Source organism: Athene noctua, chromosome 2, assembly GCF_965140245.1.
Source record: "Athene noctua chromosome 2, bAthNoc1.hap1.1, whole genome shotgun sequence".
In the NCBI taxonomy this organism is placed as follows: Eukaryota; Metazoa; Chordata; class Aves; order Strigiformes; family Strigidae; genus Athene; species Athene noctua.
The window spans coordinates 29,202,075-29,490,432 of NC_134038.1; the positions used below are offsets into that span (position 1 = coordinate 29,202,075).

The window sequence follows — 288,358 nt, forward strand, 5'->3', positions numbered from 1 at the left end:
CTTTGAGTAAAATGAATTAATATGGTAAGAAGAGACCAGAAACATGGGGGAAAAAAAACAAAAATATATATATATATATATATATATATATATATATATATATATTCCCTTTCACTCCAAGGAAATTACAAGTAAAAGACTTTAACAAGGGGCCACAGAAATAAAGTCTCGGGAGCTGCTCCAGCTTTGTTCCAGATAATAACTCAAAGGAGGAGAGGTGGCACTAAAGAATGGCATTAGTATCCTCACACATTTTAAAAGGGGTTATCTCATTCCTAAGACATTTTTTTGTTTGTTTTACATTTACTTGCAGCTGACGAGGTTTCCAATGGCAAAGCATTTGAATTGCCATGACTAGGTTTTTTTAGAGGTACAAGACTCATCTTCCCTAAACATTCTCAGGCATTTCCTTTAAATGAATTATTTCTTAAAAATAACTAACTGATAAGTACAATCCTGCATTCACATTCGCATTCACTAGAATATTCATAGACAAACACAACCAAAAAATGCAATGTTGAAGTGAATTAATTAAAAAAAAAAAAAAAACAAAAACCCCACCTTACAGAAATAATTCCCTGTATTCACCAGCTTACTTTAATTAGAATTATTTGCATAAAGAGTAGGTTACTTAACACAAGGTCATGACCTTAAATGCCTTACTCTGTTGTCTAAACAGTACTGGTGTCATATTTTGTTTTCCTGTCTCATACTGTCTATTGCTCTACTCATGTGAAAAGTTTCGAGCCATACAGACTGTGAGTTGTTTATAAGGCACTACATGCTCAGAGTTGCTTTCTTCTTCTTCCTGTCTTCATTACTGAAACTAAGTCAATAGGCCTCCTGGCTGTAGACATTTAGGCTGAATAAGACACACAGCTTATTACAGCAAACAGCAAGCAGAAGAATAATATGGTGAGCAGTATCACTGCTCGTCTTGAAATGATCCCTTTACAGTGGCATTAATATCAGGGTGATCTTCAGTACGGTGGACCAAGGTTCAGAAGTTATTCTGCTCTTGCATTATTCTCCCTCCAAATGGCAAGTGGCATTTACGCCTGGGGAAAAAAAAAAAACAAAAAACAACCAACCAACCAAAAACCAACAAACCAAAACCAAACAAAAATGCTAGAAGAGTAGAAGAGGCTACCTACATTCATGTACCAGAAACACTTAATCTTACTTATCTCATTCATCTACCAATATAGGGAAAGTGATCTAGAAAATAAGCTGTTGTGGTTAGTATTTTTAACAATTCAGGATCCTCAAGTTCATTATTTGAAAAGGGCAACAAGACGCCTTAAAAGTTAGATACAGTCATATTATTGGCATCTGCATGGGGTCCAAACAAACCTTAACGTTTTCCCATCAGTAAAGGCAAGTTTGGAGACTGTACTGACTGTAACTATTACAAGGAGCTAAGGGTTTCTGAAAATGACATCACTTCCCAAAGCTATACATGCTGTAATTACATCACAATCATATTATTGTCATCAAATTCTCAGAACGGAAGCTCATACTATTCCAAGCAAGTATATTTTTAATCATTAAATTAAAAGCTTTTAGTTCCAAGAGCTAGGGAAAAATATATCATCTGCTAGCAAAAATGAAAGGAGAGAAATACTAGTGTTTCAAAGAGTAGTCTCATTAGTCAGCATGATAATGTGTTCCACAAAAGCTCACAAAACTTCCCATCATGTGAGGATCTTTCCTGAAAAAAAAACTCAAAACCAACAAAATTCTCTTTAACAAATAAATGTCAATTTCATGAACTGAAGAAATGCAAATATTTCTCCGTCATATATTCATTCTCAAGGAGTGGAACAAGTGAAAAATATGTCTATACATACTTAAGTTCAGATCAAATATAAATTTGCTGGGTTTAATGTTGATTGCATTATTTACCCATAATTCATTACAAAGATAATTCAATGGGTGGGTCATTTGGCTAATCTACTCTGCTTTAAGGCAGGACTAACTTCAAACATTCTTATTTTTAAAACTTTCATGACCTTCTGAAATGCTGGGGTTTCAACCCCAAGCCCCAAATTAAGGTTGACATATGGGTGATTCCCACAGCCCTTCACAAAGCCGGGGTGAGTTTACCTTTAGGCTTCCCTCCAGGGTGGTGCCGGCCTTGCAGACAGAGCCATTGAGTAAATGAGCCCAGGTGTCTGCATTAAGTAAGCAAAGGTCAGGTGTCCCACTGAGGGATAAAAGCCGGGACCACTTGCAGGCAGGGGCAGTGTCTGTCTGTGAGGTGGAGGCACTTTGCAGAGTTCCCTGTTGGGGAAGGACCTCCTGCCTCCCTGGGACTGGGCTCTAGTCAGGTCTGGCTTTTGTGAATGTGGGCTGTGTAGAGATTTAGTATGTGTCTTCCTTGGTCTTATGTGTTTGGTTTGTTGACTCAGTTGTCTCCCATCCCTTCTATGGGGAAATTGCATTTCACCATTTATTCCACCCATTGTTGGCTGTGCAGTGTCGTTGTTGGGGTCAGTGGGATTGATGTTGATTATGTATAATCTGACTGACTTGTTTGTCCCCCCAGTGCTCACCCATGTACTGACCCTTTTGTATCAAATGCAATTTGGTTATTGGTTTCTCTTTATGCTGGCTGTGTCCTTTATGCTAGGCCTAATAACTGGCAAAACACCTTCCTAAGTATCCTCTTCCAATATTTACATACTATTACATCAAGTAAAAAATACATCTAAACTAAATGTCTTGGTTTTAAATTAAGTCAAGTTTATCCCCCAGGGATGGTGGATCAGTGTATTCCTTTCATGATACCTGTACAGTTTCATAGATATTGCTACAATGTCCTCTGCACTGTTTTCCTTTCTAGGCTATACATAGCTAATTTTCAGTCCAAGACAAAAGCTCTTCTCATATACTTTGTACTCTCTGATCACTTTGTTGCTCCCTTTGGTTTTTTTTTTTTTTTTTTTTTTTTTGTTTGGTTTTTTTTTTTTTTTTTAGAGAATGGTGCCCAAACCTAAACTCCTAGCTGAAGCCTTGTCAAGGCTGAGGAAGGAAGAAAAAGTATTACTCAGAGCTGTCAGTTTGCCATGAACCATTCCCAGAATGACATTTACCTTTTTTGGCAACATCATATAAACCTTAATTCAGATTATTATTGGGAGATAATGGACATGTTATGGACATGACATCCTGCACATGTGCATGCCTCAGCAAGGACATGACAACGACACAGGACAAAGCACTCAGCAAAGAAACAATTCCAGGAGATGGGTTGGGTGGAGAAAGACATTGAGTGTGGCACCTATTATCCAATCGCAAGAAGGCTTGAAGAGGGTGGACAATGCTAACTATCCAATCGTAAGGATTGTACCATGTACCATTTGCATGCACAGGAGAAAGCTATAGAAGGGCTTGCTTATCTTCAATAAATTGGCATTGCTTGATCATACTGGTTGTGTGCAAGTCCATAGCTCCCGCAGATTATGGCACATCTATAATTTTCTGAAGTCTTTCATGCATTGCTCTTCCTCCTTTTGTATTTGCCCATATAACATCTTTTCCAAGCATGGTACCTGTATTTGTCATCATCAAATTTAAACAGATTTGGGATCTTCTCACTGCCATACACTGATCTTCAGAATACTTGCTAACTCCACAAATACTGTGTCATTTGTAAATTGTACAGCTATGCTCTCCATTGTTTAAACCATTAATGAAAATATGGAACAGATCTTCAGAGAAGCTCTTTCCCTCAATGGGTCAACTGGGACAGACAGTTTTTTGACACAAAACTACTGAAAACTGAACTTTGTCGATATTTTTTCAACCTCTCCTGGTAATTTAATCTAGACTGTAGCAGTATACTATCATATAATTTTACAAGGAGATAGATTTCTAAAACTAGTACCTTTAGAAAGGAATTTTTTTCATCACCCAGTCATGCATTGTCTCACATTTCCACACTTAAATCACTGGTGCCCTCCATGACAAAAATATACTAAACTGATTGGTGAATGTACCAAGTGAAATAGAAGTATTTGTTTTGTCATGGCAACAAAGTGCTTTGGTGGGGAATCGAGCATTCAACTAAAATATACAGAGCAAACAGTTACATAAATTTGGGAGCTGAACCATCAAATCTTGAAAAAGTGAACTGTTTTGATTCTACTAGAAGGTAGGAAAATATGATATTCCAAATTGCCAGTTCAATACTATGATGCCAGATGTCATTGTATGAAGTACTATCAAGTAACCTGAAATTCCTGAGGGTTGGAAAAGTATCTAGTGATACTACTTTAAAGAAAAAAGTTAAGAATATGTGGCATATGTTGGCAAGCCATGTTACCTATATCATTATTTAAAAGGGAAAAAGTTAATAAGAATCCAAGGAACTGTACGGCATGATTAGGAAAAAAGCTTATATTTTATTAAGTATTTGTAAAGTGCCATATGAAAAAGTGCCCTTATTACATACCAGAACCACTTTTGAATACTGAAGTAATTTTGTTAGACGGAAGACCTAAGCTCCATAGACTTTACATTTACCTGAAAGTCATATTATAAAAATTAAAACAATATTTAGTTTTCAAAGTTGTTAGTGTTTCTCTTGTCAAATTTACATTAATCTGTTCTCTTACGCATTAGCAAAGTATTTGGTTGCACTGTGGTAAAGGAAATTATTTAGGTCAAATATAGATTTCCTGATACAGGTCCTTTGGTAGTAAAAGTTAGTTCAATTGAAAACAAAGTATCAGTCTACAGCACATTGACCTGAATCCTCACCTGAATGCTGGAAATGCATCTATGTATGTCACAATTTTTAGAGCTGAATTTTTCAGAATATAATTTTTAATTCATAGGTTATTTGCAGAACACTTACTGGAATTTTCTAAGTGTTGTATGAGCCTGCTTAGTTTCATAAGTCATCTGATTATTATTTATGGTCCCTGTATATCTGTGTGATCATATACTTACAGATGTATTTGAATTCCTCATGTAAATTTAAAATTAGCTATTTCCTTTTGATCATTTATATGGCTTGAATATAAATTTTCTCCGTGTGAATTTTAGATTTTTAACCTTTAAATTTTAGTTTTTGAATGTTTCTGTGATAAACTTTGCTTAGAACTACATTGTCTAAGGAAGAACAACTACAAAGCTTACAGTTACACACTTAAATACCCAAACCAAATGTATCAACATAATTTAAGTAAAAAATGAAGCGTAACCAGCATAAAAATAAATAAACTTCCAACTACATTATTTTATGAACTCTGGTCTCAAAATTGTAATGATAATTAAAGAATAGACAGCTCGCTTATTTGGTTAATAAAAAATGGTACTTACAGATTTGAGGTTCCAGTTAAGAGTTGGTAAAATGGAACTTGTTCAAATAATTAATGAGAAAATTTCTTTTACTTGATCTAATCTCCATTATATCTGTTAGTCCATATGTACATATATGTTCTCATATCATGCCTACTTTTCACACACATTTTATTCAATACCAAACATGGATGAACATCATATGTTTGAAGAGAAGTACCTGTATGGCTCTGGGAAAAGCAAGAAGCCTTTTTCTCAGAACTCCACCTCTCTCTCTACTTTCTGGCAGCTTTCTGGAGAGTTGTAATGAAAAACTAGACATTATATTCTATTTATTAAAATAATCTGGAGCTCTGCCTTGTGTCCATCTCTCTCACACACATATGCATGTGTGCATGCACATATCTACACATTCTCACAGCATAGCAACCTTAGTATGTGCGGTGCAATGAAAAAAACCATAGATTTCTAATGATGCTGTTGTCATCCTCTGTGCTCCAGAAATTCTTCACATCCTGACAAACACAGGAATGTTCTAATGAAACGTGAGAAACTTTTTAAAGGTACAAATGTTTTCGTTTGCCTCTGGGCCAGCGAGAGGTGAAGGTTTGAAAATCTACTAAAGGCCCCACACCTCATAAAGCTCATTCACTATACGAAGAAGGTGATTTTTCACCATGAATGACTGGACGCAGCAACAGTGGTAAGAATACTAAATAATATGAGCAGTAAGAAAGGCTTTCAGAGCAGTTAATAGGTTGGGCAATTGTAATATCAATCAATTTATGTAAACCCTGTGTAAATCTCAGATGACGAATAAGCAACTGAATAAACAGCAGTAAATGCACATTAAAAATAACACTCTATATTAGCAAGTCTCTAATTCTCCTGCTTTTACTTTCTTTCACTTTTATTTCATCCTTTCCAGCACATGACAATGAAATAGATGAAGTGTAAGCCTAGTGTTTTCAAATATGCCTGTGGGATAGGTTTGTCCAATTCCCATAAAAATTAATGAGGACTAGGTGTTCAAATCTGTTAAGTTACCTTGAAATTTCAATCTGAAAGTATGAGGACTATTTGGAAGCCTCTCTCATGCTAAAGGTCTCAGCATAGTTCTGCCTCTTCTGCAGCTATGGATGAATAAGAACATATGCTTAGGATCTCTACTGGGAGCCCACTTAATGATATGAAAACACTTTACAGCCAGTTCTTGTGCCCTTATGAAGTCTTGCAATACAGAAGTTAATTAGAAGAAAAAAAGATTGAGCAGACCAGAAAAATTCCAATAGGAAGACAGTGAAAAGATATAAAAACCTGTATGTCTTATATTAAGGAAGATTAAAAATTATATACATTAAAAATATATAAATAGTGTCTTGTTTAAAGTAAGATAATACAAAACATTATAATGACCAGGACTGTGTTTGTTCTCAAACGTTGTACAGAGCAGAAGCTGGCGGGGAAGTGTTGCAAAAATCTTCAGTAGTTTTTGTGTGACGTTTCTGTGCCTCTGTTATACAGGTCACATCAAACTGAACCAGTAAGACTTTATAAAAGTCCACACCATAACCTAACTACTTTCTATGCGTTCCTCCAAGAATACAGATATAAAACTGGACTGCTTATCTCATTCTTGCCAATGTCACTGTCACCAGCAGCCCTGTATAAACAGATTTTCAAAGCTAATAACCTTCAGCTGTGTCTCACCACTTCATCTTCCCATCTTTTTCCTTTACCTCTGTCTGCTAGCACTAGAAATAAAATGAATTTAAATCTATTTTTGTAGTTCTACACACACCTACAATGCAATCATATATACAGATAGGTTTGAAGTGTACCTCTTTGTATGAGGTCCTCCCCACCAGAAATGCTGCAGTAATCTTGCGGCAGACCATCAGATTCTAAGACATTTCCTCCTCTTCCCAACAATCACATCTACACCAGCATCTTCACCCCTTTTCACATATTTTATGCAATTTTAAAAAAATTGTTGTTGTTAAGGATATGACTGCCACTGGAATAGCAAAGAACAGCCAGGATGGCCATGAAATTTGACTGATGAAAAAAGTTAACAGGGTAAAATTTGGTTTAGGATTCATTAATTACTTTAAAATCATTCCCTAATCTCTCTGTGTTAAAAACAGAGGAACTGAATGTTGTTTAGCCAGAGGACCTTGGGCAGAGGAAAATGGAGTGAGGTCCAAATTTATATTCCCCAGATAGGAAAAATCACCTATAAGGTGCAAGAAGATCCTTAAGGTGTGCAATGCATTTTCAGATAGTGTAGCCCTGGTAAAATTGTCTACCCTACTGTTTTAAAGAATTAATTTTCTGACTCTTTCTTTCCCTTCATCTTCCCAACTTTTTAAACTTTCAGATAAGTGGGTTTATAAAAACACACCCGCACTTCAATATTCCTGCACTTAAAAGCTACACTTCTAAAAATGTTAAATGCTGCTTATTAGACCATCAGCATCCAAGTTAAAAAGTTGACATTGCAAATAGCACCTTAACATTAGTCTCATGAGAACATGCATTATTTTATAGTCCTGGCCACTATTTCCCAAATGACAAAAAATTAACCAGTTATAGCAAAAGGATACTAAGATAATCCTAACATGGAAGTAAAGGTTGTCAATAAATGGGGAAAACAAACAGAAACTGAACCCCCTCTGTGAGATTTTTTTCCTCTGTCACTTGAATAACTTGAATTACTGGTAGGTATTTGTCACTTTGGGTGTATCAATATTCTGAAATGGTGCAATCTATTATCTTAACCTTGAGTGAACCCCCCTGATTCTTGCAGGCTGGCCTCTTCAAATACATTTTCAACTGTGCCCTTTTAAAATACATTTTCTATTCTTAACACTGCTCTCTCTTTACAGAGTGCGGTTTTCTTCTCTAAACTCTCCTCTCAGCTCTTCTTGATCCACAGTCTCATATATGAATGGTATAAACTAAAATAATGTTAAGTCATATGTGTCTGATGCTTTCCAGGGGAGTGACTCTAGTTCTTGGGCTACCAAAGCAGCCAAACTGGGGTTTTTTTTTAGAACATAAACTTTAATTCATGTAAATACAAATAAGAAATTATTCTATGATGATAAAGATATCCTTGAATTATATGCCAAGTATAATAATTTTTTCCTGAAAAATCAGAAAAATAGATCTAAGAGATGCAGTGATTTCATTAATGACACTGGGAATTAACTCAAACTCACCAATGATATTTAAATGTTAACATTCCTATCTATATTACTGCTAGTCATTTTGCCAGATGCATCCAATCCATCTATGAAATTCCACAGTCCTAAGTTTATTCTGCAAGTGCCAAATGCAATGCTATTTCTCCCAAACTCCAATTGCCAAAACTTATTTTTCCCCAGATAACACTTCCGACATTCATTTGTGTTGTAAACATATGAGGAAAAAAAAAAAAAGGTACCTAAATAGTGTGTTGAATGCTGAAAACAGACAATATAAAATTTATTTCTGTGGACAATAAATGACACAGGTTGTAAGTACAGTTAATTTGAGAAGGTTAACTAATAGTTTTAAAAAGGTCTATTTTAACCATGTTGTTATGGAATTTCCAGCCAGCTTAGAGCAACACAAAACCTGGGATAATAACCTTCCATTTAAAATTCAACTTGATATGGAGTTATGGAGGCCTTTGTATATACCTTATAGAAGTCCCCTAGTGAGTAGACCTTTGCACACTTTTGAAACATAGTGTTTATGCAGACACATGTTTGTTTCTTTCTTCACCAAACCCTTCAATATTTCTAAGAGGACTATGCTACTCTTCAAGACATTAGGTTATGACAGGGTATTCTCTCAGAACTGCTCATGTTTTCCTCCTCAAATCTGTCAGACTCACCTGTCACTGCTCTGCATTATTTATTTCTGTTTCATGTATTGTGTTCTTCTCTTAGCTGTTAATAAAATCTATACAGAGGGCACCTTTTATAAATGAAGGAGATAATATTTAACAGAAATTGTTAAGACCTTACAACAATCATCAGACTGCCATTCTGACACTACTGTGAATTCAGTGAATAATCACCAGCACTGTCCAAAGGACAGCTGGACCACTCGTAAACATCTGGCTGTAAGGAAGCCTTTAGTGCGAGATATATACGTTGGGAAATTGCTGTTGGACTTGATGCTTGAATGGTCCTCTCTTGCTCTGCAGACTGAGCCAAAAATCAGAAAGCATGGAGAGAATACATCAGAAGTGGGAGAGAAAACAACAGCATGAAAATTGTCATAGAGAAAATAAAGTTTGATATGAACAGTTAAACAGAGTAAGTAAGGACTTGGATGCTTCAGTGCATTTTTTTCATCTATTCTTCACTAACCCAATATTAACTCATGTTCCTAGAAATGTTCTTATGAAAATATTATCAAAAAATACTTTTAAAATTATTATTATTATTGCATACTTCTCGATGGTTTTCTTTGAGGAGCCATTTCTCCTTCCCATTGTATCTTTTTTCTCTTTAAAATGTATTTCTTTCAGTCTTCAGCTACATAATTATATTTTCTATATCCGGTTCTCTTGGCCACTTCTCCTGCCTTCTAGAGATTAGGAGATACCTGCTCCACTTGCTGAAATGGGTGATGACACCACAAAGACCAAAATAACTGAAGGCCTGACAAAGGCCTCACAGAAGACATTTACCCTCAAAATAGCTCCCTGAGAGAAATCATATTGCAGACTAGGAAATGATGGTTGGGTTAGATTAACTTCATTCATAACTCCCTGAACAAGCACCAGATTAACCTAACCTGCGTTGCCTCTGCTTTGTGCAGACAGTTGGACCTTATGACTTACAGAGGTCTCACTGAACCTACACTATTCTATGATATTATGACTCTATGGATTAGAAATTTAATTTATAACTTCATATTTTTTAGTTTTTACACCTTCAGACTTTCTTCCTCTCTGACTTCACTGTCTCTTTGTGAATTGCAACCAAACATGAACCAAAATATCCTGAAATATTACTGACTTATCTTAGAAATTTTTCATGTGATCCTAGAACAGTTATGTGTGAGGTATTACACTGTCATTAATCTTTATCTTTACATAGGTTCTTTATAAAGCTATCGGTGGGGCTGTAAGACAAGACAGTGAAGTGTCTTGTCTTACAGTATAAGCCAGTTCTACTTCCTGAGCAGATAGCCTTGTGTAAATAAAGAAGCATAGAGACCTGAACACAGACAATATGAGTGTGATCCTGGCAGGAATACATATTCAATGCAATATTCCCTCCTATACTTTTAAACTTGTTTGTTGCCTTCATGTCCTGTAGGACCTTTCAAATAAATAGTCCAACAGAATTCATATGGACACATCTATGAAAGTCTCATTCCATGAGTAAAAGTCTAGGTGTTTAGAACATCTTTTCCAAGCCAGAACTAAATATAGTAGTGCGAGATAAATATAGATGTGTGAGATATGTGATATCTACCCTCAATCTCTGCAGTTTATTATATCTTGTAATGAAGCTCTTCTCTTTAAAAGTTCCAGCTGGTACTATCAGCAGCTAAGCAACACAAAATGCAGAAAGGACAACATGTAATATTTTTACTTTTTAACTATCGTTATGAATTTCCATTGAGAATAGATATACAATAAAGCAGAAGATTTTCTCCCTCTGTTCAAAGCTGGACATGGGAAGGTATGACATCTATGTCTGCTTCTGATAATCATCCATTGTAAACCCGTGACTATAGTCATCCACAAAAGAAATATTCTACAGAATCTAAGAAACTCAGTGGGTAAATGGGCTGGTTTGGAGCACAGGAGACAGGTATCTTCCTCCCTTTCAAAAAGGCTAAAAGTTTTAAAATTAAATGGAAATCTCAGTTTTTCAGTTTTGCTTCCTTACAAACCTGCTCACTGCTTATTAATTACTGCTGGTAACTGCCATGGGCAAGAACAGAAAAATCATATTGGTATTTGGTAAAGATAAAAATCTGCAAAACACTTATAAAGTATATGATTTGAGTCATTCAAACACTTCAAAAAATAGCTCCCATTTCTTTCCAATTGCGTTCTTCTGCTTCCTTCCTTTTTTACTTTACTTACGATTTCATCTTAGTTGCTTTTTTTCTGTCTTTTCTTTAATCTCTCTCATAATCCCATACACCCATATCTACAAACAGCCCTCTGTATGGAGTTTTAAATTATTTTTTTTTTTTACCTTCTTACACATCCCATGAGGTTCTGACCCTACTCCTGTATGTTCCTGCCCACAGATTACTCATAAATATTCAAAGCCCTTTCCCAGCATTGCTGGCGTTTCTTCCCTCACACAAGCATTTCTGAATATTTTTCACTTCAAAGATCTTCTCTATCCTTTATATGCCTCGTCTCTTCCCTTGGCACTCATATTCACATTGTTACTCTCCTTCCTTATCAATCTTTCTTTACCTATGTGGTCTCCCTCTCTCACACATGCTTACAAGTACTCAGGTGTTTTTGTTCTCTATTCATAACATTGCTTTTCTTCTTCCTTCTTCTAATGGATACGGTGTAAAGGAAGGAAGTAGCCGTATTCACGGCCTCACGCTTTTCAAAATAAATAGCCACAGCAGTCCTGACAGACGAATGAAAATCCAGTTACAGGAACCTATCTATTTCTCTTTCCACCTTGGTGTACTACAGTAATGGCAGACTCTACAAAATACAGCAGCAAAAATAGAGCTAGAGTTTGCTGATGGCACAAACAAGAAGGAGGCCACTTAGTAGAAGAGGAAAACCAAAAAGGACAGTATAAAGCTAGTATTTCTTTTGTACCTGTCACAGTGATTAAGTCATAAAGTAATAAAAAGAAAGAAATGCTAGAAGTAAAAAAAGTTTACTAGATCTCGTAACACTGCCCTAGGAATGGGGAGAGGACAGCTATAATATTCTTGCCTATCAAACCTATGTATGGAAGAGATTCCACACTTCTACTAGGTATCTTGTTGCAAATGTTACTAACATCCCATTTTAGAAAGTTTTGTCTAACATTGAATATGAACTTTCTGAATAATTTAGTCATTTCCTTTTTTTTTTTCATCTCAAACCCCAAAAGAATGAAGTATCTTTGTTCTTTCCACAGCAACACTTTTTATATAAAGAGACCATTTACTCCCAGTCTTCTCAAACCAAATAGTGTTCTTTCAACTTTTACACATATATCTTACTTTCTACATGTTTTAATATTCTGTTATTTTTCTCTGGACTGTCCTTAGGTGGAGACCAAACACAGTTAGCTTTATCAATCCCTAGCAGAAAAATAATTTGTCCTGTCAGATGTACTGCACACCTATTAATATACTCCTCAATAAGGCTGTCTTGTCTTTTTCTTTAATGGTAGTACGTTGCTGACTCATAATTTTTACAGTCCATTACAACCCCCAGATTGTTTTCTGAAGTGCTGCTGTCTTACTGGTATCCTTTTGATTTTACTTTTTGACTTTTTTTCCCAAATGTAATTTGCATTTGACAATATTAAATTTCCTCCCGATGGTTCCAAGACGTTTCTCTAATTTGTTAAGACAATTTTTACTTCCGATACTGGCCACCAAAATGCCAACAGGTCCTCCTAGCTCGCTGCCAGCTCTATATTTCATGATTTCATCATTCACATTACTAACAGTCTGAAGAACAGAAAATGCTTTTAAGATCAAGCAGTTAACATGAAGAGAGTATATCACATAAGGAATTCTGCTTAAAAAACATTACTTTTGGTTAGTCAGAACATGAGTTCTTCAGAAATAACTGTCTTACTCTTAAAATATCAAATGATGGAGTACCTACTACATTCCTACGTCCTGCTATGAGCTGTTGTCAAAATTTTATACATCCAATCTGCATGTGTTTTAATTCTGGCCATTGACCTCAATTATCTGAGTAAGGACATTTCATCTGGCAGGTAAGTCTTTTACTTCCAGGCTGCTCCATATCATGACCAAGTATCTTTGCATTTCTGTTTGATAAACAAACAAGCAAAAATAAGATCAATTTTTAAATCTTGGAATTTTAAAATGGCTTATTTTTTTCAGGAAGGTGTGGTGTGGTTTTGTTTTGTGTGTTGGTTGGTTTTTTTTTCCCCTCCCCCCCCCCACCCTTTTTTTTTTTTTTTTAGACGGAATGTATTATTGCAACAGCTTGTCTCACTAGTGGATCATCCCACCTTCTTTTGACTGGGTAACGTATCAAAGGGCTGAATAAGGTGTGCCATTAACCATAAAATCACTGCCATAACCACGAGACATTTTGAACATCACAGTATCCAGCATAAAGTTTGTCTACGCCACAGGTATTTCACACCCGGTTTTCCCTTAAATATATCACCACACATTTGGACGCACTGAAATAGATTTCCAATCAGCCCAATACCCAGATTTTGTCCGGCTTGTTTATATTCGAGTTAACTACACTATCAAGATATCACTGGCTGTGAACTTTTGTCACCAGTGACTTTGAATTTTCCTCCGTGCCGCGGAAAGAACAAACCGCCCCGCCACACGCAACGGCCTGTGCCGCGGTCCCTCCCCACCGAGGGCTGCAGTTCGGGCACCTCCCTCCCTCCCTCCCTCCCTCCCTCCCTCCCCTCCGCCGTAGTCACCGCCCGACCACTGTCATTCGCCGCTCGCCGTCCGCGCTCCGCCCTCGCCGCCGCCCGTGCCCCTGCGTGCCGACAGACGTGTCCCGGCCGCAGGGCCGCCGGTGGGGCTCGCTCCGCTAAACCGGGCTGCGGCGGCGCTGGGGCGGCCCGCGCGGCCGCGGCCCCTCGGTGGCGGCAGGGGGACGCGGGGCTGAGGGACCCCCGCCCCTCCGGCGCCGCCCCGCGCCGCCCGGCTGCCGCAGGCCGCGCCGAGCGGCGTTTCACGGTCGCTTAACGGGAGCGGCGTGCGTCCCGCACCGCCCCCCCCGCCGGGCTGCCCCCTCCCGCCGGCCGGGGGTTGCGCGCACGGGGCGATGCCCCGGTACCCGCGGTGCGGGGGAAGCGCCGGGGCGTTCACGTCGCCCTGGGCCCTTCTCCGTGAGGAGGGGAGGGGCCGCTCCCCCGGCGGACACCATAGACTGGTTTGGGCTGGAAGGGGCCTTAAAGACCATCTAGTTCCACCCCCCTGCCATGGGCAGGGACACCTTCACTAGCCCAGGTTGCTCAAAGCCCCGTCCAACCTGGCCTGGAACACTGCCAGGGAGGGGGCAGCCACAGCTTCTCTGGGAAACCTGTGCCAGTGCCTCACCACCTCACAGCAAAGAATCCCTTCCTGATACCGAGTCTCAATCTGTCCTCTTCAGTTCAGAACTGTTCTCCTTTGTCCCATCCCTACGCTCCCTGATGAAGAGTCTCCCCCATCTTTCCCGTAGCCCTCTTTAAGCACTGGAAGGCCGCTATAAGCTCTCCCTGGAGCCTTCTCTTCTCCAGGCTGAACACCACCAACTCTCTCAGCCTGTCCTCATAAGGGAGGTGCTCCAGCTCCCTGATCATCTCTGTGGCCCCCTCTGGACCCGCTCCGACAGGTCCATGTCACTCTGATGTTGGAGCCCCAGAGCCGGACACAGCACTGCAGGTGAGGCCTCACGAGAGCGGAGCAGAGGGGCAGAATCCCCCCCGTCGACCTGCGGCCACAGCGCTCCTGAGGCGGCCCGGGGGGCGGTTGGCGCTTGTGCGGCTGGTTCGGTACGTTCGCGTGAGGAAGGGCCGAGCGCTGCCCCCGGGGCGCAGCGGGCCGGCGGCCTGGCGAGCGCGGCCGTACGGCGGCGGCGCGGCAGGGCCGCCTCGTGGGCCCGTCGCCGTTAGGACGCCCACGGGGCGGGGCTGTGGGGGTTCCGGCTGAACATTCTGGAGTGGAGGGGAGCGGCGGGGGGCGAGGCAAGGCGAGGCAAGGCAAGGCAGGGAGCCGAGCCGAGCCGAGCCGAGCCGAGCCGAGCCGAGCCGAGCCGAGCCGAGCCGAGCGTCCAGGCCGGCCTTTCCCGGGAGGAGGCGGAGGAGGAGAAGGAGAAGAGGAGGAGAAGAGGAGGAGGAGGGAGGAGGAGGAGGGAGGAGGAAGGAGAAGGAAGGAGGAGGAGGAGGAGGAGGAGGACGACACGGGGAGGCGGTTGCTGCTGCTGGGCAGAGAGGAGTCGTGCAGGAGCTGCGGCTGCACTCGGACGCCACATTCCCTCCTGACGGGACTGGTGGTGAGGATGAGCGAGAGCTGACCCTGCCGCTGCCGCCGCCTGTGCTGCGAAGTGTCTGCTCCTCCTCCTCCTCCTCCTCCTCCTCCTCCTCATCCCCTGCTGTGGGTGAACCTGCGCTACGGGCTCTTCACCGACACGGGGGGGATTTGGTTTGTTTGTGTATTTGTTTAAGGCAAAGAGAGAGAAAGAGAGAGAAAGAGAGAGATCTTCCATCCATTGAAGCACAGTTCACTATGATCGTACTCGCATTCAGCACTGGAAGCCGGTTGGATTTCGTGTCTCACTCCAGGGTGTTTTTCTTGCAAACCTTCCTTTGGATTTTATGTGCTACAGTGTGCAAAGCGGAGCAGTATTTCAATGTGGAGGTAAGATCAGTCGAATGCGTGTGCGAGTGTGTGTGCTTCCCCCTGTCCCTTTCCCCCCTTCCCTGTTTTTTTATGTCCCCTAAATCAAATCAAATAGCTGGCCAGCCATGTCTTCCGGCAGCCGGGGCATACGCCTGTGCCGGCTTTCCTTCCAGCAGCCGGTAGCTCGCTCCCCTCCCCGAGTTCCCCCGCCCGAGGGATGCGTTGCAGCCGGAGACCCTGCTCCCCGCGGCAGCACAAAGCGCGATGCTGGAGCGCAGCCCGCGCCCCCCCGCTGCCCGCGCCCGCGGGAGACGGGAAACCCTCCGCCGGGCACAGAGGAAACCTGGGCGTACTATGTACACGCAGCTCAGGAAAGGCTCCGTGAATATATCTTGGACTTAAGATGCCGCTGTATTGCTGAGTTTCCCCAGACTTTTTTTTTTTTTTTTTTTTTCCCCTTTTTAATTTAATATATATAATTTTTATTTTTGTGAAGAAGAATGAATGAAAGAGCGTTATGGGGACAGGAGAAAGGAAACTTGAGATGTTGGCACGGTTCTGTGTGGTAGAGTGTTTGACAAATTAAGATCTTTTTTCCGTTTAAATGTAACAAAAAGAGTTGCCACTAGAAACAGTGAAACAAACGGCATAAAGGTGCAACTACAGCACAAAAGTTGAAGGGTGTGGAGGACCAAAACCAGAATTTTTCCAAGTGAAAAACATTAAAATGTGGGGATACTTAGATGGGGCAAACCCTAAGAGTTTACAGTGACAGTGAGAATTCAGTGAACATCCATTTCCAGTCACTCTTCCATACACTCCCAGTTTTCCCGTTGGAGGTTTTTACATAGTGCTTTTTATTAACTGTGTTTCTTTACAGACTTTGTCATCTTTGCATATATTCTTTCCTCCTTTTTCTTCCTCCTGTCACTCCATTCGTTCTACTGTGAGCCCTTTTTTCTTGATGTTTTTGTGTGATGTATTTCCCTCTTCCTTTCCTTGTCTATTCAACCTCTTCATCTTTCTTATTATGTTTATTTAATTTATATGTGCTCTTTCAACTTCTAATACTTAATTCTGGCTTTCTGTAGATCCCTGGTTTCCTTCACTTTCCTCGGTCCTGCCAGCCCCACTCCAAACTTTCTGCTACACCCATACACCACCCTCACTTCTTGCTTTCTAGTCTTTTTCCTCTCCTGGGTTCCCACAATTCTTTCTCTCCGAGAGATGAAGTCTGTGTCTTTTCCTCTGTCTCGCACATATGCACACTTGCTTGTTTTATATGAGCTCTTGTTCTCACTCAGTGACATTCATTCTTGCTACCGTCTCTGGCAAGATTCTCTTGCATATGCTCCTCTGTTCCTAGACTGTCTCCCTTTTTGCCTGAAGTTCTTACCTGTACTTCTTTTCTCCTTGCCTCATGCAAGATCACCTCAAATGTATAAAAAAATCACTTTTTCTTTCCCCTTATCTGCTTTCGTTCTAGTCTTTCTCTCTCTACAGGCAGTTTCCCTTGCCACATGCAATCCTCCTCTCAGTTTAACAACACACATACATAGCTTCTCACTTTGACTTTTATCACTCCAGAAAGTATTGTCTTTTCGCTCCATCATTGAGATCTCTTCTGATTATAAATCCTAGTCTTTTTTTCTTTTGTCAGCTACATTCTAGTCACTCTTCTTTGCTCTTAATCACAAATGTGCATCTCTGCTTTCTGTTTGATTGTAAGCTCTTTGGGGCAGGACTCATGTCTTCTTACATGTTCATGCGGTGTGTACCATGCTTGAGTCTGGAGTACAATTGTGAGGCTTTTGCTATAAAAATATTAAAGTCACAAATTTCAGAGTGCACGTTGACGTTTTATCCTTCTTTTGCTCATGTCCTCAGCTGCCTTCTTTACTGATGAGCAGGGGAAAGCAGTGTGGAAGAGAGGAAGTTGCTCTCTGTATCCTCTCCAGGCTTCACAGGCTGGCCCCCTGCAGGGTATCGGGAAGAAATTCCAGCGACAGAACTTTCTCCTCCCACAGTAGTCTGCTTTGCTGGCATCTGGCTCTGCTGGAGAGACGGGCGGCAGATGGAGCTAGTGTGGGAGGAGAAAAAGATTGGTTTAGTCAAGTGGAATATGAACAGGAGGCCAACTCCAGTCAGAAGGAGGTTTTATGAGGAAAGAAGGAAAACACTTTCATTTTTGGCACCTCTTCCATATGGAAAAAACCCACATTTGGAGGGCAAAGGCAATATCAGGAGCAAGAAACACTGTTGGGTGGAATGGAGTAGCGTGTGTGTGTGTGACGAGGGCATGTATTTGTTCCTTTCAAAATATGCTATCTCCTGTTCTTTCTCCCAGCCCTTCTGAAACAAAGTGTGTCATCATATGCCAGTGCTCCCAGTCTCTTTTCATATTTAATTCTTTGAGCCATAGATTGCTGGGAGCCAGGAGAGTGTTCCAGGGAATTACTCTACTATTCAAAAGATGTCCTAAAATATGGGACTTTTCCCTAGGCCACTGCCTTTGAGTGCTATCAGTGGCATGGTCCTGGGCTAAATGGACCTGAGATTTGCCCAAGAACAGCCATTTCCATGTTCACATTGTTTGGATAGCATTGAGAATTCAACTTTCTTTTTGTTTGCAACAGCAAACACTAAAAGCGTGGGAAATTTGAGGCAAAGGACTTGGCAACAGCATGTATCTATTGTGCCATGCAGTCCTCCGTGTCAGCACAAGTGCATGAAACCGTTGATAGTAAATTGTGAAAATATGACAAATATTTCATATTGCAATAAGAATAAATACATAAAGAACGGTTCAGGAAAGAAATGGTGTATGTTTAGCTGAATGAAATGTCACTGAACAAATGCTTAGGATGCTTAGAAATGCTTAGGATCTGCTTAGAAAGCAGATTTTTTTTTTTTTTTTAATTATTTCTTGTCTCTAAATAAAATGCAGATAATACCTGTTGAACATTATAAAATATGGAGATCATTTATTTTCTCTTACTCTGTCTTGTTTAATCCACATTCCTGATTGATAAGCAAAATCCATCTAGCAGTGTTAGATTTTTTGGTTTGTTTGTTTCAATACAGGTTTGTTAGCCAGGGCAATTTTTAGGATATATTACTGTAGCTCAAAGATATTAAATAATATTGTTATCTTTCGAAAGAAAAACACAAGGCTAAAGTTTACAAGTTTGTATGAACATTACTGTTCTTTAGAATGTTGTTGTCCCTTGGTAAAATTTCTTTTAACCAAACATCTACATGCATGAAGTCCTCAAGCTTCCATTGATAGCTACGTTGTCAATCCTGAAATGTATTCATGTATGTATTTCATGTAACAGACGTAGCTGAGTAGGATTCAGATCATGGAGTGTGGAACTTTGGAGGGGCACACTTGCACTCTTGAGTCAGTGAGAGCTTTGTGGTAAAGCTGCATGAGTGAGAATTGTAAACTGATAGTTTAATCATGGTGAAGTTTAAGATTTACATAGTCTTATGGGTAGGAAGATTTTAACATGAATTTTCAAAGTTTGCTGGTAATCAGTGGCATTTTTGTGAGATGCTTTCTGATATCATAAGAAAAACTAAGGACTACACTGTTAGCTCCCTCTTCTCATGGCTGAACTATTGGTCCAAAACAATAATATCAATGAGTAAGTGCACTAATGTCTATCCATGTCGTTTTTCTACTATTTTCAACTATTTCGATATACTAGCAGAGGAAAATGTCCATCAGTGAGATTGTGAATAGAATAATAGTTATTAAAAAGAACATTGTAGATGTAAAATTGAAATAAGTGCACACAAGATAATTTGTTACTAAAAAATGATAGAGCAATCAATTCCCCCCCCCCCCCCCCCCCCTTCCTTCTCCATGTTCCTCTCTGCAGTAATAATATCTTGTGTTGCTCAAAGGTAACTCCTTTGTGTGTTATTGGCAGTGTCTGTAGATGGTCTTTCACAGGTATCATCCATATAGACTATATGTTTTCCTAAAACCAATAATATTGTGCTTGTTTGAGCTGGTATTATACTGTGAGTTTTTCTTCTACTGTTATTTGTGTATGTGTATATTTAAATAATGAGCACATGTATATTTAAATTACTATTAAATATTCAATCTGCGATTGATAAACAATGTCACCATTTTGTTAAAGAAAAAATGGTTACTGAAACAAGAATACCTTGGTCAGAAGACAGGATCAGCATAATCTAGAATAAGGTTCATCTCGGGATTCTAATGCTGCCTACTTACTCCTGTGAACAATTGTGTCAGCTGTGTATCTGCATAAAGCTTGTTGAGCAAAGAAGTGCTTTTAGAATGGCACCTAGTTTCATTGATTCTTATCTGTGATGTGGGAAATGCTAGACACACAAGCATGCTTCATCATCTCTCTCCTCAAGCTGGCAGTTATGCTCTATTTTCCTTCTTCTAAGCTAAATGTATAGATTTGAATCCCTAGGGGAGATCTTAAAATTACTCTTGTTTTAGTGTGAGCGGGTCTTTAAAAAAATAGTCTTTTCTCTCCTCTCATTTTCAGAGGTGGGACAGTTAAACAGCATGTTGTGGAACAAAATACAGTGAAATACAAACTTAAGAAAAATGCTATCAGTTTCCTCCATGGTAATAATAAGTGGCTGAGTTTCATTGTTAATAAACTTTACAGTTATCCTCCAGCTTCTGCTGAATGGTAACGCATGACCTTTCTTCCACAGGCTTTGGATCTTTTAAACTTAAACCCAGACCAGTGTAATTCTTCAGCTGGTCACTGAAAAGGAATAAATCCTCCAATATCACTTTTACACACTTTTCAACTAGCGGGCTCAGTTGTCAGGTTTGTAAGCACATCACAATATTTTTGTAATTTGTTAAAATGCGAGCTCAAAATAATGGAGAAGCAATTAAGGTGGTTTCGGTATAAATAGTGCCATGTGTCCTAAAAGGAATTTACAGGCTCTTCTGCATTGTTTTTAGTTGCAGTCAGTATGCATGATTCTCAGTTATTCAAATTCTGAATCTCGCTCTTGCATTAGGTATCAACTAAATTGTTTTTTTGTTAGAACAATAAGTTCAAACTGAGATTATTAGGATAGAAAGGAGTTGTTGATTGAGGTGGTGGAGGTGGTTAGTGGGTGAAATATTAGTCAATAAAAATATAGATATAATGTGGTGTATTTCCTGTTTGATTATTGAGGAAATACGGATACATAGAAAACCTTCTGTAAAAGTTTCTGATGAGCAGATATATCTAGATAAGGAAAATAATTGGAAAGTTATGCATCAGATAGGCAATAGAACACTTTTGTGTCATAGGAGGCAAATACCTACTATATAATGAAGTGGCTCTCATTTTATATATAGAAATACATGTGGAGACAACTAGTTGGCAGAGTGCATTCTCTGCTGTAATTTAAACAATAATTACTGATAATGAAAATTTCAGTAGATCAATTTCCTACTGTAAAGTATGAGATTATTTTGTGATACTAATGTTGCAGGGAAGTTTATGTATTCTGTCGCATTTATTTTGTTCAAAGACAGATTGAAAAGATGATCCCAGTTCTTATGAGTTCGGAATTGACATAGTCTGTTGGACCTCAGGCACAGGGAATACTTGTTTATAATTGTAGTTCATCTTATTTTCCTATTGCAAAGTTTTGACTGTTTAGTGTTTAAGCATCACAGCTATTAGTGGTTCTCAGTTCTACTAAAGAAAAGAAATAAAACGGTTAAATAAATAAATTTATGTAATCACCTTATGTAGTGCAAGGTAAACCTACCAAAACATGTATTTCTAATGTTTTCTGACATGAGGTCTTACTAAAATAAGTAGTATTATTACAATATAGTACAATTTATTAGCCCACCAAAAAAGCCTGAAATCCCCCTTCCCTTATTCAGAAGGCATAATGCAAAACTCCTGCAATACCGTTCATTGTTTCTTCAGAGTGGATATACTGTGTTCTTTAACTGGTTTAAGATTTATGCTGCTCTTTGTCAGTTTTATTTGAATCCATCTAAAAGGTCAGTGCTTGCTCTAGGCACCTCAGTGCTGCTTATGCACTCAGCAAGACTGAGTTGTAAGAGTTTATAAAGATAGAATGTGGTATTATATAGATTTTAAAACATTTCAAACTGCATCTGTTTTCAGTATTTTAAAGTCTGTGTCATCCTACTTTATTGAATGATGTGTTTGTGGAGATGAACACTGGAGGACTTTGTGTTGATGCTTTTTGAAGATCAATAAAGTAACAATGTAACTTAAAATTTTATTTTAATTACCCTATTTTAATTTTTCTCACTTCTCTGTTTTTGATTCCAGTTTATTGTCTAACCTGTTCACTATCCTCAAACTATTGACGATAATCTGAAAGAGCAGGTTGAGTCTGTTTAATTTGTTATCTGTGATATGTCAAATGACAGATTTGGTTACATTTTGTATGAGGAAGACCAGGATTAGTGCTGCAAACATGATTTTAGTTGGCACTGAAATGGATTTGAAAAATAATTACCATTAGAGCTTTATCCTTTAAAGAGAGGTCATGCTATTTGGAACCTTTATTTATTGGTTGCCTGGCAACTGTTCATTCATGTTCCTGCTTATCATCATTCATTATAAGCATCTTTGCTGTACAGTAAGAGCAATTAAGTGGTAACAACTTATTTCTGTGATGAATTAAAATTGACATAAATTACAGAAATAGAAAAAAAATATTTCTGTAGTTTTACTTATTAACCAAAACTGTTGGTACAATGTTTCTCTACTTATTATCAGCTGGTTTATACCAGCTGAGGAGTTATCTGCACTTCAGCTCTGATTATAATGTTCCTAGCATACCTTTTGAGGTATTACAGCACATAATTGACTTAGGGGCTTTTTCAGGTGTTTTTGTCGTGCTTAAAATCTCCTGTTAAATTCAAGATGAAGGCTTCAGGGTGTGAGGAATCTTATCCCCTGTTGATTTCAGTTCTTAGCATTAGACAATCCAATCTCAAGTGCTGAGTCTTGAACCCAGTATTGGGAAAGGGGTTTAAGGTCCTGGGATTAAAACTGCAGCAACAGGCATTATGCAGTTGAAGCAATGAGCCACAATAGCTCTGTAGAACATTAAAGTCACTTGATGCTTTCTCTCTGTAGAACAATAGCAGTTTTTATTGCAGTGTGAAAAGACATTCATAAAGCATATTATTTGAAAGTTGTGACTGTGCATGAAAAATATTTTGCCTTTTGTATTAATTCTTTATGAATCATATCATGATTGACCCTTGTGTGGAATAGCAGTGTGAAGCGGGACAGTTGTGCTATGGAGTATTTGTAGAAGATGTCACAGTACATTGGGAGGAATATTGGAACAAATTCCTTATGGCTCTATCTTAAAAGAACATCTGTCACTGTAGGGCCAGAGTGGAAGTAGATTTGTCTCTCTGCCGCTACCTCTTGGTAGCAGTGGCTTTGCCTCTATAGCGGACAGCTCCGAGCTTGGGGAAAGAATGTCCCTCTAGGACTGATGCCCTCTGCTTTGAGCTTCTGATTGTATTAACTCGCCAGTACTCTTCATACCATGCCATGGTCATGGGGGACAAAGTAACTGCTGTAAGACAAATCAACATCAATTTTCATCAGCTTTTCCCACTCACGTGACATGTCAGTAACACATGAAGATGCTGTTATGTGTTTTTCCTTTTTATGAAACAATAGAACTCATTTCACACTTGTATAGATAATTTGAAATTCAATGCTAACCTCAGAAAATCTGGTCTTTAATATTTTTTTCCTCATGATCTGCTAGAGAAACAGTTGTTTGATTTCCTTGGTGTCCTGTTCATTTTTGCTGACATGTAATCACATCTCCACTTACAAGTGTGAAATACAGGTTGGCAAGGGGGAGACTTACCTTTCAGAAAATTACCAGCTGAAAGGCAGATGGAAAATTGTCAGTGTCTTTAAAACGTAGATAGCAAAACAGAACAACAAGCAGCCCTTTCAATGGGAAGGAAGATCCTTCCTTTAAATGTATCACTGGATATTTACAAAGTATACCAAAGAGGAAATTTCTTCTTTTTTGTACTGCATCTGGATCTGAAGGTAATGATCCTGTCATATTTTTCTTTCTTACCTCAGACACTGGTTGTGTGATGCTCTTCTAGGAAATTGCTTTGACCCACTGTCTGTGCAGACAAATTGAGAGATTGTGTTTGTCTACACGTCATGGTTTACATGCTGTACAGAATAGTAATAATACATTTAATTGCAAGTAAAATAAATGATCTGTCTTCCACACAATAAATTCTACTACTAGTAGTAGTCGTAGTATTATATATTGCTGACTGTACAGCATGATTTTGGTCTTGGCAAGTGAGGTGTTTGGTTTTTTTCTCTCATTACTTCTATGTATTTTAAAAAATAAAAAAATCCCACAACCCAAGACTGTGTTCCATATTGTTGATTTTCCTTATTGATTATGAAGTGATGGATTCTGATGCTTCTGTCCTTCATTCCTTGTATATGAAATGTCAGCTTTGGAAAGGTCTTTATTATCTCTTTCTCTTGCATGTATTTTTAAAAATGTAGGGAAAGGAAGGCAATATGAATAAGTGACTGAGGAATTGTGCTGGGGGGATGGAGATCTGGGTTGTGTATACAGTTCTATCATGAGTCTTCAGATCGATCATGTAGCTTATCCATCTTTGTACCCTAGCTTGCACAAATGTGAATTAGACTAATAGAAGAGTATTTGCTGCCTTTTCCAATACTTGTCAAGAACAAGAAGAAAAGTGATGTAAAAGAGCCGGGAGTATATCTTCATCATTCATTTGCCTCAGGGCTGTTTCACTTTTTTCATAAAAAGTAGTAGAAGCATATCATCAAATGTAAATACATCATTTCAGTTTGATCATCTGTGTAATCATTCAAGTAGTGAGTATGTTCAAGAGACAAGTACCAGAGCAGAAAAAGTGAAAAACATGTTTATAATGCTTCAAACCCTGGTGAAACCCTGGTGGTTTCTTAGGCTGTGGTTTTTTTTTTTTTTTTTTCATCTACATACCAAAACTTGGTAGAGAACATTGTCAGCAGGATTAAATGAAGGATGTCATTAGATAACTGAAGACAGAGAGTATCACATTCTCTTTCAGAATGAAGGTTTGAATGAGATAAATTTTGTTACCCAAATATGAAAACAAATAGTCTGCTTCAAAATGTATTTAAATAAATGTAAAAGTATTAACAAATAAAATGAATTTTGCATCTGATTGTAAATGTTACATAATGCAAAATTAAAAGCTGTTTTTTGTTTCTGAATGAGTGTTCTATTAAATAAGTAAATTGTTCCACAAACATTCATGTTGCCTTGTCATCACATTACCTAAGCTTCTCCCTTTTTGTTTGAATATTTGTGGATTTTTATGAAATACAATAAAAGATTGGCCTTTCACTGCTCCAGCTATTAATGTCTTTTATTAGACACCACTAATAGGCAGACATACAGTTCACATACCCCTGGATGTTAAAAACTTAATGGTGGGAGGATGAGACACAGGGGAAATAAGGGATTTTCTATGATGACATGTTAAGTATAATAGAAGTGGAAACTGAATCTTATTCTTCAGGGTTCCTGTGCCCTAAGTTCGCCTTACGACCTTCCTTCTTTCTTTCCACTTTCCTCTTTACTTTTCTTTTCCTTGCTTCTTTCTTGTCTCTTTTCATCTTGTGGTTGTTTTTTTTTTTTTGTTTGGTTTTTTTGTGTTTTTTTTGGTTTTTTTTGTGTTTTTTTTGTTTGTTTGTGGGTTTTTTTGGGTGGATTTTTTTTTGTGGGTTTTTTTAAATTTTTATTTTCTTTTCCCTCAGCTTGTCTTCCTGCAGACCATTGCCTGTAGCCAACAAAAATCATCAGTCATTATTGAACCATAGAATCAGAGATATTAGAGATGAGAAAGACATAGCACGAGCCTATTTCTCTGGCAGTGCAGGATTGCTAACTATTGTATGTTTTCTGGAGTTTTGTCAAGTCAGGTTTTAAAACCCACAGTGGTGGGTCTTCCAAAATTGTAATTGGAAAAAATCTGTTAAAAGTACAGTAGGGAAAACTATAGTGGAAGAATTTTTTCAATACACTTTTCCTTTGGCTATTGGCAACAGTTTGAAGTTGGCTCAGGTTAGACAATTTCTGATAGAAAGTGATGTCTGTTCTATAATCCAAGATGATAAGAGCTGTTTATGAGTATAGATGGCATGCAGTGATTGGTAATTTGGTGTATTTCTTTGACTTTAAGAATTAAAAATACAGGAGGGGCAGAGAGAAATGAAGGATTGATTTAAAATTTCACTCCGTCTGAAATCCTTAGGGCAGTCGAAATGGACTAACACCACCTGATTTTAAAAGAGATGTAGATGTGTATGAATTGCTGACACTGTCTCAGGAGGGCTTGACTAGTTTATGATGATTTTCTAGAAGTACTATGACTTGTTGTATTTAAGTATTATTACCTAGTGAATAAAATTGGATATTAGTAGGAGTGATGGATATCTAGATATTATGCTCCATTAAAAAAACTTATTTTGGAATTTCACACATTCCATCATTAGTGTGATCACAAACATAGACTTAAAGATGATTATGACACTGGCACATATGACCTATCATAATGTCCATGCTCTGCATATTATGTAGCACTTTCAAAACAAGGATCTTAAGATATTTTATGTGTGAAGGTCGAGTTTGCTGATATACATCCTGATGATGACATTTCTGCAGTAAGATTTGTGTGAGGTATATTTTCCAGCAAGTGTGCAAGCTGCAGGGTTAGCTTGGGAAAGGGATTCAGTTTGAGAGAACGGTACTTAAATTTAGGTGTTCAAATGTGCTGTACGTGTTTCCTATATATTAATAACAGTCTGCTTCCTGAAACAGAGACTAATTCAGTCGACCAGACAGTTATGTCTGTATCAGAGTGAGTTGAATTTTTTTTTCTGGACTCTAATATTAGTATTGACTAGTAGTGTGATTCAGTTGCTTACATGTAGGCATCCAGCACCATTTAAGGTACCCTTGGCTGAGATGTGCATAAGGCTGGCAGAAATAACATGGGACCTAAGAAAACATCTGTTTAGGCTAGCAAACAGGAAACCAGGCTGTGTGTCCTAAGTCAGATGACACTAGACACTTCTGTTTAGGTAACTAAATCCTGTTCCCAATTTTAAGTGATGGTAGAGGGTGTCAAGAACCTTTATCTATGGTGCTCCACCAGGTAGACACTGACATTCAGATGTCATAATCTGTCACAATCCCTGCCCTCTGCAATTGTGGGATTCATTACACTTGTATAGGTACCTGGTGCTGTTTAGGCCCTGTGGTCTATTTTGCTTGGCCTCTAGATAATGTTCCAGAAAAGCGTGGGACTCCTAAAGGTCCGATGATATGTATCTACCATCCCCTGGATAATGTAGATCATCTCAGGCCACATCAAACACCTGCACTTCTGACAAAACCAAGAGTGGAACTCCATTTCTGTGGTACTCTCACTCTGGTGCCCTGCACATTATTAAATACATTTACCCCTTAGCGCAAGAGGCTAACACGTTCTTACATCTTTAGATCTCATGTATTTTAAATATTTAGTTAGGGATATAAAGAACACAACATTTCTCCACGAGCAGCAAGGCGGTTTTGCCTTCAACCTTAACGAGACTAAGCATGGGTCTTTTTAAGTCTGTGTAAAACGTATTACCTAACTTACAGTGAATGCTTCTAGCAAATTTTATAAACTCAGTGTTTCTGTCTGTTATTTGATGGCGTACCATAAATGATTTTAAAGACTGTCTTTCCTTCCTACACATACAAACCTCTAAACAGCTATTTGTTGCCCTTGAGGGGAGAGAACAGAATGTTAAGCATTTTTATAAAAAGTAATTAGAAAATACATCTTAGAAGAATAAGCTTGCTAAATGTCTATTGTCTGATAGACAATCCCCAAGAAGATGAAAATGACATTTTAATAATTTCTTTGGGTAAGAGCCCTAGGCACTGAAGAATAATTAGCTATGTTTTCAAGTACTTTTGTTGTGTAAAGTAAAATATGGATTAATTCAACAGAAATTTACATTTCTCTGTTAATAGGCAGGTATGTAATATCATTGATTTATTTACACTACTTGCTTTAGGTCTTCAGAACAGTGAAATTAACTTGGTCAGAATAAGAGTGTTAATGGCCAGTTTATATGTTTGCTTATTTACTTATTTATGAATCCAAAATTTGAAATACCCAAATGTGCTACCTGATGTACTATTTAAATGAGTTTTCTGCTGTTATGTAATTATAGAAAGACTAGATCTGCTGTTGATTTTTAGGTCTGCATTTGGTAAGGATATCTGCAATCTTTTATTCCAGAAGAGCTTCCTTTGTAATCTATAGCTCTACTCTATTGTTTTGCACTGACAGGCTCATTTAGAGAAAAACCAGTATTTTAGTTCCTTTGTGAATAATCCCATCATTTTTCCTGGCTGCCAAGAGAATACACTTTTTGTCCCAGCAGTCAGATAAAGATAGAGTCATTGTTCGTCATAGATTAATTGCTTAGATGCCTTTTCCACTGAGATATTAGAAAATTTTTCTCTACATGCAAGATCTTTCTAAGGAGGTGATGTCAATTTAATTTGGACCAAAAGATTTGGATTCTATAGAAAGATGTTCTTTCTTTAGCTTTGCTCAAAATAAAGATTCCATTTCATTAAAAGGGGTTTTTCATGTCTTTATGAATATTTCCTTCTCTAAATTTTCAGCAACAGAGGATGTGATCTTAAGATGAATCTAAGCTTTAACAATGTTAGAACAGTACATTCTACGATGTTTTGTAAAGTTATGAGTGACTATGGGCAGGAAAGCCTAAAGCAATTATAGCTTTTGTCATTTTCCAACTCTAATACAGCAGAGAAATTCATCATGCCTGTTAGGTTTAGCATGGTAGCTAGAAAAGGACAGAGTGGGACTTTTAACTTTAAATGTCCTACAGTGCAAGGGCTTTATAGGTGTTAACTTGGTTTTAGAAATAAAATAGCTACATGTGTAGTTGAAAATTGTGTAATGATGTTTGGTAAAGTATCTAATAAGAAAATAAAAATTATGTTGTTTTTTTTTTCCTTTGGAACAAAGAATTCACAAGAGTTGCTGAAAGAAGTCAACAGCCTTCAGATTTATATAGAAATGGAAAGTATAAATAGACTTTTGCTCCATGCTTTCTTTTTTTGGAACTCATACACTACCCATGTTTCAGTGATAAGAAGCAGCTATTTAGAGACAGGAAGAAGAAGGGAATACACCCATATTTGACCTATTTTCTTTTACATAACTGTTATTTGTTTACTTATGTACTTATCCTAATAAGATATCTGTGTCTAGTGGTCTTGATTGGCAAACTTCGGTGATATTCTAACTTTGTGGAATTGGTTAGATTGTGCCATTAATTTCATTGGGTCCAAGATTTTACTCCAAGCTGTTTGAAAACCACTGAATTGCCAAACATTTTAACTGAGTAAATTAAGAATATGTATACATTAAATACGTAAGATAAATATCAGTGTGGAAATTCAAAGACTTAACCTGTACATAAAGGATAAAATTGGTACAGAAGAAGTGGAGACACAGTATTTATGCATAAACTGAATTTTGTAGTTAGGATAAAGTTTAAAATCATTAGAGGAGTGGTATGCTTGAACAATTTTCCAGAAAGAATAGTAGGGAAGTGATGTAGATGAAAAAAAGTTAATTTATTTTGAGATGGGATCTAACTTTTTAATGAAAGAGCTTACATAGTATAACTCCTCTCATCAGCAGTAATGGGCTGGATTCATTCCTTGTCCTGTACCCTCAGTCTAATAGTAATTTTCCTTATTCAGTGAGTCTGATGGCTCTACTGACAGCTATTGACTGTAATGTTTATACTTCTGCATTAATGTGTCTACCTTATGTCTCTTTATCTATTGTATTAGACCAAAAATGTGGACTATATTACATGGAGTTCATTGCTTCATTGCTTTTTGTCACTTACAGTATTCAGACACCATGTATGAAAGTTTCTTTTTCCAGTAACATTTAGTTGAATGCTGACAATCATGAATAAGTCCTGTGGAACCAACCAGACTATTCTGAAAATCGTAAAAAGGTTTTTGGAGTTTTTTGGTTTTCTTCTGCTTGTTTTGAGTTTTTGAGTTCACATCTTCCAACACCCCCCTCCCCCCCAAACAAGGATGAGCATTTCACAGATAAAGAAGAAATTGAGTATTTTCGTTACATCCAGTAAGCTAAGTCTTCAGGAAACTAAACCAAATGTTTAAGATTAAACCTATCTAGCACTAGCCACAGTGCTCATTCATATCTCTTTTCAGTTTTGATTGTCTTCAAATTTTATTCGCTGTTTTTTTTTTGCTATATAACCATATATATCTATAATGTGGGGTATTTTAAATCATCTGTCACATTTCTTTCCTACAATTTAGAAGACACTGCTTGAGTGAAAAGGAAACAGCAAGTCATGAATTTCAAAGTCAGAGCTAAACAGAAACACACTGTTATATGTCAGACAAATGCAGCGGATGGTGTGGCTCTTGGGTTTGAAAGAACAGAGGAGGTAATCCCTTCAGGCGTTGCTCTTTGCTTGTATTAATAGGGTTAGATTGAGCTTTTGAGGTGCAGTCCCACAAAGGGTCTCTTTAAAGACAGCAGAATGAATTTAACTCATTATGTCCAGCTTGGATGTAAAGCCCTAATCACATTAATGTTGGAGACAAAAAAGCTTTTGAAATTCAGTCCCAGAGGACCGTAAAACCTAGATGACTGTAAATAAAAAAGATGGAGCAGAGACTGTACAATAAGGTATCCCTTGAGTTCACTGTGAGCTTCAAGTTACACGGCATGGGTTTATGCTGAATGAACACAGTACTGGAAGATCTTTGAAACTGATCCAACTGTGTTTATGTATAATATATTAAGATAATAAAACTTTCTGCAGGTTTTCAGGAGAGCTCTATGTAAAGTGGTGATACAGTTTAGATTGCTGCGTTACAGACCTAACTGAAACTGGTATAAATCTCCAGTACCTAATTATGTTGAGAAATTTCCAGCACAAATGGTAAACTGAAAAGGTTTGGATAAACTTACTTATCATGTGGAACTTCTGTCTCTTTCAGCTGTTGATTTGCTTAATGCAAGATACGAAGCTAATGACAAGTTGACTTTCAGGAGTTAATTTGCAAGGTTAACACATCATGTTTCAAAAAGTGTAAAATTCAGTATCAGAGTAACTCTGTATATATTGGTAAGCTAAGCAAGGCCAGAGAAGTCTTCAGGCACTGAATTCATCAGTCTATGCAGTTAAATTGTTTCAGGCATGGCTTCAGTATGGACGGACTAGCATTCTTACTGACCAGGGTCATCCTCCTGAAGGATTTGAATTCAGGCACTCTGCACATTTAACAGTATAGAGGTGAACTGTTGTGCCAGTAATTTTTTAATGCTGGAAAATGGTCTCAGGCACATTTAATTTAGACATGACCAGTCTTTTTTCTGAGTGTTCTTAAATGAACCGATCCCGATTTGTCCCTCTTGGTGGTTCACTCTGTTCAGATGAGATGCGAAGGGGAAGAGACCATAATTTTGATGTCTTTCTTATAATTTGTTGTAGTTTCTCTCAAAAAATTTTGATGACAAACACTATGTTGGAAAACTGATTGTATTGTTGTTTCTTTGGTTTTGCATATCAATATTTTCTTTGGACTTGCATCATCCAGTCACCACAGACAAAGGTTAGCCCCAGACACTTCTATGGTAGAAGGAGAATTTAACCAGATTTAGAGTTGAGGATCAGGGCTTTATTTATTATCAGTTTGCAGTAGGGTCATACTAGTGTATTGGGCTAGGGATCAGTCAGGTTTTATGTACAATCTAGACGATATGCCTTCAAAAGCTTGAAATAATTTTATTGCCATTTGTCACATACATTATACTGAGAGTCAACACTTTGTCTGCTCTGCATTATATTTCTTTTGAATCTCTGCTTTCTTATGATCTTGTTTTTCTTGGTTGTAAATTTGACTTACATTGACTGTCTACTGGGTGAAGCAGCACTGAAGCCTCCAGGTGAGACAATAGAGTCAACTGAAGCAGAAACATTAATTGTTATCTCTGATCATGACCCAGAGCAGTTTGCTCTCATGAAATGCTTGCCTGCTGTTTATATATTTTCAGTTTCATGTTACAAACTTCCATTAAGGTTACAGATTGTGGATGGTGCAAATGTTATGGTGTTGCCTCACAGACAGGTCTGTATCTCTGGGGAAAGTCTCACAGTGGATGAAATTTTGATGGAAAACATGTCCCCTTTGGTGAGAAAACCAAAGGTCCCTTGGTAGGGTGTGGGCAGTTGTACGCTTGTGTTTATCTGGGATGACTCAGGCAAAAGAAGCAACCAGTGCTTGGAGTCTCCTGTGCTGAAGGTGAGGTAAGTCAAGAGAGCTTTCCAAGGCTCTTCACTTTTTGGTACTTCTGGCACTGTCAAGGAAGAATGCACTGAGAATTGATTTGAATTGTATTTTGAGAACTGAGCTGGGATAATCAATTTGTATTATGAACTAGCAGCCCTCTAAACTCCTGTAGAAGCAATGATCTAGCATTATTGGCCTTTAAGACCACATTCAGAGTAGTATTTAGATGGAGAAAAATGAGACTTCCTCTGCTTTTTTCCTTTGCATTTATCTTTATAAAGCTCAGCCTGGTACATAGCAGAGGACTTCAGCCTTCATCTGGGAAAACATGCTGCTGAGAACTCTGTTTAGGGAAGCTAGACCATTCAGTGTTTTGAAAAGGAGAAGGCCCTGAGTAGCTTTTTGTCATTGATATTATTAGCCTGCTCTGATACCCTGTGAAATACTGTCTTCAGTATAAACTGTGTAAACAAAACCAAGCTATTGATACTGATACCTCCTGTGCTTATTACTCCTACACAAGTAGAATGCTTTCTCTTGATCTGACACCCTCCATTCTTGTTTTGTAAGTCAGTTCTTAATTTGTATAAACAACTTTTCCAATGTCTGACCTTATAGATGAAATTGCTATGTGATGCAGCATTAACTAATTCGAAATCAAGATAAATAAAATCTTCATGGTGTCACATTTATCGTCTGTCATATCAGCAATACATGCAGTAAATTTGCCACGTGTGGTTTCTTTATGAGTCTGAGTTACTCTGGCTGGTCTATACAGCATACAGTTTTAAAGGTTTGTAAATAAGGCCATAGCAAGCATTTCCAATTTCTGTCCTAAAAGTGAAATCAGAGTTACTGGATTGCAGTTCTTCAGATCCTCCCTTGTTCTTTATGTAAATATAGTTATTACCATATAACATATGGTGCTTCCTCTCCCCTTTTTAACTTCACTTCTTTATTCTTAATAGAAGAAAGGATATTGAAAATACAGCAAGGCTAGGAACAATGAAATTCCTGCAGTGAAATTGTGTCCTGACTGAAATTAATGGGAGTTTTACTCTCACCTATTATGGCTGTGGTTTCACCTGGAGCATTTATCTTACAGAGCTTTCAGTTCAAGTGCAAGGGGACTATGTCTGAAGCTGTGGAATCTCTTATCACCAGCTAGAATGTTTCCTGTTGCTTTTGCTCTGTACTCTTCACTCATGGGATTAGCTCTTGCTAACATCGGTGCTATTGGTTGAACACTGTAGTCTGTGGGACAGCTAATTCAGGGGACTATTGCAGGATGTTAATGTGGATTATAATTTTCCAGAAATGTTTCTTGTATGTTTGGCAAAGTGGCTTCAAGATGTTAAGACTTATTTCTTTTATTTTATTTAGAAAATGTTAAAATGCAACAGAATATCAAATGAGGCAATGAGGATATTTTAACTGGGGGAGACAGCTAGGGATCCTTTCAATAAGGTTTCTGACAATTTTCCAGATAGTGCCTGAGTTTAAGCCACTTACAGAAAAAAGTAGAAAATTATTATCAGTATGTTTAACTTACCTGTATGTACCAGGTAGATATATACCAGATCACTAGAAATATTTTTTTAATGTTTCATCATGATGTAAAATAAAGACATAATTTCTGCATGAACTTGAAATTATTCTCTCTCAGAATTAGTCTGAATGATCACCATCAGAATAAGGTGTAGATGTTGCTACTTTGATCTATCCTCTTTACTTGGACTACATACTGGGACAAATTATTTGCACTCCCTTCCATGTGGAGGAGGAGAGCGTGAGATACATTGCACCACTGCCACTCCATTGGCATTAGTATCATTACTCCTCCTTTCTTTGGCCAAAGACCAAGTGAAGTATTTAAAATATATGAGATGCTCATATGTCACTATAGTGATATGTAGGTCTGTGATACTGTTTGTGATATGCAAGGTGTATCTGTCCTACAGTAGAGTGAAATACAGATATCCTGAAACTACCATTGATTATACCTGCTGTGCCTGCTAGGTAAGGATACTTGATTGGGCTTCCAATAGCAGTCATACAGTGCTGTGCCTGACTCAAAAACCCCATATCTAAAGACAGAAAATTAGCATTTATATGAGTAGATCTGGACCTACATCAGTGTACTCCTTTTGCTTAGAGACCTAGGGGAGGTCCCTTACTAACTGGGAAGTCCTTTTATGTCCTTCTGCTAGTCAGTCTACCATTTCGTTAAGCAATTGTCATGGCTTAACCCAAGTAGGCAGCCGAGCCCCACACAGCTCCTGGCTTACTTTCCCCGCAATGGGATGGGGGACACAGTCAGAAGGGTAAAAGTGAGAAGACTCGTGGGTTGAGATAAAGACAGTTTAATAGGTAAAGCAAAAGTCATGCATGCAAGCAAAGCAAAACCAGCTACTTCCCATTGGTGGGTTCAGCAGTGTCCAGGAAAGCAGGGCTCCATCACACATAATGGTTACTCGGGAATACAAACGCCATCGCTCTAAATGTCATCCCTTCTCCTTCTTTCCTCTAAATGTCATCCCTTCTCCTTCTTTCCTCAGCTTTTATTGCTGAGCATGATGATATAGGGTATGGAATATCCCTTTGGTCAGTTGGATTCAGCGGTCCTGACTGTGTTCCTTCCCAATTGTCAGGGCAGTATGAAAAGCAGAAAAGACCTTGAAACTGTGTAAACACTGCTCAGCAATACCTAAAACTTCCCTATGTTATCAGCACTGTTCTCATCACAAATGCAAACCAGCATGATACAAGCTACTATGCAGAAAATTAACACTATCATCCCAGTCAAAACCAGTACAGCAATTAAAATAGTGGAATCAAAACATATGTGTCCATGATTCCCAAAGGCATAGGAAGAAATACGGGGTGCCAAGATGAAGTGAAGTAGTGGTGGTAGCGTGGAGGAAGAGCTTTACATATTTTCATAGTTGCCTAACAGCTAAATATGACTTTATTATTGCTGCATATAAATATGCCCTTATTCAAAATGCTTGATGAACATCGGCAAACAAATTCTCACAATAATAATGCTGTGTAAAAGCATTATGTCTTCATTTTGTAGCACTTTATAGGACATTTATTAGAACCTTGTATATATATGCTGGAAAATATTAGTCATCACTCCAGACAGACTTTTCAATCACTCTGCCACAGTCCTATCATTGGTTTTGGGTCTCCAGTCTGTACCATTTTCATGTTCTAGACACACTCACTCTTTGTTTAAACATCCCATTCAGTAAAAGCCCACCATCCCTGGTGATTCCTATGGACCTGTCACATGCCATAGGAGTTACCCGTGGGTTGGTGGTAAAGTCATTAAGGCATCATGGTATGGATCCAAAAGTTCTTGCTCCAGAAGGCTTCCTCATATATACAGGTTCAGATATAAGTGGGATGTTTGATGATTTGATCAGTGTGATTAAAGGTGAGCTGCAATACTTCATGCTTGTTGATACTCATATGTTTGTACCATTCTAACCTTGTGAAACTTCAACAGACCTTTGACAAAAGTATGCGTTCTTACTTTGTCGAACGGGATTTTTCTAGGATGCTTTTGTTAGCCTATCGTACATATGCAGATGAGGAAACTGATGCCAGTTGATTTGCCGAAACTTTACTGCAGAAGCCAGAATCAAACATCATGATTAATATCTTTGGAAAAGCAGTGTCAGACCACATTCTCCTAACAGTGATCTTAAAAATCCTTTGTACACCAACACATAAGACACACTCTACAAGGGTTACACAGGGTAAGATGAAATGTGGATCAGAGAACTAACAGCAGTGTGCATAAGGGATGCTAAAGGAACCAGGAGACGGAAAGAGACCCAAGCAACCATAAAGAAAGGAGATAATGGCTGCCCTCTGTTCAAAGGTGTGGCTTCCCATGGCAGAAGACAAGGGCTTGTACATTCTATCCCATTATTCCCTTACCCTAAGAGCATACAGAAGAAAGAGGAAGTTGCTTTGGGACAATTTGAAATTTAGTGTAACTCATGTGAACAACTATTTCTCTACCTTCTTCTGTGTTGAAAGGATCTAAAGCTCTGTAAATAACATGTCTGCTCTAGGACTCCTGTACATAGAAGATTGAAAAAGCAGGCCAGTAGCTGGAAACCAAGTCCAAAGAAACCTGTTTCCAATGTCCTCTCTCTCCCACATGATCATGATAACAAAAGAAGAAACTGTATGTCAGGAAATGTGTTTTTTCTTAATTTCTTTGTTTCTACAGTGTATAGCCTCAGCAGCCACTGAATCCATCTGTAACAGTATTTCTAGCAAGTTTTTCTGATAATTGTTCTTTTTATAATTTTCCCCATGTCCACTTACGCTATGTTCTAAAGGAAAAATGTGTCAGCAGGCTCTCATTTATGCCTTTTCTTTGCACATTTTAGAAATAAAGCAAATTAAGCTATATAGTTTTTTCTTTTTACAAGTAACAGTTTTTAAAAAGCGAAGAGATTTGTTAACATCAATAGCTGCAAGAATTGACAGGACTGTAAGTGCAATATTCATGAAACAGTAGATCAGTTCAAGGCAGATGAATAGCAGCTTTTTCCAAGCTATGTATGTTCAGGAGTGAATAAAAACCCCAGCTCTAGCATTACATGAAGGCTGGATTGGAGGTAACTCTCTTCTAGTCCATTTAAATCAGTGTGGGTATCAGAACCATTCAGCACGTTTCCTCAGCTGTCCAACACTTGCTGGTGTTTGTGTTACTGTATCTGGATTTTTTACACATTCATAATGAGGTCTTCAGATCCATGATACTCAGGCTGTTCTGTGTGTAGCCTTGGAGGCAAACCAGACCTGTCAAATCCAATGGAAAATAAGTGTAATGGCCAGCTGGCTTAGAAGGCTACAGTTAGATCATCGAGAATGAAAACTCCACCCAGAGGTCTGCCCTCCTACCGTAGTAGAGTTTGGGTTTCCAGCAACAGATCCTGCTATCCGTACCTGAGCTGCAAGGCTTTAACCTTTGATATTTTAACCACTTAATTGAGCAAAGGGACTCTAGGTGTTCTAATTTTTTGTCTAGAGTGCTTCAGAGCATCAGCAGAGAATTTTTTGTGATTTAGTAGACTTTTTCTAGACAAGGGAACTTTTGTTCTCTGTGATGAAATAATGAAAAGATGTCCCAAATGCCTTCTGTCCAGAAAATATGTGATGGTAAGAGACAGTCACATGTTAGTACTTGGATTTCTAGATCATTTCATGCCAAAACATTATTCCGAGAAAAAAAAAAAAATCTAAAACCTAAAAAGATATGTTTTTCAACTCTTTTATGTTCTTCATAATTATACAGCAAAGACAAAAGAAATACATTGATATTGTGGGTTTTTGTTGGGTGGACTGGGATTTAAATTAGGCTTAGTGATTCTGAGATCATGGATTGCCTGACTTTTATCTCATCAGATTTTTTCAAGAAATTCAATGATTTCCAGTTCCTATCTATGAGCTTTACTTCTCGAGAAACTGGTCTCAAATTCTGTATGGCTTACATATATGCAATTGCACTGCTGCAAAATGCTGTGGGGCTTGTGTTTATGAATTTTTATTTGAACATGGAGAATCTCTGTTGGGAGTACTGGAAATCAGAAAAGTTCTATTATGTCCACTCAGCCCTGCTATACTTTAACTACAGTTTTTAATAGACTATAAATCTGGAAGAGGAAGTGATAGACAAGAATATTGCTAGAGAGCATTAAGCCTGAGCAGAGGGTGAGAATGGCAATCATAGAGAAACAAACTTAAAGGGACTGGTCCATACTAGATTCAGGGTTCTGCAACCCTAACAGGAGTGTGTTTTGGAAGCAATGGGAAGCTGTATAAGGACCTTCCAGGGCAAGCACTAGAGATTCTCCTCTTCTGGTTTCAGGGTTACCACACAGAAGTTGTGTGGTCCTCTGACTTATATGCTTGTGGTCTCATACTGTAAATTTTCCCATTATCACCTATAGAGAGCATGCTGTGGCTTGCAAAGGTTATATATATATAGTACTGTGTTGTATTAGTGTGATGTCAGCATTCTGCAGAATCACTTTTTCCAATAAACACGTAAGCTTGAGGATGTGGAAATGTGCTACAGGGAGTGGTTTTATATGGTTTGTGGAATAAACAGCCTTAGAAATGAGAAAAAAATTGAGGACTTTATTCTAGGAGGTTGCAGTATGTAGTTTGTTTTAAGGTTTGTACTTTATATATCTAATAAAAACATGTCCAGGCCCTTGCTTTACAGGTGTTTCTAGGTAATAAAATATGGTGATGTTTAATAACAGGTGCCTGGAGAGCAAGATAGACAAAGAATAGAATACACAGATGGAAAAAATGGATAGAATACTGGTTATAAAGTTAAGCTGATCTATTGTAAGTATTTTGGAATAGATTTTCTTTTTTTTCATTGATAAAACATACAAAAATGATGATTTTCTGTAATAAAAAACATTAACCAAGAAATAAACAACCCTTCAATAAACACTGTTTAAAAGCATTTTTCCTCTTCGATGTAATTTTTTGCTTTTCTGACTACTGTATTTTTGTTTAGATAATAAATATGCGTGTCTTTTTAAAGAATGATGAGAGAACTCTGTAAATCAGCATTGTACAGCAGCTATATGAGGGTGCGAGAAATCTTAGCAATAAATTTTATTTCAGTTTTAGACTTTCATTTTACCCCTACAACTGTATTTTAGTAACAAAAATGAGTTCTAAAGAGCATGTATCTTTAATAATTTGCCATCCGCAATGTATAGGATAATCAGTTTGAATAGCAGCAATAGCTCTTACTAATAACGGGGGAGGGGTGGGGTGGTGGTGTTAGTACTTCTCCATGTAAAATAATAGTCGTATCAGTGCAAATAGGTACTGCTTAATGACTCATTTATCATTTAAATCTTTCATCACAGTTACAGCAGATGCTTTTATATCCTTATTTTGCTTCTCTTTTTTGTTTGTTTTTATTATACCTATTGTTCACTGCTGAAATAAGCACGGCTGCTCAGCTGATGCCGTTTTTCATAGGCTGTCTCGGCAAGGCAAGGGAGGGAGTGCGGTTGAAGCTGCATGTAGGTCTCCATGGCGACCTCGGTCTTGGCCTGATGCCTGCAGTCTGGCCTGCTCACAAAACGCCATGCCCTGATGAATTATTTAGCTCTGCTGAAGAAAAAAATACAGCAACAGGCTCCTAGCGAGTAACTGAGCAGAGCAGTAAGGTGACATCAGTCGGCTTATACTGATGTGCTTGAGGATTCTCACCAGCTAGCAGAGGGATCAGTTTGCTCATTCTTTTCTTAAGGCTCTGCTATTTATCTTTGTCCATGTTGGATACTCACATTTTGTCCATGGTTATGAACAGAAAATAAGAGAATAATAATTCTGAAAGTTGATAGTCTTTTTTCCTTTGGTCTTTTATTTATGTTCAAAAGATTTTATTCTTCCATACTTAACAATATGCTTTCACAGAGAGAAATTATTACAAGAGATTGGAAATATCATACACTGAATTATTAAACGCAGAAATAATTATACCTGAAGCTGCTATGTTTTTCTGTATGTTTAGATAGTTGTGTCAGTTTGCTGAAGAGCATTTGGTAGTTGTCAGTTGTCTCCAATAGAATTAACTGTCCTATATTCTGTTTATGCATTGTTAGTGTGGTTGGATTACATGTATCCAAACCAAAATGCATATGTGCGGTTTTGGGTTTTGAGGCATACCTGCAGGAGGGAGTTTAAGTAGAACAGCTAAAAGTTACTGTTATTTCTAGCAGTATCAAATGCTGAAAGTAAAAAGAAGATTTGGAATATTGGGGTGAAAGGTAATGTATTAAGTGTACACTGTTTGGTTTGGCACCTCCTACTCTGGAGACAAATTTTATCAGTGAGCCTGTTTTTTAAAAGTTCAGTCTATAAAGGATTATTCATATGCTTGTACTTCAGGGCAGAGTACCATTACATGCATGTGTAAGACTCAAAAGCCCTCTGTTTCAGAAGAACTCATAATTTTCTTTCTGAGGAGGGAAGATTATTTCATACTACCATGGACTAAATCTCTGTTTGTGTTGAAAAAGTGATATGTTTCACATAGGTTTTCCCTAACCCCAGTGTATTATTTTTGAGCCATACAATAACTCATCTTATGCCCTCTCCTTGAACAACAGCACTAAGTAAGGATTACAAATGAGCTGTTTGCTGGATTCAGGGGGCAGCATGTCTGTGCCAGGGGGTTGAAGTTCAGTTATATTTTGTTGCTTGACTCACCACCTCCTTTCAGTTTTGACATGGCAACGTGACATTGACCTTCTGCATGAAATCTGAACCTGCAGAAAGAACATTCCCTACTTGGCATGCTGCGTAATTAGTCCATGTGGGTCTTGAACTAACCTGGCAAAATGCTACCAGTGCTACCTCTCATCATCAGTAGCTCACAAAGGAGTGGTGCGCCTAATCTTCACTCCATCAGTCTTTGCAGCTTCAGCCTCAACCTGAAGGATCCTCTTCACACCTCTGTCAGCTTGTAAGTCCAAGGCAGGATTCAGAAAGAGGTGGCTGAGATAACTCTGTCCCCTTGCACTCTGCTTTTGTTTTAACCAGAATTAACATTAACTAAACCAAAGCCTTAGCTAGCTAAAGTTATTAGAACTAAAAAGCTGCATGTTGGTTATTAAATCTTTATTTTGAAAGAGAGTAAGTCAGTCTAATAATCTCATTTTGCCTTGGGACTCACATTTCTTGAAAATAAAACATGGAACGGTTTGCTAAAGGGAAAATTATGACTCCTCTGTATTTCAAGATGTCACATGTCAAAGTCTCCTGAGCGTAGCTAACATCTTTGTGTCTGCCAGCTGCAAATAAAGATGAATTAGTAAATATAGAGCTCAGTTATAGTCTAGAGAATACAAGAATGTGAAGACCTTGCAAAGTCACTGTAAAGATATTCCATATAATTCAAAGGCAGACACCTAATGATCAAAAAAAAGGAAAAAAAAAAAGTCTTTTTTTATCAGGTAAACATATCACAGTAATAGAAGGCTACAATGAAGAAGCGTTGATGGCTTCAACAGAAAGGAAACAGATTTCTGACTATAGGAAATGATAAAGTTCACATTTTCTGTAAATAATCAACAAGTACCATTCTCTTTTTTCATTAATGCCTAGTTTATCAGCTTTATTTTTCTTCATTTATAGGAATATTCGTTATTCTTGGGGAACTGATTCTGAATCTGGGAGTGGTGGTCTACATAAGGCTATTAGGTGGTTACTTAGAGCTGAAATTTGAAGTTTACATACTCCTTTCTTTTACATTACATTATTTTTGACAGGTGGAACATCTGGGTATTTTTATTACATGGATTGTATTTACTCCTAAACAATCAAACATGTAAGCTTATACTTAGCTTCGCTTTTAAAGTCTTACAAAAAAACATGACTTCGGAATTTAAAGCATCTTTTTAGAAACCAGTGAAAACAATTGTCTATGTATTAAATAAATTCCTTTCAAAATAACCTGATGTTACCTGGTGGACATGTAAAAATAAATTCTACCAGCAATGTAGTGTGTGGGCTTGACTGTGATGTTTCAGCATTACTTTTAGTAAAGCTGACTATTTTAATAGCATCTCCATATGCCATTTCGCCCTGCTGAAATATCTGTTTGCCACTGAACCTAGTGAAGAAAGGGTTTTAGTTTCCATATCTTTGCTGTCCTTTTAAACACTCGAAAGTTGTGGTCAAAATACTTCCCTCACTGTGTTGAGTTTATTGCTGAATGGCTCAGCTATGTTTAGCAGTCAGGTATAGAACCTCTAATCAGTAGCCTTAAAAATTTATCATACCATTAGTTAAACCTGATTTGTCAATGGTCTAGCTGTATACTGTGGTATTAAATTACAATATTCTCCAAGTTTTTTCTTGTTTTCTTCTGTTACTTAACAAGTGTCTGGAGCATGGATGAATGGTACTTTAAATAAACATTATGAGGTTTGCACTTCTTTAGTTTGCAGTTGTGTTTAATGAAGAGTTCCTTTAAGATAATGTGACTTTACCTATGCCATAGGAAATGCATTTTGTGCTCCTTGAAAATAAAAAAAAAGAATCATGCTTGAAAATAATATAATAATAGCAAGCAAATTTCCTCAAAACAGTTAAAAGACTGTTATGCAGTTTAGTGTATAATTTTGCATGTTTTCCTGACATATTTTCTGAAACAGAACTTTTTTGTAGGTCAGTTTCAACTTTATACAGTTTTTACTCAGAGAAAAATACTGTTCAGGTGCATTGCTACCACATCTGTCATTTACATCCTAGATAAAAGGGAAGAGAGTTTTGCCCCAAGTTGTTCCACAAGATTCATTCCCATGAACCTAAATTTAAGGAGGAAGTGAAAGAAAGTATCCTAATTAACATTTAATGCACTGTATGATCTCATAGCTCTGCTCAAGTGGAAGACTGCAATCCATAATTTAAGAGTGTGAAATGCACTTTCTTTATGCAATTAGGCTTAACGTTATTTAAGAAATACTTTTCATATTTGTTAGGCCTGCCTTTCAAATATGTGATATAATTGGGATATGGAAGAAGTTTCTATTGTAAATTATGACTCAAAAAATGACACTTTAACTCTTGTTTGCTAATTCAGTGGACTGAATCTCCTTTAGTGAATGTTAACCTTATTCCTTTTTTGGTGTTTTCCATCAGTTGAACATTTGCATTAATAAAACTGAGGAAAAGAAGCATGGGATGATTCTCACGACACACCTAAGCTTCTTCAGAGACTGAAGAGGGGGGTGAGCTCTCAGGGCAAAGATGTTGCCTGGCATGGGTTTGGTAATTGGCACAGCTCTAAAAGAAGTTGTAAGAAGTTTCATTTTGAAAAATGAATTTTTTTTTTTAAGGGCACAAAATTTAGCATATACCCTGCACTGCTGGACAGTTACCCCTGTGCCCTGGTCCTCTGCAGCTGCCTGCCTTCTTGTTTGTGTTGCTCCAGAAATGGCTGATGCTATGGGTATGCTTTTAGCATTTCAATGAGCATGATCATTACCTTGAAATTAGTCTACAATATTCAGTGTGCTGTTGTTGAAATTAGAAAGGAACAGCTTCAGACTAACTTGAAAAGCATATGCTTCAAAAATACATTTATAGAAATCTGATTTAAGTTAAGGAATAGGAAGAATAAAAAATACTTGAGGAGCATTATACAGCAGTGTCACAGCCTGAGACCACATGGGCAGTGTAGAGACTAATGGGGCTGCAGAGAGGTGATTAGTTTTAGCTTTCCTTGTTTCAAATAGCTGTGTTTAATCAGACTTTGTTATTCATGAGACACTTTTTATTCCTTCTTGTAGGTGATTGTCTGACAGCAGTCAGAGGTAAAAGTTGGGGGGGTTGAATTCTCATATTGATGACCAAATCCATGAAGTTGCAAGACCAATATACTAGGTACAGCTGGATTCTGTTATTGGTTGTTTTTCTTGGTGGTGGTTTTGTTTGTTTGTTTTTCCCAGAAACATCTGAAGCTTTCCCGATTTGAGAACCTTTTAGTGCCATGGAACCCCAAGTCAGCCACAGCTGCAAGGCAGATGTGTGTAGACCTTTCCCTTGCAAGGAACTCTTCAAAGAAAACCAAAAGGCTTTAAATAAACAAATAAGTAAATTACCTTTGGGTTTTATTAGCACAAAACTAGATTAGATAACTTACTAAGAAAATTCAAAGAATTTAGGAAAGGCAATAGAAATAAGAAGGGTTTATAAAGAAATGCCTTGATTCTTCTTTTCAGAAAACCCACTGACCTCCCGACTCAGCATCATCCTGTGGGGCCCACAGAGGGAAAAAAAAAAAAAAAAGGCCCCATCAGCTCTGAGGCCTGGTTATTGCTCCTTGCAATTGTTTCTTCACCTTTTCAAATGAGTTGCAGGCTCCCAGCTCTGTACTGTTATGCAGGTTCCTTTGCTTCACCTTTTTCTCTTTGAGGAGGCTTGGTGTCTTCCCCAAGGAACAGATTCCCCTTTTCAACAGATTCCATCCCAACAAGTGTTCATAACTGCCATCAAGAATGAAAACCAAGTACTGTCCATCACAGGCTGTTCACACTACAAATTTATTTCCTAGCAATAAATGAGACAGGTAAAGAAGCAAATGCTGCTCCAGTATGACTTGGTAGAATTGACAATGCTCTATACTGGTTTATCTATTTCTAGCTGTGGAAGCAGGAGGTTAAAAAGATATAACAGTATGAAGAATCAAATGTAGAGACATTATAGCCGTATCTAAATCAGAAGCTGCAGTTGTATAGATATAATTACTATGCTAAAAAACCCCACAAACCAAAATTTTTGTTGTGCTATAATCTGCATAGAATAGCATTAGGTATGTATGCACAAATTAACAATTGCGATGAAGAATGTGCAGCAGATAATTTCAGAAAAATGCTCAAGCCTGTGCGTGAAGTATTTTTTTTTCTCTATTTCTGCCTGTGCATGCATTTAAAATTATTTTCATTCCCTTGCTGATGCAGACAGTTTTGTGACTTGATCTGAAAATGATCTTACTGCATTTCAAGGAACAGGGGAAGGCATTTCATTGGGGGGGGGGTCACTTCTAAATGTTCCTTCAAAAGACACTCAGGCAGAAGTATTTCTCTGAATAATGCTTAATGTGAGTGTTGTATAACTTTTATCAGTATGATGATCAATTAATTTTTTTCTCAGAGATTCTTAAGAGCAGTGATCCTGGTACCTGGGAACGTGTATGTGTGTGCACATACAGCTCATGGGGTTGGTGATTGTGTACATGGATGAAAGAATTGTCAGGGGTCAGTCTTATGAATCCAGAGTCTTTATTCATCCCATTGGGGACAGGCTATTTAGTGTCCAAGAAAATGCTGCAAGTTATTTCTTTTCCTTTTATTCATTCTGGAGTTTAGCTGGTGAGGTATGTAGGTTGGACATATGAAAGCACTTCTGGTGTGTTGTGATAAGTGACTGTTCCAGAATTGAGCACTTTTCCTTCTGAAAGAGGTTATATGGATTTTAAGGCTTGCTTGGTGTGCAACTCCAAATGAAAGCAAACTTTCAGTTTCCATAGAAATAAGTACAGCATGTGTTTAAAAAATTTGAATCGTGGCCCTATTTAGTACTATCAAAAGACATTTAACAGCAATGTAAATCTGTGCACTGCAGTTGCAAGCTACTTGCTGCTTTATTGCTATATAACATTTTTCAGTTTCTGAAAATATTTATATATAGTTAGTTCTCTGATTTTTGAAAAGAATTATTACATCAGCAGTTGTATGGTGGATTGAAGCTGAACATTCATTCATTAAAATTACTGTTCATGTTCACAGTTCAAAGTAAGGAAATTGTAAGTTTAATATCTGTTTTAAATTTTTGATGGCTACATGTGACATACAAGCATTGCCTGACTGAAGCAAAGACAGTGCAGAGCAGCTCAGAAACTGAAAGTCTGTGTATGGAAAAGTTTTGACAGCACCATACTGGGCATTGACTGGGTGTTATTGGAAAAGATGGTGGCTGTGTGGAAAAGTAAAGAGAGCATAAAACCAAAGAGAGTTGTGTAACTTTCAGCATATCTTGATCCACACAGGCTTTCCAGGTCTGATTATTATTCTGCTAATATATCCTTAAGCATGCTGAAATCTTTGAAGAAGTGTCTGGCAAGCAGTCTGTGCTAAACTGAAGGCTGTCTGTCAGAAACTGAGTCCAAATTCTCTTTGTTGAGTGTTGTTTAAAAGGCAGACAGTAAGTCAGTGTGATCAGCATTTTTTCTAAAATAACTAAGGTTATATGGAAATGGATAGCTTTCCATTCCTTTTAGAATATGAAAAGTTTTGCAGGAGCCTCTACTTGTTTTGCTCAGTAATATTGTTGAACTAATACTGCACAAACACTGTACAGTCAGAAAGGCAAGCTTAAAATAGTTAATGCAATGTGATTTTTCCTTCTCAAATATTAACAACTCTTGTCATTTCTCTAGTTGCTGCTTGCATGCCAAAATTCTTTAAATTTGAACATACCTGGCAGTCCTTACAGTCTAAGGACAATACATAAACATACCAGTGTCTTCAGAAAGTAGCATGCCACAACAGAAGTCCAGATTTTCCTGAGAGAAATAATTACACAACCTTATTGTTGTGATTACATTCTAGAATATATTAATCTTATTTTTCATAATTTCTATTCAAGAGAGATTGTGTATCCCTGCAATAGATTTTATAGTTCAGGGTTCTTGAGGGGCAGCTAGCTAAGGCGTCAGAAAAAAACCTGAAATGTTAGATTGGTTATAAAGCTAAAGGAGGCATGGGCATAAACATGGTAATGCTGATGCCCTAACCAGACATATGATATTTTAAGACATTATCTAGATGAAGAACAAAAATTGAATGTACAGGAGAGAAGTATGCATGCTAAGAGGGGCTTATCTCTTTCCATAATTCAGTAGACTTAAGATTCAACCCTGTTTTCAGATCTACTGAAACTTACCAAAGAAGTTCCTAATGTCAGGGTAATGTTAGTGGATTATGAACTGGTGAGTTCATCTACCCTGCAGTGTAAAGTGCTCCTCAGAGTACCAGAGTAACACTTTTAAATCAAAGTGTGAAAGCATAGCTTTTGAAGGTGAAATATTTGGAGCAGGTTGTAGAGAAAAACCTCCAGGTGAAACTTGTGAGTAACAGCTGGCTGTTCTGGTTCAGGAAAAGCAAGTACTCTGTTTCTATAACTGTTTATAAAACTATTGGACTGATGGAATTTTCAAACAGTGAAGAGGTTTCTTGGTAAACAAGGAGTAGGAATATGTAGAAAATCACTGCAAGTGAAATAAGCTTCTATTAAAAAGACTTTTTTTTTTTTTTTTTTTTTTTTTTTCCCTGAGACTGAGACAGCTCCAAAAGTTCCATGTTGCTCAGGGTTCGCTATTGGAGTATGTTGTGATTTAGGCATCTGCCTGGAACAGAAGCTGACAATCCTGTTTGCTAATAGCTATGAAAAGCTTCACAAAATAGCCTGAAACTTACCTAGTAAGAAACAGAGAGGCTGTTACAGTAGCCAGGGCTCCACCAAACAAATGGATTAGTTTGGGTGTTCTGAGTCAGTTCAGATGGAAGAGCTCAGCATCCAAAGTGTTTAAAAGGGCTTGCGGCAGTCTAGGTTCAACAAAAGATACATCACCTTGGAAATTAAAATCTAAGAGAAATCTAGTGTCATATCTGAGGAACTCTCCTAGGGTATGTTCCCACAACATGATGCCATGGTTGGTCTAATTAGCTGTGGCAGAACACTTTTATAATGCAACTATACTGCCTCTAGTATTTGAGCTACCTTGTGCGACTCCACAGGCAGCGTTATATCCTGCTGACATACCTTGGAATTCAGCTTACTGCCTATGCAGATCAAGAGCATTACAGCTCAGAGCCAGTCTGCATGGAAATTCAGGTGACCAGGTAAAAATGCAGCAGAAGAGTAGGAGTCTATTTTCATTAAAACCATTTCCTGTTTTGATGTGCTCACTGCTTTCTGCTGACACTCCTGTTTCCACCATGCCATACCTCCTCATTGTTTCATAGCAGGACAGCTCAGCCCTTGATTATTACTGAATGAAATGGAATGGATTGGTTAATCCCAGCCTCCAACATTATCAAAGCAAGTGTGATAACTTTTCCACCAATTGCTTTATGTTGCTGTTGTGTTGCATTTTCTCTTAGTCTAGAATTATCACAGAGTTATTTGGAGGTTGTGCAGTCAGTGACTGAATCTATGCATAGAAAATCACCCCCCAAGTCAGGGCAGTTTGAACACAACTGTTCTAAAGAAGCCCTTGTGAGGAACAACATAATATCTTTTGGGATCAGCATTAATTATGTTGATACCAGACTTCTTTCCCAGATCCTGTAAAATCCACCTTTCCTTGGGCTACCAGTTTAAATAGGAGAAAAGACTCCTGCCTGTCTTTTCCTTCACTGCACCTTGCAAACAAATGCCACCTGTTGGGAAAGATTAGTAGAAGCTTGATATCTACCCCTGGGTGTTGGAAAAATCTGAATAATTAATTTCTTCTGGCACAGGTTGTCTCAGTTCTTTCTTCTCCATCTTTGTTATTCATTCTTTCTTTATCTGTTCTTCCTACACTTTAGCCAAGAGTCTCTGTTCTACCTCCAGCTAGAGACGAGTGTTGTTGGTTCTTACTGCATGATCTCATTCACATACAACAGTGACAGTGTTATGGTAAAAAGATTAGCACATCTCTGCAAAGCTTAGTTCTGTCTCCCAGCCCCCATATCTGAATCTTTTTATCCTCCTTTGAGAGCAAAACTGGAAGGAATCAGTCATGCATGGAAATAGGAATTATAGGGAATAGGGTTTATTAAAAACATCCGTGTAGGAAAACGACCTAGAGAATTCTGTTCAAAATTAAAGGCAGTGCCAAAAATGAAGTCTGAAGTTGACCTCTCTTAATGTAGTTACATCTGAGTTTAAACCAAAAAGCATAAAGACCTATGTTCACACTGAAAATGAGGGTGAGAGATCTATATCAGTGGCTGGAATGGGAAAAGAGTGGCCTTCCTATTTCATGATAACCACATTTGTTGCCTGGGTGTATTTCATTTGTCATGGCTTGTTAGAAAATTAAACTAAGACATGCTATTAAAAGATTTTATTTGATCCCTTTATATATCAACTGAGTTAGCAGTTGTCATACTGAAGGAAGATGTGTGACTTTATCATTACTGATGATTAGTTGTGGAAAGACTATACTACATGAAGAGGATTGGGACATGAGTGGCAATTTTCACGCAGGAAGTAACTACAGACCCACCACTGTATGTTAGCCAATCTGCAGTACATATGTAACATAAAGTGCTTTCAAACATAAAAACATCTTCCTTCTATGGAATCCTTTTTAAGAAAATATCCAAAAAGCATTCTGGCATTCACATGGAAATTCAAGTGGAATGTTCGTACTTAAAAGAGCATTCTTCAGAAGCCCTGCTGAGGGCTGACTGCTTACCTACAAATGTTTGGAGATTATATAATTTTTGTGCAGAGTGCTCAGGACCTATAACCCAGTTAAGATTATCGGATCTTCACAAATGAGGAATCCTTAAACTTTGTAATCTCATCAGCAGTCAAATTTAATAGGCAGATTGGAGCAAATTCAACTGCATAAAATTAAGAGTATCTCTTTTATATAACCAGTGCAGTTGTGCTGTTTTTTCTCTAAAACAGACAGTAAGAAACAGTCTGTTAAGTAAACATTTATTACAGAGAAAAATATTCTGATTTACAGAATGTTAATCAAAGCCAGTCCTGGGGGTGGAAAAATATAGTATGTTCTAAGGCTATCTTTATCTGAGGCTAAAAAATAACACATATTTTACAGATGTTGAAAAAACTCTGAAAGAATTTCCACTGCTTAAACAGGATTAGATTACTGTACCTGGAGATGAATTTTACATGTTAAGAGGTATGATTAGAGAGTCAAGGCCTTTAAGGATAAAAATATTTAAGGAAAAACAGAATGAACTTTGACTGTGGTTTTCTGGATAATCCGTCTCTTATACTTTTGAAAAATAATTTCCTTCCAAGTATTTGATGGAACACAACTTGGTCAAGTGGTCTTCACACGTCAGTGAAGAATGCTAAAAGCAGACATAGTATACTAAAATTGAGGTTGTAATAAACCGAAAGACTAATGTCATTGATTAATCCCTGTTGTGTGAGAACATGATATCACTGCGGAACTCTCTAAAACTAATCTCTAATGTGATCCTGTCTTGTACTCTGTCAGTAGCTGTCAGCAGAGGTATCATTTTGGATGCAGACAGTATAAAAGACATCTTAGAAGACAGAGCACTCTGAAGACATTTTTATTATATTGTTGATTTTATGACTTCAGTGAGAGCATTTCCTGCTCAGTGCTTTTAGCATAAGACAGGACAAGGTAAGAGGCAGATGGAAATTGTTTGAGGGAAGAATGCGTGTTGGAAAATGCTAACTTGCTAAAACAGAAACATTTCATGAGTATGTTTTCTTTCTCCACTTATTTTCTCCTGCGATGAAGAGTCCCATGAAATAGTGTATGAGTTTATTTTTTGTCTCTCTGTTCCCTTGGGTAAATCCAGACTGGTGATAGGTAGTTTCCTTATCCCTTTTCTGAGGAAGGTCAAAGAGATAAATACATGTCATTCTTCCTTAATTTTATGGCATTCATATTCTCTCTTTCTGTATTTAGATACGTGTTCTAATACTAATGAATAGTAAAGGCCATATTTGATGGCAAAATATCTATAGAAAAAAGAATGCCGGTATTTGGTTTATTGCAATAAATTTTAATGATGCCATCCTTCTATAGTGCATGATTGAGACAGGGACTCTGTTGGAAAGCATCTTTATCTTGATATTTTCCCACCTTTCTTTCCAGTGTTTATCAGCAGCATTTCTATTAACTATTCTAGTGATGCATTTGGAGATGGTGCCTACAGGGAGCACCTATCCCACTGTGGAAATCCTCTGCTCTAAAGACTGAAGCTCATAGCACAGTTGCTAAAGTCCATTTGTGCTCTCTTAGGATTCGTTGAAGGTGCACTGCTGTGAACACATCTGACTGCATAAGCTCTTAAAGTCTTGTCTATGCTCTCTTAATATTTGTTGAACATGCATGGCTGTGAGCTCATTCAGGATTTATAGGTGGGTGTTGTGGATGGTGCTAGTTACATTACTGCATTCTAGCTAACACAATAATTTCAAAATTTGATAACCATTTGTTGATAAGCAAGGTTTACATAGTTTTATTATGTTTTCATTAAATATATTGAACCACTGCCATAAGCAGTGTAAGGAACCAAAGAGCTCCAGGAGCCTCCACTCAATTTGCAAGGTAACAGTTTTAGTTTGTTTTAAAAAATAATATAGTTTTCTAAAAAAAGGATAAACTTAGGCTGTAGCATAGTGACTTAGAAGGTGCTTCGCATGTGGATTGTAACTCCCTATATTCATCCCACCTTGTCAGTGTTCCATGAGGCTGCTTATGGTGAAATAACTTAATCATTTGTTTTATAACTTAGAAAGGCTAAGAGCAGAAGGCGTTATTACATCAGATAAAGTGTTGCTATGTACTGCAGATGCCATGCTAGTACAAAATACACAGTCTATGGGGACATCCTCCCATATGGTCTGTGGAAAGCTAAACTCTTGGCTGATGCTGATGCCCACTATATTTTGTATTTTTATGTACATGAATGTAAATGCTGATTTGTAAAAAGTGAGTAATCCTTTATTTAAAATTTATCTTCTGTATGTCTGGATTGGTAAGATCTCTCACTAAGATATTCATTTATTTTTCTTTTCTTGTATGTCCACTGAAATTTAAAATTTATATGAAACCTATCAGGAGAAAATATTATTGTCTTTTAAAAAATTGTATGTTTTCATTCCACACTCTGTGTATTGAGCTTTTATGTTCAAAGTGTTACTGCACATTTCATTTCTCTGTCTGTATCTTGAAAAGCTTGTGCTAGCTCAATGTAAGTGACTGCAGCTGCAGAATTTTATTTAATCCTGTTGGATAGCACTTCTCTGACTGTTTGAATCTTCCAGAATTATCTATTCGTGTTTATTTTAGATTGTTCAGAATATGATTACTAGGCAGGTTTTTTAAAAGTAGGGAACCAAAAATAGGCTGCTTTGCTATATTCTTGGGTTTGCTATATTTACCTTTTTTTTTTTTTTTTTTTTTTTTTTTACCAGCTCGAATATTTTACAGGAAGATATTGCAAGGAGTTGTCTACTATTCAGTTCTCTGGCTCTAACACTTTACAGAGTGTTAAATAACTTAATATCTGCTTCTTATGGCTGTGGTTGAAAAGGGAATAAATGTATACCAAATGAATCATGCCATTATAAACCAGTTTTTGATGTTTTGCTTGATTTTATTATTTTCAATAGAAACCTGCCGAAATTTCAAAGGAAAAAAGCTTTTCAACAAATTCTCAATTTCCATTAAAGTTTTCTTTGACCAGCTTTATTTTTATCTGATGTTTGAATTTCCAGTTAGTGTCACATAATTCTATGTGGCTGATGAGTGTTAAGAAATGTCTTGGATGGTATTTCTTTTAAGTGGAGCAAATCTTTGCATCTGGGAAGATATTTTTGGGGCCCTACCTTCCTTTGGTGAAACAGACTGCATCAATTGAAGTCAGCTAAGGTACTTTCCTGTAAGGAGGTGAAGGCAGAGTTAAAAATTCAGAGAAAAGGTGATTTTCCTTTCTCATCCAGAGATTTACAAAAACTTTTTTTTTTTTTTTAACTGTTATACCTAGAAAATACTAAGGTGAATGTTCTAAAATATTAAAAAGCTCACTATGGCTTCCTGTTGTGTTTTTTTTTTTTTTTCTTTTCCTGCTTCCCTTTTTCTGTTCTCCACTTTCTGCCATTATCTGTTTATGTTACTCCCTTTTCCACAGACCTTTACCAAAAATTCTACTCACAGAATGCTTTGATAACTGTCCTGTGACCCCAAACATTCTGCCTTTTCTTTCCCTTTATTTCCCTCTTTTCCTTAACTTTACCTCTCAATATTTATTATTCTTTGCATTGTATGCCCATTTCTTTTTGTCTCTGTCCCTCCCTGGACACTGCCCCACTAGCTACCTTATTCTGTTCTCCATTTGCAAAAGCATGTCCCAGCTGGTGAAGTTTTGGTAGCAAATGAGAATATGGGATGAAGCATCTGCAGAACATGCCCTGCTTGACTTCAGGAAAGACAGGTGAGGCAGATACCAAAGCATAGCAGAGAAATGGTTAAGAAAAGTTAAGCCCTCCACAGGTAGGTCTGGCAAAAGCTATTTCCACAATGAATTAGAATACTACTATATGCTTAAAAATTTAGACTAGGCAAACTTCTGCTAAGTGATTAGTTTATTGGGGAAGGGATGGAGAGAAAGTCATTGTGTTAAACTCACCTGTATAAACTGAAGAGGAACATGCTATTCTGGACGTTTTCTTGGCCTATTACAGCAACAGACAACCTGCACTGCTTATCCCAGAACTCATCAGCTAAAGGCAGCCATACCTGAACCTCTGACCTTAATTTAACTTGACTGGGCTAAACTGTGGCTGATGAGCTACTGAAGACATTTGATCCCATTGTACTAGCTCGTAAAGCTATTACTCTAAGATTTACTATTTGAAAAACTATAGTTTTCTATCTGTGACTGCTGAGTCCAATACATGTGATTCAAAGATGGACTACAGTTCCATAAATGTAACTAACTGCTTCCCTGCTACAAAGTAAACTACCCTGGACCATCTCCAGTTTTTTACTGAAACAAATAAATTATATGGAAGATTTTATTATAGGTTTTAATATGATAGGCTCTTTAGACAAAGTCTTTAAAAAAATAAGTATTTCCACACAGGGGCATGCACACAAGATTTTTTTGTTGGGAAATAACACCTCTGTAAAGACACTTTTTTCTCAGTTAGTGCGATAATAGCAGAACTCAGAGACTGTCCTCAAGGTCACTCAGTCTTCCTTCTCCAAATGCCTTTGAAGATCTATATCTACAAGTAAATGAAACTATGTATTTGTAAGGAAACTTGTAATTGGCTCCATGTATTATCCATTTACAGCATGTTATGGACACAGTATTTGTCTGGTTATTTTTTCCTTTAAGACATAAAAAATTTTATTTACTAGCTATTTCTTACATTTTTTCCTCCCTGTCTCACTAGAAATCAGACTCTTCAGGGCTTGAGTAGAGCACTGTTTGGTAGTACATTAGGAGTACAAGAAACAAACCCCAGCTTTTTATTCAGGTCCTCAAAGGTAATGTGATCAAACTACTTTCATTGCAGTGTAGCCAGAACTCAGCCAGGTCCAGGTATTAGTCTGGCATGATATATTTTTTATGTAACAGTAAATGTCAGACATCAAATCAGGCTCAGTTGTTGAGTGCTATTTTCTGCTGGGTTATAGCCTTCAGATCCCCCTTATCTAGGCTAGGTTACTTTTATTCTATTATGATGTAAAGATTTTTAAAATCACTATTTCTGTGAAGTACATAGAAGTTATTTTTGGTCATTCCCTTGTTATGCTGATACAGTTAAAAAGCAATCAGTATTCCTAGAGCTATGCAAGTATCAGTCAAATGATGGTGGTACGCAGACAAAGATATATGGTCATGTCAAGACACTGTGCAAGTTGAAGTTGGTCTTGTTAAATGCAGACATGCAAATTTCACTTCTATGCAGGGCACAAGAGGAAAAAGCAATATTTTCAAAATGGTGGAAATAGAAATCAGTGTAAATGTGTGAAATATTCTCTATATTCCCTTGCTGTATGTTACAGTTTCTAATGAGTTGTTGCAGGCAGTGCACTGAAAATACAAACATTTATTGACCATTTTCTTACCTAAAAAGAATAAAAAAGTACTGCTAAAGAGAAAATAATTTTTTGCCTTCAAATTCTTTGCTGATATTGAAATTCTTTCCTCAGTTTCCTGGTGTAGATGTTTCTGAGAATGTGGAGTTCAAAATGCATATGGTTTATACACTTTTTACATCGAAATGCCTATTTTATGTAACAATAGACAGCTATAACTTTGTGAAATCATATAAATGAGACTAATTTGCATGACTAAGAACCAGCACTTGACTGCAATTAGACAATAAAGGGAAGCCAGCCATTTTTGATGCACAGTGTGTTTGGTCTGAATGACCTCTAGTCTAGTCTAGTCTTTGAGAGTGGTCTGTATATTGTGTGCCCAGATACTAGAACCATGCTAATAATAGAGTAGGTATCATTTTCTGACAAATTGAACTATACTGTGAGCAGCTGTTTGAAGCACCATTTGCAGAAGAGGAATGAGACCCTAAAAAAAATGTTGTAGATTAAAAAGAGCAATATAGAAACTTTAGATCTGATATGATTTGCAAATTCAGGTGTGTAAATATCATTTGCAAAGTAGTTGACATACATACTACTATAGGAAAAATAAAGACAGCCTCTGGTTTAATGCGAACACCATTTTCTTCCCATTAATTTGAAATAAAAGGCTTTGTACTTTATGTGGGGGATTCATTAAAAAGATCTATAGGCAGATATGTATGGCCTCCACAGAATGATAATCAATTGTTGATGTGGAAGGGAGTTAATTCACATGATCACGAGTTGTGATTCCTTCTTAAGCTTAATCCTTTAGTTTTGCAGTTAGTACAAAGATACTTTACTGATGATGTTCTATCTGCAAAAGAGGTGACACATGGTACATGTTTTTACAGAAACATCCACACAGTTCCATCAGCAAGCTTTAGTGGGAGGAGAATGCAGATTCAGTGGATTTTCCTTAAAAGATATTATGCATACGTAAGATATGTAAATTATCCATATGATAGCATGTGAAATAGCCATTGTATCAGAAAGGTTTTTTTTTTCTCTTGGAGGGGCAGGTATTTATGCTAAATAAGTAAGATTTCTTCTTAACCTTTAAGAAAGAAGGATTATTTTTTTCCTCTTCAGAGCAACTGTAACTGCAGAACATATTCAAGTGTACTACAAAGCATTCATTTCTCCCTGTTTGGAACACTCTATCCACTCTTCTTTCCTTCTTTCTATCACTTACTTTCCACTCAGCACTTTGTGAAACAGTGAACCATTGCAACTGCTTTTCAGTCATTCTTGCTGGTTTTATGCTCTGTGTTTTAGAACATAGAGCATAATAATAGCTTTCTTTAATGTCTGCTTGTATTAGTGTTTTAATTACTTTTCCATATTTTTAAAAAGTATACAAGTACAATAGAAAACTTTACCTCTTCGCTGTAAATCAGTGTCTCATTTGAGACATGGAATGGAATAAATGGAATAAAAAGGACAGAGGCATTTGCTTCCTGGAACATTGGAATCTGGAAGAGAATTTAAAGTTCCTTAAAAGTGACTAAAATTAATTCAAAGGTCTCAAAATGCTCTGAAAACATGTAAATGAGTTTAATTATTCCTTTGTGGCATGGTCTTGTAAAAATATTGTTAACATTTTTGCACTGAACTACTATATATGACTGTTCCAACTTTTTATGTACCTGAGTGCTTGACCGTTATGTATAAGGGAAGATATTTGCATTTTCAATAATTCTATCATCAGTGATCATGGCTGATTGCATTCTTGTTTTTCAAACAGTTAAAATGAGTGAGACATGTTTAACTCTTCTGAGGTCATATCGGATGTTTGAATGGAAAAAGTGGGGAGTCAAACATTCAGGGAATTTTTGGGTTGCTTTTCTGTGCTGAACTGCAAAACTAAGAAAGGCAGTTTGGACCAAATGCTTCATTCTACCTTAGCAATCCAGGTAGAATGTCCACTACATGAATGGGACTGGAGCCTTGCTTAAGAAAGACTATTGTATCCACCCCTCAGTGAGATACAGGTGTGAAACCATTTTCTGCCACTGAGATACTGCAAGATCCTTCCACAAGCAAATCTTAAATCTTCCCAGTAACCTGCACCAGCCTTGAAGCACAACTGCTCTGCAGTCTATGTTGCTGGTACTAACCTTCAAAATTTCCACAAGAAATTCTCAGCTGTATGGCTTTTGAATAGACCTATTGACTTAGATAACATCAGTTACATTCTTAGTAGTTAAATATCAGGTTGAATTACAGCCTGATGAAACATGATAAACTATATCTACAATACACAATGCTGGACATTATTAAGATACAAGTAATGAAGATAATATTTAGAGTATGGAGGGAAGTGTTTAGTTTAGGAGGAATAGCAAGGCAAAATAATTTTATAACATGCTTATAATTGAGCACCACTCCTGATTATACCTATATGCTCCTTAATAGGCATGTTATGCTGCAGGGTCTGAAGCTTATATTCTAATTAAAACTTCTGAAAAGGTCTGACAGTGAGAAATAAAACTATTTCATAAGCTAGTCATCTTCTTAAACCATTTAAAAAAATACTTTGCAGTTGAACAATGATTTTAGGAAAGTCAGCCATGGCTTATTACTTAAATGATTGATTTTTTAGTTGTTGACCTTGGACACTACGGCTCAGTGCTGTGCCTTTAATTACATAGCCAAATCCTGCAAAATGCAGGTGTTTGATTAGGTAATCAAGAATTTAACCTCTGAGACTACCTAAAATATTATGAAAGGCAGAGGTTCTTTTTGTGCAGTCAGTATGATTAGCTGCCAAAACTAAATTTGTTAACACAGATGATGCTTTACTCTTTAAATATTTCAAATGAGACATTGATTTATGGTGAAGAGGTAAGGTTTTCTATTGTACTTGTATATGTTTTAAAAGTATAGAAAAGTAATTAAATCACTAATACAAGCAGACATTAAAGAAAGCAGGTGAAGGTGGGAGTAGCCTTTCTCTTTATCTGGGCCACACAGTCTATCTAAGTGTGATGCAGCGACTTGACTGTACTGCCTCTCCATGCTTTCTGCCTGTCTTCCACCTGCCAGCCTCTTGCAGACTGTGGCAGCATCTATCCTGGTAGCAGTATCCTGGCTGCTTTACTACCAGTCGTATGGCAATGTCATCTCAGACCTTACTGATGATACTCAACCTATAGAGCAGGTGACAAATTGTTGAGTTTTATGTGCAGAAATATGCATCTGCTTTTTAATGTTGCTCGAGCCACATAATCCTCAACTGAAATACAACTACCCTTTATCCACAGTGAGCTTCTAGAAACTGAAAATGGCCAGTCTCTCCAGAACTTATTTTTTCACAGTGATTAAAGGGAAGAGCATTCTCAAATACACCCAGTCACCTCCCTCAGCAGCATCAGAGCACAACTGCTTGTTCAGTCTTTCTGCTGTTGCTAACATTCAAAAAGTTAGTAAAGACCTTTTTTTCAAGCAAGTTGTGCACCTGGAGTTTGCATCTGCCCAGAATTCTGAGAATTTGGGTAAATTCCAGATATATTTTAATATGTGTATAGGATTTATAAATGCTATCAATCAAATAATAATTTTTAATAAAGGCAGTTACTAATGTCCACATTTACTGATTGGGGCAGTAGTCCAGAGAAGTGAACCTTGCCATAGTCGTCCATCTGCTATGCGCAAATTGGATGAAGATTACTGGGGAGAATGCGAGAGAGAACCAGCTTTCTGGGTCCCATGCTGAGAGCTGGAAAGAGTGTAGGGGGGTGGGGAGTTTCTTTATAATCTTGTTACTTGTAAAATGATAAAAGCTATTGAAAAACAGTAAACATTGAGCTATGAGGAGCTGTTTTCACAGGAACACTCCTTGGAGTTGAATCACCCCTTAAAATTGACTGCACTCACTGGTTCAAGAAGTGTATTTTACTGTGCTACGTTCTATGACCAGATGATGGCTAAGGCTCCACCAGGGTTTGAAGTCCTTAGTTTTTGGGGGTGTCTTTTTCTGCATGTGTGTGCGTGGTTAGCACAATACATTTCAGTCTTACTTTGAACATCATTGTTGCTAAGGCTGTGAGAGTTAATTTTTCCGCAAGAAAACTATTGCCCAATGTGGGAAGATGTGAGAGAGAAAAGCAGCGCTATTGGCGTTGATTCCTTTTGGGAACAGCGTGAGTGTTCTTTAGGCAGGGCCATTTACTCTGAACAGCTCTCTGGCCAGAAATCCAGTAGCAAATGACAGGAGCATTAGAGAAAAGAGAACTTCCACTGAAACAGCAGAAGTAGGAATGTTTTAAAAAGAGCATCCTCTCTGGATAAAGAAGGCTACTTTTGGCCAGAAATGGCTTATGGAGAGGGAGAATGAACATAACATCTGTAAGGGGGAGAATGAACATAGCTTCTGGATGTGCATAAAGTTCGTTAGAAGTTTCACAAATAAAATTACATTCAGGAGGTTGTTGTTTCCCTGAGGAACTTACTTTGTCCCCCTCTGCCACTCCTTCCCCCCTTCATTTTTCACTCATTTCTTTTTCAGGAAAACAGCACTTCTGTGTCTTTTAGAAATTCCTTTTCTGAACTCAAGTTCTTTCTGTTACTACCTTGTTCTTTAAGACATTACTGATAAGCCAGTGTCTCTGTTATAGCCATGTGTTTTCTATGAGAAATGTATTCAATTAACTGTGGCACTTAAAAGGCTTGAAGTTCCAGAGTTGGGGCAGCTGAATCTGAGGATCCTGCTCACCTGGAATTGTGTCAAATTAGAATTTGCACTTGAGAGCGCCAAACTAACCATGGCTATCATCCACTGTTTGAACAGAGGTAGCTTTATAGTGTGTAAAGTATAGAATTCTATCATAACAGAATAGCTTTTACTGAGAACAGTAGAGCTGAACTAAGCTGTGATACAGGGCTTTGTTTTGACGTTTTTATCAAGAATAAACCAACCTATTAAAGATGTGTGCTTGTCGGATAAACGCTGGAAGAGAAAAACTATATTGTGGATTTTCAGTAAATTAAAGAGAAAATAGATTATAGGCTTTTAATTTTATTATTTGCATAGCTGAGGAAACAGAAGACAACAGACTGAAAGAAGTTGTCCTAAATCTAAAGTGAAAAAGATAATACGTTAGATGGTACTTAGTCAATCCACTGAGCTCACAGGAAATCTAAACTTTTAGTTACCCTTAAAAAAGAAGAATTAATAATATTTGAATACTGGTAATATTTGTAGGGATGTATTACGTGACAATAAGTTATCACATTTCTTTAATGCTTGAGTAGAGATTAAAGAAGAATTTAGAATTTTCACAATGGAAAACTGGATGCATGGATGAAGGGATCTGTTTCTTCTCAGTAGAACATGTAATGCTGGCTGCTGCAGCAATGTTTTGCATATAGTTTGCAGATAGCATGTGGTTCAATTAAGTACGACTCAAGTAAAATTTGGAGGTGAAGTTTAGACCTCTCAGAACAAGTAAATAAGAAAAAAATATATTTGCATGTTTTGTTTCTGATGGAATTATGTCCTTCACTGATTTCCAATAGTAAATCTGTAGTGGAAAGAAATATTGTACTAATGGTAAAAGCAGGGGTGTGGTTTTCAGCCAGACATGCAATTTTCTCATTTCGTTTTGTGCCCTACTTTTGCCTTTCCCCTGTCACATAAGATCCTTTTTCAGTGCCTGCAATTAGATGCCTACTACTGCCAAGTGTTCCTACTCATTTATGTGTAAGGAAACTAACTGTACTACACGAGTGAACTAGTGCTTCTCATTCTGCCATGCATCGGTCATAGTGAAGCAAATTGGAGTGGTCTGTCTCCTTTGGAGAAAAGATGCTCACTGTATTCTGTATCTGTTTCTGGAATCTAGCATCTGTCCCATATAGGAGCAGTATTTCTAACATCACTGCTCCTTCAAATAATTTAATTTAAGTTTGGAAAAAGATGAATAGGCTGCAGTTACTTTGCTCTTTCACAGGAGTATAGAGATGCTCCAGATGCATCTTTGTGCATTAGATCTACTTAAAAAGAGTGCTAATAAATCAATTCTCACTTTCAGTGTAGGTGTTTTACACTACAAAAGAGGGGAGAAAAACAGTGTTAACGCTCAGAAATTGTGATTGTAGAAATACAAATTGGTGTGGGAATTGTGGGCCTGTAGTGTCCATGCAACTGCTTTTAACACTGTATTTGGAAACTAACATTATTTCTAACTCAGTGTCCCAAGCACAGATCAATGTTGTGCAGGTTAAATTATTTTTTCTTCCATAAGAGGAAATGACAGTTGCTAATCCTGCAAGTACTTAAGGCAATGAGCAGAGTATACTAGAGTACTTTTAAATAAGGACAGAATAGATTTTATTAGGTTTATTTTAAGACTTTGAATTTTTGTAGATCATACATATCAATATTTTATGCTAACCACACGTAGAGGAAATTTACCCACAGTTGTAGTTAAACATAGTCAGGATTCCAAACATGATGGTGCTGTAGTACTCTTCATGAGAGCTGCAAGACAGATGCTTACTAGTATATTTTTCAATTAAAAAGATAAATCCCTCTCTTGCATAAGTTACACTTTTAATATAGCTAGTTAAGTAGGCACTGTATTTCACTAATTGTTTTGAAGGAAATTTAATGCCCAGGTAGCACAGCAGAGCACTGACGTTAGAAGATCTGGATTCTTTACTTGACTTTCCCTCTAATTCATTGTTGAAAAATGGAAGACATACTGCATGTGTAAAATGACTCTAAATAAAATTTCTGTGGGTTTTTTTTTATTCATTATAAAGCAGCTGGAGACATCTGTGACGCAATCTCTTATGAGTCCATTGTAATAATTAACTTTAAGCTTTTTAGAATACTGACTGCAACACGATGAATGTTCACATAGTTTACAGAAGTGACAGCTTCCTAGAAAGTGTTATTTATCTTATACTATTAAATACAAATTTTGTGCCTTATGGTAGATTCTCAGGTCTTAATTTTCCTCAAAAAGATAGACTTAAGGGGGCTGAAAATCCTGTATTCTGTAGTGATTTAGAAATCATCTTCTCTCATAAAAGTACTCTGGACATCTACAGTTTGAACAGGAAATCAGACTTCCCAGTTTCACAGTTCCAGAAGAATTGCAGGTTATATTTCATTAGATGTCCAGAGGCAGAGGTGTAGGAACATTTGCATGAGTGACTGCCCTTCATTCACTTCTGTTGGTCCATTGGTCAAGTCTCCCTATGTGGCCTCTGAGTTGCTGTGGAAATGACCCAGAGGGAGCTAGCAATGACCTGGAATACTGAGAATCAGCTTGACAATTATCATAGCAGTTCAGTAAACATTGATGTGGCCTTGTTTGCACCCTGAATATAAAAAAAATAGGGGGAATTTAGCATCTGCTTAATGACTATTGCACATCCAGAGTTGAATCTGAGTTGTATTCAGAATTAGCTTGTTGCACCCTATAGAATTCACCACAAATAGAAAGAAGATGGTTAGCAGATCTGTACATTGTGAGTGAAATGTAGATTGGAAAAGTACAGTATGCTTTAATATCACAGTATGCTACAATATCACAGCAGTCTTGAAGTCAGAGGCGAAGTGTCCCTTAAATTCAATGAAAGCAGCGTGAAACCCCTGCAGAGTAGCAGGGTTCGGATGATAACATATTTTTTAGTCTCAAAGTGAATTAACACTATTGTAACAACAAATGATACAAACTGGTTTCTTAATATGTCAAGAAAAAAGTCAGTTTTGAGGTGAGCATATAGATTAAAATCTAGATATAGGTCTTATTAATGCAGTTCTGATAGATTGTGTCTGGATTTATAATTAAACTGGCTTTGTTGGAGCGTTTTCCATACAGGGAATGAGAATTGATTGTCTCTTCATCTGATCCAAAGCTCATCTCTTTGATCCAAATCCAGGACAAATAAAGATTTATACAACTGGATCTACAACAAAGGCCAAAAAGTGTCACTAGCTACTTACTAAATAAGAATTTAAATATAACTTCACAGTAGCAAGAGCTGTAAACAGGAGCTGTACATTGTTCAAATTCACCCTTACAGCAGCTATTAATTTTTTTTTTTCCTTCATAAAGTGGCTGTAGGCTCTTTTAGGTGCAGTCCAAATCCATTAGTGTGTGAAATTAGTATAATTAACTTTTAGATGTTTGTTAGGAGATATTGATATATTGCTTGATGATTACTCCTGTGTATTTGGATCTAAGGGTTAATGTTTAGCCTTACACATAATTACTGCTTATTTTAGGGTAACTTTTCCAAGCCCAAATAGATCGGGGGATAAAAAAACTCAGAAACCCCCTCCTCTTCATTCTTCTGTAACATCTTCTGTTGAAATGTGGTGAATTCTAGAGTAAGGACAGATGTTTTCTCCTTAGTCATCTGAAGGCATTTTTCAGCTCATCTAATTGACAGTATGAAAAAAGCTATTTAGAATTACTAAATATAACTTCTTTACCTTGTGAGAAATAGAAAGGTGCAAATTAGTCTGAGAATTAAACAAATACAAAACTTAAAGATTCTAGGAGAAGCAGAGAAATAACTGAAAGCTGGTGTTGGTAGCCACATATGTCTCCTTCATTAAAGTCATGCCTCAAGCCAGTCAGTCCAAGAAGTTCAGTGATATAACTTCTATCATGAACTTACTGTGTGCATGTAAATCTTTTTGTCTTTGGATGTGATAAAAAGTTAAACACGTGTTCATGAAACATGGAAACCTAACCTTTAGTTAATCCCATGATGTGTTAAATATGACCTCACTAGTTTTATGTCATGTTAGTACGTGGTAAAATAAAATTTAACACTGAACTTTTCATACAGGAGCTAGTGGGGAAGAAGAATTTGTGGTCACCTACTTCCTGTGTGAGCATCAAGTCTCTTAGTACAAAGAAAAGGTTTCAGGGAATAAATTACAGGTTGCTAGGAATATTATGTGCTTTCCTTCCTGTGCACTGTCCATTCTACAGCCTGCAGAATCTTGCATGTGTGTTGGAACTAACTCCAAAAGAGTTCAGGACATTATTATAAAGGTACTTTTTTTTTTTTTTTTTTTTTTTTTTTAAATCTGAAAACCTTTAAGTAATGAAAGTGTGTGAGAAATTAAAGATATTGTTGAGAGTGGTTGGTCTAAAGTTTAGATCCCCTACTCTAGATGAAAGAATTGTGACATGAACCGTATTCATTTGCAAAAGTCTTTTACTTAAATTCCTGTAATGGATAACTCATTCTGCTTTGTTTTACGGGACTCTACGTTTCAGTGGATTTTTCTCAAAATGCTTTGGTCAGAAATTCTCAGTACAGTTCAAACCTTTTGCCTCTTACTATATCTGTGATTCTTGGAATCCACTGCTGTATAGCAGAGTATGTGATTTTAGTAAAAACTTATTCATAGCACAATGACATTTAGTTTACCGATAATTATGTTGTTGGATAGAGAATTTTGTAGCAAGGATCTGATTCCAGTAAATTAGATTAAATTTTAAAAATATAATTTGTCTGAGTGCCTACAACTCATCACAGTAAGAATTCCTTTTCAGATTTCTTTAGCCTTTTGACCTCTTTTAGAGTCACTGATTTTCTGTCTCACAGGCCTGTTCCTCATCTAAAATGTCTTTTACAGTTTTTGACAAAGTTCATACAAACTGGAACACATTCAACCATTGTTTTAACGATCCCTTTTTAAGTTTATTTAGTATCTTAGTGTAATTCTGTGAACAAGATTTTTTTCAATTTGTAGGGTGAACTTTGAGAACATGTTATTGAATTTCTATAACATTTTCTGCTAACAAGAGAAAAAGCTTTGTTCCTTTCTAGTGGAAACTGCAAAAACATCTTTGTTGGCTCAGGCAGTGTAGGCTACTGCAGAAACAGATCAGAGCTAACATTATTTTAACATCAAGGATGAATAAATTTCTTTGTAACAAAGTCTAAGATGGATTCCACCTAACATCTGACCCATCTTTTTTTTAAATCTTGACATATTTGAATTCCCCTTGAAACTTTACCTGTCACTTTTTCATTGACTACATTACCCTTTTCAAAATGTCTTTTCATTATTTTCACCACTACAATTTATTTCAACTTTGAATTTTTTAGTAAATTGAGACAGTGAAGTGATGGTGTTAGAGTGTCCCGAGGAAATCTGGATCTTGTTGAAGCTAGTGGGTCTTTAGTTGATTTTAATGTTCTCCTTACTTTTAGAGAGCTATAAAGTTTGCATTTTGCCTTTTGGCTTTGCCAAGCATGTTTGTGCAACTCCAAGGTTATTGTGCTATAGTTTATTTAAGTTGTCATCTAGTGGAGGAGTGTTATCTTTCAGTATCAAAGTAGATCTTTGCAGCTTCTCTCCTCTTCTTTAATTTCTGTTTATTCTCCACACCAGAGCACACTACTCATTATAAACTGCTGTTATGTGATTCATCATTAAATTATTGAAATGAGATATACTATGAAAAAAGTGTTTCTCCATTACACTCTATTCAGCACAGTATGAAGAAGACAGTTTACACAATCTCCGAAATAAAATCAGATTAAGGCATCTCTGGAAATCATGGAATATGTAAATGCTTTTTTGCTATCTCTGATAATTTTTTTATAATGGTAGCTATCTTGTGGTGGGAAAAGCTTTACATCTACAGTGGTTTTAATGATTAGATTTACATAACCTTAAAGACCCCAGAAGTCATCTCTTACATCTTGTTGAAGAGAATGCAAGAATAAACAGAAATGAGCTGAAGATTAGGTCATTTTAGAGAAGCATTTAAAAAGACATTAGAGAAAGCCTTCTTCTCACCATATTTAGGTCCAGCTAAAAGAAACAGAAGACCCTGGGAGAACTTTCAATAATAACAGCCTATTTCAGTAATAACAGCCTATTACTGTATCAAGAACAGGACAAGGAACTGAGTTTACTGCCCTCTGGGGAAATTTTAAATATTTTTAAGTATGTGTAAGCCATAATGATTGACAGTTTCATAAATATTTATATTGTAGAGAGATGGTTAAATTGCCAAACACTTGGTAATGACAGAGTAAAAGAAACCCTCTCTTAAATATTAAGCTGTACTGAAGAAGGCTGAAAAAGTTTTAACTTATCAGAATTGTGTATAAAACAATTACATACTGAGAAAATCTCATGTGACTGCAACATAGGTTAATTAAATGTAAATTAAACAAAATGCAAATAAGATCACTGTACTAATTGTTAGTTACAAAGTCAGTGTTTCAGTTTGTATCGCAGCAGCATATGTGAAATGAGGAAAATGTTATGAAAATATTCTGTCTTACTGGAATTTAGTATTTATTGGAATTCTTTTTTTCATTTAATTAGAATTTAGGACAATGGTGTGCTACATTTCTGACTCAGTTGTCCAGTCTTTAACTTAGTATTAATCTGAGATAATAAATCAGTTTTAGATGAGCAGTGTTTTTAGAATTTAAATGGATCCCTTTAAATTTTTATTGACTTTTTCTAATGCATATATAATGCAAAATATGTAGAGACTTTATAATTTCATTATATCCTTTTTGAGAATACAGATTATGTCTTTATTTCCCAGTATATATAACTGCGTAAATATTTGCATGTGTGGATGTATGTTTTCATCACTATATATGCTTGGAAAATTATAGATATTTGTATTTTTATACAGTAGGTTTTTACAGGTTCAGGGTTTCAGTAGATATGTTTATCTTAAAAGAGAGGTGTGAAGTATATATTGCAAATTCTCACCTCCTTTCAAAGACAAGCTTGTGATGGTAGGAATCAAACTGCTGTAGTGGCCTTTTGGATATTTCTCACTATGAGGATGGATGAATTTATGTATGCATCTCTGTTCTCCCCAAAGCCTACTCACTGAGGAGGTAATCTTCATTCACTAGCCTGCTCATAGAAAACCCTCTATATTCCCATAAATTCTCTTGCACAATGAATGTGCTATGAAGGTTGCCTCAATGCACTGGCTTCACTGAACGTAACAGCAGCTGGGTACGTACAGGTATTTTCCAGTGTCCTGAATAGATACTTTTGGTCCTTATTTTAGTGCGAGCTAATTAAATTATTTTAGTAAAGTCACACTTTTTGTCATTATAATCTTTGTAATTCAGAATTTCCTCAACAATTCTGAAGATAATTTGATGGAAATTTCAGTCATAATGAGATAAAGGGACATGACTGACAGATATTGACAGGATACCTAGTATTTAAGAAAGCAGAAAGGCATCTAGGACTTCCTCACTTGTGCCTAAAGCAATAACAATAATGTTCAAATCCTAAAAAAATAGCTGTAACAGAATGCTTTTTGTGTTAATTTGGTTAATAGCATTTATTGTGGCGTTTATAGGTTTTGTAAACACCTTTGTTTTCCCTTCTTTTTGATTTGACTTCTATTAAGATGCATGCATATATAGACAAACAATTAATAAAACTCTTCTGGTGAATTTTAGGAACATAATATACGCCATTTGCTCAGCCATGGGGAAAGGGGGGTGATTCCATAGAATCATAGAATGGTTTGGGTTAGAAGGAACCTTTTAAAGATCATCTAGTACAATCCACTTGTAGGCAGGGACATCTTTCTCTAGATCACATTATTCAAAGCCCCGTCCAACCTGGCCTTGAACACTTCCAGGGAGGGGGTATCCACAACTTGTCTGGGCAACCTGTTCCAGTGTCTCACCACTCCCATGTAAAGAATTTCTTCCTTATGTCTGATCTGAATCTACCCTTTTCCAGTGTAAAAAGTTGTCCTTGTCCTGCTGCTACAGGCCTTAGTAGAAAGTCCCTCTCCATCTTTCTTATACACCCCCTTTAATTATTGAAAGGCTGCAATAAGGTCTTTCCAGAGTATTCTCTTGTTCAGGCTGAATATTTCCAATTCTCTCAGCCTTTCTTGATAGGAGAGGTGTTCCAGCCCTTTTTAACTTAATTTTGAAATGTGTTAATGACAAGAATCTATTTGTGAGTAAAGATATCACTGATAGGCTGAAGTATTCACAGACAGAAAACTGAAGCAGGAACGTGGAAATTATAGAAGGAAAGTAGGAAAGAGCAGAAGGTTAAAAACTGCTAAACATTGAGAGGTCTGTACAGAAATGCCTGAGGGATAAACTGGAAGACCTTGAAGTTGAGCACATATCTAGAAATATTACTTGTTATGGATCACAGAGGTATCATGAAGCTGGACTACTGGGTTAGAAGATTATGACTTGTTTAGAAAAGACAATCCAAGGAAAACAGGTAGAGTTACACTTCATCTGAAAAATTTATTTATGGCTGTCTGATATTCAAGAAAGTGGTAAGTAGACTTATTGAAGGCACGCTGTTGTGATTTAACCCCAGCCAGTAACTAAGCCCCACACAGCCACTCACTCACTCCCCACAAGTTGGATGAGTGAGAGAATCAGAAGGGTAAAAGTGAGAAAACTCATGAGTTGAGATATAGACAGTTTAATAGGTAAAACAAAACTAAATAAGAAATTCATTCACAGAATCACAGAAAAGGTTGGAAAAGACCTTGAAGATCATCCAGTCCAACCATTAACCTAACACTGACAGTTCCCAACTACACCAGATCCCTAAACGCTATGTCGACCTGCTATGGATGCCACCACCTCCCTGGGCAGCCCATTCCAACGCCTAACAACCTGTTCTGGAAAGAAATGCTTCCTAATATCTAGTCTAAACCTTCCCTGGTGCAACTTGAGGCCAATACTGCTTGTTCTATTGCTTACTGCTTGGTTAAAGGGACTCATCCCCAGCTCTCTGCAACCTCCTTTCAGGGAGCTGTAGAGGGCGATGAGGTCTCCCCTCAGCCTCCTCTTCTCCAGACTAAACACCCCCAGTTCCCTCAGCCGTTCCCCATACGACCTGTGCTCCAGACCCTGCACCAGCTTCGTTGCCCTTCTCTGGACACGCTCGAGTCATTCAATGTCCTTTTTGTAGTGAGGGGCCCAAAACTGAACACAGGAATCGAGGTGCAGCCTCACCAGTGGTAAAGTACCAGTGGTAAGGTAAAGTACAGGGGTAAGACCCCTTCCCTGTCCCTGCTGGCCACGCTATTGCTGACACAAGCCAGGATACCATACCAATGGCCATTCACTGCTTCCCATCAGCAGGCATATGTTCATCCATCCCCAGGAAAGCAGGGCTCCATCACGTGGAATGATTACTTGGGAAGACAAAAGCCATCACTCCAAATGCTCCTCCTTCTTCTTCCCCCAGCTTTATATACTGAGTGTGTTGACATATGCTATGGAATATTCTATCCCTTTGGTAAGTTGGGGTCAGCTGTCCCAGCTGTGTTGCCTCCCAGCTTCTTGTGCATCCCCAGCCTACTTACTGGTGTGAGAAGCAGAAAAGACCTTGACTGTGTAAGCACTTCTCAGCAGTAACAAAAACATCCCAGTATTATCAACATTCTCTTCATCACAAATCCAAAACATAGTCCCATACCAGCCACTGTGAAGAAAATGAATTCTATCCCAGCCAAAACCAGCACGCACGCCTTCACCAGCCTGGGTAAGGGTGTGCAGGATAAAGAAAAGGGAAACTGTCATTCTTGAAACTTATTGTAGACATCTTGGTCAAAAGAACAGAGTCACTAGAAACACCTGAAGGATTTGAGGTTTAATTGGGGAGCATGTTACTAAATTCCAAAAATGGTATGTAAGGATAGAGAAGGTCTGACATATGAACAGCTCAATTTTAAAAGATAAAGTTATTATAACAGATAGCATTTCTTAGTTTTGGCTGTAAGTGATTTCTGAAGCTGCATAAGAATCTGTACTTGGAAGCCAATTTGGGTGAAAATGACAGTAAAATGGCAATGTTTGTGGTTTTATGACGAAACAACCCTTGAACATGAACAACTGAATTCAAAAAACCATAGTTTAACGAACTTGGGGACCTAGTAGAAATGGTCTCCTCAGAAGATAATCTGAAGGATAAATGAGTGATGGAGAGTTAACAGTTACTGAAAGAAAATATGTTAAAAGCGGAGTCACAAGGTATCACAATGGGGAGGAAAGACAAGAAGTATACTCAGAAATACGGGTGCATTGGGCTACACAAATAAGGCACATGAAAGCTTTGGAGAAAAAATTCTGAAGGTGTTAGAATGATATATTAGAATGATAGAATAATAAAGGATAGCACTGGTCCATTGCTTAGCAAGAAAGCGTAACAAAAAACAGAGGAAAAAAAGTCCCCTTCAGTTCTGTAGGCATGTGTCTAACAAAATGACATTACCAAGCAGGTACAAACAGAATTTGGAAGAAACAGTTTAAAGAATATTAATGTAACATGATGTATTCATGTTGACAGGATCCAATTAATTTTCCCTAAGTACTTAGAAAACCTAGCCAGATCAATCCTCAAACCATTAGCAAACATAGTACCTAACATTAAAAAGGAAAAATAGACTCTTCTAGAATTAGAGATGAATCAGTGTAATTTCAACATCTGGAAAGTTACTTGAACAAATTATTAGGCATTCAATGTGTAGGTACAGGGAAGATAATAAAGTAATAAAAACACCAGGTATGGTTTTGTGAAAAACAATCACATCACCATTCTCTAATTACTTTTTTTGATGAGATTTCTGGGTTAACAGAATATGGGAACAGTTAGGATTAATTTTAACTTCAGGCAAGGTTTCTGACACTGTCCCATAAAGGAATCTATAAATCAATTAGTACAATATGATCTAGATGAAATTAAGGTGCATAACTAGTTGGAAACGATACTTAAAGCTGAGCTATCAATGTCTGACTGTCAAGGAGAATGGACTGTGTTGGGCCTGGTTTTGTTCAAAATTTTCATAAATGACTTGGTAACAGACCAACAAGTATACTTCATGTACTTTATGGATGAACTATGGGTATCAAAGCATTCTGAACAATAGGAAGAAAAGATTGTTGTCTTGGAAACTTTGATATATTTTGTATTACTGTGCTGAAATTCAGTAATAAATAAGTGTAAAATGCTTAGGGGGGAAGAGTGAAATGCACAAATTGAAAACGAGGATAAAGAACTAGGTATTTAATCTGAAGAACAGTATCTGAATGACATAGTGGACCACAAACTGTCAGCTAAAGCAGTGTTCGTTTTGAAAAACAAACATCGGATGTTATTCTGGTTATATTAACTAGAATGCCATATGCAGTGTAAGTAAGCTAATTTTACTCCAGACCTCATGAAGACTTGACTATGAAGTAATGTGTACAATTCTTTGCCTTCACACTTTAGAAGAGAACTTAAAATTATAGTATGTTCAGAGAGTAGCAGAACCACAAGAAAGTTCCCCTTTGAGCAGAGAAGACATTTAATTCATTTCCTCTGTATGGTGGAACTCATGATAATAGTCTTTCAGTACCTAAAAAACTGTTACAGACAAAAGACATCCATGTGGATAAACAGTTAATAATTAGTTTTCAAAAAAAAAAACCCTAGAAATATCAAACCAGTCAAACCCGGTGCCTGAAAAAAAACCTTCACCTTTGTGAATGAAATGCAGGAATGATAACAGTAAACAGTGTGGATTCTCTTTCACTGGTGATTTTTAAGAAAAATTCCATCCTGAATAGTCTAGATACACTTCACTGCTTTTGGGATAGACAAGTGACTTCATTACTCCTGTACACTTGGCCAGCCTTCCTTTTTTAGGATTCTTTGCAAAATGCTGTGTCAAAAATCTGATTATCCCTCATCTCTATTATTTTAAAACTTCTATGTAGTTTAATGTGACCTTTTAATTTGGTCTTTCTGTCTGGGGAACTGGACAGGGTACCTCAAATCTGATGGCTTTCTAATTAATCAGTTATTCCAAATAGGTTTACACAGTCAGTGTACAGAATGTGAACAGAATTTCTGAACCAGCTCAGGGTGAGTCACTTGCCAGACTGCTGCTACAGAAACTCTCTCTACAGTTTTGCGTGAACATTTTTCTGTCTTGTGGATGCTCCAGATGTGCATCTGGAGCACAGCAGTCTCTCTGCTGTGGACTGAGAATATCACCTCTCCAGGCTTCAATCTTGTTTATTTTGGGTTTATTTGGTGGACATGGCAGCCACTGCATCACATCACATTAGAACTAGCTGGAAACAGATTTTGTCCCATAGGCAATTCCAGTATTTTGACATTTGTTTTCTATCATCTCCCTTACTTGATTAGATCTCCCCTATCACATTGGTTTCATTTAGGTGAGACTGCAGTGCCTCATGGAACTTGTAGTTCAGACAGGCTAACAGGTATTTCACCACTATCTTAGAACAAATTGAGCTGGATATTCCATTTCCTTGCATGACTTCTGTACCAGAGTAATTATATAAACTTTGATAGAGTTATTCCTGATTTGTGCCTGTGTAAGCGAGAGAATCATAGATTGTTTCAAACTGTGTGATTCAGTAAGAAAACAGGGCTATGTTTCATAATTGCGACAGTTTCTTTTAAAAAATATTTTATCCTTTCATTTAAAAGCTGAGAGGTGAAAGCATAGATGGACAGGTTGTATTTTCATTGATGATGAAATTAATTTCCACAGATACTAACTATCTTTGTTGCTTCAATAAAGGAAAAAAATCGTTGGCTGGAGTGAGAGACATTGCTTCAGGAGCAGCAGTAATGTAACCTTTTGTTTATTTTGCTCATGCACAGCTGATGGGTGATACTTAAGGGTATTCTGGTTTTTAAGCAGGATTCTTCTGTTTTTCACAGTTGAAGTGATTATGTAAAAAAGTTGTTTGTTCTGGGTTTGTTGGGGTTTTTTTTTATTATTTCTGGCAAAACAGTCACATTTTCCCTTTAATACATTATACTCTGGTTGTAAGTTTATTTATTCTGAAAAATAAATAGTAGACCACCATGTCATGTTTTTCAATGAAAGCTTACTAAAGCTATAAAGCTCTTTGAAAGCATTTAAGTATTTGCTGTTTTGTGGATAATGAAAGCAACCTCATGCAAAACTTCTGTCCATTTAAACAACAATAGCAACCATATTTCTTCATCCATTGCAATGTTTTTGTTTCTGGTCCAGCAAATGACAAGCATAGTTTTCATTATTCATTTATCTTAATTGATCAGTTTTGCATTTCACTTATCTTTGAGATCAGATGTTTCAACCAATTGTTTTTTACATGGCTGACGTCCAGTAGGTAAATGGTAGGAATTTCCGAATCAGCCAAATACTTGTTTCATGTTATAACAACACTAGCACAGATGCTTTCTTAGCTTTATATGTGTTTTCATGGGTCTTATTTTCAGATTTTCTCCTTTTGCATGGGGAGTGGCAATCTAGTATTTACCTTTTCATTCAGTCCTCAGCAAGAATAAATTATTCTGCCTTCATTTCCTTTCCTTTTCTTGGGAGACCGTGGACAGCAAAACCTAGGAAATTGGCTTCTAGGTGAGGGATACCAGAAGAAGTACCTGTCTAGTGGAAGATCCATGTGAGCTTGCTTCCTTGTCCTAACATAACTATCACTGACATGTTTATGTTAGTGGGGAAGCATGAAAGGTCACTGTCGTGGCATTCATAGGCCTTGCAAGCACTGAGCTAAATTAGGAGCACCTTATCCAGCAGGCCCTCCCTGCTTTCTGTTCCAGATAGCTCTGTAATCATTTTGACCTGTGTCTGCATCTCTCATAGCTAGATTTTGACTTGTCAGTCTACTTCCAGTAGTAAAAGTCAAGCAGCACTAATGCCAGTCTCCCTGTTGCAGAGCTGCATCTACTGTGTTGGCTTTTATCTGTGACTTTAAAACTCCTCAGGGCTTTGTCCCTGTTATTCAGTATAATTACGTATTTTAAGCACTACGTAACTTTTGGCAGCACCAGCTTATATAACAGAATGCATAAAAAATATTTTTTGATAGCATCGGTAGTTCATACTTTTTCATGAAGCAGGTTGATGTTTCAATGTATTTGTTTGGATTTGTGATAAAGTAAAATTTTATTAGAGAATGCTTTATTATACTGCAACCTCTAGTAAAGCAGACATGCTGTTGATTAAATAATTTACTACTTCACCTTCCTCTTATCTTTAATTGAATCTAGCCCATCTCAATTGGACAAACAGGACTCTTTGAAGTTTTTCCTTTATGTCAGCTTGCATACGTGACAACAATGAAAAAAAATACAGTTAATATATAACAAAGTTTGAAGCTTATTATGGACCATTTTTATAACAATAATTAAATGCAATTAAAAAAAAAAAAAAAAAAAAAAGAGTGATAGAAAGCTTAGTGATTCTTTCTCCAGTACTTTGATGTAAGTCTTGCAACATGGTGTGGTGGTTTGACCTTGGCTAAATCCCAGGTACCCACCAAGTTGCTCTATCACTTCCCCCCCGTTCCCCCTTTTTTTCTCAAGAGGGCAAAGAGGGGAAAGAAAATAAGATAGGAAAAAAAAACCAACCCTTGTGGGTAAAGCAAGCAGTTTTAATATAAGCAAAGCAAAACAAAGGTCTGTGCGTGGAAGAAAAAAAGAAAACAGACTTATTCTCTACTTCCCATAAACAGGCGATGTCGGGCCTTCTCAGGAGCAGGGCTCTGATATGTCCAGCAGAAGTCACATGGTCTGGAATATCCCTTTGGTCAGTTCGGGTCAGCTGTCCTGGCTGTGTCCCCTCCCAAGATCTCTCCCACCCCGTCCCACTGAGGGGGGAAAATGTCGGAAAGAGCCTCAGTGCTGTGTGAGCACTGCTCAGCAGTAGCCACAACACCAGGGTGCTACCAACACCCTGCCAGCTCCCAGCATAAGACACAGCTCCATGAGGGCTGCTGTAAGGGAAAACCAATTTCGGCTCAGCCAGACCCAGTACAGATGGAGAACCAGCTTCTTCCCTTTATTGCACCAGCATAAGCAAGGAATATTCCACCAAAGCCATCAGGGTTAATGAGAGAATGATCAGGTCTGTGGGGATAGAGGAAGAGGAGTCCTGTATTCTGGATATGTGGATTTTTACAATGAGTAAAGTAACTGAAAAAAATAACGAAATTAAAGTTTTGTAAGTCTTCCCTTAAAATCCCAGGATTTTAAATCCTTCTTTACTTTGATATTCCTGATTAAAACCCAAATTATGCCTATTATAATAAAGAAAAGAAAGTCATAGAAGTAGTGTGGGTTTAGTCAGAGCATGACCTCTTAGCTGGTTCAAAAAAAAAAAAAAAGAGACATTTTAGACAAAGGTGACAAGGGTGAGCAAAGGGTGAGCAGGAATTGAGAGAACAGAAATGATATCAACTTTCTGTTATCAATTATCTGGTCTGTATGTAGATCGTGGTGTGGGTTCAGTCAGCACAATTAACTCTGCTTTGTGCTTCTTGCATGTGGCATCATTCAGAAGTCTAAAAGCCATGTAGAGATGGGTGTGCTGCTTTCTGATTTGAGCTGACTCTGCAGCTGGGTGTCATTAATGAGCCTTCCAAGAAAGGGAGACACAAAGTGCTGGGAATGGGGGAAGGAGAAAAAGAGGGATTTGTGAACAGTGTCAAAAGCAAGAAAATCAATCAAAAGCACAAAATTAATAGATATCAGAAAATGGTTGAAGGCTGGAAGGCATCTTTGGACATGATCTATTCTAACCCCCTTGCTCAAAGAATGATCACCTAAAGCAGGTTGCCCAGGCCATGTCCAGCTGGACTTTTAATGTCTCCAAGGATAGAGACTCCAAGACATCTCTGGGCAACCTATTCCAGGGCTTGACTACCGTCACAGGGAGAAAGATTTTTCTTATGTATAAAGGGAATTTCCTTTATGTTAATTATGTCAATTTGTACCCATTGCCTGTTTGTCACTGGGAACCACCGACAAAAATCTGCTTTCATCTTTACTCCTACTCATGAGTTAGTTATACCCATTGATGAGATCCTCCCTGAACCTTCTTTTCTCCAGGTTGAACAGCCTCTTCTCATATGGCAGGTGCTCCAGTCTCTTAATCATCTTCATGACCCTTCGCTGGACTTGCTCCAATGTGTCTATGGCTCTCTTGTACTAGGGACCCCCGAACTGGACACAGTAATCCATGACACGATAGGAAATGTATTCAAGGTGTGGAAACAGGAATCCTTCAACAAAAGGCAGCATCAGAAGCAGGGCAACTGTACCTGAGTGAGGAACAGCTTGGGCTAGTGATCTATATCTTTGTGGTCCTAAGCAGAGCTGGCTCAGGTGTTTTTGCACCTTCAGCAGAAGTTCTGTGGGAAGGGGAATTATTTTTTTTTCTTTAAAAACTCCAAAGCACCCAAACTACAGAGGAAATAGCAAGGGTAAACCAGGAGGAGTACTCTGCAGTATAGATTTGTCTTTTTTACTTCACCCAGGAATGGTTTGTGCACATTTATATGAATGCATGTGGAGTTTGTTAGTGGAGGAAGAATTAGAAGAATGAGGAAATCTGTCCAAGATATTCTATAGGTGTATTTAGGGTCTCTCACGTGGGCTCTGAGAAAGTGCAGTGTGAGTTGAACTGAGTCCAAAAGATCTGAGCCTATATTGACACAGTGGTGAGTTTGGTTTGATTTTAATATCTCAGGAGTGATTTTTAATTCAGGCTTAGCTCTATGTAAAGCAGGTACATCTTGGCTAGCTCATAGGGCATGCTGAATGAACTCAACATCTCTGTAGTGCACTGTGTAGACTTGTGTTAGCCATTGCCAGAAGGGCTATAATCTGCTATGGAAGCTGTTGGCATGGAAAAGGCAGGGAAGGAGGCTGGGGTAAAGCCTGAGTGAAGTGAGCAAGCAAGTACTGTGCTCAGACTTCATGCTTTGAAATCCCAAGGCAAGTAGTGAAACAGGAGAAAGGTAAAATTTTCTTGGAGTTTGTAGAGATGTCAATTGGTGTGTAAATAGGAATAATCCAGAACTGTGTAAAACTTGAACGAGGCAGAGGCAGAGCTTTGAATGTAAATCCAGGAGGCAGAGAAAGCAGGTGGATGACAGCAGGGAAAGCCTTAAGGAAGAATATCAGTCAGGTTTTCAGAGACAAGTGAGCAGATAAATAGAAGCAAACTATACAATTACATAAAAGCGTATAAAATACATGCTTTTTAAGAAGGAAGACTGTTTAAATAGCTGTTTCATGAAGGAATGTCTGATTCTTCTAAACTCAAAATGTATTGCAATTTATTTAATTCACAAAGAAGCTGTGGTGAAGTGAGGTGCAGTTGATATCAACTCTCTCTCTATTCCTACTTCTTTATAATCAAAGGGCAAAGATATGAAGTTGTTGAAGATTTTTCCAGCTGCAGTTTCTCCCTTTACAGTATAATCACCACACAGCTGCTTCAGAGCACACTTCAGGTTGATCATATGAATTTAGTTCTGCTGATGGCTGCCTGCATGTTTTTATTTGAGAAAGCTTACGCATGTCATTCTGTAATGGTTCCTATTTTCATTTTAGGTCAGTATGCTTATGATTGCAAACAACTATAAATGGCTCCACCAGGTGCAGGCGTGAGAAATCAAGTAGAAGAAACTCTCATCACAATATGCCCTCAAGTTTTCCCCTTGACAGCAGTGTTTCTGTTCCACAAGATATAAACCCTATGTTTTCAAATAAGTCATCATAGCACTCCTGAAAAAAGATGTTGTACTGCAGCATTATCATTTGTGAGGCTCTTGTTTTTTCATAGTGAAAGTCTAAAGCCTGTTACATGATTGGAAGGGGGTGGGGTGGGGCCGGGCTTGAGGTTGTGATGTGCTGTGGATGATTTTTGTACATGTCTGGGTAAATGTACCAGGTTACGTGGTAAGCAGCAACAGTAGAATAGGTGCCCTTTTCTGGTCTGAGACAGATGTGACCATAAACTATAGTTCTGACTTTCATGCTGCTTTTTAGGATAAGCAATAGGTAGCTCAGTTTTGTATTTGTTCTTAGAGTGGAAACATTCAAGTGCATATATGTTCCGTAAACTCCACAGAGCTGTCATCAACCTCTAGATGCCAATTCACCAGCTGCTGGTGTTTTTTCAAAGTATGATGGCTTCTTTCCTTTGTGTCCACAAAAACTTTTAGGGTTTTGGTTTTGTTTGGGAGTTGTTTTGTTTTTTGGTTTTTTTTTCCTCCCCTCAAATGGAGAAAAATGTTTCATTTGGGAATAATTTACAATTATGAGTAATTTATAAAAAGTCCAGTGGCAGTAAGGCAAGCACCTTAAATCATATATGGCTTATGTGAGGAAATAAGGTGGGGAAATAAGCATCAAAATGTTTGCACACATCATAGGTATGCTGCAGCATGTTTCCTATAGGCGTATATTGGAACCTATTTAGAGCCAACTTAAATTTTTGGCTTAGAAATACTTTTGTTTATGAAGATCTTATATAAATTTAAATACATACTATTTTACTATTCTTGTCTTTTGTGTCTTCCATCAAACTTACATGCAACTTTCCTCTTTTTCTCCTTTCCTTCCTGTGAAATAATTTCTGAAGTTTTCCCAGACATTCAGCATTTCATGATGTACGGCAGAGGGTTCTGGGAATTAACAATCTTCCCTGTGAGGTGTGATGGCTCCCTTCGCTTAAGTCTTTTATATGTTATGTTTTGACCATGGTAGTCACCGGCCACAAGCCAGTTTATCCCAGAGATCTGTGAGCTTGCATGATAGTAGCTGGGTGAACTGTGAGTATCAGCTGATCAAATGTTCTGATAAAGATTCCTGAAAAGATGAAGTAACGGTGTAACCTGTGTGAAACAGTGGAGAAAACTTCAAATCAAATTTGTTATGAAATTGGATATCATTCTAATTGGTTAGAATTGCATGTCATTCTTAACTGAGGTTAGCTTTTTTTTTTTTTTTTTTTTTTTTGAATATTCATTCACAAGTATCAGCAATATTTCCCTCTGTGGGATGTGCAGTTTCTCTGATTCACATATTCTCATATCTTAGAGCTGTCTGTTTTCATAGACACTTCAGCTCTATCAATTCTGCTTTGCTTTTGCTTGAAGCAATACTGAAGTGTGTATTGGCTGGGCTGTATTGTAAAATACTAGTCTGGCATCACTGTGCTGTTCTCAGAGACGAGCTTTTTAATTGTATTGACAACAAATAACTGAATATTATGTTTCAAAAGCAATAGCAGAATGTTATATTATTTTAAAGTGACTTTTATCACAAGATTAAAAGAGAGAGAGAACCTTACAATTGAAATTCAAATCTCATCTGTCCTGTTGTGTTTCTGGACTTTTTTTTGTCTGCATCTGTACTAAAGACGATACTGTCAAGGTAGCTGGAACTGGATCAGAAATTGATCCGCCTTGACAGTTGTACCATCTGGAAGCTCTTATCTTTTGTAAGTGAAAGATGTATTTGTTGTTTTTCAAATAAGAGATATTTTGATTTAGAGTCACAGCTGTGGCCAAGTAGTTGCTTGGCACATCTTAAGTGGTGAATGGTGCAAACATCAAGACCATTTGGTTTCTCATAAAGCCAGTCTCTGAGCACAGGTGAAGACTCTAAGTGGTGCGCTTTGACCTGCAGTGATTGCCTGTGGTCCCAAAGGACTTTTAGGACAGCAGTGGTTTTACTTTCTTTTGCCTTGCTTTCCTGGCTGATGTCTGGTTTTTAGCAAGGGCTGGGGAGAGCATGGTGCAAGTTGTCAGGACTGCAAGGTTGAATACATTTCATGCTCTAAAAATGTGTGAGTCACTGTTCATCCTGATTGTTTGGAAAGCACTGAGTTTAAATAGGAGTGTGCACTATTTGCAGTAATTGTCATTGCACAATAGATGGGGGGGGCATCACTGTAATGCAAATGTCCTAGCTGGACTTCTTCATAACTAGTATGGAGCTACACCACTTCCAGCAATGGGCTGCCATCAGTCTGAATTGACCTTGGATATAGCACAACAGTTTGTTAGCTGTTCTAGTCCCAACCCAAGGATTACCAAACCGTGGCATACTTTTTTCACAATTCATACACCATCTATTTCAAAGCAACATGCAAAATAATAGTAGTAAAACATCTTGCTCCTTTATTCACAGAGGAGATGAATGACAGCTGTTGGGTGGCCAGTAAATGCCTCCTCCTGTGCCCATGCAGAGTTTGGCACAGAGATGTGCCAGCTACCACCATTGCCATATGGAAGAGGTGGGACAGGAGACTTCAGTGGTTGGACTGGATGATCTTCAAGGTCTTTTCCAACCTAGACGATTCTGTTATTCTGTGATTCATGTGTGTGGCTCAGCACAGACTCTGTGAGAGTGGCTGTTCATTATACAGGGGAACCCCGTGTAAAAAAATGACATAGAAAACGTCACAGCCAGGAGGGGCTAGGCAGAGAGCTATGAGTCATTTCCATATGTTTACCAATAATTTCCTTGCTCTCATGTGTTTAGTTTTGGTTAAAGGAGAACAACTGATGAAGTAAAACACACAGTTTAACCCAAGGTCAACATTCGGTGATTCCCTTCTCTGTACTATTCCATTGGGATTTAGGGATGCTAAACCAATATACATGAAGAGTGGCATCACGCTGTCCACGTTGTGTCTACATTACACTCCACATTTTGTTTGTTTTGAAACATTTTAAAAAATTATTTTAAAAGAAATAGTGGAATTTGAGGTGACTTCTGCAGTTATGCTCATTAGGTGGCACTACAGCAGCTAAGAGACATAATCTTTAAATCATTTTTGTCATATTTGACTTATCTAACCATTGCAGATGTATTTTTAATGTCAGTGACTATCATAGGTCTGAGCATCTTCTTCACGCTCCAATTTTATTTAATGTTTGTGCTTCTACCTGTAGCCTGCTACTACTAGTTCCAGGGGACTATCTAGTCAGGATGCTAAATATAACTATTACTGAATTTTTCTTTTGGTGATAATAAAATGAAAAAGAGAAACACGGATGAGAGAATTAGAGCAAATAGTACTTCTGGAAGATATAATCTATTTATGATAAGTTATGTCAGTCATAAAAAGATGCTGTGAACTGTTTAAAGAAATAAAAACATTCTTGAATTCAATGTTACTTGAGTGTTCCATTCTGACAAAGAAATAATTGTCATTATATGTAAATTAGCATTGTATATTATCTCAGCAATGGAAAGTAACCAGAGAGTTGGGGCCACATTTATACTCTTTTGTAGACTTCTGACTGATCAGTTAGAGCTAGTGTAGCATAGTGTTGTGCCATAGAGATCAAGCAGTGCTTGATATTGATTTCAATGGCAGCATGCTCAAGGTTACGACTCTGTGGCTTTCTGTAGTGTTACTTCTACTGTTTTTCCTACATTATTTGCCTTAATTCTGAACAGGGTTCATTGTATCCAGACATACTTCTGTGTACTGTTTCTACTTGCATTTTTCATAGTTACCTATGTATCTACAAAGCTGCCATAACCAAAAAGTAACACCAAGCTTCCTTCAAGACTCAGATGTTGCCTGTAGGTATTTTTTTGACGTGTCCATGGAAAATGTTGAACTCTGAGCAAAGCACAGTGTAAGTAATTCTACCTTGCTGTAACATTTTGAAGAGGCATACAGAAGGTCAAAGTGTTCCTGCAGACCAAAAGCACTGAAAAGTTGATGAAGGGCATTGTCTGCATAGACAGGATCGAGTAACTCATGAAGGAATAAAACAATTAAAGTATTTCATTGCCTGGAGGTTGTTGGACTGAACAATATTGTAATTAGTTAACCAGAATTTAAACTTGTACCTATTTTTCAATTAAAAATAGACATTTGTTACAAGTACTTTAAGGCATTATAAAAGCTGTGATTTAAAGAGAACGCTATTTTCTGAAGTACTTTTTGTGACAACTTTTCTAATTCATTCCTTCTATGATATTGCATGGTTTGAAGTAGTTTCCCAAAGTGGAGTGTTATGCAGATTTGAAGGTGACAGTGTCAAAGAAAAATCAATATTTGCAAGCATGTTAGTGCTTGTTCATAGTATTTTGAGACATTGCCCTGATACTGAGTGATTGATCAGACTAAAGGAAAGCATTTTCTTTATCCAGGCTGGTGAACTCTGTTGTGATGGATGCGGCAAGCAAGGTTGTCCTTCCGCACTGACCTTTCTAAAGATAAACATGTCAGACTCTCGTCACAGATGGCATTGCTTAGAGGTTCTTTGTCAGATCCCTTGTCACTGAGATCATGTTTGAATTTTGGGTCAGTATATAGGCTGATAAAAAACTTGAGCATTATTTGGGCATTATCTGAAAATGTAATGTCAAAATCATCTATCATACTGTTACATATCAGAAAGTTGGTACATTTTTTGCCAGCATAATCAGGTGAAGTGAGAACTGCCTTTCCAAAGCACTGGTCATAGCTTATTTGAATTCTGAAAATAATGAAAAGTTTGGACTTGACAATTTTTGGCCAAAATGACAGTAAGCAGTTGATACCAAGTCTAACTTGGTGCTGCTCTTAAGCATTTCATATCAGTAAACATCTGGTGAGGCCACTTTAATCCTAATTTTAATAATATCCTATTTATATAATAAACTTCAGACTTTCATGTGCTTTAAGATAAGCTTTTCCTCATGTGCAAGTCTGCATGAATTTGTAACACACAGAGGAGGACATCTGGGTCTGTATTTAATTCCATATTTCCACAACCAAGTGTTGAAAAACCAACATAATCTTAAGACTTTGTGAAAACCAATATGTTTGCAGTTCATTTTATTAATTGAAGCACAGTTATCAACAAGAACTTGGGTGTTATAAGCAACATTAAAAGCATTACTTTGATACATTAAAGTACAGAGAAACACAGACTTCTTTTTCTAAGTATGTACAGATTTTGTTGTAAAGATGGAAGATATTGAATTGAAAGCCAAGCCATTGTTACTGGGATCAGTTACAGTAAAGTGATAGTATTCAAGGTGTCATATGGATCTATGGGCCTTGTCACTGATAATAAGACATGAAAAATACCTGGCAAGAGCTGTGCTTGTGTAGAGTCCCTGCCTAAATTTAAAGCTTCTGCCTAGCTGCCAATTTGTGTCGGTTTTTTATGTAGTTAAAAACTACCAAGTAATAAAACTTAGTGTCAGAGTAAACTGAAATGCCGTTATGTTTTATCAAATGGAAGGCATTTTAAGCAATGGAACAGCAGGAAAAGTACCTTCGAAGGACAGTAAGCAGAGTCAAGTGATAATCATTAAGGTATTTTGAAACTATGAGACAGTTAAAGTAACAGTAATAGAAGTAAAATGTAAACACACTGTGAAATTCATAACTCATGGCTATCTGGCTGCAAACACAGTGAATGCATGTAAGGTATTTTAGTTTAATCCGACTGGTACATGTAGAGTCGTCTGCAACTGCAGTTGGAAAAATCCATGCTTTTTGGTTTTGTCGCTTTATTAATATGAAAAAGAGAAACTAGTTGTAGTTTTAATAACTCTCTATATTTTTTTATACCTTAGATGTACTATCTATGTATATGGATTTATGCATTGTTTTCATTCCTTGTTTTTATTCTTAATTTGAGTTTTTTTTAAATAGTTCATATTCACAAGCACTGTAAAGTTCAGTCATGTTCAAGTCTTAGAAGGTATGCGTTTTATATATTTTTATATATTTCTAATTCTTCAGAGTAGTAATGAATAGCATATTTTTATATATTTTATAATTCTTCAGAGTGGTAATGCATAGAAGACAGTATGAAAATATGGGTTTATTTGGAAAAAACCCCTTTATAATATAACCATCCTGGCCAGTTAAAAATATATAATGAATGAATACTCACAATCTGTAGCCTGTGTAGTGTTCCACCTGACCTACTGAGCTATCTTCCTGAAGAGGCCTTGACTTAATTTTCCATACTTTTGATTTTAACAGAAACATTTCCATATTATATTTCGTTGCTTGCATCTGTCACTGAATATGAGTTCCAGTTCACTATTAGATTTCTCAGTCTGCCTCGAAGAGGCTGCTCTGGATTTAAACAGCTTAAGCTAGACTTAAGGACTTCTGAGGATCTGCTGTAATTACACATGTTATTCTCCTCTTTGTGACATCTATGAGCCTTGCAAAAAACTAGATGCTTTCAAAATTTTACCTACAAGGGTGTACATGGAAGGCAGTTAAAAGATTTGCTTGTTTAGATCACAGGGGCGAATACCTTCCTTGGTTATGTGCTCATCTATATGGGACTCTATCTTGTTTTCATTGTCATGTTCTTTTTCCTAATTTTTTAAATCTATGCTTTTTAAGCAGTTCATATGGACATTCGCTGTAGTATATGCTGGCATGTGCAATCTTGTATAAGGAAGTTAGACCCAGGAAAACAAGAATATGTAATGTGACAAAGTTGAGTGTTAGCATGGCTCAACTGCGAGAGAATTAAAAAAATCATGTCCCAAATGTGCATCATTTTTACAGGAAAGGGACAGCAGGGTATTTATCAGCATGGGTTATACTCTGCCTTCAGCTTCCATTCAGAAATAGGGAAAAGAGAAGTTTGTGCCATCTACTATCTTCAGGTTTTTCAAGCCAAAAAAGCTCATTGAGTATCTGGTTCTCCATGGTCTTTGAAAAGTAGTGCCAGATATCTAGCTGGTGCTGAGGAGTCATCAAATTTTCCATTATGTCTTTTAAATAAAGCATTTGCTCATATTCTTGGCTCTTCTCTGCCACAGTCCCTTGCAGTAGTCTGTTAGACTAGAGGCAAGTTTGAAGCTCTCCACCCTCTAAAAAAAATACTACTGTGTAAGAGGAATGCTACCTGAAGTAGTGGGAATGCCTCCACCGAGAAGACAGCATGTAACAGTGTGGATGGGTATTCCATTGGTTAGAATAGGAAACAGGACAATGGGACCAAAGACTGCTAATTTCTCTTTCTGTGAAAGAAATTTTCATGCATACCTGTGTGAACCTTTATGAACAGCAAAAATCTGAATTCAAAGCAACCTGAGGAATCTGGGATAATCCTTATACTAACCAAGGAAAATGTGTTTGTCTCCAAAAGTAAAACAGAGTTGAGTTAAAGGTACTGCACTAAGACCAATTAGGAATTGGATATTCTACAATAAGTGGTTTAAAGGAACCCTGAAGTACATGTTTCAAATATCAGCTTTTCAACCATGAAAATATCTTATAGAAGAAAAAATGGAAAATATTCCATGAAACTCTTGCTACATTTCTGTAAAATCACTGAAATCGGGAAAAAAAAAAAAAAATCAATTTATTAAATGTAGTGACATTCTGGATAAATTGAAGTCTTAGAGGGAAATTTCTTTATACGCTAACTTCAATTATTGATAGGCTTTTTTTTCAATGAATGCATGCAAAAATGCTGGAAAATAGAACTCAAAATCCTATATCTTTAACATTGAAATAGGGAAAGATATTTTATTTTTAAAACAGGTCTATTTGGATATTCTTTAAAAATAACTTCCAAAGATCTTACCTGGTATTGCATAGTTGAGAGCAGAATTTTACTGGGAGAGAGCTGAAAGTAATTTAATTTTATGAGTTAAAAATTAACGAAGAGTAAAACATTTTCATATGCACATTTTCATGGATTTATTTCCATATTTATTTATTTATTTATTTATTTTTATTGGTTTTAATTATTCATATAAATAACCCACTGCATGCTAACTGGTATTGTATATTTTCTAATACTATTACCACTGAAATAGATTTATTTGCTTAGGAGTATGAGAAATTTGCAGTTATTTTAAGAAATTAATTTGTGATCCAAATTGTAGTGTGGGGACACATTTGTAACGCTAGTGAGTAATACAAGAGTCACAGACAGATTTTTAAAGCTCTAGTATTTTAAAAAGTCTGGGGGTTTTATTTTAAAAAGTATATATTTAAAGGGAAGACAAATTGTGAGTTAAGTAACAGTTAAATACACCTTAACAAGTTGGCTCTAATATATGAGTATGGAAATAAATTTTAACAGTATATGTACTTTCATTCATGTGGTTCCTCTTTTGCAAAAGTCTTAAATTATCCTGAAACCTTCCTTAGTGGGTATTTTTATGTACTTTACAAAGCATTTGGTCAAACATCAGGGCGAAAGCAGTTCGTCAACTTCAGGAACTTTAAAGTATCAGAATAAGAGTTTGTTCTGATGAATCAGGAGGAAGCACAGTTTGTATCCAAGGGAATTTTCTCCTCTCAATCTCCTGTCAGAGGCTTAATGGGACAGTTCTTTGCCTTAGTTCTGCTTCAGTTCTTCATTTATGAAAGATTACTATTATTTCCCTATGTGACCTGCTATAAGAAGTCCTTTAAAATTGCGAAATATTCAGAGAAACTATTTTTTTAAGGCAATGTAAACTCTATCATAGATTTTTATGTGTATGTGTCAATGCTGTACTGAAACGACCTCTCCCTAATAAATTTTTTCTGGTTGTGTGTGGAAATTAAATTTTAAATCTCAGTATTTCAAAATTAGATTCTGTGCATTTCTAGAAATGAGCAGCTACTCTAGAAGCTTTTGAGAATGGCAGAATAATGCCTGAGGATACCAGATCTACACCTCATGGGGAGGCATTTGAGTTTTAAGCAGAATTTTCAATACAGGATATGAAAATCAAACCAGTGTTTCGGAGAGATTGCAGGTAATTTCCTGGTATTGCAAGTTTTCAATATTTTAAAGTTAAGAGAGAAAGGAGAACATAAAAATTAGTGTCAGGAGAAGAAAAAGAAGTCTTGCCAAGCATTTCTGTTATAAAGGTGAACTGCACACTACTTGGCACTATCTGAAATGTTTCAGGACCATCACAATATCGGGAACAGAGACTTTCTAAATATTCTTCTCACACTAATTAGTTGTAAGGATTTTACAAGATTTATTTCAAGTGTTTCATTATGAAAAGTGACATTAACAGAACTTGGTATGTCATCTGCCCTAAGTGCCCTACAGAAATAAACAAAAAAAATAGCCCGTTCAAAGCCTGCAAGCAGATTTTTTATTTTTTTTTTTTTTATTTATTATTAAATCATATGACAGAAAACTGGCTTCGGTTAAGTTTGAAGGTGTGTATGTATGTTTTCCACCTGTCTAGACCTTATGTGTACAAATGAAGCCATTTATATAAACAGCCATTGAGCCAATACATCATCCCAGACCTCAGTAGCAGACTTTTGATTCATTTTTCTCAGATTCTTTTTCCTACAAAGCAGTTCATTGCTCACTAAAACCACATCTTTTCTAGTTCCTTCCAACCCCAGACTGGTATATAGTAGACCCTCTGCAAACCTATGTCCTGTTATTTGTCAGTCTCTGCTGCTTTTTTTCATTAAGGGTTCTGCAGTGTTCCCTGGAGGCATCAGCTGCCAGACCTCCCAAACTCGTATGATGCATATTGCTTAAATAAACAGCTTTCACTTACGGTAACCATTACCTCTTTGCTGTCACAACCACATGCGTTTTGTGGGGCGGAGTTAAAGTGAACAGGCACAAAAGAAAGACCAATGATTTCTAGATCATGATATGCAAATATGTAAGTCTAATAGCTCCTGCCACAGTGATTGTACAAGTATTCCATCACATCTTCCTCTTTACAAAGAATTATTATCTCTAAGATTGTTAAGTCTAAGAGGAAAATAACGTGAGACCTGTTCACATAGAAGACTGTTGATCATAGAAGACTGCTTCCACAGTAAAGGTCATAGGACTTCCCTGAAATAGTTCTGCTTTGAAATAAAGCACATCCATTAGGGAAAAGACAATCCATCCTGATTTTCAGCTTGCCAGTGAAAAGAATATTTCTTAAAACTTTGAAATTTATTCCATTAGCTACTTACCCTTGCAAGACTTTTACCACAAATTTTGTTGAGAAGTGAGTTTATGATGAGATTTTGAATTTATTTTGAGAGAGGTGGAGGTTATTTGCTGGATGCTATAGTACATTTCTCAGACTGTGTTGATTGGAGTCAATGGTTGTCAATTTATTGAGGGTGACAGGTGAAATTCAGTGCTGATAAGGTAATGAATACTAGAGGAGATAATTTAATTTCTCACACACATTTCAGATTTCTAAATTTATTGTAGTCATTGAGGGAGGAGACTTGCGCAATATTTTGGACAGCTCAGCAAAAACAGCTGTTCAGTGTGCCACAAAGGGAAAATACTAGGACATTTAAAAACAATGCTAAAAAATTGGAAATATTTTAATATCATTAAGCTAATCTGTTACTATTTTCTTGCTAGTGTTTGTGAGGTTGTGACAACATCTCAGGAAGTGATTCATTAAGAAAAGAGAATTGGATGAAAATGGATTTACCCCTATACCCAGATTATTCCGTAACTGTATAATAGGAAGTTTTTACTAAGGCAGAAGATGAAGCACCACTGAGACAATACATTGTGGAATTTCCCATGTTTAGTCCCATACTTAGTTTCCAATTGATTATTGTGATTATCAGTTTATGTGATAGGGATAGTGATCCTGGCATGAGTACATACAATCAGTTAAGAGCTTTTGATGTCAGCTTTACTGTGCTTTCAGCTCATCTGTGAAGCTTACCCAGTGCTGAAGCAAGACTGCATTTCTGCTCTATAAAGGAGGAAAGGAAGGGAAGGGGAGCTAAAGATCAATTAAATTTGATGAATCTAAAAATGCCATTTGCTAAACATTTATATCATTAGGCATGCCTCACTTTTTGGCAGAATTGCAGTGTCTCATTTTTTATCTGTAAAGGTGAATGAGGAGGAAAGTTCAGTTTTCTACATGGCAACTTTAGGTTCCTGAGAGTTATAATGCTAAACTTCATGGAAAAGACACATGAGATGCTTAAATGACTATAGGTACCTTAACAACTAATGGCAAGTTGCTTATAGTTTCTGTTAAGGTAATGTCTTACGGTCTTAAAATCAACTTCTGAGTATTAAGTGCTTGGTAATCCTGAAGCTCTGTCTTTCAGTAGTTGTAAGACCGAAGAACAACTCTCTACAGGTTTGCATCAGGTTGCAAACTTGGTGTCCATCACTGCTTCTTTTGACTTTCTGTTGGGAAGAGAAAGATTGCTGCCACTCTTTGAGCCTCCATTTACATCCCTGTGTTTCCCACAGGTAGCTTTCTCAGCAGTATGATTCCTCACAGCTTTCACTCTCTAGGAACTTCTCAACAAAAGTCATGTTCATATCCCTGCTCCTCCTTATAAGATCATCAAAGAGCAGCACGAGCACTTCAAGTACTCTTCAGTAGATTCAAGGAAGTCATCTTTGCACCACTTTCTGTTTAGATAATGGCTATATTATTAAATCCACTATTAAAGTACAAAGGACTTGAGTCCTAATGATATATTTAAATTGCCTTTAAGAATAACCTGATAGATTGTTGAGTTAGAAAACTGTTACTGCTTTAAAAGCTGATCTCATATACAGCAGTCCAAAATTAAAAGGTAACCCTAGAAATTTCTACTTTTTATTAACATGAAATTTTCATTAGTAAAAAAGGATGGGTAACTTTATCACTTTTCTCAGACTGAATATTCCTTAGATTGAGAGAAAGAAGAAAGATTACTTTTTGTGAAAAACTGCTTACAGAAAAAAGTGTGTAGAGACCATGTATTAAAAAACCTGAACCTTAGAACAGGTATGAAGGTCAATTGCACAATTTTAATGTAAGGAGATAGTGCTTGATAAAAATGAAATTTATACTGCAGATGTTTATCATACAGATATCATCCTCAAACAGTGCAAAAGCAGACTGTTAGCTCTTACCTGTAAAAAATAAAAAAACATTGCCAAGTGTCTAAAATAAGTTATAGTTTAGCTGTCATACAGGAAAACAATACAGCAAAATGAGAGTACTACTTCTCTGATGTCCACAACCTATTGGAAGATCTCAGTTGGAAATGTTTTGTGTGTCTGTTCTGTTCAGGGATAGAATGGAGTAGAACAATGTATCCTAAGCAGTTTATACCATACCAATCATAATCTGTATTTTTTTGTTCATTATACATGGGTCACAGCTGAAGAGTTTTTGGGTGTTTCTTCCTTAGTTACAGTTCTGAGGTACCTTAATTTGGAGCAGAGCTTAATGTTTGGAAAACACAGGACTCAATTTGATTACAAACCCTCTTTCCTTTCACCTTGCCTCGCCTCGCCTCGCCTCACCTCGCCTCCCCTCCCCTCCCCTCCCCTTCTCTTTTCTTTCAGTTCCTTTTATTTAAAGTTTCTTTTTCCTTCCTGATAGGAGCTGAGAAATCAAATATTCAGTTCGTCCATTAACAATTGCTAACTAAGTCACTCTACTAAAACATTTTTTCCTTTTACTAAGACCAAAACTGAAAAAAAAAAAAAGAAACAACCAAAAAACCAGAGTCACAGAACCAACTAGGTTGGAAAGGACTTTGAAGATCATCTAGTCCAACTGTTAACTTAGCGCTGACAGTTCCCAACTACACCATATCCCTCAGTGCTATCAACCCGACTCTTGAACACCTCCAGGGATGGGGACTCCACCACCTCCCTGGGCAGCCCATTCCAACACCTAACAACCCGTTCTGGAAAGAAATGCTTCCTAATATCTAGTCTAAACCTGCCCAGGTGCAACTTAAGGCCATTCCCTCTTGTCCTATCCCTTGTTACTTGGTTAAAGAGACTCATCCCCAGCTCTCTGCACCCTCCTTTCAGGGAGCTGTAGAGGGTGATGAGGTCTCCCCTCAGCCTCCTCTTCTCCAGACTAAACACCCCCAGTTCCCTCAGCCGCTCCCCGTACGACCTGTGCTCCAGACCCTGCACCAGCTTCGTTGCCCTTCTCTGGACACGCTCGAGTCATTCAATGTCCTTTTTGTAGTGAGGAGCCCAAAACTGAACACTGGAATCGAGGGGCGGCCTCCCCAGTGCCGAGTACAGGGGTCAGATCCCTTCCCTGTCCCTGCTGGCCACGCTATTGCTGACACAAGCCAGGGTGCCATTGGCCTTCTTGGCCCCCTGGGCACACTGCTGGCTCCTGTTCAGCCGGCTGTCAATCAACACCCGCAGGTCCCTCTCTGACTGGCAGCTCTCCAGCCACTCCTCCCCAAGCCTGTAGCGCTGCTGGGGGTTGTTGTGGCCCAAGGGCAGCCCCCGGCATTTGGCCTTATGGAAACTCCTCCAGTTGGCCTCAGCCCATGGCTCCAGCCTGTCCAGGTCTCTCTGCAGAGCCTCCCTACCCTCGAGCAGATCAACACTCCCACCCAACTGGGTGTCATCTGCAAACTCACTGAGGGTGCACTCGATCCCCTCCCCAAAACCAACCCTGGGGGACACCACTCGTGACCGGCTGCCAACTGGATTTAACTCTGTTCACCACAACTCTTTGGGCTCGGTCATCCAGCCAGTTTTCTACCCAGCAAAGAGTGCGATCATGCAAGCCTCGAGCAGCCAGTTTCGCCAGGAGAATGCTGTGGGAAACGGTGTCAAAGGCCTTGCCAAAGTCAAGGTAGACAACATCCACAGCCTTTCCCTCATCCAATAACCAGGTCACTCTGTCGTAGAAGGAGATCAGGTTGGTCAAGTAGGACCTGCCTTTCATAAACCCATGCTGTCTGGGCCTGATCATCTGGTTGTCCCACATGTGTTGTATGATGGTACTCAGGATGAGCTGCTCCATCAGCTTCCCAGGCACCCAAGTCAAGCTGACAGGCCTGTAATTTCCCGGATCATCCTTCCAACCCTTCTTATAGATGGGCGTCACATTGGCCAATTTCCAGTCTGTTGGGACCTCCCTGGTCAGCCAGGACTGCTGGTAAATGATGGAAAGCGTCTTGGAGAGCACCCCAGCCAGCTCCTTCAGCACCCTCGGGTGTATCCCATCCAGTCCCATAGACTGTGTGTGTCTGTGTGATGCAGCAGGTCACTGACTGTTTCCTCCTGGACTGCAGGGGGGTCGTTCTCCCAGTCTCTGTCTTCTGGCTGAGGAGGCTGGATTCCCTCAGTACAACTAGTCTTGTTATTAAAGACTGAGGCAAAGAAGGCATTAAGGACCTCAGCCTTCTCCTCATCACTTGTTACCTTTTTCCTCCTGTGTCTAGCAGGGGATGGAGAATCTCCCTTTTGCTGTTGACATACTTATAGAAACATTTCGTGTTGTCCTTGATTGCTGAAGCCAGATCAATTTCCAGCTGGGCTTTAGACCTCCTGATTTCTGCCCTGCATAGCCTCACAGCATCTTTGTAATCACTGTGAGTGTCTAGCCCCTTCTTCCAAAGACTGTATAATCTCCTTTTCTCCCTGAGTTGCAGCCAAAGCTCCCTCTTCAGCCAGGGTGGTCTTCTCTGTCACCAGCTTCCTCTACAGCACCTGGGGACTGTCTGCTCCTGAGCCATTAACACTTCCTTCTTAAAGAGTGCCCAGCTTTCCTGGACCCCTATACCCTTCAGAACTGTCTCCCAAGGGATCCTGTCAAGCAGGTGCCTAAACACGACAAAGTCAGCCCTTTGGAAGTCCAGGATGTCAGTCCTGCTTAGCCCTCTCCTGGCCTCTCTAAGAATAGAGAACTCTATTTTGTGATCGCTGTGCCCTAGTCATCCTCCAACGACCACATCACCCACCAGTCCTTCTCTGTTCACAAAGAGGAGATCCAGCAGGGCACCTTCTCTGTTTGGTTCACTCACCAGCTGTGTCAGGAAGTTGTCTCCACACATTCCAGGAATCTCTGGGACTGGTCCCGCTCTGCTGTGTTGTATTTCCAGCAGATGTCTGCGAAGAACAAGGGCAAGCAATCCTGAGATCTCACCTAAATGCCTATAGAATATTTCATCCCCCTCTCTGTCCTGGGTGGGTGGCCTATAGCAGACTCCTACTACAATATCTGCCCTGTTCGCCTTCCCCCTGATTCTAACTCAAAGACACTCTACTCTGTCTTCACTACACTTGTAAAACCAGGAGAGGGTAGTAGTCCTCAAGTCTCACTAGAGAGGGGAGTTTAGTTGTGAGGTCCTTGACGTGGGTCCCAGGGAGGCAGCAGACTTCCCTATGAAGCGGGTTCGGTCTGCATATTGGGCCTTCGACACCCCAAAAATGTGGGGTTTTTTCCACTGAAGCATATGTATACAGCACATATAGACAGTTGTAAACACCCTTGGCTTTAATACATGCAAAAGTTGTTCTCATCTGCAGTTTGAACCTGTACAAAAATGCGTACATATTTTTTGAAATTTGGATTTTATTGACGAATAGGGTAATACCAGCTCCAATTTTGCCTCTAGTTTATGGTAGACCATGTCTAAAAACTTAGGTTAAACTGAAAACAAGTGAATACCAAATAAAGTGCTGCTTGGTATACTTAAATATTAGGTTCACAGGATTAGCATACTAATGACATTGCTATGGGAATACACGACCTATTATGTTTATCAATTGCAAATGTAATTTCTAAAATGTACTAGGCTACTTGTTTTGCATATTATCCTTCTTAATTGTGTGGAAGACCATGTCTCTCAAAAGGAAAAAATGGAAAAGCATGCTCATGTATTTTTCCTTGGCCTTTTCTACTATTTTGACTGTCTTCATGTTTGAGCTAGAAAAACAATGTATTTATACCAAAAAGCCTCTACAATGTCTGAACTTTATAAATGTTACCAGTGATGAGTGTAAAGAAATTATTTTCTTTAAGCAATTTGGTTTTTTAATACATATAAAAGTATAGATAAATCCTAATCTTGCTGTTGGTTGTTAGAGACACTTGACTGAATTCTGCCAGGTACTGAGTTCTCTAAGCATCCATCTGAACCTGTGGCTATTGAGAGTACCCAGGAATTCACAGCATCAGGTCCTAATTAAGCAAAGCTAAAATTGTTCTATTACATAGGAGAGCTAATAAAAGATAATCCTGTGGTTTGCTTTAAAACAATTACTGTATGTCCCTTTCTGCCTGCAGGAATCACCTTGTCACATCCCTCACTTGCATCAATCTACCACTTCCCCTTCCCCCCTTCTATTTTTGTAATGCTGCCCTTTAACAAAAATAGAGTTTAGAGGATGACATAAAAAGGAGAGTTGCAGATGTACCAAAATATATGCAGTCTTTCTGCTACTTGCAGAAGGATTACAAACAGCTGGTGAATTAGCGTACTGCAAGCAAAATAGACTTCCTTCTCAAATGAAGTATGAGGACTTTTATCTTTATTAAAGCAGAAAGCTAATACAGCTAACCTAAGTTCATTATATTCTGCCACTAATCTACACAGGAATGTTTTACTTTAAAATTGATATGTCTCTATAAGATAAGCAAGCAAGATAGCTTTCTCTACACTTTCTGTCTTTTTTTCTTTACCTTAACATCTATGGCAGGAGTCAATTGTGATGGATTCTGTGGTGATCTGAAACAAGGATAGGGTCTTACCTGTACTAAATTCACCTTTTCTTGCTAATTAAGATTTGATCTCTGTACAGAAAAGCTACTCTATTCATCTATCGTGATCCAGGCTGATACAGAATTTATGAAAGGTATGTGTTCACGGTTGAAGATTATTTTTTTAAAAAGGTAAAAATGTTTGGCCAGTATTGTTGTTACCTCTGCCTGGCTCCATTTGCACCAAATGTACAGCAGGAAAATGACAGGTGTAATTTGCATAACTTATCAGAGAGAATCATTAGAAGCAAACAGGTGAAAATGGAAGTGCTAGATTCTGATTGATCCCTGCCCTCCCTGTGGCAAAGTAATCTCTCATGGGCATTTTCTGAAGAAGGGTTGGAAATGAAAGTGGGAAACTTTAATTACAGATCAATATCCCATGGAAACACTTCTACTGGACCAACATTTTCAAAACTGGGAAGTCAGAAACAATATGAGGTTAGGACAGAGGACGAGCTGGTTTCTGTACTGTCTTTTCCTTTTCATGGTTACAGCTTCTGACCAGATAGAGTTACTACATAGTGGAATAGATTGTCTTAATTGAAAAACAGGAAGAGAGTGGCTGAATTAAAATGTTGCCTTTCTTTCTCCCAACTGGATGCATTGCTCCAAAGATATCATACTTTCCATGGATTTTACTTACTTCCTTCTCTGTTAGCTCCCTGGTCTCCTTGCAGAAATTACAAGGCTTTTATTTCAAATGATGTGTTGTTTTCATTCTGCTGTGTGGACCAAATAAAGTAACTTGGGAAACCAAGTATTACTTTTGATGTTCATTGCATTCTCTTCCTGTCTCTCCCTGGAAAGTGACAAACTGTTACTATCTGTAGATTTTATGTACTGATAAAATTCATGTTCATCGTCTGTCTACAGATTTCTGCAGGAAAACATGAATCAGATTTTTCAGAGCTATTATATTACTGAAAATACCACAAACCTTATACCAGCTTGATTGTAAAAAAGAAGGATTTCTAAAATATGGAAGGATATCCTTCAAGGAAGGGCAGCATTTAAATTTTATGTCTTATACATCTGACTTTGAAAAGCAGAAGGCATAAAAAAAAAAAAAAAAAAGATATTTTCAATGTAAAAATGACATTAACATATTTACAAACTCTTTTTACCATGGGAAACAAACATGCCATAACAGCTTATATTTCAAGTTGTAGTGACATCATTAATTGAAGAAAAAGCATAGGAAGTGAAAAAGTAACATTCAGTGAAATAAAGGAACTATCTGATTCAGTTAAATACCTCCCGTTTCCACTGAAGGCAGCTTTCCTGCTGACTTTAGCATAGCCAGTTATTTTTTTAGAGACACCGACTTTCAAACGCCGCTAATGTGCAATACAGTATGAACTTACATGCAGTCCTATCTGTAAATGTATAGTAAAAAAACCTATGAAGTATAAATTCATAAAAGATATGCAATATGTTGTTGTATTTCTAGTATTTTGCTTAATGCAATTTTAGTTTAATCCATAATGTAAGAATATTTACAATATTGATATCTATACTGGAAATATTAGCATGGGTGTTTAAGGGATGTGTTTATTATTCAAAATATTATATTTATTATGTCTATAAAATGAGAAAAAAACTATTATAATGAAGAAAATTAAATATAAGTGATATGGAAAAAAAAGGTTTGGCCAAGTCACATTTCCTATAGATGTTTAGCTTGCAGTTCATCTACTTCACCAATGTAAACTTAGAACTGCATTAATTATAATAGTAAAGTTATTTTATCAAATGGATTCAAATACCAAGTGTCAGATATGGTTTGAATAATCATTTTCCCAAATGAACTTTGTAGCTTGACCTTTGGATTTTGTTATAAGCCTTTTTAAAGTAGCACAACACCATCTGTTGGTACATTATGTATTCATGTATTTCCTACATAAATATCTTAGAACAAAGTTTTAGTACTTTTCTTAAGATAATTTGAAACAACCTATTGGGACATACAAAAAAAAAGGCAGTGGAGATTAATGTAGTTTTGGTTACTACACTGTTGGTAGCCTTTTTTTTTTTTTTTTTTTTACATAACAACATGTAATTTATAATTGTGCCATAGAAGACATACCAAATAACCAAGATTTTTTACATTACTCTTATTAGAAGTATACATTTTCTATTTGTCTGATGTAGCTGTTGCTACTAATGATTTTGCATTCTGTGAGGAAAAAATCCTATATTGATGTTAAATTTTACTGATATGAATGCCTCTCTTTTGAAGTACATGGTTGACTGCAATGTTATTCTCAGAGCCTAAAAATGACAGTGGCCATTTCTAGCTAGTGACAATCACTTTGAGACTTTGCTCCTTGTAGGATGGCAGTGGAAGTAGTGAGGCAGTCCTTATGAATTCATTATGAAATGCATTGCTTTGGTTGTTTAGCATATGTGTGTCAGGGGAGATAGGAGATAGGCCTTTCCTTTGTGGAGTCTAAACAGAAGAAAAAAAAGTCCAAGCAAGTTCTAAGCTGTAGGATCTAAATAGCAAAGTCTGTTTCCCAGGTTGGTGTCCAGTTCCCTGTTTGCTTTTAGGAATAGTGAAATAAAAGAAACAATTCTGCAGTAAAATACTGTGATGGTAAGCATAGTCAAAATAATGCCAGTAATATATATATATATATATGGATTAGACCAAAATAATCAGCTTGCAGGTGAGGTATTGCAAAGCTGTAGGGATCAAAGATGCTAATATCAAGGCAATGACAAGGTGGGGTAATCTGGAATGTGATGAAAGAGTCACTTTGAAACCTTACCTTCCTTGATACATCAGCAAGTGACAGTTGCATTTATGTAGTGGTTTAAATGTTCCAAGCCCTGTCTGGGTTATTGCAATGCTGTGCTGAGGAAAGTTTGGAAGCATCACTCATTCTTATTTATGCTACCATGAAAGCCAGCTGATTTTCCAGGGGACACCTAATGGGCTTGTGTCTCAACTAGGATTGTTCTGACTCCAGTCTCATCATTCTTTTTGATATATGCCAGTCACCTTGATCTGGCCAGTGGTGTTCTAGGATCCAGGTATCTTTATGAAATCCACAGTTACATAGAACAAGCCATGGAAAACAATAAAAGAAAAGTCGAAGACCAGTAATGATCAAGGATATTTCAGGTGGGAACACATGTGTATCCTCTCAGAAGATAACACAGAGAAGGAGAAAAAGAGGCAAAGAAAGGTTTGACAAATAAAATGAGTCTTAAAGAGACTGGAGGTTACAGAAATTTGTGGGCAATCTCCATATCACACAGTATGATGGCTGTCAAAGAAGTAGACCACAGTTCTTGCAAAATGTATACCAGGCTGCTTAGGTATCAGGCAAAAAGTTGCAAAATTCCACCCAAGTTCCTCCTTAGTTTGAGATTCATAAACAAAATGTGTTATTGAATAGGTGTTGCAGAAAAAGAACTCTATGGAGAATTAACTTCCTGAGGCTTATTTTTGTCTTCAAACGTGAGGACTTTTTCCCATAATCTTGCAACACTGCTAGATAGGTTGTTTTCTCCAAGACTGGCTTCTCTTCTTTTCTCTTTTTTTTTTTTTTTTTTTTTTTTTTTTAAATGACTGTGGATGACTACTAAGAATTACTCATTATCTTTTCAACTTGTTTAAAATATTAAATTACTCAACACCCCTTCTACATAGGGGCTTTCAGTCTCCTTCCTATAAACTGTTTCTTCACTTCACATTGAACTAGATAGTGTCTATTTCTGATGAAGGAATTGACTCTCATTCTTAACTTGTTCATTGTAGCGCAATGGGACTCTGTTGCTTCGTATAGCAAACTATCCGACTTCTACTGTATCAATACTAATAATTAGTGTTGTTTCCATGTTCATATTTCCTGCTTCTCTGCCAGTCATTTTTTTTTGTCCTCATGTTAGGAGCAGTGTCAATGTCTTTTAGGCTGAAGGTAAGAGAGTCCATGAAATATGCTGGCTGTTTAGGAGTGTAAGTATGTAGGCAGGTTTTCCATCCTACATGACTACTGTTCTTCCTGTCTTGGGGGTCTTGGAATGACACTGCGTAAAAGTATTGGAGTTACAATACCAAATGGTCTCCCCTTCTCCATGAGAAGAGTGTCTGTCTAAGGATATCAGTCACTATATAGTTTGCAAGGAGAACATGCTTAGCTGAAGTTAACAGTCTGTTTCAAAACAAGGTTTTGCAATGAAGTCAACTGAACATTCTGTTAGAATTGCTAATTTAAATCAGCCAGACTCAGGACATGTTTCTGTGTGCACCTATGCACCCTCTCTGTGTGAGCTAAAATACACTTTCATTTCAGTTTGAGAGTAGTTTACACAGTAAAAGAAACAATTGTTTTGTATGACCATATAAGAAGTAGTCTGGAGTAATTTTAGAGCAATTATGCAATTATTAACAACAGACCTTGGGGGGGGGGGGGGGGAAGTATAAAAAATATCAGTAGTGACTTTCCTGGATTTCCAGTTTCTCAGGGACTTTTCCATGGTTTGAGCCAGTATGAGCAGGATTCTACAACTCTTCAGGATATTACAATTTCGGAAGCTTCAGTCTAAAATCACAGAATCACACAGAAAGTTTGAGGTTGGAAGGGACCTTTGGAAGTTATCTTGTCCAACTCCCTACTCAGTCAGGGACACCTAGACCAGGCTGCCGAGGACCATGTCCAGATGGCTTTTGAGTGTCTTCATGACATCTCTGGGCAACCTGTGCCAGTATTTGACCACCCTCACAGTGAAAAAGTGTTTCCTTATGCTGAGAGGGAATCTCCTGTTTTTCAGATTGTGCCCACTGCCTCTGGTCACATCACAGGACACTGCTGAAAAGAGCTTGGTTCAATCTTCTCCGCTCCCTCCCTTCAGATATTTGTACACATAGACAAGATCTCCCCTGAGCCTTCTCCTTTCTTCTCTTCTCTATGCTGAACAGTCCCAGCTCTCTGTCTTTTCTCATAGGAGAAATGCTCCAATCCTTCAATCATCTTCATGGCCCTAGAACTTTCTTTCTTTTTTTTTTTTTTTTTTTTTTTTTTAAGCAGTCATAACTTATCCAGCCAGATTATTCAACACAGCACCCTTATCCCTGTAAAGCACTTTATATTTTCCTAGAAGTTACAGAAATACTAGTAAGATGGTAAGATGTAAAGGCAGTGTCCCCTACCATGAGCTCTATGACTTGAGTGTTTACATCTGCTGGAACTGTTAGTTTTATTTGTGGAAGTATTTCCGCTGGTCTGGGTCCATGCCAGACTTCTCCAGAGATTTCTGTTAGTGACTGGAGAAAATTTTCCTGAGCAGCTAACAAATAAGGTCCACATTCTGCAGTGGGTTATAAATGTTCATACTGTTACAGGGAATGTTCAAGTTAGAAGGAGTTTCTTTCCAGGACAAGGATTTGTGTCATGTTTGTTATAACACTAACCCACTCTTGGTACAGACACTCAGTAGAAGTAGTGAATGAACAATGTTAACTCCTGCCTTTGGAGCTCAATAGTATCTGACCCCAGTTCCAAGTGTATTTCAGAGTCTCTCCAGCACAGTGCATATCCCACATATACCACTTACTGCTAGGTCCTCGCCTGCCTGGGATCTTCAAATGTCTCTGTCCTGGTGCTCCTGTTCTTTTACAGCTTCCAATCCTGCTGCTCTGCAGCTACTTTTTTTTTTTTTTTTTTTCTTTTTTTTTTTTTCCCCCCATGCTCAAGTGTGGCAATAAAGCAAAGGATTTAGAATATTTAAACTAAACTTGAAATATAAATGAGAGGAAATCAACAAAGAGTTTTGAATATATTTTGCCTTTTTACTCTTGCCACTCCTTGGACTCTGAGTTTGGTTCAAGTCACTAACCAGGCAGAGCTTCTGGCCTTGGGCTGCAGTCTTGATTCTTGCAATGGAGTTTCCTCTCACTGGGAAGAGGAGATCCCTTTTAAAATTATCTCAGTCATCATACACTTTTGTGGGGAAATTCCAGACTCTGTCCTCCTTCTCCTGACCTCATGTAGGAAGACATACAAGATCATGTATTGGTAAATCTACTGTCAGAGTCTTATATAATATGGATGTTCAGTTTTATATACATTTTGCAGGTGTAACACAGAAAAAAGCTATAAGCATATACATACTTGAACAGTGGAGATGCCTCAACTAATTTTGAACTATCTAGCTGCAGCAACACTGAACTCAATGAGGCCTAATTTATCTTGTTCTTTGGCCCATTGTGAGCCCAACTGTGCTACTTCTAGTACTGCATCTAAGTATTTACTTTAGTTCAGTCTGCAACCTAGACATCCCTCAGACTTTTCCGAATTATTAAGTTCTTGTTACAAATTCTGTAATTCACCCTAAAGATTACTGTCATTAATGTGTCTAAGTCTATGCCAATGCCTCATCTAAATTGGTTTTTGGGGGGCTGTCACAGTAATTCACAAGAAAAGAAGCTGGTCACTTTCTAGTTTAGGTCATTGGAGAACGACACTGTGCAAGTTGGCATTTTAACTTTTTCTTTTGACATGTTCATAATGACAAACAAGATAGGTGCTTGGTCTGACTATGATTCCTTCTATTTAAGATCTTTTCCACCCTGCTATACAATTTCCAAGTGGATTTGTTTGTGAGCTTGAAGCCATTCCAGAATAATGTATTCTGAACATGAAGGCTCTCTTTTAGCTGTCAAGGATTAGTTATCTTAAATTACAACCATAGGTAGCAAATGAATCATAACCATTAAGCAATTATGTTATCTATCATAATTCTTGTTCTCATTCTGTAGACATTTCTGATAGACTAGTTTAGACTATATGGACTATATGTTTTTCTTATATACTTTTTTTAAAAGTATTTTTTTCACTAGATAGATACCATACACAATATACACAGACTGTAAATTCACACCAATGTCTTCTGGTAAAAAGTGAAAACATCACTAATGAAGAACCGGTGGCATTAGATATATGAGATAGAAAAAAACCAGCAGAAGATTCTCTATAATGCTCTATGTAAACACTTTTGTCTATCTCTGGCTGGCTGGCTATAAAGTTCAACAACATCCACAGCCTTTCCCTCATCCAATAAGCAGGTCATTCTGTCATAGAAGGAGATCAGGTTGTCAAGCAGGACCTGCCTTTCATAAACCCATGCTGACTGGGCCTGAGCATCTGGTTGTCCCGCACATGTTGTATGATGGTACTCAGGATGAGCTGCTCCATCAGCTTCCCGGGCACCCAAGTCAAGCTGACAGGCCTGTAATTTTCTGGATCATCCTCCCGACCCTTTTTATATATGGGAATCACTTTGGCCGATTTCCAATCTGTTGGGACCTCCCCGGTCACTGCAAAGTCAATATTGGTGGCAATAGTTAGGTCTGTAATTAAAAAACACCATTAGACATGATTAATTGACCTAAATGGATAAATGACCTGGCCATATGCATACTACTTCTGGAGTTAGCTTATTTATCCATACCATAGTAAAAGCCTTAAATATATTTTCAAAATGGTGTCAGCACTTGAGCTGCTAAGTCCTGTGGTGATCAGTGTAAGTTAGATTCTTAAATGTGTGCTTTTTGAAAAAAAATATATCTGAATTCCTCAGACATTTTAAATCATTTCACTTACAGTGTCTTTGGTGGAAGTGTATTATAAAAAAAAAAAAAAAAAAGTCAAAATATTTTGAAATTATGAAATCTCACATTTTTACTCAGTACAGATAGGAATTTTGTTTGCATGTTATCTAAAAAAGAAACAGAAATATATGAATAATAGTGATATGCAGCTGCACTACTGAAGGTGTTTATGAAATTGTTTTGATCTGTGCTTTATTAGACTGATTTGCTAATCTTTCAGGTTCATAGAACATAATTGTACTGTAGTTTATACTATGTACTCTCATTCAGGAACATTAAAAATTTCTTGAAAAATTCTCTTCTGTCTTAGAAATCAGTAAGCTCTCTGAAACTCTGATTATCTTCATGTTTTTGCTTAAGCTTTAATGATGATATATGGGTTTTCTTTGATCTTGGTAACAGTGTGGTGTCAACATACTGTTTTTAAAAGCCCTCTTGCCAAACTAGCAAAGATCTAAATGATTGACTTCCATTGGTGTATTTAATACACTTTAAGTTACCCCATGCTTTATCCTTTAGAGAAGACAAACATACAGACATGTGACAAAGTGCTATCTATTCCATAGACAGATGATCCATATAAGCATAATGAAAGTTCTTTTCATCATGGCAGAAACCCCCCAAACCTTAGGCTTGTAGTCAATGACGTCCAAAATCTGGAAGGTGATACAGCTCATGTGCTGAGCACTTACAGGTTATGTGGACTCTTGCAAAAGTGGCAGGTCCCCAACAAACTCCTAGCATCTCTACAGCTTTCATCACCAATGGATTCTGTTTATCTTTTTCCTTACAATTATGAAAAGAGAAGGTGGAATTGTGGTGAAGGAATTTTTCTGGTGGGAAAAAAAAAATGTGTAAAGCATAGTTTTATGGTTTTAAAATGTATAGATAAATGGGGCATTAGCCCTGAAGTTCAATTAGTGAGGAAAAAAAAAAAAAAAAAAAAAAGCTAATTTATTTATGTTTTTGTTTCTTTTCTTTTTTTTTTTTTTTTTTAAACAAAATGAAGTGTTTGAGTGTCCGTGTTCTTCTGAATTACTCTTGCGTGTCAACTGAACTCCAGTGTTTGTTAATAGGCTAACAATGGGAACTAACATACAAATTAGTGCAAGCAGATTCTTAGTAAACATACATTTTAGCTTCTAGCTTCCTGGAGGTTAATGTGGACAATGAAATAATATTAAGCAAGAGGTTTCTTTAGCTTATTTAAAAATATTAGAAAGAGTGACTCACATAAGAGAGTTCAAATATATAAAAGACTGCTGCAGTGGGGAAAGGAAAATCACTTCCCCTCACCAGCAGCAGGTAAAATGAGAAGTTAGAGGCTTAAATTATAGTAAAGTAGATTCAACTCGATGGCAAACTTAACAGCAGCAGGATAGTAAAGCACTGTAATAGAGAGGGAAGTGGTGGAACTCATTGTCTTCCAGCTGTGTTTTTCTGAGGTTACCATGAGAGGTTCCCATGGCTTTCATTTTGCTGCAGGACAAGAAAGGCCTGCCCAAAAACTTCACTTAAGGTAGCAGTATTTTATCTTCCAAAACTGTCTAAAGGAATGGGACACATCACTGATTTTGGAGTCTATGCAAACGGTCTTAGTACCTAAGACATTACATGTTAGATGGATCTACTTCACTATTTCCTTGTTCCAGTGATATATTCCAGGATGATAGATGGCTTGCCAGCGCTGCATTGTCATTGCTCAAGTGCAATAAGGCACAGAGACATCTAATTTCAGTAGAGAGGGAAGGGGAAATTCTTGTGGTCATAATTTCTTTAATAGGTTGCCTCAAAATGACGAGGATGTGAGAAAATTTCTTTTGTTCTCCTTCTGTGTTTGCCTCATTTTGTTTCTTTTCCTCTTTGGTGTTTTACCCACCTATATATTTTGGATTTAACTAAGTTAAGCTTCTCCTCCATAGTTCCCAGCATTTGGACTATGCATAATAGAATCTGAGAGGCATATTTCAGGTATTTGGCAGACTGAGACAAGGTTCTTCAAAATTTGTTAATAGAAAACTAGGAATCTGAGGAATGCAATAGGAACCAGATTTGTTGTCTCTTACCTTGGTTTGTGATCCTTTCTCACAAGGACAGAACCTTAGCTCTCAAGCATTCACCAGTTACTAAACTTGTAGGTCAAACTGTCTGAATTTTCAAAAAATGAAACTTGTTTTCAGAGTGTCATCTGACTTCATGGTATGTTGACTGTGTCTTCTAGTTGCTATTTTGAAGGCTGAGGGAAGACCCAGGTAGTCTACTTCCTTAGTTCAGTGATAGGAATTGACTATCAAGCATCCTGTATTGAATTTGTATTTAAGTCTTTTTAGATGGGGAAAAGCTACACTGTCGTCTCCTGCTGTTTCTGAGCCACCTCTCTTTTCCGTGTCTGCAGTGGGACTAGATTCCGGTTTGTCCCCTTTACTCCACTTCTCCCATGAGCAATACTCCGTATATTTTTTCTCTCTTTTGATAGCTTTTCTAATATGGATATCTGAAGGTTTAGCTCCTGATGAATTTGGTTACTTGTAACCCTATACCTCTTGTTTCCTTCAGTTATGCCACAGTGAGGATGGTTTTGAGTAGTGATAGGTGGCCTCACAGGTCTGCCAAGCAATTTCATGTGCCCTTAGCACCCAAAAGAGATTAATGAAAAACCCTTCTCTGTGTCTGTGTACCGAATTCATGCTGAGAAGGTGGGAAGAAGGTGGCATCATTTTAGACAACAGTGACATGCTTGTTTTTCTTCCTTGACTGATAATTTGTTTTAATATCACTGTCTTGAGAAGATCAATCTCAAAATCACCCATTCTTAAATATACCCATTGTAAATATTAATTCAAATGGATTCTACATGCTACACTGAAATCAGCTCCCTCTGTGTCAAACTTACTTCCATGGTCTTAATTGCATTTCTTTTGCCAGCCTTCCAGCTCTAGCTGGCCTTTCAGAGCTGTCTTCCAATAATGGAAGGAAAAGCAGACTTCCTGTGCAAAGTGACACATAAACTAAATTATTTATGTGATGATCCAAATCTAGCACAAACTTAATGTTCACAAGCTCACCCTTGAAGCTGAAGAGTGCAAGAAATCAGGAGTGTGTAAAGTTGGATGCAGGTACTGATTGTAGCAATTAATTTATACTGGAAATAAGAGCATCTTCCTATCAAACACAATTTTGTTCTTATTCTGAACAGCTCCTGTATATGGAGAGTATGAAGGTGAAATAGGTTAGGCTGGGTCTTAATTCTGTGTGTACTGTATCTTCCTGTTTTGCAGAGCTCACATTGTTGAGATCATGTCTGAACTGCACTATGGGAAGGTAAACCTTGTTTAAATCAGAAATATCTGAACTTACAACCTGAAGATTTCCCCTATCTTTATTGCCAGTTTGATCTTTTATTTACATTGAGTCAATATTCACCTGTAATACGTGTTCAGTGTTAGTAAAGTGAACCACAGCAGTGAATTCATCCATCCTGAGGTTTTTCACTGGGTCTATAAAATAGGAGTGCACCACCAACATGGTTAAATCTGCTACAGAACTGAATTGGGTGGACTCTGAAAGCTGAACTTGGGGCTGAAAACTGCAGACACCAGTTTGGTGTTAGACTCTGTATAAACAGTGTGTATAAACAGATAAAAAACCCAGAAGTGTTGTATGAGGCAGACAGAGCCTACAACACACTGTAAAGGGAGAGTGGGTGGGTAACATTCATTAATGTAATGATTCAGAATCTGTGATCTGGGACGTGATACGTTTGAAAGATGTGGCTGAACTAACTTTTTAATTATTAATTTTTTTTAATAGAACAGAAGATCAGATTTATGGGATTACAAGTATTTTGTTACTCAGAGAGTGAAGCTGCAGCAATACAATTTAACTGTGTATTGTAGATTGGCAAGATATGTCCCTTTCATTCTAGTGATAGTTCCAGTGCTTAAATGAGAAGCTAAGACATTTTTAAAGATCGGTGCTCTCATTGCCTCATAGGTCTTACACTGTGCTTTGTATAGGCTAGATTTTGAGAACGCTTAGAACCATTAAGGTAACTGAAGCTACTTATGAAACATTGCCTCAAGAGGACAGCATGTTTCACAGGGTTTTTACAGGTGCTCTTAAGATACTGGCTTTAATCCATAAAGCTCTCAGTTATTTGGATCATGCTTTCTCCCTCTCACTTCTACACAATTGAGAGGAGAACATAAACAATTGGCATTAAATCCATCTTGATTTAAAAAGGAAGAGCCTCTATCAGGGAGTTTCCTGTAAGTGGAGACAGACTGCTACTTCACTATGTCCTGGCTGCCTGCTTTGCCTATAAGTATGTGATTTTGATAATCTTCTGAGAAAGTTAAATGTCTCCCCACCCTCTCTTTCATATTCATTGAGATGATAACAGTATAGTATAACTGTGTGAGAGCTATTGTGGGTTTATTGTGGTAGTTGATGAATATTATTATGTACTATGTGGATAGTCAATTATATGTGGCATATATTATAGATTTTATATTTTTTCTGATTTAAAAATTTCTTGAAGTGTCTAGAGCGAGGGTTAGGTGCTTAAATTTCAACTTCAAATAAATACATTAAATAAATAATTGAAGCAGGCAGTTACAGATAATAAATAGAGCTGGCTCCTGGGTAGAAAACACTGTAAGTCTTAAAATAGCAGAATCTTTAATAAAGGAGATGAAATAAAAGCCCCAAAGAATTTATTCTCTGAAACAAACAAACAAACAAAACCAACCCAAACCAACAGGATTTATGCTTGTTGAATTAGAAGTTTCAGTATATATGGTACAAAACTAATTACTAAGGAACATTTTATTTACCTCTCATTTCTGTTTAATAGCCATTGCACTTGTCATTGCAGGTATGGTTACAAAAGTATGGCTACCTTCCACCAACTGACCCCCGAATGTCGGTGTTGCGCTCTGCAGAAACCATGCAATCAGCTGTAGCTGCCATGCAGCAGTTCTATGGCATTAATATGACAGGAAAAGTGGACAGGAACACAATTGAGTAAGTAACCAGTACTGAACTGCTCTTGACTTTTCTGTTTCAAGCAGGGTAAAATAGAACTGGAAAAACTTTATAACATATGAAGCATGGTAACTGGGATATCCAAATAGTGTTCCAGCTTCAGGTGGGGAGATAAAATGTTTCTCTCTCTCCTTGTCTTTCTTTTTTTATCTTCTGTATTTCATGGTAGCAGGTAGTCACCTGTCTAATTGCTGTCTGCCTTTGAGCAAATGATTGTAAAGAAAATGTTTCAGGGTTAACTAAAGAAAGGGCCGGGCCAAAAGGTTATCAATGTGGTAGTGGAAAAAACTATTCAAATCGGCAAGAATTCAAGAAATGTTCGCAGTGGAAAGAGTCTTTTCTTGCAGAAAATCTTTAGTGTCAATTTTCTTACCCTCATTGAAAAAAAATGTAGCACACTCTTGGGCCTATTCATTTAATAGCTTCCAGTAGCAAAAAAACAGGTGTGGTCATTTTAACATGCAGTAAAATTGGATTAGTTTTGCATGCCCTTCGTAGTTCTGGAGTTGTGTAAGGCCAGCAGTGTCTGATTTTACGGACAGACTGAACACAGAGAAGCTTTCTGAAACAGTATTGAAAGACACTTAGAAACAACTCTATACTATGCCAATTTTTTAAAATGTAGAAGGAAAAAAACAAAACAAAACAGAGTATTAGAACACAAATAAGAAAATGTATCTGGGATTAAGATTTGATGTGCTTGTTGGACTCATTCCAGTTAAAACACAGTAAAGATTATCTTGTGTTTTTAGAAAAATTTACTTTTCTTGGAAAGCAAACAATAACAAAATAGTACTGTCACTACGTATCCAACACTTAGTTTATTGAAATATGTTTCTGCTACTTCTCTAAAACTCTTTTTAGGGGGGGGGAGGGGGGGAAATACTCCTTTATTTCCCATTTACCCGCCCTAGCCTGATGTGTCATTTTTCATTATTCTTTTTTTGTAAAGTAACTGACATGAATGATTTTTTTATCATTTAGAGTTTAGGGAAGAGGCTACCCAAAATGCTGGCAGGATTGGAAAAATCATTTTATTCCACTGGCGCTTGCATTATTGCATTGAAAAGCAATAAAGCAAAGCAGATTTTGGGGCTGCCCTAAGGGGAGGTGAGCTGATCACACATCCCTCAGTTTAGGAAGTTAAAGGACCTTAGAACATGCAGTGCAATATCAGTAAATGCCTAGTGAGAGAGAGCCATGATCAAAAGTATGTTTATCATCCAATCTGCAGGGTAGAGAGATTTTGGCTCTTTATACAGATTCAGTGATTGATCCTTGAGGAGAAGGTGCTATACCAGTCACTAGTAGCCTTTTAAAGACACATTGGTGGCAGCTTTGTAATAGGCAGTATATTTCACTAAAAGAAAAATCGTATGTTCACAGTTAGGAGTACAGTACAGAGAAGTTAACTGATAACTTAAGGAAAAGCAGGGGACATCTCTTAGATGTCTTAGATTCTTAGATACTCTTAGATACTTAGGTACTCTTAGAGTATCAGCTAGCCTGGTGAGAAGAACCAAACCAAACCAAAACTTTAACTGCAAAGGAAGTGGTTCATGTTTGCTAAACTGGGCATTGGCCAGCATGTCAGCAAGGTTGTCTTCACTTCTTTTGCTATGTAAGAGACAAATGAATCAATCTATGCAGCAGTCCAAAACATTAATTTTACAATCTTGTAGATATTCAGCCTTCCAAACCTTTTGATGCATGAGTTTCTTCTACACAGATATATTAAAGCATGGCAATTCTTAGGTACATAAAATTCATGCTGGATGAATTCTTCATTTACTTATACATTTGGAGTTTCATTAACTTAACCAAGTTGGGAACAAAACTGATTCTTAAAGACTTGTCACACCTGCATTGGTGTTGAGAAAAAAACCAAAACCAACTCATTAAACTAAACTGTGGCTTTGTTACCTTAAGTCACCATCAATTAACACCACTGAATATTCTTGGGAGACATGACTATAGAAAAAAGAAATTAAATTTTTTTTCAATTTTTTGTTCAATTTTAAATGTATAAAATGATTTTCTCTTTCATCTACACAGAAGTATATATACTCATTTGGTCAGAAATATGTGACAGTTTACCATTTGTTTCTCTGTGATTAATATGTTATGATCACAAACAGTGCCTGGATTACAAAACAAAGAATACAGCAGGAGCCTCATAAAAATAATATGTTCTCATCTTGTACATGAGGATTTACCTGCTTCTCTAGCAGTCTTGAGGAGAGATTATGATGTGCCTCTTCATCTTCAGAAGGACAAACAATTAAAAGAAGTTATAGCAGTAACTTGATAGGAACCAACTTTTGGGATATTAACAGAGAAATTAAGTCCTGCAGCATGATCATCAAAAGTCTCCTGGGGGGATTTTGTTGCTCTGAAAAAAAAGATAATCCCTCAATGAATATTTTGGTATGCATAAATATGTACAGTGTTCATCTTCCCCCTACTACTCATTTAACACTCACTTGTTTTTGCTGTATTTTTAAATTTGTTTCCCAAGTGTCTTGAAAACCACAATTCATTCTTATTGCTGGGGATAAGGAAGAGTGAGTGGCAGAAAGAGTCATCACTGTAATGGCGTAAAAATATGAGGGACATTCTGAATATCATGACAATAGCAAACCCAGTGAAAATACCCAGTGACATTTTCATGGGGTGCCACAGTATTTTCTGTGATTCATTGATATATTACCAAACACAGTCAATGATTCATTAAAATGGAGACTTCTGAAAATGGACCAACTGTTGCCATCCTGGTCTTTCACATCCCTAAACCAAACCTACTAAGTAGAAAAAGACCAGTGGTCTTTTCTTAAAACTGCTATACGAGTTTATTTCCAAAACATGTCTGGCAGTTTAAAGCACTACATTACAAACTTCTTGGTATACAGACAGAATGGTTGTGTATAGGATGCCGACTAAATCTATACAATAGTAACAACACATTTGTTTTACTTTAATGACATCCTTTATAAATAAATGACAAATGTACTTACTTTAATGCTCAGATGAACTTCTAACCAAGTTTACTTCAAAGTTTATAATTAAGATGTAATCAAATTTATATGTGATCTCTACTGTTTATATATTAATTATCAGTAATAGAGTAAGGGTAAACGGTAAATTTTTGAGCTGTTAAAATTGACTCAGTGGTCTCTTTTATTAGTAAATATTTTTGTACAAAAGCTATACATAAGGTCTTGTACCATCAGGAAACATTCAGTGAGAAGCCTTGCAGACAAATCCTTGTCAGTAACATGGGTGAAATACAGTATCTTACATCACTCTTTGACAGCTCCCTATTACTTAGAGGATTATCAGTAAAGTTCTGTAATAGCGGAGTACAGTAGGGAAAAGATGTTTACAAAACATATCTATCCTCACAAGAAGTTTAAGGGTACTATTCAGTAGTTTCCTTAAGTAAATGTCTATAGTTTTTCCAGCCACTAAGTCAAGTTGCACTGTCAAGCTGGACTCTCCCTTTAATTTTTCTTTTTCGCTATAACTCTGCCAAAAAAAACCCCCAAAAAAACCCAATCACCACCACCAAAAACATTATACAGCCTAAGCAGCAGTTTTGATTAGGGATAAATGGGCCGAGGTCGGGGGGTGGGGTGGGATGGGCATTTAATCAAAGGTAGGGTTTTTAATGTTTTGATTCCACATTAGACCAATAGTTTTTTCTGAAGGCTTAAGAAACTAAGAAAGCAGAGATTCTTCCTCTAAACCCCCAAAGAACAAAATAAGGTTAGGCAACTGGCTTGAGTTATGAGAAGTTCAGCTTCAGCTCGCTCTCTGCTGGAAGATCATTACAGTTCTGCTGCATATTTTTATTTTAATATTTTCAGATTTTCTGTTAGTCTAAACTGTTTTAATTTTCTTGACATATATACCTCCTCAAGATTCAAACTAATAGAGCTAAAAGAGGAATTTCATGTGACATAGTCTACATATAGAGTACATTAGTCAGAATTAAGCCTCTTTATTGAGTACTGATAAAATATTGATTTTGAGGGGCTGTTGCATAAAACATTTCTACAAGTTCAGAACCAAACAGATTAAAGAGAGGCAAAGTATTAAAATATTATGAGTATTCACCTTTTTTAAATGAAAAACAGTTATTTCAAAAAAAAATATACTCCAATCATAATTGATCATATTATTTTAAAACCAGGTATATTTGGAAGAAAATAGAAATTAATGTTTTATTTGTCAACTCCTGCCCAGATGGAAGAGCATATTACATACTAAATATCCCCAAATGTCATGAGCATTAATAGTTACTATTGAGAAGTCTTTCTTCAAGTCAGTGTGAGAACAATTACTGTTTAAAATATTATTTTTTACATAATACAAATCAAAAAAAGAAAAAATTACATGCCAGAAGTTGTTGCAGTTTTGCCTCAGTTCTGTGCTAGAAAGTCTGAACTCCAATATTAACCATGTAATTTTTTTTTTTCAAAATTCTGACACTAAACTTAGCTCAGCTAAGATCTAGGTGATAGATTTGGTGATAGTCCAAGTCTTCAGCTGCAAATTGAATCCTTAAATTTTACATGAGGATAATTTTGTGAACCACCGTCCCCGTCCTCAGCTAAGAACATTAGTGGGCCAGACAGCAGGTCAACATGGAACATTCCCTGACCAGCCAAACCAATAAGAATACAAGCATAATGTTCTTGATAGGTACATGCCATTTCAAAATCAATGCAAGAACAAATTGTGAATATCATAATATGTTATTTTGGGCTATGTTTTTTTTGTTAAAAATGGATTGTCTGTAGTTCTAGTAAGATAATAAAATGTTGAATTTTGAATCCATGTTACCTAGTGTTCTTGACTTATTGTATTAAAGCTTAAGCATAAAATATTTTATGCTAACATTATTTTCTGTAAGAGTATTGAACCTTTGACATAACTTGAGAGATTATTTCAATAACAGCTTTGAAGAAGATTTTTTTTAAATTCACAACTTGGAATATTTACACTTATCTGCCCCTGGTTTGCCAGTGAGCAAAATCTGTTGTTAAAATAGGCCTCCATCACTTAAGCTAAATAATTTAAACTTTTTTGGGGAGAGGCCTAATTCAATTGATTTAGCCATTGCCCTTGAAACAACATGACTATAAGTGATATATTATGTATTTTATACAAGACCTTGATATTTTTGTACAATGTTTCTAACAAAATATAATAGTTTTTTGTTTTTGCTTTATTCCTTGCTTCTTTCTTTTGATGTAGTGATATCACCTTAAGGTGAGAACACAGACCTTTTGTTACTTATATGTCTTTTTCTGCAATGTGTGTGTGCAGTTTCAACAGCATAATTTAAATATACCCTGTCATTAAAATGCATGGTAACTGCATGCTGATCTAACATGCACTGCGAAAAAGTATTACTGACAACGTGTCTAAAAGTTTTCTGAGAGCTGAGCCAATTTTAATCTCATTTGCTGAAGTGTAAATATGATATAATTTTACTAAGAATAGAACTGCCCTTTGGTCTGTAACTCAGATCTGCTTATTTCCTTCATTTTATTACTAGAGCAAATTAAACTTTTCAATAATATTTCATCTCAGAAGTTGCTAACATCTACTTTGTTGAATTGACACTTCTTTTAAAAAACCAGAGGAAACTGAAGTAAAGTTTCAGGGTGTTTCAGCAAATACTGGTGGGTAAAGTTTTATAGATTTTGCAGTATTGTCTTTGCAGACACTAGGGAAGGAAGACTGTCTTCCTTGCAAATACAAATAATAGTGGTTTAGGTTCCACTCATACTTTGTAATTATTCTGACTAGAAATTAGAGCAAATCATTCTTTGTTTCTTACTCGAAACAGGTAACTGAACTCAGTGTCTTCAGTTCAGACAGTCCAATTAGTAAGTTTTGGCTTCCCAACTTGTACTACTTGATGGATGTGTCATCCATCAAAGTTTTTGCAGGCACTTCTATAGTCTTTATCAGTGCAAGTGGGATGCAGTGCCATCTTGGTATTATCACTAAATTTTTGTATTATCCCACAGGCTGGTGAGCTTAACTCCTACTTATGCATTTAAACAATAGTTTGCTATATATCCATAGCTACAGCATATATGAAGTATTATAAGTCTGGCTGTGTTTTTAAACCTCTACACATGGACATACGAAAATGTGTGTGCCTGATTTCGACTGGATTAGCCCACTTCTAAAAATGCATTCAGTATGCAATATGTTTTTTCTTGCATGAAACTTACAATGCAAATCTCATTCCTTGAGTACAGAACTGAAAAATCAATTATTTCTTTAGATTGTATAGTTTTTATACACACCACACACACACACACACACACACACACACTCTCTACTCCTTTGTACTGCAAATATTCCGTGTTTTCTTTTGGACAAAACAAGATGGTTTTCTTCATTTTGCATATATTGAACTAAGAATATCTACTGGAAGAGGTGAAAGATGGTTGGCTGGTTGTTTTCTTGAGTTTCTAATCCAGTCCATGTATTAAAAGGAGTCTACATTCTCAGATGACATTTCATATGACTTTTCTGTCATCCAGTCATACATACCTACAACTTCTGTGTGTATATTTATTTATGAAACAATGCTTAAAGGCCAGTTTAATGGTCAGAAATTCATTCATGCAAGACTGAATACAGGGTATGACTACTCTTGTGGTAAATACCATTGGATAACTACAGCTTTTACATCAGTAATTTTTTGGCATGATAGAAATAAAGTCAAATGAACTGGAAAAATAACAGAGGAGATTTGTCTTTTACTTATTCGGCGAATGTCTTTAATCTTACTGTCTTCCTGTTGATAAATTATTCTGAAGCTCATATAAAATAATTGCAGCCTAGTTTTGTTTGCTTTTACTCAAACGAAATAATCTCTTCCACTACAAGTGAGAAACAGTTCAATGATACTGCTGTTGAATTCACGCTTTTGAATTAGATATTATCTTAATTTTGACATATTTGGAATGATGTCAGTTTTAAAGTTTTTGAAATATTGGAAAACATGGAAATACTGTAGGCCACTAAAAATTGAGCACGTCTGTGGAAAGTATGGTGCTGCTGCAATAGTAATTTTTGTTATTTGTGATTTAGACCTTTTCAGCCTGATTTTTTTCAGACCATTAAATATTCTTAAGCAGAATTCTTGAGTTAAATGTCTCCACTACGAGTTTACAGTTGAAAGGAGATACTCTTCACTGTGTGGAAAGAGAATCAGGTAGAAGAACTAAATAGTGTCATAAAGTTAGCAGTTTCAGTATCTTGAATTAAAAAAAATAATCTGGCAGTTTGCTGGGCTCTTTGATTAAAAGAACTCAAGGCTTGTTTAAATATCATGACAATGTGACAAAAGAGGAGAATCACAGAATACAAAAAATATTTAGAAACTAATGATTTCACCAAATCTTTGTGTATATACTTTAACTTCACCTTCACCAAGCAAGCTAGTAATACAGATCACAATTACCTTGAATGAATCAAAATATATTATTCACTGTGAAAGACTTGTCCAGTTGTGAAGTCTTTGTTCAGAGGTTGTAGCAAAAGAAAACTAGGAAAAATAACTAGGAAAAAGAAGTTGGTTTCTGAATGTCATGGGTTGCAATGAAGTTCCACAAACTATACATCTGATAACTCTTCCTTTTGTTAGTCATTGTTACATGTAGACACAAAATTGATCGTACTGTAACTTCAAAAAAGTATGCAATGGTTATGACTTTCCTTTCATGTTGCTTTAACTATGTGGTGCTCTTTCTTGCAGCTGGATGAAGAAGCCTCGATGTGGTGTGCCTGACCAAACAAGAGGCAGCTCCAAATTTAACATTCGTCGGAAACGCTACGCATTAACAGGACAGAAATGGCAACACAAACATATCACTTACAGGTACCAGAGATATTCATCTAGATACATAAATGTCACTAGTAGTGCTGACTTTTAATTTTAAATAAATATAAACATCTGAAATAGTTTTCAATATTTTTAGAAGTTTATTATTAATATATGATACAAAAATGCTAATTTGGATATCTCTTGGATAAGTATCTATGTGCTACACAATAACCATATTAATATATTGGATTAAAATTGCATGCATTTAGTAACCAGTAAATTCTCTGAAGCTTCAGCATTGATTTAACACCCAATATGTCCTTAACCTTACCTTTCAACCCTCTTGGCAGCTTCTCAGGGAACATTGCTCTGAAACTAGGAACACTGTAATGAAACACAGATCTCAAATTTAAGTATGTAAACTAGGCTATTGAAAGGAGTTAATCTCTGCAAAATGTAGGTTCCTACAGGTCTATTCTAGGTGTAAATGATTTAAATTATTATTTGGTGAGTCACTGACCCAAACATTTCCTGCCTACATGATGGTGGGCATAGGGGTATGTGTGGGGGTGTACATCTGTATAACTCTTGAGTCTGGCATGTATGTTGCCTACTGTCAAAACTGACCTTTGCAGGGAAAGTTAGATTAAACCTATGTACTTGTTAGAGCTCTGTCAACCAAAGTGTCATGTATATAACACAAAATCCATAATTTGTCAGCAAACCAAGGATTCCAATACAGCCTGTTTGAAAATTTACACAGCCTCATCGAGATTCCTGTAATATGTAACAAGGGTAAGTTCTGAGGGATAAAACAGTTTTCAAATTCATTAACTGATATCATTATTCATGAACCCATATAAGTATTTAAATTCATAACATCTAATGGTCATATAGACTGTTCTTCATAGCACAAGTGAAGAGATAATTTTATTAGTAACTCTGTGTCAATACTATGTCTTATGTCTGAATTGGAGAATTCTATTTTAAGACATTACACACTGATATAAGCTGAAGCAATAGAGACAGACTGACTGCCTTGAGATTAGTATCTTGCGTTGACTGGAGTCCTTTATTGTTAACATAAATGTAGTGCAGTTGGTTAGAATGCCCATCTACAGCACTTCACATTTATATGCATTTTAAAATTTTTAATGTAGTGTGTGTGCACACATATGACAAGGCACGCACGGTCACCTACAGATGTGTGTGGTTTTCTATTGCTCTGATTTGTACAGAGTCTGATTCTCTACTTCATTATAGGATTTTTTACATCAGTCTAAATCCTACCACTCGTATGTCTTCTGTACTGTCACCCAAGGCATTAATCATAACAACAAATGAGCGTACCCACTATTAAACCATGTAGCAACTACCTAGTAATCTTTCTCACTTTTAAGAATTTATAGCAATTCTTTACCTCCTGCCTTCCCTCTTGTAAAATGTTCACTCTCTCACTTTGACGAGACCTCCAGTCAACCAGAGCTTTGAAGTGAATGAGCCTATTGTTTTGGTAGTGAATTACAGACCAAAAGACATTTCAAGTAGAAAATCCAAATTTTATTCGAATAAATAATACAATATTAATATTTCTGAATTAAAACATAACTCAAAGCATATAAGAACAAAAAAAAAGAAATAAAATTCTTTACACACTTCTCCTCACCCAGCAATGCCCTGCTTACAGGCTTAATACCAGTTAACTGAATGACATTTGAAGTTGCTTTGTTCCCTAAACTTTTGATCATATCTCTAACATCACTTGTCTGCTCCATTCTTCTCAGTCTCTTTATAACCTTCAGGTTTCCAGCTGCGTTCTGTGTCTTCCTGGACAGTTGAACCTTGTAATATGAAGTGTGCCTGCTAAGCAAGCTTAGTAATTCCTACAAAGAGGGAGAGATTTCTCCCTCATCTCAGTGTCTTCTACCTCTTCCACTTTTCTGGAAAACAAAACCAAAATCTCACAGAAAACACTCCCAAGACCAACCTCCTCAACCTTCCCACCCCCCCCCAACAGAACAGAACCACAAAATAAACAAAAAAAGATACCATCCATTACAGTTATCTTATCACAGGACTGCACTCACCAGCTTTTCTGAACAGGCAGAGTAATAGCAAAAAAAATGTACCCATCGTGTTAAAAAGAGACCAACAGATGAGCAGAACATGGACCTTGACAGCAGTTAATGGGTTTTCCTAAAATTTTGGAAGGGCTGTTTTGCCAAGGATTTTGATTGGAGTAGAGTAAGACAAGCTTTTCACATTTGCTTCTTTGTTGCTTTGAAGAAAATATTTAATATAATATTGTAAATGTATAAACTCTTGTTGGACTCAGTGAAAACCATGTGGATATGGAATTCTTTGCATGCATCACTGTCAAACAGGTGCAGTTCCAGTGCTGAGGGGACCCCTTTGAAAGAGATCAAAAGCTATATTTACCACTTGCTATCTGTCTGGCTACTTGGTCTTAGAATATATCCTCAGATGCTCTATTTAAATTAAATAATTATCACTTCAGGCAAAACATCAAGACATTATTAATGGAACAACAGAATTGAGATCACATATAAATGCATTTTAAACTATGTCTACTTATATTTTCACTCTAGAATTTTCTGTCTGTCACTTATTTTTTCCCCAAGAATTGCTCCTGGCGCCTGTTAAATTTAAAGTAATTATTGTTGTTCAGACTATATTTCCTCTTAGATTGTCCCTGTAATCACGGCTAAGAGGATCAAAACAGATATACATGAAACTTATTATTTTTACATTTCCATATTTTCAATTTATAATTTCTCAAGCTGAAACATTTCCCCAAAATTTCATTTGGAGCTTCAGAGGTAGTGACTTACTATTATAATTTACATTAATTATGTCCTTTTTGGCTACATAGTACATTTTGGACTTAGGTTATAATTACTCTTACAGAATAATGTATATGCAGACTATCAAAATGCAGATTTACAGTATTGGGAACGTCAGCATGGAATGGGCATTGTGATGCATTAATTATACTTTCTCTCCCACAGGGAATGCAGCTTTCTGCTTATTTGAACCGGTGATTAGGGTGTTTGTTAGAATTTCTGTTTCTAATTAAATTACACAACAATGTTACTTACTGTATCTTTTCTGTCTGGTATATTTCATGTCAGTATACATTCTAAACATTATTAGTACTTATGTTATATACTGACATGTCTTTTACAAAGAAAGAAACAGAAAGTGATTGTTTGATCCTTTTTATGAGCCAGAAGAGCATACAAGTGAAGAAGAACATCTAAAGTATATGAAAATTATATCCCCATTACAGAACAAACTACAAAGTTCTTAATAATATAGTCTTGATTCTTCCTTAATGTTTTAGACTATATCAGGTACGCAACATATCTGAACATTATACAGAGTCAGAGAAGAAATCTATGAAACCTATTAACGGATTTTTTTTTAAGGGGCTGTTTACAAAAACACTTATGAATCTCTGTCAAAATGACTCTCTCTCCTTAAGGACTAAAGAGATGGGGATACTATGATTCCTGGCACTAAACATTAGCTTTTTGTAGTAAGCATGGATGCTCAGTTAGATGCTAATTAAGGCTCTGTTAAACATTCTTTTGTTATTATAATTGCATGTTCTACCAGCTTTCCATCAGAAATAATATAAAAAATGCAATTCTACTTAACCTGATTATACACAGGAAAGTTTCCAGTATCTGTCTACCTGATATCTGCTAGAGCCATTAATGCTAGTTCAATTTTTAAGGATCTGAATAAAATAGAATCCTTCAGTTTCTGAGTGTTGATTTAAGTATATTTGTCCTTGAGTTAAAGCTTGGTGCTTTCGCAAAGACCAATTTAATAAAGATAATGCTTGCCCTTTTCTTCACTATGTTAGCAGTTTTATATACCCTAGCATTTCTAACCTCTGAACAGAAGGGGGGAGGACATGTAAAATACGCCTAATAAAAGGGGATTAAATTACTGTGGTGATTCTAAGATTTATGCAATGAAAAAAGTCTAGATAGCTATAATTGTGAGAGAGTATTACTATGTAACAATCAGTGAAGCCAATTAGTTCTCCCACAGTGTAATTAACAAAAAAATGTTCTTCACTATATGTAGTTTTGGTATCAGTCTTCTTTATGTAAAATTTTAATATTGAAGAATATCAGTTCTCATTTCTTTAGCACTTACCTACTTCATCAGTCCTGAAATAATTAAATATTTGAATATAAATATTCTATAATTGTAAATATTTATGTTGCATTTTACTAATTTTAAATTAGTTGTAAATTATGAATCATAGAATGTATTACCTATAAAAGCATTTATCTGTCAAGTATTTTGTTAATCTTGGTTTTGTATCTTGGAAAGCTAATTTTTGTCACTTTTCATCTTCTTTTAATGAATTATGGGGAGAATATTGTCGCTGAAAGCGAAGAAGCAGGATAATTATAAATTATTTCCAACATGGCAGCAGTAGGTTGACTTTCAGTGTGATCACAGAACAAGAAAATCAAAAGCAATAGTTCTGACTTGGGTTTAATCAACTGGAACAGGAGCTGTATGAACTGAGACCACATTTTACATGAGAAACATTCTTAGGTTATAGCTACAAAGTGTTAGAAAAGTGAGACTGGAAAGGAGTTGAAGCTAAGAAAACCCACATCAGTGAGAGATTAATGAAGCAACTTGATAGAAAGTATCTCTAGAGAAATGATGGTGCTAAATGAAATATACCTTTGACCAGAAGTAATCTATTAATTTCAATGAAAGTAACAGTGGGATAAAAAAAAAAAAAAAAAAAAAAAAAAAAAAGAGAGAGAGAGAGAAAAAATCTTCAGTTTAGGTTTGATATATAGCAATGACAATGAGAATACAGTTTCAAATAGTTATTCAAATTTAAGCTATGTTTCAATTCATTTTAATCTTTAGTGTTTCATATCAAATACAGATCTATAATTGGCTTACTTCAGACAGATTACTGACTTAATCTTTCTACCTACTCAGTTGAATTTCTTGGTCTTTTATCTTCCGTGTCCTTTCTTTCTCAAGAATGGGGTTTCCAGTTTGTGACTTTGCTCCAAGAAAATCTTGGAATGTTTGAGAGAAATGGCATTGTAGAAATATTTTCCCCATTTATATTTAATTGATATATCTATGTTATAAAAAAAAAAAAATCATCTTGCATCATTATAATTACCATTGCATAAATTATCACTAAAATTCTAAAAGCACTCATTAGTATCCAGTCTAATCAGAGCAACAGGGTAGTAAGATATTGTTAATCTTGTACTCTGGATTTAATGCACAAATGAGCATAGAACGAATTTAAAAACACTATTTATTATATGCAGTGGAGAATAGAAGTATCAAGGTCTACAGGCCATGAAGAAGTCTATCACTGAGTTATTACAACTCTTATGGAGGCCATTACTGCTAAGGTAAGCAGTAATAATAAGCTTTATGCATTTTGAGCTTTGTCTAGCCTTTGCTGAACTGCCTCTTGAGTCTAACTTGGGTCAGAAGAGTTGATTTTATATACAGAATTGAACCAATTTCCGTGAAAAATGTAACAAGCTGTTCTAATAACAGCTCAGGAATTAAAAAGGAAATAGTGAAATTTAATGGCAAATATGTGCTACTTAATGTACTGAATTTAAATTTCAGATGACTGATTTTTCATAGCCAAGTGAGGTATATCCTGACACCTTGCAAGGCTCCTGAAGCTGTTGCAGCCAAAAATGTACCACTGAAACATGGATAATTTTTGAAGATATTTTGGGGAAGGAGGTGGAGGGAAGGGTAAACCAAAAGCTTTTCCAAAATAAATAGGACTCAGAATTTCAATACAGTCTCCAAAACAAGACTCTTCAGACATCTGTAGAAATAGTAAAGCCATGTGAAAAGTGCATATCACTAGTGAAATCTTACTCTTCTTGTGCAAGACATGGATTTAAGAGCTATAATGCCTAAAGCAATTGTCAGGTTGACAGCCATATTTGTATCAAACAGCAATAATAACCACAAAATACTCAACTGATACATGGCTGTCGTTGTCTAAGAAAAACAGCTTTCAAAATTTATACAAAGCATTACTCATTTTACTAGTTTTTAAAAAATTACATCAAAGTAAATGTTTCATCTTATAGATCATCTTTTGCTCATTAAAATATTTTCCCTTTTGAAGGAATTGTATGTTCTTCAGCCTCTTTCACTGCTGATCTGGCCAAGGCCAGCACTGGGTCTTTCATTTGAACGCCTTTTCTGTGAAATGATCACTAGACTTGGAGGCCAGGAAAATAATACTTAGGAAATATTGTTTCCTTATTGTGATGGCCTTTGTCTTACTATGCTGCCACCTTGCAATAGGAGTGGTTCTGAGTTGACATGTCCTCTACTTATTTTTATTTGAGCTCCATTATCTGGACATGTGGAGTATAAGATATCCAGTTCCTCTTTTTGGGTTACCACTGACAGTTACTACTGTTTCAGATGACTGCTGGCTTTAAGATGTAGAGCCAAATGTAATAGGAAAAGGGTTCATATAAGAATTTTTTTGCTATTGCCATGATATGCCTAAACTGAAGACATTTAAGAGATGAGTCCTAGAATCTCTAGTAGTTGATACATTATATGGATTGATCTTACTGTACTTCCCCTTCAGAGGTTATATGATTGACACCATGAAAGAAATGTTAAATAACTTGGATTTCATACGTCCACACTGGTGAATCATTCTAAGCAAAGTTCCCAGCTAGACAACCTCATTATCTGTGTTACACACAGTATTGGAATTTGCCCTTTTGGGACTGAACAAGGCTTGTATTAAACACATTAAAATGGGACAATAATTTTCTGGAAATACTCTTATATTGGAATAACTACTGATTTATTTAATTTCTTTTAGAAGCTACATTTTTCAGTATAATCTCACTCTCTCCAGAAGGTTGTTTTGGAAGTCAGAAATCTGTCTTGTTTTAATAAAGAATGTATGCTTAGAAAAATTATTCTTCTTGACAATGAATCCTGAGATGTAGGATGCTATTTCAAAAGTAATTCAATAGCTAAATCCCCTGGAAAAGGTCTCCCATCATAGGTAATCACCCCTAGCTAATGTGTGTGAAACTAGCACAATGGGTCAATTTTTCATTTGTAATCAATGACTAAAACTTAATTCCGTGCACTGAAAAAGCAAGAAAATGTAAAGTGATAAGGTTTAAAACATGAGTCAAACCCTTTTAGACCAAGAAATAAATCAATTTCCACAAATACAAAGTTACAATCCATTTTTATCCACTTCCTCATATGTAAAAGTATAAAACATCCTTTTGCTCTATTTATATAATCCCAAAGTGTGATTTTGACCCATTACTAAGTCTCTTAAATACAAAACAATAAAAAAACCAAACTGTCTTCCAAATGAACTTTTCTTACATCAAAATATCAGTTTTTACTAGACATATTCTATTTCCTATGAAAGCTGTTGATTCACTTGCTGTATTCATTATACATAGCAAATAACAGAGGCTCTGATCCTTTAATGAGCTGCGCTTGAGAAAATTTATGTGCTTTAGAGAGCACACTGCAGGACTGACTATGAGAAAATTCATCAGCTTTGTAAGAGGTATTCTTAGGGTAGCAGCAGGTTAACTGTTGTTAAGTTTTAGTAGTGGCAGTGTAAGTGTACCTTTGTGAGGTGTTTTGATTTAGTGCCACATGAAACTCTGGTTGTCATTTTCAAGGGACAGAGGACGAATCGTTTGCAAACATGCTAACTAATGCATCTCAAAAAAGTAATTCACAGCAGAGAGAGTTTTCAGAGAGGGATTCTGCAGGGACTACTATTTGATCCAGTGCATCCAATATTTTTTTTAATCACCTGAAAATCAACATACAACTGATCATAAAATAAGGGCATCATGCAAAGCAATTTGAATCACATATTTGCAACATATAGAGTAAGAATATGACTACACATCAGAGGACTGTTTCTCTCTGACAAGATGATCAGTACAGTAGTACTTTGTAGTTCTGACAGAGTCAGTGTTAACTGAACATTGTAAAATTGGAGTTCAATAAAAATCACAGAAAATATTTAATAAACTGGAGAACATGTCTTATAATAAGAGATGTAAAGAGTTCAAACTTTTAATTTCAAAGAGACAACAAAAAGGTAATGATTTTGCAGTGCAAATATGTCTTTTAAATATCTTTTTTTTAGGAGGAAAAAATGTTCTTAAAGCTCATGTATGTGAAAAAGAAAGGCAGAACAAGAACCAATGTTAGAAGCCAGACAAGAGAATAGTCACAAGTATGCAATAACTGGTTAAATCATCTTTGGAACAAAAGATCAAGGGGATCAGTGGATTCTTTACAGCATGCTATCTTCTAATCTGTCTTGATACCTCTTTGGAACATACATGCTAGCTAAAAAGAAATAATGTTTTGGTTAGACTAGCATTATTGGACTCAATACAAGAATATTTTGAGTGGAAGTCAAAATAGGTAACTATATTTTCTACATGAACCTATGAACAAAACAGTATATATGTAGACATCAAATCTATAAAATTAGACTTGAAGGATTTCTTTCCATTTATATAAGCTTACAATATAATCAAACACATTTAATGCACCAATCAAATCAACCACTCCAGGTTTATTCATGAAAAAAAATTTGTTATCCATTAACACGCCAGGCTGTGTAAACTTACATAAATCTTATATATACTCTAGAACTGTGTAATTTCCAGAATTTATGCTGGACATTCAGTCAAGCACGTGTCAAATTAACAAAGAACATTTTATTGAAGCAGTTTCGAACAGACACAAACTTAACAGTTTTTGATGGCCATAAGAATTGGGTAAAAATGATGGAGGAAATTGAATCGCTCTGAAATTAAGTAGTGCCATTATTTTCTTGAAATCACTGATAAAAAAAAATAATATTTATTTAAAGATTTTTAAATCTTTTTAAAGATTATTCCACTATAATTTGCTAGTAACTGTGACTGAGCTCAACTGTAATTCTGATGGCTTTTTTTGCCTTTCTCTTACTTGTGTCATTTGAAGTAGTGAAGATTGAAATTTCTGTTTAAATATATATTTCTGAATTAGCACATAATTGTCTTCTATAAAATTATTTCTCTGACGAATTCTACAGTTTTATGCAAGATTTATAGAAGTAATCAGATCATAAAAGGACATCTTAGCCTGTATTGAAATAAAAAGGCTTTGTTTGTGATAAGGAATTATCTGTCCAGTTACAAATGCAACAAGAACTGTTTTTAAGGCTTTGTGATACTCGTTGGTTGTCACAGTATGGAGCTCTGCTATTGTTAATGGGCTCACTAAGAAGTTAAAATTTCATTTAACTGGAAACATTTTTCTTTTGATCAGAAATTACATCCCGTTCCTTAGCTGTGATGGATTCTAATTGTGGTCCAGGAAGTAAACAGTCAGAGGTTGATTAATCTGGTTATCCTACTGTTAAGATTTTTTCATTTTAAAACGTTTTTAATCTTCTAAAAATGAGGTTTTTTGGACTGCTGAGAGTAACCTAGCTGACATATAATAAGCTCTAGCATAAAGGGCTACACAGGTTGACACCAGCTTGTTTAAAAATACTCTTCTTAAAGGATATAATGCCAGACTAGCGTGTTTTATTAAAAGCACAGTGCTTTTAATAATTAGGGGAAAATTGAGGTAAAAAGTGTCACTTATCACTCTCAAATTTAATCTAACATTTCTCTGTTTCTTTCAGCATAAAGAACGTCACTCCAAAAGTAGGTGATGCTGAAACTCGTAAAGCCATTCGCCGTGCCTTCGATGTGTGGCAGAATGTAACTCCTCTAACATTTGAAGAAGTTCCTTATATTGAATTAGAAAATGGCAAGAGGGACGTGGATATTACAATCATTTTTGCATCAGGTTTTCATGGAGACAGTTCTCCCTTTGATGGGGAGGGAGGATTTTTGGCTCATGCATATTTCCCTGGGCCAGGAATTGGGGGAGACACTCATTTTGACTCAGATGAGCCATGGACTTTGGGAAATCCCAATCATGATGGTAAGAGAAGATTTCAGTTTAAACAAAATAAACAAATGGTATGAATTTTCAGCTAACAAAACTATTTCCATGCTTCTCTGTCCCTAAAGTCATATAGCTTTGTTTCCTAAGTTCACATTAGTTTAGAAATATGTTCAGTTGATTGGTCTATTAGAATCTGAGGCAGAAAACTTTCTGTCTAAATGTAAGTTGCAATATGAAAACCTGTTTCTCTTGAAAAACATTCAATTTTTGCTAGGAACCTTTGTTTTCATTCAAACATTGTACTGTTGAATGTTTACATAAGCTACTTTCATTTTGAAATTGTTTGCAATGTATAGATCTTACTTAGGTTTAGGGAAAATGTGGAATGTTTTTTAGTAGTGATGTAAGAGAGGTTAAGAACGATTGAGACTACCTACCAATACAGTGAATACCAGTGTACATGAAACCTTGTGTTCTCCAGTTTTTCTTTATGGTAATACAGTGGCAGCAGTTAAAGTAATCTCTTACAGAAAGATGCCATTCCAAGAACAGAGTGTTTCACAATAACTTTTGAACTCTTTCTGCAATTGTTAATTCCAACAATAATTTTCTTAAGTTGTATGTTCCCCATAGTCAAATAAGTGACTGCATAGTGCAGTTGACATACCTAAAATTTACCAAATCAAGATTAAAAGTACTCTTTAAAGCTACTCTTCACAGAACTCTAATCTGACCCCTGCCGAGCTCTAAATTAATGTGACTAAATTACTGTCATTATGTAGGGAACCTAATTTAAGCTAGCCTTTGCATCTCCTCAAAACATATCAAAGAAGAGTTTTGTGTAGATATATTCTGTGTCTGATGCTTTGACGCTTTCACAGGTTTGGTTCCAAGCAGCCTCTGTTGTCCTAGTAGATCTCTCTAAACCAGTTACATAGAGTTTGAGAGAGTCTCTTCAGGAAACAGTGATGTACAAAGGAGGACACACTGATGCACAAAGAGGATGTTTCTAGCATATAAAAGATGACAAAAAGTGCAGAACTGTTGTATTTCAATGTTATGCTGAACTTCGAACAATGAGAAGCTTTATCTTATTCCTTTCCTTCCCTTTCTCACCTGAGATCTTCCAAGTAAAATTCAGAACTTTTTATGTATCCTGGAGTTTGCAACAAAGCTTTGAATTCATATTTCAGGAGTATAAATACAGTATTGTGACTGTTCTAATGGTGCAATACTTCTGTTGTGCCAGGGTCAGTGAAGGAAGAGAGGTGTGCTGCACTGTGAAAGCCCATACTAGTAGAATGAGTTCAAGTAGCTTATTTCTTGTGGACCAATCTCTAGGTTCTGACTGGAGCAATATCTCTGTATTGCACTGCTCATATTTGCCCTCTTCACAAGTTTAGCTCAAAGAAACAACAGTGGGAATCTTCTGTTTGTGCAGTTCAGGTATATAGCCAGTCACAGCACTGTGAGGCTAAATTAAGGTGTTTTTATAGGCCTCAGTTGGATGCCAACACTGAACTTAATGTTCTGTGGTTTTAGAGCTATTACTTCAGGCACTCAGGAAAATCTACGGGCATGTGTATGTTGAAGTCAAGGTGTCAATTTAAAATGCAATAACTCTTTTGGAGCAGTTCCACACAGGGATACTTTTAGTCTGTATGAAAGCGTGCAAACTTCTGACTATGTCCTTCTCCTTTAACATAAATAATTTTCAGAGTGAAAAGGGCACTCACCTTTATATGCCTTTTTGTGGTTGAGTTTTGTAAGGCATTTTTCAAAAGCTATTTCTTGTATTAATGAATTTTAAGATATTTTGAAGAAAAAAAAGCAAGTGAAAGTAAAATGATACTATCACTAAAAATATGCTTTTATGTTTCTTAGAACATTGAACTTTTATAATAAAAAAGTTTTGCTATTGTCCCAGTTTAATGAAGGTTTAATAGGTATCACTGGAACTTTAGTCTGCAAATTTAATAAATTATGTACTTTGGTGTGCTCATATACACCTTTTTGAGGGAGACATATTCTTAGAATGGAATAGTCAAGGTAGAAAACCCAGGATATTTTATGACTGGAAGATTTGTGCAAAATACATGACAATTAGAATAAATATTTTACGAATCCAAGTTTTTTTAGAATTTTGGCAAGTCTTAGTTTCATTTTTGAGATGGTATGAACCATGGATCTTAGGTCATAGCTATTGTCCAAATAAAAGCCTTATGTCACTGTAACTGTAGAAATAGCAATGTATGTGCAGTTGCTCTGTATATGCAGAGTGCTTATTTGTCTGACTGGTGACTTCCAGTCATCAGGGAGCAAGTTCTGCTGATGAGTAGCTTATGTCTAGGAATCCTGAAGGAGCACCCAGATTTTTTTTTTTTTTGTGACTGGAATACATTTCTGGGTGGAAAAAGAAGACAAGCATGCCATTTGGGATTGACAGCAAGAAAAGACTTACAGCTCTCTTAGGCTCTCTATCATCTTGAGCTCAGTCTCAGAGCACTGAAAAGCAGAAGGTTGAAAAATATATTTATGATCTTAGCTATGAGTCATTTTTCCCAGGTGAGTGTCATTTTTTTTAAGGTTCATTGCTCCAGTAGTCCAATAGTCATCTTCATGTAGTGTTATGTGAAATCCAATAGAAGAGGAAGAAGATTTGGTGATTTATTTTTATTTTTAAATTAACTCTCACCTTAAAGGGCTGATTTTCTCTGATTCCTATTCTTTTATCCCAGAGTGACTTCAAAACATGGACCAACTTGGTTATTTAGCAGCAAAAATGCAAAATAAGAACCTCTTGAAAAGTACTAGCCTCATTCTCCCCCTTTTACTGTTCTAATGAAAATAATTTGCATACTGTCTACCTCAGAAAAGGCAAGCAACTTCTTGAAATGCTTTCATAAACTGTTGTCCTTTTAAAAATAATTTTCATTCCAAATAAGGAATCATATTCAGTATTCTGAGTATAGGTAATTCCTCACGTAATTTATCTCGACTAGTTAATTGCAGTGTCTTCATATTTTAGGTTTGGGTTTCTTATCATGTTTGCTTGATTTTCTTGTGTTTTGCTTGGTTTTAATAATGTTGTGGTCTGAGAGGACAATTCCAATAGAAATACATCATCTGCACAGTGCAGTGCTGCTTTCCTTTGTTCTCACTCCAGTGGTATGTTTTTGTGGATCGCAGACCTATCTTATCAATCCCGTTCTGGGGAAGACATCTGTGCTTTGAGTCCTCCCTCATTCTGAAGAATGAAGAAGGCTCTTGTAGGAGTAAAGACTAATGGGTCCATTGCTCAGGAAGAAACCTCCTGTCATTAAATTTAACACTTACAGGCTCTCTAAAATGATGTATTTCTTTGCTTTCTTAATACTCTGTAAGCCAAGTACAGCTGGTACCTTAGCTCCAGCTAAGCTGTAGAGGTCTTTTCTCAAAATTTCCTTCTGTAGTGGTGCAGGTGATGACAGAAGTATTGGCCAGATAGAAGGACAAGAATCTTGCCATCACAGGGGAGCAATGGAAACAAGGACAGAATTTCATTTACTAGGGAAGGAGGGGTATACTGCAGGATAAAAGGTGTTTGAGGGTTTTTTGCAAGGTATGGAAATGGTAGTCTTCCAGTACTTTGGACAAAGTGTTTGTATGCATTGGACTGGAGCCTTCCTCCAGTCAGCTTTCATGTTCCACTTGTTCTTTTAGGGCATCTACTTTTCAAGCTGTACTGTGAGTATAGACCTTTTCACCTAGAGTAGACCCCATTTCCTTTATGGTCTGCCTATCCAAGTTTCAGTGTGAGATGACAGCCTTATGTTTGTAGATTATTTGGGACAGGATGGTTTCTTTATGCATTTTATGAAGTACCTTGTGCTCCTAGGTAGCCTCAGTTATAACTTGGATCATTCGGGTAACACTTGGCAGCTATGGTACAAGAAGAGGATGGAGAAAACAAACATTAAAGGTGAAACACTGCTCAGGTATAACAAATGAGAAAGTATAGGGATATTACATGAAAATATTTCACAGAGTGTACGCTGAAAGATGTAAAAAGAGACAAAATATAAACAGGAGATGAAAATCAAGTTACATAAGTATCTATTTGAAGAATCAGCACTTAAGAACTTTAAATCCTTATTTTCTTTTAAACAAGTACTGGAAAGAGAAAAAAGTGGAGAAAACAAAAAGGGAAAGGAAGAAATATTAATATATCAGTCTTGAGGCTAGGCAGAGATTTTATTGTTCCCATTACTCCAATCCATTTGGGTGATATATATCACCTCATTTTTTGAATGAAAAAATTATGGACAATGAATAATGTATCTAAATCCAGAAAAGACAATGGCTTCTTGTTAAGAGTGCATATTTTTTTGAGAGATAGTGTTGTCAAAATTCTACTTATATTATCCATATTTTGTTCTAACTTTGAGGAACAGTCTTTTGAAAGCTGTTAATAATGTCTGCTGAACACAGATGTTTACTACTGAGAAAATGGAAAGTGTATTTCTACAATGACACAATCAAGAAAAGCACTTACCTTGCAAGTCTGCCTTGTTAATAGCATATAGTAATAAAAACATAAAAAAATTCAGTAGGTCAGTTTTCCTATGTGTACTTCAGAAAATGAAAATTAGAAAGAAGTAAAAATATATATTATATACAGTAGTTACTAGATTTTATTTCATTGCCTCATTCCTGTGACTGAAGGTTGCCTATGATCCCATAACCGAACTTTGAGAAGGAGAGGAGGCAATATTTGATCTAAGAGCTGCTAAATGCAGTCTGCACAGTGGGGGCTGCTTCTAAAGTGATGAAGTAGATATATGTCCGTTATTATAGGATCATTAGCTGCTGTATTTTGGAGGGGAAGTGTTATCTTCTTGTTTTATTTTTTGTTTGTTTGGCTTGGGTTTTTTTGAGGAATCCCTTATAAAGCCTTGGAGAAGACAAGAACTATTCTCACTATAGTTTGTAGTTTTCTCAATAATTTAAAAGCAGATGGTTTCAAAAGCTAAATGAATCTCAGATCCTTCACCATTTTTGAAGTAACACCCAAGAGAGGGACAGATGAAGAGTCTGAAATCAGTTTTCTGAACAGTGACTTCAGAGAAGGCTGCCTCATCTTTAGAAACGTTGACTTGTATCTTGACTAGTTCTGTTGGCAAACCCCAAGGGCCATTTTATGGATCAAGCCTGCATAACATTCTGATACTCCCTGGCAACCCCAAGCCATCAAAGCCAGGTTTTTGGATGATGGTGGCAGGGAAAGAAAAGGCTGTGATGAATTTTGCAGTTAGTACTCACTGCTACCTGTGTGTTGAATGAAACACAGACTTCCCATCACTTGGGAATAATGACTGAGATGTGTCTGTTCTTCACTTTTGCCTTACATATTTTCCACCAATCTCTTTTCCCTGGAATTATCGCATGATTTATTATAAACATAATTCCTATGAAATATAAGAAAGCTCTCAGATGGAATCCTAAAAAATTATGGCAGAGAGAGCAGAAAGAAAGGCATTCAGAGAAGGGTCCATCATGGATGAAGATATATACACTATGTTCTAATAGAGAGCAAAATCCATTACTAAAACATATCACCATATACTTTATGGATTCTTAATTTATATATTTCCTTTCTTCACCTGAGAGTGTATGAAAACATTTTTGCTATTCCTCAGAAGATAAACATCTCTAACTTAAGGCATAAACTCTTGCCTCTATTTCAAAAATTGCACTGATTTATCACAATTGATTTCACATTTGTCTAGCTACATGCACTTAAATTAGTTTAAACCTTGTTTAAAGCAGTTATTTTTTCTGGGAAATTACTAAATGCATCTAAGCCTCTTTAAGAGAGTTTTAAACCAGTTTGAATGGAGAGTGCACTACTTTTAACTAGATTAATTTAAGACTGACCTACTTACACAAGTGTAGCTTTTTAAAATATAGCAAGATTTAGAAGTAGCTCTTGGGGATAACAAGGATTTCTTGAGATGTTAGATTTCAAGCACATTAGACATGATGCTTAATGTAGCAATTACTGCCTAAAATCTGACCATAAAACTTTGTCTTCCAGTGGCAGAAAATACTTGGCAAAAACTACATTTAAGTTCTCCTTAGATAAACATAGTAGATCGGTAATGGTAGTTTGATACTCTTATCTTCATATTCATGTCTGCAAGAGAAATAGAAATCAAAGTAAAATGCATGATTTTTCTTACCTCTGTAGCAAATTTACCAAGGCAGCTGCTGTACCATACTGAAATTCTGCAGAGAACAGTTCTTCCATCAAAGAATATACAACAAATAATAACAAGGGAAAGCCCATTACAAAATTACGAGATATTTTTGGTGTACAGTTACATTTAAATGTAAGGAGCATATTACCACTTACATTAATGTGGAATATTTGTAACTTGTATATATATGAAGCTGTGTTTTCAGGAAAACAAAGCCAAGAAATCAGTAAATTTTTGTTAACTTTCCAGCATTCAAAAAAATTAGTCAAGTTTTGCAGTCAATAAAAAGAAAAAAAACCAAACCTTCGACTTTGTACCATGCTGTTTGTAGATTGTCAAGTAAACGCTTCTTGGACCTGATGCAAATACAATATCTAGTGTAATGTACTTGGGCTCTAGTTAGTACATAGATTCTGCTCTGGGCACTGTGTTGTCAGCCAAGATAAATTTATGAAAATCCTGATCTCTGAACTGCATATATCAACTTGTAGTAAATTTCTTTTGGCTGCCAGTGTGGTTGACACAGCGCGGGAGATATATGCTGCTGGAAATATGAACCGGTGGAGTTGTGAAAACTAAGTCTCCTAAGGGAGCTGTGTCTCAAACCATGCTCATGTCATACGCTATGGTTAGATATAAAGAAAGCCAAACATTTCAGATTAAAGGAAGGTCTGTATTACGATATTACCAATACTAATTTCATAAAGCATAGTGTTCTTAATTGATTATATATATTTTTAATAAGCTCTTACCAATATCAAATTTGATCTACAACCAAGCAGTGTGACATTGCACTTGTCACATGTTTGTTTTCCAGTTCTATACTAGGATAAATATGTAAAAGATTAATATCTTCTTTGAATTTGTATTGTATTATACTTGCGTATATACTTTTAAAGACAGAATTGCCAACATGGGTTCAGATCAAAGGTTATCCTACAAAATATCCTATCTCCAGTTATGGCTATTAACAGATACCTAGGGAAGAGAATAAGAGCAGGGCAAACATATGGCAACAAAACCCCAGCATATTCCCTCTTAGCTTCCAGCAATCTGTGGCTCATTGAATTTCTGAGCCATAGGCCATATTTTTGTGTTTAATAGCCTTTGAGGGATTTCCTTTCATGAATTGGTGTAATCTCTTTTTGAACTCATGTAAGCATTTGGTGTCCACAATATCCTGTGGCAGGCAATGTGTTCTATAGTTTAAACAGATGTGAAAAAATACATATGTCTGAATTTTGAACCTGCCAATGATAAATTCAGTTTAGGTAGACTGATATATTATGAGGAAGTAATTTCCTAATAATTTTATCTATGCCATTCATAATTTCATAGACTTCTGTCACATCTTATTTCCAGGATAAAGACACCCAGCCTGTTGAGTTACAGCTTTGTTTATATGTAGTTGTAAGGCTAAGGAAGCATAACTTCTATTTTAAACTGAATCTATTTGAGTGCAAAATGCACTCAAATTAGCAATATTATAAAAGATGGCAAAACCCAACTATTACATTTATAACATTGCACAATGATGAAGATGCCAAGATAATATTTAAAAAGACTTTGCAAATTGCAGACAAATGGAGTAATGATTGATTCTTTTATTTCACTATTCTCCCTGAAATCCAGTTTAATTCAGGATTCAGCTAACACAGATAATACTTTCTATTGCTAAACCTCAAGGTTTCAGGTATTTAAAAAACCAAACCTGTCTTTCCCCATCAGTAAGTGCATGTTGTGCTGATAGAATTTATTAGGGTAATCTGTCCTTAAACTTCCCAAACCTTCTATGGATTATATTTGTTTAGTGTGCATATGCCCACCTGTTCCATATCCAGTCACCCCAAGATCTTAACATAAAATGGTAACTCTGAAACATTCATTGTCTGCTGCATGAAATGTGTCCTTGAAAGTATAGAATAGGATTCAAAGCTGCACTTGAGAATAGAAAGATCCCTTTCAGTTATTGAAGAGATGGAAAATGATTGAAAAATAAACCATTAATGGCCCTTGCTGGCTTGTCAGGACTCAGTCATCACACAGGGCTATACAGATAGGCGAAGAGGATCTTTTTGCTAGACCCCATTTGCTGACTGGAAGTCAGATGTTGGAAAATATTAACTGCTGGCAAGGTAATGACCTCTTTTTATTGTTTTTGGGGAGGTTTCTTTTCTTTCATGGAGTGCCCTTTCTGCTTTGAGAAAAGCACTTCATTTGCATGTCACTAAAAAGGAAATCTGTTAAACACTGGCAGTCAGTGAAAGTAGTCTTGTGGATGAATCCAGCCCCATGTTGTAGATGTATGTGTAGCTGGCTGCTTCTAATTACATCCCAGAGGCTATCAGTGTGCAATGTCATGCTCTCAGCTTCCTTCTTGGCCCAAAATTGCCAAGTGCACTATTATAAAAACTGAGAGAGAGGATGAGCAATATGTCAAGAAAATGGACTTTGTGATATTCTTAATTGAAACAATGGAAATGTAGACTGTTATGCACATCTTACATTATGCTTTTGTTGTCTATAGAAGTAAGATGATATTTACATTGTGGCTTAATTGCCAAACAGAGATGGTCGTGATGCAGGTTGTAAACCAAAAAAGGCAACGTGAACTGCTAAATTGCATACTGCTTCCATCATGGTGTAGGTAAACACAGATCATTGCGAGCATGTTGGAGTAATTAGGGAAGTTGCAAACAGTTATCCATTCAAACTGCAACTGAAGGTTATTTCCCACATACCGGGGCCAGTAGAACAAACTGCTTGCATTTGCCATCTGCTTCAGTTTGCAATCAGCCAGCCTATCTTAAACTCCTAATGAAAAGTGTTAAAAAATGAATCTGGCTGACTTTGCATGGACATAAATGAGGAAAGTTCACATTGTCTGTTACATCAACTTTACTGCCAAGGAAACATCTAGCTGAAAGGCAGAATGGATCCTTGCAGACAATTTTGGCAACCACTGAACCTACATTCACAGGAAAAGAACTGCTTTTTTTTTTTTTTTTTTTTTTTCAAAGATGTCTTTGTCTCAAACAACTGTTTATACAATGAAGACAAGTTTATCTTCCCAAACTGGATTCATTTGATCGGACACTTGTATTAGTATATTAAGGGTACTGAGTTAATATGGGGAAATTCCGTTGAAAAATGTTTGTTAAAATTATTATGTTGAAACTAATAATGTTGGGGGGTTCTTTTATTTTTTTTTCTCTTTTTTTTTTTTTTTTTTCCCTGCAATATGCTAGAAAAGAGCATTAGAAAGGCCTTTTTATTCAGGCAAACAGATGTATTTTGTATGAGTGCATACATAAAATGTGGGCCAGCCCCTTCAAGATTATTTTTATGACCCTACAACCCCTCACACATGGTTACTGTGTGGGAATGACAAGGGAAAAAAAACACCAACACCTCACACACAACAAAAAAATAAATTTAGCTCCTATCTTAACCTTTCCTCCTCTTAGAAAGAAGCTTAGCAGATTTTGAGTCCTGAATCTGAGAGCGCTTCATATAAATCTTGTACATGACAGAAGGTTATAGACAAGGGAGAAAAAAAAGGAAATAATTTAACATATTACAGTGGGTTTTTGTAATTCCCTATGCATCTTTTTATAAGTGTTCTCCATCAGGCAATGTTTCTTTAAAATGCATGATATAAAAATAATACAAATAAAGCTAATGCTAATAATAAACTACCTTATGACCTATGAGATTTCACACCAGAGGCTGAATTTCAGGTTCTTAGAAGATTATTTGCTATGGAGAGCTGGTGAAAAGCCATACTCTCAAACATGTTGGGTTAAAAAAAGATAAAATCACCTTCATTATTGCAAATAAGTTGAAATCCTTTCACAACTGAAAAATCACCTAATGAATTAATGGCTTGTGAATATTTTTTTTTTCTTTTCAGTCTAATCTGCTAGTAGAAATAATTTAGGAAAGGGAACTATTTATGATCCTCAAATTGTCCCTTTAAACAAAAAGTGGAATTTCTGTCATTTAAAACAGGCACCAGGCTTAGCATTCCAACTCTCACGTGATCCAGAGATCTTCAAGTCTCTGTTTGCTGCTAGGACCACTTCATGGAGACTTTTTCACCAAGACAGATGCTTTAGGAAATCTGACTTTTCCCAAAAATGTTCTATAGAATATTATTACTGCCCTGTCCTCTCTTTCCGCCTGCCTTTTCAGGGTCAAACAGAATCTGAAAAATCATGTTGACAGTTACTATGGGTGTTGTCATGGTTTCCTGAGAGAATGAGGCAAGAATTTTACAGTAATTACGTATTTGTTTATCTATTAGGCAGACATTTAAGGGATTGTTGTTGCAAAAGTAGAATAACGTAAAATAACCCTAAAATATAAGGTAATACTACATATGACTTTTTTTTTTTTTTTAAGAACAGTATATGACTAACTAATGAAAGATTTTCTACAATATCTGTGTTCTCAAGTCTAGAGAATAATTTGTGCTGTATCCTGACAATTCTTCACTTCAGAATGCTCAAACCATATGTTCTTGAGGCCAAAATGTTTTTAATCTATATTTAGACTCCTTCCTAAGTGGCTTGGGTTTCAAAAAGTGCTGAGCACCCAATATCTGGAAACATCTACAGCTAAAATATATCAGGTTTGGAAAAAAAGATGAAAACAGAAAAATCAAAAAGAGCCAGCTAAATTAAAAGAACAATATTGTTTTGTGCAAAATATTTTGTTGCAGTGGACAGGTTTAAGTCTCTAGTTCAAGTCAATGACGAATGCTTACTGATTTTGTACATATATCACTTAAGTCCATATCCTGTACTTTTATAATTAATGTTTTGCCACTGACTTAAATGAAAAGACCTAAGTCAGAAGCCAGAAGACTTGTGAGGGTGGAATTAATCTGACCATATGTTGATGTTTATATCTGAGTTAATCTCACAGAGTCCCTTTAGAGTTAGAGGAGAGATATATTGCCTTCCTGGGTAAGACTTCTCTCATCCAGAAGTAGGTGTCTAAAATAAACTAGATGAATCATGTCTTGAAATACCTGTTTCTAATAACTGGTTGTGAAGGGTGCAGGTATAGACATTAGTGTTACAGTTTTCAGTAGCTAGATGACTTCCACCAGTGATGTTAAATCACATGCAATTTCAGATTAGAGAACTGCAGTGATAAGTACTTCCAAATAACAGCACCCAACTGGAGTCCAAAGAAATCTGCCTCAGGAGCAGAGATAGATGCCTGTTTTAAAAACAGTTCAGTATTACATTCAGAAAAGGTAATTACTGGTGTAGGCTACCCCCTGTCCCTCTTGGCATGACAGAAGAAATGCTCTCCTATTGGTCTAAATATGGTAATTCACAAATGGATTGCACCACTCAAATGTTGAATGCATAGTTGGTAATATGGCAATGTGTAAACATACTTTTAGTTTCCCTTTTCTAAGAATCATACATGTCTCCTTTCTTATGATGCAGTTTAGGAACTGATACAATGTAAATATGAGGAAATGTGATTATCACTGAGTATTCAGAAAACTGAAGACATGGTTGTGACATGGGATTAGCGTTGCTAGATGTACTCCAGGTAGAAGTGATAGCAGAAGCAGTAAAAATAATAGGGCCTAAGCTTCAGGAAGAATTAGCAAATACAGTATATACCAACAGTCAGTCCTTAGCTAGTTTGTGTTTTTAATGATCACTTGTGTTACTGGCAGGGCTGGCCATGGTGGCTGGCAGAGGTGGAGAGATAATGGTCCCTGACCTGCCCAAGTGTGGGATGTGGCAAAGCAGCTGTGTGAGCAGTGTTCCCCCCAGAGACACCACACTCAAGCTCCCTGCTTTCCAGTGGGAAGCTCTGGTCTGAGAGCCGTGAGATATGGCACCTCTGGCATTGTCCCTTCTCCCTGCCTTTGCCAGCCTCTGTCTCCCCAGGCTGGGGTCCTGCTGAGCTCCTAACTCACAGAAGAGAAAGTGTGCTGGGACTGACCTCTGCCCTGTTTAACATTCCCAGTGTCCAAGGTCTCCTGCACTTTGGCAGGGGAAGCTAACTCCTGCCTTCATCTTTCTGTCTAAGCATCCTCTTTGTAGGCTTTCATCTGCCAGGAGGCCCAGGAGAACGGTTTGACTGCTTAACCATCTTAGTGTCTCCAGCATCCTTTGCCCTGCCCTCTGCAATCTTTCATCCTGGAGGCTGCCCCTCCATGGCAGCTGCTGAGGCATCTCCATGCCGACAAGTGCTAAGAGTTGCTAGTGCCAAACTGACAGTATTCTCTGAGTTCTAGAGAGACTTACAGGAGTTCCTCTAGCTAGAGTGAAACAAACAGCTATATGGATATACCCACTAGTAGCAGCAGATTATGCAGTAGATCAGAGCATTTCATACGAGTAAATTTTAACACAGTAAAACCAAAGTAGCAGATTTGTCTTTCTGTCACTTTCTCTGTATATATGATCCCCAGTTTAAAGTTGACTCAATTTAGAATATGGATCAGATCTCCCTTTGAAGTCTGCAGACTTTTTAGAAAACATATCTGCTTTTCAGATCAGAGAACTTTTAATGTGGGTTTTTTTGTTTTTTTTTTTCTTCTCCTAATCACTTTGCCAATTAGGATTCAAAATTCCCACTTCTTTTATCACCAGTCAAAGGAGAAAAAAAAAAAAAAAAAAAAAAGACAATTCTCTCTTGTCATTTTTTTATTAATAGGAATTAAACAAGCAAAATAACAGTGAAGGAAGAACTCTATATAAAATTCCCAAATATATATACAGCATTTTGTCACATTCTCTTTAAAAAATCTTGTAGTCATATGTATGTGTTAAGTAGATACAATGATAGGGTAAGAATAATAACCTGGTTTTGATGGCTTTAATGTGAGTTAAGTTAGAGGATAACATAATTACTCGCAGTAGGTTAACTGACACATGGTAAAAAATTATCTCAGCAGAGAGCCAACACAAGATTTACAGATAAATTCTATGTACCTTCTACTGTGGGGATTTCAGTGATCTGTAGGACCCTTTCAAATTTCTGCTCCATGGCAAGTTACAGCTATTGTGAATATTGGTAGTTTGACTTAGACCTTCCTCCTAGTAATTACACATATTTCTTTATAGTAGGGCACAGAGGACATAAGGGGAAATGAAGAAAGAAAAAAAAAATCATCCCTTCAAAACAAAAGAAGCCACAGTGTTAACATGACAGCATTTTAGCTGAGTGGCTTAGAGACAAAACTTACATTTAGTTTTATCAAAGGCAAGGATTTAATTTTAGTATGGACTCATGCACAGTTAAGGTCCTTTACATTTATTCTCACCTAGACTGGAACCTACTCAGGAGTGGTAGAAAGGTGTCCATTCCCTTCACATGCATGATTCTCAGGGGCCATGGGGGATAGCTGAGAATGGTGTGATATATGTTCTTTTCATGCCCGTATCCAGATCTTCAATCCCAGTATGTGTTCATTCTCACAGCCTTCAGAAAGGAGTTTGAAATACTTCTCCAGCTTATTGTTACCACAGCAACAATTAAAAACAGAAACAAAGAGAAGATAGGAAAGAGTATAAATAGATAAGGCTATACAGTATTTGCAGCATTTGTAATCACATTGAGACTACTAGAAAAATAGTGTAAATGTTATTTAACGACCTGGTCATTTGTAATGTTAGGAGAATGACCATTGTATTTTCAAAAATTTTTACTGTTGTGAGCTTGCTGAAATAAATTAATTTATGAACATGTTTTCTACAAAGTGTAAAATTACGTTATAATTTTATTTACATAAAACAGCTATTATCTAAAGATGACCATGAAAACACCCAAAATTTTTTGAGTCTGTTAGTTGATAGGACTTTATTACTAATAGAATGAAAATGCCATTTGAGAATAGTATACAAATTCAGTAGTGGCCCTGAAGAATTTAATCCCAGGAGCTAGAGACTGAGCATAAATGTAGTTTTTCTTAGTCTGTTAGGCTCACTGTCACATCAGAGTTTCCTCAAAGCATGAAATAAAGCCATAAGCACTGTATTTGCAGGATGAACACATACACCTTTTTGGGAAGCAGCAAGCTCTTATGTCATCTTTACCTCCACTAGAATCATCTCCAGCTGCTTCACTTCTCACTTTGGAGAGGTTGGTATTGATTCACTAGTCAGAACAGTTTGCAGAATTTTTCAGTACTAGTCATTGAAACTGTGTGAAACAAAGTGGAAATATCCATACATGCCTGCTTTTCTAGAAAGAAAATTAAGAATAGTAAATAATTCCACTCATTTCAAGCAATTTACTAGAAAGTTGTAGAATGTACTTGGTAATAAGTAGTAAGGCAGAAATTCTTACCTTTTGAATGTCCTTGCCTTCTAAAGTACAGGCTGATCTGTATTATAAAAGAATGTGGGCTTCTTTCAAATATGTTATTTATCAGGTTCCTGTCTTCTTCTAAATGATGGTTACAATATGCAAAAAGCAGTAGAATGCTGCCAGAAAGGACACACACATCTCTAAGTTCACCCGTCTTTATCATACCTCATCAACAATCACTGAGTGACCTGAAGATGGTTTTGCCCTTTAGGAATATCCCCTTGTCAAATTTTAAGCAAACAAGTTTAAATTTCACACTAATCTGTTGATCTTTTTTTAAATAGAATAGTTTTTTCGAAAATATAGTGTAGGTATACTAAATTATACATAAGGGTATATTAGTCCATACTTTGTATATAACAAACTACCTGTACCACCCCTTCCGTCTGAAAAAAATATTTATATCAGTAAACTAACTTGCAAAAATTTTACTGTATGTGTTAGCATATGTAATAATCAAGTGAAAGAAACATACATTTATGTCATTCTCTTCATCGTAATGGAAAAAAGGCTAAATGTATATGTTATTGAAAAACGATTAAAATACAGTGTGTACAAAATACATACATGAACATTATACAGAAAATTAGTATGCTGTATATGATACATTTTAATTTAAAACCACAAAAATCTAGTTTTGTTCTTAATTTTTCAAAGCTACTGCACCGTCTCAGCTCTATCTTTTAGCAAAACTTTCTTTCCAAAATAACCAGCGAACTACCACATTTCAGTGTCAATGGCAGAAGTTTGAGATAATGTCAAGCAGCAGTATCTGATTTCTTAGACTGGAAAATGTGGCACCTTTATTTGGGTAAGAGTGTGCCTATGATTTATATTTAGGTCCATGTATACTCTCCTTATAGCATATATATGCATATATGGTGCTTATGTAAGTGCATACATAATGTATATGCTCAATTCCGCTGTATTGCAGTAAGGTCAGAGAGAGGAAGAATCTTTTATCACTGCCTGTTGAAATAGCACATTCAAAATTCTGTCCTGTCTGGAAAGAATAATAACAAAGATATAAAACTTTTTTTACTTTTTTACTTTTTTTCTTTGTTTTTTTTTTTTTCTTATTTCTGTATGTTGAGTAAGAATCTTACTCTAAAGTTTGCAGCATTTCAACCAGTTGGGTTTAGCAGCGTTGTTTTGATGAGTCAATGGTACAAATGAACAGAATAATGAAATTCAAATTCTGCATACATGGGACACAAGTTATTGGGTAGAGTGTATATAATATTTTCTGATGAATTCTAAGCTTGACTTTGAGGTGCTGACTTGTTGATAATAGGTCTGTAATAGTAATATTCTTGTACAGATTTACATTTTAGATTCATATGGATTTAATCTGAAATCATCTATCTGCATCACATGAAAAATGAAGTAAAATAATCTTTAGAAGAAACAGTGTATGTCAGTATAGAAAACATTTTTGTATTTTCTAGCTTTTCATTTGAAAATCAGCTTCTAGATCTTTTGGGTTTTCTCTAGATGGGAAAGCCTTCAAAATTGAGGTCACATGGTATTTAAATGATGGACAACTCCTGAGCTCACAATGTGTTGTAGCAGTTACTGTCACATGCCAAGGAGAAGAACCAAGAGACATGCCTGGAGATGATGTTTAGAGCTGCATTAAAAAGATGGCCAAGAGATGAATGTAAGGCTTGCTAAGCCATTAGGGTATTGCTTTTATAAATTAAGTTTGTATACCATTTAAAACAGGAGCTAATATCTTCAGAACTAGGGTTTCTTAATAGCTTGCTGTGGACAAACATATTAGCTTTGTTTATCTGGGTACATGAAAAATAGTGTATATATTAACTACATGGAAAGACTTCCCCCTACACCATGCTCCACAGTGCTGGCTGTTGAATATTTGATATATGAATACATATTTATGTTCCAGAGTTTGCGTAGTGATTGTAAAGTCAGGCAGATTTAGTGCCTAAAATAGTTTATAGCCTCAGAGAAAGTGTCAGTATAAAAATAATCATTTTGTCTTAGTTCTTTACACAGTATCTTGTTTTTTCCTTGTGAAATCAAACTTGAGATAAAATAAGGAAAATTTTCACAATCTTTTTGAGCCTATATCCATTCTGTTCCAAATCTCCATGCTAATGGGGAACACAAGAACAGAGATGCACAAGTTTTGGACTTGTGAAATGAATTTTTCAGTATTTGTCTACTACTCTATAGACAAATATAACAGGATGTAGCTGAGACTATCACAATGAATATTCACCACGTATATTCTGCAGTGGCAACTTTTAGTTTAGAAGTCATCATAGTCATATATAGTTTAACTCTTACTCATGACTTGTTCAGGTTTTGCGATGGTGCTTCATTTTGCTAAGTGAACTGATATATTTTCTACCTGGGTAATGTATACTGAAATGGAGAATAATTTGGGACACTCTCCTTCAATGGTGGAGACTGAAAATGTTTAAAAAGTTATGTGCAATATCAGTATGATAACAAAACTAGCCTGAGCTGGTATGAATGTTCACTTGCCTTCATCTTACTGTGACCACTGTCAAGGAACTGAAGCTGGCCTGCTATCAACCCTGCAGTCACAGGTACACTTCTGTGCAGCCTAGAGACAAAGAACGAGCGCTCAGGGTTATCCTTCTGCACTCTCAGTAGCTAGTTACAGTAACACTGAGATGCTCAAGGCAGGTCTGCTCCTGAAAGCAAAGAAGGACTGACTAATTGTTGCCTAATTGGAGAAATCTAATTATATGCAAAGGAAAAGGAATGAAAACTAACATAGTAGTAAGTTCTACCTCTGTCAGTCTCAGAGAGCTCGAACTGATTTAAACCTCAGTTTCAATTGCACTAAGTTATTTGGGTCAGTTTAAATTCAGGATGCCCTGGAGACAATCATGATTCTTGATGGAAATTTTTATGAATAATGGGGCTATTTGACTACAAGTAGAAAATATGTTCCCTGTTAAATTACTGCCACCCCAGGCAAGATTATTCTCCTGGCTCTTTCCTGTGACCTTCTCCCTTCCCCCCTTATTCATTTGCTCCAAGGGTTGCTCTGTCTTTACCACATTTAATAGCTCCCCTGATGGCTACAAGTTGCATTGCAGGAGGTGGAAATTTTTGTGATCTCTTTGCCTTTTTCCCTTTTGGATTTAGTCTTCGAGTAAGTCCAGAGGGGCAGTCAGATGCTGAATATAGGGTTTTTTTAAAAATTATTTTTATATAATCGCCCCTATCCAAAAGACAAAGACATACTAAGAAACAGCCACACCCTGCATAATATCTCTTCTCTGACATAGTCACACTGTCATTTAGAAGTACTGCTTTGGAAGTGCTCTACCATATGTTCATTATCTATGATCTCAGAAGGAAGATGTGCCAGTAGATGACAGTGTGTTTTATTTATTTTCCCTTTGCTATGTAATTCATACCCCTTCAAGGTCAACATGGAACAAAATATGGAAATTCCTGGAGACCTTTATGGGGACTCACTGAGGACTGATAACCAGAAGATGGTTTGATTCTTCATGCATTATATAACTGGCACAAATAGAGAGAAGGGGTAAACTCTTCCAAGACTATTTATTAACTGTAGTTTCTTGAAATTTTAGGAATTGTAACAAGGTCACTTCCAAGGTCTCCTGCCTCAAACAGTAGAGGTTGAATGCCACATGCAAAACACTCTTTGCTCTACTGATACTGACCAGCCTAAAAATAGTCATAGAGTCAAATACTATTAATTTAAAAGTACTTGAAAATGGTTTAGTAAATACTGTGACCAACTTATTAGTACAATTACTAAGCTAGGACCTTGTCCTGGTTCAGCTAGGATAGGGTTAAGCTTCCCCAGTAGAGAAGGGGGAAGGGATCTCCAGTTGGGTTATTCGTACCATGCTGATGTCAGGTCTGGGCGCGGGAACTTTTTCCTTGGTGGCTTGGGTCGTGGGGAGTATCGCGAGCGAGCTGTCTGTAACCATTTTGGTATTTCTCTGTATATCTTTTGTCTTATTTACTGTTATTGCTGTTTATTGTTGTTATCATTGCTACTGTTGTTGTTCAGATTGCTTATTACACTGTTGTATTAAATTTCTTCTTATTTTAACCCGGGGTTTGTGCCCTACTTGTGTCTGAGGGTGGGGGAGGGACAACAGCAATGTGGTCTCCGGTCCCGGCAGGGCTTAAAACCATCACAGACCTAGACTGGTTATATTTTTAATTATGATGTAGGAAGCACAGGTCTAGGAGACAAATTTGCCTTTCACAAGGTCTGAAAAGCAAAAGAAAGTTGCATCTTGAATATATGAGTTAATGTCAGACAAAGAAATATTTCATTCTAATAAACCTGAGTTGGAACTCTAACTTTCATAAAATGCAGAAAATAATTGAAAAATTATGTAAGACATGTCACAGTACAATAGATATAGTACAGTAACATCTTCCTTTGTGTCTTTCCATCTTAAGTATATATTTTTTTAAAATTAAATTAATTATTCTATTATGAGTGCAGAATGAAAACCTCTATAGAGTTGCTCCTGTGCATTACTTCCAGTGCTGAGGTTAGCTCCAGAAGCTGTGGATTATTCATAGGAGATAATGTCAAGATCAGCTTTGACTGCATATAGAAAGGCAGATTCAGATATAAAAAGCATTCATCACCAGGACAGTGCAGCTTATCCACCTTATTACAACAGCACATTGAGAATCTGCTTTACTATAAAAAGAACTGCATTCAAGAAAAAATATTGTCATGAAAATATTTAATCTGGAAACCACATAATTATAAATGATAGGATAAACTCTTCTCATTTCTGAAAGCGTAGTATGTCACTTTAATTTTTGCAAGACATGATTTTTCTGCACAGTTACACTGAAAAAAAGAGCAAGAGAAATTTTTTTTTCATATTTCCAGATTAAGAGTCAGAAAGACATGAAAAGGCTGTCAACTAAGTACATAGTTTTGTTTGTGATTTTTGATAGTTTCCATGCTTTCAGTCAAACATGTATTTTACAAACATCAGCATGGCTCCACACATCATGAAGATATCTACTGCCAAGTGTTTCCTCTTTCATATGTACTTGGTAGAAAGTTTATTTCTTTGTGTCAAAAAGAGGAAATACTTGAAAAATTGAAATGCTGTCAGCTATGTCCTCAAAGTTCTGTAACTATATATATATGTAAAACTTTTTGCTAAGGTCAACTTTTTAATATTATTACGATTAAAGTTATAATAGTACTTAGAATTCCAGATCAGGTGCCAGCAGTGGAAAATAACTGTCTACCCCCAAAGAATTTACAGAATAGAGGATAAGAGTTAATGTTGAGCATTTTCTTGCTCCAATATATAACTATTAGGCCATAATATAGGCCTTTTGGTATTTATACTGCTCTTTCAACAAGAAACTATCTACTGTAGGTAGCATCTGTTTCACTAGAGTCCAGCCATCTAAAAGCTAGATATTCTCTTGTCAGTGAGACAGGGACACACTTCTGGAGGATGATTCGTCCCATCCCTAGGTGGTGAAAACAAGCGATGTCCTACATGTGGCCCTCTCTGAGTGACTTGAATCTTTTTCCTGATGTAAATAATTTTTCCAAAGTCTCATTATATGACAGGTTGACTACAGACAGAATCTGTACAAAAGACTCATACAAATATATTCTAAACTAAGTCTTAGATGAATAAAAGTAGACAAAATTCATACAATAGAGGTCCAGCTCTGAAATTTTCATAGAATAATCCCATTGGCTTTGATTTGTGTTTGTTTTTTTTTTTTAATAATTATTTGCTATAATTATACTGACAAAACTTGTAGTTGTGTCTAATACCCTGGAATAAAAAATGAAAAGATAATTTTTAGAAAGGAATAATAAATTAAAAAAAGCTAAATTGGTCTGTAACATGAGTGTGTTATTTTATTTTTTAGACCTATGGAGATCATAAAGTTATAATTATTAAATGTCTACACTTACAAGGAAATTACACAGTGAAATAAATAAGAGCATCTTATTTTGAGAAGGATAGCACAATATCCATATTTTTCTCATTAGGATTTCAGATGTGGTGATTCAGAAAAATCACAACAGCTACAAATAATCAGCCAGGGTCTGATTCCAAACACTTGGATGACTTCAGTTCCCTGTGGGATTTGTCCTAAGTAGGTAGTCCTCAGTTTGGTGAATGTTACCACACACACCAAGGGTATTTTCCTTTTGGAAATATGTCTTGATGCAAGAATTTTTAGTCAGGTTTACTGCAACATCAGCTTCAAGTTAGAAATTGCACATAAGCCTAGACATGAGGTTTGACACTTGAACCCTACACTAACTGTGTGCATCAGTTTAAAAGGGTTACGCTTATGGTGTCTGTAAGAATATCATATATTATATGTAACAGTAATGTTTTCCTTGTTTGAAAATAGGGAAAGCTGCATTTGCTGACACATTATCGTTATGATTCAATATTAACCATTACCTTGTAAAATACAAATTCAATAAAAATGTCTTTCAAGTGCAGAGTCCACCACTTATTTCTGTTACAATATTTATGGTTTCAAAGGTCTTTTTTCCCTTTCTTCTCTTCATAGGAAATGATCTGTTTCTGGTTGCAGTGCATGAACTGGGACATGCTCTGGGCTTGGAGCACTCTAATGATCCCACTGCAATCATGGCTCCATTTTACCAGTATATGGAAACTGACAACTTCAAACTACCTAACGATGATTTACAGGGCATCCAGAAGATATATGGTATGTAATGCTATAAAAAAGCATGATAAGTGTCTCACTTTAGAATACATTTGAGGTCCTCCTGTCCATACCACCTCTCTAAAAGAGTTTGTTAGTGTAGAGTCTCCCAGTTATACCAGAGGCCTTCTTGTGAGTAAGCCAAAAATTTTGATTGAAGATACTTTATTTTGTTTCTCACTGTTCACAACTTGTATTCAAATTTGCATTCATCTGGAATAGTAATTTTAAATGTTTTAAAAAGCCTTAAAGAAATATCCGCAAAATATTCCCAAACTATGATATTAAAAAATGCAGGCCTGTAAGTGTAACAAGATTATTTTCACAGTAGTCCAAGTTTGTGTAACTGAATGAATAGATTGCTTCTCAGTTGATCAGTTATAATACTAAACAGTTCCCTGGTTGTACAAAATCTGTGGTGCCAGGAAAAAACCCTTTCTTGTGATAAATATAACAAATTAATCTCAAAGAATGTTGTTATCAGCCCAAGATTTTGAGCTAAAAAGGAAAAAGACCCACTTATTTAAAATGTTTGTTTAGGTTTTTTGTGGCATGATATAAAAGACATATGTGATATAAATAAATTCTGTATGTATTGAATTCACTTTGACATGGCTAGTCAATTGAAAACTTTAAAAAAAAGCCAAAACCATAATGTTATTCTGATTATGGGTTGAATGTAACTCTAACGCCCATATTACTGTTTCTTACATTTCCAAAAACACAGTTTTAGTTTTGGTTTTAAAGACTGTGATTCTGTTGGTATCTGTTAAATAGTCTGGTTTTTTTCTTTACCACTATATTATTTTTTTTTTTCATACAATGAAATATCTGTGGTATCTGTATGTTAATGTTATGTATCCAGTACTTATCATTTGGAGTTGTCCTGCTTAATATTCCCCAATTAATTCTGTTTTGGATTCAATTTTGTACTCACAATTATTTTCATTTTAAAGGTTTGCCAGTTTTATATTGAATGTTATCAGGGTCATTCCTTGTTTATCTTTACTGCTAGAAAGGATGACCACGATCATGTAGAATTACTGTGCTGATAACTAGAACTCTGCAGCTTCCATGGTGTTTTAAATTATTGAGCTTTTAAAAATATTATATTAATAAGCATTGATATATATTTTCACAAAGCATAAATAGTAATTTCAAGATGGGTGGCTGATCAAGTTTTGCTTTGTTGGTTTTTTTCCTGTGTGATTAGCTGGAAGGAAGGTTGTTTCCCATGACCTCATAACTTGGTAGTCTAGACTTAAGGGCTAGACAAGAATACTTTGCTGAAAACTAACTGCTAAGCTCTAACAGCTGTGAGCTGTACATTAGGGGAAATGTGTTACCCCTGGGAAGTAATATCTGACATTACCACCAAATGGCAAAACTTTGGTTTGGGGTTAAAAACTTTCCAACATGAGCTACTGCAAACTGATTCCTTTGCTCCCTTTAAAATCAAGAGGTAACATAGAATCATATGACTCAGTAAAAATATCCCACCTATAAAAATAATTACTTTGGTCTGCAGTATTCCTTGAAACACCATCAACTGTAAATTATGTCACAAGCCTTAAAATTGTGAATGAAATAAATGCCTTATTAAATCGCATGACAACCATTTGGTGAGTTTAATATTTTCTTCCATAGTCTATCTTGTTCTTTAAAAGGTATACTTTTTTTGAAAAACTATCAGAAATTCAAATGCCATTTATGTAGTTTTAGAGTTGTCTTACTATTCAAAAGTCTTTCTGAAGCTGGTCGTGCAAATAGCTATTATTTAAAGTCAAAATTGATTATGTATTGAAATGATTTGGAAAAAGGCCTAACTAGAATGTTCAAAATTAGAATCTCGTTTCATCTTGTTTCCAGAAATCTTCCTGATCCAACCGGAACTTCTTATCTTTTTGTACATAGAAAATATAAGTAAACATAGTAATATCTGTAGAAAGAGAAAGGCATTTTCAGTACACCCATTGCAAGTCATTCAGTATGCCATTAGGGTTATGAGCAGCGTTTGACTAGGATGCTTTTTGACTATCAGGCAGACATATGATAGTTATTTCATCTATCATCAAACTCTGTATATTATGACAGAAATACATTTGAAAGAGAAAAATGTTTTAAGAACACTGTACAGAGTTTTAGTTTTTTGCTTTAGTTCTTTTTAAAACATTTATCCTCAGAACAATTCATTTAATTACCACATATCTAGCTTTGTATGACTCACTGAAAAATAAAAATTAAAATAAGTAATTTATTTCAGAATATTGAAGAAAACATGTGGATTATGGGTTTTGTTTATATAGATGCATAGGATTTCAAGTCCAGTTTCAAGAGCTCCTATACATACCAAGGGGCACTGGGGAAAGCTGGGAATGTCCTGTCACTAATGCATGTGACATTACATGGTCTACAGGTTGGGTCAGTAGGAAGTATCAGGTATGCTACATATATGCATATGTGAATTGATGAGTGGAAGTTAAAAATATGGGTTGAAAATCCATTGACAGATGATGATCTTATGTCGTGGTTTAACCCCAGCCAGCAACTAAGCACCACACAGCCACTCACTCACTCCTTCTTGCCCCTGGTGGGATGGGAGGAGAATAAAAAAAGAAAGTAAGATTCATGAGCTGAGATAAGAGCAGCTTAATAATTGAAGTAAAATATAATAATAATTTTAATTACAATAATAATAGTAATGAAAAGATAAAAAGAGTTAAATAAAACCCAAGAAAGACAAGTGATGCACAATGCAACTGCTCACAACCTGCTGACCCATACACAGCCAATCCCTGAGCAGCAATTGGCTACCCCCAGCAAAGTCCCCACAGTTTATATACTAAGTTTGGCATCCAATGGCATGGAATATCCCTTTGGTTAGTTTGGGTCAGCTGTTCTGGCCATGCTCCCTCCCATCTCTTGTACACCTGTGGTGTTTTGACCTTGGCTAAATCCCAGGTACCCACCAGGTCTCTCTATCACTTCCCCCCCTTCCCCCTTCTCTCTCAACAGGGCAAAGAGGGGAAAGAAAATAAGATAGACCAACCCTTGTGGGTAAAACAAAAGCAGTTTTAATATAAGCAAAGCAAAGCAAAGGTCTGTGCGTGGAAGAAAAAAAGAAAACAGATTTATTCTCTACTTCCCATGAACAGGCGATGTCGGGCCTTCTCAGGAGCAGGGCTCTGATACGCCTAGTGGCTGCCTTGGAGTACCAAGGGTGACCCCACCCCCTTCGTCTTTTTTCCCAGCTTTATACTGATCAGTCCTCACATGGTCTGGAATATCCCTTTGGTCAGTTCGGGTCAGCTGTCCTGGCTGTGTCCCCTCCAAGATCTCTCCCACCCCGTCCCACTGAGGGGAGAAAATGTCGGAAAGAGCCTCGGTGCTGTGTGAGCACTGCTCAGCAGTAGCCACAACACCAGGGTGCTGCCAACACCCTGCCAGCTCCCAACATAAGACACAGCACCATGAGGGCTGCTGTAAGGGAAAACCAATTCCAACTCAGCCAGACCCAGTACAACACCTCCTCACAGACAGATCATGGGAAACTGAAAAGTCCATGACTTAGGATAAGCACAACCTAGCAACAACTAAACCATCAGTGTGATAGCAACATTATCCTTATATTAAATCCAAAACATAGCACTGTACAAGCTACTAAGGAGAAAATTCACTCTATCCCAGCTGAAACCAGTACATCTTATAAAGAACCTTTGTTTTCCTTTATTTTGTATGCTAGACAATGATTCTGTTTTAACAGTTGTTAAAGTATGTGCTATGAGTTACTTCTCAGCTGAACTGACGGTGGACTACACACCCTTTGCAGGTTTATTGGAACATTGTTCCAATAAGGAAGGAAGAGTCTGGATAGTGAAAAGTAATTATTTTCTTCATTCGTGCCTTGGTTTTATGGTAGTCATTCATTATACCCTTTAACAACACAGGCAAGGTATGTTAGGTCAACTTTTCCATTCCCCTTCCACTGTAGGATTTGCACTGCTTGCAGCAGGTTTTTGTTGTGTATTTCTTCTTTGAGTGCCATTGGTGGGCATGTAAATTACATCCTGCTGCTATATTTTTAAAGGTCCACCTGACAGGATCCCACCACCAACAAGACCTCTGCCAACAGTGCCCCCACATCGTTCAATCCCTCCAGCAGACCCGCGGAAGAATGACAGGCAACCTAAACCTCCCCGGCCACCCACTGGTGACAAACCTTCCTATCCCGGAGCCAAGCCGAACATCTGTGATGGGAACTTCAACACTCTGGCTATTCTTCGCCGGGAAATGTTTGTTTTCAAGGTAGGAGGCTGTGAATTTTTCAACATTGCATCAAATATCTACATCGCTTCTTTTTTTTTTTTTTTAAAAGCAAACTCTCATTCATCGTGACTCCACTTTCCCAGCCTGCTCACAGTTAGAAAGTTAAAGAAAGAAATTAAAAAATAAACATACCCATGGCTTAAACATCTAGCAGAAGACTGCTGTAATGTTCTATTTTGGGAAAATACCCATGTCAGCAGAAACTGTAATGCCTCAAAATGTAAGGGTAAATAAATGCTGCATGTTATGGAGAGATAAAAAGTGTAAATCAACCCATGAATAATAGGAATGATTTTGTTGGGAATACAGCCACATCCAGACATACAGTACATACTGTGTCTTCAGTGCTTTTTTTTTTTTTTTTTTTTTTTTTCCATGGAGCTGTAATTTTAACTTTACAATTAGATCTGTCATTTGCAAAGGAAATTTGTCATTGTGTTGTGGTTGCATTGAAACCACAATATCTAAGTAAAGGTCTTTGCCACAAAATTCTTATTGCAAATGTTTCATTGTTTATTTCCATTCATCTTCTTGCTCTGAACTGAAAATGTGGTATATACAACAAATCAAAATAAACAAACTGAACCGAAAGGCAATCTTCTGATAGAAGGACTTGGCTAAGAATCATGGACATCAAAGCTGTCTTAAGGAGAATGATCTGCAGTATGGTTTCCAGAAGGCATTGAATGCTGAAGAATAATTACAGAATCATTATTATTCAGTCTCTTAAATCTTAAACAAATTTGCTGACGGATAGTGCTGTGCAAATGTTCCAGAAACAAGCAACAGGATAATTCATTATTTTAAACTACTGGTGTGTCAAATTTGCTTAAGAAATAGGACGTGTGGGATATTTGTTTTATAAATATATGATATGATTCTTTTGAACTTCAGCATTACCTGTAGAGAAGAAGGGCCTTTCACATGAATAGATAACACTTTTCCCTTCAGGAATAGTGTAAGTCTAAGGGAAGTGCAGTGAATTTGTGCGAAAACATGAAGGTCCCAGTTCAATAGTTTTTGTTAACCTTTCTGATAGGACCCATTTCTCCCTTATATATTTTCATGTAATCTATCACTCCAAGTAAATCTTATTAGCAGTGCTACTCAGGCTTTCATTTTCTTTAGCATACCTGAAAAAATATGTACAAATAGCTTTACATTAATAAATTCAAAATTATTGGGCTACCGTCATAATCCAGTGGGCAGGAAATATTTTTCCCATAAACAGCTAAGGATTTTGCTAGCCCTGGGATTGTCAACCCTTTCCATTTGGATAGATGGTATATCTTCAAGAACTGGGAGATCCTGAACCATCAGTCTTTTTATGGCTAAAACTCAAACGTTAAGAAAGAATCTAATTTTCTAACTTGGCATTAAACAAGATATTAAAATACCTACTTCAATCTCATGTCATCCACCTCAAGAGCAATAGAACATATTCTCATTTATTTTAGACACAAATTGATAAATAGTGAAATGTTATCTCACTAATACAAAATTTCCTGTTTGGCTAAGTCTGTGTTCCTGGATAAATAGATTGACCACCATCACTAATCACTCCTACCTATTCTGATTGAAAATACAAATTAAGTTTTCTCAAAAAAAATATGTATTACTTACTGTTTTAACACTACATATTTACTACAGAGTTCATATGCTTACTAATGTGAAAACTGTGTTTATGCTCCAAAATTAAAACTCCATTCATGATCCACACCCTAATGAGGAAACACAGTGAAACTTTGTCAGAGAAAAATGACCAGAAACTGATTGTTTACAGATTTCATGTTTAGAGTCTGACTCTCCAAAATGAAGTTGCAGCAATCATAAAAACAATGTGTTTGGAAGGGAAGAAAGACATGACCTTTGTCCAGATTAATTTCTTTTAAGGGTCCCACGGTTCCCCCTTTCCCCTCAGGGTACATGAGAGCATGGCAAGGCATGACTTGGGTTAGCATGCTAAGCAATGGAGTTTACTTAATCTTGACTTTGTAGTCTGAGTGTCTTTGAATGCTTGACCTAGTGGACTTTAACTTTCTGGTTTGCACATTAATTTGCTAATGAAGATTTTTTGTCTGCTAAAGGTGTTTCTCTACCTGTTTGAGATTTTTTGGGGGGGGGGGGGGGGGGGTGTGCGTTTTTTGGTGTATGGGGAGAAGTATGAAAGGAGCAGAAAAGGGGAGAGTAAATTAGAAAAGTCAGATGTTGTTAGTAAACTTACTTTGCAGAATCTCAGGGGGGCCATTTATAAGGAAAAGCTCAGCATGTCAGACTATAGCAGGAGCAGGAGAGGAATTAATTCTCAGAAGGTATAAACAGAAATAGGGACTGAATACAGGGAAAGCATCCAGCAATGAAGGGAGTTAAACTGGAGATTCTGTGGTCTGACACAAACAAAAAACTAAACCTCTTTGCCCTTGCCCTGGCCCTTAATACTAGTACAAGGATAGACTGGGAAGGAATGAGTGATGGGCTGAGAGCCAAGTACAGAGAGATGGAGAAGAGAGGGGATTGATGGCAGTACTGTACCAGGTGGAAACAATTAAAGAAGAATTATGACCTTCATTGGAAGAATTATTGCTGGATAGTTCCCAGATGAGTTAAATTAATAAAGTTGGAGGCTAATCAAATGATATCCTTTTCTTTCTTTGTCTTTATCCACAGGTCTGTAATGATTGTGTAGTGGCAGATTTTACTGCCTTCTGAATGGTGTGTATGCCATGTACCAATTTTAAATTGAAAATAGCCACTTTTTAATCTCATGGGCAAGTCTCAAGCTCAGGAGCTCGATTTGTTTAAATAATCCTTGAAATTGCTTGGGAACTTAGCCACAGATTTGAAGAATGTGAGCCCTTTTGAATAGTTAATTTCTAATTTAAACATAAAACCAAAGCACGAAAGATAACAGTTTGAGATACACTGTGGATTTTCATAGTAGATGACAAACAATATTAATTTCAAGAAGATTGTTTTCTCTTGGATGTTGAGATATTTGGTATACTTAAGAGCATCAGAATATTAGAAACTATTTTTTTGTTCACTCAAATTGATGATCTTTGTCTGTGGTTTTAAGACTATCTGGCATTCTCAAATGTATATACTCAGAGTAAAACTGAATAACAGTAAACTTAAAGGGAAAATGGAATTTACACTTATCCATCCCTATTTATTCCTTCGCCATCACTTTGACAAAGTAACAATCCTAGCAATACTTGATAAAAATTATAGGGTTACAGAAATGAAATAAAGAGGAACTGTTCTTGATCTAACATGAAGAGTAAACTCAAGAGTAAAGCAATCAACTTGTTAAAGATTCCCCAAACATCACCAAATAAAATTAGAATTTTGTGGATCAATTGTTTTGGTAGAAATTATTGCATTTCAAAAAAAAATATTTTTCATCAAATATACATGGATTACTGACATATAAATGTATTGTCCCAAAAGGACTTATTGAATTCTTTAAATTAGATGCCCTTAAAATGCCCCTGCTAGCTGTAGGGCTTGAGGACACAGCATGCTATAGAAGAAAAATATTAGTTAAAATCACCGTACTGTAACTATTGGTTTTAGTTGTCATCAACTGATATTTTAAAGTGTATGAAGTTTGGCTTAATTGAATGCAGTTTTTTAATTACTGCTATTATTTAATATGTGCTTGAACTACTATAAACAACCATCAGGACAGAAGAATTTCTGTGCCAAAATCAGTGCGTGTCGAGTTTTTATCTTGAAATTCCAGTTAACTTCTGTATTTATGCTGAATACAATTAGTATTTAGCTGTCACTTTCATTTCCAAACTTTTCTCCAGCTATTTTCTCCCTCTGTTTAGTTAGACCTCCCCTGGGACACAGAAAATGGCTGAAAATGGAGAAAAACAAATTGGTCTTCCTTTTCTGGGAAAGTTGTGCACAGTGGTATGACACTGTCTGCTTTTAATGGAAAAACCTCTTAGCCATTGATTATAGCAATATGTGGTATCCGACAATACTGTCTTGTATTTAAAATCTCCTGAGGGTACCTCCATGGCTACTGTGTCATGAAGAGGAACCCCATTGTCTAAGGTCACCAGAAAAGATGTATCAGTGAAGAAGTTTACAGCATATATTTCCACTTTCTTCCTATGTTCTCTCCAATTCACACTGCTTTTCCAGTCTTCTGTAGCAAATGATTGAAGATGTCCTATATTTTACACAGTTAAAAAAATGTTGAAGGGAGCCAATGGTTGCACAGATTTTGTTATCCCTCAAAGGATGCAGATCAAATAACATTGGTTGCTTATTCTGTTATTTTTGAGGCGTGTATATCTTGTCTTTGACTCTACATGCTGATTGTTCCTTGGCAACAAAATTACCTCTAGCTCTGCTTCAGCAATCTGTGTTGCTTCTGTTAATATCCTTTTTTTTTATGTCCTTTTCAGTCACACAGATTTTAACAACATTCTTAGGTTTTTGAGCAGGTTACATCTAAAAGAGTAAATGCTAAATGTGTGGAGCTTGTTCTGGGTGATCATCAAGTTGGAGGGACAGATCACTGTTCTTTGTTCACTGGGTTTCGCTTAACAGAAGAACATCTCATAGAGGTTGCACTGGTCCTTTGTTTAATGATAAATCCTTAAGAAACAAATGAACGGGTTCTTTATGATCTAAAGTGGTTTTAGTATTCATGTTGGAAAAGTTAACTCAATCTTTGAAAAACAGCATTTTTAACCACTGTCATATAATAGGGTGTTTGCTGAAATGTAAGTATAGGAGAAAGAAGCTTGTCCATCAGACAAATAGCATTTACAGCTCAGAGAAATGTCTTCTGAAATGTTAACATTGCAGATGGTAGAATATGGAACCAATTTTAGGAAGGTCTTAACAGGCTGTGTTTTGCTATTTTATAGTAATTTCTCCACAACTTGTAGAAATTTGTTTTCTGACTCTTCATCTGCTAAGAACCATTGTAAAAACATTTATGACATGCCAAACAAGCCAAGCCAATTAGGCTGTCATTACCCCTTGGCATTAGTTTAGACTGCAGTTGCTTTCATACATAACTATAGATGCCATTTAATATCCCTTTCAGAATTGTGTATTTATATAGAGTATGCTGTTAAACACAAAAGGAAAAAAAAAAAAAAACCAACATTACTTGATATGTGGTAAACACATGAGGAATTTTTAAAGCATTTTAGCATTGGCTATTTAATCATAACTGGTAGGTCTAATAAAAAATCTGTGAGATGGAGGGAAAATACTAATAATAAAAAGCAGAGAAAGAAGCAGCTACAGTGAGACTTGACTCCACCGTATTTGAAAGCAGATATTTTTTTTAAAGCTCTCCTGGTCTGTTTGTGTAGCTGGTTTTTGTTGCGTGATGTTGTGGATGTCTGGGCTGTCAGTTGCAGCCTGGGAAAGTTCAGCAGAGGATACTGTGGAAGCAGACACTTTGGGGTCTGAGAAGGAAAACCACTTAATGTGTCAGCTGTAAAAGACTGGGAACAGGAGGTCAGAAGTATCTAACTCTGCAGAGAGAGGGCTCCTTTCCCCCTACTTTTTATATCACTATGGTAGGAAGAACGATCTGGTGGAATTTACCATTTTTGAACTCGTCAGGGAGGAGGGCTGCTTTAATTCAGGTAATTCGGGTTATGTTAAAAAGGAAGGAGAAAAGCAGCAAAAACTCGGTGGGGACTTCAATGTATTGCAGTACACCAAGCCCATTGGAATGTACAGGGTGGATGTTTTGTGGCACAGAGCAAATTGTAGGGTATCAAGAAAGAAAAAAGCAGGGATGTGCTGAAATACTTAAAAGTCATGGCTTGTATATTTTTGATAGGGGATACTTTCACTGAGAGATTTAAAAATATTTTCCAAATGTTACCTAAACCTTTCAGTATGCTTCTAAGCTAGGGAGGGGTTTTAGCTAACACATTTCACAGGTTTAAAATGGAAAGCACAGTCTGTTCATCACTGTATGGAAAGTAGGTAGTATATTCCATGCAGCTGCAGAGGAATTTAGACAAGAATGTAATCACCTGGGTAATAATTGTACCAGAATAGTTCAGATAAAAATCCTTCTACCCCCTCACCTTTTAAAAAATTGTCTTAGACTTTATTACACAGTTTTATGTCCATTCGAAAGATGGCAACTCAGTCATAGCTATACTTATTATCTAGTACCTACTAACCCACAGGTATATTTGTACACATAGAAATGTTATGTATACAAAGTTCTAAAAAATTATAATTGTATTATTAGGGCTTTATTTACAAGAACTTCAGTGTCATGGATATACATGTTATTGCAACTTGTAAGCAACTTGAACTGATTAACAATCTGTACTATCTGGTTAATAAAATTCCTATTATTAATGTAATAGCCCATTAAAAAATGTAATCTTAGCAGGATGCATGACTCAGCATCTTCAGCAGGGCTTTAGATTTGTCAGAAGAGTACTTTTTTTTTTTTTTTTCCCCAAAAAAAGCTGTTTTCATTGTCAAACAATGTGGTGTAAAAGTATTTGATCAGCAGCAAAGCAGATGGTATTGAGCTTCTCTCATGTCCATCATATGTGCTTTGCCTTTAACTAGTTACAGTCTGTTGTCTGAGGTCAAACAGTTCCACTCTACAGGTGGTTCAGATTTTTGTGAAGGGCAACTATCCCTTAGACACTGGTGTCTTTGACTGTGGATGCCTTAAGAGTGTACCACACAAGGTAGTACAAGTGGTGTCCTCATCTTGTTAACATGTAATTGCTCACACCATCTCGACTCAAATAAACCCTCACAGGCAAAACACATATTATTATTTCTCCTCATACAATTTTTTGCATGACATGGTGGTACCTATTGTTTGACTACCTCTTTACTGGAAGTTTGGATGATGTGCATTGCAATACAGTCCAGGGAGAAGAGGTACATTTAACAGCAGTTCCAAGACATGACCTTACAGACTAATATCCTTCTGAATTTTCCCTGAGAGAAAAACAAGGCAGAATGGCTTGTTTAAATTCAATTTAAACATAAGAAAAAACTTTTAAATTGTAAAGTCTTACAGATTAAACACTGGAACAGATTGTCCAGAGAGGTTGTGGAGTCTCCATCTTTGGAGATACTCAAAAGCTGACTGGACATAGACCTGGTCAAATGTGTAGATGATTCTGTTTTGAACACAGGAGGGGGTTGGATCTCCAGAGATGCCTTCCAACCTCAATCCTTCTGTGATTTTGTGTAGCAACTGAAATATGAGCACTAAAAAGGCATAGCCTCCCAAAATCTTTCTGTTACCTGCTTTCCTCACTTTCCTCCAAAGGAGTCTTTGAGTATTTCTTCATATTCCACCATGACCTCCAGAGGTCCCTCCCTACCTCAGCCATTCTGTGTTCCTGTGAGTTCACTGAAATTTGACTGTTTCACTCACTCATTTCTCAGTAGCATTTGATCCATCATCTGTTTTGGGATATGGCCTCCACATGCAATAGCTGCTGAGATTTGGTCAGGAGACTTCTGTATTCAACTTAGGAGAGACCAGGCAGAGGAGAGTGGAGTGTGTGGCTTCTGCTCACAAAGCACTAACAAGGGGACGGCAGAGGAGGGAATGTCCACCTCTTCCAGCTGTGTGAGACAGATCCTCTACTGTCTCCTTACCCCATTTCAGCTTTCAAGGGAAATCACCCTCCTTTCTAGGGTCAGGCTCTGGGCTAAAACACTTTATTCAAAGACTGACCCAGTCCTATCTCTATGAGACTCTCACCATTTTATGATGGGCCGTTAATACCTACAAGGTGCACACCCTACCTGAGAGAGTCCTCACATTAAACAAAGGTGCTTCAGACCCTTCAAAAATTTTCACAGTGGGTTGGACAGACAGAGTTTAACAGAAATATTCAAGTACTTGTGTGAACCCATATATAAATGTGGTGGTAGGATTTGGGACAATGTTCATAAAAGTTTGGACAGTTAAACATGAATCTCATCTAATGAATAGTTTTAATCTAAATAGTTTTAATCTAAAAATAATCTAAATTAAACTGAAAAATGTGAGCCAAAATATTTGTACATCATTATCCAAAATTCCAAGAACTAGTCACCTGTTAGAAGTGCCTTTTTGTGTTTGGGTTTTGGTTTTGGTTTTGGGTTTGTTTTTTTTTAATAGAGTGGACTTGATGGTATCTAAAAATCTCTGTTACTCTTTTTACGCAAAAGGATAGAGTGGATCAAATTTTTATATATTCTTAGGAAAGTACTTGTAACAGTACTGAATAAAAATTAGAATTATGACTTTTTCCTGATCCCCCCCAAAATAATCCACAGGATCCCCCAACAAATGATAGCATGCTTATATGGTGTTACTTGCATACTTAGAACTTCTATTTTTCTTAGTCACTGAAATACAGAGCAATCGTAGTTCTGCATAGCACTTTTAAATAAGTGAAAGACATTAAAAATACAGATAAACAAATGGGTGTGAAAGACTTCTGTCTGATAGATTTACTTATAACTTAAGCCTAGACAGATAATCTCAACAGGGAAAATATATGCACATAAGACCTCACTGGTCATAATCACTTGAATAAGGAATAGCAATGTAAATTAAAATTGAAAGATCAAATCCTGGGCTTTTTTTTCCCTCATAGTTAGAGTATTTGCTTGCTACATCAGAGAATCTTGTGACCCTACTAGTTTTTCACTTGTTATTTTACTACAAAAATGACTAACTAAAAGCTTTAATTGAATACTAGAGTACAAAAAGTATTTAATTTTGTAGAACTTGACTGTTTTCAGACTCAGTGTTTGAGTGAACTGATTAAAAATATTTCATTGGCAAGAGAATAGAAAAAAGCATTACTGACGAAAAAATAATTGCAAAAACTCACAGCAAGGAATAATCTCAAATTGCGTGGAGGCATATCTTCAATTTTATAACACCAGCAAGTGTTATCTTGTAATATTAACAATGTGTTTTAATTGGGGCTACATCCTAATAGAACCAAAGGGAGTAATTGCAGAAACACTTCAAACACAGGGCTTAATTAAAATTTCTTGTTGTACAAAATTGTGGCCTATCAACTAATTTAGGTAAACATTTTGGGAAACAATTGGAATAGCTTGTATTGTAAACTTTTTCAAGCAGCGGTATTGATCAGTCTTGGAAATATTTGCTTAATCCCGATTTACAACTAAAACTTTATATTCCAGAAGTATTTGTGTATTTTAAATTTGTTTCTTTTTTTTTTTTCCCCATTCAAGGGTTGAGGGGCCACAGTGCAGAAGTTTAGCAGGCATTTAAATGAAAAGAAACTAATATCATTTGTTCCTGTGGATTAGCCATATCCTATCCATGTTTATTTTTTTTCAACAAAGCAGAGAAACACTATTCACACTATTGAAAACCTATTGAAAAATATAAAAAAGTTATAACAGATATTTATTTTAATCCTATATTTTTATTATATATATATAAATTGCCTTCCTTTGCCTACTGAATAAAAACTTGACTAAGTTGAAAGTCACAGGAAAAAATTCCATTGATTGTAACATATTCAAGATTTCACTTGGAGATAAGTACCTTTGACATGACAGGGAGACTATCTGTTTTGAGTAATATGTGTTACGTAAAATAACACAAGAAACAGCAGATTATTTTATAAAACCAAGCACATGAAGTCAAAAACTGCTTTCCTATACAAAATCCAATTTGATTATGCAACTTGTCCAGTCTAGAAATCAAGACAGGTATCACTTTAGTTAATGATTTGACATATTTATCCAGTGAGAACATCTTCACTGAGAGAACAGACTGTATTAGGTCAAAGGTTTTACTTGATAATGGCAGAGTTTAGCCCTTTCCCATTCTCCCTAACAGTTCAACAGCATTTCTTATCGATCTTATGACAAAGCTTTTGCTGATTGTTTTGGAGTGATGTCTGACCAGCCCTTTATAACATCCGCAGTCATTTACTATTTCAAATTATATATTCCCACTTTAACTGTAATCAGATGTAATTTACAATACATATTCACTGTTAGAGATGTAATCCCTGTATCTGAATGACAAAGACAGGGAACAACAACAATCAAATATCTACCAGTTTTATATTTGCATTTTCATGACAGATGTCACTGTTGGCTGCTCTTTGCTGGATATGCCACTCTTAATCACCAGTTTTTCTCCTTGGCCATTGCTGTCAACCTCAAAGTTAAAACATTCCAAGAATGTTGCTTATCACTGACTGATTACAGTGGCAACTTCTACAGTTTTTTTCTAATCTTGCCACTTCTGTGGGGGAGAAGATTTACTTAGCCTTGCCCCATGCTACTCAAAGTTAGATTTGATACCCCGATTTTTTTTGTTTTGTTGTCAGCGCAATTCCATAATCACAAGCATTAAACTGATATCAAGCAGCATATGTTAGCTTCGTAGCTTGTAGCAGCTGGAATCCAAAATACCCCCCCTACACTCACTACAAAGTTTCTTACAGCATGTCTTCCCATATTTTCATATAAGATTATTGGAGTTTATTGCTTAATTCATACTGTAAAAAAACCCAAGAAAGCTTGAGTTTTATCAGCAACATATATTCAACTCATGCTGTATATTTTTAAATCTGAATTTAGTTGTGCCCTGGTCTTCATATCTTGTTCTTGACAAGTCACTTGGGTAGAATTCTGTAAGCAATTTGATGATTTACAAACAGCCCCTTGTTAGCCCATTACCTAAGCGTTTAGTTAACTAGTTCATTAGTTTCAGTCGTCTATCTCAGAAAACTTGTCCTCTCATTACACAATTCAAATAGCTAGATTTTGGGGCAAAAGATTTGGGCATTTTAGCCTTCAGAGTATTGCATTAGTTTACTTTCATGGCCACTGAGCATACTACAGGAACAAAAAAGGAAATTTAGCAGAAATATATACTCATTTGCATTTAGAAAGGTTGGCATATAGAAAATTAAATGTATTCTTACATCAATTACAAGTGTCTGTTTTCTTTTGCAAAGAAACCACAGCTCTGACCTGAATAACTACGTGTTTTCTACTTTGTGATATTAGTTATCTTACATTTAGGTATAGCAAGCCATGCAGTTTTGAAAGCTGATATACATCTTTCCACATCTACTTATTATAGGTATGCACGTGTGGACAGGGTTGATACGGCCCTGAAATGAGTAGGATAGGTCCTCTTCCATTTCCCCTGCACAGTGTCTAAAAGGAGCGGGTTATGCTCTTGGGAGCCCCAAACCTGGTTAGAGCAGCTTCAGTTATGCATGGACTGTCCTAAGCTACTGCAGCCACGAGGAAATACTGAAATTACTTACTGTTTCTTGCTCCCATCTGTGATTCTGACATGACTCATCAGGGCACTGAAACCTTTTGGTCTCCTCAGAGAATCCATGCAATGTGCAGCATGGGAAAGGCAGGGAGACAGGATAAGTGGATGAGCCCATACTGCATCTGAACTTACGATCACATTGAGTTGCATCTGTACCGCAAAACTATGAAATTTGGCTTCAGTGATTATGAAGCTTCAAGGGAGGGACATGATTATTTTAGGTGTTCAGAGAGGTAACAAATGTCAATGTGAGAGTTACTGACACGGCTGTTTTAATGCATTCTACTTGTGTATATGCATATGACATGTACGTTGTGGTTTCCAATAGCTCATGCTATGACCTCACCCACTGACATCCATCTTTCTTTACAACTTGTAATGTTACTCTTCCACTAGAAACATTTTGCACAATTTTCATTTATTCTATAAATGTTTTTTCCTCTTCCTTTCTTGTGAATTCTTTCCTATTATTAGTCATAGAATCAACCACAGAATCATCGAATGGTTTGGGTTGGAAGGGACCTTCAAAGATCATCTAGTCCAATACCCCTGCCATGGCCAGGGACATATATACACATATGGAGACAAACGCAGATGTGTATGAATTTATGGGTATGACAGAAATATGAAAATATAGGTGTTATAGTGATAAATCATATAAATAATAACATAAATATTTCACAATTCATTCTAGACTAAAAAGATCACTGCTTAAAGGAAATGAAAAATGTATTACATCTAGGAAAAATATTTGGAGTACTAATTTCTGTGTTGCTACAATATCAAGGATAGATTTTTTATAGTTTTTGCTAATCTTGGTGGATATAGTTTGTTACTCTCTCATTTTTACAAGCTTTTGGCCAACTAGAATAAATGATAATGACTTGTATTTTATGTCCACAGTTAAAAAAGACTTAGAAGCTTCCTGTAACTGGAAATTATGCTAAATAATCTCCTAGATATGCCATATTTCACAAGCCACAGGCTTATTCATGTAGGTAAACATTATTTTTTACTGAGTGAAACCTTCTCTCATCTGTTTGGAGTTTTCCAATATTCTTGGTGTGCCAGTGGCATCTAGTTGGGTTAAAGAAACTAGAAACAAGTATTTTATGGCATTGGCTTAATCATAATTTCTCCATTTGACTTCGTTCAGAGTTTTCCCTGCCTATATCTAGAAATTCTGATGAAGCAGGTCATAGCTTCTCTTGGATTGTCAATAACTTTTGGTTATCTAGGCCTATAGCCTCCATTCCATGCTGATTTAATCCCTCTATTTTGGGGGTTAAAATAAAGAAAGGGAGTCGAGTTTGCTCTCCTTTGTCCTTTTGATTTTCAGAGAGTGTCCAAGTCATTACAGAGAGTCTGATGACTCAGACGTATTTGTAGTAGTTGTTAAAATGGTCTGCTCACCCCTCAGGCAGATGGTGAAGCATCATATTACAAGTGATAAAATGATAAGGGCATACAAGTAGAGAAAACACAATTATTCTGATTTCATTAGAACGGTTTGTCTGTTTTTCTTGGACAGATAAATCTGTCCTAGACCATTTTCACATTTTTGCATGTCTATTCCTTACAAATATGGAGTCAACAATTTTGGGTTGATGAGAAGTAGATATAGTATAATTTGGGGGAGAAGTTACAGAAAAAAATGTAAGCAGACAAAACCAAATATTTCTTTTCTCTTCTCATGGCCCAGGATGGATAGCAAAAATAAATTACAAACAACTGTGAAAAAAAAATCCTTAATTTTTCGATAGGATCATATGTGGTATACTTGAACTTCTCCAGGAAAGAGATTTCTGTTCTAAGATCTGTGCTATTGTTGGTAAGGCAATATAGCATAGTGCTAGGGAATACTGTGCAGCTGGGAAAAAATTTGAAAATATCTTTATGCTGATATTCTGTCTATTTCTAGGGAATTGCTCATGTTTTCAAATCCTCTTGACAATTTTACTGAAGGGAAAAAGGTAGTCCAAGATTCTAGATATTCTTTTTTTTTTTTTTTTTTTTAATTACAAAATTATAAGAAAAGGCTGTAAAAGGGTGGAGGAAAAGTAAAGAGTATGACATATAATATCAGTGATGACTTGCGGAATGAAGGGAGTTGTAAAATCAGTATTATTGAGCTTTCAGATAGAATAGAAGCTCACATGTTTGTCAGATTTAAGCTAGCAAACTGTCATAGAAAGGTATTGGTTATTTGGTTTCCCACAGAGTGCATCAAGCAGGGAATGTGTTAATGTAAGAGAAGTACAAGAAGCAGGTGTTGGTAAAAGCAAAAGGAGATTTAACTCATTTGAACATTATGTTTATCATATACCCCATGATATAATATTTCCAACAACTATGATCATGTGTTGACAAAGCCTGTAGTGCAGGCCTCTCAGAAAGCTGATCTTCATTCCAACTTGGTTTTACACTATTATTTGTAAAGAGACAAGAACAGCTACCGCAAAGCACACATTTTCACCTCATATTGTTATACAACTACATATTAAAACTTTTCACCCCTTTTCATTGTTTGACCCCTACTATATACCTGCCTGATTTCAAAGATGGATCTATCAAGAATCCCTTGTTTGAATTATATTACATGTATTAATGAAAACATGTCATGCTTCTTCCATTTGAGTCATCACTGTTAGAATATTTGCAGTTTAAATAATATATATCTCAGCAGAACACTTTTTTCTCAATTCCAGAAGAAAGTTTTTCAGTTTTAATCAAGAAAATTAGTGATTTTTTTTATAATTAATAAATGCCCAGTTTTCTTATCTTGATGTGGTGCAGAATGCACCATTGCTCCATGAACTCATGGAACTCATTGAATTTTGTCTGAACTCCCTATGGGTACAGGCAACACGATTGGGTTCCCGAAAATTTACATATGGTTTTGTAGGCTTAAAGTGCTGGGGAAATAAACAATCAACTGCTCTGTAAAGGCCTAATATTCATCCAGTGGGTGAAGGGTTTTGTGCAGTACTTCATGTGCATATGCTGTTACCTACAGATCATTAGAGGGAATGTGAGCATTTCAGAGATTCCTGGCTGCAAGCCTAGATTTGATGTATTTAGAGGTCTTTATTGTGTCTTTTTTATGGCACTCTGTCTTTTTCCTCATATTGGATCATCATCATGTGGCAAGGGGAACACTTTATAGAGTCTCAGTCATCTTAGCTATTTGAACAAAATTCGAATTAATCGAAATGCTGAATTCAGTTACCTACACGGAATCCTACACAAAGGGAGATTTTTTTTTCTTCTTTCTTTTCTTTTCTTTTCTTTTCTTTTCTTTTCTTTTCTTTTCTTTTCTTTTCTTTTCTTTTCTTTTCTTTTCTTTTCTTTTCTTTTCTTTTCTTTTCTTTTCTTTTCTTTTCTTTTCTTTTCTTTTCTTTTCTTTTCTTTTCTTTTCTTTTCTTTTCTTTTCTTTTCTTTTTCTTTTCTTTTCTTTTCTCAATTGGAAAAGATAGAGGATTATAACATGGCTCTCATACCTGAGTTGTTACCATTAATATGTTCTGGGACACATCAGAAAAGTAATAGCACTGAAGGATATCATCTCCAGCTGCACCACAGTGCAAGGTCTGTAGCTATCAGACTTGTAATCCAAATAAATACACTGGACAAGTTCAGATGTGGAAGATTTTCCAGGAAGAGCCAAGTGCTCTTGGAAGCATGTGATAGTGATATAGTACATGCTATTTTTCCACATAAGATCCAGATCAACCCATGGTGTTTTTAGATGTCTCTAATCTTGCTGGGTTCCATGTATAAGATCTAGTGTCACCAGGCCAACTGGTGGTAACCAAAGACTCCATAGTCTTTAAAAAGTATTCTTCATAACAGTTTTTCCTTTAACTGAAAGTATTCTATAGATACTTATAGGTTTTGATTGCTTCAGAGTAGTTTTGAAAGGTTAATGTATTAAAAAAAAAAAAAAAATGGGTAAAAGCCATTGCTACTGTCCACAGAGGAAAAATAGATTGGACAGATGGATATGCATTAAAAACAATATAAAGAGCTCACATACAATTTGATAATGAAGAAATTATAAAATACATATTTGAATAAGGTTGAAAAATTTAAATAAAGAATATAAATGAGAATAGAGCTGTAAAAAAATGAAACAATAAAATTAAATATTAACCAAATAGAGATCAAAGTGTTCTGTAATTAATTACTTCCATGCAACACCAAATACTAATAGCACTCTTACAAGTTGCTTATTTTAGAATGAATTTGTTAATATGCAATAGTTTACATTTGTTAGTTTGAAATGTAGAGAATGGCGCTGTATGTCAGGGACTGTTATGATTGCTTTGAATACAAGTGTAGTGAAGACAGGGTGGAGTGTCTCTGTGTTAGAATCAGGGGGAAGGCCAACAGGGCAGATGTTGTAGTAGGAGACTACTATAGGCCACCCACCCAGGACAGAGAGGGGGATGAAATATTCTATAGGCATTTAGGTGAAATCTCACAATCGCTTGCCCTTGTTCTTGTGGGTGAATTTAACTTCCCAGACATCTCCTGGAAATACAACACATCAGAGCAGGACCGGTCCCAGAGATTCCTGGAATGTGTGGAGACAATTTCTTGACACAGCTGGTGAGAGAACCAACCAAAGAAGGTGCCCTGCTGGATCTCCTCTTTGTGAACAGAGAAGGGCGGGTGGGTGATGTAGCGGATGGGGGCCAACTAGGGCACAGTGATCACGAAATAATAGTGTTCTCTATTAGAGAGGCCAGGAGAGGGCTAAGCAGGACTGACATCTTGGACTTCAGAAGGGCTGACTTTGTCTTGTTTAGACACCTGCTTAACAGGATCCCTTGGGAGACGATCCTGAAGGGTATAGGGGTCCAGGAAAGCTGGGCACTCTTTAAGAAGGAAGTGTTAATGTCTCAGGAGCAGACAGTCCCCAGGTGCTGTAAGAGAAGCCAGCAACACAGAAGACCACTCTGACTGAAGAAGGAGCTTTGGCTGCAACTCAGGGAGAAAAAGAGATTTTACAGTCTTTGGAAGAAGGGGCTAGACACTCACAGTGATTACAAAGATGCTGTGAGGCTATGCAGTGTAGAAATCAGGAGGTCTAAAGCCCAGCTGGAAATTAATCTGGCTTCAGCCATCAAGGACAACACGAAATGTTTCTATAAGTATGTCAACAGCAAAAGGGAGATTCTCCATCCCCTGCTAGACACAGGAGGAAACATTTTAACAAGTGATGAGGAGAAGGCTGAGGTCCTTAATGCCTTCTTTGCCTCAGTCTTTAATAACAAGACTAGTTGTACTGAAGGAATCCAGCCTCCTCAGCAAGAAGACAGGGACTGACAGAAGGACCTCCCCACATTCCAGGAGGAAACAGTCAGTGACCTGCTGCATCACACAGACACACACAAGTCTTTGGGACTGGATGGGATACACCCGAGGGTGCTGAAGGAGCTGGCTGGGGTGCTCCCCAAGACGCTTTCCATCATTTACCAGCAGCCCTGGCTGACCAGAGAGGTCCTGACAGATTGGAAATTGGCCAATGTGATGCCCACATATAAGAAGGGTTGGAAGGATGGGCTGGAAGGATGATTTGGGAAATTACAGGCCTGTCAGCTTGACTTGGGTGCCCGGGAAGCTGATGGAGCAGCTCATCCTGAGTACCATCATACAACACATATGGAACAACCAGATGATCAGGCCCAGTCAGCATGGGTTTATGAAAGGCAGGTCCTGCCTGACAAACCTGATCTCCTTCTATGACTGGGCGACCTGCTTATTGGATGAGGGAAAGGCTGTGGATGTTGTCTACCTTGACTTCAGTAAGGCCTTTGACACCGTTTCCCACAGCATTCCCCTGGCGAAACTGGGTGCTCGCAGCTTGGATGGGCACACGCTTTGCTGGGTAAAAAACTGGCTGGATGGCCGGGCCCAAAGAGTTGTGGTGAATGGAGTTAAATCCAGTTGGCGGCCGGTCACGAGTGGTGTCCCCCAGGGCTCGGTTTTGGGGCCACTCCTGTTTAACATCTTTATGGATGATCTAGATGAGGGGATCGAGTGCACCCTCAGTCAGTTTGCAGATGACACCCAGTTGGGTGGGAGTGTTGATCTGCTCGAGGGTAGGGAGGCTCTGCAGAGAGACCTGGACAGGCTGGAGCCATGGGCTGAGGCCAACTGCATGAGCATCAATAAGGCCAAATGCCAGGGGCTGCCCTTGGGCCGCAACAACCCCCAGCAGCGCTACAGGCTTGGGGAGGAGTGGCCAGAGAGCTGCAAGTCAGAGAGGGACCTGGGGGTGTTGATTGACAGCCGGCTGAACAGGAGCCAGCAGTGTGCCCAGGGGGCCAAGAAGGCCAATGGCATCCTGGCTTGTGTCAGCAATAGCCTGGCCAGCAGGGACAGGGAAGGGATCTGACCCCTGTACTCGGCACTGGTGAGGCCGCACCTCGATTCCTGTGTTCAGTTTTGGGCCCCTCACTACAAAAAGGACATTGAATGACTCGAGCGTGTCCAGAGAAGGGCAACGAAGCTGGTGCAGGGTCTGGAGCACAGGTCGTACGGGGAGCGGCTGAGGGAACTGGGGGTGTTTAGTCTGGAGAAGAGGAGGCTGAGGGGAGACCTCATCGCCCTCTACAGCTCCCTGAAAGGAGGTTGCAGAGAGCTGGGGATGAGTCTCTTTAACCAAGTAACAAGGGATAGGACAAGAGGTAATAGGCTCAAGTTGTGCCAGAGAAGGTTTAGACTAGATATTAGGAATTATTTCTTTACAAAACGGGTTGTCAGGTGTTGGGATGGGCTGCCCAGGGAGGTGGTGGAGTCCCCATCCCTGGAGGTGTTTAAGAGTCGGCTCAACATAGCACTGAGGGATATGGTGTAGTTGGGAACTGTCAGTGTTAGGTTAATGCTTGGACTGGGTGATCTTCAAGGTCCTTTCCAACCTAGATGATTCTGTGATTCTGTGAAATTTTTTTTAAAAAACTGTTCTTATGTACACTAGAAAGGGCAACAGTAATCATATGCCTTTTGCAGTGCAGATGGAAGTAAGTTAGTTACTCCAGTTAGTTCCTGTACTCAGCTGAGCAGAGACAGCAAAAGGCCATCATTTAAATGAAGATTTGTCTTCCAAAAGACAATTATATACATGGCCATGGATGCCTCTGCAATAAGGCTATTCATTTAAAGAGGTAATTTCTCTGACAGTTCTCTCTGAATTATATCAAGCCCGTTTCCTTAAAAAAATTCTAGTTAAAAAAATATAAAGGAGCTCTTTGGACATTTTTTTAAGCCTAAGATCTATTTTTAAGAGCTGTTTTTCTTTGTGTGTGTGTTTTACATTCAATAATCAAGGAAGCACATAGAATATTTGGATATACCAACAGTCAACCAAATAATAGATGTCCAAAACCTTTTCTGCACAGCAAATGACTAAACGTCATGAGATATTTGGCTGAATATTTTGTTATCTTTTGGTTAGGAAAAGATAATGAAAATTCTCATTATTGTGAACTTCTTTCATCTTTGCTTCATAATATTCAAGATATTTAGCGAAAACTCAACATACAATACCTGAACTTCAGTTACATTCTAAAAGTATTGTTTTATCTTTTTAAAGTTTTATCTTTTAAAATTTTAAGTTTTATCTTTTCTGTTCATGATTTTAGACAAAATAACACCTTTTTAAATAGCTGAACAATTAATGTTGTCTTTTAAATGATAAATATACAGCATGAGAGTGATTTGCAGCATCCAGTCTCTATGTGGTTGTTTTTCAAAGCTTGCTGAAGAGCTGGAGAATTCTTGTACAGCTTGTTAGGCATTCAGTATTACTCCTTCTGTACTGGAAACAAAATCAGAAATTCCTGAAATCTGCTACTGAACATGAAAGTGTTTTGAATATAAAAAACCCTCTGAATTGGGACACATGCTTTTGCTCTTTCTTAAATACATGTCCACAGAGGCAGCAGTGGCTTGGCTGAGGGGCTCACCTGGGCCTCAGGTGAGTCTGTGTAAACTGGCTGGAACCAGCTCTGTTGGGCATGGGACAGCCCCTGCCTCCCCTCACAGCTGCCCTGCAGCCCCCGCTGCCAGCACCTGGGCACCAACAACCAATACAAATGGCCGAAGGGTGCATTAGACAAAAAGAAGGAAACTTACAGAAAGAGGAAATTCAAAGGTAAAATAAAGAGAAACCTACATCTTGGATCTACCACTGTGCAGCACTAGAAGTGGGAAAACTGGGATGCAGCTGTTAGTACTTTATTGAAATGATTACAAAAAGTTGGGAGAAGTTTCAGAGGGATTACCAGTACTTTGTCTAACTGACCATACTTTAGAACTTGATGTTGAATGTAAAAGAGGTATTTTTGCTCCAGCTTCAGTCATAGTTCTTCATGTTACAGCCTGTCATCCTGGTGGTGAATAAACCAGAATCAGATTTCAGATGAGCAAGAGTGTCCATGAAGGAGACCTGTACAGCACTTAATAAATGGGGGGGACATAACCAGGTTTCTCTTGTGAAGAGAGTCAGAGTGTATGTGGAGTGCCATAGCCCTTTGACTCCTTTGGAAAAAGAAATGTTATTTTTCATATTTTCCCTAATATTTGAAGCCTCACTTCTGGATTACTGTAGCTTTTTTTAAAACAAAACAAAACAAAACAAAACAAAAACAACAAACCAAAACAAACAAACGTAGCTGTAGATTTCAGCATGAGCAATGAAACAGTTTTGCAGATATCTCAAATGAGCAAAAGAGGCTATTTGGGTCAATAGGACTGAGTATGAAGCCAAGAAGGTAGATTTTAATATAAATGGGACCATTTTTGACCTTGAATAAATTACTTAACACTAATTACTTTGTCGGTTACATAGAAAAACAGATAAGAACAGATAATAGAAAAAAAAATACTCCTTAGCAAAGATTTACTAGATAAAAACTCTAGGTTTTCTGATTTAAAACGTATACACTCCAGTGAATTTTTCATGTCAGTGGCTTAGCTGAAGACAGATGCTTTAAAGCAGTCTCAGTGTAGCCATAAACAAAAAATAGGTAAGTTTACCAGTTTTTTACTTGCTCTACTCTGTCACAGCAGTTGGTTCTTTTGCTCATGGTATTGGTTAGCATTAACATATTGGTAAGAAAAAGAATAAAATCATAACAAACAATGGCTTTATTTTGTCTGGAGGCTTGCTTAAGTGTCTGATTAGATGCCAGTAAGAAATTATAATTAACAGTAGTTAATAAATTGCATCAAAGAAGTACATTCCTTGTTTGGGAATATAGGAAAACAACAGAACTAGCAATAACGTTTGGTGATTTAGAATCCTTTTGTTTTGAATCCAATGAGTTGCTCTCATCTCTAGTGAGGAGATGATCAAGAGATTCAGGATCTCAACATAGGAGGTGCTGAGGTTTTCCTGAGCAGTATTAAAAATGTTCTGAATTCTCACAGTGTTTCTCAGACCACATTTTTGCCTTATTACAACCATGCTGTTGTCTCAAACACTTTAGGAAAGATGAATTGTTTCTATAAGTTCAAATAAGTCATCTTCAATACATTATACATTCATCTGCTAATGAACGGGTAACAGTCCTTTGTAGTTTTAAAGGAGCTTTGTTTGTTCTTAATGTGAATCAGCTTACTAATAAGCTGAGCTAAAGTGTTCTCTGTGTGTATAGAATAGATCATTTAGTTAATTGTCTCCTAAAAAGAGCTAGATTGGTAGCATCTATTTAATGTCTGATTCCAGTCTCACTAGAGCCAGTTGTTTTCTGCTATAGAATTGAGTAGGAACTGGAGTAGGGCTAATCTGCAAATTTCCTCGCAAATTCTATACTGAAAAAAAATGCAAAACAGAAAACAAAAATAATTCCAGCAATCATTCTCATAGCTGAATTGTACTAATATTTTTTCTACATTTAATTTCCCTGGTCTGTAACTTCTTTTTTCTGCTCCATGAAAATTCTTTCACAGAAAGTTGCTCAAAAGCATGCATTTTTTTTTTTTCTATTCTGTGCAGTGGTGTCCTTTGACTTAAATGATATACATTGCAAATTTGGAGTGTAGAAAATAGATGTTATTAAGTAAATTGTGGAATTCCCCAAATGAGTAGGAACAAAGGCTTTAATCCTACCTGCTGCAGGCCCAGTAGTACCATAATTGAGATCCCCTAGTTAAATTCACATGATCTGATGAAGTAGATGTGGAAAAGTGCCTTTTGATATTAGAATAACTTTTTTTTTTAAACTATATTCCAAATTTATTTTTATTTAGATACAATAAATATACCTTACATTTTCACAATTCAGGAAGTTTCTTAGTACTTCTAAAAAGGTGTGTAGTAGGGGAACTTCATTCTCTCCTGGATCACAGTCTTGAAATATATTGTCTGCAGGTTCTGTCCTCTGGTAAGCTCTCTGTACATAACTGGAACTCTTCTTTGCAAGAGAATTTAAAGTTGCTAAACAGCTTAGTATGTTATTTACCACTGCATGTTTTTCACAATACACATGTGGGAAAAAATTAGAAGGATATTAATTTGTCTGAAAGTTTCAGTCTGCCACTCCTGCTTTGCATAGCTGCTGGCTATGTTTAATTTTCCATCGACAAAGGCTTGCTTTTGCATATGGTCAGAGGTAGCTTATGGGAGAAGACATGACCCAGTGTGAGACTTTAATATGTTTTGTCAATAATATTAAGTTACAGTATTAATTGGAATTCAGCATTTGGTTAACATTGATTTAGGGCAGAAGTATTATGTTTATTTCCCTTTTTTTTGGTAATGAAATAGGCCATGCAGTGGGCCTTGTGGAATCTAACTATAGTAAAACTTTTTTCTCTAGCAGCTGTAGATATCAAATTTTTCAGTTTTGCATCACATTCCATCTTCTGGTGGTGGGATACCCTCAATATTGACTGAAAGAAATTCACACAGAGATATTTGCTGTACAGTGCAAGGATATTTCACAAATTACTGGGAGTTTCACATACATTTTCTAATCATAGTCAAATATTATATTTTACAGTTGTGATTTGTCCTTGTTCTTCACCTATCTCACTGTCTGCCTTAAATCTTTTTTTGCCTTGTGTACCTACAGTGATATTAAGATTCCTTGTAAAACCAGCACAAAACCCAGTTTCTGCTAAAGTCAGCTTGATTTTCATCTCCAAGTAGTTACAAAAGTAACCACTTGAAAGTTTTCCATTATTTTTCTTCTTTCTAGCTCTTCATAGATTTTTTAGAATGTCTATCCCATTGGGCAGTCTTTCTGTTCTTAGTCGGTATCATTTGGACCTCTGAGTCAGAGTGCCACATGTCATTACAGAATTGCAGATAGAGTTCATTAGGTATAAAATAAAGGGCAGAGCTCTAGAGATTTTGTAGCAAATTAATGTTATATTATTGGCAATGGTTGTTGATCCAGAGGCGCAAGAGAAAATGAGGTACTGAAAGAAGAAAGCTCCATTAATTTTGCACTAAAAACTCCACTCGTTTGTGTATTATGGATGAAATGAAATATATAGAGATTGTTTTTAATTCTCCTACTCATCAGTAGTGTCCCTTAAGGAACCTGAAAGATGTTTAAGGTGAGAATAAAAACTGAGGTTAAAATTAATTATTAATTTGGAAAAAATAATAATAATAAAGAGATGGTAGCAATGCTTACCAGCATCAAATAGAAATACATAAAAGGAGTTACAAATGTTTTGGTCTAGAAACTTTGCTAGAAGAGTTCATAGAATTAAACATGAAGAACAGTTTAACACAATCATCACTAAAAAGTTAAATCAGTTTATTGTCAGATGAGGAGGAGACTGTATCTAACAATAAATTCTGAAAATTATGCATTATGAGCCAGATTTTTTTACTCTAATGCACTCTTCCATTCAAGATTCTCCAATCTGTTCATAAAGTGTTTTTATAAGGAAGGTATTTGCTCTGATCATACACCATGTACTGTATTTTAGTCCCTTCATCTAATCACTGAGTTACATATGCACAGGAAAAAAAACCTAGAGCATTTACTGAGTGCAGAATGATTTGTGTATAACCTCTGTTCATATTCTTTTCTCTAAAAGGCTTTATTGACTTTTTTTCTCAGAAGTATCCCATCTTCTAAATAAAATTTCAGTTTGAGTGACTGCTCCTGCTTCTTCAGCCTCTTACTCTTTATCCAGATAGCATTTCTGAAACAGCTTACAGTCTCTCCTTACTCATTTTCTGATTCTTAGATATATTGCTCACTTTTCAATTGTTGGGTTTTGGTTGTTGTGGGTTTTTTGTGTTTTTTTTTTTTTTTTTGTTTGTTTTGTTTTGTTTTGTTTTGTTTTTCTGTTTTAGTTCTGCTTTTTGAACTGGGAATAATTGTCCAAGTTTAATATACTTAGTATATCTATAGTCATATTATTTAATGATCCATTATTATGCAAGATCCCAGCTGCACAGGAGTGATCCATATAGTTGGAGCTATTGGGTACCTACAGATGCTTACAAAAAGACATTTGCTAGCCAGCAAGGAAAAATACTACATGCTGTGCATTCAATGCACGCATTTGTCAGACTTGCAACTGTAGTGCATGTGACAAGTCATGTGTTCAACCTGTCTGCAGGAGTTAATGTGTTTTGGGGAAATAAATTAATTAAAAGTATATTTAACCAATATAGTGGGAAAGACAGTTTTCCAATACCCAGTATTTCTCAAAAGAGACAAAATTGTGTTTATTCAGTATAATCAAATACACTGAGACGTGTTTTGTCAGAGAAATTGTTTCAAGCTATTTAATTCAAATGTAAAAGAGCTTTCTCAAAGTGAATACACTTTCTCTTGGCCTATGCTTCTTGAATTTCAGTAATAGGTGAACTGTGTTGAAAACACATTTTCAGTAATTCTACCTGTTTATCAAAATGCAGATGATAAAATTTCTGGTAAAGATAACTTGGTTTAAGACAAATTAAGTACATTTACTTATAGGTGCTGAAATGATCCATTCTTTCTGTAAGCAGAGTCTGTCCCATCTGATACTTCATAAAGATCCTTGGTATCCTTTACAGCCACATGCTAGAGTTTCTAACTTGAGTTCCAGAGTTTGAACTTTGGTAGTCTTAAACCATTGAGTACAGTGTGTTCATAAGAAGCCAGGAAAATTAAATTTACATAAACATATTATTCTGTTGACCTCTGCCAACATCTACCTGGCCCAATCTTATAAATGATCTAAACTTCCAATTCTCCTCTCAGACATTTCCAGATATTTGCTGATTCTTGTCACTCTGGCTATCTCTAAAAATATCTCTATTGTCAAATCATATGCTTACTTATGTCTGTTTAAATAAAACCATAAAAATACTGAAATTAGACATTTCCAAAACTTTAGTTCTTATGAATCCTGTAGGGTCCTTACTGATGAGTAATACCCCATTGTTCATGATCATTGCAATGGCATGTAAATCTAATGAAAATAGAGGAAGAAAATAAGGAGTCTACATTGATTCCATCATCAAAAGAGAGAGCGTAGTATGTTTTGTTCACAATTATGCTTCAGAATGGAATATTTACACATTAAAGACAATGGCACAGGAAGATCTTATTTCAAGCCACAGATCCTTTATCCTTAATATTGGCCAGATGTGTTACAATATAGAAAGGTTTCCTGAAAACAAGCAGAAGAATTTAGTCTACAAGGTGGTTTTAATATGAAGCAACAAAGATCTTGGATTAGATCTTGTAGACAAAGTGCTACTATTCTTGGTGATAAAGAAAAAGTAATAAGGTGAGTGAAGGCTGAACACCAGTGAGCAGCTGTGACTGTTGCTGATCACTTACAGCTTTTCACACTGTGGGTTGTTAAATTGTCATACACATTTTTGTGGATAGCTGTGGATGCTCTGCATTTGCATGTGTTTAGGAAGGAGTCCAAAGGAGTGAAAGTCCATCAAGTGCTATTAATCACAAAATTATTGCTTCTCATTCAGGAGGTCCTTGAATCACAAATGATAGGTGACTGGGAGAGTGTATCAGAGAGGTGTCGTTGCATGTTCCCTTTGTTTTTATTGTCATGGAATGGAATGGAACAGAATGGAATGGAATGGAATGGAATGGAATGGAATGGAATGGAATGAAATGGAATTGATAGAATAGAATAGAATAGAATAGAATAGAATAGAATAGAATAGAATAGAATAGTGCAGTTGGAAGGGACTTACAAAAATCATCTAGTCCAACTGCCTGACCACTTCTGAGCTGAAGTCTTATGTGTTAATTTGTTAGTGACTCAACTGGAAATAGGATGATACAGACCTATATGAACCCTGATCTGGCCTGTGTGGTCATCCTTATGGTTTTACATTCTTCGCGTTGTAATGGGTTGAATCCCGGAGACAAAAATTAGAGAATGGACAGGATGTATCTCGCTTGCATTTAGATGCCCACTTTGTACTTGTCAGACATCTAAACAAGAACCAGGTTTCTAGATCCCTTTATAATCTGTGTAGAGAAATAAACAGTCTAGTGAAGGTTACCTTAGACTGTTTCTGTGAAGGACCTTTATTGTGCCAGATTCAGTGATTCATATCTAAACAGATCTTAAATTGTAGACATATAAATCTGGTCAGATCAATTCTACTTATGTAACTCACTGAACACTAGTAGTATTAGTACAGAAGTAGTAGTCATATCTTTGTAGAATCTGGGAAGTAACAAGTTACATATAAAAGAAAGGAAAGATCTTGAAGATTCATGACTTTTCATTATATCATTTTAGATACCAATTCTAGTGGAAATATCTCTGAAATGACTATAGGATAGAGTGGAGATCTTCTATAATCAGTCTAATCAGTCTAAGGTTAAAAGGCCTGTTCTGGTCCAGGATGGATATGTATACACAGTAATACTCTGCTGAATTAATATGTTGTCTGATACCCCGAATTATTTCTTATTGAAACTTTATGGTTACATATATTGGCATTACTATATATATATATATATATATATAAACAAATTCCTGGGGTTATGCTAGATGAATCAAACATTCCAGGTTTGCCATAATTGTATTATTGATTATTGTGAAGATTTTAATTGTGGTATAGCAGGACACATTATTCATTTGCTAGGGAATCTGAGCAAAAAATAAGTAAGAACAGTCACTATTATGCTGCAAATCACTAATATTAAATATGGAATACACAATTTGACATACAACTCTACCAAATCTGCAGAATATATTTTTAATGGTCTTGATATCAAAATGACTTAATGCAAATATATTCCACAAATCACTAAGGCTGAAACATAGCTCATTCTCAAGAAGATTATATTTGTTGACTAGTTGATTTTACAGGTTTTTCTGCACTGTGAAATACGTATTCATTAAAGAGTCAGTTTCTTTCAAGAATGCATGTTTAGTCTCTTTACTGAGGTCATTCCACTGACAATTTGATATTATACCAGAAATCACCATGATGGGATAGTACTAGCCAGTCAGCAGTGCAGTACTTACTATACTGAAATGACTGCTTGCTACTCTGGCCACATCTACCTTAACACTTGGAAGTATTGGTATACTGTGAACTATTGGATATAGCTGTGGCTGTTTAAAGTTTGACAGTGTTCTGATTTTTTTTTTTTTTTTTATAAAGTCAACGGAATTGATTGAATATTTAACAATGTAGTTTAAGTGTGATCATTAGAACAACAGAAGTCCTTCTCTTCTAAAACATTAATGTCATTTGCAAGATCTGCTTTGGTGATCAAGATTTGCTTCTAGCTGAAAGTTGAGATTCATTAGACGACTTAGAATGTTATAACCTGTGTCCGTAGCACTGACATCCAGACTTCCCAGATCATGCACGTTGTATTGGGAAACTCCTGAAAGCCTGAACATTTCATTTATGACCGTTGTTCAGTGAAGTGATTATGTGTGTACTTATGTCCTTTTTTTATTCATCTAAGTAGTCAGCCTTTCTTCAGCTTTAAATATCTTGCTTATTTTGTACCCACAACTTGATCGATGCCCTTTTGAGTTGATAGTCATTTTATGAGAGCTGGATATGTTCCTTCCTCCAATGAAACATTGTTTTCTAAGATGTACTTTTGCAACCAAATTCGGACAAAAGAATTACCACTATCTTGGAGTGAAAAAAGACAAGATTGAAATATTCCATTGTACTGAAGATAGTAACAGATACCACAAAAACTGCAGTTTTAAATCACTGCAACTTGCTACTTCTTTGTCTTTTAAAATTTTAATAACCAGTCTCTGAGATACTGCCTAGCTTTGAGGGTTTTACAGAAATGTGGGGAGGACAAAGAACTGTTTGGCCTATTGAGATTTGTCATTACATCATTCCTCCCTAAGTCATTCCTACGTTGATGATGCCTAGGAAATCTGACCTGAAAATCCAGTTCAGGTGTTAATACTTTTTCGATGAAAAAGTACTTCCAAATGTCTGCTTTGAGGATATTACCCTTAATTTTAATTTTTCGGAGCCCTCTTGTCTTATCTACATTCTATGATAAAAAATAACAGAGCCTGACATCATCTGTTCCAGCATTCAGAACACATGCTTCAGTTAGCCCTTCCTAAATACTTGTGTCTAAGTAGTATTTCCCCACTTTTGTGAGTTCTCTTACTGGAATTTAGTCAATTAATCCTAAAAAATTGCTTTGCTGACCTTCCTTAAATGTTATAATACATCTTACAATGAAAGCTGAACATAGGAATCTAATCAGATGAGAATAGTGCAGCTGTGTTACACTAGCAATGAAATAGCTAGACATGAAAAAATGTGAGGGATTTAAGTAGCATTATTCCCAGACATTTGCACCCTTTCAATATAATATTTTTCAGGTTTTGTAAACTATTTGAACTTTTTTTAATACTAAAGTTCACAGAAATCTTGGACTTAAAACAACTTTTTCAATTTTAGACTAATTTATGTACATGATTAAGATTTATTTTTGTATATATATTGAGCATTTGCATGGCTAATACTTTTTGTGGAGGTTTATAAATTGTTGAGTCATTGGAAGGATAAACAATTAAAGGGAGCTGTAATCCCAGGTTTGGAAAGATGATGAATACAGTTCATCATGAATCTGCTCCTGCAAAAAATTAATCTCTCTAAGCTGTGCTAGTTCCCATAAGAGTACAGATCTCTTTGGCTTGGCAAGTTGACCTATACAGAAAGAAGGCTGAACTGTCATGTAAAACTGTGACAGATATCTGACAGAATAGCACTTTCTTATCATTTAAGGGATTTTGTTTTATATAATATTAATGCTGTAAAAATGTGCAAATGTGTGTAAAATCTTAAATACTTGATTACCCAATCCTTCATCTCTAAATATTGGATGGACTGGAACTGCTGTTATAAGAGCTGAAGAGATACAGCAATGACATCATTACGCACCTAATATGTCACATACTTGTTTCTCAACTTGAACATTCCTCGCTCCTCAGCAATGCAGCTTCGGTATGGCTCTCACTGAAAGCAATAGCATATCCCACAGGGAGAAGCCATTTTAAATGGCAACATCCTAAGAGAGGTTTACCAGAACACTGGGTTTAACACATATAACTGGCTGTAATATTAACTGTACTGTTTAATAGTACACGGAAAGACTGCAAATCTTCACTACAGTAAAGTTGTCGTCAAAGTGTAGTTCTTACCAGACTGATGTAGTAATGTTACAGCTACATCTATCAACCTTTCACTGTTAGCAGCCACTGCAAAAAAATAGCTTGCAGAATTAGTTGCTCTCCAAAGCCTGTCTGTAATCCCATTATATTAGACTTATACATATGCATACAGTTCGGTCTAAAAGCACTTGTAGTCAGTCCACAAATTTTAAGTTGAGCCCCTTATCAGAATGATGTTGAAAAAGTTAGATCATCTCATACAACATGCTGTATGTTCTGCCGAAGGCTATCTGCACCAAACACACAGTTCACATAGGTCGCTCATTCCCACCTCAGGGAACAACTAGTTCTCACACATTTGTAATGTATGGATGTGACACGAATGCAAAACCAAACATGGTTATGCAAACAGTGAAAGGTCATGCTCTAAAAATGCCAGGATAGGCTGTTCAGTATTTTCAAGACAGCAGCTGAACACAAATAAATGCCTCAAAGCATAGTAAGAGACGTATATTTGGTTTCCAGGATCAGTGGTTTTGGCGAGTCAGAAACAACAGGGTGATGGATGGATACCCCATGCAGATTACCTACTTCTGGAGGGGACTGCCTCCCAGCATTGATGCAGTTTATGAAAACAGTGAGGGGAATTTTGTCTTCTTTAAAGGTAAGAAAAGAAGAAAAGTAAAATTTTGTGTAATATTTTGGCTGTGATGATTTCTTGGAACATATCTTGCTTATTTTTACTAATGATTTGTAAATCATATTGCAAATTGGTAGTTAAATAAAGAGTATATGAGTTATGTTTTCTCATTTTGGCAACTACAACTTTAATTTGTGATTAACATTCGGAGTAGCAGATAATTTACATATTGAGTAAAAATTTGGCAGTATAAATAACAGACAGCAATGCAATGATCTACTATGAAATCCTTTTTGAAAAATGTGGATTAGGATGAAAGAATGAACACAGTTCCTTTTTTTGTGTGTGTGTGTGGTTCTCTATCCTTCCTCCTTTTTACAAATGAAATTTGCAGGTATTTAAATGGCATCTGTGCTACATATATTTCATTGTAATGCACTGTACTTATTTCATACTAGAACTGTCATATTAGGAGTTTACAGTGGGAAAAATAAGTATCTTTTTTATAGATGTATATTTAGAATTTTTAAAGAAGCATAAACTCCAGAAAATATGTCTTATGGATTGAACTGTTGCTAATAATTCTTTTCAAAGTTTCACTCTAGGCATCAGTTGTTCTTCAAATTTAAAAGTTCTTGAACATGCATCTAATTTAGATTTAATGAGAAAATTATCCTATATGTTAAATAAATACCTATTTATCAACAAAAGAATGAAAACCATGTAAAGTATATTTTATAAAATAATAATCTGGGAGAAGAAAGAAGAAACTGAATAGATATGTGAAAAATTATTCAACTATTTAGTGTTGTGAATGATTCACATGTTAACTCATTACAAAAAAGTAGAATTTGTTTAAAGTTATATCAAAAATTATTTCATTTTTACAAGTGGAATCATTAAGAGGGAGATAGACATAATATTTCATTCACATCAAACATCATATTGGAAATGTTAAATGGAATATGGTTAATAGCATGCAGAAACACTGCATAACAGTTCAATGAAAATGACTTTGTGTTTTACTAGTAGGGAAATTGTATTTTTTGTGTGAATCATAAGGAAAATTATATTTCATGTAGCACGTTTTCTATTTACATTACTTCAGTACCGCATATTCTCATATGCTTGTCTGTGCTACACAGAACAAGGGAAATACACCACGCATTCCAAACCTCTGCTTTGATAATGCTGGGATCCATTACCTGAGCTTCAGACAGAAATGGTCAAGCTTAGTCTTATACCTGCTTTCTTTTCTTTCCCCGGGATGTCATAATATGTTTTAGCAGTGTTTCACTCTTCACCCAATGCTGACTGACTCCTGTTAGGTCTTAAATGAAAGGGTTAATTCAGTAGTCTGTAGGTTATAGGTAACAAAAAACAGAAGCAGGAGACAAACTTCTCTTTTTCTACCTGGGAAATTAAATAATCAGGATTAATTAAAGCAAGCAGAAGCAGCAGGACTCTTTTCTTAGAAGTCAGAATGTTGTGTTCTTTTCCTTCCTCATCATCCCCTGCTTATGCTTATGGTTTGAGACCATCCAGTTTTGCACTTTCTAGTTGAAGTCATATGGTACTTGAATTTTCTGTTGCAGGTGTTTTTCCACTGGCTTTGTGTTCAAAGTTCCTTCCATTATTTTTGCAGTGACATTTGCATTGTCCCTCTGTTCACCAAGGTTAAAAGTTGTCATATTTCCTTGTGCAATTTTTCTGAATTTTTGCTTCTCTGCCACTTCCTCTTAATGATTTCCAATACCTACCTGATGGTGTTTGTCTACCAATGTAATTCATGTTTTTACACTGCCACAGAATCACTAGGTTCAGCTGTGTCCTTTGTATGTGTGTCCTTAAAAACTCCTGTTAACCAAGGATCTCAGCTGCCTTGGGGAATGTGATCGCAGAAGTCTATATAAATAGATTGTGGGTAACAATCATTGTCTCATTCCCTCACAAAATTTCTTCCTGGGAAAAGAGTATATGTCTTCTTCCCAAAGGCGTTAGAAATAGACAAGTTAATTGTTGCTAAGATGCAAATAGAACATGTTATCCTGGTAGTGTGCATTACCAGTCTAAAGCTAGTCAAATCAAGTAAGTTCTAGAAGGAGCACATACCTAGGCCAACATTTATGTTCATTATTCAGAGAAAAAATAGAAAAGATGGAGTGAGTGCCATCACAGAGCTTAGACTGGAATAATGTCACTGTGTACTCCTCTCAGAAAATATTATCCAGATCACTTCATTTTGATTGGTCAGTTCATCATGGCAAGAAAGTGTAGCGTTTGAGTGAAGACTGCATTTACTTGCAGATTTTCAAATAAAGTCTCTAAAACTTCTTCTCAAGGTATCAGTAATATCCAATGTCTTGTAAGGTAGAGTCTTGAATCTCTGGTGTGTGCTGGAGAAACAGGTCAGTGTGTAAATATCCTCCCTTCAGAGCAGTCACTGCTTCTTCTGCAGATGCTCATAGGAAGGTTCCAGGCACACCTTCCGTCACCATTGTGCTCTTTCACTCACTTGGCAGGCTTTTTGACTAGTGTGAAACAGAACCTCCTGTGACTGACTGGTTTTTCACTCCTGCTTTCACACTTGTGGAGCAATATCTCTACTCTCTGAGGAAGGTGATGAAAGGAGTAAGCCAATTTACTCATCTGTGATTGCTAGTGAGTAATTGCCACCTTGCTTCTCCTTACTTGCCTACACTGTCATAAATTCAGGATAAAAAATATTCCATTAAGCCAGTGATATTTATAAGGGATAATCCTTGTGAACCATCCTGTATTGAAATATTCCCTCTTTAGAAATCCACAAATCTCACTTCTTTTCAATAATTTATGCTCTATTTGTTTTGTTTCAATCCTCGTCTTTCAGGATGGCAAACATAAAATTTGAAACTGTTGATTTAAATTATAAAGCAGCTTTAAATATTTATTATATTTTTAAATAACATTAGATTTTCCTTCCTTTTGTGTATACAGTTGGATTAATGATATTAGTAGATTACTTCTTTACACTAGTAGAAATATAGATTATTAAAGGCATAAAAGTATTTTTAAACTGTCTTTTTTTTAATGGGATCTATGCTATAAAATATGAGCTATATGCAAATGATGTAAGATGGAAGCTCAGGATGGAACATGTTTTTTATGAATGTTTGAAATGTCGTTATAGCTTATCTTTTTGCTATAAGAAATGTAATTATTCTTAACTTGTGCTAACAAAATCAGTATATTTATACATATTTGACATTACTCTCCTGAGAATATTTGAGGAGACTGTGAGATCATGCATAATATGTTATATGTCTATAGAAAATCAAGCTGAATCAAGTTCAAGACTATTGGATCAAGTGGCTTTGGTTTTGAAATTTCATTGGTATTGATTTTTTTAAAAAAAATTACCATTTTAACTTTTATTTCATTTTTTAAAAAATTATTTATTTACACAAGGAAAAACAATTGTAAAAATTCCATAGTGTGCTTGTAGTGCAAAGTGATGCTTGCTCATTTCGGGTGGCTTAAGATACTTGGCCTGTTTCCTTGTGCCTCATAATGCTCATAAAGTACATAGCAATCTGGTGGATGGCTGATTATAAAAAACAGATGCTTACATTCTTGTTATTATTCACTGCTGGTGTCCATCCTGAATGATAATAAGAAGATGGCACCAGAATGATACTTTTTTTTTTTTTTTTTTAATGAGCAAATGTGAATAGTAAAATTTATTCTGTGTACCTGTGGGAATTTATATGGTGCTAAAAATTAAATTGTCAAGCCATCTGTGCTGTTGAATGTTACGGTAAACCAAATGTAGCAATAGAAAGGCTGCTGTAAAAATCATACTACCAGTGCCACCATCATAACTTGCAGCTGCACTTATCCCACTGCTTGACAGTTTTATTTGAAAAAATAGATTTACTATAGTGTCAAATCATGGAGCAGAGAAATGACAGAAACTTAATGTGGGAAACAGGGAATGAGGAAAAAGGAAGCACGAATAGTAATTTTGGGATACCAGTAAGAAGACACTTGATCCTGGCTTGAAAGACCAAATTGAAGAGCAAGGGTGGTTGGAGAAAAAAACCTTCAGAATTAGATATTCAGATTTAACTGTTTTCTACTGAATATAATTCTTAAAAGTATTGAGAATTTATCTCATCACTGTAACACTTACAGTGACTATATGCTCTATCCCACACAGGTCTTGCAAAACACACCTATCATAACCACATACAACATGAACAAAAAACTTGGTTGCTGACAATCCAGGAACACAGCTACTCAGCATTCTAATTTTACAAAGGAAGAATTACAGTTGCTAAAAGCTGCATAAGTTTTTCCAGTAGTCAGTAGGTAGCTAAATAGTCTGAAGAATATCTGAAGTTTAATATTCAATACTACAATGAAGCTTAGCAATAGATACCCTTATCTCCAGTAATTTTTTAGAATGTCAAAGATAGATGTTGAGAGACTTCAAATAACTGCAGTCACAGTTCATCCTTCTCAATTGTTTCCCTACAGTGATGATATTTAACAAAGCATTATTGCAAAAAGTAAGACATTTGACTTTTTTTATCACTTGCTCCATTCTCAGCCTGTGACCTTACCATTCTGCTTGTTATTATATTAGATCTTACATTAGGGAATAAAAGCAGGAAGACGAAACATTCTGAAGGTTGGCCAGACTTCATGAAACATGTGGTGCTTTATTCTCTGTGAGAATAACAAACCCACTACCCAGACCTTAAAAAACAACGTTGCAAAATAAATACAGGGTGATTTCTGCCAAGGCCCTAGATTAGGGCTCTGAACAAAACCGTTAGAAGGATCAAACTATGACTATTCTAGTTTTGTCATATATTCTTTATATCCATTATAATCACAATTAATGAAGTGTATTGACTGTTTACTAGTGGAAGTGGAATATGAGATAAATGAAAGCATACTGACAAGCATTCTCTTCTAATACATTTTAAAATACATAAATATGTTAGAAATAAAAGGAGCTAATTCTCATCACAGACATTTCTTGCACTGTTTTTAAGTTTTAACACCTCCTAATATTTGGTTCTGAGTTTGAAAGCTTCTCATTTTTTCTTACTTTTTGGAAATCCTTTGATCAACAGCCACCCACTTTCCTCCAGCTGAGGGACAGAAGCTAAACAGAAAAAAAAAAAACCAACACCCAAACAACAAAAAATAATGAAACAACAAAACCAACAACAAACCACCTAAAACCCCCTGAAACAAACAAAAAACCCCAGTTAAATTTGTCAGCTAGATGGAATATTTGGATTTCTTATATACAGTCCTTTCCATTAACAGTCAACACAGTTGTAGCAGACTAAACATGTCTTCCAAAGCAAATGTTAAATAAAATTCCCTCTAGTTAGAATCAATAGAAGTCTTGCCCACATGTTAGAGCTCTCAATGCCCTACTGCCTCCATAAAATACAGTTAAATTTACCTTTTGTCTATTTACCCAGAAAGAATTTGCTTCTTAGTAAGAAACTATGTGAAGAAGAATTTATTTTCTTAAGTCTTGGGTTCCCACATCTACTCTTTCCTTCTACTTCACTATATATGCAGCAAATACCTGGCTCGGTGGTGGTGTCACTTATAATGGTGTGTGCTCAACCTTTGTTTATTTTGGTATGACCTGATCTTGTTAATAGCTAAATTTGACACATTGAGTATGGCTGATAATGATCTATTCCTAACAATTGCTGTTACTTTTATTCCTTGTGAGGCACAGAGGAAGGTAATGGCATTACGTACATCACAGCATATGCCTCTCAATGCTGTGCAACAGCTGTCATTTTGAATGATCTTCTGAAACAGAAATGAGCTGGCTCAGTGTCATTCACTGGATGCCATCTGTTGTTCACACCATAAGTACCAACTACTAAGGTCCAAAACTCATGACTTCTCTTACCATTGCATTTGAAACTGCCATTACCATCTGAAGTCTTCCATGTCTGGTCATGTGAACTGGCAAAAGGATAAACCACATGGGAGGAGAAACAGTGAATGACTGAAGATGCTCACGCCTGTTGTGATCAAACCCTATAAGTGACTTTTGTATGGAACCCCAGTAAATGTCAGGTTAGCACAGACCTTAATCCCAGGTCAACACAGACCTCAGTTTTCCATGACTGTTCTGCATAGATCTCTGTGTCTCTTATTTTCAGTACTTCAGATGGCTCAGTACATACTCATTCTTTGAACCCTTTCTTTCTTCAGCTGGCAGGGGGGGATGGTTCTGTTGAGCAAACTGTAGTGTCTGTGCTTGGAAATGGGTGACAAGCAGCTATAAAGAAGCTGATAAAAAATTTACTCTGCAAACCCAGCATGGGAGGGACTGAAACTATATCCCCTCTCCTAATTAAATCTGTGATAAAATGAAAACATGCTTTAAATTACTGCAGTACAAACAGGGAGATTAAAAACCCCCTCCCTTTAAACAAACATTTAATACTACTGAGGGATAACTAAAATATCAAACCAACTGCAAAACAGCTCTCTGAATTTTCCCTCTTGGTGACTCTGCCATACACTTGATTCTAGATCTTTGGGGTAATATTACATTTCCTTATAAAATATTTATACAGTAGAGTGCCTTAACCTCCTAAGTCTGTTTAACGGCCTGCTTAGCCTTATGGGTAAGTATAATGGCTAATATGAACAGCCACGATTTTATCTCTTAGGATCTTTTTCCAAATCTGTTTGAGCAAAATATATTTTCAAACTTTTTGCCTTATATTTTAAATATCGTTATCATAAATAACAACGGATAGAAGTATCCAACAGGACAATTCAATATATATGTTCATGGATCTCCTCTAGACCTTTCTGTGATGTAACTCAGAAGGGTCTACATGATGTCAAAGAGTGTCTTCTTCAGTGTTATTATTACTAAATATAGCAATGCTTTTTGGAAAAACAGATGAAGGTAGTGCTTTTAAAATAAAATAAATACGTTTCCTACACAATGGAGCCTCTAGTCTAGCTCAGAGTGTCTCTGTGGCCTAGATGACATAATGCAAAGAGAAGACAGGCCTCAAAGCAAGCTCTTCAGATAAGTGCTACAATGCAAATTATGCTCCCTTTTCCCTATTTCTAGGGGGCATATGAGGATCTTTATTCCCTTTTTTTCAGCCAAAGCTGTCTGTGTTTGAAAGAGAAGTCTCTACTGAAAAGACACAGGTGAGAAGTATATTTTGAAGAAGAATTAGAAGAAAATAAAATATAAAAAGAAGATAGTTGCAAGAATAGGACAGGAGAAACAGTATGTTGAGAAGATCCAAGTAAAGAGTCTGGAGGACAACACAATCATTGGGGAAAGTATTAGACCAAAGGCTTAATATGAGGTGGTAAACCAGGTGAGATAATCGTGGAAATGTTCAGTGAGGAAGAGAGGAGCTAGGAAGCTAGAGTAAACCGAAGCTGGGAAACTGGACTTGTGGACTGGTGAGGTAAGCTATCCGGTTACAAGAGGGAGGACAGGAAACATCCTCTCCAAAAACAGGTGTAAGGGGGCTATACAAAAAAACACTGGTGGAATTGTTGCTGCTGTAGACGTGCATACCCCTATCTAGGACAATATATTTATCTAGTAACTACAACAGTAGGGGTTTAACCACTGAGCATTGCTGTTCAGGAGGCACTAGGCACTATCTGAATTTAAGATAGTTTAGGTAACCTGAGGTTTGTGTAGAGACTGTGCTGACACCAGCCTGAGTCATACAACTACCTTGTATTATCATCATGTAACAAGTGAATTGGGGGGTTTTGAATGATTCCTCACCCACAACCAAAGATAAAATCTTACTGCCACTGGTACTAAAGGCAACCCCCATTAATTGCAGAAACTCAACATTTTCATTGTGGGACTTCAGAACCCCATCCGTGGGACTCCAGAACCTCAGTTTGCTGTCTTTAGGCCACACTAAAGAAAATATGATTTAAAATAAAGTGGTAATTTCAGAAATAATATATACATCCTTCATAAGTAATCTAACTTCCTGAGAAGAAGGAGAGTACAGAGTAATAAAAGCATATGGTCTCTATTTTTTTTAACCTCATTTTGTCTTAAAATTCCTTTTTCTTTCCCCATGAAATGTAAAACTGATGTGTAGTATTGCTGTAAATGTATTACATTATCAACCACAGAGCCTCTTGAGATGACTTCATTTTCATTCTGGGTTTGATCCCTATAAAGTTGGTATCAAAATATTCTGTGGGCTTACTGAATGGAGAGGTGTTTTTTAAATGCAAGGTATCCGTAAGGCATATTTAATTTTGCATTATCTGCAGTGATAGAACATTTTTCATTTCATTGTGTTTGGCAGAACCACTATAGCCCTTTGGGAGTCACTCTTATTTCCTAGGAGTGTATTAATATTAATACTGAGAGTACTGAAGACTAACACAAAAAAAATCTTATGTGTATATATATGCTTTTGTACAGGTAACAAGTTCTGGGTTTTCAAGGACACTACTCTCCAGCCAGGTTATCCTCATGATTTGATAACACTTGGAAGTGGAATTCCTTCCCATGGCATTGATTCAGCAATCTGGTGGGAAGATGTTGGGAAAACCTACTTCTTCAAAGGAGATAGGTTGGTACAGGAATTCTACAAGGAAGCAATTTGGTGGATGTCAGCTAAGTGTGTTAACCTTTCCCTTTGTTTCTCAAAAGTAGTTAAGCCACTTAAACAGTTCATTTCCTGTGGATTGAAATTAACTCCTCCTGCATAGAGGGCCATACTGTTTTCACATTTCTTGTAACCTAAATTAGAATTGTGTGAATATACTGAAATAAATATATATATATATCCAATGAAATAGTTATGTTTTCAAAGTCAACAGGCAAATTTAAACTTAAATATCCAAAGCAATGCAGTTAGGTACACTCTTACCTGATCCTTTTTATCCACATTTCTAAATCCTAGCATGTAAACAGGCAAGGCATGATCCAAAGCTCTTTAAGGTCAATGAAAATGACTTCTCTGCTACTATTTAAAACTGAGGTAAAAAAGGGAAATGACAGCTAAACCAGAAATCTAGAGAACAATTTGGGCAGTTCTCTAGGAATTATTTTTAAATAAATCTTACAGTTCCCTTCAGAAGAGACACTTATTTTTATCATTAATAAAGAACAGAAAACAAATGTAAAATCTTAGTTACCTTCCAGTCCTGAAAGAGACTTGCACTAGTCACTTAGTGCCTATATGTCTTCATTTCCCTGTCTGTAAAAATAAGGGAAGGAATATTTATCTGCTTCATAGAGATGTCAAGAGAACTCATTAATTTCTGAAACCCTATAAGTTGTCTGAATGATAGATTTTATAGGTTTTCAGGATGTTATGTTTGTTGATTGACGTATCACTGTGCAAATTCTAAGCACTCAGAGACAAATTATTCTTTATTAATAATTGTAATGTTTGTATTAGTATTATTGAAAGTATTATGACTGCTTTTGTTCCTGTATGGTACTTAGGATTCTGAGACACTAATAGTATTCATGGATCGCTTAAGATATTAATTTAATGTACATCATAGAATATATTTAACATACTAAAGATGACCACTTTTAGCAGTACTGTAATATTGCACTACAGATTGACACAACCAATTTTATTGTTAAACCTTTTTTTTAAAAAAAATAATTCTCCAGCACTTGTGATGAGGAAAGTAAAATTTTCATGGTGTTTGAAAACTAGGTATCATTCCAAGCAATCAATTTCCACAGTGAAAAAGAGACTCATCTAAATAATTTGCTCCCTCTAGTTGAGTAGATTTTTTTAAAATGTAAGTTCATTTTTGGGTAATAATTTTCCACCTCCACACTGCTGGGAAAGTATGTACAGTAGGAATCTTATGTGACCTGTACTTCCTTTAGGCTTTATTCAGCAATGTCCTTTTATATTTCCATGCACGGACAGCTACTTATACTCGAGACTTTCCTAAAACTCTAATGGTAATAACAGAAGACAAAAAGAAGTATCAGAGAAAACATCTGTTAACGGAGAAGTTGCTACTTAGAGCTAACCAGCACAATGAAACTCAGCAGGATATAAATGCAATACAGTATGTTAGAAGAAAATCGAGCAACATGAGCCTTGCAGAGATAATTGAGCTATTACAGAATATTGACCACCAGTGGGAGTAAACCCATATACCACTAAGCTTCTCAGTGTGTATCATTTATATCACAATTTTTTCTTAATGTAAAGCTAGAGTTGAATTCCCCTGCTGGTTTTAGTAGTATATGTAAGTCTACTATAGAGGTGAATCTTTTCCTGAAGAAGGTATAATATAAACATAGCTTCTTGGTGGCAGGAGGTAGGAATGAAAGAGAACCTGAAAGTTATGCCAGCATCAAAATAACAAAGTATGTTCCTCCTTATGTAACTCAGGGACCTGTATGCTTATTTTGTTTTGACAATAATCTGTAGTTAAGGAGCTCCGGGGCAGAATCTAGACAGAGGTAAATGTCCCAGAGCAGCAATATACATTAAAAAGTTAGAGCAATAAAATACAAAGCATCAAATACTGGCTATAAAATGAAAAAACAAAACAAAACAAAACACAAAAAAACAAACAACAAGCAAACAAACAAACAAAACCCAAACAACAAAACCAAACCAAACTGGTAAAATTTAAAAGTCAAAATAGTAAATGGTATTATAATACTCATATGTTTAAATCAACTCATGTATGGACCTTTATTATTAATATTTGAAATGATCCATTTAAACAGTAATGATAATTATTTCAAATAATTGCATGAAAGCTAAAAAGGGGACAAAAGATGACTACAGAAAATATTTTGCCCTCCTTCATTCCTTTCCTACCAAAACTGAGTAGTGTAAGACAAGATGATAACGGGTTTGCTACACTTCTTGACACATGGCCTTGTTTATGCTTTTGTCTGTTGTGACCGGTTTTTGTACTTTAGAGTTTAAATTAATATATTTTTTCTTCATAAAGCTTAGTCATCTAATAGTTCAGAATATCATTAATTAAATAGAATTAGATACAGGAAAAAACATATTTTAGTAAATCATTTCCAGATTCCCTTTTTCTAAAGCCACGAAGTGCACTTTCATTTATTTTCCCTCTTGTTATTTTATCAGTCTTTGAGATACAGTAACACAATTTATATTGTTTGTAAAGCTCAAATCACTTAAATCATCACTGGGAAGTCTGCTTATCAACATTTAGCTTGCCAAGGAGAGTCAGGAATAGGCATTTCCTTACCCTGTAGACATACCCATTATTCCAGCATAGTATCATGATCAGTCCTTCCCTCATAGGATTTCCCATCAATGCTGAAAAAACAGCAGTTTGGGGACTTTTCAGTGTGCACTGGTTGTGTCCTTAAAGACTTGTTTTCTAATGACAACGTATATTTTTGAAAGTCCTATAGGACTGTCTATTTCCATCATAGAGCCTAGTGGAAAACCACAGAGTTTAGTAAAAGATAGAGCTCAAAAAGGTGAAAAGGTTGGAAAAGCAACAAGGAAAATGAGTAGAAGTATGCAGAAAGGAAAGAGGGTTCTGCAAAAGAGGGATAAAGAAAAAAGTATGATAGCTGATAAAGAAGAAACGTAGATGAAAATGGAAATTATAAAATAGAATACTAAACTCAGCAGAGTGAGAATACAAACTGAGGATGAAGAAACTCAGAGTCAAAAGATGAGCAAAACCTGATTGCAGTAGTTGTCAGAGATGTCAGAGCTTTGTTTACGACTTCTACGTTTCTTTCTCCATGCAAACCCTGAAAGATGTTACATTTCAAAATAAAGAACATTGCTTTGTTGTCTAGTTACTGAGGCATATGCGACTGGATTAGGAAATCAGACTATAAAAATAATTTATGCATAAGAACGAAAAAATAAATACAAATATTTTTTAATGTAACTTGCCAACTCTTAACCCACTTGAAATCTACCACCTTTTAATTTAACTGAAAGTTTAAAGCCTGAGAAATGCCCTACAGGGAAAAATACAGAGGAGTTTAGACCATTTTGTTTTTAAAAAAGATTAAGATGTGAATTGATTAGAGTGTCTAAGTACCTTCGCAGAGCCAAAATATCATCCACTTAAGGACTCTTTAATATATCTGGAATGATCATAACAAGGATTTCTAAATCTGAAGTCAAATGAATTCAAATTAGAAAAAGGGTCAAGTTTTTAGCAGTGACCAGATTATCAGTGAAAGTGCTATGTTCTCAGGCTCTTGAGGTCCTGAAATGGTGACTGGCTGACTTTTTATGTAATTTTTCACATGAATAAAACTGATTTTGTGGAAAAAAAAATTTCCATTAAAACTATGCTGTAAATTGGTATGCTCTCAGTTAGTGGACCCAATGAAAATAAGAAATGACCCACCCAAATATTATATTAGGATACACAGAGATACTACAGATACAGTATGTTAATTCTTAGAATGAGGTTATAAGAAGATACACATAGCAATTTAGCCAGCTCCATAAGGACAAAGAAATTATCAACATTATCTGTAAGCACAAGTAAAATCACAAGTATAAATACTTCTTACATGTTCGAGTTGCTTAGAATTCACATGCTGAAGCTTTTTAAATTTGAGAAGGGCTAGCTGGCAAAAAGGCACAAAAGCAGGCTGAATTTTGTATTATACAGTATCTATGTAATGGTAATGAAATGAAAAGCCACTGTAATGCATACATATAAGGAGTTGAGATTGCTGGTAGAATTTTAATCAGAATCTACTGTCATTTTTGTGATTAAAATGTTATCTAAAACATTAATGTGTCCTTTTTGCATATGTTGTTTCTCTCTGTGTCACTGTGCAGAAGTACTAGGCATCAGAATTGCTGCAATTATAGGATGCATGCTGATTTAGTTGTCAAAGTGCAAAAATCTTTTATCTTTCTGCTTACATGAAACAGTTGTCCAGTCAGCAAATAGATTTCTTTGTAATGTGGTAATATGTTCAAAGAAAAGAAGTCAAGTATTGCAATTTGTGGCTAATGAATGTAGCAAATGTTAGAAGGAAAAAATATGTAGTTACACAAGTGCTATCTTATAAATGCTTTTTTCTTTTTTATTTCTTTTTTTTTTTTTTTTTTTTTTTACCTTTAAAAAACATTTCAGGTACTGGAGGTACAGTGAAGAAATGAGATCCATGGACCCTGGTTATCCCAAACCAATCACAATTTGGAAAGGTATTCCAGAAGCTCCTCAGGGAGCCTTTGTCCACAAAGAAAATGGTATGCAAACACATTTTAATGTTTTACTAACACCCTTTACATAAGATGGATTAGTAGAGGGGTGATTGACTATTCAGGTTAAGTAGTGAAGGAATTCTTGATTTATGAACAGAATACTTCCTGCTATAGAACTTGCTGTTGTGAAAATGGCTGTTTGTTTGCATGTACTATTTGACACAATGGAGAAAAATCTTTCAAATTTAATATTGTAAACCTCAATTTCCGTTCCCTTGTTTCTTGTGTCTTAATTCACTTAGTTATTTTTGTTCTCTGCTGAATTACAGTATCTCTTAGAACAAGCTTTCTAAACACAGTATATCTCTATTTGAATTGTTGGCTGTTTAACAGCTTAGAAGGTATTTCATTCTGAACAGATAGCAAAGGGAAGAAAAATCTTTATCTAAGCAGAAATATCCCTAGGAATCTGTGTAAATCAAAGATGTCATAAAGCCTATGACGCAGAAACGCAGATCACGGGGATGTTAGTATTAAGTGTATTTACCTGTATCAAGATGTATCAGCACATACAGGAACCTGGAATCTCAGCTGGCCACATTTCCAAATGAATGGGAGCAGCCAAAATCTCCTCGATCTTGCAAGAATTCAGTGCTACCCAGGGTCTGCTGGCTGGCTGCCAACAGATCCCTTACTTTAACAGAGTTTAGATCCCTTTGACAGAAATAAAAATATTAATTTATCATCACTTATCGTAGTTATGGAATTGTCGTATGGCATTTATGTTTTATTTATTAGTAGGTTTTGAGTTTTTTCTGCCTCACAGACAGCACATATATATTGCCATATTATTGTAATTTTTTTTAATAAGCAGATAAAAAGATTTATTTCCTTGTATAAACCATTTCAGTCTCCTATTTCAATGTCTAACCTGATTAAGTAATGTGCCATGGAAATGTTTGGGTTTTTTTTTCAGAAATATGTTTAATTGCTTCCTTGCTTTGTCTCTGTTTTATCCAGAAGCAGAAACCCTCTCTGGATTCTGGCCTTTTGGCCAGACTGGGTATTTTGTGTTGGTTTTATTTGTATTGTTTTGTTTTTAACTGAAAAGAAGGACAGTCAGGATGATATTCTGCATACATCACACCCAACGACTGTAAATACACACATATGTAGAAATGGGCATAAACATTATGAATACGCAGACAAACATGGTGGATATAACTTCTGCTTTCTTCCCTTCATTACCTTTAAAGCATATTTTTAAAGATTTACACCCAAAAGGAATTTAACTTGTATATATATGTGTGTATGTATGTATGGGTTTGATTTTTTTCTTACCTTGATTGCATTCCCCATAGCACTTTTTCTGTACTGTTTTTCTGTACTGTACTGTTCTGTCATTACAAATGAAAATTATCTAACACTCAGAAGAGTGGGTTTGAAAGTAATGCAGAAGCAGAGCACTCATTCCTAAGGCAGGAAAACCTTTTGGTTACATCAAAGCCACTTCTCTTTTTACCCCAGTGGCTTTTATAGTCTGTCTGATGCTGAATGAGGATGGTGATGAAACACGACATGCGATCGTGGAGGACAGGAAAAGAAAGGGCATTCTTGGGCTTCTCAGAAAGCTTAGAAGAGCCCAAGGGCAGAAAGAGGGACTGAAAATGACACCATAAAGTTCCCAAGAAGACCACTAAGACATTTTCCCTGAAATCGAGAAAATAGACATCTTAAGAAACAGTTCAGAACTCCACTGTTTTTTGTAGGAGGAGAGAAAGAAACAAAAGCAGATGCAAGTAGGAGTACCACAGCTTAGTTACAAAGAAGTTGATTACTTTTTGCCTGAAACTGTTTTCCTTTCTTCGGGCAGAAGCAGAATTGACAAGGAAGTTCTACTATATGACTTCATAAGTGAACATCTGAAAGCATTTCTTCCAGTTAATCCATTTAGTTTTAAAGAATACTTTTTTTCCTTCCCTTATCTTTCTATTGCATAAGACATGCAAATTGACACCTGCAATAAGTCTGATCATAGGGTGGTTTCCTTCACTTCCCACAAAAATTAGGGGTAATCTTGCAGTAAGAGGCTTGGGAAAGATGAGAAAAAACGATTTCCTACTCTAGTCAGCATCCCAACTCAGTGTCCTAGACTTGGTAAAGTACAGGTAAACTCTCCCCGCTACTTCTCATATTGTGATTTGGTTTCTAACACTGTAGTAGAAGCTCTTAGGAGGAGTTTTCATTTCTGGTGTTCCATGCAATCTGAGATCACACAAAGTTCTCCAGATTGGGGAAATCTTTCTTTCTGACTTGAGAGCAGCATAGAAAATCAACTCCCAACTAGAAATTCTTCTAAAGTAGATGGTGAGGTAACTTTTAGAGAGAGAGAGAGAGAGAGAGAGAGAGAGAAAAAAAAAAAAAAAAAAAAAAAAGGTATTCTATTTTACTAGCCCATTGAGCTTTTTATGCCTTGTGCTTACTACCACTCCTAATCTGAGTTTCTATTTCACACATTAGTGACTGCTAAGCCCTTCTATGCTCTTTGAGTCTGACATCGCACTCACTACTCAATGACTAGCACCTAGATATTTGTAAGGAGCAGCTCCCAAAGCAGGCTCAAGAAGTCAAGCAGAAATGACTTTCAACAATTGTGTGAAGTCACTTGTTCTGCCATCAGAAGCAGTAAAACTACTCAGTCTCTTAGAACTACCCTTCTCTTCTGGCAACTTCCATCCTTCAGCTGTTACTGGCTGTTATCCTGGTTCCCGCCTCAGCAAAATAACAAAAAAGTTTAAACTACCTTCAGAGTTTTCCCATTGAAAATATTCTCTGATTGAAGAATTTTTTCCTGGATCTATAGGGGCTAGCAAGTCCTTTGCTGTTTTGATTTTACCAGTTTTGATATTTCAGTGTATAATAACAACTAATACTAACTGATGTCAGTATTCTGATTTATATGATGTATACAGATATGTATTCTGTATATATGTAAGATTATAGATTTAGAGATGTCATATCTGTATATGGTCTCTATGTATTAGAGTATTGATAGAGATAATATATCAAATTTTCACACTTTAAATGTTTATTCAGGGCCTGTATATACAGTGCTTTCTTATATACACATCATTAGATGAAATGCACAGATAGGGTAATCTGTGGCTCAAAATACTGAAATTTTTCATTTGAAAATATTTTTCATTTAAACTACAGATTGCTTTAAGGAATTTTATGTATGCTAAAATTTTAAAACTTTATTGTATTTAAAGAATTACAGTCCTCTGTTTTGTTCCAATTAGAATATAAGGCATTTTGTGAACAAGACTTCTAACTACTGTTTTGGTACAGCTCAGTGCTTTTCTTTTTTCTTTTTAACCAATATTTTAGTTTTCTATAGATACACTTAGACATTCTCAGATAATGAAACTGCAAGGGATTAAGAAAAAGAAAACTACCTTTTCAGTGGCTAGGAAGTCCATTACAATTACATAAATAGCTAATGTAGAATGTTCTGAAAAGTGGCGGTAGATGATGCAGATTATTTTACAGTTTGAGCTGCAAAATATACTATCAAGTAATTTTGTTTAGAATTGAAACTAACTGCTGTTTGAATAGATGATTACTAATATTATCTCCAGATAGCCAGTTACTAATCTTTTCAGGGAATGTTGTTAAAATGACAAATAGTGCCCAATCTGTTTTAGTATTCTTAGTAGCCTTCAGTACTGCAGGAAATAAGCTGAGGTCTATAAAGTGAAGATAAGGAAAAATCCAGTTGTTTGCATTTGGTTCATAAACAGAAGAAGGAAGTTCACCCATCCTGAAGGTTTGTTTCTTGCCAAATCAGTGCCATTTTTTCAGCTGGGATAGTAAAGTAATGTAGATCTTTGGCAAGGAGTCAAGGGTTTGGTTTTGGGTTGGTTTTTTTTTTTTGTTTGGTTTTTTTTTTTTCCATTTAGGCATCTTTAGTAATAACATGAATGATGAAATACCATCTCTTTGCAGAAAACTTGAATCTGGTTACACCTGTTTTCTCTTGGCAAAGCTGCTGTTATTTCATCCAGTCTCCTTCTTCTGAAGTACAGCAGTAGGCTATGTGACATCAAAGAGTGTCAGTTCTCATTTCTGGCTAGCATAGAATTTCAATTTGTTTCAGTAGACTTCCCATCTTGAAGACATTGTGACGCTTTAAATTCCTGGCCCCGAGGATTCCAATTCTGGTTGGGTTTTCAGTGTATGAACAAATCAGCTGTACCCTGGTCTGTCAAAGATCATGTTCTCTGGAATTCTTTTTTTTTTTTTTTTTTTTTTTTTTTTGAGTAATAGAAGAAACTAAAATCCCAGTTTATTGAATTAAAAAAAAAAAACCAAACCCAACAACATCCTGATGTTAGAATTTCGAGATACAATAAAGAAACAAAATTTGTAAAGAAGATTTGAAAGACCTATAACTGAAGTCTATTCCTTATACCTTTTAATTTTTTTAAAGTACTAAATAATTTGATACCAGTAGTTTCAGTCATGGTGTGTTGATGACATGATTTGATCCAATATGACCATGAATAATTGCAATTTTCTTCCTCAGGCTTCACATATTTCTACAAAGGAAAAGAGTACTGGAAATTCAATAACCAGATGCTCAGGGTGGAACCTGGCTATCCCAGATCCATCCTCAAGGATTTTATGGGTTGTGATGGACCAACAGATCGAGATAAAGACCGACACAGCCCTCAAGATGACGTTGACATTGTCATCAAACTGGACAACACAGCCAGCACTGTGAAAGCCATAGCCATTGTCATTCCCTGCATCCTGGCCTTGTGCCTCCTTGTCTTGGTTTACACTGTGTTCCAGTTCAAAAGGAAAGGAACACCCCGCCACATACTGTACTGCAAACGCTCTATGCAAGAGTGGGTGTGATGTAGGGTTTTGGTTTTTTTCTTTCCCTCCCAGGAGTTTATGGTAACTTGAGATTCAACACAAGAGCTGTTATGCAGTTTCCTAGCTAGGAGCGGGCATCTGTCAGTCTGAAACAAAGCTGATCTTTAAAAGCCAGGGGGTTGCCTGTCCTGCACATGAGTGGCGATTCGCTCAGCTGGGAAGCTTCCATGATACACAGTATCTGCTGTTTCTTCAGTCCTTTGTCTTTCTTTGTCATTCGATTCTAGGCCTTTCCTCTGCACGCTCAATGCCCTATAAACTTATCAGGATTAACTAATGAAGAGGAAAAAAAGGATCTCCAATGTTTCTACATTTTTCCCTTGAGGCCTGTTCCCCTTTGAAAAAATTTTTGCTGAAAGTAAATTTTTTTAGAAAAACACAACAACCCACAACAGAACTTTCAGGAAAGTGAGAAGACCCAAAACAGCTTTGTCTCCAAAGAGGATTGCTTTCTGTCTGCTACGGATAAAGTCCTATACTCCTACTTCCAGTTTTGTCATGTGGGAGACTCGGATGACACGCAGGACTTCAGACTGTTCGGACAGCCATTTTCCAACAAACAAGGGGCCAAAATATCTGCAATATAGTAACAGCCTTAATAATACATTCATTTTGTGTTTTTTACAGCTGCTCTGGGCTATGTCCTCAATGTTTTAAACTCATTTATATTCATTACTGTATTCAAGCAGAAACCTTTTTATTGGTTTGTTTGATTTTTGGTTGGTTTTCCTGCATAATCTTTCCCAAACTGTACCAAGCCAACTGCCCCAGGTCTTTCATAGGCCTGTCAGGAGCACTCATTCCAAAGCATGGTAAAAGCAGCGTGTCTCTGAAGTGGATTTCAATGAACTAAAGCAACAGTCATGCTATAGAGAAACTTGATGCTGATATTACATTGGTGGTGTAACCCTTTGAGAACTATTGCATCCGTTTTCAGAGTCTGGTGGATGTTAATCTTGGTTGTCATTAAATTATAGGTTTGTGTTTGGGTAATACAGGTTTTAAAAGAAAATCAGTTTTTCAAAACAGATTTCCTGTGACTGCAAGTGAGTGTTTTTAATTATTTACATTATTGATAGAAAAGCATTTGTAACATAAATAGAAAACAAAATATATTTACCAGCTACTTTCTGGTTAAAGGAACCAAACCTATTTTATTAACTTCTACCACTTACCAAGAATTTTTCTGAACTGGCAAGAGTTTTATAGCTTAGCCTCTTATCTGAAGCATCTTGAATTTCTCTTTTAAACTATGTTGCATGATAATTCAATTTGCCTCTGCACATGTGGAGTTACAGTTTCAAAAGAAAGCTAAAATGATGACTCTGATATTGCATGAGTATCCTCTGGTGTGTTACCCCTTTGCATGTTCACCATAGTTCTCAAAGGGTTAGTCAAATTTCTGGCCTTCAGCCAAACATGGTATCACTGACAGAGCCAAGGGACCACCAAAGCATTTTGTCATTCTGTGTAATTTGTGCTAACAACAGTATTGTCATTTTCATGTGACCTGCAGAGCAGGTTTGTATCAAGATTTTTTTCCTAGAGAAAAGTCAGCAACTGACCGACCTCTTTATTGATTTTAGGAGCTGCTTCTTGCAGTGATAGGATTTACAGTCACTGGGCTGTGAACTTATTAAAGATGGTCAGAATGATGCACCCCAAAAGTCAGACACCTGGTTTTTTATGAAAGCCAGGATTTGAGGGGAGTAGCTTTTGCAACAATGAACAGCTTGCCTTGAACTTGATTATTGACCTGTTGACTGTCATTACCAAGTTAAACATTGTCTTCTGTGAACAGCTTCACTGTCTGAATTTCCTTAGTGTACTGTCCTCTGTCTTTGATCTTTGACCTTTAACTTGCAAACTGGCACAAACTGAAGGGAATCTGGTGTTGCAAATGAACTAAAATGAGTTTTATTTCTTAAAAGGCCTGATATACATTATTCAAAATTTGAGGAAAAAAAATGTTGAAGTGTTTTCATAGAAAAGAACTGACATAAATGAAAATATTTATGATAGATCTGTAGAAGGGTATTTTGCTATGTATACATGCACACTCTAAAAATGAACTACAGTAGAAGTTAATTTTTATTTAACTTGAATACATTTTTCAGTATAAAATTATCATTTCTACAAACAGCTAGTTATTAATGAAAAGGTTATAAGAAAGTATTAAAATACTTGAAATGTCCTGTATTGGCTTTTAGATAAAATGAGACTTTTGTACTATGTTCAACCAGTTTCTTACTGGTTTCTTAATCCACATAACTGGATCACTTTTTAGAGAGTGTAGGTATATATACATATATGTTATGGTTATTATTATTTTGGTAATGGATAGCTTGACTGCCTTGACTTTATATTTATATTGAGCATAGCATGAAAAGTAGTATGCCTTTTTGTTCAATTACATGATTTTATATTGATTTGAGGACTTATTTTATGAACATATGTGGCATGCTATAAAGCATTGCAAACTTATTTCTTAGAGCATAAACAGATATACAGCTAACAGATGTATGGCTAACAAAAATGAAGATTAGAAGAGATATAGTTTTACAACAAATATGCAACGCAGATGGCATTTTGGAGATGTTTTGTAGAGGTACTGCATACTGTAGGTTAGAAGTGCACCAGTATCAGCCCATAGCATTATTTAGTAAATCCAGTTCAGTTGTTGCTGAAAATATAGGTTAATTGACAGTTAAGCAACATAGGATATTTACTGCACATCAGCTCATTTGGTGAATTTGAAATTCTATGCCTGTTTGTCATATATATTAAAATGGGTGTGTGTGTTTGTATACTTATAAATGCACACAAACACACACATGCACATAAATGCCTTTTTTAATCCATGGAAAGATTTTTATTGTCAGCAAACTACTATAACTTATGTTCTGAAACAGATAGAACAAAATGATTCATGTTGCTGTTCCAATTTTGTCCCTTGGATAGTTGGTGGAAAATACTAACAGCACTACTTATTCTGCATTTGGTTTTCCTCTACAGTAGGGGAACTTATTTTATGCTATCTTTAAGTCAGAACAGCATCTCATCTGGTTTTTTATTCTTGAAAATTTCACTTCAGTTTGAAATATCTTTCATGGCAGCTTTAACTTTTTGTGCAACTGTTTCCCTGACAGTAATGAAGTGCTGAGCATGTTGACTGTTGTTCTTTGATAAGGTAACAAAAATGTTTGTATTTGGAGAATGTAAATTTAATTATGCAGGAAGGTAAGTGTGATAAGTCTAGTGCTTGGTATATGGTACATCATAGATACATGAATACATGATAAGTTGATTGTTTAATCTATTTTCCTTTTACTTAAAAGTACATATATATTATATACAGAGAAAGGGAGAAAAAGTAATATTATATTGGCATGTTTATGTCATACAGAGCAAGATTGTGTCAGCATTTTCTACTACATACTCCTGTTTTCAGTAGGCTATAACAGAGTCATAAAGGTTTGCTTTAAGACGTAGGAGCAATTATGTTCATTGTAATTCCCAAATACATACCGGCTAGTTTCAAATTATAGATGTTCAGAGTAAATTAGTGATGTTGCCCAATCTAGTTTTGAACTCAAAAAGTTCTAAGACAATGTTATTTTTTGAACAGTTGTTTTTCTACCAGGGCCTATAATTATGAGAATTAAGAAAAAACAAATTTAAAGTATTTTCACTTCTGCAATCTGGTTTCCTGATCATGTGCCGTAAATTTTTTCATAAAGTTTTTAATAAACATTTCCATATTGCTCTTGTCATGATCTGTACTGTGGAACAATACAAAACTGAATATGCATTGTGTTAATCAGTTACAGTCTATCAAGCTGACTATACAGGGTCATGTATCTTCAGAGTACTATGGTCTGTATGATGCAGGAGACCAGAGTAGATGTTGGCAGTGTTTCTTCTGGCCTTTTAATGTATAAACCTATGAAAAGGTTATTGACTGTAGACAAAAACTAATTTTTATCAAAAAATACATTTAAAAAACTATGTAACTGTATATTTACTGGATAGGCTGGGATGGAGAGACTCAAATGGCTCCAAAGGAGCCCTTTCAAGTCTCCTGAATAAATGTAATACATATTTTATATCTTCCTATGAACTTTTGTTCTTTTTCTTCTTTCAAAGTGGGGCAAAGGGAGGGGTTAATTAAATAAAAAGATTTTTTTAAGGCTAATTTTGTGAATGAAAATAACAGAAGCTAATAAATTCAAATATAAGGGGCAGACTTACACTTTTTCTTAGAAGTGTACTTCATCTCCCCAGTTGGTTGGTCAAGACTCCTGTGCCATTAGCACTGTGGGTTAAGAACAGAGTCTAAGACTTAATTTTTGAATTTTCAACATTTTTGGGGGGTATTACTTCACAATCTTAATGTCAATTAAATGTAGCTTTTGGTACCAAATTATATAGAATCAAATTCTAGCTTGTTGGTTAGAAAAAGTGCATAGAATAAAAAGTAGGTCTGCCTATAAGCAATGGAAGCATCACATTCCTATTCTATTTTTTTTGCATTTGAACCATCGCTAGGGCAAACCTTAAAAAAAGACACATAGCAAACTGATCAGTGAATGTTCCAGGCACTGCATTTTTAAGAAAGTAGAAATTCAAGCTACCACACCTTTAGCAGCCTGAACTGAAGAAAGCACAAGATGACTGGGCTGAGGATCAAGGATATGACTGCAGGGGCTTGCTCTGTCCTGGCTCCCGTATCATCTCACAACATGGCCTAAGTTTTGTCAGCAGTTACAGAGGTGGAGGAAGCCATGCACTGTGGCAGTAAGAGATGTGAAGCAGCCATTACAGAATAGCTCCCTGCCGCCTTTTGTTGTTGTCAAGACTGCCTTTGGACATCTCTATTTCCAGAAGCATAAATAGATGACTGCAGCCCTATGAGCCGTAAGGAAAATCATTACTTTCAGTTGAGGGAACAAATGTCACTGGCCACTTAGGTGTTCAGCTATGCTGTAAATCGAAAAATATTGTGTGGGAGCTGAGGAACAGATAACCTGCTCTTGAATACAATGGTATAGCCGTGACAGATACACCAGCACGGTAATGTTAGGCATACTTCCTTAGCTCACACTATACAGACTGCAGACAAGCAGAGTGGTTCACATAAGACCATTTAAACATATGTCAGTTACAAAATCAGGTATAAATGAACCATATACTCATAACATTAATCTCTGATTTATGCATGAAAATCAATGAATTGTCTGCCACTGGTCTCATCAAAAAATGTAATGTGTGAATCAAGTCTGTTTAACCCATTCTTGTGACTTGCCATGTGAGATGTCAGAGGCTGATAAAGACATTGTTATCGGTGCCGTCGATGATGAAAATGTCTGGTAAGCATCGTAAGCATACCATCACTTGTTGCAGACTGGCTCCATTTGATACTTGATCTAAGGTAGCTTCTAATGTCAGGCAGCACAGATTCTGTATGATGTGGCATTATTTGATGTATGTATGTAACCAGGAAAGCTCAGTGATAATCCGGAGATCATATTTTGACAGATCATCAGTATGCGACCACAGCAAGCATCTGTTCCTATAACCAAAATGTATTTCAAAGCAGCACGTGACAGTGTTAAACGCATGCATCATAAACAGGTCTTGTTTCCCAGTATACATAAGCTCTAGCGTATCATCTACAAATTATAGGCAGTTTATTAACATTTGCAGTTGCAGCTGCCCATTATGTCTTTGAGTTATGACATTCTGTGAGAGGTGTACATAAAGTATGTTTGCTCTGTGGAGATAGCCTGAAGTACTGCTCTGGTCTGCCCACAATATAGATGAAATAAATTACAGAGGCAGAGAAGACATAAATGAAGAAATGCTGATGTAAACTAGCATGCTAAAGACAATTTTCTACACTTGGATGTGCATGCAGCATAGTGCTACTTGCTGTTGCAGTAAAAGTACATAAACAATAATCATTACACAAGCCAGCCATTTATGATGGCACGAAGCTTTCCAGCCACACAGCTTAGTTTCTTCTGCTTCTGTAGAATGACATTGTCCACAGATGATAATTATAACAGCCACCACATAAAGCAAAGCTTTCTGTTTAGTTAATAGTAATTTCTACCCTATGAAATTGCATCACATCCTTTTTATAACTACAACCTTAAACTCCTTGGCGAGCTATCAGCATATCTTAATTCATAGCCTTTCATGCCCATTATTTTTTTTGCCATTGCAATAAAAGATATACTGAACATTCTCTCCATCTTGCCATCTGGCACTAACACATGGAATTATCACTTTCATTCTGTGCCATGCATGTGTCCTGGATCATCCATTTGCCCCATCCATCATTTGCGGAACTGGCTTTCTGGGAAGTGAGATTAGCAACAGAAGGCTGGAATAAAATAATTTCCTAAAGTACCTGGTTAGCTCTTATCAATATGACAATGGAGTTGGAAGAGTTTTTAGTGAAGTTATATTACCTGACCTACTGGCAACAGAACAGTGTAACTCTGCCAATCTGTGCATGCCCAGATGGGTGGACCACTTGCAAAGAGTAGTGTGTTAAATCAGAAAACAATGCTTCTAATCCATATTTCCATCCTGATGTGTTGGCATAGTTTTAACACCCAGTCTACACACATATGGATAGCTTACATGGCTGTACATAAAATCATCTGCCCTGTGGAAGCTGAGAGTGCTTAGGGTCAGCAGACAACCAGTACTAAATTGTTTATAAGGTGTGAACAAATTTTGGTTCCTTACTATCATTTTACAACCTCAAAGAAAAGAGAGTAGGTTTTTCCATCATGTAAAATGATGATTTGTAGTACTCATTGCCAGTATCACAATTACATGATATTATATAAATCTCAAAAAGTATAATTGTACAACTGGTATATTCCAGTTGAAATGCACAACCCCATATTTAGGCATACAATGAATTTAAACAGCTGCACATACTGATCTTCATTTCTTATGAGAGCACCATATTGAAGTCATCTTTGAGTAGTTTGTCTTCTTGAATATAAGTAGAATTATGTAGATTAGGAAATGGTACATATGATGGAGTGTATTCAGAAGACATCATCAGCAACCTACAGTGCTGTTTTGAATGATCATGACAACTACAATTTATACCTGCAAGGCATAGCTGTGGCTTGTGTTTTACCTCATATAATAAAGTCCTATGAACTCTGGCCATGCATCATGAGGTACATGAAAACCATTAAAAAAATCTTTCAGGATATCCATTGTCAATACTCACATAACTCACAGAAATACCTGAGTTTGTTATACCCAAGAAAATTTAATCTTGAGTAGGAATCCAGAATTGAAGGAATGTATGACAATGCAAATAATAACCTATTCCCAGCTCTTACTCTGTGTATTTAGTAAAACATTGCCAACTAAGTATATGCCTAACATCCATCTTTACTGTGTTTCCAAAACCATGCAGACATCTCTTGTCAATTCATGCACAGTACTGTCTTGCTGTGTCTGGCTGAAAACGATCTTATAGGATAGATCAACAGTTATGATCCTCCTTTCTTGTCATCCAAGATACACAGGTCATCATCTGCTATCAGTATGCATTACTTTTAAAGTGGTAGTCCTTGGATGGCAAATACAGATTTAAAGGAACACCCAACTGAGATCTTTCCCAGAAGAAACTTAAATTAGCCATGAATTTTCTTTCTACAGCTTCTAGGATCCACAGGAAAGCCAACTAGATCTTTTGGTCAAAGACTAGACAGACACAGAAAAAGCAGCATAAGCACATTTCCATTTTTTATTTCCAGAATATAAGAAAAGAAATGAGAACATTTTGGTTTATAATTCCAAATACAAAACCAGTTTGTCAGAAAGGGAAGAAGCCAACGACTACTGACACCGCTAAAATAGCATGTAACTGCTATGTAATCAACAATAAAAGAGAGAAGATAGGAAGAAGGTGATAGCTTTGAAAGTATTATTGGTCTCCAACAACAAAGATAACCTGTTAGGTTGTAGAAAGTCCATGGAATTCTGTATTTGGTGTCATAACCCAACAGAGAACAGTCAGCCAAAAGGCTCCTTGCTATAGTTACTCTAAACCTGACTACAAATGTATAGAGAGTGCATAATTTATTTGCTTCAATCAAAAATCTTTCAAGAGAGATTTAGTCAAACTAATATCAGCCCGAATCTATGTGCAAGAACTTGTCACAGTGAAATGATCTTATGTTTGTTTTCAGAAATCAGAGCCAAAAATTTATCTATCATTTGAAGAACTTCACTGGATGAAATACTGCAGGACAAAGAAGCCTTTGCCTCTATTAGTCTATATTATGGTCGTATCCTTATCTATATGATATCTCAGTCCTGAAGTGCTTGATATAATAGAAATACTTTTATGACCTTTGGAAGAATCATCTATTATTATTTCTTTATGTAAATTGATAAATACAATCAAACTTCTGATTCCCATCCCCTGTCTTTTTTCACTGTGCTCTGACATGTTTCCTGACTAATTAAGGCAATATTTAATTTTATATGCTCTTGGTAGGCAAGTGAGAAATGATCTATTCACTATACAGAAAAAAGAAAATACAGTTTTATTGTCTACCTCATTTAATCACACACAACTTTTTACAGTCTGTCACTAGGAAATGCAGTTTATTGTGTCTACGGTGAAGAAGTAGTACCTTCTCAAAAAAATCCTGTGAACATTTGAGAAATTTGATGTATGTCTTTCACTAAATCTTTTTCATTGTCTAGTTCCCCAACACTGAGCTATAAATTACTGACTTCAGGTTATTGAAGTCTCTGCCATCCTTTGACACTGCCATCCTTTAAGTCTTGTGAAAATGATGCAGTACAGACAGCATCCACCATCATGGGCTCCTTATTTGTATATTGTGGATACTTGGCTGGTCACGTGTACAGTGGTGTAACAGCAGAGATGGTAACATCATTGTAACAGCAATGCCAGCCACTGCATACCATTTGCATGCATGGTTTATGCCATCTGTGAGACATGAGCAGTCTAGAAAGCTGCATTTCAAAAATGTTTGTGTTATTTCCAGGGGTTCCAGTTCTTGTCTTTAATCTTTTCTGTTTCTCCTTTGCATTCTGATGCTTATAATGGGTGTCATGGATATTCAGACAATAATTATATGGCTGGACTCCTTCAGCTACCATAAGTCGGTTCATACACATACATCAACTGCCATTACATTACCGCTATAGCATAATGCGCTGGCACTGTTTTGTGGTAGAATGCTTTGCTATTATGCATTGTTTTCTGATTGATCCTAATTTCTAGGTATCGTAACATTTATGAAGAGTTCTCTCTAACATCCGCTACTGTAGTCTGGGAATCAGATCAATTGCACGGTTCAGTCACAATTTGTAGAGAAAGATTCAACTGTTTGACTTCTGTAGGTTTACTGTATGTGATAAGTGTTCCTATATGATCAGAAGCTGTTTGAGGGAGGTGATATCTGCTCCTTGCCAGTCCTGTGGTTAGTATTGTTAGCAGTTACAGTATGTAGAGCTGGTTTTGACAGTGTGTAGTCAATCAGAGTTTGATATGGATACATACAAGAAGGGTGCATTATTTTCCGTGTTTCATACACATTCTTGTTTCTTCTCCTTTCTGAATAACATGCACCTTGCTTTCTCTTCAAGTGCTGTAATCTTGTATCTACCAGAATCTGATTTCTTCTTGTTGGCTGTTATTTTAGCAGCTGATTCCATTTTCCATCTTGTTACCATTCTTCCCTCCCTGTAATTCCTTGTAATTCCAGCAGAAATTGTTCTGGTACCAATATGTTAGCTAGAAGCTACTACAGTTGGGACTCTTTCCCACACTGTCATTTGCTTGTTTATCCTCCACCTCTTAGAAAGAGGAAATCAACCTTTCATGCAGAGACAAGGATTTTGGTGCAGTTTTTAAGATATCTGTGAAAGTAACATGACCATAAACCTCACATATTATTAAACATCAGTTCTTTTCAAGCTCTGTTTCTTGAACCACCAAACAATTGTTCATTTAATTTACAAATCCTGACAAATAAGTCAGAATATGGATGTGATGATTTTTCTGTAAGAAGGAAATTTCTCATTTTTAATCCTTTTTCTCTGCATAGCCCCATATGCATTTCATGCCCATGTTTGGCTCATTTCTTACTAACAAAATAATTGGAGCATTTATTTTCTTTCTGCAACTAAATTTCATTTTATTATTGGTTTGGGGTTTATTTTATTTTATTTTATTGGCTCACACAGCATTCTATACAGTAACCTTTTTATAACTGACATATGTTATTCCTTCAGGTAGCTTCTACTGACAAACACAAAGCTTGTTTGTGTGCAAATGCAAGGCTGACTAAATGGTGCTAAAGTGTATTATGACTGTCAGATATAATCAGGCAAAATTTTGTGGTGCTTAGACTGATTTTTTCATTGATTTTATTGATCAATGCATTGAACAGTGTTTTATTATACACAAGTTGTCTTTTATTAGTAAATCAAGACCTCATAGTGCATTGTTAAACAAAATGGGTTAATTAATCTATGTAACAGTTCACCAAGCTATTATCTCTTTAACTCCTTATAATGTTGTGTCATTAAAGGTCAAGGGGTCATGATAATAATCTCATTGCTGTAGAACATTAACATGACTGAACATTTTCAACAAAGTACTTATGTTTACAATGCTATAACCCTTTGACTGCTGCGGCAACCTTTAACCACAGAAAGTCACATGCTAGAATCATCATTATGGTTCTTGCCATGGCAATCAAAGAGTTAAGGGCTGTGCAGTGATTTGTTTTATATTTATTAATTTATATTTATTTTTTGTTTTCATTTGAGAAGGGGGGACTTGGGGTGGGGCAGTTCTTGTCTGCTGTAAGTGTCTTAACCAAGGGAAGGGTTAAAACGGCTTTTTATACTATTGCATCTTATGTACTTACCATTGTTTCATTGTGTTGTAATTAAAAAAAATTCTGTCAATAAATAAGAGAACAGAAAAAAAGTTTCATAAAGACATTGTGGTTTAATTGGTATATATTGCTGCAAGATTTATAGTGCTGCTCTTGATACTGTATAACATTACGACCAACTTTAGCTCACACGAGGAATGCTTAACAGATAATATATAGAGAGAGATATTATGGTTATATCTGGGTATAAGCAGGGTCAAAGAAACTTTAGTTAATTTCCCTAATCAAAATAGAGTAGGAAAAACTAATTTGCATAGAAAAGAAGTGATGTGTGTGACAGTGGAACTGCTTCTAATATCTGAAGGGCCACTCATTAGAGATTTCTGTCACAGCCACTACAAAAATGACAAACAGGTGGCTGAATTTCCTCCTTTGTTTTGTGTAACATAAACCATGAAAAGTTTAGTGTAAAGAAAAGGTGAGTCTAATGACTCTGATTAGAAAATAGTAGAAGAATAAAAAAAAAAAGTGTAGTTCTACTGAAAACAAATCACAATAGAAGACCACAGAACTGAGATGCAAAGGAGAGTTTTGTAAAAATTCTGCCATCCAGCTCAGCTTTGCAAAGATCTACGTTCCTCCCATGTCAACAAACATGTAATTCTTCTTAGGCTATAGAGGATTAAATGTCCCTACACCCATGCATATGTGTGCGTGTAGGAAACCAAGAACAAGTTCAATCTCTTGGAGACAAATTGAAAGTTATTCTTGTTTCAGAGTCCTATCAAGAATGAAGGCAATGGCTGTAAGCTGATCCAAGACCTGAGGCCAAACTCATCACATATCTAAGCTACCCGAAACCTCTCTTTTCCATTCTAAATCAGAGATGCATGTATTTTACACTTCCTAAATTCACAAGTAGCTCATTATTATTTTTTTTTTAAAAAAAGGAAATATTCCATTATTTAGATGATTAAAAGAACAAAGGAAGAGAACTGAGTAAAACATATCTTACAGAAGTCACTGATTGCAGTTCTCACAAGAGAGAAAAAGACCCCTGGCTGGGCCTTGTCTGGAGGTGACTGACAGGAAAAGCATCAGTTCTGAATGGAAGGGTTTGGGGAGTGCCTTAAATATCATTTTAAGTTCATGGAAGCATGTTTTTTCTGAAAGATATGAATTAAAACAGCTTCCAAGTTTATTCATGCCATCTCAGTACCATTCATTTCATAGGTAAAGATGCTGCTATTGGGTGGAAAACTTATCAAACATCTAACAATCTCAGTTAACATATGAGAAATTTGGTGCCATAACTCAATGTTTTTCAGACCTATTTTCACATATTATGTGGCTGATAATTAGATTTTTTGTTTTAATGTTTTTTGCACAAATTCAAAATTTAGCTTCCAGCAATTATTCTTCTCAGAAAATCTCTCCAATCCAGATCGCAATCAATACTAGGTTAACCAATTAGACTACACTGATCGTGAATAAAAAATATTCTTAATCGTTGCTTGCCAAACACTTTCATTCTACTTGTTTGAATTATTATAAATAGTGAACAAAATTAACTAAACATCTGGGCATCATTAAAACTTATGAATATACTATTACTTTCTTCAGTTCTGAACAGCCTACATTGGCATGGAACATGCTCATTTTCCACTCAGAAGCAGCTAAGGATAAAAAAAAGAAGTATTTTATAGATCGCCTACTAAGCCAATTGGGAAAACTCTGGGCACTTGATATGAGTTGTGAGGATTTCACTTTAATGAATATTATTGAGACTTAAAGCCTACAATACACGTGACCCAAACTGCCTTTGTATTGCAAAGTATATTGCCAATGTACTTCTACTGGTGGTGAAAGTGAGTCTGTATTGGTAAAGAGATTTTTACTATAAGGTATGCAAAGTCTAGGTGAACATTTGAACTATGCTTCACTAGTACAAAAAGCTAGACCCTGATCAATGCCTAACCAATGTTCACCTGAGTCACTTTCAACCCAAAAGGAGGTATATTATGATCCTTTGTGCAAGCATTAAGAATGCAAAGGAGCTTTTCCAAGACTTAACAAAACCATTCTCTTTACTTCAGCGTGTGTCACATAATATGCAACATGTAGACATTTTCACTTAAGTGGCCCTTTCCCCCATGATTTTTTTTTTTTTTTTTAATCTGAAATATTCAAGGGATAAATCAGGAAAACCAGAGTGGGTAAGCTGTAAAAGTAAAGCAGCATCCATGAAAACAACAACAAAAAAGTATTTGAAAGACCAATAGTTTTTAAGATGTTTTTATATTAGTATTTAGTTTCTGGAAAGTTTTTAAGCTGAAATAAGTATCATTGCTACTACACTGTTCAATATATTGATGTGAAATTTGGTTTGCAACTCATTCATCCCTTCACAAGTCACTGCAAGAAACAACTCCTAAAGAGCATGCTTAATTGCCCAGATATTTGTGTGAAATGATTGTAGTTAATCACCATATTGATTATCTTTCTTTGCTTTTCTAGGATTCTTCTATTTAAAATGTAACCCTGAAGTGACATGTAGAGGCATCCTTGTTATCCATTACTTGCTCACTTGCTGTCTAATTGCTACATAAGAGATTCATTGTGCAGTGCTTTTGTGTTGTGGTTCAGAGATAATTCTTGCTTTGATTTTCAGCATCAGTCAGACATTCTCACCATGACAAGTGACAAGTGTGGCTGCACTCCCCTTGTTTCTACACCTGGAAGTTATTACTTTGTCACACTGGCCAGCTTCCCACTGCAAGTTTTTGCTCATACTTTGATTAAAGTAATAGATTCAGATTGAAAAGATCCTGAAGAGTTTTTCTATTCATGTTGTTGTTTTGTAAGGAAATACTCTATTATCTGTGAACGACTAGTTTTACAAAGAAGATATAGAGGATCTGAATACTGTCACAGTGTCAAATAACTTCATTCCCAAATCTCTTGCAGGTCCTTTTTGCCTGGAAATCCACACTGTCTGTGCATTACAGATTTTCTTTTGGAGTACACTAGCCAGGTCTTTTAGAGGTAAAACTTGTGTTTTTGTGAGGCAGGAATCACTGTGGCATACTGGTTAAGACAGCATCAACCTTTCTATATGATCCCAGCAGGTATAATACTTTCAGGCATAAGGCATGTTCTGAAAATACATCAATACAAAAAGAAATAGAACCTCACAGTTCAAAAGTTCAGTTCAGTTAGAAGAATGATGAGTTTGTAAGTCTTGTTTGAGTATAACTGACAACTATTCAGGCACTGTTTAGACTCAGAAGTGTAGCAAACTCAAAGGTAAAGAAAAGTTAGACCGTCTCCAAGGTTGGCCTAGTCTATCAGAAAACTAGTCTGGGACACAGGAACTTAAATGCCCCTTAAAAGTCTAGCATAGGGTATCATTGCCAATTTTTAGCTCCTAACCCATGCCTAAAGCAACCATATTAGGATTCTACCTGACTATTATAGAGTTGTACCCTAGCTGGTGGCCTTCACAAGTGGGATACTCTGAACAGACAGCTAAATCTGGAAGTTAATTTAAGATTCTTTCTGTTGATAAAACAAGTTAAATGAACTGTATTACTTTCACCCCTCAGCTGAGACAACAGAGATGCAGACAAAAGAACAAGATGCTGGGAACAGCAACACTCAGAGATCCCACACAATTAAAAGAAACGAAGTATGTCAGGACTGTCAGGAATCTTGTTCTTCTGGGAGACTAACTTCCCAGACATCTGCTGGAAACACAACACAGCAGAGCGGGACCGGTCCCAGAGATTCCTAGAATGTGTGGGAGAAACTTCCTGACACAGCTGGTGAGTGAACTAACCAGAGAAGGTGCCCTGCTGGATCTCCTCTTTGTGAACAGAGAAGGACTCATGGATGATGTGGCAGTTGGAGGTCAACTAGGGCACAGCAATGATGAAATAATAGTGTTCTCTATTCTTAGAGAGGCCAGGAGAGGGCTAAGCAGAACTGACATCCTGGACTTCAGAAGGGCTGACTTTGTCGTGTTTAGGCACCTGCTTGAAAGGATCCCTTGAGAGACTGTCCTGAAGGGTATAGGGGTCCAGGAAGGCTGGACACTCTTTAAGAAGGAAGCATTAATGGCTCAGGAGCAGGCGATCCCCAGGTGCTGTAAGAGCAGCTGGAAGCAGAGAAGACCACCCTGACTGAAGAGGGAGCTTTGGCTGCAACTCAGGGAGAAAAGGAGATTATACAGTCTTTGGAAGAAGGGGCTAGACACTCACAGTGATTACAAAGATGCTGTGAGGCTATGCAGGGCAGAAATCAGGAGGTCTAAAGCCCAGCTGGAAATTAATCTGGCTTCAGCAATCAAGGACAACACGAAATGTTTCTATAAGTATGTCAACAGCAAAAGGGAGATTCTCCATCCCCTGCTAGACACAGGAGGAAACATTTTAACAAGTGATGAGGAGAAGGCTGAGGTCCTTAATGCCTTCTTTGCCTCAGTCTTTAATAACAAGACTTCTTGTACTGAGGGAATCCAGCCTCCTCAGCCAGAAGACAGAGACTGGGAGAACGACCCCCCTGCAGTCCAGGAGGAAACAGTCAGTGACCTGCTGCATCACACAGACACACACAAGTCTATGGGATCGGGTGGGATACACCCGAGGGTGCTGAAGGAGCTGGCTGGGGTGCTCCCCAAGACGCTTTCCATCACTTACCAGCAGTCCTGGCTGACCAGGGAGGTCCCAACAGACTGGAAATTGGCCAATGTGACGCCCATCTATAAGAAGGGTCGGAAGGATGATTTGGGAAATTACAGGCCTGTCAGCTTGACTTGGGTGCCTGGGAAGCTGATGGAGCAGCTCATCCTGAGTAACGTCATACAACACGTGCGGGACAACCAGGGGATCAGGCCCAGTCAGCGTGGGTTAATGAAAGGCAGGTCTTGCCTGACAAACCTGATCTCCTTCTACGACAGGGTGACCTGCTTATTGGATGAGGGAAAGGCTGTGGATGTTGTCCACCTTGACTTTAGTAAGGCCTTTGACACCGTTTCCCACAGCATTCTCCTGGTGAAACTGGCTGCTTGTGGCTTGGATGGGCACACACTTTGCTGGGTAAAAAACTGGCTGGATGGCCGGGCCCAAAGAGTTGTGGTGAATGGAGTTAAATCCAGCTGTCGGCCGGTCACGAGTGGTGTCCCCCAGGGCGGGGTTTTAGGGCCACTCCTGTTTAACATCTTTATTGATGATCTAGACGAGGGGATCGAGTGCACCCTCAGTGAGTTTGCAGATGACACCCAGTTGGGTGGGAGTGTTGATCTGCTCGAGGGCAGGGAGGCTCTGCAGAGAGACCTGGACAGGCTGGAGCCATGGGCTGAGGCCAACTGGAGGAGTTTCCATAAGGCCAAATGCCGGGGGCTGCCCTTGGGCCACAACAACCCCCAGCAGCGCTACAGGCTTGGGGAGGAGTGGCTGGAGAGCTGCCAGTCAGAGAAGGACCTGCGGGTGTTGATTGACAGCCGGCTGAACAGGAGCCAGCAGTGTGCCCAGGGGGCCAAGAAGGCCAATGGCATCCTGGCTTGTGTCAGCAACAGCGTGGCCAGCAGGGACAGGGAAGGGATCTGACCCCTGTACTTGGCACTGGTGTGGCCCCCCCTCGATTCCTGTGTTCAGTTTTGGGCCCCTCACTATAAAAAGGACATTGAATGACTCGAGCGTGTCCAGAGAAGGGCAACGAAGCTGGTGCAGGGTCTGGAGCACAGGTCGTACGGGGAGCGGCTGAGGGAACTGGGGGTGTTTAGTCTGGAGAAGAGGAGGCTGAGGGGAGACCTCATCGCCCTCTACAGCTCCCTGAAAGGAGGTTGCAGAGAGCTGGGGATGAGTCTCTTTAACCAAATAACAAGCGATAAGACAAGAGGGAATGGCCTCAAGATGTGCCAGGGAAGGTTTAGACTAGACATTAGGAATTACTTCTTTACAGAATGGGTTGTCAGGCATTGGAATGGGCTGCCCAGGGAGGTGGTGGAGTCCCCATCCCTGGAGGTGTTTAAGAGTCAGGTCGACATAGCGCTGGGGGATATGGTGTAGTTTGGAACTGTCAGTGTTAGGTTAATGGTTGGACTTCTGTGATCTTCAAGGTCTTTTTCAACCTAGATGATTCTGTGATTCTGTGAATCACAGTACAAAGAGAAAAAAAAGGAAAATGAAAAGGAAGCTCAATATGTGCATCTCTGTGTTTAAATATCTGACATGTGCTTGCACACTTGACTGTCCTTCTATTGTTTACTACCACTAGACACTGCCCAGGTGATAACCAAACCTGAATCTCCCATTGTCAGGCAGAGATACACTGTTTCCACCTGTACCACTGTGATGGCTTGGCCCTGGGTAAATCCCAGCTGCCCACCAAAGCTGCTCTATCACTGTGAGAGACGAGAAAACAAGCCTGCGAAATACTAAGTAAAACAGCCTGGGAAAGCAAAAGTTGAGGCTGATTGAAGAAATGCCTCAAACAGTCGCAAGACAAGTCTATGAGTCACAGGGTACATTCTGTGGAGGTCAAACCTGATAACACTGCCACATGCAGCTGGAGGGGGGAGCCCTGTGGAGACAGGACGGTTCTGCTCTGGGGCACCTGGGCAAATTCCAAGGGCCATCTGTCCAGTGAATGACCTTTGCTTCATTATCATATTGAAGTTAACACCCATCAATATGCTAACAAAGGCTAACAAGCTCATGCTAATTACATCATCCCATGAAACACCTTACCCCTCCCCGTACATGGGATTTGTAGGTATGTGGGTCAACCTAGGGGACGGACCCAAGGAAAGTGGGTATAAATCAAGGGGGGAAAGAAAGCCCCCCCCCGTCCCCCCCCCCCCCCCCCGGGCTCCTCGGGAGAGCAGTGAAGTGAAGAAGACAGATGCCAGTGAAAAAGACAGCCGTCTCCTGGAACCCTCGCCGGCAGGATCAGCGCAGGAACCCAGACCGATGATCTGTATTCCCTCCATTCCCTCTCTCTCCCTCTTTTCCTTTTTCCATTAATAAATGCAAGGCATATTGTATTGCTTGCCACAACTTGCTATATACTTAGCCAATTATTGTGTGTTCAATTAGTACATTGTGGGTAGTTAATAAATGCTTGGACTTGGAGACTTGTTGTTTGCTCCACTGGGGATTTGTGAATCTGAGTCACTTGTTCCCCTCATCTGAGCAGGATGTGACAATCACTCCTCTCTTCAGCTGTACAGGGGAGACAAAATACAACAAAAGGATCGTGGGTCAAGGTAAGGACAGGGAGATCACTGAGCAATTACTGTCATGAGCAAAACAGATTTTACTTAGGGAAATTAGTTTATTAAAAATCAAATCAGAGTAGCATAATGAGAAAAAAAAAATATCTTTAAACACCTTCCCCACACCCCTCCCTTCTTCTGGGGCTTAACTACACCCCTGATTTTCTCTACTTCCTTCCCCCCAGCAGTGCAGGGGGTTGGGGAATGGGGGTTGTAGTCAAGTCATCACTTGTTGTCTCTGCCACTCCTTCCTCCTCAAGGGGAGGACTCCTCACACTCTTTCCCTGCTTCAGTGTGGAGTCTCTCCTACAGGAGACAGTCTTTCATGAACTTCTCCAAAATGAGTCCTTCCCATGGGCTGCACTACTTCATGAGCTGCTCCAGTGTGGGTCCCTTCCACCGAGTGAAGTCCTTCAGGAACAGACTGCTCCTGTGTGGGTCCCCCACAGGGTCACAAGTCCTGCCAGGAAACCTGCTCTAGCGTGGGCTCCTCTTCCCACAGATCCTGCCAGGATCCTGCTCCAGCGCAGGATTCCCACAGGGTCGCAGCATCCTTCAGACATCCACCTGCTCTGCTGTGGGGTCCTCCCCGGGGTGCAGGTGGAGATCTGCTCCACCGTTCACCTCCCTGGGCTGCAGGGGCACAGCTGCCTCACCATGGCCTGCACCACGGGCTGCAGGGGAATCTCTGCTCCGCGCCTGGAGCACCTCCTGCCCCTCCTTCTTCTCTGACCTTGGTGCCTGCAGAGCTGTTTCTCTCACATATTCTCACTCCTCTCTCCTGGCTGCAATTGCTGCTGTGCAGCAACTTTTTTACCTTCTTAAAATATGTTCTCCCAGAGGAGCTACACCATCGCTGATGGACTCACCCTTGACCAGTGGCAGGTCTGTCTAGGAGCTGGCTGGCACTGGCTCTGTTGAACATGGGGGAAGCTTCTAGTAGCTTCTCACAGAAGCCACTCCTGTAGCCCTCCATGCAGCCCCCTCTGATACCAAAGCTTTGTCATGCAAACCCAATACAAAGACTTTCTGATTTCTTTTGTTCGAGTCAACTAAAATTCAGATATAGTTGTCACTCATCACCTGTAAAGAAAGTACCTCCACTGGTTCACCGTTGAAATCCATGTGTGTAGCAGAGCCTTTGCACATTACAAACAGAGTAGAGAAGACACATTCATTGATCTATCCCATATAGACATCAGTTAGCAGGACAGAGGCCTTGTACGAGCAGAAGTGCTGAATAGCCTCTGACTGTATGGCTGAATGCCACCTACAGCTTTTTTATGCACAGCCTTTTGTAGAGCACTTTGTTTATATGCTGGCATGTGCCCTATAGCACAAGATTATAGCTTTCTGAGAAATGTTACCATACTGTGTATGCTCAGGTTTTTCAGAGGATGAAGGAACAGACAAACGAGGAAACAGAGCATATTACTAATGCAATAAAAAGGTGGAAATGGTGGAAAGAGAAACATTCTGTGAGAAATGAGAAAAGCAGTAAAGACCAGAGTGTTTAGAAAGAAAAGTTCTGAGCTTTACTTTATAGAATATGGAAATTAATTTGACAATGGAGTTTTTCTATTAACTTAACTTTTGGGGAAATCTGGACCATGCACATTTTTACGGCTGTGTTACATTAACAAGCCCAGGTACAATCAGCAGTTAAAGAGGAAGCAACAAAACAAATCTAGATCAACAGTACTGGGAAAGTATGAAATGCCTGAATGTCAGAAGATTTCTCAAATCCTTTGGTATAAAATGGACATTGCCTAATGCTGTAAAGTCCTAATGACCTTTGAAAATGCAAACAGGGAATTGTAATCTCATTTAAATTTTAATTAAAAGAATTGAACTTAAGTGGTTCAGAGAGACAAGAAATTGGAAGTTCTGAAGATTAAATTATTCCTTTGATGGGTCAGGCTATATGGTGTTGAGCAGTATGTGTGCCTCTATTGATGCAGTCGGCAGGAACGATTCCCTGAAGGACAAAAACTCTCACTTCCCTCCTCCACCTCTCTCCAGTTTACACTGGCACAGTCATACAGGCAGGTTTATCTCAGAAGCTGTACAGTTCATGCAGAGCTTTCTTCTTTATATACAAAAGTAATTATTTTAACACTGGTAATCTTATTCCCTCATGTCTCTTTCCCTTCATACTCTTCACATGGATTATTACAGCAGTTAGTCCCAGTCTGCAGCCAAGCAACCTCACGAGTTCCTCTAAGGCTGATTCTTTCCATCTGCATAGAACATGAAGTGGTTTTGCAGCTACTTTTGTAGTCTTGTGGTTAAAGTGAGAAAAATACCTAGGTGATGGCAACTCTAGTCAACTGGAATAAGATTCAACTTCCCATCACAATCAGGTTACTTTTTTGACTGTTGGTGAATCACAAAATCACCATTGGCCAGCTGTTGTAATACTCTATATTGAAATGAGTAGAACTGACAATACACAGTTGCATGTCTAAGCTCTCCATACCCTGAGAACCAAACATATAATTCATGGTAGTCAACCTGTTGGGCAAGGTGACACTTAAGCTTACTATTAAAAAGCACTGAAGGAGGAAGTCAGTGCATCTCTGCCTCTAGTCTTAGCCACCAGCTAGGGGAAGAGCTAGGCACTCTGGGAGCTCTGGGTCATCATCAAATCATGAATTGGGTAAACTGCACATCTGGAGTTGGGTGACTCATTCAAACATCGTCCCTGGGGTGTGGAGACTTCTACACTCCAAAGGCCCCTGAGCTCAAAGGGTCTTAGGAATTAGATGGCTTTTGTCAGCTCAGTCTTCTTTTCTTTGTGTCTAAAAAGGTAAAATTTAGATATTTAATTTGCAGAGATCTGTTGTCATTCATGTACTTAACCCAAAGAGAGGAAAAGGATTTTAAATACTCTCTTTCCTCAATGTTTCTCACTATTGTTTTTTTTTCCTCAGCATTCATTTAGGAAATATGGCAGCTGATGTGAATCTGATTCCAAACTGCCTCTGCACTCAAAGCAGAAAGAATTTAGGCACTAGCTTAGATATGAAAGCAAAGATTCTTTGGAGTTTATGACTTAAGTTGGGTCACTGATAAATTCTGTGAGGATTCTGTGTTTCTTCACATTCTAAGGTTGCATTCATCACAGCAAGTTCCTTCTGAGTGAAACAAGTTGGCTTTTCTCCTTCCCAGGAGCCTCTTAGCTGGCTTACAGTGATTTAGTCATTGTATCTGGTGTTGGTCCCAGCTCTTGGCAGGGGGGGCTGCAGGGTGTGAGGAGAGGTTGGGGCTGCTCCATGCTGGACACAGCTGGTTCCAGCTGCTTCCAGCCGGCTGCAATGGACCATCACAGGGCACAGCTGAGCCCATCAGCCAAGTGGGTGGTGCCTCTGGTAAAATATATTTAAGAAAGGGTGAAAACACTGCATGAGTGAGGAAAAAAGGTGAGAAACATTCCTGTAGTCACCAGGGTCAGAGAAGAAGGAAGGGGAAGAGGTGCTTCAGATACTGGAGCAGAGATTCCCCTGCAGCATGTGCAAGAGACTGCGGTGGAGCAGACATGCACACTGCAGCCCATGGAGGACCCTATGCTGGAGCAGGTTCATCCTGAAGGACTGCAGCCTGGATGCACTTATCGCAGTATCATCTCAAGCTGAAATGTCAGTATAAACTGTTAAAGAATAGTTCATAGAATGATAAGTATCAATTTTCTGCTGGAATTAACTTAAATATGTTGAAGGAACAGAAAAAAAACCCCAACTGATTTATGATTTGTGTTGTATCATGTCTTTCTAAAACTGACTCATGACTGGAAGATAGTTAAAGTAGCAGCAATTTTTTAGAGAGCTTTGTACAAAGTCTGAAAAACTGCAGCCAAATGAATTGTCATCTCTAGTGAGCAAATCGACCTCAGCAGAAGGACTTGTAAATGTATGGATAAATATGATATATGAGAGTGGAACCAGAATTACTTTAGTGACAGAATAATCTATTAGAGTTCCTAAAACATATAATTAATGCTAATCAAGTTGATGCACTTTTCTGGATTTCCAAAAGACATTTAGTAAGATCTTTCTCCAAACAATCTTAAAGAAATTTAGCCGTGATAGCAAAGGAAGTAAGGTCCTCAGATGGATGAGAAAATTATTAAACTAAGGGAAACAAAAGAAAGCATAATTACCTAGTTTCCACAATAAAAAGACATCATAAATAAAACTCATAAGAGTCTCTGCCAGAGACTAGATTCACTGTATTTATAAATGATCTGGAAAGAGTTGTATGACAAAGTTTGCTGATGATACTAACAGTAATAAAGACAAGGAATGAGTGTTAATTGTGAAAAGGGAAGCTGCACAATACTAAGGAACTTGGTAATGAAATGGCATATAAATGAGATTATGTACAAGTGAAGCACATAAGAAATAAATAAGATTTGTATATATAATGATGTTTTCTGAGCCAAACATTAGTGTTTGAGAAAAGCTCTTAGGAATATGAGAGAGAAAGCTATGAAACTGTCAGTTCAATGCACTGTAGCAGTGAAGAAAAGCAAATGAGATGTTAGAAGTTTTTAGGAAAGGGATAGAGAACAAAACAAATAATAATAATAATAATAAAAACATTATGCTTCTGTATAAATCCATTGCCTACCTGCATCTTGAATTCTATTTGACATTCTGGCTCCTTTTTTCCACTTGCATGTCAAAATTCATATAGTAGCAAAGTAATAATATTGTGTAATGTAGCTGTGTTTGGATAAAGACTACAAGAATGAGCAAAGTTATCAAAGATGTTTTATAAGATATGGCTACATATAGGAGGACTCTTCAAAATGATAGCTGAGGGGAAACAGAAAAAAGGTCTAAAAGCCTGAGTTATATGAATAAGTGTATAGGTAGTTATTTTTCACTGTCTCACTTATTCCCATAAGTTAATCAAATTAAACTAACAAGTGGCAGGTTTAAAGCTAGCCAAAGTAGATGCTTTATGCAACACACAGGTAAGATGCTCATCTACTTGTTACAAATTAACATAGACACTAAAATTGACATGTACTCAAAAAGTGAATTGACAAATGCAAAAAAGCAAAAATGTCTTTGGAGCTTTTCAATATAAACGGCCACCATGGGCACAGGGAGTCCCCCAGACAGGACCTGACACACTGAGATGCAGGACTTTGGAAAAGAATAAGAGTAATGCAAATTTAAATGAGTGTCACTGGGGAAGTTGCTCAAGACACTAGAGTAGATCACAGTGTCATTTGTGTGTTTATATATTGAGTGGGTAAACAAGCAGCATTTGTTATAATTGACTTGACACAGTGAGGAATAAACTCTCAAGCTTCCCTCTGCTTTGGGTAATTAAGGCTTCAAATACCAATGTGAAGGATCTTCATTTGCTGAACCCTGTGTTTCATATCAACCCATACATTAATAGATATACTTCAACTCAGTATTTAAACGGGATAAATGCATGTAACTCTTTTCTGCCTCTTCACTGAAACCAGACACAATGATAATCAACCACTTGGGGGATGATGAATTTTGGGATAATGATCCTGAAAATATGTCTTTGAGAGCTATCATATAACATGCTCAGCATTAGTAATTGAATCTTTAGGCAGCTGAACACCTAATCTGAGACAAGGATTCCTGTGTATTATATTATGACAGACACCCTGATACAGATCTTTACATCGTCAAGGTTTCTACTGAGTATGCCTTCCGTGTGTTGGTACTAAGTGTAACTCATGAAAAGACTGACTTGGAACACTGAGGCCAGCTGAGTGCTTCTATATTAAAAGCTAAATATTAATCCTTGGAACACATTTCATGTATCTTTTGCCTCTCTAACACAGTAAATTAATCAGTATAATTCCATGTGCACAACCTATCACCTACTCTGTAAAAATTTCAGTATGCTTATATATATATATATATATATATATATATATATATACTCAAGCAGGAAGGTTAAGCAAAACCTATGTACCTTATGTACAGTTTGAAATGAATGCATGATTCCTTGTAGTTTCTAAAGAGAAAGAAAGATTTTCCCTAAGGTGTAAGAAAATAAGATACGTGATTGTAGAAAGCGGCTGATTAAGAAGACTTTCTCACATGGCTTCCTCAGAAATCATCACTTTATAAGCAATTTTAAAAGCAAGATTCCATTGATTTTAATGGATTTAATACCCCTTAATGTTTTAATAAAGGTAATAAGCTATGACAGACATATAGTATCTTGCTGGCCCTTGGGAGCAAGCAAGGTGACACAAGCAAGTTTTGCCTCATAATTTTGCACTGAGGTTTCTTCAGTAGTTGCCTCCATAGTTAACAGCTGTGCAGTTCTTTCACAATTATTCATAAACAAATGGAAAAGGAAATGTCTGGATGGATCTGGGACGTGAATGACATTTTTAATCCTAAAAGAATTAACTTTGTCAATGAAATTGAAAGTCTTCCCCTAAGAGAAAGCTAAAGAGTTTGTTGTTATGTTTCATATATTTGCTAGTATTTTGAATGAGGACAAAGAAAAGTGACTTTGTCAGCAGCTTACATATTACTTACATAGATAAAAAATAGAACAATAAAGTAAAAATCAAAACAGAATGAGGAAAAATAGCTGACAAAAGAAATAGCACTAACATTATTTCTCTTCTGTCACCATTTATTCCCCTTTCAGTACGCTGGAAAGATAAAAAAAAAAAAAAAAAGGGTTTTTTATCAACAACATTTGGCCATGAATTTTTGATGTATAACAGGAAACATATTGCACTGTATTTGTGCCGTACTAAATTGATTCCATGCTTTAGATTTTCCTCTGTGCTCTTTTGTGGACAAGAAAGATTTTTTTCCCTTGTACTTGGACAATTGTCTATGAGACTGCATTTCACCTGCTTTAAGACAGAGGATGGACATGATAGGTACAGGACATGGGAAAAAAAAGTATTTGTGCTTTCAAGTAGTGTCAATGAGTCTGTTTCCTGTGTGTTTAATATGCCCCAAATCCAAGCAGCTGTCAGGTTGGAGGTCAAGAAAGAATTGTGTCTGCTTCCAGATGAAATGCATAGGAATCAATAGCTTTTCAGGAGTCTACTCCATAGCACGTGATACGGCTTTAGGTTCCTGTGGAAGAGTTTTCACCTAATTAACTTTCCATTACTATACAAAATGAGTCATTGGTACCCTGATTCTGCACTCTGGTGGCTATCCTGTCACTTTGTGTTGTACTGATCACTTTTGATATCGTCTACACAAGTTTTGTGCTTGGATTTAGGTTTCCAAAGATATGTGGAGGCCTCGGTGGGGCTGGGGGCTCCTGAAAGGACAAGTCAGTGTAAGCCTGCTTACAAACCCAGTGCCTGCAGCGCTTTCCCTCTGCATGCAAGGTGTGATCCAGAAGGGTCATCAAAATCTATGGGCTAAAGGGATGCCATATCTGGTGAACCTCAGGACCCAAGTGAGTTATCGTTCCCAGTCCACTAGAGCCAAAGACTTGCTGGAGTCCTGATGCAGGCACCAAGAGGCAGTGCAGGTTTGGGCCCTAGTGAGGCCAAGCTGGTACCCCCAGGAACACTGATTATATCTAAGTGTTGTAAATGTCTGATTCAGTTAAAATATCTAACTGAAAGAAGTCTATGGTTCAATGTGCTTTGATAGCTATGTAATAAGTAATAACTAATTTTCAGTGGGTAATTAGAACAGTTTACATGTACTTATGAAGAGAGATACATTTCAAATATGTGCACTTATACTGAGCCCTTACAGCCCAACTCTGTGAATAATTTATGCAGGAGAATTAAGTCCTGTTCAGCAGCAAATTTAAACTTACATATCTGTGTATGTTTAAATGTTTTCCTAGAGGGGAATGGGCTCCTGAGTTTGGGCCCGCTTGCTCAGAGTATGTGGTTGCTGTAGAAAGGGACTGATCAACAGTAAAAAGCCATGATGTGTGATGTGCTGAAAGCAGTGATCATTTCATAGTTACCTAGAATCTATTAGCAAGACATTTTTTATGAATTAAAATATGATTCATAAAATTGAGGTAAGGCAGATATCTATTCTGAGATTATTATGTAGCAAGAAAAAGTTATTACTATGTTGATTTTCAAGCTAATTATGTTAGCAACTCTAATTCTTTCAGAAGGTTTTCTTTTCCCTCACTGTATCTACAAACTACTATTTTTAGATTGCTAAATGTATTGTAAACATCACTAAAAGACAACATCAAATAGCTTAGCAATTTCTCTGGCTTCAGAGGTATGCAAAGTCGAACATCAGCAGAAGGACTGTTCTGTCAACTTGTCTCTCATCTGCAACTCAGGGTTGTGCTACATGCTATATTAGGTGAACAAATAAATTGTTAACTAGAGGCAGAGTGGATGGTTACCTTCATTTACTTTTTCTTACTACTACTTTGGCTGAAAGGATTAATATAGAAAATTCAATCTTGTTTTCTGTACAGGATGGCCTGCCTAACCCTGGGAGTGAAAACTATGAAGAAGTGCAGGATGCGGCCATCTGTGAAAGACAAGGAAGCCATGGACTCGTTTTGAAAATGTTGAACTTACTTTCTCTGCTGGGTGTGCCCATGGGGGACCATGCTGCCAGGTCCCTGCAGAGCCCCCAGTGCCACAGGGTTATATCTGGAAGGGCAATGCCAGCATTGCTGCTGATCTTTCCTCTCCAAAGTCTCTCATCATCAAAATCTTCATATTTCTTATACTTCTTTTTAAACTGACTCTTCCTTGCTTCAAAAGTCCCTTGATAATTCCCTGGTTACTATTTAACCTGTCTTGTTTGTCATCAGTTTTGGGAGTCCCACTCACACACACTGTTACACCCATGTCATCTGACAAGGTGAGAATCTCTCTGAGCAATCCAAGAGCTGAAATACCTTATAACTGGTATAAAAATAAATTAAAAATCACTGTTTTCCTCCATCACTCACGCCATTAAGATTTTTAAAATGGAACATAAAAGAAGAAAGAAAGGTTTAAGAAAGCTCTTATTTATATTGATATTTAGAATAGAATATGCAAGTGGTATGCATACCTAGGGCCTTTTAGAGTAACTGAATAATTCCTGTATTATTTTTTCTGATCTCTTGCAAACTATACTGTGGAAATATTTTGTGTTCCTAGTAAGCAAAGTTTAAACATCATATTTAAACATTTTATTCAAACAGAATTATGCAGTCAATGAATCTGCTTCTGTGAAGTATATGCAAAAATAATTTTCCTTCATATTTTGCATTACGTTGAGATTTCTTGGAACCTTAAAGTGTCTGGGCCTCTGGAGCTTATCATAAATTTAACACATTTAGTCTAACTTCCCCTGTTGGAGCCTCCTCAGTTAACAAACATCTTCTAAGTTTTCCTAGAGCATACACCTCTGAGTTTCAAAATGTATGTTTTCAGTCCCACTAGTACAAAGAACAAAGATCTCCTTTCACTTGGATGATATTGAAAGATGTTTCAGTTCTTCATCAGCGCTAGGAACAGCGAGCACATGTAGCCAAATAACTTTTTCCTGTGCCTGTTGGCAGCAGGATAGAGATCCTAACGAATCCATTATCAGTAAACATAGTCTTCATTTTCAGTTTTTTTCAATTTGTGGATCATTATGAGAGATGTCAACTGTGCATATGAATGCACTACTGTTCTTGCTCTCAAAAGCGTAATTTTGTGATAAAGAAGGGATATTTCTCAGTCTGTATTTCAGACTCTAATTTATATAAACTGAAGCTTCCATATCAGAAGTAAAGCTAAAAGCATGAACATGACAGTTTTTATGTAATTTGTCATTTTAAGGCAAACCTATACAGAAAGGATTCCATGAGGTAACTGTGGAGTCCAATTCCCACTTAAAAGACTGAAATTTTCACACATCCTTGTGCCTACTTTGGACTCCTTTTCCCATCCTCTGGATTCTCCATTTCTGGAGGGATATTTTAGCTCAAGCGTGTTTGACTTTATTATAATCCTGAAGATGGTTTCATGCAATTCTGAATCTATGAAAATAACTTGAGGTGCTTCAGGCAGGTGTATACACCCTGCAACTGGTTTGGGGAGTTACTACAATAAAGCTCTTAGGATCATATGCCCTAGTTTGGGGGTGGGGGGTGGGGTGGGGTGTTTGTGTGTGTTTGGGTTTGGTTTGGTTTTGGTTGTTCTGTTGTTTGTTTGTTGTTGTGTTTTTTTTTTAATGCAAGGTTTCTACACTCTCAGTTCTTTCATTTATGAGAAGGTATACATTCTTCTAAGGTAATCAGTCCTAGTAATATGAAATATTTTTCCTGCTATATAAGCTCAATGTTGGAAAATTTAATTGAACAAATAGGCATGAGAAATACTACACCAAGGTTGCCAACATTTTTAGTTCAGAAAAAGTCATACAACTGCTGAACTCTACTTCCAGAGAAGAAAATAATTCAGTGAAGGTTTTTTTTCTTAAAGAGATGATACTCCAGATACTGCTGACTGAGAAGTGGCTCAAAGAAAAACAATCTTCTACTTCTTTTAAGTGACCTCTATTTGTAAACTAAATATGTCTATAAAAGCCTGTCAGTGATTATTGTTTCACTCAGATACAATGATAAATGACATTGGAAGTGAGTTTCAAGCTATATGGGAACTCTAAAGCTATGGAGATTTTTTCACAATTGTACAACCGTTAGGTAAAAGTACTTAAGATGTTGACATTGCATCTGATGTCAAGTCTGAACAAGCTCTATTTTCCTGAATTATATAAACGAGTCCAATTGGATTGAATGCTAGAAATTTGTATTGTGCCCTGACATACTGTGCCCTGAGGTTTGGGGGATAGCAAGTTATTAGCAATTTATGTTGATCTAAGATAACTCATGAATCATCTTTATCTCCCATTTTTTCTGTCTATCCTAGAAACTGCATTTTAGTTTTTAAATTTGTTCTGCAGAATAAACAAAGGCTCCTTGACAGAGAGATGGCAACACGACAGTAGCTGGTTGAAATTTAAGTTTAGTACATATATCACTGGTTTAAGTAAACAACTTTATTACTGTGATTTTACATAATCCAAAACAATAGATTAATATAAAATACTGGAAGAATTTTTGGGTGTTTAAATAACTTCACCTCATAGTACCAGGTGAAAAATTCACCATAGCTATTGCTAATGGTAGATATTGCTTTGTCATTCTAATAAACATAATCTAAATGCCATCATATTCTACCTTCATCATACTGATCTGTGTTGGCAACTGGCTAAAGTATAGGCACGCCGTATAAAAAAATAGCCCTTTATGAAACTTCCATTCATGTTGGGCAAACCCACTTTATTTTAAAAAGTGTAGTAATAAAGTATAACTACAAGCTTCATGTTATGTTTTTAGTTAAATATAAAACTGTCATAGCAAAATCACATTTATAGTTGTTTTGTTTTTCTCTTAGCTCAGATGAAATTTTGCTATGATGGGGGTCTAAGAACATCTGCCATCATCTTTAAAGAGCTTGCCATCATCTTCCTGCAGGTTAACTCTTTTTTTTGGTTTGTTAAAAAAAACTTTAGAAAAACCAACAACCATGTCAGTTTCCTTTCAGTCTGAGAAGAACAGGACAACTCATTTGAATGGGTTCTTAACTGCTTGTTAAAACTGAAGGTCCTTTGATTCTGGAAGGAGTTAATATGTAATATGCATCAGTGGTGTTTACTTTCTTCTCACTGGAGGAAGTCAGGTAAACCAAAGTATAAAATAAAGGGAGATGAATCACTGTGGTGGGCATCACCAGACTCCTACACAACATAAAAAGGCTTATTTACCACAATTATAGGCAACACATCTGGGTCACCTCTTCAGTTCCTGTTTATTTTGTGTTTCTGAAAAATCAGTCACTTCAAAACTCCTGCTTTTATAAAGTTAACTTTTAGCAGTACTTGAACATATGGTAGAAACTCCTGTGAGAATTAATAAACTACCATGAATAGTTAAATTACAGGTGACAGTGTAAAGACCTAAGTTAGAGGGAAATAGAAATTATATTTAAATACTTTGCAAATAATGAGGGTCCAATCAATTCATTGACTAATATGCTGAGTATTCACATCAATTAAATTCATAAATTATACATAATTTTTTAAAAAATTATTATAATTGAAGAATGTGAGGTTTGGAGGACAGCTAGGGATAATAACACCTTGCAGAAGACACTGCCCCTAGGGGGGAAAGGGAACAAGTAATAACCAGGCAGTGCTGGGAAGAATATTTTCGTTGTCATCTATCATAGTATCATAGAGTAGTTTGGTTTGGAATGGACCTTTAAAGGTCATCTTGTCCCCCTACAGTGAGCAGGGACATCTTCAACAAGATCAGGTTGCTCTGAGCCCTGTCCAACCTGGCTGTGAATGTTTCCAGGGACAGAGCATCTACCACCTCCCTGAGCAACCTGTTCCAGTGTTTCACCACCCTCATCATAAAAAATTTCTTCCTTATATCTAGTCTAAATCTACCCTCTTTTAGTTCCAGCTAACAAGTGTCCCATCTTTATGGTAAGCTCCATTTAACCATTAGAAGGCTGCAATAAGATCTGCCTGGACCCTCTACTTCTCCAGGCTGAACAAACCCAATTCTCTCAGCCTTTCTTCAAAACCAGTTATCATTCAGATAACGGAAGCCATATAACAGATGTTTTATTTAATGCATATACATTAGTCCAGTAATGTGTACGAATGAAATAACATATTAAATACACAAAACCAAGCAAACTAACAAAGGATAGCACATGAAAGAGAAAATGTTCAAAATTCTGAAAGCCTGATATGCATTACAGAGTTTGAATTTCTCCCACCTTCTCTTCTGTTAGTGGGCAAAAAACTGGAAAATCCCAAGCCAAAATAGGTAGAGAGAAACCACCCCCAGAAGGGTGAATCAAAGGAGATGAATCCCCACTAGAAGTGCCTCTCTCTCCCTGACTGTAGACAGGTCTAGGATTATCATTCCAATTTAAGTGCTTTGGAAGGGATGAATCCTTACACCTCATTAGGTCCACATTTATATACCACAGAAGTATTTTAAAGTTCCACCCAGCTCCTAATTATAAATCCTTAATCAACCCATAATGTTTCCATCAATTAAGTCTTGCCTTGTCTGCAGAGTCTGCTTTAGCAAGGGATATTAGAGTATACCTACTTGAATAACTAGACAAACAGAAGTAAAGTCTTCCTTTTATCCCATCATCTAGACCTTCAGATTCTCCCTTGGGTTTAAGAACTATTTATAAGGCTTCTGACTGGAACTAAACATGATCTTCGTAGTGCTAAGAGGAGGCAAAGCAAAAGTAAAAAAAAAAAAAAAAAAGTTGTACCTTTCCATCGTAAAAACTTAATTGGTGATGCTTATGTCTTAGGACTTATTTTTATCGAAGTGATTGGCAAAAATCTTTATATTTGTTTGGATTATCCTGTAGATTATCCTTTGGAGCTGTATTCATTTAATGTATTTTGGGTGTCAAGTTTAAAGTCACTCTCTAGATTCTTTACAGAGTTGCTGTTTTGAAAGAGACATACCCAGAGGGTAGATAAGGGTCCCCCCTATGTGGACAGACTTCCTATAGCAAAGAATACTATTTATTTTAGGTGCTTATTTTGTGATCAAGTGGATGTTCTTGTGTCTCTCCGTTGACCTTACAGGAAGCCTGACCCTCTACAGAGCCCTCCTGACCCACTTACTCTAGATGGATTAGTGTCAGTTAACATGATATTGTCCCCATAATCCGTTTCGCTAAATAGAAAGAAGAGGGAAGATGTGCATATTGAATTTGTTTGTCCTTGAAGTTCTTAACCAAATTATAGAGTGATTTGGACTTGAAAATAACCTATATTTCCCCCTTTATTTCAATGCTGAGAAAAACAATAATCTCACATGCTATTATACAGCCACGCTCATATATTACTTTAGAAACTAGGTATTTTGCAGAGAGAAGGGAAAAATGTATGCAAAAAAATTTGTAATGTTAAATCTAAGATTAACCAACAATGTTTTCATCTATCTTGTTTATGTGTTGTGTCTATTGGCTGGTGCATGTGAGTGATTGTGTGTTTGATTGTCAATGATTAATCCTTCTAAGACTAGAGGAACTGCTGGCTGTTCATGACAAGCAAAGTAATTTGTGAAATATTCTGTAATGTACCATAAAGGACTGAAAAAGGGAAAGTGACCAGAATCAACTTTATTTTTTTTTCCCCCCAGAAATTTAATGTACGTAAAATGTCCTTTTAATTTGATTCTTTTTTTGTGTTGTTTTGTTTTGTTTTGTTTTGTTTTCTCCATGTGCAGTCCTTATTTCTGTAACATAATAAGAACAGAGCATTATGGGATAGTCTGAACTGAAGAATTCTGAACTGAAGAATTACTGCCTAATGTTGTTTAAATGAGAAAGTCATATAATAAGACCTTGTCTTTCAGACTATTCTGAGAATAGGAGCCAAGGTCTGTTTCAAATAAAAGAATCAGAATGCTAAAGAGAGACAGGATGCACTGCTTTTTGTTCCGTGTAACAACAATTTGATTTTTAAATGAGAAAAAAGTAATCTAGTGATCAGAAACACAGATGTAAAAGAAAGCAGTTAAAACATACTGCAGCTGTGTATTACCCAAGAGAAGCCATCAGCAAGCACTGCCTTGTAGTTGGCACAGATAAAATTCCTGTGGATAGAGACTAATTGAGAGAAGTGTTACACTGTGCATGTGGAAAGGGAGATTGGTCTCATCAGGTGAAACAGCAAGTGCTAAATTAGAACATTTATACCTCAAGAAAATTTCTTCGGTGTCAGCTGCATTGCTCTGGCAGCTAAACAGGGAGGGACAGATCCAGAAAGGAAGGAAAATCATGGCATGGCCAAGGCCATGAAATGTCAAATACATTAAAAAATCTGGGCAATAATTGTATAAATATATATATTTCCCATCTTAGAAAAAGTACATTTAAAGGATCATATCTCTGGGTGGAAAGCTGGCATCTATCTGTACAGCAAAGTAATCTAAAAATCTAAAGTATAGGGCTTTGTAGTGTTATAGATTGTTGTAGTTAGTTATACTTGCCTTTCCTAAGTAGCCTCATTTGTAATTCATTTAGTCTCCTGTTAAAAAAAGACACGGCATACTTGCACACCCCAAAGCTGACCAAGTATGTTACAGTGAGAGATGCTCCAGTGCTGAGATTGTGAGCATCTTTGATCTAAGCAGAATTTTTCAGGAGGCATAAAATAACCTGCATCTGCATATGTATATGTGTTTTCTTTTTCATTTAAACGGGACTGTTCTTCAAAATCCTTGAATACCTCTACTGAACCTTTGTAGTTAAGAAAACAAGAAGCTGAACATTTTATGGCTGAGTGAAACATGTCTGTACATTCAACACAGTGGTAGGTATCTGCTTAGAAGAGGTGAGAGAGAAGAAACAGAAATGAAGGTCCAAAACAACCACTACTACAAGCATTTCAGGAAAGAGATCCCAACGCTCTTCATGGAAACAGGCACACAAACACCTATCTGCAAAAGACGTCTCAGCCTCTGGAGTCCATGTGGTCAGAGACATCTGGATCCTTGAATGTAAGGGACAAAAGTAAGGCTTCGTTTGTAATTGTGCAACATGAATAGGAGGATATCTGTGAAGTAGAGTTTTGGACCCCCTCTTAAGTGGATAAATGGGTCTTGTTGCTCTAAGCATTGGGCTGTTGGATAAAAGGGACATCTGCCTATATGAGAGGTGATAAGCATTAACCAAGTTTTGGAAATGCTACTAAAACAAGCATGAGAGATGAGCTAAACATGGGAAAACATAATTTTTGAATATCCCTGATATATACAAAGAACAATTGTTATGCCACTGGTGGCTTTGAGGGGGGTGAGCAGTACATGTTCAGTACCCAGGATACCTTTACTGGTAAAAGCTTAGATATCTACAGAGTTTAGGTCCCTCTAGAGTTAGCTGTCAGCACATAAAGTGCATTATGGGAGTCTCTATTCTAAATGCAAGTGTCTGAGGTGGCATCTAGATATTTAAGCCCTTATGAGGAGCTATTTCCTTGTGATTTGTCTGAGTTATAATACTTAGTAGTTGTCATGGAAATTACTAAATATTTTCAATCCAAAGGGTCAGGTAAGGCATCTAAAGCCCTACATGGAGAGTTGAATAGGCACCTATAATGACTGGCTCTTAGCTCCCAGTTAATCATGTTGCCATCATGCAATAGCACCAATTAGTCATTAAAGCACTGCTATTAAAGAAGATTCATTTAAATACTAAAATCACTAGATGATTATGTTTAAAAAAATTATCAAATGAATATGATGAAAGAAAAAAATCACAAATTTTATTCATCAAGGTGAAAGCTCTGATCTTGCACTTTGACTTTTCTGGATTTGAAATCAGAAATCAGAATGATATGAAACCAATATGATATATTTAAAATGTATTTAAAACTCCATGTCTCAGAATGCCATTCTGAATTGAGAGCCATCTACCCTCCTGATTTTACAGGAGCTCCATGAGGATCTATTCTTGGTTGAACAGTATTTAAATTTTGCCAATAATATGGAAGACATAAAATCATTACTGATATAATTTGCTGTTGACAAAGATAAAGGAAATGGTAAATATAATGAATAATACAGGTCACTAATGTAGAAAGCTGGATCATCTTGTAAATTGGGCACAACCCATACCTTTCGGTCTCAATAAGTGTAAAATAATACATCTGGGAGCAAAGAATGTAGGCTGAACTTCCAATATCAAACCGAGTAAAAAATGAGTCTAAGAGATCATAGTGGAGAGTCAGCTGAACGTGAGCTTCCAGAATAACACTGTGGTTTACAGTGATTACATGCAGGCAGCTAACCACTGAGTAGTAGTAGGAAACATCTGATACCACTACCAGTTAAGTATGTCTGCTGCTGCTCAGATGGGAAGTGTGTCCAGCTCTAGTTCATTCCTCTTATAAAGAATATTGGTAAATGGGATGTGTTCCAGAGAAGCAAGAAAACAATTAAAAATAAAAGTTAAAATAATAATAAAGTGTAGGATATTCAAGCATGAGGCTGGTCATAGGTCAGCGTTTCTTACACTCTCTTCCTCAGGCAATATTCTTCTTACAGTAATCTTTGAATTACAGCAACTTCATTTAAGTCTTTCTTTCTCTTACATCTAGACTTTTCACAGATTTTTTCCCCCCAGATTTATTTCAGTATCCCTCTAGTTGCTTTCCTTGATTACTAATTATTCAAGAAAAGCCTTTTTGGTGGCCAGGTAAGAAAAGCCCTTTCCCAGTAGTGAGACCTCAGTTCTAATCCTTAGTCCCATACTGACTCGTAGTCAGAGGGTACATTTTGCTAACATACTTAACTTTTACCTAAAGGTAGAGTGACCTGCAAGACTATCCACTGGAGTCCAGTATGAAACGTAGATATAAAATTAAACCAGTTATGCCCTAAAAGATCAAAAGAAATGTTTCAGAGCACTGGATTAGCCTAGTGTGTTTTATATATGGATAATCAGTATAATTATTTTTCTCTGGAAATTTTTCTGTTCCTAGTGTTTTCAAAAATGTGAGTTAGAATAGCTTGCCCTTGCAAAATAAAACAGGTAAGAGCAGATCCAAAATATCTCTATTGACTTCTCAGTGAACATGAATCTCATCTCACTTGTGTATTTTGAAACTACAGTATAAGCCCCCAGAAAGCTCACTGTAACACAGTGGATCTGGTCCCATAGGGGGTGTGTGTGAGGAAAGTCACAAATAATTAATGGATTTTAAAAATACTGACTTTTTATTTAATACATTTGTAACAGAAGTATCAATCTGAATACTGGCAGAAATGTGAAGTCACACATGGTCAGATAAAATGTAGGAAATTCTTGAGAAAATATCTGCAGCAAATTATTCTGCTTAGTCTGAGTTTCGTCTGTTATCCTGAGAGTGTACCTCCGGAAAGAAAGTAATAGGTTGAGGCTACTAGAATTATAAATATAAATAAAAATTATAATTCCCATTTAACATGATTAACATTTTCTCAGCCAGGCTTTGTCTTTTTCTTCCTTTTTAGTCTATCAAAACCCTGCATCAAAACCCCTTTCTAATACCCACACAAGAAAACAGAGAATAATGATATGAAAATCAGTACCTCCTATGGTGGCATATAGTATGCACCTGGGGACTTGTAAAAGCATCTACCTGAGACAAGACAGAGAACAGCAGCTGAGAGAACAGCAGCTGAGGATGTGTTCCACCCTCACACAAGATGAGGCTTCAGGTGTAAGAAGACAGCTAGGAGCTCTGCATGTAGCAGTTTGCTTACCCTGTACCAAGTACCCAATGCTAGTCCTTTCACTTTTCAGCTTTAAATTAGAGTTGCTTGCTGACTCATTAGGCTTGGATCATTGCTTTCTGTATATTGTCATTGTTATTTTATTCAATTTTAATCCAGGATTTCATCCACTTATCCTTTATACACTTACTGTTTTTATTGTGGCAACTGCAGGGCCACTCCAATACATCAAGAAAAATCAATCTACCCTAACCATTTTCTAAAACACAGTCTCACTGTTTCCTAATAGGGAGATTTTCTTTTTTCCAGTTCCCATGCATGTGTTCTGATTCGATCTTCCCGAACATCATCTCAAGTTGGTTTGTTTATCTTCTGTTAGAGCAGCAGCTGGTAAAATTTGGAAAAGAGGTCTGTAATTAAGGAGAGAAGCAGAGAAAAAGATTCTAAACAGAAAATGACCACATCCCTCCTTCAGCAGTTTTGTGATGAGAAAATCAGGACTTTGAAAGAGAAAAAAAACCTGGATTAGAGCCAATTTTGGTACACAAACCTACCTACCAAGATATTTAAGCAGTGAACAGAGAATCTTGTTACATTTGGCTTTTTGAAATGCTCGAGTAAAGCCATTGTGTCTGAAAAACAAATCTTGTTCTGCTTACACATCCAGGATGACACTTTTTGAGTTTTCAAAACAAACCTATGGTAACAGAATGCTTCCAGATGGCAAAAATGTCTAATTCTGTCTCACAAATAAATTACAGGACTTTAACCATGTTTGTTGCTAAAAGGGATCGTTCCTCTTCTGGAACTGCAGGCTGGGAAGAGCTTTATTTTCTGTAACTGTGGATGAAATTCTGGACTTAAACTCTGTAGACTCTTATCATTGATTTGAGTGGAGTGAGACCTTGACAAGTCATATTGTAAAAGAAGGAGTATATATGTATATATGTTGAATATGAATATATAAGAATATATACTGGAAAGGACTCAGCTTCCTTTTACAAGGGAAATAAAATGTACAATAAAATCAATTAACCGGAAACTGAACAGAGCTGCTGTGACTCACAGTTGAAGATATGAATATTGTTTGGATTTGTCTCAAAGGTAGCAGGTACACATAAACATTTCTTTAAGTGTCTTAAAATATAAACATGGAAAAAGCATAGTCTTTGTGACTGTTGAAAAACTAAGTCTGCATGTATAGGAGGAACTGGCTTTGCTATGGGATCTGTAGTTGTTAAAATGTGTAGGTAGGAATGAGTTCCCTATTTCTCCCATAAAAAGTTGTCTTGAAAGTGGAGACTGAGGGAATGAACAGTTATCAGAAGGAGGGAGAGGCAAGCTTGTTTTGTAAAAGATGAGCAAATTGCATTTTCATAGCTGTATACACTGTACAGAGTGGGATTTGCAGCACCAAGCATGTTGAGATGATTAATGTATGCAGTAAGAAATGTGAAAAAAAAATGGCTGTAGTGCACTCTCACCTTCCCCAGACTTGAGTATCTATCTTTCCTAGTGTTAGGGCAGTAGACGTGGAAGTAGCTGACCCAAGGCTTCAGCTTTTATTAGCAAGTCTATGTCTAACCTAGGATTTTCTCTTCCAAGAAGTGCCCTACACACTAGACCTTCACACACACTTTATACCTTCTCTGAAGAAAATACACCATTCCCTAGAAAGTCATGTGTGGAGCCAGTGAGGGGGTCCAAGAGATAAAGTATTATTCTAATGATGAGGAAAACATTCCTACAGGAGAGGAAGAAGGAAATATAAACTTTTATATTGCACTGCAAGACATTTTGTGTATTTTAATTCCTATCATTCATGCCTCAATATGTGTCTGGTACTAAAGGAGATACTGCCATTGGGCCCTTTCAGTAATTCATCCCCATGAATTTAGCAGTCACCTGGATACTGCACTTCTTGCCTAGTTCTTTACAATGTTTTTAGGTGCTGTTATTACAGCTGTGCATTATACGCCAACCCCACATATCAAAATAAATGAGAAAAAGAAAATGAAAATTGCACTTATTTGTGAGAAATATTTGGACTTATTTGGAGAGAAATGCTTTTCGTTAGGGAAGGAGAATGTACCACCTGGTGTATGAAGGGTGGTTACAAATAGCAATACATACACATACTCAAACCTCCCCACACACACAGTCTCACTTCACCCACACACTCTGGCTGCTCACTAAGTAATTGTATTTCATTAAATTCAGCTTCAACTGCTTGACTAAATCCTGATGTTCTTCCTCAGAACAAACTCCTCTTTATTTGATAGTAATTCAGCTTTTCTAAGACTGCCAGAATCTGTGTTTGTTTATTTATCATTTAATATACAATGGAAATAACACAACTTCTGTAAATGTAGAAAGAGACAGCAACTGGCTGGAAGTAGAATTTTCAAAGCTCTTGTATAGTACTATTGTGTAAATTTAGAATTTGTTGTGAGATTATTTAGGTCTGTGAGCCCTTTAGCAGTTAAATATGGCAGTGATGATTGCCTACTAAATGTGCCAACAAATTCTGTTTTGAACATCAGGCAAGGTTTCCAGAACAGATCTTTCCTAATGAATGAATCGTGAATGAAACACAGCCAGATCCACAAGCAGATTTAGGTGTGATAGCATGCCATGTTACCACACAACACATTTACGTGTCAAGCACCTAATGAAATTCATTAAATAGAACTAGGTATTTAAGTTCTTGAGATAATTTCTAGTGTGCCTCATAATAGCAATTGACAGCAGCCAATAGGCTAAGCAAGATGTCAAATCAACCAGCCTGTAGGAAAAAATGTTGCAACCCTGTAGCAACAGAAATGCAGCAAAGCTCAGCCCGAGGCATTGCAGGGAAAGGTGATTTAATTTTAAAACAAAACGTATTTCATTCATTCACACTCACACAATCTTGCCCACATACTCAAAACCACAAAAGCCTATGTGTCAGGTACTCCATCCTGCATCCAAGGCATTTGTATTCAGGCGGCCTGAGCACGATTCCTTGTGATGACATAGAAGGCAAAGGGTCCATGACTCCTGGCATTGTCTTGTTGTGGTTTTTGGATAGCCCTTTTGTCTTCTAGGAGCTGACAGTCTTTCCATTCTTTCACATCTGTGTGCGTAATAAGAATTTACCCACCATCCTTTTTCTTTTCAGTCTGGTTGTCCTAAGCAGTTGCAAGTAAATATACTGAAATACTCTTAATCTGGGGGAAACTAGAATATGACATTTTAACAACCGTTTTCTGACTGATGTTTGTTCCTCTTAGTGCCTCTTACGTTCCTGTTCAGAGATATTAGAGTATGTGCATAGCGTGTAGATACATATGTCAGAGTATGATTATTAGTGAGTATCAAGCTGGACAAGTCTATAAGTAGGGTTAAGTGGCCTAGGAAACATGTATTGAAATGAACAGAAGTGGAGGCTGGACATTGAGAGACCAATGAATCTGCCAGCTGATTGCTGGAGTGACCAGAAGGACCAAGCCAACAACTGGGCTGACCATGGGGTCTAGGGTTCAGGCAAGGGGCCAATTTGTACATGTGTGTGTCAATGTATGAGGCAACAAGAGGTGAGAGGATCTCAAGACAAGTTACTGGATAGACTGAGTGTCTAAGTTCAGTTACTGGGTGCATCCACAGCAGCTGAAGCGGGGCTGCAGGCCTTGGAGCTCCTATGTCCAGATGCTAACAACTGGGGAGAATGGGATCCAGGGGCCAGTTCCAGTGCAGAGTGAGTGTCTAGGCCAGTTAATGGAGGGATCCATATCATGCGTGTGCACATTTCCACTAAGAGTTTTTTATTCTGATGGACTGGAGAGGGGAACTAGAGGAGGCCAGTGGTGCTACCTGTGTTTGCCTGAGTGCTGTGTTTTCTGCCTGTGCTAGCTAGTGTGGCTAGCCATGTGGATATGCATATTGTATACGTGTGTTTGTCCGTGTATCCGCTGGGACTACATGCTTGGCCTCGTTACTGTCTGGAATAAAAGCTGGTTGGAGCTGCAGCCACTGCACCTCTATTAGACTGCTGGATTGCGTACCTCCTAACGGACAGAGGTGCCTTTCCTGCTGCTTTTCTCCTCCGCTCTTCCTGGCAGTGATGCCAGTAAGATTTCCATATGTAAAATGCGTATGATTTATGTTGTTATTAGCTCAGATTTTCTAGCATGATTAATTCCCTCAGCTACCCAATATATGGCATTCTAAATAAACACCATTTTAGGAAGTGCATAGTACCTTGCCATATAAAATTCATAACCCTTTGAGCACTCTTTAGCTGGGCAGATGAACATTATGGCGTACAAAATGACTAATTGTGTTTAAAAATGTGCACTAATGTTTATATAGTGCAATAGGATGGCATAACAGTTTCTAGGAAAATGAAAAATGGTTTCTGCCTTGAGGAGTTTATAGTTTAAACTCAGATCTGACAAGGTAAGTGATTGAAAACAAAGAGAGCATGAGAATTACAATAATAGGAAAGTTGAATTTGCTGTTTTCTCCCTTTCTTGTTTACATGTGTTCCTGTCTTTGGGAGCAGTTTATAATTACTTAATTGGCATGAACTTAGTTTTGTGGTGAAACAGTCACATAGAATAAGTGTGTGGGAATGAGAGAGAGGATATGATAAGGAAAGGAGAAGCAGAGAACAAGAAGAAGGTAAAGAAAATAACTGGGTGGGTACAGAAACAGTAATGAAGAACAAGGTGAAAAGGAAGGAAGAAATAAAGTGAGGTAAGGAAACACAGAAGACCTGCTACAGAGCATCCATAAGACTAGAAGAGCAACAACTAAACATCTGTTACACATCCAAGACCAAAATGCTGAAAATTTCAATATGGTATATATTTGGAGGCCTCTGGGACAGACCCCTTACAAAGGTGACAGGATAAGCCACAGTGGGGTGTCAGCAGTCCCTATTAATAGTTTCTATTAACTACTATAGTAGTTACTATTGCTGGAGTACAGAGACCTTTGGAGGAATGTAGAGCAGGCTGTCTGCCCGGTTTATAGATTTTGTGCAGTTCTGTAATTACATAGGGGCCTTCTAGGGCAGTGATCTCCAAACATTTTTGATTGTACAGCCCTATCAGTAAAAAATTAAGCACGCATTCCCAATATATTTTCATATATTTATAGATTATGTACATGTGATGTAATATTATATTATGCACGTTATAAAATATACAAACCCCTTAGAAATTAACGAAAGATGGGGTAAAAATGAAATAAACTTTTTGATTTTTAAAATTTTATTTATTAGTTTTATAATAACTATTTTCTCCCCAAACTTCAATGGATTTTACACCCACTTGGGGTGCAGACACCTCAGTTTGGAGACCGCTGCTCTGGGGTGCCCTTCACAGGATTAAATTACATGAATACACTAATAAAGTGCAGTAATACACATTTCTGGGCTAAATTCAATCTACAGTTCTTTGCTCAAACAGAGGTATGCTTCAATACTACCAGTAGAACAGAGAAAGACGGTAGAACAGAGAAATTTCTCTATAAGATAAGAAACACTAATTCAGTGGGCTCCATTTCCTGGAAAAACTCTCTCATGAATTGAACCGTGTGTCTACAGCAAAAAATGAGAGGTCCGAAATAAGAAAGGAGTTCAAAACTAATGAGTAAAATGGGAGAAGCTTTTTGCTAAGCCCAGGCTGGACCTAAATATTGACAAATTTCAATCTGTTCAAATGGTTCGATTCCTAACACGAACTACCCTTTTCTTGTAATACTTGACTCTGCTCTAGCTTCCTGTGATTTATGGCCAAAAGGAATCCACCTACTGTGGAAAGAATGATATATATGTTGCAATGTAAGTTTTATAAGTCAGAAAAATGCCACAAACTTAGCTAGCTCAGGGACATATCCATTTTTTTTTTTTTTATCAGTGTTTGAAGAATATGCATAACAGACCAACGACAATAGTATTTGTATAAACATTTCTGTGTCCTGGCCATATGCTAGGAAAGTTTATTTTTAAACAGTCTAGACTGAAAATGTGAAAAAACATAATAAGAATTATATTAAGATGGTAAAAAAAGTCTGCAAAGTCTCACCATATACATTATCTTCCAGATGAAATCTGACATATATTGTCTGGGTGGACAGTATCCAAAATTACAGTTAATGAACAAAACCACTGTCAAGTAAAATTTAAAATCAGGCAAGAACAATTTGCTTTTTTTAGATTAAAAAGTAATTTTGAGCTCTATACAATTCAGTATGTTGTGAGAAATATTTTCTATACTTTATAGGACAACATCCAAACTGTGTTGTATCAAAGAGAGAGTGTAACCTTTTACATAGCACGCAAAAGATTGAAATTTCTTTCTTTCTGCAAAGTGCATCCTGGTTGCACTGTGTTCCTATAAAAGAAGCAAATGAAGCTCACTGGACCAGTGAAAAAATTCTACTTCAAGAGTAGATCTCCTAATACAAACATGGATTGATGAGAATGTATCAAAAAGCAAATTTAAGCATATTTAGATTATTTTGAAAAGACAAATTATTTCAGTTAAACTGGCAGTTTAAAACATAAAATTGTCATGTAACAATGAATGTCTTGGAAACAGTTGTAACTGAAAAACTAAACAGTGAAGACTACAATTCAAACTTATGAAAAAGCATTTTTTGGATTTAAATCACTGACATAGGAATAATATCTGGAATTTAATAACTGGACTACTATTAAAAAAAATACATATATTTTTTTTAAAACCAGGAGTAAAATTTTTGTCCTGTAACAATAAATGCCAGATATAACATACCAGATCTTGGTAAACACAAGCCTACATACTTTTACCATACTGTGTTTATAAGCTGTTGTGCACTAGTTCACAGCCATAATAGATGCGGTTTTGTTACTTTACCTTTTAATATTGTCTCCAGCAAATCATATGTAACACTATATATTTAGTTGTAAATTTTGTTGCATTTTAAAATTTGGAAAGTGTATGACATTTTATATGTGTGTGTGTGTTTGTGTATTGATAGATCTTTTGATGTGCTCTAAAAACTTGTTGTCAAAAGGAAAACATCAATATTTAATCTCATCATATCTGGGAGTGACGTCTTATATTAGTGTAACTCCTTAACAGATTTTGCAAATTAGTCTATTGTACAACAGGATATGAACATTTCCTTGCTTTCCTCTTTCATTAATGACAGATAATTACTGCAGGAAAAAATCCTACAATAATCATGCTAATCAGTAAGATGGATTTTCATACACTAGACTACAAACTTTGCTATCCTTCATGATCTGAGCATGTAATAAAAATTCCTAGGCCACTCAGTGAAAAAGAACAATAATATGTCTCCCAGAGGTATTTTTCTGGTTGTTCTTATAAGAAGAAAAGAACAGCTGTACAGATACAGAGTAGTCCCTCTAGCCATTGCATATGATTCAGAAAAAGTACAAGAAGAAGGTAACAGTATAACAATATTTCTTTGGTAAATCCTCCAAACCTTTAGCAATCAGCAGCACAGGGAATTCTTCAAGCAAGGCAATATCTTCTTGTTTCATATCTCTTGATGGACTTCTTTTTTCTGTGGCTTTTCTTTTTCATTCTAAGAAGACTTCCTTGGAATTCAAGTGTCTTAATAATGAACAACAGAACAGATTTATTGAAACAAATTTGGGGAAAAAGCAACACAGGAGCAGAGGAAGAGGGCAAGTCACTCTAGACAATCAAATCAGACCTCTGTGTGGAGCAAGATTAATGAAAGTCTTGTGACTGGCACTAAAGTTGGCTGGCAGAACACAGTCCACAGTTTATTATTACGTAGTATTAAACTCTATTACCATTCAAAACAGGCTGATTGAAATTACCCTGGAGGAATGGATTCTGGCCTATGAAAATCCATTATTAAAATCTTAATATTATTTGGAAGAGAGTTTTGGCTCAGGCCAAGCTCGTGCTAAGGACAGTACTAGAAATTTAAAACTGGTTTAACAGTTGATGAAGCTTCAGTGCCCAAATGTCTCCCCTGGCAATATCTAATTAACTACTAAAGGTAAAACCTGTGTGTTTCTGCTGGTGTTTTAAGTTCTGCAGGGGTATGTTAGACTAGAATTAAACGATCTTTTTAGCATGTCAGCTGCCTTTAGTAAAATTTTGTAATCTTGAGGGGGTAGTCTCAAAATATAGTAGGAAATTTATTTATGTTAGGAAAAGTTTTGCTGTCTCTATTAAAAGTCACTTGTGCATACTGAAGAGGTGATAGAATAGAACCAAGCCTTAAGGAAAAAATTATTGCCCATTAGGATACATAGAATGACGTGGGAGAAAATTGTTCAGCCATTCAAATATGTTTACATCTATTCTCATGAGCTTCTGCAGAGATGTCAGAGAGCTACTGTTATGAATGCTACTGAAGGAGGTTGATCCATCCTTGTACAAAGCCATGCTGATCTTTCTCTCTTGTCCAAAGGAGATCATTAATTACAATAATAATCTGAATTCTTAGGTTAGCTATTCTTCTCCATTTGCTCTTCTCATGTAGAAGACAATAATTTAGATCTTGAATTCTGCTGAACACAGATGTTCCCAATTAATCATTAATGAAATATTTAGGAAACACAATGCAATCAAGACACATTCATTGTTCTGAAATAGGCGATGAGGCCTTCCAGCGGATGAGCTTAATGTAAACTTCCTGGCTAATTAGGTCATATAGATTAAAAACTGAAACCTTACTTCAATGTCTTCAGACTGCAGCCCATTACAGAATTACATCTTATAAAGGAAATAATATTAATTGACTAGTTTCAGGAATTTTTCCATGCTACAAAACTGTTTCTTTCTAACAGCCTGTTAAAATGACTAAGTAGTTATGTTCAGGGTTGCCAGGACACTGCAGCTGATAATTATGTTTCTTTGTATTACAGCACTGTTAACTTTGATATCTAGTAGACGTTATATAAATATAAAGGACAGACAATCCTACCTCCACTTTCTTAGGAAGTTCTAGGCCTGGGTGGATCCCAATGCTGATCCTTGCAAGATCAAGCCTGTATGAAGACTATTCTTGAAGTCAATGAAACTTCAAATCAACATATGGATTTTCTGAGGTGAATCCTCTTGAATGATTGGAACATAATATGGAATATAACTTTGAATGTACGGCTGCAAATAACCTTGTACAGAAAATTACTTTTCAGTGACTTGTTGACTGATTACAGTTCATCAAAACCTAATACATTTAAATTAATGTAAGAATGAAAAATCTGTGGAAGGCTTTTTGGGATATTCTAGTTTTGTTAAGGTATGACAATAAGCAGAAAATTAATTGTTACAGAAGCTCTCAAGTAAACAAACAACCACCAAAAATTGAATATTATCAGCACAGTTAACTAGCCCTCCACAAGCATCCAACAGCAGGTTTGAATGCCCATGATAGGAGAACAAAACACCACTTCCTAGGGTTTAACAACCAAGACCACTCTATCACAGAAAACACCACTTCCTAGGGTTTAATGACAATTCAAAACTCTCTATCACAGAACACCTAGGGTTTTTCAACACCCCAATATGCTCTATCATTTCCAAGGGTTTAATGATAACACAAAATGCTCTATCACTCACCTAGCGAGGACTCTCAACCTCGAGGAACTTCTCAGAGCAACATCCAGACCCAAGTAACCTCGAGGAGTTTCCTTGAGGAGCATCCCAACCCAAGAGGAGAGTCCTCAACCACAGCATGCTGCTCCAGAGGGGTCTAGCTTAAAATGGCTCTGCCAAGGGACTCCATTTATATTCAGCCAAATCTGATCTGTGGTCAATAGCGGCTCCCATTGGTCAAAGGCCCCAACTAATGTGAAGTCCTGAGAACAAGAGCATGGAAAAAGGAAATCAATAGCTGCTACACTTCAAGAGCCAAGAACCACTATTTTCTTTGGGTGGGAGCACCTGCCACAAAAATCTATAACATTTTGAATCAGTAATTCTCATTATTCATTGCCTGTTTCTAGTCCCTATATGACTTCTCTTTTTCCTTAAAAATATCCTAGTTTATAAAAGTCTAAACCACTTTAATATTAGAAAAACTTGTGTTGATGTAAGAATAGGTGTGTTTGAGCACTAGTATCTATTGGCTTTTGCAGACAATTTATTTAATGACGTAATGCATCTTGTAATAAGTCTAGCTTTTTTCAAATGGCATCTGTAGTACTTGCAACTGATAGCAAGATAGTTGCAATTAGTGTTGTGCCTTCATTTCACGCACATTGCACTTAAAAGCATTGTAAATTGTGTTAAGGTTAGGCCCTGGCCTAAGTTTAGGCTAACCAAAAAGAGGATGAAACTACTGGGCATGATGTGACTTGCTGAACAAACATGACAAATAACAGCACAGCAAGGCCATTTAATTGCTGATGCTAATCAAGGTGACCAAGCCAGGTTCTCCATTTTGAATAATCATTGCTATGTCATGGCCTCAGGAAAGTACTATAATGACCCACTAAGGAGCCCATAAAACATGGACAATCCTAAACTGCCAAAAGGTAAGTTGTTTGCAGTCTGTTTGCAACATTTAACTTGCGCAAAAGTATCAGAATGGGAGAATCTGCCCCAGGAAGAGGCTCTCATTCCAAACGCAGCCCTACGACCACATCTGTCAGTTAGGTCCTGCTTACAGTTTTGCTTTATTTTACTGCCATCTTCAAACAGCCTGTTACTTGCCAAAGTCTTTTCTCTGCTAAAATGCAGGATGTTTCATGCTGTTCATAAACTCATGTTGTAACAGCAATTATAGATGAAGAGATGACACCTAAGGTGTTTGACCTTATCTAGACTTATTTTATTGACTAATACATTAATACTTCATGATGATCCTAGTTAGTGATTACATAAGGAAGATTACACCTGTCACTTCAATTCTGTAGCCCATTCGTAAGGTACTATTTCTGCATGTTTTTATGCTATAGAAGGGTTCATCTATTGATTTCTGTCTCAGAGACTTTTACAATAATTTTCTGTAAGAGCTCAGTAATTCATACTGTGTGGAGACATGGCTTCTGTGTTCAAGGAAATCATAAAAAAATATTATCATTACATTTTGACTTATTGATTGTTTTTGCAAAATTATAGTTTCCTCTCACACACTTATAGAGAAAGCATTGTCTGCATCTGAAAGCCATCTACCTACTTTATAATACATGCTATCTCTATTTTATAAGGGCTATGTTCTGGAAAATACCAAATACTTTGGCTCTGATCCTGAAAAGTACTTATATTCATGAGATATCGCACTGAAATCAAAAGGATGTCTCAAATATACAGCAATAAGGACATGTTTAGGTGGCTGGTCTATGAAGTTTGTGGAAATAAAATACACAGGAGTATTATCAGTAATGGAGATGGATTTGAACCAAATTGCCCTGATTCAGAGAGAAATATTATTTCATACTTAAAAAAAAAAAAATTACTTTTTTAAAAATCAAGCGCTTGAGGATTGCATCCATGGCTCTAAAGCTTGATCTACCACAATGATAAAATCCAGCCAGAAAGCTTAAGTACTTAGACAAAATTCTTCAAGATCTATGGTATGTATGTTGAAGACTTTGGCCTAAACTTGTCTTTAATTACTTTACATAAGAACTAGGTCATGCATCAGAGTGTACTTTGAGACCATAGTCTCAAAGAGACTCAGGCAATTAACACATAATACCAACTGTCTAGAATAATTTTATATTCGGAGCTGCTCAGTGATCGAGATATCTCTGCCTGTGCTTGCTATACATTATACAATACCAGTCTGTTTGCTTCCTTGACAGCTTTAACATGAACTTTTTAATAAGAAAATAATCTTTTTTCCCTATTTCCAGTAGTTAACTTGAAAATAATTTATTTTATTCTTCACAGGCTGTTTACAGTGTTTTCCATCAGCAGACATTAACTCAGATAGGAACACCAGCTCCAGTGGATTTACTCATGTGATGAACTAACAACCAGTGTAAGGACATCAATACCTTCTCCATAATTTGCCTATAGCCAATTCAGTATAACCATTGCCACTGCAAAATAAACAATGATTTTACTGAAAAATTCCCAAGTACAATCTAGCTGTATTATATTTATTAGTCTTTAATCTCAAGAGACTAATAGTGATATGTCAAGTTCTGTACAAACAGATATGTATGATTGAAAATTTGTAGATATAGCTTTGGTTGCTGTGCAAGCTTTTGCTCTTCACCTCTACCAGAATTATCTCTCAAAGTCTGGATCACTATCAAGTTTACACTATTAAAGATGAGAGATAAGTAATATGCAAGATTAATAACCTTGGCACATGTCATGTCCCAAATTTTTCCAGTTTATCTTCTAAAATAGTGTTTAAAATTGAGTCTATTCAGTTCTTCTTTAAGAGAAAAGACAGGATGCATGTTTTTAACAAGCAAAGTCTGTCTCTGCTCATTCAAACCCTTGGTGTTTATGTAGTTTTATGTGCAGTCTTTTCTACATGGACTAAACATGCCAGCATGCTGGCAACCATTGCCCATGTGTTTGTATGTTTATATGAACAAGGGGTTCATATAAAGCTAATTTATCCCAGTCTATTTGCATGTTCAGGCACTCAAATCTGTAAACTATGCACTCAAGGGTCAGTGAATCAAAAGGCAGTGCTGACTGAAGTTTACAGGCCAGTGGAGAGCCAGGTGAGGCACCTGAAAAACTCAGCTAAGACTTGAAATTTGTATTCCATGTCTAAAAAAGTGGAAAAAATATGTAAGTGGGAAGTATAATAAAAACTGAAGCACAGTTAGAAATGCACCCAGCAAAAGTTATTTGATCAGTTTAGCTTATTTGGGAGAAATGTGTATCATGTACTGGTTATGAACAACGTAAAACTTTTACTGCTGATATAAGAATTGTGGGCTACTTCACTATTAGTACTTCTCTAACTTCTTCCTTCAGAGAAATGCATTAAAAAGGGTGAAGGGGCTAGAGAGGCAGATTTATTAGAGAATAGAAGAGTTATGTATGCATAGCTTGACTAAATAATGATTAAGGGAATGTCACTAACACTATAAAATGCTGCTTAGCAAACGGTTCTGTAATGGAAGAGAGTGGGACTAGATGTATTGTTATTTATTAATTGTGTTGCAGTTGTGCCTAGTGGGCCCTGTTACGTTAGCGACTGCACAAACACCCAGGAGGAGACAGTTCCTAAAGGGCTCACAGTGGGAACAAGGAGGAGAAGAAAATACCTTGCACCAGGGTCATGAAGCATGGGAGTAACTGAGTTAGCAATGGAAGTCCGGACCCCTATTCGAGACTGCTGAATTTAACAGTTTCACTGCTAATTTCTCAGAAAATTATCTTTGCTTCTGATCTGATGGGCATCACAAGAGCATTATTTCAGAAATATGGTCTGTTTTTCAGTGTGTTGAGATCTGTAACTTTTAAGAATCCTGTAACACTCCTATACAAAAGGTAGGATTAACCACCCAACTAACAGGATACAAACAGTATAAGAAAATAAGTGTACCCATTATCGATACTAATCAGCTCCACAAGTGAGTAGTAAACTACAGCAAATGGAGATCCAGTTATTTATTGTTATAGCTTTTCATGACGAAATATTTTAGATGTGAAAATAATGTTTTTATTTACAGCACAGCAGCCCTTTCCACAGTGAGACTCAATTCTCTTTTCTCTACTTCTCACATACTTGCATATAATGAGATGTAAGCTTTTTTTGGCCATCTTCTGATTATTCTGATTCACATAAAGCTAAGCTTGTTATGTTCATTTCATCACAGATTCTCTCATTGAAGCCAGCCCCATTTGAACTCTATGCTGGCTCATTGCCATGGTGAAACGTGACTTTCAATGCAGCCAACAAAACTCTCTTGCAGCCCCTGTGCTGGTCAGGAGCCATCAGCTGCAGAAGAGAAGTCGAGTCTGGAGCCCTGTCAAGATGGACACAAAGCCAACATGGGCTCACTGTGCAAAGAGGGGGAGCAGCCCTCACTGTCCACTGCTGCAGGCACCGCTCATCCCTGTGGCACAATGCCTCGGGTGTTCCAGAAGATCAGAACCAAAAATGAACCATCAGACAATTAGATATTTGCCTGTGGGTTAATAGGAATTACACAGGAGTAAACACATTATCTAAACCAAGACTTTTCATGCATGCTATCTGTTTGCAGCCAATCCAACCCAGGCAGGCTTAGTTTAAGCTTTTTATCCTTACAATTAGGCTTTATTGTCCCACAAGGTCTATGTCATAACCTTTCCTAAAGAAGTAATGGATGGCTTGCCTGCTGCTAATCTGAAAATAATGTTTTTATAGTACAGAAAATTCAGAAGTAATTTCTGTTCAGAGCGGAAAGAATACTTTAATTTCTCTGCAAGACAGATGTTTAGAGAGCCTTGGAGTAAACACCAGTACCATCTGGATGACATGTCACCCTACCCAGATGGAAGATTGCTGCTTAATACTGGCTATGGGCAGAGTTGTGTAAAAATACCATAAAATTTCAAATTAAACAATGTTGGAAAATCCATTTAAACTACCAGTAACTACTTCATCATTTCCAGGAGTTTGAAGAAAAAAATCTGTATGAAAATTAGCAGAGCCGGCTATAAAAACAGTATATGACTCTATATTCAGAAGTTATCAAATTCATGAGGAACATTTTCTTTCAACTAAGAGATTTTTAAATGTACTAAGTGAAAATACTGCTGAAGAAAGCTGCAGATTGTATTTTTTTCTTCTGTCAGGTGTCCTGATTGCTGCCCTCATTTTTCTTATAAGAATGGGAACAATATTGCATAAGAACAATATGTAAATAAGAAAATCTGTTATCTCTTGGAAGGTGAGATTTTGAGGTTAGCTTAGATCTAGATTTAAGATTCTACTGAGAGTGCTGTGTATGTACTTCACAGGAGCTTTAGAAAACAGAACATGTATGTTCCTTAGGTTTAGAAACTGTGTTTGAAGGCGCACAGAGGAAGAATAAATATTTTTCTACTGACCCTGTTGACAGAGCCAACACCTACAGTGGATGCTGAAATATTTTTCTAGGCATTCCCAAAAGTAACACCCAGAGAAACAGAGTTTCTAGGAATGACAGTACAGACTTGCTCTGATTCAGAGTTTTGGAATAAAGAGGACCCTCTCATAGTGGCAGTGAATGAAATGAAGCTCTTGTAATGCTGAGAACGAAAATCCCCAGGTGCTCCTTGGCTTCGAGGCACATTTCTGTTTCCAGCAGCTTCTTATTTACAGGGACTAAGCTTTGTGTAAATGTTGGCCGTGCAGCAAGGTTCCAGTGTGAGGCTAAGGACAGTATTCGTTCCCTTCCCTTCCCTTCCCTTCCCTTCCCTTCCCTTCCCTTCCCTTCCCTTCCCTTCCCTTCCCTTCCCTTCCCTTCCCTTCCCTTCCCTTCCCTTCCCTTCCCTTCCCTTCCCTTCCCTCCCCATGCAATCCAGCAGTCAGTGCAGCCTGCCCATGGTCCCTGCTCTGCTCCCCCCCCAGAACTTCTATAGAGAGCCTCTTTAGACCCCCGCTGCTGACATCCCACACCATCTGCCGCTCCGTCTGCCACCCTCCACCAGAGCAGGGAGATCTTCCTCCAAATATACCTAGGGCAGCCTGATTTGTAAACCTGGGGAATTTTTTTTCTTTTTTTCAATAGCAAAGAGCACCCCTAAATAATTCTACCTTTACTCTAAAAAGGGAACAGAGCTGAAAGGGACACCCACTAGATGCTCATCTATACCTTGGCAAGTCTATCCCTTCTGGAGAGGGAAATATCCACTGGCAACCCAGACTGTCCATCTGGCTAATTCTGAGCTACTAACAGAAATCTTATGCTCAATTTCTGTGTTCATCAGCAAGATGACTGTAACTTCTTCTGCAAGCCCTACTGAAATTCTACATACAGAAAAAAAATTCTCGTTGGCTTTTTTTTTTTTTTTTTTTATTTTAAAGACCTAGAGGGGTATATGAAATTAAAACCAATTAATTTAAAGGCTTTTGTTGCCAAATAATAGTTATATCATAAAATAAAAAGTTAGAGTCAGAATACATCAGAAAATTTAAGTGGGTCCCATGCTGAAAGCTGACTAGTGGGGCATAATGAACGTTAATTGTCCCTACTAACTTCTGCTGCAGATTTGCTGCTTTTAAAAGCATAACAACTGTAATAATAGCAGTTATGCAATATTTCCTAACTGCCCATAAGGCAAAGTCGGATCATGACTGGAAAGCTATGCCACATTCTCTCTTTATTTTGCTTATTCTCATACAGATTCTGCAGTGTAAATTTTCATTTGCTACATCTATACACTCACATTGCCATTAGAGAGATACTCTGGTCTGTATGTGGTTTCCTTTTGCTCTATACAGAGATTGGTAAAAGATCTGGTAAATAGTTTGCTATACTGTTTTTTTCTAAGAGTTTCAACATCCTTTCAATATTTACCTATGGGTACTTCTATTGTTCACATTGATGACTGCATTACAATTTTGTCCACTGTTTCTGTAATGTATACGAATCTGGATAATAACACGCTTTTGTTAGAATTACTGCCTTTAAGTCAGTGAGTCACAGTAGCTGAAACAACAGCTAAAATTCAGGCCTCTTTGGTTCGCATTTCAGAATACCATGGCACTGATCATGTTTGTCCTGAATTCAGTGTGGAAGTATCCAGACTGAAGGAGAATCCAGCCACATACAGGCTCAAATGCAGCAGTGTGATAGACCTTGTGCCATGGTGTCAGTCCTCCCAGTGCAACACATCCTCATCCTCCTCTTTACCAGAGCTTAAAGCAGGTGACTTATGATACTTGAGGTCAGCACTGTTATATCCCTTTTACTGCACGAGAAGGCTTGAAATGTTTCAAACTGCTCTGAACAGAGATGTGGATATATTAAATTGATTGATTCATGCTGCTTCTTGTGTGGTTAACTGGGTTAACTGGGTTAACTCCAGGGCACATAAACTCCACCTGTCCTCTAAGACTTTCTATCCTGAAGGGTAAATCCCTTTAAACAGTACTTATTTCCTGGTAGAAAGACACATCCTTCTGCCAGGGTTATTTTAATTTTCCCGACTCCACTGGAGATCATGACTTAAGTGACATAATCAACATGGCCTGAATTTGCTAGCATGTGGCTAGAGCATAATCAACATTACACTTTAGATTTGGACTGATATTTAGATCCTACATAGGTTTTTGAACTACATTACTAAAGTATTCTGGACTTTCCACTTGATACCTTGTTTTTTCCAAATATAATATTCACATCATTTTTCTTACCATTCCCTGATGACCATTTAGTGTTAGGATCATTTACTGTGTAATAGTTATCAGGTAATTCCTAGAAATTCAAGTAGACAGTCAATAAAGCCCTAAACACTTCCCTCAGCAGCTTAAAACCCAACAGGAGACAGAATTAGAAAAGGCTTAGAAACGAGAACATTTAAAACCAGGCACAAGGCACCGCAGTAGAGTTGCCTTGCTAGGGGGAAGATTTAAATGTTAGGAACTTCTGTATATATTGGAGGTGATTATATTATGCCAGATATAAGCTTTCCTACTAAAATAACAGAAATCTACATAAACAGAAGCCATTTATAAACTAGTGTGTGATCTGACTTGTTAAATGTTTGCCTAAGATTTAGAACTAAAGATTTATACAGAAATCTGTTCACAAAAGACAGGGTATTCTGTAATTTCTGCATCAATATAACTTCTCTGTGTGTTAACCTTTACTACTATGTGAATGTACGCTTTGTTTTCCTAGAAAACTGAAATAAGAAGTCTCCAAAATATTATGTGACATGGTGGACAGGTTTTGTTGAACAAGAAGCTGAATGATTTTGTATGGGGATCTTCCTGTCATGTTTTCCACTAAATATCTCCAGCATTTGGTGATTCAGAGTTATCCAGACTACAGCTTGGTGTCCAAGTTACTGACCTTAGAGGCAGAAACCCAGAGCTTGAGAGCACAAAGTACAAAGGAAAATGTCTTTCAAGACAAGATCTTCTAGAAACAAAAGTCTTTGAGGACATGGTGTTTGACACAGCTGGCTGAGTCCTCAGCAGTGAGCTGATGAGTACAGCCCTGAGCTCTTACAGTAATCACAGCATCACTGTCAATTGTTCCTTCAGACTGAAGTTGCCCAATCCATTTCTTGCAAATGTCTCTATCTTTTGTTGCACTTCATTCAAAAGGATTTCCCAAATTATTCTGCCTTTATCACTCCCACTATAAGCTTTCTGTAGCCTTCCAGTCTTACCTCTCAGACATGTAAACAGTGTTTTAGTGTCATTATAAAGTTGTAACTATCCTTTCTTAGATGTGGTTTATAATTTGACTTTGAATCTAACATAAAAAAGTATTCTTTCAAAATGCTCTTGGCAATGAATTTTTATATTCCAGGGAACAAGTAATAACTACAAGAGAATGGAGAACTGATTGTACTTATTTATAAATCCTTCTTTTTGTTCTTGTTTTAATAGACAAACGGTGAGGAAAACACTGTGGAGTGGGGTCCGATGGGGGAGAAAGATAGAATCAGGACTGCTCAGTCTTGAGGGAAAAGCTTAACTTTCAAGAAAAGATGAAACCCATTTGTCATATAGTATTTATATCCTATGAGCCAGTTTTTTGTCCTGCATTCAAATTAAACCACAATCTCCATGCACAAGGTATGTTCTGACCTCTGAATTTCTCTTACTCTGCGTCAAAATTATAAATCAGTTTCCCAAACTTTCTTTAAAGGGTTACATATATTTTGGTTACCTGAATTCACTGAAATACAAAATCTTTCACATGATTCTTACAGGGGCTTCTGAAATGCATTTCAATTTTCTGGGTTGTGAGCATTTTATGATACTGCAACTTCAGTTGTTCCAGCTGTCACATGAGGATAATGCTTACCAAGCTGACAGGGAGGCTTCCAGGATCAGTTGCTTTGTTTAAATGGCTTTGAGATTCCAATCACAAAGTACATGGAGAGTGTATATAATATGTTTTGAAAGAACATGAAAAGGCTTAACATCTGGTTATTTCTAGTGGAGATCATACATATGTAAACAATATATTTAACTTCCTCAAATCACGTAAGGAAAATAGTCAGGACAGGACGGAAACCAAATAAAGCCATTCCAGGTTGTTAATACTTCTCAAATTTAACTCATATTTATTTTCAGTGAACACATAATTCTAGAGATGGTTGATTGAAATGTATAAAATATTTCAAACAATCTTCTTGCTGAAGAACTCTAAATAAATACAGCTAAAATTTGTGGCTGTATTATATATGATTTTAAAACAATGGATTATTTAATGAAACCGTATATTGTTGTTTCTAGAAATATTGGGAAAATTAAAGAATATCTAGAAATATTGGGGATATAAAAGAATATTAGAATTTTTGATGATGTCTTATTTCCTTTTGCTTAAAATATCTTAACAATGAACCTGATAGTTTAATATTTTTAAATTATATTGCTTCACTTCTACATTGTGTTAGAATAAATTTTAGAGAGTATATGACTCAATAGAATATAAAATAGAATAACTGTGTACTAAACAAGTAGAAATCAGACAGTTACCTACCACACGTCCTTTTGGCACAGTAACTGTTGACTTACTCTCTTATTATTCAGAATTTGCTTTTAGCTCTCTGAGGTGCCTATGATTCCAGGTAGGATGTCTGCAGCTCCAGACATTGTAATAACGAGATTATGCTGTATATTGAAAAAACAGATACACCTAAAGTTTGTCAACACTGTGACACACTGAATTCCAGCAAGATTCCAGGAGGAATTATTTAATTGGTTCAGTTGATGGAGGATTAAGTTTTCCTGGTTTGATATTTCTTTGGAAATGCTTTGGCTCATATTTGTCTTCAAATCACAAGATTCCATGGTACAACTAACTGTGATAGGTGTAAGAGGCATGGCTTGGAGCAAAACTGACCAGCTGTTATATCAACTGCAAAGACTGTAAACCTTCTTAGGTTAAAAAAAAAATTAAAATAATGTCTTATTTCACCTGAAGTTTTAAGTGAGAACACTTCCCAACTGAGAAATAATGTTAAGTTTAGGAGCTGGGTGAATGGAGTCTGCATCATAAAGAAATCTACAAAGTGTCATGATAATGCAGGAAGACTTGGAAAACATTTTATTGAGTATATTGTCACCCAAATAGTTTAGAAATCTTTGTTTCTGATAATTTTTTCCAATGTTGTATATCAGCAATGAATATAAATCACTTCTTTGGAAGAATGGTGTTGACAACAAAGTACTTTAATAGCAAACACTGCTCATGCAATCATCATATTCATGAATGAGAACATGCAGCTCAAAATGAACTAGAGAGAAGTAACAGTACAGTGGGCATTTTCCTGGGTGATACAAACTGGTATTTTTGTGTTTCAGATTGAATTGAAAGCTCTAAAGGCTTTCAAAGGAATTGCCACAGTATTTGGGTATGTACCCGATAGCATCTTTTATTTTTTCTTTCTTATACTGAGGTGGTTGATAAAGTAGAAGTATATTCAGATGGACAGTTTTTTAAGTTAGCATTAGAAGTATCACATCTGGTTTTATCTCATTTTACTGATAGACCGAGGATGTGATTAAAGTATTTTCTCTGTATTTCACTGGAGGAAGGAGTGAGATATGAAACAAAGGCACTTTTCATTAAAGATTTTCTGGAGCATTTGAATTAACAAAATGTTAAAAAACATTCACCAGTAAAGTAAAGCTTTTAAATAGTCCTAATGAATTAAATGAATTAAATTTGAGCTGAAGATTTGACTTGTTTATTGCTCTTCAAATTAGTTTAGGTTTAAGATTAATTTGTTTACTGCTCTTCAAATTTTTTCATTCTCTAAAATAAGTAATGGACATTTGAGTTAATAATGTATAAAAGTAGCAGAAAATTAGAAGTAAATAATGTTTTGAATCTCTGTTTACATTTTAAAAATAAAAATATTAGAAATTAAGAAACTTTTTATAGGTCACCTTACAGAAAAAAGCAACTCTAAACTCAGATTTTGCCGAATTCCAATTATAACGCTTGCAAATACAAATGATGCAAAAGGTTAATCCCTATGTTCCACTACCAGAGGATCCAGCAATCATTTCTTTTTGTAACCAAAGGGATTTCTGGGTTTTGAGATAGAAGAATGAGTAGGTTCAGAAATGTGCATAAGCCCTGATGGGACAGGAAGGCTTTTGCAGCATTGAACTTTATTACTAAATTAGCATCATTTTGAAGTTTAAAAAGAAAAGGCCAGTTGCTAGAAAAAAAATAAACAATGTGCATGCTAGTGTTAATAGCTGACCTGGAAAATATCTTCATGTTCTGCAGAGATCTGTCATTTTTAATTTTAAAGTGTACAGAAATATAATTAGGCTGGATTTCTCATTAATAATAGAATATTTGAAATGAGAAAAAACTAGGCCATCTTCAAGTCGCTATAATACAGCTTAATTTGAAAATTGTGGTATTTCTCTCCACAAAAATGTAGTAGAAATGTACAAGAAGAGACAGAAAGAGTTCCAAGAATGAGGTAAGACTTTCATTTGAGTTAAACTGATTCAAACTCTTTGGGAAATTGGTTGGACTCTGAGAAAGCTCCATTCATATTAATACTTTTCAACTAAATTAATATAATATATTTTGCACTTCTGTATCATCTTCATTCCTTCTTTAATGCCAGCCTCCAGAACCATCACTGAAAGTAGGATCACAGTAGATACTCAAAGAACTGTAGCAAAAGAACCAGTGTTCCCTGAAGAAGTTCCATCAAAAGGAAGGCAGGCACACAAATTGGGGAACAGAAAAAGAGTTTAAGAGCAGGTGATGTCCTCAGAGGTTTACATTTCACATGAGTGACATGTCCTGGTCTAGTCCCTACTCCGGTCTTGTTCTTTCCCACTGGACTGACTCCTGCTCAAGATCAGTGTGCAAAATTCCTCTGCAGACAGAAAAGTTTTCCCAAAATGTTTACAAGACTGGAGTCACTGCTACTGGCAAACAACGGTGCAGAGTGTTTTTCTTAGACCTTCTGTGCATGGTTAATGTTATTGATTAATGAATCAAACCAGAGAGATCCTACTGTGCTGAGCAAAAATAACTGCAATACATGAAATTTGGTAATAAATTAATTCAGGACAGAAATGAATAATCACCCATAGCTCTAAAAGTCTGAACACCAAGTCGTATAGCTGATTTGATGCTGTTTCTTATGAGGCATAATTGGAAGTCTGCAATTACCCATGGAAATTATACTCAGTATTTGCCTCATATTCAGATTTTCTCTTAGGAATGAACAGTTCCCTGTTCTGCCTATTACCTCTAAGTATTGAAAAACTTTCTGCTATTTATTATTTTCTTGTTAGCCTCACCATTCGATATGGATGAACATGAGTCAATCATAATGCACCCCAAGACCTGCATTTTTTGTTCAACATTTCTATTTAATATTAGTTGGACTTCAGTCTTCTCTGAACCATGTTCTTTTCTGACATTCTCCAACCATGACAATTTAAAATGCTTGCTGGAATTGCAGGTTTTTTATGTGAGATTAAATTTTTATGTTAAATAATTATGATTTAGCAACAAGCCTCATGCACACATATTGGTTTTGATTATCTAACAAGGACAACCTCTAAATCTACCACCTGTAAGAGGAAAGATTTTCCTTCTCTTCTGAAACAAAATTGAGAAATGTGTTTACAAGATGGATTTCGGTCTCCTTCCTTGTCTTTACTGAAGGAAGACTAGTTCTAAAAGTAAAAATGCAGTGCTAATTCTGATTAATTTTTGTGCAATGCTGGAGCTGGTATTGAAGTCTAAAATTCCTTCCCCTACCGCTGTCATTTAGCCAACAGTCCAGGTTCAATCTCTTCTTTAACAGGTTTATATAAAAGGGTAATATTTAAGATGAAGTTTGGTAAAGTTCCACTAAAGTATTCCTGTTATTAATTTATGAAAAAAGTAGGGATAACTGGAAGATTTTTGAGGGTTTGTTTTTTTGTTGTTGGTTTTTTTTTTTTTTCATTTAAGACATTTTTCAGTTTCTAGCACAAACAATTTTTAAGTTCATTCACAACTTAGTTTCTTAAGGAAGTTAGACTTTTATAATAAGCCTCTGAGTACATGTGTGTATATGTATGAACACCCTTATTAGCTTTTAGAGCTTCTGTCCAATCTTAATCATATTAAATGGAAGAGGTGAAAACCTTGTTTCTATGAAACATAAAACTAGATTATTGGATAAAGCAGATGAACTATATTAGGGAAAGGTTATAGTGTGAGCTCTTATATTTCATAATGACACTCTGACCCAGGAGCTCACACTCAATATATAAATTAATAGGAAACTGAGGCTGGTTGCTTCTGCTGCTCACAGTGTATCTTATTTATGGTATTTTACTGTGCAGTAATCATTTTGAGAAAGATGACTTTTGACTTCTGTGTTCATTAGTAATTATGGTATCCACTTCAGTCAAGGAGTCCACAAACCACTTTATTCGCTTTGCTTTGTTCATGCAAAGCTGAGGGGGACTCATACATAACATCTTCATCCATGGTCTGAAGTTCCAGAATTCTTTTTTCCCATTCTTTTCTCATTGTCAAAGTTACAATTTCTCCAAACAAGGCAAATTTAAAAAGGAAAAAAAACCAACAAACAAACAACACTATATGTGAGATTGAACAAAGGGCAGGACTGTTGGTTTTAAACTACAAAGGAAAGAAAAAGCAGTTAAACCATGTGGTTTGTAAGATCCAGGAGTGACCAGTCTTATAATTTTACATAATTAGAATTCAGGGTCCTATTTGAACACATCTCCTTCCATCCTTTTATGCAAATATAGGATTGTTTTTCCTTTATGTTTCCCAGTGTTTTCTAGATTTTACATAAATGCTTCACTTTTTAATGTGTTTGTCTCTACCACCTGCGTAGAAAACTGATTCAAATGCTTTATAAGTATTTTCCATTGATGTTTTGTAGATAAGAGCCTAAACCAAACATATAGTCCTCATACAGTGATTGTCACAGATGTGATCAGAACAAAGTTTCTCAAGAGAGGATAGGTGGTCTAAGGATTATAGTGTGCAGTTTTCAAGATCTGATTTCAACACTCAACTGTACCACAAATATATTTTGTGGTACTGAGGCCATACCTACAGCAGGATTTAGGTTCACAAGGTAAGATTTACATAACACTTAGTAGCCTAACCAACCTAGCCATCTGCATTACCCAATAGTTCTCTTTGCTGCAGCAAATTTCCCACAATGCTTGAAATGCTGCAACAGAAAATTTTGCACAGAAATAGAAATCTCCATGAACAGAAAATGTATTGAAAAGAAAAAAAAAAAAAAAACAAAACACCAAAAAAACCCCACCCCTCTAAACCTTTATTCTCTGAAGTTCTGGGGAGAATAAAGTTTTTAAATCGATGTCTTTTAAGAGTGAGCTCTTTTAAACAAGATTTTACTGTATCTGACATTTTGACACTTTTAGAACAATAAGTATTCTGATCACTTAACAAACATCTTTATTCCTTTTGCAGAACGATACACCTCCAGTGTCAAGTAATTTTCCAACAAAGATTTCCAAAGTGAACATCTTAATAGTACTGTTTATCTTGTACTAGTCACACATTTCAATTACAGTCTGTGTAGCCAACAAATGATTGCACACCAGGTCTGAGAAAGAAAGGAACTAGAAACCACAGGAGATATAGCCAATAGCAAAAAAACTCCAAAACTTCAACAAATTAACCAAAGTAAATCCCATCACATTATTTACTGTGAAGCCCTTTTAGAGACTGTTACTTGCTGTTCCTTCTTTGAAAACTTATGTGTCTGTTTGGTCTATGTGGGAGCATGCACTGTGTACTTTTCTGAGGAAAAATCAAGAAAGGATTTAAAAGGTACCTTTTAATCATAGTTCAGACTAATTCCAGATTTACTTTTTTTTTTTTTTTTTTAAAAAAAAAAAACTTATTTAAAGAATATGCAGATCCAACAGGATTTTTAACTTATTTATGAATGGTCAAATGTTTTAGGCCTGCTTTAATGTTAAAAATTAATTTCTGGTGATTCTCAAGCATAAATGACTGTAACCTCAATATTTCAAAGTTCCTGAAACTTCTTCCTTTTCATGGAGGCTCTATATTAAGTGACCTGAAAAATTACAGTTGCTCCTAAGTTACAGGGTTTAGTATATGAAATACTACTCTCATCTTAAATGAAGGACTTGGAAATCAGAGCTAAGTTGGATAGCAATAAGGTGGCCCTTCATTTACTTTCAAACAGAGTATATTGAAAAGTTGACATAATTTATATTATTTTACAGAGAGTTAGAAGCTTTGGAATAAAAGATCTTTTGGAAAACAGCTGCTATGGGAACTGGATACAAAGAATCATCCAGTTCATTTTGTCTGGGTATCCTCCAAACTTTGCAAAAAGAGGGGGAAAAAAGGAATTATTTTTTTTTTAAAAAAAGAAAAAAACCTTTAAGCAGCTTCAAGAGAATACTGTCTATCACACTGAGAAAAGGTCTTCCAGACACATAATATGAAGAGTGTATCAGTACCAGTACTTAGGCAGACTACAGAAAATCCTGAACCAAGTGCTACTATTATGTGGATTCTTTGGGACGTCAGACAGCACTGCTTTCACTCACATAAAACTTTCTACACAGACAACCAGTACTGCACACTTCAGGCTCCTGCATAGGGATCTTTAATCCCTTTCGATGTCTGCAGTATTTCACTCTATTATACCCCAAAGTTCTTGAACACAGACCTTCTAATCAGTTGAGCAAATGTATATAAATATTCTTAATGTACTTAAAATAATTTCTGTACAGAACCAGTTATTTTCAGCTATTAATCCATTTAAACTGAGGCTTGCTTTTGTCTCTTGGTTATTGTGTATGAGAAAAAAAACTTATACAGAAGTTAACAAGCCCTAGATGTCCAGTCAGGTTTGTGGGTGCTAGCATAAATCAAATGTAAATAATAAAGGCTCCACCTCCACGCTGTACAGGTTGAGAATGAGGAGAAGAGCCTTCCACTAAAAGCATATGTTTAACGAAATTGAAACTTCTAACTCACTCTCTGGCAGCTGTTGGACCACTCATCTCATGCAAATTCAGCAGGTCTGGAAGAAATCCTTCTAATCAATACTTAACAGATCCTGAGACCTAAGACAAGGCTGACTCAGCACTGGGGCTACAAATGTTTCAAAAGAGATTGGAAGATTTTGTTAGTTTTGATTTTCTCGTATCAGAATACATTTTGAGAAAAACATGTAAGAGAATGACTTCTGTTTCCTGAATTGGACTGAAGCCCATTGATACGGTATCCTTGAAAGAGATTTGTTCCTCTGCTTGTCAATGACTGCCATTTTCTTTCTCACACATTGATGCTTATATCATTGCCAGACAATATTCTACAATTAGGAACGACCATATCTCGTGCAAGAGTCAATTATTTATATTTAGCATGTAATCAATTCCGACAGCTATTCATGACAACCATGTATAGCAGAGACACAAAGCTGGAGTGGCACATTATCATGCTGTACACCCAGGAAAGAAATAGTCAACAACTGACAGAACCTCAGTTGATAAAGAACAGAAACGGAATGGATATTAAGGAAGGGTTATACTTTCAAAACAGCCCAAGAAGCATCATATTCCACTAGATATGATCTAAGTTCTGGTCCTGCCCTCTTCTCTGCTCCTGACTTAATTGCAGGCAAGCCAAATTACCTTTGTTTCATTTTCTACCCTGTGTGTTTTTAGAAGGAAAATTTTGTGGGTCTGCAATTGTATCTCACAATGAATACACAGTGGAGATCTAATCTGTGTCGGAGACTCTTAAATGTTTCTGTAATAAAAATTAATATTAATGAATGATGAAATTGATAACTGACAAATATTCCTTAAATTATCTTTTACTATTTTTTTTTTTTTTTATTTTAACAGCTGGCTTGATAAAGTGCAAGATAAACATGCATTCTAGTGCTGGCTCACCCTCAAGACCATTTTTCCTCATTCTTACTCTTGCAATGTGGTACATGTCTTACAGAAATCCCATGCTACAAATCTCTTCTGTGCTTACAAGCTCCTTCACATGCAGACAGATAATACAAGCATGCCTTCTGTCACATTAACACATTGGTTAAGTTTTCAGTTTACTAGAGTGGAACACAAATAATTCTGACCTTGGGGAAAATGTTAGGGAACTTGTTGATGAGACTTTTTTTCCTTTGTTCTCCCTTGTCTGTATTTGTTTTTCTGCTGTCTTTTGTTTGTAAATTCTGTTTTACATGATGCCAGCCATATTTATATGGCATGACAAGCACGTTCTAGAAACTTTTATTCCCCTAATTTCACTCTCAAAAAGGCATTCATTTTATGGTGAATCCTAAATAACTGAAAAGAGAAGAAAACAGTATACTGCCTTTCTAGGTCTAAGAATAATCTTACAATATAGAAACAAAACACATCTAAATGATATTTCAGAGGGAGAATAGTTCCTTACAAAAATGGAAAGCTGTTGTCACTGCCTCAAATCATATAAGGGTGTATATTACTCTATCTATGAATGATAGGTGCACCTAGATACTCCTCATGTCACTTCGCTAGTGCCCATCTAGAAATTTTATCAGAAATTTTATTTCTTATGAGAGATGTCAAATGAGGAAGATAAAGTTGGAATCTCCAGTGTTTGCTATCAGACAAAATTATTTAACCTTCATAGCTGTGAAGGTATACAGTTATTTATCAAGTCCTTCCTATACAAAACAGTAACATTTCATCCAATTGAATGTTTTTATTTAGGTTTCAATTCCTTGGCCAGCTTGCAATCAGTAAGATTTCAGAAAATGCCCATTTCCAGTAAATTAATTTAGCATAGACTAAATTTCAATGATGTGAACCTAAATACTTGTTTAAAGCAAGTAGAGTTGATCACTACTAGAGTGTGGATTACTCATTTATGTCTTCTGATGTTGTAAAACTTTTCAAAGCTATAAAATGCAATTCATATCCCAGCATGTAGCAATCTCTTCATCATAATTTAGAGTGAAAAGGATCTCAGTGATGACATTTTCATTTTAGACATTCTTTTAAATCCATTCTTAGAGATGACCCAGGATGAAAGTCAAAACAGAATTTCAGTTTTCAGTGATCATCGTTTAAAGACCTGCTAATTAAAAAAAAATATCTTTCTTGTAGCAATATTTGAATTTTGGTTGTTTTATTTGTATAATGTATCACAGTACATAACATAAAATTCTGTAGCTTCCATGGAAAAATTGTATGTGGAAAGTTATTCAGATGTTTAAGCTACTCATTTAGTATCCAAGTACTGTCTTTAAAATGGGACCAAACCCTGGAGCATGTGAATGCCTGTGAATAGTCATAGGGACTCAGTTGTGTATTCCATCACAGGTGGTCTTTCTAGAAGCCAGTGAATAAGCTTGTACATAGAAACTGGCATCAAATGTCTATTTAGTGCAGTGCATCGTGGCTGATATTTTCAGAAGTGGCTGGGAGGCTGGAGGTGTTTTGGGGGAAACAAGAACAGATTTAAAATTTTGAGAGTTTGGTAGCTCTATAATTTATGATACTAGAAAAAGTGTGATATGAGGTTCCAAAGAAAAATATGTGTGTAATCAACTAGTCACTTTTGAAAACATGATCATTTAAAGCCATAGTCTGAGGCTTGTATATCTTTACCTTTTTATTTCCTTGTTCATATAGGTGTTTACCTGACAGTGTACTGCTGCAAACACATCCTACGTTCAGTAGATTAATAAATGGGGAAAATGATAGAAAAAGAAAAGAAAAAGTTGATGGAGGTTGGCTTAGATGAAGGGATAGAAGGCACATGTACAAGAACAGCAAATGGGTACATTTCCTAACGGTGCAGTCCAATGCTATGGGCAAACTGAACTAATGGCTCATTGTTGCCAAGGTGGAGAATCCTCCTCCCTCCACTTCCCTTCTTGCTCTCTCTTTTATGACCTTGGCTACATGTTCTTGCCCTGGTCTTCATCTGGCTGCATAATGAGCCAATTCATTTGACTCATTCGTCAGAAATGTATTTGGTTTGGTTCTGGTATTTGCTGAGTTACTGAGCTGAATTGATCCATCCATGTCTGACAGCGGCCAGACGTAGCACAAGGAAAATATGTGCATGATTTATCTGTAAGTGAGGTTAGGGGAATGCAGATTGAGGGAAGGATGACTAGGAAGGAAAAGAGTGAGAGGGACTCTTTTGATATTAGTGAGACAATAGAAGGAACAATAGTGTATTCACATAATAGCCTACCCTTCTAGACCAAAAAATAAATAAAATGCCAGCATTTTAATTTTAGATTTAGTCTACTATAATAGTTGGAAACAGATGTTGAATAAATACATATAGAGCAGCTTACAGAGCCTCCTAAAAAAAATTAGTAGAGGATTAAATAAGCTAAATTAACAATGTGTCGAAACTCTTAGGAGAAAAGATTCTGGCATTTTTAACTCCCTTGTGTGGTTTTGTTTGGTTGATTGGTTTTGGTTTTGCTTTTGTTTTGGGTTTGGCTTGGGTTTTTCTTAATAAGAAAAAGCAATTTTTAGGAAATTTCAAAGGTTTTTGTACAGATTGCCATTTGGCCTGAAACAAATTTCTTAGGTACTCATTCCAGAATCCATCAAAAACATGTATATATTCTAGTAGGTGTACTGACTTATACGAGGAACATTAAATGAAGCTGGACCAAGTATTGAGGCCTCAAAAATTTTTGAATTTACTCAGAATCTTATTATTTAATAACTTTCTACTGAAAACTATTTAAGATAGTCCTCTATCTACTTATCTACTTATATTGTACTTTACAGAATGAGAAGCAACAGTAAATCAAAGGGCCTTAGAAAACTCAGCTATATTACATCTAGACGTTTATGTTTAGGAATCAAGCATGCTTTCTTAGAAAAAATTGAAAACAGCAATTTTTTTTTACAAGTTCTAATTTTTGTAAACCAGCTGGTTAGAACTTATGATAATTTTTATGCCTAATTAAATCACTTCTCTTTTATATCAGTGTCTCCCCCCCCCCTTTCCCCCCCAGTGTTTATACTGATAGTCCAACTGGACTATAGATGCCAGTTACCTTCTCTGCCCTTTATTTTACTGGCACATCACAAGTTTTTCTAATTTTGTAAAACTATCTTGACATCCCCTGGTTTCTGAAAATTCAAAGCATCAGCAGGCCAGATTCAGGCAGCTCTTCCAGGACTTTTTGGTTCATGTTATTCAGATAATCAGATTAAATATGTCTATCTATAGTAGAAGATTTTTACTATTCTCTGGGCCTAATAAGGGACTGAGAAAGCATTTCATTGTCTTCATCTAATAAATATATAAAATTCTACTTCTTCCTACATACAGAACATTAACATTTCTTGAACATTCATGTCTTGTCTTTATTATCGTTAACATCTTACCATCTGTGGCTAGTTATGACCTTTTATCACCAACAGAATTATATTTTCTCGCCTAATATTCTTTACTGCCTTTATAGCTATGTGCTTTTCTCTAACTGCACACATATACTGTGTTCAAAAGGTATACGCTACATACAACACTGCCTACAAAAGTTATCCAACACTGTTTGGATCATCAAGTCCTAAGTGTATGATTCACACTGTTATTACTGCAACTGCTAAGAAAGATATTACTGTCACACTGTAGTTTCATATTATTTAATTTAGTTTTACTTGTAGTGACTACAGTTGTTTCAAAAACTAGTTGAATAACTAGTAAAAATGTCTAGGAATATTTTACATTCTATGTTTAGGTCTTCACTTGACATTTATAGTATAAATATACCAGAACATATCTCTGTTTTGTCAATAACACTACAAAGATATGTTTCCAAGTTTCACCTATCTTTGAATTCACAAGCTCATAGACAGTTCAGACCTCATTTCCAGATAAACTCTTATGAATTGAAATAGTTAAAATATTTTAATTCAGATATATGCAGATCTTTTGTTTACTTTTAAGATTGTTCACTTGAACACATGGGTTATTTATCACATTTTCAAATCTTAAGTGAAACAGCAATGTGTCTAGCTCAGGAATGCACAGAATCTTTGCTTCTGTAAATCAATTCCCGACCTTTCTGCCTGAGACGGACTCTATCTTATCTCCTGCAACTGAATTTTCTCAAATGCTATGGAATTTTCAATAGCATGACTCCAAACTTTGGCTCACACCTCCCTTAATTCCTCACAGGACAGCCTTCTATTCATTATAACTCCAAATAGATCATTAAAGAGCTACAAAAAATGAGAAGGGAACTGACTTGGTGTCAGGGCCAGTGAAGACCAGCTGTTTCCCGAGGGACAGGGAGTCAGGACATGGGGGTGAACCCTGAGAAGACACTGTAGGGTAGGGGCTGAGGAGGGGAGGCAGAGCCGGAGGCTAGTGACAGGGTCAGTCCATCAACAGGGCAAGGGGCTGAACCAGGTCTAGGAGCCAAACGGGGGTGCCATCAGGGTGACAGGGAGGCAGGGCCAAAGACAGGCCTGGAGACAAGATACAAGATACATGAGGGATTCATCCAGAAGTTGATGGGTCTGATGTCCATCTAGGGGACAGGGCTGCAGACAGATAATCCTACAGCTAAATTCAGACAAGGATTGAAGTCAATGGCCTTAGAGCCCTGGGCCCAAGGGTGTAGGTAGGTTCCCAGAGGAGGCTGGTTGAGGCTGTTAGGGGATGGATATCTCTGCCCTCAGGGTCCTGATACGAGGACGGGTGAATAGGAAAAATGTGTACTAGGTGCAACACAGAGGATTCTTTCACAGAAGATGATGAAGATAATGACAAATGTCCAATGGGAATAGCTATTTCTGATACAGTCATCAGCACCGCCTCCTACCCTGTCTGAAGGAACTGAAGCTTTCTACTGAAACATGCGATGTGACCCTAGTGAAAATGCTAAAGTGCCTTGCAGGACCATGGCATATGAACCAATGATGACAATATTTTGGTTTTGTATAAAACTCACAGTTGCATGAGCTAAAAAATTATAACTTAGGAGTTTATTTTATGTGCTCTTTCCTGAAAGGAGAGCACTAATACCAGCCATCTCATCTGCAGAGTGCCTTTGAATGCCTAGTCTCAATTATTCTAATATTTGATTTAACATATGTATGAAAAAACAGATGTTTGTAATACCTGCCCTTTTACAATTGTCTCTTTTATTATTTCAGTCTGAAGCAATCAGATTATATCAGCATCATTCATGCACTGCCAGACCACATGTTTCTCCCAAAATTGCTGGTTTTTATCCACAGTTGATAAAGTGGTGTGAAGTCACCACAGATTATTCTGAATTTCCTGTTGTTATCAGAAAACATATCTACCCGTCAAAGCTTTCACTGCTAACAGCTGATCCAAAATGGGTTATGGCCTTCAAGCATTTAAACAAAAGGACTAATGAAACCCTTGCCCTGAAAACTGGCACTGCTTTGCAGCCTTAGGAGAAGGAGAGAGAAGATACAGGCTGTCACTGCTCAGCCACAACTGTAAGGGCAGCACTCCATCCCCATGTGTGCCAGGCGAGGTCCTGAACCTGCAACTGAGGGAACTGAAAATGGTAGGAGGATTGGGTGGGGAGATGAGGTTGAAGAGGAAGTTGATAGGTACTACTGTCTCTGTGTCATTTTACATGATCACTCTCATAAATTTAGGAATGCAACTGAGAGATCACATTATTAATATATTCTAAAATAGAATTAAGCTTTACTTATCTGTGATGCCTGAAATTTTCACAAGGGTAACAACGATTTATTTTCTTAATATACACTTAATTTAAGATACTGGAACTGTCAAATTTCTTATTTCTGTGTTATTGTCATTTACGGAAAGACTTTTAGGCCTTATAACTCGTCTCCTTTTCAGCTATATGTTTCAGCAAAAGATATAAAATCTTTCAACAAACTGCCCCCATTTTATTCTTTGACAATCAGAGCTACAACAATGATATTACACGTGTTTGTGAGTACTACTACTGATGTATTTAATTATTATTTTTTATTAAATGCAGCAGGTGTTAAGAAGACAGCCTTCCAGAGATATGCATTGATTCTGCTCCAAGCAAGTTAGAATCTAGGGTTTGTGGCAGGGTCTGTCTCTCAGTTTAATATCCTGCTCATCCAATATAATCAGATCATTGGCAAGATGAACATGGGAAAAGATAAATTTCTCAAGCCAAACCTCACAGACAAAGTGTGAGTGCATTCCATATAACACATACCAAGTTCAGGACAGCTAAAAAAGCCAATGTTTGTGTTCCAACTGTATGAGAAAGTTGTTTTTGGATGTGGTAGCTAAGTGCGTGAAATCCCTCATTATTTAACTAGATTAAGCACCAAGCAAAACAACATTTACTGTCTGAGTGAAATAGCAAGTTCCAGAAAACCTGTGAAGGATTTCAGCTTCAGTAGGCTCAGGGGCATGCATAAAGACATGCTACATAAATTTGATTTATATGGGCTTTTTGGTAAGCAATCTCAAACTTTTAAAAAAAGGCTCATAGCTTTTTCCAGAAATTCATTCCTGTTCCTTAAAGGAAAAGCCCGACAATTTTATCACTGTTCTTCCTACTGATATGCAGAAGGAACAGCCTTCTTAAAAAGAGATGTTTTCAGAGTATAAACTTAAGAACCTGGAATAAGCAGTAACATTTTACCACATGAATATGTGAGATAATTGAAGTCCACAAACCTGGCGAAAACTAAGTGTGTCTCCTGTTGCTTCAATAAATTATAAAACAGCTCTAACCAAATAAATATATCAGGTTGCTAGAAGATAAATGCAGGTAGTAAATTTATAATTTTTATTTGCTCTGGTTTTTGGGGTTTTGTTTTTCCTTTGAGGATCTGTGCATTTTTCTGTCTGAGTGAATATTTCTTAATTCTAGATTCGTAGGTAGTTATTATATGGACATATGTATGTTGGTATCCAGAAACCTCTCCCCTAGTCCCTTTCCATATAAGCAGAAAAAAGTCAAGCAGGGTGTTTAATTTCACAGTGTAGAAGTATGCAGACTATGATCTTTGAGCTTTATTTTTTTTTCTCTTTGTTATTGTAATTGGAGATTTTCGTCAAGGAATTTTGTCGGAGCAGACTTAGAATTAATTGAAAGACCTTGTTTTTACAAAATATTAATGAATAAATATAGACCTGAATGAAAATTAGCAATCAGATAGAGGATTACAGGATGTGGTTAAAATTTCTCTCTCAGCAACTCAAATATCATAGCATTGATCTTTTTAATATCTTTATTTCACTCGTTCTTCAGACATGAAAAAGTGCCTAAGTTCAGAATAACTAAACCAAAGAAAATTTCCCTTCCAATTGTTTCATCTTTTCTAAGTCCATAACCCTTTAAAACAAATTTCATAAAATCCCAAAGCAAATGAAAAACCCTTTTTTTCTTTTTTTTAAGGCCACTATTTTTTTTTTCCCCTATTCAGGTTCTGATACCAGCCAAATGATGTTGCTGGGCAACGTTTAACTTATCACAGCATGCTATCTCTTTTAAACTTTCTTTGAAAAGTTCAACTCATGACTGAAAAATAATTATGTTTTGCAACTGTGTTCTGATTAGATGTATCCTATAACATTTCTAATAGCTTTGGATTAAAGAAGAATATATTTTCTTTTAATTAAATTCTGTGTATTATTAGAAATGGGATAGAAACTCTGTAGGCTGGTTTATGATGTTTTTATTACTTTTAAACACTGCTTGATTTTACCGGGAATAGCGAAAGAACAGGGCTGGGACGTAATGGGATTCTTCATGTGCTGGAACAGGACCAGAGACCATAACATTTGGTAGCATGTAACTCCAAGATACTCTTCACAGTATCCATAAAACTTGATCATTTCAAAGAAGTATTCAGTTTATGTATAAACTGAGTACCAACCACCTATGGTTGTGGTGAACACTAATTACGCTTCTGTCTAGGAAATAGAAAGTCTGCCAGTGGTTCAACTGAAAAACACACTTAGAAAAGGTAAATTTTTTTTTGAACAATGGAATACTAAAAGCTTGACAAAGTAAAGGCTCACCTGAACTGTCCTTGTCACCCTTTCCTTCAAACCAGGCCTTCAAATAGTGACTTCCATCCCAATTTGAATCATTATAGGTAATCTAAACGCCTACAGTGAATCACTGCAAAGTCTAGATATGCTAAAGTAAAGATGAATATGCAACCATCCCCTGTCAATATACAGTCTTTAGCCATGCAGAGACTTTTTTTTTTTTTTTTTTTTTTTTTTTCCCCCCAAGGAGAATGTCACATAATTTTCATAACCTGCAAAAACAGATCTGTGTTCAACATGTCATGTAGTTAATATTTCCTAGTCTGACACTGGCCAAAATAAGAGAAAATAACTCCTTCAAATATATAGAAATACTAATACTCTAACGTATAAACTAATTGGATGAAAGTTGGTGTTAAAACTGAGTTAACTAAGATTTAGAAGTGCAAACTGAAATATAGACTGCATTAGTAGTAAGATAGTGAAAAAAATGGCCACAATGTGGTGGCAACGTTACTTTATTTTTTTTTAAAAAGTGTTTTTCGACAGTACATGGAATATATTAACAAAAGGGAAAGAATTTGAGTCTGATGTATTCAGTGTGAACCTAAATGATTCAGAAGAAGATGAACCTCCATTGTTTTCATTACTTTGACTCCAAGTAACACTAAGCCATCTGGACCTGCAAACAGTATAGAATAAAATGATTAAAACTGGAGAGTTTTAAAAGGAACCAATATATAATTAGTTTACAATTACTCAAGTTCTAAAATAAAGAGAATACCTTTAATAATGGTATTTTATAGAAGACACAATGGAAAATGAGCCAAAACATTACCAGCACAAAGTATGTATTTTATGGAAAAGCAAAGTATAGTGGTATGCCAAGATGACAACAAAGTCATTTTTCCTTTCAGCAAATGAGCCAAAAGTTGAAGTAAATTTTTCACAAGGCCTGAAGGTGACTATGAAAATGCTTCATAAACACCTTAAATGAAATATAAGTGCCTCAGATCAGAAGAGCTGTCCAAAAACTCCCCCTCATTCCACTTCTAACCTGCTTAAAATCCCTAGCTGCTTATGTTTCCTGGCAAGAATTTTTTCAAATGTCTGCAGTTGTATTTCTGCATTTGGATTGGCATCCCATCTCTGTCTCTTACGTGTGGTTGCTTTTGATACAGAAGCTTGGAAGTTCTGTGCCTCTGTTCACTAAACACCCTCTTGAGACTCTGTGTCTAAAATTGCACTGTGTCCAATTCAAAGCACAGAGGCCATGTAATATCAGCCTGATTCAGTAGGTACCTACCTAGAAAATGGAAAATTTCTCTACTGTAATTTAGAAGACAGTGCTATGAACTAATAACCTTCACAGTCAAGGATAAGGCCTGTAAGTACCAAGTTGAGAACTTTCCTAAGTACTGAAGAGCAAGTATCATCCTTTCTCACTCCTTAAGGCGAGAGACCTCTGTACACCATAGGATGCAAAACGCATGAAGAGAAAATGGTGAAGGAAATATCTTTCCTTAGTTAATGGTGAGACTAAAGCTTGAATTGTTTGTCTTGGATATTTAAGTGTCTCAAAGCCCTTAAAAACCCCAACAGCATTTCACTGGATTTCAAACTTTGTCTTACCCTTCAGATGCCTATTGTTTAACCTGTAGCTTTTGAAAGAACCTAATATTAGATACATAACCAGATTCAGAAATGCCTTTTCTGGAGAAATAGGTACTAATCTCTACTTATAGCTCTTCTGCACTCCAGATTTATGCTGACAACCATCTAAATCCTAAAGACACCAAATGTTTAGATTTACTAAGGTCTATAGTTAATATGAAAAATATAATATTGATATAATGGCAACCCCGTGATTAGCTAGGAAGTGGAAGACCTAGTGTTAAGTGCCCTATGCCTCAGCTGCTGTAGTTTTGAATTTGCATGTCTTATGGCTGAGGAAACTATATGCTCTACTGGGAAAATGAAAATAGTTTTCTTTTGAGATGGGAGTTCAAGAGTCTCATGGGGACAGAAAAACAACAAGAAAAAGTGAATTTGAAAGGAATAGAGCCATTTCTTTTTCTCCTGGACTTGGTACTCTGAAGCTTCCTTGGTTGCTCTTCAATCTCAATAACTCTTGTTTTCCTGGTATACAGTGGCTTCATTTACATGACTGAAGCAGTTCTGCATTCTCTTCTTTCATCCTGTTCTCAGTTAAGCTAAGACTGTTGAGGAGAAATAGAAGGGAAAGTCAAGTTTTCAGCTAGAAAGAGGAGTCTCTGGGTTTTGGTCCTACCTTCCTTAACTCTGTTTGTAACTGTCCGATACTCATAACTAAATACAGGCCAAGAAGTAACACTGAAGAACTTTCACCACTTAATCAAATGCCATGACACCTAATGTATGCAGTCATGTTCAGACAGACCTAGTATTGTTCTCCTCAGATTCTGTGCTGGTCAGAACTAGAAACTGCTTAGCCACACTGGACACATACTGTGCCAAAGCTAACAAGCCATGGGCTTACTAGGTCAGGCATATTGCCACAGCAAATCCTCTATGTGGCTTATGGGGGTCAGAACAGCTTCATGTAACCAGCCTCAGAGCTTACATAGAGAAACCTGAGTCTGCTGCTTCATGTGCATGGACATATGCTCATGAACAGTTCATTGCTGGACCCTTTCTTTTCATCTGCACCCAAGAAATTTCTGCTTCTGGACACAATGGCACAACTTCAAAAGCAGACATGGTGTATACTTCTTTCCAAGATACTATCAGGCATGTTATGCTATGATATCCTGCAGCTGCTAAGGGCCTGGACTTTGCTCAGTTCTCCCACTTCCCGGTGAGGCCCCATTGCCACCTCTTATGTAGTGGACTGGCATCTTTATCCACGAAGCATAGCTGCCTGAGTCAGCATTGTGAATCTACTTAGGAAACCAGGTGCGTTACGGATTTATGTTGCATCTTTGAGCTTGACTGTATTACATTCTTCTTCTGGATGTTGACCTCATGGTGCTACTTCAAAACAATTTATAAGCCAATCTAAATCACTTCTGATTTAGACTGGAGTCCCACACTCCTTCCCATTTTATTTTTCCTCTGTGCATTGACAACTGCTCCTCAGCTGAAGTGAGACAGCCGATGGAGATAAAGCAAGAGACAGTTTTTCACAAAGTTAATTTTACATGATGCTAGCACCCTGAAATGGTTTGCCAGTTTCAGCTATGCTCCAACAACAGGGAAGACTGGGAAAGAGTACAAGTGACTATGTTTGAGGTGCAAGGTGGGATCACAACAGCAGCTTAGATTGGCTTTAACAGTTTTGGAACACTAAAAAAGATGCACTCCCATACTTAAATTCAGACACCTAAATTAAATGGCTAAATTATGAAACCAATCTGTTCAGATTATGACATGAACAATGCAGAGAAACTGACACTTCCACACAACTATTCAGAACAGCAGCCAGATACGTAGGCCCAGAATTGTCTTTTGGAAAAATCCATCTCTTCATGAAGTTTAGGAAATCAAGACTCCTGATGTAACTTCTTAAGCAAGGAGCTTAGAATTGGAGACACTGAGCATTTGCATGGTCACACTGAATGTCAACCATCGGTGACTAAAAGTGGGTTATACCTTATGACCTCTGGCCATGGAGGAGACGTGAATGAGAGACGACTAAGAAGGAAGAGAACATGAGAAAGGGGATATTTAAACTAATTTGTCATTCCAGTAGGCCAGAATCCCCATGCTGTTCGTCCATCTTTCTTATTTTCTTTCAAAAAGATTGGTCTTGAAGGAAAAATAAAAAGTCTCAAAACAAAATACTTCCCCTAGTGAGAAGGAAATCTGAATGGTGATTCACACTACTGAGCATACCTATCAATGGGTTGAAGTATATAATGATAACTGTCTGTGAAGCCATCAAAGAGCATTTATGCACCTGCATTTTGAATTTGACGCTGATGGGCGATGCAAGTGGGAATATGTACGTACGAAATTGCTGCATGGCCAATCTTCACTATTTTCTTGATTGACTGATTGGCTGACTCACTACAGAGATTCATCTCTTACCACTTAAGATTCTCTGCAGTATGATTGTCAGTGAAAGGGGGATTATTTTTTAGCAAAAGCAGTCATTTGCAGCAATCATGGAAAGAAAAGCAGCCATAGTAAACAGAGCTAGAAGATACGACCTTAAATATCTTGATAGTACTCACAAAGTCCTGGAACAGAGTATCTGCAGCACAGCCGCCAGGGCAGGCCAGGTCTTCCAGGTTTTTAATGACATCTGAAAGGAAACCTTTCTGTCTTTATTGTATGGTATTTTGTGTTCATCCCAGGTTTAGGGATGACAAAAATACATAATGCTTACAAGGGTCTTTCCATGGGTGAATAATTGCAAATAAGTTATCTAGCCACAAATAAAATGTTTTGGCTACAGCTTTTCTTTAATATGAGAAGTTTGCATAACCCTGTAACCACTATGACTACTATGGTTACCTCTGTAGAAGAGTAAATAGTACAAGGCAGGGAGTCATCTCTGGCTTGGCACAGTTTGCATCCCCACAGTTAAACTCTGCTGCTGTTAAAAACAGAAAGGCTTCATTCAAATTGCCCATCAGGAGTGGTTTCTAGCCCATACTAACCTCCAAACTATACTTGGGTACTGCCTGTGACAGTAATCATTGGCATGAGTGAAAGCTATGCCAGGGGCCATGCTACCAATTTAAAAGCTGTACAATACCTGTTCTGGTGTCTTTACCCTTTTTTTATTAACTAGTGTAGCCATAGCCTATAAGATAAGGAACATTCTTGAGAGAATAAACTAAAATATGCCCAAATCAATACATTCTCATGTTCCATCTACTTTTTGGCTATAGCTCAGTGATAGTTTCTCATTTTGTTTAGTCAAGGGAGGATATCTGCTGGCAAAAAGAGGCGGAGCAGGCTCAGCCTTGTCTGTATCCTGTAAATCATAACAGTTTGGATTTACAGAGACATTTATCAGCTTAACTTCCATCCCACTGCACTTTGAGAGTATGAAAGATTCAGGCTCAATTTGGGGTTGAAATTGGGTTCATACCTGCTTTTAATGATGTTAGAGATAATGTCCCAATTACTCAGCTTAAGAAAACTTGAGGCCTCTATGGGCACTGCTTTCTCTTCTTCTTTCACTAGCTGTGTTTGGAAGGAAGAGGAAAAATGTCTTCTTTAGTTTTTGGCAAAAGGTTTGATAGTAACAGATGACAGGTGTCCTGTGGGAACTTTTAATGTATTAAGACCAGTCAGGATTTAAGTCTGTTCTCCTTAGGGATAATATTGCTATGTGAACCAACAACTTTCATTATCTGCAGAATCTGCACGTGTCTGTCACCAGGGAATTTTCTGAGCAAAACTTCTGTAAATGCTTATGGAATCTGTTCTGAATTGCAGAATGCCAAACATAAATACATCTCAGTCTTTGAAAAGAGAGTGCAACTTGGATGCCATTGAAATCCCTTCACATAGAAGACATTCTCTCTTAGCCAGTAGTAAATAGCCTTTTCAACAGGGTAATACAAGCAACTTACCAAACCAAACAGTTGAAATTTGGTTACGCTCCTACAAGCAACACACTGTTAAAATTTGTATGGTTATGGTCCCAGAAGCCATACAATGTGACTACACTGGCTCCTTGCTAGCATCTGTTGAAAAATTGCTGGTTCTTGCAGGCAACTGCTACACTTGCTCCCCCCCATTTTTTGCCTTCCACTCTTATCTTTTCAAGCTGTTTTGTTTCCTTCAGGTCTCCTTTAGTCTTCTTTGTTTAATTGTTTTAATCTTGGTTTAATCCATTTGACAATGGATTTTTTGGTTTGCCTTGCTTTTTCTTATATGTATGCGGATATTTTAATAGGTTTGTTTCCTTTCTCCTTTTCTTTGGTCTTCTGTTAAATGCTTTCTGTTCCTTTTCTCTTCGCTACTTTGTCTGCCCTTCTTCCCCAGACGAACCCATAGACAAATAGAACATAAGCAGGACTCTTGACCATATTCCTCTGCTAGTGTGAGATATTTATCTGGACTGGGAAAGTCTATCTAACAACTCTTCAAATCTGTCATCTATAAAGGGATGTAGCAGGTTTTGTTATTGTGGTGTTTTAGCTTTAACCATTTCTAGTAGCAAGTGCAGCTTTTCACACAATAGGAGTTGATGATATTCTGTCTCAAACTCTCAATTTTTTTCCCTGCAATGCATAAAGACTTCTCTATTTTAGCAAGGCTGTGGTAGATTAGGACACATACAAAATTTTCCTGAACATGTTTTTTTGGAAGGTGGCAAGTGGGATTTTAGTGTCAGATTAATTCATTTAGTTATGTCATTGCATTGTGTTTTGTTTATACACATGAAGTATGTAATTTTTGAAGTCTATATGGTGTGGATATTTAACCACTAATGCAAAAGACAAAACTTTGACAGTATTTCTTTTCAGAAAACATTAAATCTTTTTTATACTCCCTTGGGAAAAACAAAGTAATGAGATGATGAGCTGAATACATATATGATTTACAAAGACTTGTGGCAGAATATCAAATCACGGAGTAGTTGAAGACTGCAGGAAGGGTTCTTTGTGTAGGTGATTCAGAACTGTTTTGCAATGTCACTTAAAATTATCTCAAAGATTTGAGTATAATAAGATGCCTCTGTGCAGCTGGTGATTAAGTGTAAAACCTCTGGGTCTCAGAATTAGGAGCTGCTGTTGCTATACTTTCAGCAAAACCATAGTACAACATGTATATAACCCTCCAGATCTCCCAGTTTTGCATGTGGCAAATTACTGGTAAACATAAATTTGTTTTCAAAAAACATGTCCCTACAGTAAGTAGGCACTGAGTAAGCTTTCATCATGGCTCATTATCTCTGAGACAGTCTCCCGCTATGATTTAAAATATGGACAGAATGAGCTTGTACCAACTCAAAGTTCAGGCAAGATAAACTCCTATCGTCTCTAAATGTGTGTAGAGCAGGCTTGCATCTGCCTAGCAGACACACTGTAGACCTATGTTCAGGGCTCAGTGTTAAAAGTGAATAGAGAGTCCCTAAGAATATACGGGGATTGCAAAAATTAAAAATACAGGAATGAAACATGCCTGCATGACAAACTAGTGGACAGGACACCCAACTGCATTATTTGTTTCTCAAGGAAAGTGGAGATAGATGTTATTGTTCATTCTTTATCATAAATCCTACTTGTATATTCAGAGAAGCTTTTTGAGTTATCTTTCAGATTATAGCTAATTTCTCACACTGAATTGAGAAAGCTTAAAAAGAATGATCCCGCCCTACTGATATTTTACCATACTTATTTATTGAACCACAATTTGGATCTGAACTAATAAAGTTTGGGCCACTAGCATGATAGTCCCAAGAGCACCTAAGGGAGGCTTCTTAGAACTAGTGAAACTGGGGAATAGTTTGAGTCACGTGATGACAATGGCAAGTTATTTCCTAAGTGTGCTGAGACAGGACTGGACTGAGAAGAAGGAAATATTAAAAATACTTTGAAAATATTTGCTATATAAAAAACACATCAAGGGAACAATGACAATGATAATGCAACCAAAAAAAATAGCAAAAATACACTCAGATCAAGGGAACTCCTTGAAGTTAGGACTAAACTAAAAAAAAAGGAAAACTATGAATTTTAAAAAAACCTAGCAGAATGCTTTTTTACTAATGGACTGGGGGAAAGATGCAATTTAGGAACAAGTGACCCAATTTCAGTTTCAAGACTAGTATTTCCCATGGGATTTGCTCAGCTCTTACCTGAAAAACACATGTGTAAATAAGGAATGAGAAGAGGAAGCCAAATCTTGCAATCCTGCTGGTTTAGGACACCTAGAGCTATACTGCCATTGATTTCGATGAAAGCTTTCCCTGGGTTAGAGAGGCAAAGAATGGGATGAAACAATAACAAAAACCAAACGTTTGTTCTATTCTGCTTTGGCATTCTGTGAACTAAAGAGACAGACCCCTGCTCTCCAGTCCCTCTGCTTTTTTTCATTTCTATGCTCAAAATTTTACTATCCCGACAAGTTCTATATAAACAGCCTGTTTTAACCCACTTTGTGACAAAAGGCTCTTATCCCTGTTGTCCTAAAATCCATGTCTATTTTTCAGTCAGGCTTTCTTTGATGAAGGAAATGAGTCATACTCAGATCTGCACTGAATGTTCAGAGAGCTAGGACTGACCCCTGCAGCTCTTCTCATACAATATTGGGCTTAGGCAAGGTAGCAGCACTAGGGCATCTCAGAGGCTCTGTCTCTTCAGATGGCTCAAGCTGTCAGTGGGTGACCTTTACCAGGGCTAGGTTCCACGCTGTGACAAGCCATAGCCTCTCACTTCAGGATTCCTACTCTCAATGGCACAACTGTGTTCAGGTTGCCTGCAGAGGGTTAGCAAGTGATATCTCTGAGCTGGTCTCAAGCTTTAAGTGCCTCAGAGAACCTGTGGGGGTTTTGCAGGCCCATTATTTTGTTTATTCATTTAGGTTGAGTTTTAATGCCTAGATGCAGCAGGGCACAGCAGAGGTCATAAGTAGAATTGGCTACACCCAGAGGCCACTACAGTCCTTCACTGCAACTTCAAGGAGACAGGAACACCTGCAGGTTCTGATGCCAACATCTTTGAAGCTGCTGAACTGCTTTAGTTCAAAATTCCCTGTAACAAAAGAGACACAAGGATTCTCTTCCCAATCCTAAAGTTTCTCCTGCCATAACAAACCACTTCATACAGAGCATCTCTGAGGTTCTACCTGCAGACCCTAGATCTATCACAGGCTGTGGTTTCCCTGGGGGACTTCTTACCCTGGTCCTTGTGCAGACTGATCAGGTCCTGAACACTGAGTGAAAGGCTCAGGCCATCAGCTCCTTCCTCATATTCATGCATTTGCACAGCACTGCACTCACTTGCCCACTGTAGAAGCTCAGTCTCCAGATGCAGACATTTCTGCAGGTCCTGGTCAGTAGCTTAGCACTCTTAAAAAGACAGCTGTTAAAAAAGAAAAAGCCACTTTGCTCTACAAGTAAGTTCTGAGACTTGTTTCTCCCTCACATTGTTCAATGCACACATCTCACATCGGTATGTTAGAACTCCCAGGCTGAGGCAGAATAGAGTTGCAAAGTGTGTCAGTATGGTTCCTCAGCAATGTGCACTGATCATGGCAAGATGTAAGAGCCTTTCACATGTTTTTAACCAGAGCTATTGCCTTAAAACTAACAAGATTTCTTGTCTTACAATTCTCCAATAATATCAAACTTCTTTCTTAAAAAATATGAACACAACACTGTCCACCTTCCAGCCCTTTCTGTTTCTCTATTTATTGTTTTCTTTGGTCGCTTTTCTTTTTAACTGCTTCAGTGCTCTGAGTGGATTAATGATGTTGGGCCTTAGTGACTTACTACTATTTTACTTCCTGTGCTCAACTAACAACTCTTGCCTAGATACTTCTATCTTTGCTCATGTTTCACCTTGATTGTCCACAAAAAATAACTTCTGAACAGGAATTTGCTTAGCCTTAACAGTGAAGACTGATATAAAGAATTCATTTAGTTTCCCTATTATTTATCTTCTGTAATTTCCTTTTTAGCTACTTGGTGATGAAACAGATCCTCATACTTATACCTGACTTCAGTCTGAAATATTTACTGAGCATTGGGATATCTGAATATCTTTTAGCTGTTTCTTTTTCACTATTCCTCTTTACCTCCACCTTCGTCACTAGGTGAGAATTGTGCTATCATGCCACTTAATATGTTCAGTGTCAGAAAGGGATATCTGAAAATGGAAATTAAATCTTCATTACACTGAAATCAATAAAAATTACTTAATCTCAAATGAAAAATACGGTTTGGGGGCAGAAAAAGCTTAAGTTTCCAAATTTAGATACTATTTATGCCTGGAGAGCGAAAGGAGAGAAAGACTGACAGCTAGATGGTCAAAGAATCAAAAAGCTGTGAATTTTAGAAATGAAACAAAGGCATAAGTTTCCTGACATCTGCAGGTGTTGCATACACAATACCTAGAAATATTGACCCATCAGTATTTTGTAGTTACTTTGCTTTAAGAACTATACCCTTCTTAAACATAAGGTAGGTGATATCTATCCATTAAGTACCAGGCATAAAAAATAGTATTCAGGATTTAATACCACTAGTTTTAAGCATGTCTGTTTTACACGTCAATTTTAGCATTGTTGTGATCTGGATGCTGAGATTTTATAGAAAAACAGCTGCTGCAAAACAACACGTGGCATACAGCATGTACCAGACACAAATATTATAGAGGGTAAACCTGTCTAACTCTTTTCCTTTTCCATCTTCCTCCTTCCCTTGTTTTTCTCCAAGAAAACAGGGTCTGGTTTCAATCCAGTTCATCAGATGTAAACTTTGATTGTTTGATAAGTCCAAGCTTTACTTGTCATGGTAAAAGTCACCCCACTTGGTTCTGAGAGTTTTTATTAATGTTAATTGGCAAAGAGCATTTCACTTTATAATCTGCTTTCTTTCTGAAGAACTAGTTCATTAAAACATGTAGAGATTTATTAATAAATAAAACACTGAATTCTGTTTGCCTGTTGATATAAAAAAGTAAATAAAAACTTCAGTAGGCACAAATCAAAATCAAACTGGATCCTTCTTGTCTGAAAAGCATTTGTAGGATTTTGCAGTTTCTTGATCACTTGGTGTGCTTGCTCAGTGGGATTGCTGCTGCTGCAGGAGAATTTCAGGAATTATTTTCTCTTGAGATACCTTATAAGGAGAAATTCAGAAATTATTTTATCTTGGACTCTTTGTAAGGCAATTAAATGTGAAGGAAGTTAATAATAATAATAATAATAATAATAATAATAATAATAATAAAACCCTTTTAGACACGGTTATGAAAATAGCTACTTAGCTGAATTTTGTTGCATAATTGTCTGCATGAAAAGGGAATATCAGTAGCTTTGTGTGCTGCTGTAAGGGGAAACCGTTGAATGATAAAGATAGGTTTAGTCATAAGCACAAGACTCGATGCTTTTGTATAGTTTCTAATGTTCTTTTTATCATTGAAAATATAGATGGTGTTTTTCAACCACATAAACTTCTGTACCTATAAATTACAAATTACTTTTTCAATGTTATTTGACATTTTTGCAGAAATTAAACTTTCAAAAGTTAAAACTGTTACCTACTCCTTCAGTCAAACTGATTTTAACATTTGGAGTCTGTATTGTAAAAATATTTTTTCAATTGTAGAAATTAATCGTGAAAACCAGTAGTCTAACGTATGCTCTTGATTATGTGGGACATTATTATCTTCCTTCAGTCATTTTACAAGGTAGTTGGCTAACTGAAAAAACTTGTGTAATCAAACTAGCAATAGCTAGCAAAATTAGTAAGTAGTGAATGAAAGCAGGCAACCATATACTGTGAAGAACAGCCATTAAGGTCATGTGGTTTCAAGGCAAAAAACATCCAGTCCTGGCAGGTAACTCAGAGGCCCTCCCACACAGTGGTAACCTCTTCCAGACCTGTTCTCTGTTTTTTCAAAATGTGATATTCATTCTTTCCCCTGCTGTGCTCTCAACAGCTGCCTTTCTAGTGAGACTTGTGAGATGCCTCCAGTTCAGCATTCAGAGCTGTGTCCATGTTAGCATAGAAACTGGACTACTAAAGACCAAGTTTATGTAAGTCAACGATGTATAGACAAAGCCTTTTGCACGAGAAATATCTACAGCTCTGGAAGAGTGACACTGCTGATTTTGTAAAAAGAAAGGACCGACAAATTTGTCAGGAAAACTTCCCTGCAAAAGCATCCAGGGATAATGCATGATCAGTTTTGCTTCACTACTTTGTCAGCTATCTAATTTCTCCTAAATGCTGCATGAGTCTAAAAATGAAGCCTGGCAAGCTGGTGGTACTGCTTGTAAGAGCAATTGCAACCAAACCTTGACTCTGAATTTTGCATAAATAACAAATAACCATATTTTTTGAATCTTTGAGGTTTCTTAACTGTCCTGTTGAATAATTAACAATAAAGTCTGAAACAAGTTTGACTCTGCAAAGCACATTATCTGAAGCACATTCAGAAAATGTTTTCTTAACCTTCATTCCAGATAAACAAGTGCCTTTTGTTGTTCTGATGTTTTTGTTTCATTTGCCCTTTTCAGCCATTCTTAGATCATCAGTGCACAATATTTTGCTTTGTTTAAAACAATTGCTAATAAAAATATTGATATTCTGTTGAATAACACCTCTCTGGTAGTGTTGAAGGCCAGGTTGGATGGAGCTTTGAGCAACATGCTCTACTGGAAGGTGTCCCTGACCATGTCAGGGGGGGTTGGAACTAGATGATCTTTAACCAACCCAAACCATTCTATGATTCTATGATTCTATGAAGTGTATTGATTTTGCTGCTGAGGCAATGTTGATGATTAGAGCAGTAGGGTTTAAAGTTACAGTTGGATTCCCAGGGTTTTGGGGTTTGGTTTGTTTTCCATCTTAGAGAAAAATATATTACAGCCTGGAGAACATCACAGGCTCTACTCAAGCTGTTACAGGTGTATTAAACAGATAAATGTATTATCCTGTATTTAGGGAGTAATAATATATATGCTGGTGACAGTTAATTTGCTTCTGATGATTTGTGTATCTCTTTCATCACTGTGAGTCCCTGTAAAGAAGTGATCCTGACATTGAGAAGCTGATCTACCATAGTAAGACAACTTGTTCTTTGAAGGGAGGCTGTGTTGTGTCTGTGCCACAAGAGCATTATGGTTTAAGTAAGTCATATTATAACCAGCAGTTCCCAAGCAATCAAAAAATGGAGAAACCAAATATGAGCTGCATTTATGTAGTATGAAACCAGACATTCCAGCAGGGCACTATCATTGCAAGGGTTATAGGAGCCATTAAGTTCATGAAGTCAGAGGTGAGAAACCGTTTAGTCAGTAGTGTAGATGTGAGAGGCAGGGTCTCCAGAACGTAGGAAAAGAAGGACCACTCCTGTCCAGCCTCATATATACACTGTAAGGAAGCCATGCTCGCCCTCGGCGCAAGGATGTTTTAAGTGCCTTAGAAGACTAAATTCAACAAAACCAACACAGTTGAATGGACACACTGAGTAGATATTTTGGTCAATACTATTCAAATAGTAGTATGCTTTATTGCCTTTAGCCCAGTCATATAGCTGATGTTTGATATATTCCCAAACATTTTCTAACAGGAGACTGGTGCCAGGTAGAACTATAGATTTTGCTCAATTTATGTTGATAAAGAACATACAGCAGTTCTGCTTACCTGAGCACAATCAGGAAAAAAACTGCAGACTGTATCTTTAAAATATCCTTATATAGCTGTCCAGTCAGACTTGTTTTTCAAGAGCTTTATTTCAGTTACAGTTATTTCCCCAGCTTTCTTATCTTCTTCCACTTTTGGTTGTTGCAAGTCAATATTTTGTTTCTGACACATTTACATCTTACACTAGTCAGTTCAGTGATATTCTGGACACATTGGACAAACAGTTCAATTGTGGTCTGTCTTTAGATGTAGTATAAGTTGCAATTTTAGCAGCCTGCAAGCCAATCTAATTACTGGCTGCTGTAGCACCATGTCATCTTGCCATCCATGGCTATGCCTTCCAGTATCCTTGTGCCATCCATGGCTATGCCTTCCTTGTGCTGGCTCCAGTGCTTGCCAGGCCCTGAGTTCAGCACAGTAAGTCAGGACAAAACAAACCCTACAGTAAAGGCAAGTGTTTTCTGCCGATCTGGCATTCTGCATCAGCTCAACTGGAGCTGGCCCAAGAAGGGCTGATGGAAGGAGGGGCAGACCCTGGCAGGCAGCACTGAGATCACTTTAGGCTGCCACTGGGCAAACTATTTCATGTCTCTCACAGTTGTTTCTCTACAGTATCTGCACCTGTCTCATAAAATAGGGGCTTTTTCCATTTAACGTAAATAACAAGTGTGTCAGTCAGCTTTTGCAGCACCAATTTGAAGCCACACCTGGAGACTGTCATTAATAGTGGCATTGTGGCACATTTCTGCTACTTTAACAGCATTATCAACTGGAAATATAATGCATTACTTTTGCTAGAAGTTGTATTTATCCATTACTTTTGTTAAAAGTTATATTTATCTGCTTAAGACGATCCAAGAAGATTATCAAGATAACAAGAGCTCCAAACACAGTGTAATAGCAGAACCTATATAATGACCTAAAACAAGATGAATGGGTACTATGAAGACACAAGCAACTAGTTTGTAGTGTTACAAGCTTTCATAAAAATGTTTATGGGCTATCCTACATTGCTAACAAAGCCTTAAATTCTTCACTTAGCAGTATTATCTTCTGAAGAAGGATTTCTTTGTCAGGTGAATGGTGAAATGCATTTGCCACTCACTGGAGGAGGGGGGTGACCCCTAAATGTGGGTCGACCCTAAATGTGGGATGGCAAAAGTCCCACATTAATATTCCTAGGTGATATTATTGCAGGGCAGAGCAGTGTGTAGCTGGGGAGATCTAGGGTCACTCATTAAGTGGTAAAGAACAGCAGGGAGAGGTCTGCAAACTGTGTTAGGGAGAGGTCTGTTGGGATGAGGTGATATGATATAAAAGGCACTTGATCATTTATGAGTGGATAAGAAACAGCACAGGAAATGGGCTATTTAGTACATCTCCCATCTGTTGTTTTTGGATGATTCTGTATTCTCCCCCTGCCCCTTTGCTGGTGATAAATAGACTGTACTTTTCACATAAAGAAACCTGTTCTGCTCCCACTACTATCTGTTGTAAAGGCAGTTTGAGAATCCTTCAAAGAAAGCAATTAGAATGCTAGTACTTTTCCTGTCTCTTTTTTTTCAACTCTCTCAAACAGAAATTTATATTTGCTCCTTGTAGATTTCCTTCACTTAAAATAAAAGTCACAGAGAGAGAAAAGAAAAAGTTTTGCTCTTGCAGCATAGAAATTATAACAGCTGGGAATTCATAAATTATCTAAATAGTCACCTTTACATTTACTCTAAAGGAAAGATTAAATGATGCTTTCTTAATATGTACACTTAAGTCCATCCAGATCCCAAGCCTTTCACTGTTTGGTGTTTTTAATGGATGGCTCAAACTCATCTGGCCACAGTGGGTTTTAAACAACTCAGGTTTTGGAAGAATAAACAACTTCAAATGCTTGGCCCAGCCGTCATTAATTTATCTGGATTGTTTTTAGTTGTATCAAATTTCTCCCAGAAATTGCAGTATTCTTTCATTATTTCCTGAAATTTAGTAATTTTGGTTGCACTGCTGGTATTCTAAGGCACACAACAATTACCAGGCTGAAGATGTCTGGTGAGTCAAGCACTTCTTCAAATTTATTATCTGTCATTTATTTAAAAATAACATTTTGTTTTAGATATAAAAATGTAAGGGTTTCTTTCAGTATATGTTGAACTGTAATTGTGAATTAGAGCATTTTCTGGCTACTCTGTTCTGGAAGAGTCTGTAAAGTACCTCGGTGTTCCTGGTTTTAGTTTCTTTTCTAATTTACTTTGTTTTGACATTTTCTTTCCTCCTGTGATTTGAATACAATATTATGTAGCTTTTCAGTATGGTTTTCATAGCTTCTCATAACAACAAGAGAGACATTTCCTCCATTGTGTTTGCTTCCAAATACATTTGAGTTGTTTCTTTTGTATAATGTTCTTGCAGAAGCAGGTTATTAAGCCTCCATTGGGAGAAATAGAAGATGAGTTTCTAGTTCTTTGTTCATGAATTTAGACATGTGATCTTTCAAGACTGTATTACCTACACTTCAGTAAAGAGTATTATTTAATAGATAGTTGAGGGAAAAATCAGTCCCTTTTCTCTTCATTTTTTTCCCCCCAATCAGTTATATTGAAATGATAATAAAAATATTTCTGGCTGGTTTTCTTCTCATTTATACCTGGTTTTATCTGTATTACTCCCAGTTTACATCAAAGTAAGTGTGGAATGCTTTTAATGGTTGTCGATGAATGTCAGGCACACATTTTAGTTCTAAGAAAAATTACATAAAGACTTCAGTTTATCACACAGCAATGTGCCTAGAGAATTCCTTCAGCTGCTCAGAGATAGATTATAATATAGGGCAGTGATGCCTTAGCTGTACTCTGAAGGTTCCTTGTTCACCTACTACATTAGAGAGTTCTAGCATACAGTGGGGCACTTTTATTAGTAATACAGTTAAACCAGATTGTCGAAGGATAAGCAGGGGATGAGCCCAAGAAATAGAAATGCCAGAGCATTATAAAGACCTATCATCGAGGCAGCACAATCATAATGTACATGGAGAACCACTGTTAATCACTCTAGATTATTTTCTAGGACAACATAAGAAAGCTAGATAAAACAAAGTTAAATGTTCCTCTTTTCCTTAACATCTGAATGTGTAACTAGAATGAGCTGCTATTACTAAGGCATACATTCATTTTAGACTAGTCAGATGCAGTCAAATGAGATTTTAAGGGATACTTTTTATCAGCCATTTGATGACATTTATTAAAACAGGTCCATCAGAGATGCTATGTTTTCTGATGATTTCTGCTGGAAGCAGAAAATAAGAGATGGAAAAGAAACGAAAACACTAAACAGCAGAGAGTCCCTATGATAAAGAAAAAAATCCAAAATCAAAAAAAACCCCATCCTTTCTCCATCCCTAACACATGGTAGGATGTCAAAAGCAACAGAGGAAGAGTATTTGTTTTAATGAGGTACCAGCATGGCAAAAACATATAAGTAAGCAGGATTGCTACACAGCTGAGCTCTCAATTTGGATGTTTCCCTAAAGAGCTTCAAATGCTGCACTGAGAATAAACCTGAAATAACTCTGAAAGCCCAGAAGATGCTTCACGTTTCTAGGAAATCTTGACCGTGCCAATGAAGTTAGTAGCAGACAAGCACATACTTTTCAGAACAATCAGTTAGTTCAGCAGCTGTTACTGAGAAAATGGACATGCTACTGAAACTGAGTGAGTGCCTGGAAATGAGGAAAGGAGATCTAATGAAGGGTTTACAAAATTGAGAATCATCTAATAAGACTATGAGAGACATGCTGCATCATCTAGCAGGCTTAGAATTAACTCCCCCACTTCCTCCCCCAGCAAATATCATCCCTATGTATAGCCCCTGTGAGCTGTAAAAGAGTAGTGGAAAAGCTACTTTATTGCCCCTGCATCACTACAAATGCTGTAAGACTAGAAGTGGAGATTATTGAAAAAAAAGAGGTGACAAAATATTATCCATTATCTCCCTGACAATGGTTGTATTAGGAGACAAACTAGGGCCATACACTTCCTTCCTTTTCCCACTACTGAAGGTGAATTGGTGTCTGTGTCCAGGTTCTGGCTGCAAAGGTCTGTAGGGTGGCCTCAGTGAGGATAAGCTAGGACTGCCCTGTCTTGGACACAGCTGGTTCCTGATGCTCTAACAGACCCACTGCAGTACACAGTTGAGCCCATCAGTCAAGTGGGTGGCACCTCTGGGAAAATGTATTTAAAAGAGAACAAAATCACCACACAGATAGAAGAGTCAGGAAAAAAAAAAATAAGAAACAGCCCTGTGAGCACCAGTGTCAGAGAAGAAGGAGGGGAAGAGAGGAAGGAGGTGCTCCAGGCACCAGAGCAGCCCCTGAAGCCTGTAGAGAGACCACGGTGGAGCAGATGGATATTTCCTGAAAGGAACTGCAGTCTGAGGGAATGACCCACTTTGGAGGTGTTGGTTAAGGACTGCATACCATGAGAGGGACCCCACGTTGGAGCAAGGGAAAAGTGTGATGAGGGAAAGGTGTTGTTTAAATTTTTGTATGTTTCTCACTACCCAAATCCATCTTAACTGGCAACAAATTAAATTAAACTAATCTTCCCCAAGTTGAACCTGTTTTGGTCTAAACAGTAGTTGATAAGTTGGTAAGAAGTTAGTCTCCCTGTCTGTATTTCCATCCATGAGCTGTTTCATCCTCTCTTCTCCCCCTGCCCTGTTCCAGAGGGAGAGTGAATGAGCTGTTGGGTGGGTGTCTGGCTGCTGGCCAAGGGGAACCCACAACAAGCTTAAAAGCCCCTTTGAAGCAACAAACTGCTATTCAAAATGTCAGTTCTATAGTAGCAAGCTTGTAGAGGTATTGTTCAAGGCTTGCTCCTACACCAGAAAAGTCAATGCCTTTCATTGACCTTCACAGGATCATGGAGCCTAGACCCTGCACTGTCATACTGAAAACACTATGATTTATTCTTAAAGATATATTATGCAAATTCAGTGAGAATTGTTTGTAAACTAGCCCCAAATTTGGCCTAAGGGTCTCACATTTAGCAGGCCAATGAGCTGGAAAATACAAGCCAAAAAGAAATGAGCAAATGCCAAAAAAATAAATTATAATGAATGTTCTTTCTTTCTTCCTCCCCCAGGAATTTCAGAAAAATTCAGATTGCAAATTGAAAGGTTTTATCAGTGGACCTGCCTTTGTTATTTGTATGCATTTATTTTATGTGGAACAGAACAGTTTCTTCTGTACTTAATGAAAAGAGTGTATTCCTTTGACTATTCCAAAGGAAAAAAAAAAACAACAAAAAAACACACAAAAAAACAAAACAAAAAAACCAAACCCCAACCAACAAAATGAAAAACCCCTTCTTTTCACTCTAGCACCTCCTCATTGTATATTTAAAGAGAAATATACAGAAGAATAGCATTTTTGACAGCCTTTCTATGCAGAGCTAGT

General features: G+C 36.8%; 1 protein-coding gene across 1 annotated transcript; it reads left to right on the forward strand.

Moving 5' to 3' along the window:
* Positions 1–15,647: 15,647 nt before the first annotated feature.
* MMP16 (matrix metallopeptidase 16) lies at positions 15,648–203,269 on the forward strand. The gene is made up of 10 exons (XM_074898760.1): positions 15,648–15,867; positions 106,538–106,686; positions 114,494–114,616; positions 124,326–124,630; positions 145,759–145,920; positions 150,005–150,222; positions 179,714–179,852; positions 188,296–188,446; positions 192,969–193,084; positions 197,628–203,269. The coding sequence occupies exons 1-10, from the start codon at positions 15,736–15,738 to the stop codon at positions 197,960–197,962; spliced, it is 1,830 nt and encodes a 609-aa protein (XP_074754861.1). The 5' UTR covers positions 15,648–15,735; the 3' UTR covers positions 197,963–203,269.
* The last annotated feature ends 85,089 nt before the right edge of the window (positions 203,270–288,358 follow it).

Bases quoted from the DNA above. Each gene is read 5' to 3' on its own strand.
- MMP16 (XM_074898760.1), top strand. From the start codon at position 15,736: ATGATCGTACTCGCATTCAGCACTGGAAGCCGGTTGGATTTCGTGTCT. The intron at 15,868-106,537 runs GTAAGATCAGTC...TTGTCATTGCAG, and splicing joins AGCAGTATTTCAATGTGGAG to GTATGGTTACAAAAGTATGG. The intron at 179,853-188,295 runs GTAAGAAAAGAA...GCTTTTGTACAG, and splicing joins GAATTTTGTCTTCTTTAAAG to GTAACAAGTTCTGGGTTTTC.